The 261,080-nt window shown below is 40.2% G+C and overlaps 4 protein-coding genes and 2 long non-coding RNA genes across 8 annotated transcripts; 4 read left to right on the top strand and 2 right to left on the bottom strand.

Annotated features, from left to right (window-relative positions):
* The first annotated feature begins 9,993 nt into the window (after positions 1 to 9,993).
* fam210b (family with sequence similarity 210 member B) lies at positions 9,994 to 23,358 on the top strand. The gene is made up of 3 exons (XM_031740452.2): positions 9,994 to 10,710; positions 19,355 to 19,548; positions 22,483 to 23,358. The coding sequence occupies exons 1-3, from the start codon at positions 10,207 to 10,209 to the stop codon at positions 22,697 to 22,699; spliced, it is 915 nt and encodes a 304-aa protein (XP_031596312.1). The 5' UTR covers positions 9,994 to 10,206; the 3' UTR covers positions 22,700 to 23,358.
* Positions 23,359 to 47,060: 23,702 nt separating this feature from the next.
* On the top strand, positions 47,061 to 55,728 carry LOC116320707 (cytochrome c oxidase subunit NDUFA4). Its single transcript, XM_031740375.2, has 4 exons — positions 47,061 to 47,244; positions 50,422 to 50,507; positions 52,842 to 52,905; positions 55,596 to 55,728. Exons 1-4 carry the CDS (start codon positions 47,203 to 47,205, stop codon positions 55,650 to 55,652), a joined length of 249 nt encoding a protein of 82 aa, XP_031596235.1. The 5' UTR covers positions 47,061 to 47,202; the 3' UTR covers positions 55,653 to 55,728.
* An 18,257-nt stretch (positions 55,729 to 73,985) lies between these two features.
* Positions 73,986 to 100,334, bottom strand: shmt2 (serine hydroxymethyltransferase 2 (mitochondrial)). The gene is made up of 12 exons (XM_031740435.2): positions 100,250 to 100,334; positions 92,881 to 93,072; positions 90,510 to 90,586; positions 89,079 to 89,279; positions 88,771 to 88,852; positions 85,792 to 85,914; positions 79,303 to 79,442; positions 79,018 to 79,180; positions 78,715 to 78,814; positions 76,172 to 76,327; positions 75,444 to 75,551; positions 73,986 to 75,184 (listed from the first exon to the last, which is right to left on the bottom strand). Exons 1-12 carry the CDS (start codon positions 100,280 to 100,282, stop codon positions 75,057 to 75,059), a joined length of 1,503 nt encoding a protein of 500 aa, XP_031596295.1. The 5' UTR covers positions 100,283 to 100,334; the 3' UTR covers positions 73,986 to 75,056.
* Positions 100,335 to 104,491: 4,157 nt separating this feature from the next.
* Positions 104,492 to 154,222, bottom strand: LOC120440364 (neurexophilin-4). 2 transcript variants are annotated; one of them, XM_039612707.1, is made up of 2 exons: positions 153,764 to 154,222; positions 104,492 to 106,161 (listed from the first exon to the last, which is right to left on the bottom strand). In XM_039612707.1, exons 1-2 carry the CDS (start codon positions 153,815 to 153,817, stop codon positions 105,358 to 105,360), a joined length of 858 nt encoding a protein of 285 aa, XP_039468641.1. In that variant the 5' UTR covers positions 153,818 to 154,222; the 3' UTR covers positions 104,492 to 105,357. The 2 variants fall into 2 exon arrangements, with proteins under 2 accessions (XP_039468641.1, XP_039468642.1); XM_039612708.1 differs by lacking the exon at positions 153,764 to 154,222 and adding an exon at positions 121,088 to 121,157.
* A 49,056-nt stretch (positions 154,223 to 203,278) lies between these two features.
* LOC120440280 lies at positions 203,279 to 210,128 on the top strand. 2 transcript variants are annotated; one of them, XR_005613136.1, is made up of 4 exons: positions 203,320 to 203,355; positions 203,551 to 203,699; positions 206,462 to 206,560; positions 208,884 to 210,128. It is a non-coding gene; the product is annotated as an uncharacterized LOC120440280 (long non-coding RNA). The 2 variants fall into 2 exon arrangements; XR_005613135.1 differs by having other exon boundaries at positions 203,279 to 203,699.
* A 9,026-nt stretch (positions 210,129 to 219,154) lies between these two features.
* LOC120440281 lies at positions 219,155 to 228,893 on the top strand. Its single transcript, XR_005613137.1, has 5 exons — positions 219,155 to 219,310; positions 225,485 to 225,545; positions 227,575 to 227,689; positions 228,410 to 228,449; positions 228,597 to 228,893. It is a non-coding gene; the product is annotated as an uncharacterized LOC120440281 (long non-coding RNA).
* The last annotated feature ends 32,187 nt before the right edge of the window (positions 228,894 to 261,080 follow it).

A 261,080-nucleotide genomic window follows, 5' to 3' on the forward strand; every position in this document is an offset into this window, starting at 1 on the left:
AGAGGATGCTGATAAAAAGCACTGGGAACCAAGCAGGAATGTGGTCCATAAAGCAAGAAAATGAACCAGTGGCAGGAGCTGAATAGTCCATGGGATCAATGAATAGGTTTTTGCACTAAAAGGGGAAAAAGTATGCAAAGAAAGGGTGGATGACAGCTTTAAAATGGGCCTCCACTGGGAGCACGCCACAGCTACTGAGCGTCCAGCCAAGACTGATAGAAGAGCTGCACAAAAAGAACGGATGGATGGAGAGACGGCTTACTGGGTCAGAACGTCTTCTTATTCCCAGGGTCCGTTGGACCTAACAGGGCTTCAGTGGGTTATTGGACCTGAATTTAAAATGTCTAAATCAATAAGTGGATGCCATTCTGTCTCAGCAATGTTAATAGATACCAGGCCGAGATATTTACACACAGTCCGATCGAAGGCAGCAACTCATTTTCAAGCATGACGCAGCATTTCAGTACTGAAGTATCACTTTAATGATCATATAAAGCGGTTCTGAGTGATGAGACTGGGCCCTACATAAGACCTTATTGATTACTTAGATGCTTGACCACATGTGAAATGGACTGCCTTGAAATGATCAAGTGATATTCAAGGAATCCAGATGACTTTTCTTCAGGCACACCAAGGATGCTGGCATGTGCTGACCTGCAAACCTTTGGATGAGCTGCCATGAAATCTTACACTTTCATTTTACCGATCTATGAGGGCATCTGACTGTAACGAAATCTCCGTTTGTTTGTTTTGACAGCAAATTCCTCCTCCATGATCAGAGTTCACCAAACTAAACAAGCTTGGCACACAGTTACATCTTAGGCCCTGAAGTTATCAAATACCATCAGGTTGTCTTTATGCACTTAAAACAAACCACAAATTATACTGTAGCTGTACTTCATTAGTTTTTATCATTTCTCTGGTGCTTTGGCTTATAAGAACAAAATTGAACGTGAAAGAATTTTAATGCTAATATTTAAGATAGTTTACCTGAAATTTCATGAGTGGGATCCCTCCTCGATACATGCCCCTTCCAGTTCTTTCCTATATATAACCCCCCCCACCCAACTACAAGCTGTTTTTCCTCGTTGTCACGCCCCACCTTCCCTCCCTTTTGCAATTCATTCACTTCTCATTAGTAGATGGGATCTGGCCGGTCTGGGAGCTGCCATGTCTGAGGCCTTCCACAAACCGCAGCCTCAATTCATGCTCAAGCCGTCTGCCATTATCTACTAGAAACACTGTCAAACCTAAATGAGGATGCGGTCCCAGCTTTTGAATTAGCATTTAGCTCAATCTTCATGTCAACACACACAAATTCACCAAGTCCGTGAACGAATAAATCCCTGAATATCACTTTGTGTCACTCAAAACTTTCCTTTTCTTGCATAGGCAACAAAGACAATAAACAGTGGGTTTGAGATTGACTTTTGTCTTATGCAACCGCTGTTTTGCTTTTTTACACAGATTTTACATGCATGCTAATCTGACTACTTTGTAAAGCAGACACTAGAAATGGAAACCAGAAAGTTTCAGGTACCAAATTTTTTATCCCCTGCCTACAGATACTGCAGTTTCACATGCAGATATCTATTTATGCTGATTATGCTGAAAACCTTTGAAGCCTCTTTATTTTGGCGTGAGGTATCATTAACGGATTTAATAAAGAATCAAACAAGCAGAATCAATAATGGCATTTTACCAATAAAATCCTATCAATATTGATTCCATGTCATGAAACACACCAACAACAGAGAAGGCATCATATAATTTAAACATTACCTTGAGGAAATGCTGCAGTGTCCAAAACCTTACGCTTTGTTTCAATAAACCTCACTTACTGGTTTCCAAAGTCTTTCAACGCGCAGCAACATTTCCTTCCTTTAACAGGAAGCATCTGCCTACAGAGAGCCAATGACCGAGTGCTGGACAGGGGTAGGTGGATGTGTCAAACCTTTGATGTTGGACTCAGCCTCAGTCCTGTTGCCCAGAATTTACAGAACATGCAACACTTTCATCTGCAGTTAAATGAACGACTCAAATTCAAAGTAATTTGAAACAGTGGAAAGCAATCTATGTAATGAGGAGTAAAGGTACGTGTTTGCTACCGCTTCAGTTGGCTCGGTCATGAAAGCAGTCAGATCCGCCTGCAGATAAGTGATTATGAAATTCTAGAGAGTTTTTGGTAACATACAGATAGTATAAAAGCAGAAGCCACACCAACCTAGAAGCTATGACTAAACCACAGCTCTTTTTTTTAACTGACTGGAAAAGGGAACACTACTAAAAAAGCAAAACAGTGAATATATGCAATACTCAATGTAAATATACACCCTACAAATACTAGTGTTGTTTATCCTGTGCAAGCAGCATGCAAGTACAGCTCAAAGCGTGTTTTGTATTGGAATCGAGGTCACACATTGTGACCTTAAACAAGATGAATAACCTAGAAAGTTGAACAAACCACTCACTTTCAGAGTCGGAAAACCACCAACTTAAAAAGCAGCTAAATTTATTTAAAAGTGAAAGTCAGGTGCAACAGTTACCAGCATTTTCACTTTTCAGGTTACTCCAAATAGTAAACCTGTGCACATGCATACATATTATAGACATATATATATATATGTCTATAATATGTATGCATGTGCACAGGTTTACTATTTGGAGTAACCTGAAAAGTGAAAATGCTGGTAACTGTTGCACCTGATATATATATATCATATATCATGATATATATATATATATATATATATATATATATATATATATATATATATATATATATATATATATATATATATATATATAATATGTATGCATGTGCACAGGTTTACTATTTGGAGTAACCTGAAAAGTGAAAATGCTGGTAACTGTTGCACCTGATATATATATATCATATATCATGATTGATATATATATATATATATATATCGTAGTGGTTAGACTACACGCCTTTGGAGCAGAGGATCGCAAGTTCGATTCCTGCCTGGGGCGTCTGTATCCAGTAAGGGTCCTAAGGCTAGACCCCTATGCTAAGCGAGCCTACCGCAGACATGAGCGAGACAGATAAATATGAAGGCATGCCAGCTCGGACGTCGCCCGGATCAACAAGGTCCGCGTCAGGTGTTGAGGAACCAGGGCACCCTGACGACAAGTGGGCTACTGGAACAAGAAGGCATCGGTGGGCAAGAGATGAAAACACAGGCGTTGTTGGAATGCTACTACGCAAGTAACCCTGGCGGAAGGGGTTACATGAATAGGATGAGGGGCCTATGGATTCTTGATACCCAACATCCACAATGATGGCGAAACAACTAGTAGCTCAGTGTTCCAACATTCGAAAGAAGGGACTGCTATCACAGCTAGAGATTGACGAGGTACAACATAAATGCTACGGCAAGGAGGAGTCAGGACGCCAGGTCAGGAGATATCATCACCCCCACCCGAGATTGGGTACATAGCCCCAAGTGCGATAGGAGAAGGATCGTTGAGTGCGAGAGGAACTGACCTGAAAGATAGAGTCATGGCAAAGCTTGAAACCTGGATCCCCCGATTACGTGAAGTACCCTCAGAAGGTCTGCTAGATGATGTTAATGCAGCACTACGGATGATACCTACAACCACGATTACCGACACTAACAAGCTGACCTACACTACGGCAGCAGTGATCAGTGAGATGCTTGGCTACAAGTTGAACAGCCACAAGGGGCAGTACCCTCCATGGAGAAGGAGGCTAGAGGGCAAGATCAAGCCGCTTGAGGAGGTACACCAGAGAGATAGAAGGCAGGAGAATAAACCAGCTGTTCTCCACAGAACCAGCAAAGGTGTACTCTCAGTGGCAAGGGAACAATAAGAGAACAGCACCACCAAGGCTGGAGACGGAGTAATACTGGAAGAGCATATGGGAGAAGGATGCAACCCATAACGGCAATGCTCAGTGGCTAGTGGATCGCAGACCACAGCAACCTCCCTGAACAGGGTCCAGTAACCATCACAGTGGCAGATATCCAAGAAAGGGTCTCCAGTATGAAGAGTTGGACAGCACCAGGGCCCGACATGGTTCACGCCTACTGGCTGAAGAAGCTGACTGCACTCCACGAGCGTCTGGCAGCACAAATGAACCAGCTGCTAGTTAACGAGAGACACCCGGAATGGCTAACTGAAGGTCAAGGACCCCAAGAAGGGACCGGTCCCATCCAACTACCGACCAATAACCTGCCTCAGTACTACATGGAAGCTCCTGTCAGGCATCATATCGGCTAAGATGAACGGGCACATGGGTCAATACATGAGCGGGCACAGAAAGGATTGGCAAGAATACCAGAGGCGCAAAACACCAGCTACTGGTAGACAGAACAGTCAGCCGAGACTGCAAGACCAGACTGACCAACCTGTGCACAGCCTGGATTGATTACAAGAAGGCCTATGACTCAATGCCCCACAGCTGGATACTGGAATGCCTAGAATTGTACAAGATCAACAGGACCCTAAGAGCCTTCATCAGGAACTCAATGGGGATGTGGCGCACAACACTAGAGGCCAACTCCAAGCCCATAGCACAAGTCACCATCAAGTGCGGGATCTACCAAGGAGATGCTCTGTCCCCACTGCTGTTCTGCATAGGCCTGAACCCCTCAGTGAGATCATTAACAAGACTGGCTAGGGATACCGACTACGAAACGGAGTGGTTGTCAGCCACCTCCTGTACATGGATGACATCAAGCTGTATGCCAAGAGTGAACGAGACATCGATTCACTGATCCACACTACCAGGCTATACAGCAATGACATCGGGATGTCATTCGGGCTGGAGAAGTGTAGTCGGATGGTAACAAAGAGAGGAAAGGTAGTCAGAACTGAGGGGATCGAACTACCAGAAGGCAACATTGCAGACATAGAGGACAGTTACAAGTACCTGGGGATCCCGCAGGCGAATGGGAACCATGAAGAGGCCGCTAGAAAAGCTGCAACCACCAAGTACCTGCAGAGGGTCAGGCAAGTCCTGAGGAGTCAGCTGAACGGTAAGAACAAGATCCGGGCCATCAACACCCACGCCCTGCCCATGATCAGGTACCCTGCTGGGGTAATAGGCTGGCCAAAGGAGGAGATAGAAGCCACTGACATAAAGACAAGAAAGCTCCTTACCATGCATGGAGGGTTTCACCCCAAGTCCAGCACCCTGAGGCTGTACGCTAAGCGGAAGGAAGGGGCCGAGGACTGGTGAGTGTCAGCACCACAGTCCAGGATGAGACAACGAACATCCAAGAATACATTGGGAAGATGACCCCAACTGACCGAGTGCTCAGTGAATACCTCAGGCAGCAGAAACCCAAGAAAGAGGAGGAGACGAGGAACCATCATGGAAGGACAGGCCCCTGCACGGTATGTACCACCGGCAGATAGAGGAGGTGGCTGATATACAGAAATCCTACCAGTGGCTGGACAAAGCTGGACTGAAAGACAGCACAGAGGCACTAATCATGGCAGCACAAGAACAAGCTCTGAGTACAAGATCCATAGAGACTGGGGTCTATCACACCAGGCAAGACCCCAGGTGCAGGCTGTGTAAAGATGCCCTGAGACAATCCAGCACATAACAGCAGGGTGCAAGATGCTAGCAGGCAAGGCATACATGGAACGCCATAACCAAGTGGCGGCGTGGTGTACAGGAACATCTGTGCCGAGTATAACCTGGAAGTCCCGAGGTCAAAATGGGAGATGCCCCAAGGGTGATGGAGAATGACCGAGCTAAGATCCTGTGGGACTTCCAGATGCAGACGGACAAAATGGTGGTGGCTAACCAACCGGACATAGTGGTGGTAGACAAACAGGAGAAGACGGCCGTAGTGATCGATGAAGCGGTTCGAATGACAGCAATATCAGGAAGAAGGAACACGAAGCTGGAGAAATACCAAGGGCTCAGAGAAGAGCTCGAGAGGATGTGGAGGATGAAGGTAACGGTGGTGGTCCCGTGGTAATCGGAGCACTAGGTGCGGTGACTCCCAAGCTAGGCGAGTGGCTCCAGCAGATCCCGGGAACAACATCGGAGATCTCTGTCCAGAAGAGCGCAGTCCTGGGAACAGCTAAGATACTGCATGGGACCCTCAAGCTCCCAGGCCTCTGGTAGAGGACCCGAGCTTGAAGGATAAACCGCCCGCAGGCGTGTTGGTGTTATATATATATATATATATATACACACATACATATATACATATACATACATACATACATACATACACACACACATATATGGATTACCCTTATGCTTTATATTCTGGATTAATCCGCCATGAACAGTTTACCCAAAAACTAAGTTATCCTTCTTAGGTTTTTTGAGATATTTTAGGCCATTTTATCCAAGATTCAGCCAAATAAATCTTCCACTTCATTCTTCCAATTAGAATGAAGAATTTCAAATCTGCCACTTGTACCACAAACAGTAGATAGTAGCTAAATACTAGTGTTCACAAAGATTCTGTTAAATTTAGGCTTAAACAACATTTATCAGGTTTCAGGTTGTATAGACCATGTTCTGTTTAATGTGTGATGCACATCTAATGTTTTTAATTAGCTACACAGTTACACCCTGCACTAAATTAGTATAAATATTTACTTCCAACTAATCTGTATGTAAGGACCAGTTAGATCTTAAAACGACCATTTAAAATGTGCTCATGCATTAAACTTGAATGTCTTCTGACCTAAAACTACAAAGCAAAATTTTCATGTCAACTTGAGCTCCGTGGATGTAAAAATAGATAAATTCATGTATTAATAGAGGATGTTAGTAAAGCTGACATCCATCATGAACAACCCACATCACCCACTGCATGAGTATGTGAGTGGGCTGAGCAGCTCCTTTAGTCAGAGACTGAAACACCCTCAGTGCAGGAAGGAGCGCTTTCGCAGATCATTCATTCCAACAGCAGTTATACTCTATAACTCCTCAATCACAATGTCATAAGTCACTGGACACTGAACATCCACGGTCACCACTTCATGCATAATGGACCTTCCATCTGTATGGACATGTGCAGGTATATATGTATGTATATGTATACATATGTATATTTAGTGTGTACATGTGTGTGTGTACATGTCTATAAATAGGAATAGTAAATGGTAAATGGTAAATGGCCTGTATTTATATAGCGCTTTTCTAGTCCCTAAGGACCCCAAAGCGCTTTACATATCCAGTCATTCACCCATTCACACACTGGTGATGGCAAGCTACGTTGTAGCCACAGCCACCCTGGGGCGCACTGACAGAGGCAAGGCTGCCGGACACTGGCGCCACCGGGCCCTCTGACCACCACCAGTAGGCAACGGGTGAAGTGTCTTGCCCAAGGACACAACGACCGAGACTGTCCGAGCCGGGGCTCGAACCTGCAACCTTCCGATTACAAGACGAACTCCCAACTCTTAAGCCACGATCGCCCCCCAGTAGTGGTACAATAGCTATATCAAGCGATATAGTTTATGTCTTCCATATTTCCAACCATATCCATAATCACATACTGTGTGTGCTACCATTGTATATAGTGTATTATACTGTGTGTGCTACCATTGTATATAGTGTATTATCTTACTTTTTTCATTGATTGTACTTATTTGTATTTTTTTTGTATTTCCTTCTGATATCTGTACCTGAGCTGAGGTGACGCAAAAATTTCCCCGTCGTGGGATCAATAAAGTCTTATCTTATCTTAATAGTTTTTTTTCATTTAACTAGAGGAAACTTGAGTTAATGCTGTCTGTGGGAGACAAATATTCAGCACTGTCTTATTTATTCTTAGGTGCTAAAAGGATATAGGACCAAAAACACAACCGTGACTTTGATTTTTAAGTTAATTGCCATTTTAAACTCAGCCCACGTGTCGAGTTTGTGGTTGTGCTTAGAAAAGGTCAGAGCCGTCACAGCTTCATTGTCATTTTTTTCAGGATTTCCTGCCAGCATCCCACCCTCTTTATCTTTCCTCCCACTCTCTCTCACGTGTCTATATCTGCCGTTCACTGTGTGAAGGTGTAATAACGCAGTTTGCTTCTTTTAGAAAATGGTGCAAATGTCAGCAGAATACATTACCATCATTACCATCCGAGAGTATTCAGCACATGACTAAATACTGAGTGCATACATCAGCATTCTCTGATAACACTGGAATATTTAAGGAAGTATGATTTACATTTTAAAACTAAAGCGGCTTTAGTTTCTGATCTGGTCGTTTTCGCCACTTCCTTCTTCAGGTTATACTTATATTGACGTCTGTTTTTGCACTGTTGTTGAAATTTACTTGCAATTTTAAAGCAGAGAAGAAAAAAATTTAAAAAAAACACATTTTTTTATAAGTGTGTTTTATAATGTAAGTATGTAATCCTTTCAGCATATTATAATTCAAGTGGTTTAAGAGGAAAGTAGACTAATACATGTCATTAGAACATTAGAACTGAACAGTGACAAGAGATCTTGGTCTTTGCAGAGCAGATGAGGTGAGCAGTGTACAATGAAGACTGATACAAACAGGAAAGGTACGAGATGCTGCAGTGCAATGGATTAAACATGACTTTGAACAAGGAGAGATGAAGGTGACTCTCATGGGAAGAAAGAAGCCCGCTCACTGTTGGCAATTTTGGTCATGTCCACCTTGGGTTTTGGAGCAGACATCATAAGTGAGGGGTGGACCTGACTATTACCAAGTGTCCATTTGGTGGTGATACCAGTTAATGTTATTAATGTTCACAATCTTAATGTATCCACACTTTAAAAACTAAAAAAAAGACTTTAAACTAACTATTGGGAGCCTAGACTCATCAGGAAAATGTTTACTGAGGTTGTAAATCAAGTGAGAAGTCAGGTAATTTTCTCAGTCGTCTGTAGAGTCTAACTTCTTTTTGCAACTAGAGGATTCACCCCCTGCTGGCATTCATAAGAATGAAGCTCTAAGTAACTAAACGACTATTTTATATACAGTATATGTGCAGAGGTGGAGAAGGACAGTCCATTTTCAAATTTAGGCTTTGTTTTCTAGATTTCTACCTACTGTAGCTTTAACATTTACATTTCCTGTCATCTCTTTATTCTGCTGCCCTTTGGCTACAGCCTTATCTCTCGCTAACATGACACCACTGATCTCAGATAAGTTTAAACAATAATAACGAGTGCAGTTTGTGCTAGAGCTGGGTTATCTGACAGAGCACACTGACAGGGTTACAGCTGAATTGTAATCCAACTGTTCTGCCACTATAGCTGCTGTTATTAGGACATAAAACATGATAGTTTTATGTTTTAGCACAGAGGTCTTTCTAGTACACAATTTAGTGAACACTTTCATAAGTAAGGACTTCCAAGAAAAACTCGAGTGTAAAAGTGTGTAAGCTTATAAAGGAAGACTTTATGGTTTTAATATGAGATTACATTAGATTGTAATTTAAAAACAAACAAACAATATATTTCTTCCTGGTTATTTTATTTCTGAATGTTTCAAATAAATTTTCAGAAATAATTTTGTCTCCATATGTACACAAAATTGTATTTAAATCACCTGGAGCTGATCTTATCGGATGGATTCCATTAAAATGTGGAACATTTTTTATTGATCTCTCTCAATTTCCACTTGATTTTATACGAGAACAGTGGTTTTATATGGGAGTATGTAAATCCTATTCCTGTTATTAACTATGTGTTTATGTTGGTCCAGAGAACTAAATAATAGACCTCTTTTTTTTTAAATTCTTTTTATACTTGTATATATTCTTTTATTTAGCCCATGTATGTATCTGATGTATTTAAAACTGTTTCAGGACTCGCACAAAAAAACTCAACTAAATTCTATAAATAATTAAAAGTTTCAGTTTCAGTAACCTGAATTTAAAACACACACACACGTCAGCCTTTGAAGTCTTACGACTCAATTACATGAATCAGCACGGTTATACCTTTAAGTACCCCCTCCCTTCACTTCAGGCTTTACTATCTGCGGTTGCGCGTAAGCCCTCATTGGCTGTTGCTGATAATCGGTCAACAAGAGGACCGGAGGGATACAGGAGGGCACAGGGCAGCATGTTTACAGCTGCTTATGCCCGTAATTAGTTGCCCGGCACAACCGAGTCGCTTTATGAGATTATTTAAAAAATTATTATTTAGTTGGGTTTTTTTTTTTGCTGCTTTTGTTTTTTGGAGACGCTGAGCTCTTGTGAGTGCCGTCGATAATGCTTTTGTATCGCTCAGCAGCGGCTCTGGATCTGGCTTTCAAGTCACCGGGTTCGTCTCTACTGCGAGCCAAAGCAAGCAGGCTGAAGGATGTTACTTTGACGCTGCGCACGGACCACTCGTTTCAGCGACACCGGTTTTTCTGCGCATCCGTCAGGCGGGTCTATCTGCCCTCCGTGCACCTGGGTAAACAGCACCCGGAACTCATCCAGAACTGGGACGCGTCGTCTACGTTTGTAACCAACACGGACTGGGCGCATTTGGACCGGGTCGCCGCTGTAGCTGTGCGCCGTGAAGGCGCTGAATGTACAATCCTCAGGCAGCCGCTGGTTTTCACACACGGGCGCCAAAACAGCAGGGGGGACCCGGCGGGTAATGTTTTGTTTACGGGTAACTGGGACGTTTCCAGTCGCCGCTGCTCCACCAGGACCATGCAGATCAGATCCTCATCCACACAGGCTGCTACGAAGAAGAGCGAGGAGCAGACTGACGACGACAAAGAGGTAATTTCAACCTTTAACACGAGCACACCACGTTTTAGAGATCAACCGGTGAGCACACCGTCCGGGCCTCTATCTTCCACGAGCAACCGACTGAAAACATGTTTATGAATTATGCAAAACAGCAGACGAGCTGGTTTTCTTTTTTCTTTTTGCATAACAGCCCTCATGTGAGCGAGCCTGCTTGTTATACAACACTACACGACGCGCACAGTTATGTGGGCCGCCTGCCTTTGCAGTGAATCCACGGTGGTGTATGTATAATTGACATGACTTCGACAAACCTGTACTCGAAGCAGCACAGGTGTCATTTTCATAACTGTGCAGTGTCAACAGCGAGCGTGCTCCCACGGTGTGTGAGTGGCGCTGAGTCACTCTCACCAAACATCTGAGCACTTTTAAACTTCGGCTTGCACGTGCTCTCGGTGGGCGGTTGTGTGAGTCAGCATCTGTGATGCTAAAAGAGCTGAAGGTGTGTGGGCACAGGTGAGGTTATTACCGCGCGCTGTGTAACAGGTCACACTGGATTACATTGCCATCATTTTTAAGTGACTCAGCAGCACATGGACACGCCTACAGTGGTACAGTGAGCATGCCAAGATCACGAAGAACATGCTGCTTTGCTTTTTACCTTGTTCACCATCTCACTAGTTTATTAGAAGAGCAGCAAACAAAACGCAGGCAAGGATCTGTCCTGATAAAGAATCATTTATCAGGTTCTCATATATGAGAATTTGTTTTTGGACAGATTCAAAATATGTTTTTTCTTCACTTTGACTTTTTAGTTTAAAAACTTAAAGAGTTAGTTGAGGCCGACAAATAGATAAGAGAAATAACCAAGTTGCAACGTTACCCTTACATGGGATGGGAATGGCATTCAGTTTGATCTGAAATTTTGAGACGAGGACAGAATTTCAGATCCTGGTATATGTCATGTCCACTTGTCATATGGTGTAGATCTTTGTTCACTTACAGGTCATCTTCTGATTGGTATGCACTTACATTCTCGTAAAACTCGATAAAATATGAACCCTTTATTAGCAAGAAGTTAATACAAGTAAATCACCACACTGTTTTATTTTGTGAAGCAGAAGAATTGGATTCAGGTTGAGAGAAAGGGATTAGATTTGATGCAGCGTTTAATACTGCTTTCCCTTTAACTCAGAAAATAGGCTCTCAGAGCCTGACGTTTCTTAAAATCCGATGCCTATATTACCCACAATGCAACTCAACAGTAAACAGGCTTTCATAGGCTTTTATAGCAGACTAATAGAAATGGTCTACAGGGGTTTGGGAACCCTGCACTGATGATAATTTTTCATTTTCAAGTCATTTCACATTTAAAGCAACGCTCCCTAAGACATGTAAACAGCTGTATAAAATGGAGTTCCCTTAATGAAACCATAAATTAAACAGGGATGGTCAGGGAAACGCACACCCACAGGAAACTGCTTGAGTGCAACTCCTAGCAGGCACTTTCTGGGTTCTACTTCAGTCTCTAATGAGAGGGAGTCCCTGTTTTACTGTTTCTCTCCTGCTGTATGTATGGTTTTAGTGATGTTGTTTTAAAGTGTGAAATCCAAAAGATGAAATAAGGTTATTATGTTGATAATGTCCACGTTAATATCATAATCGTGTTATCAGTCTTTTGTAGGCTTTTGCATGAGTAGTGAGTCATTCTGTGACTCCCAATCCAATTTTGTCAGGGCTAATTAATTTAGTACTAAAGATAATTAGTACTAATGATACTACTTCTAGTAGAAGATAGTATTGTGATACAGTGATTATGCAATACAATACTTGATACATTGCATTGTTAAAATCTATGATATTGAACAATATCTGTGGAACTGAGAGAGGAAAAATAACCCTAAAAAGGCAGAAAGAATTCTTCCAGAAGTGCATTTGTGAAGCAACTTTTATTGTGATTTGGGGCTATACAAATAAAACTGAATAAAATTTGAAAAAGAAAAAAGTGAGTCAGTCAGACACTGATGCTGGTAGTCCTGGCTCGCAGTCTCTGCTCTAATTCACCCCAAAGGTGTTCTGTCGGGTTAAGACCAGTCAAGTTCTTCCACAGCAAACCCGTTCAGCCATGTCTTTACGGACCTTGCTTTATGCACTGGTGTGCAGTCATGTTGGAACATGGGGGAGTGGGAGGGGGTCATCCCCAAACTGTTCACACAAAGTTGGGAGCATGAAATTGTCCAAAAAGTCTTGCTATGCTGAAGCATTAAGAGTTCCTTTCACTGGAGCTAAGGGGCCGAGCCCAGCTCCTGAAAAACAAGCCCACTCCATAATCCCCCCTCCACCAAACTTTACACTTGGCACAGTGCAGTCAGACAAGTACTGGTCTCCTGGCAACCATCAAACCCAGACTCGTCCATTGGATTGCCAGACGGAGAGGTGTGTTTCGTCACCTCCAGAAAACATGGTGATGGTGTGTTTTAAACTACTTTATCCAATGCTTTGCATTATGCTTGGTGGTGTAAGGCTTGGATGCAGCTGGTCGACCATGGAAACCCATTCCATGAAGCTCTCTACACTCTGTTCTTGAGCTAATCTGAAGGCCAAATGAAGTCTGGAAGTCTGTAGCGATCGACTCTCAAGAAAGTTGGCGATCTCTGTGCACTGTGCACTTTAGCACCTGCTGACCCTGCTCTGTGATTTTACTACGTTGTAGCCGAGTTGCTAATGTTCCCAACATTCCCTGTCATTTCCCCTCTGTTATAATACCACTAACAGTTCACTGTGGAATATTTAATAGCAAGGAAATCGCACAACTGGACTTGTTGCACAGGTGGCATGCTATCACGGTACCATGGCACAACATCACCAGATCGTGAGATCCTTACACAAATGTTTGTACAAGCAGTCTGCATGAGTAGGTGCTGAGTCTTCTACACCTGGGGCTAAGGACGTGATTGGAACATCTGGATTCAATGATTTGGATGGGTGTGAATATTTTTGGCAATACAGTGTATAATGCCAGCTCACTGATTTGCTTTTCCACTTTGTCTTAGAGTTTTAAGATAGATAAGATAAAATTTTATTAATCCCTCGGGTGGGTTCCTCTGGGAAATTCGGTTTCCAATAGCACAGCACCGACAGAAGTTACAGAACGTGAGCAGAATATTATATATACACATATATAAATACAGAGACATATATAAATAAAATATACAAAAGGGATAAATAGAATAAATAGGAATAAGAATACAAGGGAATTGCACATTTCAAGTATTGAAGTCTATTGCACTCTCCTTGACTGTGATTTACGTGGCTTCCTTTCTCTTTAACCCTCCATTTATTTCGTAAGCACCAAAAATGAGTCACAAAACAGGGAGGGAACCCCTTTAGAGTGTCTGTGTGTTGTAATAAAATAGCCTATCAATTACCTAAAGGAACCAATGTGATATATTGATTGACTGTTTTGACCCAGCCAAACTTCTGCACAGTTATGGTCACAGATGCACTTAATTTGCTAATGTGAGACGAGATGTATTAAAAGCTAAAGAGATTTCACTGATGGCATTCCCAGTATGTATTAAAACATTTCCATAGAAACTGTGACAGTGTAGTATTCGTCAGTTTTTATGGCCACAATAATCGTGTCGTGAGAATCTGACAGCGTGACAGCCCTGTGCATTGCATGTGAGTGTGTCTTTGTCCTTGCTTGCATGTCACTGTGACTTTGCATGTGTTTTCATGCCTCTGAAAAGCTGTTATCAGACACAGCAGTCCCACTGTTCCCCTCCTATACACCCTCCCTGGCACAACTCCCTTTAGCTGCTCGCTCACATGACCCTCCCACAGCGTTGCTTTCCTTTACTTTTAGCTTGGCCTTTTTCGCCTCTGAAAAGCAAAGGCCTGCTCCCTCACCCACCCCGGACTCTGCCATTGTCCATTGTTGGCAGCCCGGTGAATGTATTGCCAAGAGTGTGGCTTCATCCAGGAGCTCGGGCCAAAATTTAGCAAGACAAATTGTAGCCAAGAGAAAAGATAAGCCTGTTTTTCCCCTTATCTTCCCTTCTTCACCATTGCTACTGCCTTCTTGATTAAGTGGCTGACTAAAACCCACAAAAAGAGTCTGCAAGCGTAGTCTCAATGCAGCGTAAAAAGCAGAAAGGGACATGAATGGAAGTTACTGTATGTAAAGGCTAAATGTCGCACATAGCAATGAATGGCCTTCCGTTGCCCCTAACGGTCCTAATTTTTAAAAACAACCAAACATGTCACATTTGCAGATGTCTCAAAGACCATTCAAACTTCATATAAAAGCACACACATCCACGTCCCTGCAGGATTTACTTTAGATTATTGCTTAGCCTCTAACTGAACAGCTAGCTACATAAACACGTCAAGCTTAGTGACACAATAAGCAGTCTTTTTTTGAACTTGGTGAAAAAATAGCTGAATGCACCCGGGAGGTATTTCCTGTGTGTGTGCGCGCGTGTTCCTCCAGAGGAAGATCAAGTTTCCTCTTCAGCAGAGAGATATTTGAGTAACCACTGGTCACAATAGCCCCAAGTCATCTAATACTAAGCTGCTCCATTTAATCTCCCATTTAGTCCAGTATAAATGGGGAGAAAATACTTTAAATTAAAAGATATTTTTTTTTATAATGTATGCATTATGATAACAGGGTGCGCAACAGTCATAATAGTTTCTTAGACAGCTTTTGGCTTCAGGGTGTGCCGTTTAAAAACGTTAAAGCTGTGAAAGTCGGCTGTTCTTTATTATTCCAACAGTCCCAGCCTTCATGCAACTCTGCAGTGCTGTCATTCAAATACATTCAGATGATTGATAATTTTAGTATTCTACTTGAACTTACAGTATAGTATTCTGCATAATGTATAGGGCTCATAGTAACACAGTAAGTAATTCTAAAGACCAAGATGCTTTTACATGGAATTATTTGTAGCTGTTACAGCAAACAAAACACTTTTTTTATTTTAGTTTTTTACTCAAATCCGTTCTATCAATGTGTTATTAAAGCCTCATGAGTTTTCTGTGTGGAGAGAAAAGTAGGTTGACACAGATTCTCCTTGTAAACACACCTGTATCATTACATGTCTGAACAAAGAGTCGAAAGTGAAAAAAGCGTGCCAAGCTCAGAGGATTATGTTTTTATGTTTCTGATTAAATGGACAACTTGGTCCTTGATTTCTAATTTCATGCAGGTTTCAGTTTTGAGTCCTGATGTTTCGAAATGACGACGGCTGTAAATTAAACAAACCAGTACTGTAATATATGCATATATAAGATGTTTAATACAAGGTATGGCTTCCTCTAGAACAGTGTTTCCCAACCACTGTGCCGTGGCACATAGGTGTGCCATGGAAGGTTATCTGGTTCCACCTGATTAGTACTCTAAGCCAGCGGTCCCCAACCTTTTTTGCGCTACGGATCATTTTATGTCAGACGGACCAGCCTTGTGTCGCAGATAAATACAACAAAATAAAACCAGTACCAGTACCAAAAAAAAAAAGCTTTTTGTGACATTTTTGTTTGGTGGTGTGCTGTGTGATTTTTCTAATGTGAAATAAGTGCCGTGGCTCTCAAAGGTTGGGAAACACTGCTATAGTAAACTATCTCACATGGACTGCACCAGTGCCTGTATCTGTTGTGGAGGAGTTACACTCCAATGCTGAAAGAGTGCAGTGGTCATGGTTTGTGACTGCATCTGATGAACGTGTCATCACAGCATGTCTGGGACTAAATGCTGGTCAGGGAAGTGTCTGGATATGCTCCTGATCCAGAAAGGCCCGGGTCACTCTTGCAGTGTGGGCTCGGGCATAGTCCTCAAACGACTGCAGGTTGGGGCGCTGCCACAAGAATGGCACAAATACAGTTTAAGGCATTGTCAGGATTTCTGTTCCATCAGATATCCACCAAGAACACTGTCTCTCATGGATATGCAGAGCTGCAGCAACAGCTCAGAGATGCTCGCACACACCCGGGCCTCGCTGGTAGCACTGGTGACAGTGTTGTGCATATTCTGGGCTTTTGTGCTTTGATGCCACTGGCTTAAGATTTCAGTAAACTGAACCATTTCTAAGGTGTGTGAGTTCATTTGTGTTCAGTAAACACATTCACACAATCCATTTACTAAAAGCTGAAAACAACTCAGATTTTATTTATTTATATATATATCTTTTAAAAGAAAGCTTTTTTCTATAGATTCAAATGATGTACTTAAAAATTGATTCACAACACGAAACTTGTTTCTTTTCGACCATCTGTTGAAGCTCTTACCGATATAAAACCATTACGGCCTTAGCCATAAGGCCAGATGGAGGGTTGTGTTTATTTACATACTGTTTCCAACTGCAGGCGTTCTCAAGTGTCCGCCGTCGCTGCTCTGCTGCAGTCTGCCGTCCGCTGTGGCCTGAATGTCGTTATTGTGTGTTGCAGTTTACTAATCTGCTTCACACACACTGAGTGACCTGCCTGCTCCCTGTTACGTGTCGGGCAGCTGGGCTGTGTCTGGTGCTTGTTCATCTTGGAGTGGTGCGTGTCTGGGCTCACAAACGCAGACCGACGTGTGTGAGAGGCTCTTTGTGTGTAGCACAAAGTGACTGACATTAAGTGTGTGAGTGGGAGAGTGATAATGTGATTCACTTAAACAACGCAGACGCAGCAGCCTGTGTTTAATCAGCTGACTCGGCTGCTCCTTGAATAGGAGGGTCATAAAAATTGTCTTTGTTTGACCAGCTTTCTCCACATTATAATAGTACTTTCGTTTCTAGATCTGTCCTAACAAAACAAATATGGCATTTCAACATCATTTCCAAGATACGACTGTTTGTGCAGAGTTCAGGCTCACTAAGGAAAGTTATTTTCATGTATTTACAGTAACTTTTTACCTGGATGCGTTGAACGTTGCAATGAGACCAGCATGTTAAAACCAGGCACTACAACTACAGCTCCCGGTAGCTAACCAGCTAAGCAACATTACTCTGTAACCAGAAAGCAAAAATTTCGGAAGAAATTTTAAGTGTGCCTATGCTGCTGCTAATCAGTGTAGTTTGCCATTCATACGGCTACTTGGGGCAAAACCCAGCAGAGCAGCCATTCTCCACCATGAACTATGGTAAAAACGAACACCACTCACGCTTCACAGATGACAGCTTACAGTTCTGTGTAAAGATGAGGTGACTTCGTACAACCCCGATTACACAGACTTTATTGCAGATGCCGCTCAGGTGGGTCCACCTCCCCTGCAGCGGCACTGCAGACCACGTCCCGCCACACACATCAAACACGTAAAATAAATATTTATGCACGTTTGCATTCACTTTTTGTTATTTTTACACAGTGTTCTGAATGATGAACAATGGTCTACAGCCAGTCTTGTGTATTATTATACAAACTTTGGTTGTAAGATTCAGATAACTATTTAATAAAAGCTAAATATTTTATATGAGAGTAAGAAAGAAAAGTATTTCTTTGTGCCCCCCTTTCTCTGTTAATGCCCTACCTGGCCCCCTGGCAAAAGCTTTGCTAGATCCGCCCCTGCACAGTTACCAGCTGTCAGCTACACAAAAAAGGAGCTTGGTGTTTATTTGTCTGTCAGAAACAGTTCATAACTTCCCTTCAACTCATTCATGTCACCTAAAGGGTAAACCTGTTTCTCCATCACCAGTTCAGCTCTGATGATTCAGTAAGGACATCTCCTGGTTTGGAACAGCCGTTTTTACAGCTGTGGCTGCAGCAAACATCAGCTGATACTAGAAATTAAAAGCAAATGAATTCTAACAACAGCTGATCAAGCTTAAACGTGCTGCTGTTGTTTAGCGTGATAAACAAACAAGAGAGAAAAGCCGATCATTGATCAGTTTCATGACTGAAGTTTCAACAGGCGAGAGAATGACAGGGGAGGCTGTCATAAAGTTCAACATCAGTAACTTAGCGCGCACACAGCTGTATAGAAACTCCGTCATGCTAGCTAGCACGCAGTACGAGTTATTGTAAGTGATTGTAAAAAGTCAGCACAACGAAAATAAACTACACCTAAACTCAGTTTATATCTGACCCAAATAGAGTGCAGGTCATAACTTCTTACCTGAAATTCAGTTCACCTCATGCTCCGACCGGCAGCCGCCTGCTTCTGCTGAAAAAGATGAAAAATTTGCAGAAAATAGGTGAATCAGCAGAATTTCTGCTGAAATGAGCAGAAGCTGCTGCGAATTGTGCTTATAAGAGGTGAAAAGGCTGAAAATTCTGCAGAAAAGAGGTGAATCAGCAGAATTTCTGCTGAAAAGAGGTAAAGAAGAAGAAAATTCTGCAGAAAAGAGGTGACTCAGCAGATGATTCTGCAGAAAAGAGGTGAATCAGCAGAATTTCCGCTGAAAAGAGTTTCTGCTGAAAACTGCTGAAAAGAGTTAAAAAAAGTTTAACTGTGAACTGAAAAAATTGTTGCCATAAGCGGGATTTGAACCCGGGCCTCCCAGTCTGAGAACGGCTGCTCATCCCACTGAGTTGTATTTGATGGGAAAATGAAATAATCTCATTTTAATTCATGGCAAGCATCTTCTCTTTTTTGCCTCTAGTCACAGTCTTTGTTGTTGCTTCCTATAGCAACAGAGACGGTATCCGAGTCCTTCCTCCCGTCTCATTTTGTGCGTCTCATGTTTTTGTCCAGGATGTTCAGACTTTGAAGGAGGCTTCTACTACGTCATCGGAAAAGAGCCTGGAGGACAGAGAGCCAGAGGGAGGGAAACCCAACAAAACCCAGCAGCTTAAGAAAGTCTTCAAGGAATATGGAGCAGTGGGAGTTTCCTTTCACATCGGGATCTCTCTCATGTCTCTGGGAATGTTCTACCTGCTAGTATCCAGGTAACAAAACGTCCGGTCACTGGACGAGGCATTGGTGTTTACATTTCTTAAGATTTAGAGAGATGAGGTCAAAGAATGATAAAATTGAAGTGATAAAGTTTAAGTCACCTCATATACTTAAAACAGTTTTACACCTTTGAGAAAATCTACAAAGAATACATTAACACATTTAAAGTGAGCTACTAAAGCTACTATGTTTGAATCTATGATGTAAGTATCCCATTACAGCCACACTGGCATCTTCAGATTGCTTCTGAATTAGAGTCTAAAAGATATTTACTATTCTAAAGAAAAGGCAGAGACAGTTTTGACATTTCTCCAAAAACCAATTCCCAACAATTAATCACAAAAAGTCAACAATGTCATGTATTAGTGACACTAAAATCTGATGTGGGGCAAACAAAATGACCATCTTGTCTCATTGCTCGACAGTAATGGGTCCTCAAAGAATAGTCTTTGTAGATGCACCAAACACTAATCAGATTTATGTAGAAGTCTTCATACTAGAGGATTCTCTGCTGTCTATTGACTGTGAAACAACAGTTCACAGTGATCCACAGCTGAATACCACATTTTCTGAAATCCTCTCGCAGCCATTTGGGACAATGTAGGAAATCATTAACTGAAGTGAAAACAGATGAAGCACTAAGGGAAAGGGGAAAAAGTAAAATGTAAAACTTCTCTCGCTGATGTTATCCAGTCGTGTAAAAGCTTTTGAGTGTAAAATTTCCCTTTTAAGCCGAAGATGTGCTCGGGAAATGGATGATTTTTTTTTTTTTTTTGACGTGACTTTACAATGAGGAACGTAGATTGGCAGTAAATGGGACCTATTCACGAGACAATAGCAAAGTATAGACAGTCAGCCTTATTGGCTCTGGATGCAGACAATAAATTCATGCTCAAGTTTAATTTACTCATCTTTCAAGGATTTGTTGTTGTGTGACACATGCAAAATATAAAGTCCTTGCATTCAGTCTGTTGATGGTCATAAACGGTTAAAAGTCAAACAGCACAACACACCCATACTTTATCAGCTCAAACAATTTTCTGTCTGGCCAGATGCCAGAGGCACAAATACCAGAGAGGCCTGACAGATATAAACTGAGAGCTTGGAGATTTCCTTCTGTAGCTGATAATGACCCTTGAACTGAAAAATGACTCTGCAACTGCTGTGCACTATCACTGTGCAGCCACAGCGCTCAGGCATGTGGTGTGCTGAGCAAACGGCAGCCAGAGCGCTATATATAGCTGACTCAAACTTTCAAAGTTTAACAGGGTGGTGACTGTGTCCTGTAATGACTAACTCATGTTGCCACATTCTTTACATATTTGCTTCCCAAAGTAGGTCAGGTCAAAATTGCAAAACTATATAAGAACTTTTCTCATGAAGACAGTGGTGTGTGTAGCCTTTTAAAGGCAGATCAGAAGTCATGTGCTAATAGCTTCAAGTTAAGAAGAGGTGAAGTTAAAAAAAACAAAAACAATAAATTCTCTATTGTAAACACCCCCCTCTAGTGGAGATCAAGATGAATTACAACTTTATGCAACAGGCAATGAGGAAACAAGTTTTAAAAAGATGTTACATCATATTGTTTCTGGTCTATGCTCATTCATTACTAATGCTGCAGTATAAATTCTTAATATAGTTTTTATTTATGTATTTACATTGATAAATCAATAATTCACGCCATTCTTTCTTTATTTAAAGGATTATGACAATATGGCCCAATATATTGGTGTGTGTGTGTAAAATCTGTAATGTATACTTTATTGATCCCCGTGGGGAAATTACTCTCTGCATTTAACCCATTCACTCAGTGAAGCAGTAGGCAGCTGCAAATCAGGCGCCCGGGGAGCAGAGACGGTACCTCAGGGTAGCCGTTCGGTGGCTTCGAACCCCCGACCTTCTGATCATGGGGCGACCACGCTACCTACTGAGCTATCCCTGCCCCCAGTAGTGGACTATTTTCACTCATGTGATTAAGAAGTTATGTATTTGGACAAAGACACATTTCTCTGTATTTTTGCCAAATCAAACAGTCAAGATGTGATTGAAGTACAAACCCTCAGCTTTAATTGTAGGGGTGCTTCTTATTTTGAAATGGTCAAAAGTAATCGGACAGTTTGCTGACGAGCAGTTTCATAGCGAGCTTGTTCCTCCATTGTCCATGGTGTACTATTCGATAGCAATCAACTAATATAAAGCCTATTAATTTCAATACTGTTAAATTGCATTTGGTAGCTGATGAGTTCATTTGTGATCAAAATCTAAGTAAACCTCTCAGACAGAGCAAAAATATTAGATTGGTCAAATCAAATCAGCAATCATGTGCATTCTTAAATAGAAACAATGCAACACTGAAATTCCTGCAACCATAAAAGACAACTGAAGTGGATGATTTTGGAATTAAAGGTTATTCAATTTTAAAGTAGTTTTTGAACCCCCCAAAATGTGGGACTGTGTATAAAAATAGCTGTAATACTTAAACAGTTAATGCAATATTTTTGTAAAAATCACAATTAAAGCTTAAAGTCTAATTGGTTCAATCAATTTGAGTTTTATTTATATAGAAAATAAAATTATATTTATATTTTATTTATCAAGGCGCTTTATATTGTAAGGGAAAGACAGAAACAAAACAAAAACACAGAGAAAAAAAAACATACAAAAAAAACAACCCCTACAAGCAAGCTCTTGGTGACAGTGGGAAGGAAAAACTCCCTTTTAACAAGAAGAAACCTCTGGCAGGCTCAGGGAGAAGCAGCCATCTGCTGCGACACAGTGAGAAGGGAGGGAGGCGGGACTGATTTAAAATCCACTTGTAGTGATTTGCAGAGGCTCAGATACAAAGATTACTGTGGACCTAACTCTATACACACACACAAACACCTTCTGGTCCTAACTTACAGATTTCCTGTCATTTGTGTTCCCAGTGGGATCGACATGACTGCCATATTGTGCAAACTGGGCTTCAGCGAGGCGGTCGTTCAGTCCAAGATGGCTGCTGGAACCAGCACATTCGTCCTGGCCTACGCCATTCACAAGCTCTTCGCTCCTGTTCGCATCAGCATCACTCTGGTGTCTGTGCCTCTAATTGTGCGCTACTTCAGAAAGACTGGACTCTTCAAACCTCCCACACCTGCACCCTGATGGCCCCTCCTCTGCTGCCTCATTGAGTAACAAACATCTTTAATGGCCTAATGCCTGTAAATCTTTACTCATCTGGCTTCAAACTGAAAGACCCTTTACATTTGTGAATTCGGGTTCCTTCATCATTTATCGCTATAACAGATTGGAAGTGATCAAATGCTTTACTGTGGTTTGAAGTCTTTGGCTCATCAAACATAAGAACTTAAATGTATCAAATATTTATTTGAAATCAAAAGAATGAACAGGGATTGTGTTTTTTTTTTTTTTTTTTTAGGGCTGCCAGTAGGATTAAGCTAATCTCTCCTGCACCTTTCTCCAGCAGCTGACTCGGCCATGTCCTGGTGTTTTGCTTGCAACCCTCTCTGCTCATCTTTACCTTTCTTCTCACTTTACTTTTTTTGTCCTCCTCTTACGTTTTGCCGTTTGCCTTCCATCTCTCTTGGCATCCATTTCCGATCATTTCCCTCTTTCTGCAGGCTTTGTTCTTTTTTCCTTTCTTACAGTTTCCCCTAAATACAAGAACAGAAGCAGTAACTGCAACGTCACTAATACGTGTGAAGCTGACTGCATTTCATTGAAAACTTTGGATGAAGAATGTTGAATCATTTGTTTTTCCTGATTTGAGTATTTAATTAAAGAGAATTTCTCTTTTATATTTATTTTGTTTTTTGTTGTTGTTGTTGAACAATACCACATCACCTTCACACATATCATCTTACCATATCATCTGGCAGCTCTGTTCATATTTAAACAGAACAATGAGCAGAGAGAACTGGGACGTTCACAGTAGCTGTGGTGCTACTGAGTGCAGTTTGATTATATAGCCTCTAATTTACAGTTGCTTTCTTATTTAGAGCCCTAATGTGAAATTTCCAGCACTGAAAGTTTTTTTCTTCCCGTGCCATGGCATGGTTGGCTGGTGACAAGAATGCCATGAGGGACGTTGGACTGGATTGACTGACAGGAAGCAATGCAAAAACCAGAGTACCAATTTTAAAAAGTAATAATAATAACACAGTTTGAGCTCAACCTGCTAAATGAACAGAGACAGCTCCTTGTACACCACCTTTACCCTCGGATGAGTCTCGCATGTCTCACTGGCTTTGCTGATGTTCAAATCTAATCCCTTTGTAATTATGAACACTTTTGATTAATTAATTTTATTAGAGCTGTTTTGTAATTTGGAAATCAAGATCCCAGAGTCCCAGAATTCAAGGTGTTTTAAGTCCAGTGTCTCCATCTGTCCGAGTGTCTCCAGTCTGTGATGGTCTGGGCTTCCACGTCTTCTGATGGTGATGGTCTTCAAAATAGTTTGCTGATCATCTATTGCTGTGTCTGATCGGCCAGCCAACTCACCTGACCTGAACCTTACAGAGACTCTTGGGAGTATTGTCAAAAGGAAGATGAGAAACCCAAACAAAGGAAAACAAACTGAAGCTGAAGGGCCCTGTGAAGAAACTTGGGCTTCAAAAACCCCTCAGCAGTGCCACCAGCTGATCGCCTCCTTGCCACACCACAGTGACGCAGTAATTCATGGTTAAAGAGCCCAAACTAAGCACTGAGAATGTAAATCATGATCTTCAGAATTGGGTCCTTTCTTTATTGTGAAAATTAAACCAAAAGCTTGGGATATTTCCCTTTGTATATAATTGATACAGAATATTTTAAAGTGTAACTTTTTGAATTAAATTACAGACTATAGACAGACTCAAATGTATTCTGTAACTTGCACATATATATGTAACTAGTCTCTAAGCATTACACCCATTTCTAAAACAAATCCCAGTTCTGACACCACAGGCAGAGATGAGGTGCAGATCATCCATTATTCACCATTGAAGAGCACAAAAAACCAAAACAATGATGTCCACAGGTGAGACATAGTTCCAGCTGCAGCGTTTATACACTGCTACTAAGTGTCTTAAGAGTACTTAGGCAACACACCAAAGTCAGAATCTTCAAAATTCAGTGGTGCTCTATGGAAGGAGAGAAAGAGGCAGGCCAATGAATAGAGGGTGAAGAGACACTGAGAAGTAAAAGTACAAACTGACCGCTGTGCCATACCATTGTATTGGGTTAAATACTGAACTAAACTAGTAACGTTAGCACACAGCTTGCCTAATAATTTTTAACATTAAATACTACAGAAAAAGCAAGGACTTTAAAATAAATATCTCCTCACATGGTCGACAATCTATAACACAAAATGATGCTCTTATTCCAAAACATCCTCATTTACACTTGGAACCTTTAAAAGATGGTCAGCATGCCCGGGGGCTCAGCCTTAGGGAGACAACACACAGGTAAGAAACACAATCTTGCACTTTTAATGTTTCTAAACATTTCCCCAGGTAAAAGCTAAAAGTATTGTATTCTGTTGGCCTAACCAAACTTTCCATACTAATCTTTATGTGTGTTCCTAGAGCAGACCTTCTGCAGTACCAGCTACGAAGGTACTTACAAGGAAACGCCTACAGAAAACTTCAGTCAGTAAAACATGACAAACCTCTTTGCATGAGTGTGTGAAGCCTGATCATCTAATGAATGAAGAGGAGCGTCATTACATATTTGTTGTATTACCAATGATTGTTTTGAGACCATATTCTTGAATGCAATCCCTCTTTCGCTCTCCCGTTTATCTGCCATCCAGCACGAGCTTGCTCAAGCATGACTGGACTACTGCAGGACTTCAAACAGAAACCAGGAAATTACCTGCACAAAAAGTCTGTTTATTTTTAAAGATTTAGAGACTTTATAGAGATTATTGAAGGTTCCAGTAGAAGCAAAGCACTTCATGATTACAAATTTCATAATGATAAAGTTTCTAAAAGGAAACATTTAAAACAAATTATAAGGTATGCTGCAGAAAATAGATGAGTGCAGAAAATATAAAGAAGCATTTTCATATTTACCTGTTAATTCTTATTTAACTGCATTTGTTTTTAAAGCTAAGAGAAAGAGAAAATGTTGCATTTTTTGTTTGCACTTCTTGTTTCAACCACACTGGGGAGCTCCTGAACTACAAATACAGTGCTACACCCGACTGTTCTCAGTTTGCACTCTCTTTAACAGTTTCCAGCACTATATCACCATGAAAGCAGCGTCGCTCTCATGCTGATCGCAGATAAGATGTCACAAAATGCTGCACATTGGTGTCTAAAGACAGTGAGAAAAAGGTCAAAATTGGTTTCATAACTGCAACATCTTTGAATGCAGCAGTGTCTTTACGGTGTGCTACGCGTTTCTTCAATCACACACTGACCAATTTTTCTCCTGATAAGAACTCGTTATTCCCGGCTCTGTTTTATCACAGCGGGTCTGGACCCATCTCCCTCTACTCGCCTTCCTTGAAGGTTTGATGGGTCAGCCAGCACAGCAAGCAAGCCTCAGCTGGTGCGGTGTCCCTGAAGAGCAGCAATGTATTGAATGGTAGCTGCCTTGAACAAGACCTCATCTTTTCCGTGTGTGTGTGTGTGTGTGTGTGTGTGTGTTTCTTGGCCCGGTAAATAATTCAGCCAGGAGAGCTGTATAAGGAGAACTAAGCGTGCACAGTGGTCTGTGCCAGATATCAACCTCGGTTTTTCAGGAATAGGAGCTTTGGCAGCACTCTGACACAAACTTCTACAAACTGATCTCACACACACAGATACACACAGAGGAAGAAGGAGAAGTCGAGGCCTCATTAGCCATGATGAGGACAGGGAGCTGCCATCGCCTCTCCATCCCCTGCATGTCCCCCATGGCTAGGAACAAATTGGTGACAGCGCTTCCAGCCACTCTGTCTGGCTACCTGTGAGGCACTGGGCTCCGTCAGCCTCCTCTTCTTCCTCACTCCTGTGCATTTGTATATATGTGTGTGTGTGTGTGTGTGTGTGTGTGGACACAAGACATGTATGAGAGAAAGAGGAGCTGGAAGATCAGGTCCTTGGTTACGCTCCGTGTCACCTTTTGCTCAGCCCAGAACTGAGTCGTGATACGAGCGAACACTTCATCTGTGCTTGGCCTCGGCTTTGATGAAGGGCCCCCCTCCCCCTGCAGGGGAGGTTCAAGGGGGTTCGTATCCCTGCCTCGGCTCTTGACTTGTGCCCACTGCACCTTTTATTAAAGTCAGATTCACCGTCAGTGCCACTGCTGTCACAGCAGCACAAAGAGTGAATCCATTACGTTTGTGTACCCGAGCTGCTCTTCGACAACAGTTGGAAGGCGTGCCTGCATGTGTGCGTGCGTGCGTGCATTTGTGTAGTAGCTGCAAAGTGCTGATGCATACAGTCATATATAAACATATGGCAAAGTGCATATTCTGTCTCTCATGAATGCGCACACACACACTCAAGCTCACTTCCTGACAAGCTGCCTTTTCTTCCCTTTTGCATCTTTTATTTAATTTCTTCATTCTTATTTTTATTTCACAGTTTCCTCTCCATCATTTTCTTCACTTGCTCATTATCTCTCCTTATTACCTTCCCTCCACCGTCTCCCCAACTCCTGACCTGTTCAGTATACTCGTTACCCCTTCACAGTGTTGGCGTCTAGACGGAGAGGCACCTGCTCTGTCAGATTCACAGGTTCAAAGGCATCCTATGAATTTCTTTACAGAGAGGGCTGGCATGAGGTTTCAAGGAGCACGCAATCATACACACACACTGCGTACACAAACACACTTATTCTTTTCCCCTCGCCTACTCACTGCTCTTCTTCTCCCTCCTTTAACCACCTTTTTTTTGGCCACTCCTCTTTCTTCCCCACTCCTCATGCTCCCCTTTTTCTTTTGCCCTCTTTTTCCCCCTCCCTCTCCCCGTCTCTCCTCTCCTGTCTCGGAGTTAAGTTTAGCAGATGCACCTGATGGCAGCACCATCCTGGAGCACCTGTCAGCTGTCTGCCTTCATCACCGCTCCTCTGCTGCCACAGAGGCCACAGGGAAGTAAACCTGGAGACAGTTGCTACTATCAACAGCTGCATCTTATTATTTTAAACACCGGTGCCAGTCAGTTTCCACCAGAGATGTGCACATTTATTTGGTGTGTGCGCTCCGCCTCCCCCTCGTTCTCGTTGCTCCTCCGGATTCAGAAGCTCAGCTGCTAAATGTGAGCAATTATAATCGAACGCACAGAGAGAGGGGGGGGGAGGATGGAGACTGAGAGGCAGTTTATCTAACCTGTGACAGAGAGGAGGAGGGAGAGGAGGCAGGCAGCAGGCATAAGTTGTTAAAGTATTTTTGGCAGCTGTGGATTATGCTTTTGACTGTCGGTAACTGTAACTTAGACAAGTGACAGGCAGTGTGCTAACAGGCGGCGGGGTCAGCCAGTCTGAGCTGTGTTAATGGCACACTTCAGAGTACTAGATGCCGTTTACAGAGACACGTAATGACACCGCGATTCTTCATCCTTTCTCGGGTCCAATTAACACCACAGCTCCCTTTTCCATAAAAACGTGGCCTGCAGCAAGTGTGTGGTGGATTCACAACAGACCGAATGAACAAAATGACAGAACAAGATGACTTTGGGTGCATCTGAGATTAGTGGGAGTGTACGATTGATGATCACCATCTACCAAGAAAGAAAATACTGCTGCGTTTATCTGGATAAAAGAGTCTTATTATCTCAATGCATGCAACTTCATGTGTGTCCCAGTCCATAGTGATACCAGAGGTATCCCTATGTGACATGTATTATCCACACTTTAAATACTTAATGTACTTTAGATTTACCATGCATTAATTTTTTTTCTGAAAAGATTTGTTGCCTCAGAAGCTTAAGACTTAAAACCCATTTAATCCCATCGGCAACAATTGTTGCCATTTAACCCCCTATTAAATTACATTAAACATTATGTGCAGGGGAAGTCTCAGGAGTAAAATGCATGCACTTATTTTGCAGGGAAAAATTTCGATGGCAGATTAAACTTTTACATCTGCTAATGTCCTTTTCATCAAAAAATCTCATGATAATCTAAGATAACAGAGAAGTGGACAATAATGTCTTGGTAGACTTTCACTAAAGATGAACATTTCAGTAAATGACGCACTACAAAAGTGTCAACTTGTGCTAATTATTGGAAAAATATATAATTATATACAGTACACTTTTCCTTTTAGGGGTAAACCACAGCAGATCTTCTTCCTCCATCTCACCCTGTCCTTATACACCCTCTTCTGTCACACCAACCCTCTTCATGTCCTCCTTCACCACATCTACGAATCTACTCTGTGGTCTTCCTCTTTTCTTTTCTTGCCTCACAGCACCCTCTTCAGCATCCAGTGTATCCACCCTCCCTCCTCTGCACATGTCCAAACCGTCTTGGCCTCGCCTCTCTAACTTTGTCTCCAAACTGCTCAACCTGAGCTGCTCCTCTGATGTACCCATTCTAATCCTGTCTATTCTGGAGACTCTTAATATTTTCCAGCTCAGTGTCCTTTGTTTTTGTTAGTGTCACCATCTCCAACCCACAAATCACAGCAGGTCTCAGTGCATATCATTTGGATGAATGCATGTGCTGTGTGTCTTTTTATTTCACTTCGTCCCTTAGGTTGCTGTATGTGAACATAAAATGAGTAAGATATGCCCCCCTCATCTCCTTCCGCAATAAGTCTTTTCTTAGCAATTATGCTTTTTGAAATCTAATATTAATCTAACTTATGAAAATGACATCCTTCTTATTTCACTGAACAGTTTACTGTCTCAACCTCACCTGTTAACAGTGATCACATATTCTGTTTTCTTATAGATGACTTTTTGTGCTGACAGGCCTCTACAATGTTGCGTGGAGATCAGGTGCGATACCTCTGGATTGGCAGACCGGGGTGGTGGGGACCGGAGGGTGTTCTCAAACTATAGGGTGATCACACTCCTCAGCCTCCCTGGGAAAGTCTACGCCAGAATGTTGGAAAAGAGTCTGTCCATTAGTTGAATCTTGGATTCAGGAGGAACAATGTGGTTTTTGTCCCGGTCACAGAACACTGGACCAGCTCTTCACCCTCTCTGGGATACTTGAGGGTGCATGGCAGCTTGCCCAACCGGTCTACAAGTGCTTTGTGGACTTTGAGAAGGCACTCACCTGTGTCCCTCTGACTATTCTGTGGGAGGTGCTTTGGGAGTATGGGGTGTCTGGCCCGTTGCTACAGGCCATTCGATCCTTATACAACCATTACAAGAACTTGATCCACATAGCCAGCAAAACACAGACTTTATCCTGGTGGGTGCTGGACTCCGCCAGCGCAGCCCTTTGACAATGTTCTGTTCATAATATTTATTGACAGAATTTCTAGGCATAGCCAAGTTGCGGAAGGCTTCCACTTCGGTAGTCTCAGAGCTGATGTGGTTCTGTTGGCTTCATCAGGTGGTGGCCTCTGGGTCAGGGACGAGTTCATGCCCCAAGTGGCGACGTTCAAGTATCTTGGGGTGAGGGTAGAGGGGAGCAGAAGATCGTCAGACGGATTGGTGCTGCAGCTGCAGCGATGCGGATGCTGTAGTGGTCTGTCGTGGTGAAGAGAGAGCTGAGTGTAAAAGCAAAGCTCTCAATTTACCGGTCGAGCTACGTCTCTACCCTCACCTATGGCCACAGCTTTGGGTAGTGACTGAAAGAACGAGATTATGAATACAAGTCGCGGAAATGAGCTTCCTCTGAAGGTTGGCTGGCTTCTCCCTTAGAGATAGGAGTAGGAGTTTGGGCATCCGGGAGGGGCTCAGAGTAGAGCCGCCGCTCCTCCACATCGAAAGGAGCCAGTTGAGGTGGATGGGCTTCTGACAAGGATGCCTCCCGGGTGCCTCCTGGGTGATGTGTTCCAGGCATATCTCACCACAAGGAGGCCCCGGGGCAGACCCAAGACACACAGGAGAGATTATATCTCTTGGCTGGCCTGGGAACACCTTGACAAGCTGGAGGAGGTGGCCGGGGCCTGGGCTTCTGTGCTTAGGCCGCTGCCCCTGTGACCCGGCCCCGGATAACTGGAAAAAGATGGACTTTGTGTTTTTGCAAATTTGGGGTGAAATAAAAAAAATATGAATTAAAAGTCTGTATACTGCTTAATACCATACATAGTTCATTATATTCTGATTTAGCTATGGGATGGCAAAGATGGGGAAATTATTGCATTGATTAGTTTAATAAGATTATTTATTAGATTAAAAAATCTAATAAATTAAGAAAAAAAAAACTGTTTATATTAGATCCAATTCTACTACAGCACTTCAAAATGCAGTGAGTGTCACTCTACTGGAATCAGCAGGAGAGATGGAGATTAAAATGTTAATCGTAATTCAGCAGAATAATCCCACAGTATAAAAACAAGATGAAAGTTTTAGGATAAATAATAGACTAATGTATTCTGTTTTCCTTCTGTCATCCTCTTGTCGGAGCGACAATAAATGCCTTTATTAAAGAGATTAATGCAAATATTATTCAAACTAGACGCATCATCAGACACGCTTATGTTTTGCTCAAAAACTCATTGACAAATGACAGAAACTAAACATGTGACCTTCAGATATCAAGAGAGAAAAATTGTGCATCACCAAAAATAATATTTCAGACTCAGAGCAGAAATAATCAGTCATCATCACTTTTGTTTGCACTCTGGGAGAGGAGCGAAGCAAAACTTCAGCGAGTGCAAGCACAGCGTCGTAAACCATTACTGAGCCGCCATTACGGATCGAAGTGTGTTTGCCTGTACACACTTCATAATGAATGCGTCTCATAAATCCTCCCTAAACGATTCCTCCTTAAATGATTCCCACAGCTCAGACTGTCTGCTCAGTGGAGGGCGCTCATGGATCAAACCATTAACAGGAAACCAGGCCGGGGTGACGAGGAGAGGGCAACAAGCTCAGGCCCCAAATCATCACCCCGCCCCAAATCCACCACCCACTGCAATCCTAATGGAAAGCAAACAGACAGACAATTTCTTTCAATTAGCCCAAACTGGTCAGCCCAATAAATTTTAGTTTGTTCTTTAAGACGTAAGGGCCCTGTTGCATGTCCTGCTGAAAATGAAGACTAATGGGGTATTGTGGAGCTGCTGAGTGCTTGATTTCTTGCCACTACAGCACTACTGCTCACTGTTCTTCTTCCGTTCTTCCTTCAACTAACTCGAATCAGTGCTGACCAGGCAAAACACAAATGTTTAATTCATTTATTCACGATTTGGTTTCATTTTCTGTTTTAAGTATTATTCCTGAGTAGTAAGGCGGAGTCATTCATCTTAGCTTGACAACAGCTGTGAACGTACCCATCGTTCACCCTTGGCATTAGTGGTTGCACACACTCAGCAGCCCGCTGAGTTACCCTCAAGTCTTTTAAAGTAGAAAATCTTCTCGTGAATAGTTGAATATGTTTTTCTGTCGGATGAAAGGGACTGTTTATTTAAGAGATATATTCACATTCTGTATCATATAGATAAGGAAAGAATTATAAGTTATTAGGTCTGCTGATGCTAATAGTATATATTACCTTTTAGCTTCATACCCTTCATTATGACTTGGTCTTAGTCTAATTTTTTCCCTGTTAGCTTTCATAGCTAATCATTAGCTTTTTGCTTTTTTTAAAAAAAAAAAAAATTTATAATTTACCTTAGGTTTTTATTTTGTTGTACCAATTTAAGGTGACCTTGAGGGTCTTGGAAGGCACCTATAAATAAAATGTATTATTATTAGTAGTATTACTACAACTACTACAATAACATCCTGACACGTTCCAGCCCATTCTTCTTTGGCGACTCTCTCAAGCTCTCAAGCAAGGACCTTGGTTTTCACTTAACCTCACAGACTTTCAAGGAGGTTGGAGTCAGGGCTTTGTGGAGACCAGGCAATGTTCACTTTGGTCTTGTGGATGTAGTTCTTCACCAGGAGCAAAGTATGTTTTGGGTCACTGTCATGTCGGAAGACAAAGGCCAGACACAGTTTTGCTGCTGACTACTTGAGGATTTCTGTCAGAATATTTACATATCCTCCTTTTATCATGATTTCTTCCCCCTTGACGAGTGTCCCTGTTCCAGATGCATTAAAGCATCCCCGTAGCATGATACTCCCACCACCATGTTTCATTTTGGGGGGACAGATTTTTTTGGGTTGTAGGCTTCTCCCTCTTTGACCACAGCATTTTTGTGGCCAAAGAGCCCTAGTTTTGTCTCATGTGATCAAAGGATGCGCTTCCAGAGTGCATAATCTTTTTCCAGGTTGTCCTTAGCATACTTCAGTCGGACCTGAAGGTGTCTCTTCTGCAGAAGTGGAGTTTTTCTTGGTCTGCAACCTCACAGTCCATTCCTGTGCAAGGTTGATTGCTTTCTTTAAGAGTACCTACCTCTGCCAGGCTTGTTCTTTGTGGCTCTCTCTGAATTTCCTGATAATACATCCAAGTCCAGTTCTTGACACTTAGAAATGCTGTGATAACTTTGCATATCCATCTCCTGCTTTGTGAGCATCAAAAATTCTTTTTCTCAAGTTTAATGTGGTTTCTTTAGTTTTGTTGCATTATGGGTTAAAAAAACTGGGTGCACAAGTTTGAATTTATTTTGGACCTTCGTTTATCCACACAGGCTCTAAAGTGTACATGAAGGCTGAATATACTCAAACTTTTAATAGGTTAATATTCTACACATCTTTTAAATGAATTTTAACTTCACAAGGTCATCTCATTAGAGATCCTGAGTGACTACAGCTGGTAGTTTCTCTTTACTGGCATAACATGGGTTTGTTTGATGACACTGGATTATCCAATACTCAGAACAAGTTGGGAAGGTCTTTTAGAGCCATTTCTAAACAGGATCTTTAGTGTAAGTAAGTTTAGTTTTAGTGTAAGTTTTTCAGATGCGTTACCTCTTTGCCAAAGTTTGGAAGAAGACCCAGACTTTCACAAAGCCCAGCAAACCACAATTCTGCTTAAAATTTTTGGACAGTGGTTAAAAGTTGGGTGTCTGCCAGGAAACCAAGCAATTTAAATGACCTTTATCAATTCTGCGAGGAAGAGCGGTCAAATATCCACAAATATAACAGTTCAAATAAATCATTAAATGCACTGTAAACGATGCACAGTAGGTCCGACCACATCTCAACGCTTTTCAGGACTCGTTAACACTTTTCTTTATCAAGGTTGCTGTTCCAACAATACTCATGGCTGCAGCTTTTCAGCTCACAGCCACCCATGCACCACCACCACCGCCACCAAGACCCAGTTCATTGGTTTTAAGCCGGTGAGGTGTGATCGGGGATGCCACTCGGGTGCGTACGCCTACGCCGCAGCCGTGCCGCAGACCACGCCCCGCCACAAGCACCAAATTACAATGACATCCATCAGTCATGAATGTTTACTTCGGTATATAACAGGACGGACACACACACACAGAGATAACTGTAAACAGAAAGTGCTCATTATGAATAAAATATTATATTTTTAAATGATGTTGTCACTATGTTACTATACTTGACACATGCTCAATAGTCCAGGTAAGGAAATCCCAGAATGTTGATTCTGTTCATCTGGATGTGGGATTGGGAGAAATGTTTCGTCCCTCATCAGGTCAGGTGACTTCTTCAGTCTTAGCTGACTGCAGGTTTCCCCAACCTTATAAACAGGATACTTTTATAATGAAACTAGCACCACTGACAAACAATGAGCTGTGAGTTTTCTTTTAATGATCATGAAATTAATGTCCAAGAAAGAAAACATGCAGTCAGAACAGAATCAGCCTATGGTGTGACTACTTGTGGAACCATGCACAGTGGCATTTCACTGTGGAATTTGATGGCGGGAACAGGACGACTTCACCAATCAGTTTCACTCAATAACATGCAAATCAATGTATAACTTTTATGTAATGGGTTTTGTTTTTTGATATTCTGTCTCTCTACATTAAAATGAAACTACCATAAAAATTTGATGATGCTCACTTACAAAGAAATGAACAAACTTAAAAATTTAGCAGGGGGTCAATTATTTTCCCCATTGTAGCAATGCTTTGTGTTGGGCCTGTAATCATTGAAAATGTTTAATGATTTATAATTACTATTTTTTATTTTTACATTCTAATTTTTCCCAGATGTTCCAAATTAAAAGAAGAAAACTAATAACATATAAGAAAGTGTCCATTCCATTTGGTTATTATATAAACTATTAATTCATTTGATTTATCTATATTATGATACATATTGTTATTGGGATTTGAACCTTTGATCAAGCCATAGCCCTATACACTTCTCTGCTTCTCATGACTGACCTCTGGTGGCAGTGCTCTGAACGACAAATTCTGTTGGATCCTGTACTTCGATCTAACAGAAAAGGGTTGCATATCTTGAATGGTATTGAAAATAATTGTTTTTTGATTAGCCTTAACTCTACTTTTGGGGTGGTTGTAACTCATGAGGTAGAGCAGGTCATCTACTAATCAGAGGGTTGGTGCTCCAGTCTCCTTGCCAAATATCCATGGGCAAGGCATTAACCTCATGTTGCTCTATGATGCATCCATCAGAGTGTGTGAATGTTAGATAGAAAACACTTAATCCGTGAAAAAGTGCTTGTGTGAATGGGTGAACGGGGCATGTTGAGTGCTCCGGGAGAGTAGAAGCACTTTATAAGAATCAGTCCATTTACCATTTTTTAAATTATTAATTTTTGTTTGAATGAAACTGTAGCCGCACCTGTTAGACAAGTACAGTGAAAGGCAAAACGTGTAAGGTGCAAATATTAAGTGGCATGAACATTTCTCATACAGCCAAGTACAAGTAACTCAAAATTGCACTTTATCCTGCATGGGTCTGTCCTAAGCAAAGAAGAGAAGATGAACCAATATAAAGAAAATACTGTGAGATGCCACTTTAGAAGAATGGACATAAAAGCAATGCTGATAACAACAATAAAGAAAAATAATCTGAGGTGTGCTTTCCATCAAACACTGATGTATGGCAGATCTCCGGGCGGCCGCTTGTTGATGAGGAAAGAAACAAAGTTGCTTTGTCATACAAAGAAATATTAACTACAAGTAAACACGGGGCAAGAAGACATTGATTTTACAATTCAAGCCTCAATCAAAGAGAATTATGGATGGCAATACTACTGTGATTTTCCTGTGCTGCTCATTAAACTTAACATCCATAGTGTACGTCTCCCTTCAGGCAAAGTAGGAAAAGGATTTAGTAGGTAGGTTAAATACAGTTCAATACTTCAGAAGTGAAGTCACATGACTGGGTAGACAGAGAGAGAGAGGGAAAAAGGAAGAGGAAGTAGGACAGTCAGAAAGGGAGAAGGAAAAGAAAGGAGGATTCACATAAATACAAGGACAGAGAGGAAGAGAGAGAAAGAAACTCCTTTATTATAGCCTCAACAGATAAACTATGCATCAAAGTGTAGCGTTTATTGAAAAACCATTTTTATGTGTGCTTTGAGGGCATGAAAATGAGAGCCCTATGGTTCAAACACATCAATACAACACTGCACCAGCCGATGTATTTTTCCCCCCCTTTTTCCTTTTTTTCCCGCTTTTGCTTTTCCCCAAGATTCCCAATCAGATCTTGTGGCTCCCTGCAGGCTTTTATGCCAGCCACAAATGGTGTGACTGCCAGACTGACAAACATGCAATCAGTCAGAGTGGAGAAGGAAGAAAAAAAATCCAGCCTCTCTCTCACTCAGCCTCCTATCACAAAGGCACTTTTAATAAGCCCGTGAAAAAGAGCAAGTAATCCTTTGTAATGATTTCATTAAATGCCCTCATCACACCTGGAGATAATTCCATTATGATTGTGGCAATAAAATTAGGTTTTCATCAAGACCTGCAGACAGAAGGAGGGAAAGCTATTATTCCTCTCATATTCATATATGACGTTGCCTCTAATATTATGATATTAGGCTATTTGGCAGAATTTATGACGCTTCAGTCAATCCATAATGCTAGTGGAGAGTTTTTCCCTCTGACAAAAACTAGACACGCTAAACGTGCTTTATGTTGAATCTGCAGTAAAGGAAAAAAGAAAAAAAAAAACTTTAGTCTTATCAATCACATGAAATAGAGAAACTGCTGTATTTGTTAGTACTGCATATTTTCAACATTTTGAGAGTATTTGGCAGTAAAGTCACATATCATTTCTTTTGCTTTTTCCTCCTTGTTCACCTCTGATTCAGGTGTTTTTGCCTTAATACCCTCAAAATAAGTGTTAAATACATGCTGTTGATAAAACTGCAAGCTAAAGCAAAATTTATCAAAATAAATGTTACAAACATCTTCTCTTTGGAAGTGTGAATGGAACAAGGGAAGTGAGGACACATCTGACACTTTTTCCTTCCTTTCATTAATCGCCACATTATTGTGGTGGAGGGGTTTGTACGCCTGAGAGATCCCAGCAGCTATGTGGTCGAGGGCATTTGCCCCGGTAGGGTCTCCCATTGCAAAGTGTTTCCTGGTGGGAGGCCAGACAAAGTGGGATTCAGAAGACTCCAGTAAAGAACAGACTAAAGGGCTGTGTTACCTGTCCGATTTTGGGGCTTTTGTTGGATCAATCCTGGCAGACGAAATTGGTTCTTTAGGCTTTGAATGTGACCTTTTTTTGTCGGGGAAGGAGCCTGAAGAGCAAGTGCATGCATAGATATAGTCCGACTCACCTTAACATACAGCTCAACCACTCTCCTGGAAAGAGGCTGGAGTGTATCCCACATTGTAAGTAAGTAAGAGGAATAGGTGGGTATATTTGTATCACCCTTGCTCTGTGTCTGTAGTTTGGGGGACAAACACAAGTACCTCATCTACCCACGCTTGTTCTGCTGGCACCAATCTGCTTCCATAAGGTGCCTGTTGTGGCGGCAACCCCAGACCCAAAATGATGGACACAAGAGGTGAAGGAAGCCATTAAGCTAAGGAAGAAATCTTATCAAGCCTGGGTGGTTTGTGGGACAGGTACCGGCAGTAACTGAAGCAAAGACTCAGGTAAAGGTGGAGTTCAGCTTTCAGTTAGCCTTGAAGTGATTTTGGCAAACCGTCAGGTGACTCAGAAGGGGCAGTCCTTCCTGCCCACACGCTATACAGTGGGGAGTGAATGCTGCTGACCTCCACAGAAGACATGGTCAGGGGGGAAACCTTCAGTGTTCTCCTGAACCCCAGTGACACTCTCTGACACGCCCCATCAATGTGGCTGAGTTCATAAAAGTGGTTTAAAAAAAAAAAAAAAAAAAAAAAGGTAAGACCCCTGGGGTTGATGCCCCACCTTTATCAAAGCTCTGAAAGCTGTGGTGCTGTTTTGGCTGACATGCCTCAATAGCATTGTGTGGAAGATAGGGGCAGTGAACTCCCCCTTTTCTTTTAGAAGGCTGCAGAGTGTTCTTAATTTTCCTCTGTGGAAGAACTGTTATTACACAAGCTGTAAATGTTATTATGTCATCTAAATAGAAATAACACGCAACCTCCCCCCCCCCATTAGAAATGTGTGATTTATTTATTTGTTATATTTTTAAGTTCTTAAACACTTGATCTGTTTTTTGAGTAAGCAGAAAATCAGCATCACGAGGTGTGCACACACCAGAGCTTTTTTAATCTGAGATATGAGCCGACATTCAGAGGTCTGGAGCCAGGTCAGTCCTGTGCAGGTAGAATAATTAGTCTTTTTTATTTATTTTTTTAAATTGCTTTGAGAGCAGGGTTTGTATGCTACATAAAGATAATTAATTCAGATATGCTTTATGCAGCAGTTTCGTCTCTTGATTAATTAACTGTAAATAACAAGTTAATGATCAATGCAATATTAAATAGATTCTACTGCTTATAAGTATCAGACACATTAATGTTAATGAAATGAACAGTATGCAGGTATTTCAAATGTGTGTTTATCCAGATCTATCCTAAAATACATCTAAAATCAAGAATAAGAGAGCAAAGAAAAATGGAGGAAGGGGGGGGGGGTTATTCCAAAGTGTACCAAACAGGACTTCACCATTGCCACTATTCTGTCAGCTGGCTGTGGGGAGGTAGAGTATAGTACAGTATGGTGGTCTCTGCAGAACTATTATTATTACAAGGATTTTGGTACAGCAAAGAAAATATGACAAAGGAGAAACAGTGAGGATACTGTGTGCTGTATGGAGGAATGGGAAGCTATGTGTTTTTGGCATTCATGTCACAGCCCTTTTGAAAAATGCATCAAAGCAATTGCAGAACTCGAGGGACTCAGTTTGGGCACACAAAGTCGTGACCACCATCCAAACCTCAGTGGTAAGGATGGGGGGAGGGGGAGAGGGGTGCTGCTTATAGTTGAGGGTTTAAAATTCGCTACTGTGCCGCTTAATAATAAAAACGAGCTCTCCACCAAACCATGGCAACACAAATTCCCGTAATTTCTGTGGATGTGCCTCTTAAGTTGCAAGACGTGTGTACGTGTGTGCATGCACATGCCTGCTGTGCTATACAGTGTACTGAAACAATTTGTCAGTGGCAGTGGCTTGTATATTTTATGCCTCCTGAAAAACTTGGAAACAGATTGTGTTGTTTTTCATGCTTACATTCACACATGGCTATTAGCCGAAATGCCTTCTGCTTTAAGAAGAACTCTCTCTTCCACCTTCTGCTCGGAGAAATCACAAATAACGATGGCCCCAGTCTAACTATGACTTTCTTACATGTGCACTGACTGTTAGAAATTGAAATGAGATCACTCGCAGATGGATAATTCCCTGCAGATGTCGTACTCCCCACTTATCTTCTGCTTTGTAATTCTTGGCCAAGACTTCACTAAAAAGAAAAATAAGTTCATCTCTCTGTATGGTTAAAAAGAAGCAAAGATCATGCTGTTATAGTTACAGCTTCCATAAAAGTCAGATTTCAGTCAACATGTGGAGATAGGTCACATGTTAAAGTGACTGGAACTGAAGCCTCACTGGTTTCTCATCAATGCTGGTGTTTACCCCAAAAGATGATGATTTTTTTTTTTTTTTTTTTTTTTTTTAGACGCAAAAAGAAAATTATGATTTTTTTTGGCTTTATTGGACAATAAGTGGAGATAGACAACAAAGCGTTTCGAGAGAGAGGAAAGTCCAAGGTCCCCTCTCTCTGGATCAGTCCTCGAACCTGGACCGGTGCATTCTCGCCACACAGCACATGGTCACCGCCTCACCCACTGCACTAACCCAGCACCCGAGAACAGACTGTCTTTTGTCCAACAGTCAAAACTCTGACAATTTTCTATTACACATGATATAACAACTGCAAATCCTCTGAGCTGCTGATTAACTTCGCATCAATTAATCCAAAATTTGCTCGTATTTCAGATGCAAAGTCAATTTAACAGAATCCCTCATAGTAAACAAATATGTTTAAATGACAGGAACCAGCACCATTTGAATCTTTCAGCAGTTGTTTGGGCATTCCTGTACTGTAATCTTTTTATTACTTAACTGCTGACCAGTAAGTCCATAACAAAATTTTAATTACTGATACAAAATATCCCAAAAGTATAATATCCCAACCTGAGACAAACAGCAGTGATAGGAACTGGGTTAAGCCTCAGTCACAAAGACCTATAGACTGGTCAACGATTGCCTGGCAACCCCAGGTCATTTGGGAAAACTGTGTTTTCCCTGACTGGTTGTAAAGAGGTTTTGATAATGGCCAGGTGGAAAAAAAAAAAAAAAAAAAGGTGCTGCAACAAACAGTTTGCATGGAAGACACTAACGTGTCTGGAAACACCATTTTCTCTCAGAGCTGTTGTTAACTTCAAAAAAAAGTGTGACAGCTTAACAAATTAAAAGCTCTGCCTTGTCGCTGCAATGAACGCAAAAAGGCACAACTTTTAGTTTAAAGTTAAACATTTCACAATTTCTCTACTGCATGTTCCCAGACACGTCACCATCTTCCATGTAAAATAAAGGTGACTGTGGTAACCCAGTAACCTAGTTTTTTGGTGCAGCATTGTATGCCTCTTTGTGACCAGTTTCATGCTAGCAGCTACCTGTAACCTCCCACAACCACTCTGAAACCAGTTGCAGAATGCACATTTTTCTCCAGGCTGCCAAATGATTGCTGACTGCCACCTGTTCAAACTATCATGGAGTTAGTTAATTGCAGCACTAAAACAGAGAGACTAATTAACCCTCAAATTCACTCTCAAATTTATACATATGATTAATTTTGAATTACTGAATAACTAACTTAACAACATAGCTAGGCTCCAGTCCCCCAACCCCCGATCCCAAATTGGATAAGCAGGAGAGAATGGATGGATTTGGATAGTGGAAAGAAACAGGAGTACCAGGCAATTATAGAGCAGCAGAGTCCAAACACAGTCCTAAACACTGCACCAAAGAAGAGTAAGAAAAACTACAAAATAAAGACGTGTCCAGGTTAAACTCGAGCCACCATCACCACACTCTCCACCTCTGTTGGAAGTCTCAGCTGTCTGCTCGGATTCTGCTATGAGATTAGGCTCTGTTTATATAAACCTTTGTTTCCTTGGTAATCCCACTGGAGAAACTCACAGTACTCCAACATGTTAAACTGCCACAAGGAGCTTTATACTGGTGTGCAGTATGCAGAGATGCAGATGCACCTATCAGGCTGTGAATGTCAGTGACTTCTTACTGAACCTGAATAAAACAGAAAAAGCAAACAAAAATAATGTTCATCAAAAACAGTTTTGTGTTTTTAGAAAATATATTCAGTTGCCTGTGTTTGACATAAACAAGCTACTTTTTCAGTGTAGTAGATCCTCAAAGCCAACAAATATAGATTTTACAGGTTTTTCTGAAAGACCCCCGCCCCCGAAAAAAAACCTGTAATCCTTAGCCCCCATAACAACTAATATTTGATGTGCATATTATGTTTTATCTAAGCACACAGGATTAGGTGCATGATTCTGACAGCCAAACATTCTTGGTTGATATCCAATTTAATTTCCCCAGATATGACACTGGAACATAAAGCATCTTACGGTGCACCATGTCTTTGTGTTGTTGTAGTGTGGAAAAGAATAGAAATTCTCTTTTGGGTTTCACACAACTATGTGACACTGCACTATGCTGAAAATCTAGAATGTCAGGAATATTTACCCTTTGACATTACAGCAGGTAAAAGTCACTGTTAATTAGAATTATTCATGAGAGAGCTTTAAGGGGAAAAGAGTTGCAAAATGAAACTAGAAAGCTAACATTATTATCACAGAGTACATTCAATGTAAATTATATGCATTAGAGTAGAGCGTCTGCCTCACTTTCCTATGTGTAAAATTCAATAGCAGCATCACAGTACTGGAAATAGGTCAAATTTTTAAATAAACAGTGTCACAGTCAATCTGTGTTCAATAATGTGCTACAATCACAGGAGAGGAATCACTAACACAGCCATCTATTATTCGGACACTATCCTGCAGGGATCACATGTACGGGTCACCACTTATTTGTACATGTTCAGGCTTATAGTTTGGAAAAGGCTCGTGTGTTCCCTGAATGTGTCACACTTGTGACTCATGACTGCCCTCTACACTCAGAGAAATGAAAGGAAAACATGTTGAAAATTTATAGGGGTTCTGAGTGTCTGCCAGGTCACGAGGTGGATTTCGAGCATGCGTCAAGTTACATGACCTTACCGCAGTATGGTGTGTATTTGTCCAAGTGTGTTTGTTTGTGAGAGGCAGCGGTGGAGAGAGCAAAGCACTGAGAAAAGTAGTGAGTTTCCAAATGTATTAAACCATCTGTAAAATGATGGGACAAATTATTACATGACAAACTTTCTTTTTTTGTTGTGTTTGACATTGTAGTTGTTCCATTTCAAATTTGAACAGATGCATGGCTTCATTTTTTCTCCAGGTTCATATCTAACCAGACTGATCGCACATATATACTTGTTTTAATATACACGATTCACATACATACACGGCTCGGCAACAACATTATAACCATCTGGTTAATGTTGTGTAGGACCCCTTTACTCCAAAGAAGCTTAGCGTGGTGTTTTTAGTTAATCCTTTAGGCCATGGGAGTTTGTAGGCTGGGTCAGTGTCTTGGACTTTTTGCTCGGGTTCCTCCAACCATACCTAAGCTGATTGTACGATACGGTGCAAGGCATTATCTCGCTGGGGGATTATCTGTAGTTACTGTCAGTGTGCAGCTATGTTGAAGTTTGGCGGTTTGTGTCATAATGACATCCAGGTATATGAAATGATTCATGTTTTTCACTTAACCTGTCAGTGTTTTTAATGTTGTGGCCAGCCAGCCAGTGTATATCTATATCTACTGCACATACTGCACAAAAGGAAGTCCAACATCTATCTCACCACACATGGAGGAGTGGCACCTTGTGATTTGAGTGTAGTGGGTGGGTAGTCTGTAGATTTGGATCTCAGGCCTCAGTCACATGGGCGAGAACAGTCGGCACCCATCTGGTAACCGCCAATCATGAGGGAAAAAAAAAAAAAAAAAAAAAAAAGCACATTCCCTGACTGATAGGGATGTGATTCTTGGAGATTACAGTCCATTGCCAGGTCACAAAGAGCGTACTGTGTTCTCCTTGTGATTCCTATGGTCGCTTGGAGATTTCTCATTTAGAAAAAATAAATAAATAAATTTGAAAAAAAATAATAAAAAAAAGTAAAGTTCCAATTTTCACTTTGAAGGTCAAATTATCCATTTCCAGTTTGTGTTGCACTTTTCACAGTTCCTACAGCTCAGTTGCTGCAGAAAAGTTGGACTCTTCCATGCAAAATACACAGGAGCTTCCATCATCTTTCAGCAACCACTTGCCAACTGGTCAAGAAATACATTTTTCCCCCTCATGATGGTTGGTTGCCACATGATTGCCCATACCTCTAGTCTTCTATGACTGGGACTTTAACCTTTTATTCTTGCAACAAATAGACAGCAGATGTTATGAAGAACTTTATGGCTATGTACCAGTATTTTTCCCTACAAAAGGAAATTTTTCTTTTTGCCATTTTTCTAGAAATACAGACACAAGATTCACATCCAGCATTGGGCAGGGTCAAAACTGGAGACAGACCCAGCCCACTGTATCCATTCTTACAAAGAAAATCTCATTAAAAGCCACCCTTTCTCTTAGCTACATATCACCAGTGAGAAACATTTGGATATTGCAGTCTGTCTCTTATTATAAACACTCGGCTTGCAATCTGTTAGGGGGAACAATGGAAGAGACTGATAAGGGAGGGGGAGTATGTATTGACTTTTTCTCTCACCTCTTTCGTCTTAATGCATCTCATTTTCCCCCCCCAACCTCTTTTTGTTCAACACCTTTCCTTCCCCATCAACCTTCATCAATCTCTCTATCCTTGCTGGGTGAAAAATTGCACCCATTACCTTTGTCATGTGGTATACAGAAATAGCATTCTTTTCCACTGACAAGCATCAGGTAAAACAACTTAGGGTGACTCACAAGACTCCAGGACGAAAGCACGAGAGCATAAATCAATCCCAGATATTTCACAACTTTGATGCAGTAAACAAGTTAAAAGTTCAGGAAATGGGGGCACATGTAAAAATATGCAGCGTCCAAGCCGAGCCGTGACACGTGGATGGAAGGATCTGTTATCCTTGTTTCTTTTAGATGCACTGATACAGAATTTCAGGACGAATTAAAACTAGAATAACAGCTGTATACTTCCTCCAACCAGGTTCCAACTCTCATTCTGTTCTTGAGTTATTGCATTGAATAATGAACAGAAAAATGTTTTTGAATAGTGAGTCACAGTGTTCTTGAACTTTAACCACCAAATTATCATCAGGCCAGCCTTGAGTCCAAGTGGATGTTTGTCTCAGACATAATATAAATAAGAAAAAAAAATCAGGATGGCTTTGAGGTCTCAGTTACCCTGACCCATGTCCACCAAAAATCTACATTTGAAGAAATTCCCGTCAAGATAACTCACATTCACATAAATAGAATGGATGAAAAGACAGGTGAACAACCCTGTGGCTGGTGAAGTACGGCAGCTATAATATTTATACTACAGATGAATTAAAAGAGAAACAAAGCTCAGTTTTCCAATTCTGCACCTGATGCTTAGAAAACCTTCAAAGCTGCAAGCATTCAGCTAATTCTGAGACAAAGGGCCCATCGAGCTCAATTTGAGTACTTGGACTTGAGCAAGAAAAAAAAAAAAAAAACTAATGGGGTGGTTTCCCAGACTGGTGTTAAATCAGAAGCTACTTAAACCAGCTTTCTTAGTTGTGGCTTGAAGTAGTATCGTAAGAGGGCTGGACCAGTAAAGCTGCCCTTTCTGTCAGTATAAAGACATTTAACTAAATATTTAATTCCTGAGATATTTTAATATCAGAAAAAGAAGAAAAAAAGAATTTAAACAGAAAGTCTCAGTTTCTCTACAATGCAGGCCAATTCTGGCCCCCAGGCCTTATGTTTGACATCAGTTACCTAGACTTAACCTAGTCCTGGATTATTTAAACAGATTTCCTGAAGAAAGATTGGAGCTACTCCAGGACTAAATTAAACCTCCAGGAGTTCGGTTTAATTTTAGATTAACGTCATTTGTCAAAGAAGATCAATGAGTTACTTGAACTATATTAATGACGATCAGTCAGCATCGCCAGCCAGACAAATTCTTCCTGACAGAAGCAAGACATTTTTATGCAATTTGATTAAATGAGTTCTTATTCGTTAAAGTTGCTGCATTGTCATTATCACAACAGCTGTTTTACCTTCAGCAGTGTGGATGCCGAGCTCCCGCAGCAGTAGTCTGATAATCCAGATGTATTAATGAGTTGCATACAGAGATGATTTTGTAGAATTAGTTAAAAGTAGAACATATTTCATATCAGATGACACAGAAGCAAATGAAAGTTTGCATTTTCTTTTTCAAAGTTGAAAGTTTTCATATACTTAGCGTAAGTGCATATGATCCCTGATCTGATAGTCCTCATCATGTATGTTCTTCAAGGCTGCTGATTCTCTGTCTTTATTTGCAGGTCCTTCATCAGTTTTAGACTCTTCATAAATCAGCAGCAGTTTTTTTTTTTGTTTGTTTGTTTTTTTAAATTCATTGTTATATTCTTCCTCAACATCTGTGCAGAACCTCTACTATCATGTCACCTCAGTGATTTCACAAGAGGAAGCCAACGAATGTTACCTGAAATCGATGTATTCTTCCTGTAGATTCTATAGATTTCTATAGTTTCTTCAGAGCAGTCTCTTATCTGCTGCCATCGTTTTCATTGCCTTTTCTGTTCCAAACGGAACTTTGGAACTTTTAGAGTACAACTCGGTCCAGCCTCAGTCCAGCTCATTCAGATTAGCACAAGTGGTTTTAAGTCCAGGACTCCATAGTCCAGGTTTTAGTAATCAGCAATTAACCTGTGTTTTGGAAAGCTACCTTTTAGGACTGAATGAACTAATGTGGATCCAGGCCTACTGTTAACATCTGAACAAAAACTCATGCTTGTCCCTTCAAATCTGTGTTGACCAGAAACATTATTTCAAAGTAAATCATCTGGCAATTATGAATGTTTCTATCAAATTTCACTGAAATCAAAAAATTAATTATCGGGACATCTCAAACCAACCTCATGAGAGTGGTCTAAGTTATAACTGATATAAAACAGTGCTGAGATGCTTCTTTATGGACCATAGAGGTAGATGCACTGACCACCATATTAGTCTGGCATTACAATGATGACACTAATGTGGCTTAAAATGCAACCACTTTGCTGTATCGCATGATAAATAGCACCTTAAGTAGGTAATTGTAATGACCTGTACATTTTGCAGTGCATAGCATTTTGATGTTAATTAAATTAGGTCGGAAAATGCTGTTAGGAAACCTGTAAGGTCTGCAAGTGCTGCATCGCCAACTAATCAATTGCCATTATCATGTCCGGGACAAAGGTCTCGGCCCAAGGGACGTGTTGGATTCTGCTGTTTCTTCTCTCCTCTTCGCACAGAACAAGGTGCTCTGCACAAGCAGCACAATTTTATGGCCACTGAGGGATGATTTTACAGTTTAAGAGTAATGGCTACCCATAAAAATAGTGGCTCATCATTTCAGAAATGACAATATATTGTGAAACTAGCCAGCACAATGGCTGTATTGTTGGTGTGCTGTCTAAACATGAATCCATTATAGCAGCACTACTGCTGCACCTTCAGGAGGAAATGTCTGGGTAAATGTCTATATCTGTTGCATCAAAAAAAAAAAAAAAAAGTGTTCAGAATCTGCAGATTTGTTGTTGTACAACAAAACACTTTAGGACACAGAGTACTCAGTGAGCCTCAGTGGAAACATACAGTGTCCTCAACAGATGTCATTATGTGGATTAGGACTGTCTCTCCCGCTCTGCTCCCCTCCTCCCTCTCGCCTCTGACCCTCTCATTTATCCAACACGAGGGAGGGGGGGTGGAGAGACGGGATAGACTGGCAACAGGTTTCGCCACACTGGCCAACATACTGTACTTAAGCTAGCAAGCACCTCTTTGTAATAATCTGCAGAGATAGAGAGTCTCTTATATGGATATCTTCATCAGCCTTTAACTGTCAGTTTTTCTTTTTTTGGGTGGATTTGTTTGTGGAAGACTTATAAAGATGATTAAAACCATGTTTCAACATGCGAAGAAACATCCAGGGGTAGGTTCCGTCATTCATTTGTCTTTTATATAGTCAGAGATTTATAAGCAAGGCCTAAACAGCTGACTGTAATTTTAGACTGGTGTTTGCTAACAGTTGCACTTCTAAACTGCAAGTCACCGAAAAAGAGACACAAAACTGAAAACATGACAGTGAAGAATGATAGAAGAAGATACATTTGAAGTCAACCGTATAAATGGCATGAAAAATGTACAACACTGGCTCGACGCTGCTGAGAGCAATATGTTACTTTGCAGCTTAAAGCGTGGCACTAGAATACTAATTTGCAACTACAACTTATGTCTTAAAAATGCAGTAAAATACTGTCCACAAGAAATACTAATGGTATTCATTAGTAACCGAGTCCCTTTCAATTTCACGATGACAGCTCAGTGATTACAGAAAGCTTCAGAAAACTAATAAGTGGACCTTAAAGTCTGGATTCTTTTGTTACGACAATTATAACTCCTTTCCTGATCAACTTGTTTGAAACAAGTACTGTCAGTGTATAATTACTCTGGCATCTTAATTTGCTTTACCAACATAATAAAATGAAAGCAGAAGAAAGACACAGAAGCTGTCTTTTTTTCTGCTTCAAAGCTGTGCTGGGCTGACCCAAATTTGAGGATTGACGTTGTTGGCTTGGCAGTGCACCAGAAAAGTAATAAGGGCAGCGTCAGTATCGAACCCCAGCGAGCATAAAACATTTCCTATATCGGTCAGGCTGATGGTGAAAGGTGAAACCCTCTGCTGCGTGGCTCGACATGAAGAGATCAGCACCGGGGATTGGACAGCTCCCGGCACACGACAGTCTTCATTATTTTCTTGGTGTTTGTTTGAGTGTCAGCGATCAAAGCTGACCTGCTTTGTTTGTGTTTATATGTGCTGCCGCTTCAGTGATGATCTAAGTGAGGCATCTGCAGTAAGATACAGTGTGTGTGCAGCGCACAACGTGAACCTTTTTTCAAGGTTACGCCAAGTTCATCGAGATCTTACTTGGAGAAAAAGCAAACAAAAAACATGCAGCGTGGGCACACTGTGCAGTACACGAGTAAGACAACATGTGCTAGATACACAAGGAAAAAAAGTCTGTTTTAGTTGATGAGTATATGAAAACTGACTACAATCCTACCGACGCTCAGTCGTGATTAAAAAAAACAAACAAACCCCCCCCCAAAAAACTGGAAATACTTACTGGTTTCAGCTCGTTAGCTTACAAATGCAAATCAGCATCTTTAGGTTTCAGGCTATTGATGATCAAACAAGAAATATGGAGAAAATTATGATGAAGCACATTTGACAACGTGTTGACAAGGATTATAAAGAAAGGTGAGAAATCATTTAATCTTAATTGATAATGCATGCAGACGACTAGTTTCATGTTAGTGCATAATTTATTTCTTATTTATTATATTTGGTTAATTGGCACCTTGGATTCTGGGTGATATTTAACATTAATTAAGACAAAAATATTAATAACACAATCAGGAAAATAATCTGCAGATTACCATTTGTATTAACTGACTGTTGGCTGCAAAACTATTCAAACTTCATTTTGACACGTGGGTATGAGAACCAAAAGTCTATAAAATGCTCTGAATGAAAACGAGAGCGTAGCCACGGTGATGTCACTCCTGATTTTTAATGACACCAATACTTTTAACCTATAAAGGCAGCTTATGTAGGGGAGAGCAGTGTGTCATGATTTATGAGATGAATCATCATCAATTTGCAAATGCTGAACACACTTTAATGACCACTAAATCACTGTGATTTTTGCTTTCCGCAATAATTAGTTGATACAACAAAACACATCTTTCAGCTTTTCATGTATTTTAAAACTTTTTTTTTTTGGAGACCTGGAATTTTAATGTGGCTGTCTTCTGTTTTTTAAATGTGCTATAGGCTGTAAACAAAATAGGCGTGACAGTCAACACAAAATATATTTTTTGTGACATTTTTCATAGTGCATAGGTATAGTTTTTCATTTCAAAATTATTTTTTACAGTTCAGTGAGATACATACTGTACTTGCAGGATAGAAGAAAGTATCAATATGATACTAATGCCGGCTTTGGTATCAATTCTACTGATATTTGGATTTAAAACGTAAAACTAGCACCTGAAACCATGAAAGTCTTTACTGAGATCACAAATCGAGTCAGCAGTGGATTCGTTTTCTCAGACTTTTATACAACTGCACTTCATTTTGAAACCAGAACTGTCAAATCCTGCTAACTAAAGCCCTTTTAAAGGCACTTCTGCAATAACTTCCCAAGTCTATCTATCATATACAGTCTGCTTTAAGGTAGAAAATATCAAAGCTTTATCACCAGACTTTCTCCTAATCAACAACAAGGCAAGTGGCAACGCAATCAGACAGAAGACAGATGTCGAGATACAGCTGAGCAGAGACATCCTTCAGTTCAACCTGATCAAACTGTCATCTCTCTACAGCTTGACTAGATCTGTGTGGGCTGCGAACAGCTGTTCGCCAGTGGTGTGACTCTCCCTCTCCATCTTGTATACACAGTATCACACAGTAAAATAGACAGGAAATTTATGCCTATGTAGTGTTGATAAATAGATGCGCCATGGTGAAAGGATTGTCACGCCTAAGCTTTGGGTGTTTAAGATGACACATCACATTTCCCCCCTTCCCCTTAATGTACTTTTTAAATTTTTAAATCCCAGCATCATCACCTCTCAGGATATCAGATAAATGTGTCTGCATAAACACATTCATGACTGTGCGTCTGAGAGCACCCACTGGGTGTGTAAGCTCATTTTGTGCACATTTGTGTGAGTGTATGCGTTAGGTGTGCCTCTGCCTCAGTGTGTGTGTGTTGCCGTCACTCACTGTGACAGGTATAGCGTTATAGGAGAGGCTGGCACACACAGACGCGGCAGCTCCCTCTTCCACTGCGTCCTTGCCCGTTCAACCCAGGCTGACAGTGAGCTGCCTCACACATGGCCTGGTTCTCATGCATATGGAGGAGGGCAGGGAGAGGAAAAACAGGAATAACAACTACCAGTATATGTGTGTGTATTTCACACAGGCTATGTTCATGGTACATATCACAGCCAACCACTTGATGGAATGTGTTTGTTTACCACCTTCTGTCTCTGTGCTCTGGGACTAATGCATCCCTTCTCTCCTCTACTGTCCTTTCCTCAGTTAATCCCTCAATTTTTCTTCATGACTCTGGGCATCACAGGGGCCGCCCTCTACCTGATCCGTCTGGCAAGAGGGCCGCATGTCACGTAAGTTTTCATATTTTTTGTCTGCACGCCGTAGGATTCTTCCACTTTGCTGTTGCTAGTGTGAGTTTACAGGTTTTGAAATGTTGGCTGATTAAAGCTTGATATCAATTTGATCATTTATAACAACTGCCTGGACGGTTTGGTTTTAATAGCTGGTCCCAGTTTTGATCTGGGTCTCTGCTGACATGACATACTCTATTTTAAAATCATAAAATCGGAAAGATTTGGAGTCAGCGAGTGGATGGAATACATAAAATGCTATCACCTCTGAACCCCAATGTCACCTGTACAGATGCGTTAATTTCTGAAGTAAAAAGAACTAAATTTAACCCCTGCTTCTCTTTAAATGTTAATTCGCTATTACTTTCTGTTGCTAAACTCTCTTAAAGTCATTATGGATTTGGTAAGACCCCTAAAATGGTCGATAATAATTCAGTCAACTAAGTATTAATGAATTGGTAAAAATTGTGGCAATAACAACAAAGAGGTTCTTAACCACCAAGGATCTGAAAATTAGGTCCAAATTACTGTCAAATTACTAGTCAGACACTCAGAGTCCATCTTCTACCAAAGCCAATGTTCCATATCACAATTTGAAATAAAGGGATAAAAGTTCAGAAACAACATTTAGCAGGTACCATCTTTGCCCATGCTTCTCCAAATTTCATGACAATCGATTCGGTAGCTGAAATCTACCTCTCAGCTACCTGTTGGTTGAAGCCAAACTACGATCGACAATGTCTTCATGCTTTTAATTTTCACAATCCAAAATCTAATAAATCCCACATGATCATTACAAAAATCAGTGTCTGAAGGGCAGACAAATAAAACCAATAATTTTTGTCACAGAGGAAACACTCCACAGCTGGAAGGAATAGTGGATTAAAATATCAGGATCAGAGTCATCTTCAAGCCTGATGAAGGACACAAGCCATCTGTTGGTCAGGTAAAACAGTTGTTCTACATACGACCAGTGTTGTTGGAGTTTTGACTTTTCCAACTAGTCATCATCAGTTTTGCAAGCATTGGAGAGCTGGTCAAACTTGGGATTACTTTGGTTTTAACAACTATGAAACCTGTAAGCCAACAGACCTAAAGACCCCCTCCTCATGCAGCCTCTAAATTAACAAAGTTCAAAGACCAGAGTTATTATTCTTTCACTTAGTCACAGCCACAAAAGACCCAAATTCAACTCTAACTGCCCAGTTCCTTCTAACATGAGCCTTAGACAATTAAATTTTCAAGATAAAAGGACTTAAATCACTTAAGCCTAAGTAAAGGCTTCTATAGGACAATAATCCAAAGCAGAGTTCACAACATGGCCTATTAAACAAAACAGAAGTTCTCCTCACCTCAGCATCATTAAAATCCACCCACACATGTTCAAACATGCTACCCATGCAAGTTTAAAGTATCTTAGAACTTGAAGTGATTGAACAAAATTGTCTGAAATTACCTTAATCAAGACTACAAACTGTCTCAGCTGAATACAAAAGAGCATTTGCCAAAAAGCAAGTTCTTAAGCACTGACTTTGTATGGTTAATGCCTATTTGCTTGATGGCTTGTGTTTATTTCCAACTTTAAAAACCAAAAGGATATTTTGCCCAGTGGTGCTGAAAACACTGCCACAGAACTGTAAGTATGCAGTGAATTCAATACGAGTATCAAAACAAAGCATAAACACTAAGAATAAGACAATTTAATCAGGTAGCTGCATTAAACTGTCACATTTTAGAACTGCACTAACTGCACTGAACTCGGTGACCGCTCACATACAGTAAATGTGCACTGCTCGTGTCCTACTTTGAGCTACACAAACCCACTTGTTCTGAGGGTCAGCCATAAAGCCTGACCTCATCACCAGCTGCAGACACTAGTGTTGGTGGTAATGGAAAGCGAGGAGGGGAGATATGCTTTCTCTGCCATCGGTCTCTCTGTCTCTTTGTTTGTGCTTTGGCGGTGTGACGTGTTGCCGGAGGGGAGGAGGAGGAGGGATGGACAGTCACAGAGGAGTGCTGTGAAATCCAGACTTTGGTTAATGAACAGAGGAGAACTGCCAAGTCACTGGGATGAGTTCACCTTATCTCATAATCGCTCTCTCTTCTCCCCCCAACTTCTGTCTCCATTCGGCATCCACATATTTATCTCCTTTTGTCTCCGTCCTTCTGTTGCTCTGTCTTTCTTTCCCTTGTTATTTGTTGCATCGTGGTCCGTTACCCTTGTTTAAGTCTTTTTCTCTGCACCTGCCTTACCTTATGCTTATGTTCTGTCTTTGTTCTCCTTTGTCCTCCTCCTCTTTATCCTGCATGCCATGAATCTCTGCACATGTGCAGCCTCTGGGATAAAAACAACAACCCGGAGCCCTGGAGCAAGCTCGACCCAACCTACCAATACAAGGTGACTATAATCCCATCACACACCAAGACCACATTTACACCAATCATGCCAGAAAAGTAATCTAGACAAGAATGGCATTGTTTCACTCATTCACTGAAAATCTCACATTTATCATCAGCTTAAAAATGACCAAAATTGATTCTGACAAACCAGTTCTGGCAAAATGTCAAATACATGACGCTGCTTCCTGGCTTTCTTCACGTCTGCTCAAACAAAGAAAAACAAAGTGTCTCTCAAAAACAAATTAAAGCAGATGGAACCGGGAGCTTTTAGTGGTTTGTTATTAATTTGCCTTACCTCTTGAACAAGGCCAGAGCTCCAGACAAACTAATGAAAATATAAACAAAACTGACCCAAAATAAAGCAGAAAAACAGCCACTTGACAGGACCCACTAAAGAACATTTGGATGATATTTTTCAGAGAAAGAGTGTTTTCTTGGGGCTTGAAGGCTGCGTTGCATGCTAGTGGAATGAAAGTCCCTGCAGACAAAAGGTCAGGACATGGCATGTTTAATTCTCGATAGGAAGGCAAAGGTCTCGCATCGAAATTCTACTGAAGTCCAAACAATGATCATAATGAGGAGGGTGAAGTGAGAAGGAGGGAAGGGACTAGGGGGGAGGTGAGGGTTTTAGTGGCAGACCAATCAAGAAAAATACATGTGGAGAAAATAATCACTGCCAGTGATTTCACGGCTGGAGGTCTGCGAGGCGTGCAGGACACACACATGCACTCGCACAGCATTTATTATCCATGACATATGCAAACTAAGGGTCGACCGATTAGTTTTATCAGGGCCAATGCCAGTAGCAGTTAATAATCCAGAGACTGATAACTGAAATTTGAAATTTAAATCAATTTGCAGTGCATGGTGTCAAATTTCAGAACAACACAAAATTTTAATGGTATTTACAGTGAAAACTGCAAACTTTTTATTTTTGTACTAGGGTGTAAGAATGGATTAATGCCAGAACTGTTTATTTTATCTGAGGAAAAGGTCTCGCTGCACAGTCCATTTTATAGTCTTCTTATACTACATTAGCCACGTTTGCCAGATCGTGCAGAGACAAAAAGGCTGTGCAGGATGTGTATGAGGAAAGAAAGACAGTGCTGGGATATGTGGTAGGAGTGACAGATGGCTTCACATCAGGAATTAGGGGGTGGGATTACATCAGGTACTAGCTCTTAGCTCATTTTTGTTTGCAGTGATGATGGACAGGTTGACAGATGAGATTAGGTCGGAGTTCCCATGAACTATGATGTTTACAGATGACCTTGTGATCTGTAGTGAGGGTAGGGAGCAGCTGGAAGAGAGTCTGGAGACGTGGAGGTATGCTCTGGAAACAAGAGGAATTAAAGTCAGAAGATGCAAGATAGAATTCGTGTGAAAATGAGAAGGAAACAGGTGTAACACTGAAAATGCAAGGAGCAGAGGTAGTGAAGGTGGATGAGTTTAAATACCTGTGGTTAACCATCCAAAGCAAGGGACAGAGGACAAAAGAGGTGAAGAAGAGAGTGCAGACGGGGTGGAGTGGGTGGAGAAGAGCATAAGGGTGGGATTTGGTACAGAAGGACAGAAGAAGTGAAAGAGAAGGTTTGGCAATGGAGATGGAGGAACTAACAAAGAGACAGGAGACCAAACTGGAGATGGGAGGTTTGACAAGATTAGACGTGGGCACATCAGAGGGACAGCTCAGGATGAGTGGTTTGGAGACAAAAATGAGAGAGGCAAGGCTGAGATGGTTTGAACATGCAGAGAGGTGATGGTGGGTATATTAGACAAAGGATATTGAAGACGGAGCTTCGAGTCAGGAGAAAAAGAAAGACCACAGAGAAGATTGAAGATTCATGGATGTAATGAAGAGCAGAGGGTTGGCATGACAGATGCAGATGCTTCACTGTAGCAAACCCTAAAGGAAGCAGTCGAAAGTAGAAGAAAAATCCAAACAACAATGACAGCGTTTTTTTGTTTACAGGAATATGCAGCGACTGAAAGTGGAAAAATGTGTCTTATATCTGTTTTCTAAGTGGATGTTGATAAAATGTGAACACTTTCAGAACACACTTTCACTTCTTCATACTTGTATATGCTCTTATACAGCGGTTGGGGTGCATGTAGCCCATGAACGAAAGTCAAGGGACTTTCACACACTTAATTTAAAAAAAATCAAAACAAAACAAACATATCTGCTACCTTTCCCTTGAAACACCGTTCTGATCACTCACCAGAACTGCTTCACAGAGCTTATCTGTGAAGTAACCTGCAGTGTTCATTGGTTACACAGCACACTGATTGGACAGTGGAATGGAGAGACATGTTTCTCAAGAGCACAGATTGGCTGTGATATACCCACCTCTCAAAGAACCATCCCTTTAAGTTGATTTATTTTATGTGGAACTCAGCTTAAAAACTTAAAGCAAAATGATTTGTCCAGGGCAATAATCTGCCAACCCCTACAGCAAACTGTTGTCCTAAAAGCATCAGTGGGATGAAAATATATATATTAAAAAAAAAATTAGACAGAGGCCACAGTACATGGTAGTGTTTTTTTAATACTAGAGGGCAAAAAGTTCTAGGCTTTTTTGGTTTTTATATTCCCCACTTTTTTTGTAAAATGCTATCCTAAAGACGACACTGATGAATTTAATTTAAGCAAAACAGATTTAAATGTATTCCTCCTTCCTTCCGCAGTTTGTGGCCATCAACACAGACTACAAGAACCTGAAGAAAGAGGGACCTGACTTCTAAAGGTCCTCCAGGCAACTCCAGGGGCACCAAGTTTAGCAGGACCTCCTGCTGTTATCTCACTGATGTGAAACTTCTTTCTGATGCTCTCTAATATACACTGTGAACAAAAATAAATAAAGATCACATGAGACAGATGACTGGATTTTTAGTGTTGTCATAAAATGTGTTGGTTTATCCAACTGACATACACAGCATTCAAAAAAATCTTTCAGTGGACTTTAAATATAAACATTAAGGTTTTTTTTTCTTAAACGGCTTAAATAATAAGCACGAATCAATCTGTGATAGCTTTATCATTTTTCTTTCTTGTATGAGCACTTTAACCAGGAGGTCAAAGGTCAGGGTCTTACTCTGAAAATCATCTCTGAGGCTGGAAGTGATCCAGCCTATTTTCTTAAAGCTGCACATATCAAAATTTACAATGTTGATATGTGCAGACTTTTCACCCTACTCTGCTTTACAACATAAACATGCTTGAGACATAAACAATTAAGCAAGAGTGTGTTTCATGCCTTCTAACCTTTCTAACACACTAACTTAATGATGTGAGATAAAATAAAGTTACATAATGCCAAGCTGTCGCCAGTTATCTTCTTTTTTACCAAGTGCTTTGCATCATGCTTATTGTGTTTATGCAGATTTATTTCACATCATGAAATGGAATAACACACCAAAAAACACAGGATCAGCAACTTCCTACTACTTAAAACACACACACACACGAATCACATCAATAGGGAGCTTCTGTCAAACAAAGACCTTATGATGGCAACAACAATTATTTATAATAATAATAAAAAACTGATGAGCAATTTAAGATACACTTAATTATGCACCAGGGATTCATAGATGAGAAACAATGGATGCCAAAAGTAGATGGAAAAAAAAGAAAGAGTGGACACAAGTGCCCTAAACCTGCATTCTTTCTAGTGGCCAGCAGGAGGAGACTCTTCTCGATGTTGATTTTATAGCAGTCACCTGACCCCATCACCATAAGACAATAAGATGGAATCAGTCTGCTATCAATTGGCAATCAGTTTGCAACTGAATTGGTTCAATTTGTAAATTAATTGTAAGAAATCAGTCATCTGTTCTGTTGCAGATCTGTTTCCATCGCCACACACACACACACACACACACACACACACACACACACACACACACACACACACACAAAATCATATTAAACAGAAACTATTAACATATGCAGAGACGAGCCAGAACCTCACTGTTGTTCAAAAAATTCCTCCATAAGTAGTGACATGGTTACTGCAGGATGGCAATTTAACTGCAAAATGACATAAGTGCTCTGCAACTTGCTTTTATAGAACATAACTTTATATAAAATTATATTCCCAATATAACCAGAATAGATCCAGCTGCAAAGAGACATGCTGCACAGGAGTTGCAGATCAACCAAAAATGACTGCAACGTGTTAGCAATCCATTTGCATTTATAAATTAGATGGCAATTAGAGCAGGGCGATATGGCCAAAAATATTTATCACGATATATATTTGAAAATTTGCGATAACGATATAACTGACGATATAATTGATGCGAGACAAAATACAAAATACAACTCCACAATTTTACTAGCGCAAAAAAACCCCCCATCCATTTATTTTCACTTAAACAAGCAGCTGTTTATGTTTATGTGCATTAAAGCTATATAAAAATTTAACAGTGCAAATGCAAATTCCTTGCTGAAAGTTTAACCAAAAGGCATTTCCAGTAGAAATGGGCTGACATATCCTGAGCATAACCATGTATAATATCCACTGAAGTTAAAAAGAAGTGCTTTGCAACATTAAACTGCAGTGTGCCAAATAAAAAAGTCAAATACATATTTTTCGGACCATAAGGTGCACGGGATTATAAGGCACATTAAGCGAAACAAAGCAGTCAGATAAATCAAACTTGATTCAACTCATTCTTCTTGCTTCCTCCACTTCCGTACCATTGATTCATTAATGCTGTATTCTATCACAGCTGCTCTATTCCCGTGTTGTTGCAGTATATTAATGATTAACCTCGTATCGTGGATGGATTATCTCAGTTGTTCTCCTGACTTAAGTTTGGTCCATTTACAGCATCCTGCCATGCGATTGCATTTGTCTCTAACCATCAGGAACCTTCACGTTAACTTTTATCGAGTGGAAAAGTGTTAGCATTCATCCTGCAGCTTCACTGTTTATGTTATGCTAGCATAGCTGTGTCCTAGCGATCACGTAGCACATCATTATATACCAGCTAGCCCAATTTCAGTAACCCTACAAACGCCACTGCTGTTTAGTTTTCTGTCTTCACTTATGTTGGAAGCGATAGCAGAGCTGTACGTTTGAATTTTTTCAGAAATCTCTCCGTCAGAACATGCTATATCATGCTTAGGTAACTAGTGAAACTAGCGAGCTAACTCTTGCTAACTTCCTGCTAACCTCTAACTCCGTTAAATGTAATAAATTCTGTTTTCATGGATGCCTGGATGTTAAAGTTAATTGTTACACCTGGTAAAGCAGCAACGCTGATCGTTTTATTAAAGATGAAAGAATTTAGACAGTTTTTAACTCTCAGTGATGCCGCAGTGTTTGTTTGACTTTGGGATCTGAAGCAGGCAGAGTTTAGGACCCAGATTACTCCCAGATTTACGAGCACCTTGGTCTGACAAATACAGCAATAACAACGGCCGCTTGCATGTTCTACAAAAAAAAAAAAAAAAAGTGCTTTGTTGTGTATCTGACAGACAAACACCAAACCACTTCCACATCACTGAAGTTGCACTATTTTTACAAACCAATTCTGGTTCATCCGTTTCACTCAACAATCCGCTTTCCCCCTTCTCATTCTCCGTTGCCACCGTGCTTTTTCGGCCATGTGCGTATGAAAACAAAGGCACTGCGCATGCGCGTTTTACCCATATTCTATCGCGATATTTCATTTTCTTATCGTTGCCTAACATTGTACCGGTATTACCGTGAACGATATAATATGGCCCAGCCCTAATGGCAATTGCTTGCAAAAGTCAGTCTGAGTCAGACCATAATTGTCTGGAGACAGGTTGCCGACCCGGTGACCAGTTGGTTACCCCATCTATTTGTGATTGACGGCAACAGCGAAAAAAAAAAATATCAATGCAATTACTGAACAGCCACCAATTTTTCCTAGTCACAGGTAGGGATGGGTACCGGTAATGGCACCGGTTCTGACATAAACAGTAGTAACCAGACTGAAAAGCAGCGCACATTTCGGTGCTTTTTTTTCCTGAGATGTCATACACTTTGGATTCTAGCCAATACTTTTACCTTTGCAAGCGTAGTAGGCGGGCCCAGGTACGTACGTTCTTTTAGAGCAGAGCTACAGATTAAAAATGCCCAAGGCGAAGCAGTCAAAGTCTGGCTGTACTTCACAGGAAAAGATGCAAACTCAGCAGCCTGCAGTGCTTTAAGGTGATACTGTGCAAAGGAGGTAACTCCTCAAATCTGATGAAACACCTGGAGACGTATAGCATTTTGTTAAAAGCCGAGAAATGCACCGTATTTGATAGCTTGCTGCGAGACCTCACACCGTGCACATCTACTGCGGGTCGGTTGCCTGTTATTGGACCCGGAGTTAGCAACATCCCCCAAGAACCCGAAGAGTAGAGTCCTGGCCCCTAGCCCTGCCAGTGTAGCAGAATGATGACAGATGATGATGGCAGCAGCAGCCGTTCTTCTCTGGGTCAGTAGCTTAATGTTGTCCGTGTGTAATTTACGTTGAGTAGGCTAACCACGTTATTAAATTAATGCATGTAAGGTGAACTAGCAAACACCGTCGTAGTTACATGCGGCTGTCTTCTTGTTAGATGGCAGATGCTCCCTTCACCCTGGCCAAAAAGGCTAAAATGACCAAAGAAAAAGTGGAAAACAGCTAAACATGAGAGGTTTTTGGACAAAGTTTGTGTTTTTTCCATTGATTAAGCACTGCTTCCAGCCAAGAGTGAGACCATATATGCCCTATAGCTGCAGAAAAGGCTAACATTGTTATTTTTTTACAAATAACCAGCTGAACATAAGAGGTTTTTGGACCAATTTTGTGTTCTCCATTCTTTAAGCACCGGTTCGATCATAGTTTAAGCACCGGCACCATTTCAAAAGTACCGGTTTGGTACTGGTATCGGATAAAACCTAAACGATACCCATCCCTAGTCACAGGAAGTTGCCTTTCTATTTTAACTCTAAAACAGGTGATAAAGAAAAGCAAAATCGAGTCTTCAGTTCATAAACCAGTGGGTGATGTCATGGCAGATACATCTATCTTTTATAAACATGGTTTATGTACTGACAAACATGGGATTGGGCAATTTTTCCATGTCCATTTGAAGATGTACATTACATTTAAATGTCTATATCTTAAAAATACCAATCAGAATTAAAAAGAAACATAATCATATTTTCACCCAGCTTTAATTCAATTTCAGGGATTGCTACAAAAAGCATAAGGTCCAGGGTTGGTTATTTAGTTATTAAGCAGAAAATTTTAAGAACAGCATTCACATATAGGAAGATTTTAACACAGAATTCCACTCACGCTATTGGCGGTAATTAAAAGGTGTGTAATATTGTTACATAGACTATAAGCTTCTAATATTTGTAGCTGACTTTTCTATTGAACTTTTTCATATTCTATAAAAACAAACAAACAAACAAACAAACAAAAAAACTTCCAGACAAAAAATAATATTAGGCTCATCACTTCACAAATCTGCGGCTGATTGGATAAGTAAGCCACACATGGACACATGCTGAGAAATGAAGTTGCAGATAAAGAGGACAGAAATAGAAATCAATCATGAGAGACGAATGTTTGTGTGGGTCACTGAGCTCTCTTAAACCAAGTTTCTGTCCCAGAAAGATGCCGTCCAAAGACACAAATCATTCAACCGTTTGATCACTGCGTGTCTGTAAAAGACCAAAACAACATTTTTTTTTTTTTTCCAAGGTATGGAGCAGGAAAAGGACACTCAGAAGCAGTCGTTTCTACAAATATGTCTCCTGCTGGCACAATTCTACTCTCTCGGAGAGTTCATTGAATGATGAATGTTTTGTGTCTGTGTGAGTTTACATGTGCGCGTGCCCTCGCTCAGTATCACTGGCCACCTGACAACATAAAATCCCGCTCTAATGGCACACAACCTGTCTCAATGACAGACCCCTGGGTTCTTCTAATACACTGCTTAATAGACAATCTATGTTCCAGACCCTGCATGGGTCCATTTATGTGAGTGTGTCTGTGTGTGTGCAGCTTTTAAACAGTAATATGCTTTCTCCAACAATGTGGTGACCTGCCCTGTGGGTATTGTCTGTTGCTGGGTATTTTGTGTGTGTGTGTGTGTGTGTGTGTGTGTGTGTGTGTGTGTGTGTGTGTGTGTGTCAGATGCACAAAACCTGCTGACAGGTAATCAGCTGGGCCAAAGTATCACACTGGGGCATAATCGCAAGGTCACACACACAGACACACACAGGGGGGACAGTTATTATCCAACCTGAACAGCTTCACAGGTCGCCGTGATTGCACTGCCTCTTTGTGCTAATATAAAACTAACACACAGAGGCGAGAGCAGCTCACTATGAAACAACTTACTAATTAGGAGTAAAAGCTTCCTTTTATAATCTATTCTGATGCCATTCACTCCCTCCTTATTTACTTCAAATATGACTTTTCAAAAACATCACCTGCACCCTGTTCCTTCACAAACATCATTTTTAAGCTCTCATAGTCTAATAATACGCTTTCCTTGACTGCTTTTTAGCTATTTTCCAAACTGAACGGAAGTCAAGGCAACACTGCTATTTAAGGAGGACTATAGAGCTGAATTAGTATATTCATACGGCTTCAAAACTCAGTGTCAACAAACCCTGGCAATCCTTTTCCATAACTGCAAACATGAATGCAGACATGCAGCCCCAATCAGACTTCAGAAGGCAATGAACTATGGCAGTGTGTGATTAAGATCTCTGCTTCACAAACACAGGTAGTGCTGCTTTTCCACCACATAAGTTGATGTGAGAGCTCTCGTCAGCAAAAGAGAGGCAGAATGAGAGAGACTTATGAAGACCATCTCCTCCTCGATTACATCGTCTCTGAGCAGATATTTTTAGATGAGGATTAATTTTAATGGCTGAGATAAGAAGTAAGTTGTGGGTGGAGAAGGGACAAATAAATAAGTAAATAGGACATGCCGCAAAACAGGAGGCATCAGTGGTGGTGGTGGTGGAGGGTAATGTGGCAGTTGTTGCGAGGCCCTGGGCAGATCCACTGATCTAGCAGAGATAGAGAGGCCTTTCATGTTTTCTCCCAGAGCTGGAGTGGTGTAAAAATCAAAGAGAAAACCAATGTTTGTCTTTAACTCCTCTCTCTCATGACCTTTCATAAAGGAACAGGTTGTCAGTTTAAATGCTGCATTTCTACTTTTTTTTTAGTTTCTAAAAAAAATAAAAAATAAAAAGGCCAAAAAGTGAATAGAAAATGGATATAAATGAGATTAAAAATTAAATAAATGTTGTTCTTATATATAGTTAGGCCAGGCATGTCCATAAGAGTTCTCAATGGGTTATGTAATTCCGATTTTTAGTAAATTTAACTACTGACAGACCATTTTATAGCAGAGATCTTTACCAATATTCGAATGCATCCAACTTTATAACAAGTATCATATCATCTGCAATCATACCAGCATGAATGTTATGTAATAATATCATTATTATAGCAATACCATCCGTTTTTGTTCCCCAGTGTGCACAACAACGATCAAACCCAGGCATGTCTGAGAGTAAGTCCTCATAACAGCCTCTGATGACAATTTAGGACCTAAAAAGGAGCCACTTCAACAACCTCTAATAAATCTCAGTACTTCAGGTCTCCACCCAGCAGTCCTCCTAAAATGTGAAAATATACTTAATCCCACCACATTCTTGCAATCCCGCATGGTACAGTTCTGATGCTGGACAAGGGTCAGCATGGACATTCTCATACGCACCAAGGTGCAACAGGTTTGTTGGACTGTTGGCCACCCATGACTCTGTTGTTGGCTCATAGGATGTCCTCTCTTCTGCCATTTTACTTTTGGTAGGTACTACCCACATGTAGGAGTGGGCAGTATACATATAACAGTATACGGTACAAACGATATGAATTTGGCCAAAGGTAGAGATTTTGACATTACCGCTCTACCGTGATAGCGCATGTTGATGGTGTCATCAAGTTGCACCTGTTTTGGTCGAAAGCATTGCAGCGGCTGCAAGCATAGGGAGGAGGAGGAGGTGCTCATACCAGTGCGACGTCGGTCATATGCACCTGGTTTGGATTTAAGCAGTTGGATGTTAAGCAGAAAAATATCATCTCCAAATTATGCCAGCCGACAGTAATAGCGAAGAGACAAAGCATGTTTTGGAATATGAGGAAAGGCAAAAACTGTGCTTCCTCCACTTCCGTACCATTGATTCATTACTGTTGAATTTTCTCACAGCTGCTCTATTCCCATGTTGTTGCAGTATATCAATGACTAACCTCGTATTGTGGCTGGATTATCTCAGTTGTTCTCCTGACTGAAGTTTGGTCCGTTTACAGCATCCTGCCATGCGATTGCATTTGTCCCTAACCATCGGGAACCCTCCTATCAACTTTTATCGAGTGGAAAGAAGAAGAAGCAGCAGCAGCTAAACGCGGGATGCACAAAAAGGAGTGAAGAGGCTGAAGCTAACGCCACAAAACGGGCAAAACATTTTCCATTTATCTATGTAGTGCAGCAAGCACTGTCAGGGTAATAAATGTAACAAAGTGCTGTGAGGAGTTAGTTTCTAGGCGTTTGTTGACATCCCGTGTTTAGCTGCTGCTTCTTCTTCTGCCGCTAATTCAAAAGCGCTTTACCGCCACCCGCTGGGCTGGAGTGTGGACCATGACGGTTTTAAGGCCTGGATATTTTCTTAAGAAAATCCCTGTGACATTTAAAAATGTGAACATCATTATCTCACCCATACTCTTTTGTAAAATCTCTTCAAACATTAACTGAACACTACTTCTCTGAAAAGCCCTCATTTAGCTGACTACTAGTGAACTTCCGGCGCCCCCCGTGTGCAGCAGCCTGTTACAGCAGCTCTGCTCATTCTGAGTTTCTTTTCCTGCTGTGACAAAACAAATTTCCCATGTGTGGGACTAATAAAGGTTATCTTATCTTATCTACAAATCACTTTTCTGTACTACAAATATGAAGTAAGCCTAATCGTTGAGTCACTTCCGGTATTTCAGACAATCCCTTTCCGTCAAGAGCCACTTGTTAATTTGTTGCGGACTCGTTCATTTGTTGCGGACTTGTTAAAGTGTTTTCGGAAATGTTATTTTGTTGTCAATTTTTTTATTTTTTTAATGTAAAAGTGTTTTCGGAAATGTTATTTTGTTGTTGATGTTGTAAATGTGATTTGCACTTCCCAGCCACCGTAAAATACGGTATACAGAAGGAAAGTGTTTTATCGCAATATACATCATTACTGCACATGCTTCAAATTATACTGCAGTATGCATTTTAGGCCATATCGCCCAGCCCTACCCACATGCAAACAAAAAACACCACTTGAAACCTCAATAAGATGTTCTGATTGCTCTAATCAGAGTTTTCATATGACTACCATCAGTAAATAGAAGTCTCGGTGAAAGAAGTTGTATTTATCAACTTCACAAAACAATGCCAGTAAGAACAAGTATTATTAAATAAACTAAGTGTTTATAGAGACACAATGTTTTGAAATACTTTTGTCTAAAGGCAAAGAAAGCCTTCCCTGTAAAAATCAACAAAAACAGGATTTTATTTTAATGTAAAGGAACCAATACAGTTAAACCTTTAAGCATTTTATTCACACGCATCAGCTGGTGATATATACACATGATTTTGTATTCCAGTCTTTCCTATGTTATAAGAACATCGCCTACAATGATGTGTTATTGAGAAGTGTGCAGAGCTGACCTTTATAACATCACAAAACCACAACACAGTCGAGCTGCTTGTGAACAAAGCTGAAAAGAGAAAGCAGAAAATGGCACCTCCCACCAAAAATACGACAATGCACAGGTAACATCCGCCTTATATGAAACTCTGAATATGCCAGCAGCAACTTTATAATGTGGTGTATGAGAATAGCTCACACTGTGTGAAAAGCAGGACAAAGAATTATGCTGCATTGGCAGTCTGGTTCCTTGAATCCCTCTTTGCTTTAGGAATGAGAACCGCTTCCACTGCGGTAAGGGTGAAAACAAAAACAAACAAAAACAGGTTTCAATTACTGGCTCCCTGCTGCAGGTGTGGGAAAATATTCGTTTATTTAAGGTCAAGGTAAAAAGGAGAAAATGTGTGTGTAAAATAAGTAACTGGTTCACTTAGAGAGCACTCACTGCCTACACCGACACACGAACGGACGTTACATGAAGAGGAAGTCATAGACAATAATTCTCTGCCTTGCTTTTTAGACTAGCTCAACTGATCCTTTGTATCGGTTTTCTGAAAAAATAAATAACACAGTTTTACTCTAAATTAATAGAGCACCAATTCAGTGCACTCAGGAGCCTTTCAGATTTTTCACTGTATTGTCATCAAGGTCATTCAGTGTCAATTGAACAAATGCTTACAGCTTGACCATCTCTGATTTCGTTGATCTTGATGCTTTGATGTACAATAAGATAGTGAAATAAAATTATAGTAAATGCATTTTATCTCGTGGTGTTTTATTATTTCTGCAGCAAAAGACTGTTACTTTATGGCGGCCCTGAGAGGTCAAACAGACTGCAACTTAAGAACGCAGTAGCAAATCAAAATACACAAAAGATGCTGAATAAAACAACGAAATTAGAAAAGTATAAAATAAGTAGAAAAAAGTGCTTCGACGGACACAATAACGTGATGGACCAGCTGTGGAAGTGACAAAAATCAAAAAAATGCAAAGGATTGCACTGAGACACGCTTAAAAGAAGCGGAAGGTTCTTTAACTTTTGTGGGGTTTTTCCTATTTCTGTTGTGTTTTTGCTTCCATTGTTTTTTGCTTACTGTATATTGCAGTACATTTAACCTCTCGGGGGCACCACGAGTGCATAAATAATTTAGCCAAATGCAAAATACATATTACAAAATAATCTGGACAAGGCAGGAAGTAGGAACTTATGAACTAGGTTCACACAAGGGAACCTGGAACTCACAGAGAACAGGGCAAGAGCGACGCAGCCTAGAGGGATAATGCGACAAAGGGCAAGGGAAACATGAGACAAAATATACACACACAGGATAATGTGGGGACAGACCACAGATTGAATGTAGAACAGAATCAAAAAACAGAACAATGAGTCCAAGTCCAAACAAACAGAAAAACTGGTCAGTCAGGAGGCCAATGGCTGAGGTGAAGCCAATGAGGAGGCCAGCTGGGTGGCCACTGGCCAGCGACTGAGATGGAGGCTTTTGTTATTGCCTGTAAACAAAAATATAAATAACTCAAATATTCATATTGGGAAACTGACACAGAGCACTTTCATAAGTTTTGATACTACCAGACACCAAATCTTTAAATGAAAGTGAAACTGAAGTTGTTAGATGTATTTTTTTTTTTTTTAAATTACAATGTTTTTGCAGCATACTCTTTTTTTCCCCCCCACCAATTTCCTAGGTTAATGTCTTTGTAATACTCAAATCAGATGGTCTCAAAGTACCATTTTATGGTACAGGGTACACGTCATATATGGCGATCTGTGCTACACATTTCAACAGCTTTTCAAAAAATTCTAGTGTAGGCTGTACTGTCAAATTGTCAAGCAAATTCAAGCTCCCACAATTTTGTGCAGAATTTCAATTACACTTTTGAAATTCCATAGTCCTAAAGTCACAGTTTGGCCTAAAACACTTCAATGACATACCTTTAGTAGGTTGTACTAACTAATATGGAATGACCCATTATTATAATTGGCTATAGGTTAACAACTGTATAGGTTGTTTTTTTATGTTGTTACTATATCATATGACTGTCATTTGTAAGTGGACACAGCAGAAGTCAAAAAGAAAAACAGATCACATTAACTAAAGCTTATAAAAATGCATTTTAAGAAGTGATTTAAAGGAAGTCAATGATTATGCAGCTTCATTTCCTTTGGCATGCGTGGTAGAGACGGACCGATCCGATATTACTATCGGTCCGATACTGACGTAAATTCCTGGATCGGATATCGGAGAGAAATAAAAAATGTAATCCGATCCATTAAATATCAAAAAAGCACCTCACAAAACTTGCGACACGGCGTAGGAGCAGTATGCATCACGTGATAGAGCGGCTGTGTGTATTTGTAGCCTCGCTACCAAACCAGCATTTCATCTCCGAGGAAGTTATCCCAGAGAGAAGTAAAGCAAGTGTGTAAGTTCATCTCTGAATGTTTGTAAAGCGTTCCCACGTTAAGCTTAACAACCGATATATGGAGCAACTGCCTCTTCTCTCTCTCTCCCTCTCCTGTTGCTACTTCAATCGTGAAACTGATCAACGATCAGCTGATCGGCTTTTCTGTCGCGAGTCCGCCTCGCTTCTTTGTTTTTGGCCCACTTTGCACCAGAAAGAGGAAACCAGCAGCTGAACAACAGCAGCATGTTTAAGCTTGATAAGCTGTTGTTAGAATTTATTTAATATTACTTTCTACACCAGGATCCTTTTCTACGTAGCTGACGGCTGGTAACTGTGCAGGGGCGTATCTAGAAAAGTTTAGCCAGGGGGGCCAATAGGGCATTAACAGGGAAAAGGGGGGGCACAAAGACATACTTTTCTTTCTTATTCTCATTTAAAATGTCTAGCTTTTAATTATCTGAATCTTACACCCAAAGTTTTAATCTGATGTAAAATGTACAGAAGTCCATTGCTGTATATAGTAACTATTAAGTCTAATATACCCTAGTAAGCTATACTACTTTTTCCTTTGGCAAGGTACGATCTGTGGAAAGACGTTGAATCTATTTAATTATTCTCAAAAAAATAATTGATTTCTGTGCTTTTTTTTTTTTTTTTTTTTTCCCCATACTGCATCAAATTAAAGTTGATTATGTTGATTAAGCATCATGAGGTGGAGGGTGGGGGGTTCCCTATTTTTATTTTTTTTTTATTTATTTTTTTTTTGCTGGGAGTTTTAGAACCCTATTAGTTAGGTTGCTTACTCTTTAAAATACCAGAATAGGGAGGATGGAGTAGGTTTAAGTTTGTTAGATTGATCAGTGTTGCTGAACTATGAAATATTTTGGGTGCAGTGTATTTTTTGCAAAGAAGTATAACAGAATAGCTTTAGTGTTTGTTTGTTTTTTAACTTGAGTATGAACTTATACAAAAAGCAGCAAGATATTAAAAAAATAGTTTTGTTGATTAAAAACAAAACAAAACACTATATCGGATTCATATCTGTATCGGCAGATATCCAAATTTATGATATCGGTATCGGACATAAAAAAGTGATATCGTGCCATCTCTAGTATGTGGTTCCAAAGTCTAGGGGCCCTGATGGCAAAAGCAGAACCACCTGTAGATTTAAGCCTAGTCCTTGAAACACCCTGAAGGGCCAAACCTAATTACCTAAGGCCTCGAATTAGCTAAAAGGAATCAACTTTTATTCCATTTAGCTTGGGGCCAAACTCATATGTTCTTTATAAGAGATCAGGAAAATAGCAGAGAAGGACTCAGTGGAGCAGGAGCTGGTTGATATGATGCCATCTGTAAAAAAGAAGAAAAAAAAAACCCCCAGATATGACCTGCAGCTATGATTCTCTTTTAATTGTTACTCGTAGCACTGATCAAAAAAAGTTGCCTCAGCTTACTTTAAAAAGGTGTGTCTGATATGACTGCAGGTTGTTTCCACTCATGTCTAAATCTGTGTTTCATGTTTGTTAGGTACAGGCAGTTCCAGCTGGTAGAAAGATTATAAACTCCATGCTATGCAGGACTTTGTTTTTTTTAGTATTTTTAGGCTGTGCATAGTTGGTGCAGGGGATTCAATGAAGGGTCACGTTTGACTGTGATTATCAGCACTAGGTAGCATGAAAGGATTAGGAGCCGGATTAGGATTACTGTACAGACCAGCATCATCCATGTGCTCCGATGTGATGCCACTGACACTATGAGGAGCACTCATGGAATAATTACAACGCATTAGTGTGGCTTGGATGTATAAATATGACTTGTAACACGGTTACATCCAGACAGACAGCTCCTCCTGTTTATATTTAGATCATTTTATGGTCGTATCAACTTCTGCCAGGTTTAATCATGACAGGTGTTGAAGTGACAAAGGTACATTCGTGCATACTGTGAGGCACACTCATACAGTCTCTCTCTCTCACACACACACACACACACACACACACACACACACACACACACACACACACACAGACATGACAGGCTGAAGATGCATTTCTAATTAATTGCTGACACTGTCATTTATCCCTCTCCTCATTAAAAGGACATGATTTATTGTCAGATCAGCTACCAAGGGAATTAAATTTTATCATCTTTTCATTTTAAACTGTGTGTGTGTGTGTGTCTCGGTGTGTGCGTATGCTTCTGTTTTTACAGCAGAGGGCAGATCAGAGGGAGTTTTAAGGCTATGATATATGACCGACATTATGAGGAAATGTACCAGATGGGTAATACTGTGTACAATTATGACAATTACAACTGAAGAGTACTTTTTCATTGCACTTTTTCTTGCTTGTGAACTCATTCCTTTTACAGAGTGATTTTATGATCTGTTCTGCTGGTAAAACATATCACTCATCTGTTGTGCTTCTACAGAATGGAACAATGAAAATATTGTGGTAACTCCTGCAAGGGATTAAGAGCAAGCTGCGTTACGTAAGACGTCCAACAAAAAACAAATACTTTTTTTAAGGACGGAACCATTAGTGCTGACTGAAAGTTTGCTCACCAAGTTGTTTTGTGTGTGTGTGTAAAGCAGTTTCCAAAAGCTACTATGCAGGTGTGCAGTGTTGTTTTAAGTATTTTCTGATATAAAACTGAGTTTAATTTTGGTTGCAGAGGAATAGTTACTGGTGTCAGCAGTCAAACACATCACTCTTTATGTAGCTGTAGTTCACAGCAGGTAACTTCGGCTTCGTAGGCATTAAGTAACAAACTCATAGAAGAAAAATACCATGACCACAGAATGGAGACCACCTGAGTGCATACCAACAAAATTAATAATCCCAAACTATGCCTGAATATATTTATAACTGCAGGTGTGAATTACTGTCACTCATTGAATTCGAGACCCCATAAATTGGCAGATTAAGGTTTTCTGAGTGCTCCGGCAAAAGTGACCAACACTCTGCTGTCTCAGTAACTGCAGACCTCCAAACGTCTAGCATTAACCTCAAAACAAAACCTCTGTACTCTGAGCTTTGTGTCATGGGCTTCCATGGTGGAGCAGTTCCTGTAGGTACAATGTTTCTATACTGCTTTTCTACTCTGAGCACTAGAAACTGACACAGTACATTACTATAGTCATATTTTGTCACACACATCATCTGGAGACAAGTAAGGTACAGGCACAATTTGCTTTTCATGATTCCTACAAATCAGTCTGCTTGTTAAAAGCACCTGCCTAATATTTGGCAGGTCAGCTTTCTGCTTCAAAAATAACTCGCTGGCATGGCATAGACTTGCCAAGACTTGTGAAGAGCAACATTACCTGCTACCTTAAGACCTATAAGCTTATTTCACCTGCGCTTCCCCATAACTGCTGTTTCGGCAGCATAACAGGACAGATTAGACCACTGAAATCAAAGAATACTGAAGCTGTGTTCAGGGTCCATGTATCAGCATAAATGCCAGGAAACAAGGTTCCCCACCTGAACGGCAAACCCACAGCCTCTCGCAGCCATCTTAGACTCAAAAAACCCAAACAAAGCTTTATTCATTATTCCACCTCTAAAGACACGTCGCTATCACAAAACAATCAATGCTACTTATTTCACCTCTCACTGGTTTTAGTGTCGTGGCTGGCTGATACACAATAAAATGTTCAGATTTTCCAACAAACAACATTTCAAATTGTTTAACTTACATATTCAACAATGCACAATCAGCTGTTATCGTTTAAATTCAAAGTAAAGGAAAATATGACAAATGTACCCTTAGTAAATCCTATTTTGTCACGGTTCAGTAGTGTGGATCCTAATGCAAGATTCAACAAGCAGGACAAGATCACAGATTTTGTGCTGATATTCCAAAGGAAAAGAAAACCAAAAGCATCTGAGGAACAAGGAATCAACTTAGAGAAAAACAGGGCAATGAAACACACTACCATGGAAAGAACAGCGGAGACTCCTAAAATAAATACACACCAGGTAATATTGGGGGGGGGGACACACCAGGTAATGGGGGGGGGGACACACCAGGGAACACAGCTGTAACAAATCAAGTCAATCAACTAGACAGAGAAGCTAAAACTCAGAACGAAGCACATGAAACACAGGACTATCAAAATAAAACAGGAACTAACACATACACTGAGACCCAGACTAAGACTTATGAACTTGATACAGGTGATAAACAAGCACAGTGACCAGATAGAAGTAACAGAATGAAAGAGGAAACCAGACAACCATGCAAACAGGAGACAGAGAGACCAGACAGAAAGGGGGGCATGACTGGGAACACAGAAAGGGATCACAAAAGACGATAACTAAATATTGCATAACCAAAAAGATGAACTAGAATACAAACAGAGGATATAATAAATGGCAAAGAAATATAGAAGCCTGAAGCCAAATTAAAACAAGTGATCCTCAAAACCAAAAGGATTCACTAAATCCACAGAGAAACACAAAGCCTTGGGTTCAAGACCCAGAAACCATGAAACATTTTACATTAATGACTTTAAAGAAGTGTTTCTTGTTACGCATTGAAACCAACTTGAATGTGCCACCTCATGCTCAGACGTGTAAATCCACAGATTTAATATGCATATCTGCACATCACATAACACGCATAGCTGAAATATCAGGGACTCTGACTTTATCAGTCCTGTAAGCAGGAACCTGGCACAAAACATGTTCACGCAAACAAAAGACTCCTCCACAAAAATACAATCCCGGCGCCAGCTTTAATGCATCTCTGTAAATCCTGCTGAGGCCAAATAGTCTGTGATGACTCGCTGCACAAGGACCAGTCCACAGCTCTGAAAAGATTCAGACACATCTAAACACTGCCACAGGTGTTCTTATTAATTTAATTAAAATGACAATAAAAATGTCTTCATAGATATGACATGAATAATCAACACAAAACAGCTGATAACCTAACGGTGGACAGTGGCAAAGGCTGAATGAACACTGGTTCCACTGAAATATTTTTTCTTGTCCTACTCCTGAAATTAAGTGAAATATGTGAATGTTTGCATTTAATATTCACTTTTCAATGCCAATATTTTCTGACACTGATAGCAAGCCTATAGCAAACCTCCAAAACAACAGCACCCTGTCTATAGGGAAATGCTAAACTACTCAGCCCAACACTGGTACAAAAATACTCCCGAATGCCGTTCTACTTTATGCAAATTAGCTAACTTGTATCGTCATACAAACAGCTCAGCAAGAGAAAACAACCTCATGCAAACGTATTAAAAAATTGATGGATTCTATTGCATGCAGTAGTTAGATGTTACAATATAAGGCAGTAGCAGTAAATAGAGAGAAGACTTCAGCCTCTGGTGGACATATTAGCACAAGCAGCAAACAAAAACCTACCTGTGGATGCAGCCAACTGACATTAGCAGATTAACCTTTTTCATAGAGTGGGAAAGGCGTGAGCTGTCCACTGCAACTCTTCCTATTGGAAGCGAGCAAAGGGAAAGTATTTATGTTTATGAAAGTAAAAATTATAAAACCAAAAACAACTTTTAGCAAGTTTGCTTACTTTCATGGTAAATGAGTGCCAGGTGTTCACACCCACTGCTAAGCAGTCAGCAGCTAAGAGAACAGCCGAACAGTGGGCAGGGCATAACAATTTAAGTATAAAAAAGGAGCATTGCGGCAAGGGCAGTGTGTCACATGAAGGAACCAGCTCTAAAAATGTCCTTTTAGCAAATTGCAGTACATTTTGCAGCCACTGTGATAGACTCACCTGCTAGTGCAAACATTTTCTTGGCAGCAACTATTGTATTTAGGCACGGTGACATGGTCAAGATAATCTGCTGGCGTTCCGACCGAGCTGACTCTGAATGTGGTTGTTTGTTTCAGAAGGGCTGGTCTGAGTGTTTTGGGAACAACTGATCTACTGGGATTTTCTAACACAACCATATCTGGGATTTAAAAGAAATATATCCAGTAAATGGCAGTTCTCTGAGTTTTGATTGTTAATGTACTGACAAGGAAGTACAACTTTTTCAAACTCTTATCTTCTCTATATCATGGTCAACATGTTGACCAAGGATGGTTAACAGGAGAAAACCTATCTGGTACAATGATAAATCACAGCTGAAGCTTGGAAGGAAGCGCAGATCATAACTGATCTCAGAGCTGTGAAAGCAGGGCCAGTGGCAGCTTGCCTCGCTGTCTAGGTTTCCCTTAGTTTACTGTCAAAGACATGAATGTTATCTACAATGGGCATGCACAAACCACCAGAAAACAAGTTGGCGGCCTCTCAAGTCACCCTGCTCCAATCAGTGTTAAGGTGAGACAGCCACGCCCTCAGAGACATTTTGCTATGAGATTGAACAGACTGAAATAAGCGTAGCTTTCAGGGACAAAAAACGATTGAACAGATGCACATATTAAATGAGATGAGAGTTTTTAATTTATGGTTTGTCCTGAGGAAATGTTACTGTGAGGCATACCAACCAAATGGCCAGTGAGTGTAAGAGGCTGACTTGTGATTTCTGCACTAAGTGGAAAACCAACCAAACGGCAAAAAAAAAAATGTTATAAGGAAAAACTTTTTCGTACTTATTTTATAAACCAACACTTTTTTTGTAAAACGGTTTGTAAAAAGTTTTCTTCTTGAAAACCAGAAATGAGGTAGCATGAAATTAAAAAATTCAAGTGTAATTATATGAGTATGTATGTAAGTGGAGCTGTAGAAACTTAGAATCTGTACTGTTTAGAAAACTTTCATCTGCAAACTCTACCAGGTAAATGCCACCAACAATTTTATGTCAATATCAAATCGATGCATGCATTCACATTTTTTTTTCTATATATTTTGACTAAATTAGTTTTTCAAACCTTAGGATTTCTGTTTTAATCCTCTGCAAATACGTTAAACATAACAATATAACAGAATTACACAACACAGACCATATTTTCATTACTGGGGTTTATTAGAATGACACTAATAAAATTAACACAAACATGAAAAAGGTTGGTTCAAACCTTTGTGTACAGCAGTTGCCAATTAAAAAAAAAATCAGAGACTTATGAACACTATAGTAAAATATGTTTTGACTGAGTTGTGATGTAGACAGTTTATTCACATTTGTTGAAACCATGTGCACTGTGGAGGAGCAGAATGAGCACATGAGAACAGAAAGGACCTCCAGCAGGCCACTAGTGTGAATGTCTCTGACCAAAGATTAAGAAACAGACTTCATGAAGGTGGCTGGGGCCTGACATCCTCCAGTGGGCCCTGTGCGTATTGCCTGGCACCTTTTAGCATTTGCCATAGAATACCAGAATTGTCACTAGCCTTGTGCTTTTCAGTGATGAGAGCAGGTACACACATTAAAGGGTAAATGGTAAACTGACCGGTTCTTATATAGCATTTCGCACAAGCACTTTTTTTCTATGCTCTTTCTATTTAACATTCACACGCATTCATACTCTGATGGAGAGCAATTTGGTGTTCGTATCTTGCCCAAGGCTGCCCAGCCAAAGATATTTGGCACACAGACTGGAGCAGACAGGGATCGAAACACCAACCTTCCGGTTAGTAGGTGACCTGCTACAGCCACCCCAGTGTAATAGATTACCTGGTCCATGATTAAACATATCCAGATTTTTTTTCATTGAGATCACAGACACTGTGACACCGACTTTTGCTAATTCTTTCTTCCACACACACTTTTATTACAAAATGATATGAAGAAGAAAATCTTCACACACACAATAGAAAATATGTTGTTCTGCTCTAGAAAATCTGTCACATTTGATTGTTTATTTAACTCAACATGGAAGCTGTGTTTTTACCCAAACAGATGACTGACTCGTGACTGCAAAGCAGTATAAAAATTGTTTCCCATATATTATTGAAAAAGTGAACTCAAGCCATTTCAGTTCACAGGGGCGGGCCACATTTCACTCCATCCACACTTCTGCCCAGCCGGCTCTCTGCCATCTGGCTGTGATAGACCCGTGGGTCCACAGTGGATGGGCTAATGGTCGGGGAACCCTGGCATGGGAAAGGGCCTGGCAAAGGCTTCAACACGGTGGCGCAGATCTGCGATGCGAGCCACCGTTTCTGGGTCCTGAAGAAGGAAGTTCTTGAAGTCTTGGAGCTTTCCTGCAAACAACAACAGAAAAGAGAAATGCTCAGATGTTTATTCTTAGCTTCCTCTGTTTCACTACCACTGGGCATTTTATCTTCTCTCATGCAGCAATTTTAAAGACCGTACACTATATTTTATTTTATAAATTCATTAATGCTATTACAGTTAATAATGAACAGTTTCAAACTGTGCTTTGGAAAAAAGAATTTAAACATGGTTTAGGCATCCACTGAGCTACAGATTAATCTGCCTCCCTCCTCACAGCAGGCTCACCTGTCTTTTTCTTGACATCCAAGGCAATCTTGAAACCCTCATCCATGAACTCCACAACTTGCACAAAGTCGGCTTCTTTGAACTGTCTCGAGGTCAGGGCTGGAGCACCTGACAGAGAAGAACACATCACTCAGCTTGAAATACACTTCCCATTGTTCTTTTCCAGTTTTAAGTTTTTTTTAATTCCTGTTCTTGCTTTTTTCCCCCTAATTTTGCCATATAGTTTTTAAAAGATAGTATAGACTTGGAGCTTCTTAAAAGGTCAGTAATTAATCTATACAGACTCAACTACACAAATACTAATGGCTGCCACGGTGCAGGACAAAAGAGAAAGTAATAAGTGCAGTGCATTGGATTACAGGTAAGAAATATTGCCTTAAGATAAAGCTAAAAATGAGGGAGTGTAGATGAGAAGCTCTTGAACTTCCTGGAAGATGATTAAAAAGCCAAACAAGTTTAATTAATCATGAACAGCTCAGTGCTTGTGGCTTAATTTGTGGCTGACTAATTTCCATATGCAGAACTACATTTTTAAAAAAGCAACACAGATTAATTGAAGAAGGTGGTGAATGTAAAATAAATCTGACAAAAAAAACTTTATAACACCGCTGAACAACTGATCGGTTTCTTTTTAACGTTCAAAATTAACATACAGGGAAGTGCATGGTATCACAACACCCCTGGTGTGTGTTCGGCCAAACACAGTGTGATGTGAAGCTACGTCTTACCTACTCTGAGGCCACCAGGCGTCAGGGTGCTCTTGTCTCCAGGGCAGGCATTCTTATTGGTGGAGATTGACGCAAGCTCAAGTAACCTCTCAGTCCGAGTCCCGTCAACACCCCTGGGCCGCAGGTCCACGATGACCAGGTGGGTGTCGGTCCCACCTGGAATTTTTAAGGAGGAAAGAAGGATGTTGTTTTGTAGACACACGAACGTCGCTGTGAAGCATTTGATCACACCACCTTGTCACACCAATGTATGAAATACAGATATTAGATTTAGCTTAAGAAGGAGTACTGCTTGACATTTTCTCCTCTTTTATGTGCTTATCTGATTCATGCTATTTATACATTTCCCAACACTGAAACCAAAAAAGCCAAATTAGATTTTGTTCATTTAATAAGATTTAAGTGTGAAGGAGACAAATAGATCAGTTATTTGGATCCCCATTAGCTTCCACAAGAGTAAATGCACATGTTCCTGGAATACAGGCCGTCAAAATGCACTTTTTTAAGCAGGACACGTAAAAGTCTAACCAATAATAGTGACAACCACCAAAGGCATTATAATAAACCAAAAAAACCCACAATAATCCGAGCTGCTGGATGACTGTGTGAGGCAGTTTGCTCTGAGAAGTCTCTGAAAATATCTATTTTTTTGTTTTCCTTTTGTTTTCTTTCTTTTTTTTAAGTGAGGACTCACTAAATTGCTGTTATTTAGGGAATGAGTGGATAATTATGTGTTCAGAGTATCAATGGATGTACCTGATAAGGTTGCTTTCTTTAAAAACATGGATAAGTCATTACACAACCTGTCAGCTAGTTTACCTTGCCTGGGCTGCAGGATTTGCTCGTTAGTTCACAAATTTGTTGGTTATGGACAAGAAGACTTTTATACTGATGCTTTTTTATCTTGGTGCTCCTTACATCAACTATACAAAGGCAGCTCTCCACAGCACTTCATTTAATAGTCAAACATTATGAAAATCTATCAGAGTAGCCCATGTGCAACTGTGTGTAATTCTACTACTCTGGAATTATCATTTACAAGTTCATAATGTACAGAGTTCAATTTTCAAGATGGCTGACCATTAAAATAGAGAACTCTACAACATAAATCTCAAAAATCACCCCCAAAGAGAATGACAGTGAGTAGATTAATGGGATAGAGTAAATCACAGGCCAAGCGTGTTCTGGACTGTGTTTCCTTTTTTTTTTTGGTTGTTTGTTTTCTTAAGCACACATTATGTCTGAAGAATACTGCTAATTAGACAACATTTAGGAACTGACAGCATTATTTATAACCTGTGGCGTAACAAGAACATTTTAGGCCTCTTCCCACTTTGCTAATGACGCTCTCCATTAGCTGAGACTATGGAAGGTAGTTGATTGATTGATTGATTGATTGATTGATTGATTGATTGATTGATTGATTGATCATACTTTATTCATCCCGAGGGAAATTGGGTTAAGGCTGCCAGCCGTGCCAGCGCCGTCTTACCCTCCGACCATACATACATTACACAAACATCACAGGTCAGAGAGGTATAACATGGAAAAAGCACAACATGAGGAAAGATAAGGAGAAAAAAATAACTCCTCCCCAGACTGAGCTCCAATAGGGAGATCAGTTTGAGAACAGAAAAAAACCACCTCTGCACATAGCACATGAAAAAACTCTTAATACACCAAAGAAACACATGACAAGCAACAGGGATGGGTAAAGGGTGAGAGTCAGCCAGTGTAGACAGTACATCCAGGCCTGCAGCCTATGCGCTGGTCTGCTTGATCCACCGTCAGCATCGGAAGGGCATAAGCGTCGAAGGCGTTTGGAGGGGGAGAGGGGATGTACAGTGTAACTCCTAGTAATTAGATTGTATGAACTTATTCTAGCTTTGTACTGAGAAAATGCACTGATGATGTAAACTAATTAAATTCCACTTCCAGTTTACAGAGATTTTAAGAGTCATCCAAACGTTATAAGATAAGATATTATTAGTCTCTGTGATAGTTTGTCACCTGAAGGGAACTTAATCAGGAAAGTCAGACAGGAATTGTCTTTAGCAGTTAAAACTAAGTCAACCTAAATTTGTACAGGCTTTGTAAAAGCACTGAATATGTGTTTTACTGGTACAGTCTTCCACTCTTTCCAGTTATTTGGCTAAAACATTTACTAAGGGATTAAAGAAAGGTGTATGTACACACTGCAGAGTAAGCACAGGACAAGTCTGTATTTTTTAGAGTATCAATTGAAGGCTATACATCAAAAAACAGCTGAGGCCAGCGTATTGGATTCAGTACAAGATTCAAGCATTTGCTCACAACCGCAAAGTGACCACTTTCATCTGATTTTATTTTCTTGACTGACAAGGCAGGCACAGCGACATTAGCCTATTTGCACATCATGAATTTAAATGGATTTGTGCTTTTTTTCTTGCTGTGTAATTTGCATTTTGTTACAGGACATTTTATGTGGATTTTCAGTGTTAAATGCTCTGTGCCGAGTTTGTGACTTGGAAAATAAAGAAGTGAGTAAATGCACACTAGATTACCTGATACCAGGGTGTAGCCTTTGCTGAGAAGAGCTGCAGCCATAGCCTTGGCATTCTTTAGCACCTGGTCAATATACTCCTTAAACAGGGGAGACTGTGCCTGGACACACAGAACCAAAAGCGTACAGTAAGTTTATCATTTGGCTGTCAAAAATAGATACAGACATCAAGAAACTGTATGATGTAACTGCATCATGTCTAAAGTTTTATTAACTCAAACTAATGTTATATGCATCTTGTGACAGAACAGATTACTCCCCCTCTGCTGACTGAAGTTTATGCAACATGTTCTGTTGTGCAGACCTGTCTGAGCGCCACTGCTACACCACCAATGGCATGGTTATGAGGTCCACCCTGCAGTGAGGGGAAGACGGAAAAGTTGACCCTGTCCTCGAGGTCGTACATGATTTCCTTTCCCTTTTTGTCAACTGAGCGAACACCCTTCCGATAGAAGATGACACCAGCCCTGGACAGAACAGAATCTTTTACTGATGAAGCACTTTTACTATTCTCTAAAAACCAAACCAGGTTTGCTTCTCAGTAATTTAATTTTTGTTCCCACCCGTGTCTCTTACAGTTTGACCTTACCTTGCTCCACGGAGGGACTTGTGCGTGGTGGAGGTTACCAGGTCAGCATGTTCAAAGGGCGAGGGGATGGCTTTGGCTGCCACCAGGCCACTAATATGAGCCATGTCAGCAAGCAGGTAGGCATTGATGTTGGTGCACAGCTGGAAGAAAAAGAGGCAGGATGAGGGAGCAGTTATAAAATTAAGACAAACATGTATACACATGTGGCAGGAAAGTTCCAGTTTTTTCAATACAAGATCAATATGACAAAGACCAAAGAATTGATTGTGGACTTTATGAGGATCAGGAAACATGTGACCCCTGTTTCAATACTGGAGGTCGATGTGGACATTGTGGAGGACTATAAATACCTGGGAGTACACACTGACAATAAACTGGACTGGGTTAAAAACACCACTGCACTCTATAAGAAGGGCCAGAGTCGTCTCTATTTTCTGAGGCGGCTGAGGTCTTTTAAGATCTGTCAGAAATGCTCAGAATTTTCTATGAGTCTGTTGTGGCCGCTGCCATCCTCTATGCTGTTGCATGGTGGGGCAGCAGGTTGAGGGTCGCAGATGCCAACAAATTCAATAAACTGATCTGAAAGGACAATAATGTTGTGGGGATGGAGCTGGACTCCCTTAAGGTGGTGTCAGAGAGCTGAATTTTGTCGAAAGTAAGGACAATGCTGGGCAATACCTCCCACCCACTCCTCTGTGCTGACCAGTCACAGGAGCAGTGTTACGTGAGAGACTAAGATCACCCAAATGCACCACTGAAAGTCTCACTGTACAACTCCTCCATCTAATACACAGTACACAGTGCAATAGTTACACCCTTAATATTTGCACATCCTCTACTGTGAAAAAAACAAAAATAACAAAGTTTTACCTAATGTTTCACCTACTAACCGACAGAGGATGTGGTTCGATCCCAGGTCTGCTCCAGGTGGGCAAGATACTAACCCCCATGTTGCTCTCCGATCGGGGTATGAATACTCCATTGGAGTATGAATGCGTGTGTGAATGTTATAAAGGAAGCACTTAGTAACCGCTTAGAAAAAGTGCTTGTGTGAATGGGTGTGAATGAACAAGTTGTGTAAAGTGCTTTGAGTGCTCAGATAGAGTAGAAAAGCGCTAAGGACTAAATGGCCTGTATTTGTATAGCGCTTTCCTAGTCCCTAAGGACCCCAAAGCGCTTTACACAACCAGTCATCCACCCATTCACACACTGGTGATGGCAAGCTACATTGTAGCCTCTGTCAGTGCGCCACCCTGGGGCGCCGGACACTGGCACCACCGAGCCCTCTGACCACCACCAGAAGGCAACGGGTGAAGTGTCTTGCCCAAGGACACAATGACCGAGACTGTCTAAGCCGGGGCTCGAACCGGCAACCTTCCGATTACAAGGCAAACTCCCAACTCTTGAGCCACGATCACCCCATCGACTAGTTCATTTAGATACAGCCACTTAAAATAGCATCCTCACTGCTGACATAGAGCTGGGCGATAAAACGATAACGATATGTATTGCGAAATAACTTTTTCTCGATAGAAAAATTAAACTATTGCGATAAGCCTCATCTCTCTTCTCCTCTTAAAAAAAAAAAAAAAGAACAGCCAATCCAAATTAAGTAGCGCAGAGCCGAACCAATCACAGCCGCAGCGTCACGTCACGTGACTTGTTACGTACAGCACAAGCGCCAAGGCGAACATGTGTATTTGTTTTTGCAGCCGTGCAGCCCGGGTAATGAAGGAAATGAGTTTGCCGACTAGAGAAAAATCAACCGAGAGCGTGAGCGAAGGTTACCGAAGAAAAAACCGATGATGGTTCCAATGCCGGAGAGCTTGTCGAACGGAAGGGCCACAGAAGTTCTGTAGTGTGAAGGTATTTCGGCTATTTCAAGTCTGACAAAAACAGAGTAGCGCGGCGCACTGTAAATTGTGCGAAAGCAAGTCTGGAAATACAATAAAGCGGTGCATGCTCAATCTCTGACTGAAAGCGCTAATTCGTCATTCAGCTTTTGTCAGACTAAAGTCACTGTTGAAACTGTTTGAAAAGCTAAGCTATACAACACGGAGAGGTTGAGAATTTCCTTTTAGTTCTCAGTTTATTTGATATTGACAAAAGTTAGTCAATTTTGTCTGTTCTTCTGTAAAACGACCTAAGATTTATTTTTAGAATTAATATTTTGTTTCTAAGTGGAATTGACAATTTAGTGGTCTGTTTTGTTTGTTCTATTTTGAAAGCGTAAAGCGCTTTAGCGGCTGCCTTTTTGTGTAGTTTGCAATATTTGCCTTTATTTATCTGAAACTGAAGTCTCATGTTCCTTAAGTACATCTGCCCTGTTGAACTTATTATGGGAAATAAATATTTTAATTAAAACAAGCTGCTAATTATTTCACATTTTACTTGTGAGCAACGGCACATTTAAATCTTACAAATATAGTTATTTGGCTTATATCATGATATATATCGTTATTGCCTGAAATGAAAAAAACATATCGTGATATGAAAAAATCTTATATCGCCCAGCTCTATGCTGACATGACCATGATGGATACCTAGTGGATTCCTGACCAACTGATCCGTGACTGTAATGATATCCCCCGCTGCCAGGAATGTTAACGCCCCCAAGAAGCATTTATGAAAACCAGTGGTAATGTCTTGTGCATCCACCAGGGGGTGCAGTTCTAATTGAAGTTGATTCATTGCAGCTTTCTACACATACAACCATGCATGTTTTCGCATTGATCGGAGTTTCTATAAATATAACAACAGAGGTTGTGCACACTGAACTGATGCTTGCATTCTATAGTTATTGCTGAATGATGTTTCTGAACTTGAAAGCATGGCACTGCAATGTTTTTTAAATTCAAAAATGAAACTCGAAATTTAAACGCAAATTGATTATAGGTTGGTCCTGTCAGAGAAGAGTGTATTTTAGATGTGATATCAAAGGACCATGAGAGCACCATGATAGCAAAAACAATGTATGTGGCACTATGAAATATGACAGAAATATGTTGGGCTCTGTTCAAAAGTTTTAGGTCTCAGTGAAACACTTCTGTACTGCAGGAGAGGGAACCAAAGCTTTGGTACTGCCCTTGCATCTACTGCACATTTAGAGGCAATCTGCGCATGCCAAATACTGTATGCATTGGCTTTGGAAATAAACAAACATTCATTGTGGTAACGATCACAGTTACGCACGGTTGCTTTGGCACTGGTCAAAGCAAAAAGTTGGCTGCCGTTAATACTTGTACCTCACATGTGTCTGACCCCTTTTATAATACTGCACTGTGAAATGGACACTCCAAATGCAACAACAGATACAGTGCTGGTCCCCCAAATAGTTTCCAACCTTTCAGTTACTAAATCAATGTAATATTCAATTTTAAATTTAAACAAGCTCCGACTGTGTCTTGATGCATGCCCAGTCATCCAGGTAAGTAAATCCCAAAAAGTTGATTCTGTTCATCTGGATGTAGCGTTTGCAGTGAGAGAAACAGTCATCACTCATCCAAGAAGTCATTTGGATGAGTGATGAGGTATAACAGAAACAACAAAAACTGAATATGAAGTAGGAAAACCTTAAATTTATGGAATTCACATAGTAGTATATGTCCCGTTTTTGGGAAGGCACCATGAGATTGCTTTGTTTGTTCATATTCCCAAAGACCCAGCCCAAACAGCTGATAAGTTACACACCCACACACATCTATCAAGTTAAAACTGGTCCAATAATTTAGCTTGAAGCAATGTTCAAAGACAGGACATAAAATAAAGAGCAGCCAATGTCCCATGAACAACTTTGAAACACCATCATAAAGCATGCAGAGCACTTAAAAAAAAAGAAGAAAAACTAGGTGAAAATCTGACCTGTCTTATGCAAAATTTAGAGAAATTATGGGGCACTCAAGACTCTTGCACAATATAAAAGTTTAAAGACTAAATCAAAATATTACATTTCAACCTAACAAAAAAATGAAGGACATGCTCAAAATTCAAACCGAGGTCTGAAGAAGTAACGACTCAGCAAACAATAGGCTAAATGAAAAATAAAGTTCTACCAGTCTCAGAAATAACCTTCACATCTGGTTCTATGAAGAAGCTGGTGTGCAAGAATATTATTTTTCTGTATTTAATTTTCTTTTTAATTTGATCTATTTATTAGATTAGATTGAAATGAATGAATGAAGAACTGTTTACTGAAAATAGTTTTGGCGATTTGCTGTGTAAAATGTCTGAATGGTTGAACTGACTGTAAGGTTTGATCCATGTATTTTACATTTTCAAAATTGAACTTTGAGATTTTATACTTTAATGGGTGAAATGTTTACAACGAAAGCTAACAAAAAAATGTTTTATTTATATAGCCCCAAATTAAACCAGCGGCCTTAATGCACGCAAATCTATTTAATACTTCAATTTTTTGTCTCCATTTATTTATTTATACTATTTGTGTTTTATCTGTTCTAGTTCTATTGTACATATTAACTGGCATCTGTGTGTGGACAGCAGAGAAAGAATTTCATTGTGCAGAGAAATGCTTACTTTGTACACATGACAATAAACGCTTTGAATCTTGAATGTTTATATTATTAGGCAAAGAGCCTAAATTAATATTGAGAAAATCATCTATAGCTAACTATCCAAGTCATTGTTTAAGACAATTTCCTTAGGGATTAATAAAGTATTCTGAATCGGATTCAGTTCCCTGTGCTTTAAAAGGCTTTAAATTACAATCATTGAGCCTCCAGGATTAGTCCGAAAACTATGAGGTGAAAATACATTCTCTTTTCCTGCATTAGATTTGCAGTGTAAGGTTTTTGGCCTTTCTTAGACACCGTCCCCTACTTTAAGGTGACACAGTACTGAGTTCAGAAAAAAAGTTCAAAAGAGAGCCAGAGCTATGATGTCCCATCTGGACAAGCCTCTGTTCCACTAGCTTCTGTTACTCAGCGCAATCTTACTTAGCATTTCTTTCACGGGCCTTTTTTGGGGGGGATGGGTCTTCCTGTGGTTTACTTTTTATGTTTTGGAACAAATCAGTGCTCACCATGTTTAAAAATTGTAAACACTTATGATTTGCTCTTATGATAAGCTCACTGCAGCTCTTTTCCTTTAATATTTTTAAGTTCCTACTGATCTCTGCCATCTGTAAAGTTCTCTGCTCACAGTGCTCAGTTGGACTTTACTGCAGACATATTAAATATGACCCCTAAACTCACCGTGGACTCTGCCAGGCGGTTACGTCTTTTCCAAAAATAAGTGATTTAATGAAGACAGCCAAGCCCTGATGAAGCTCAAACTTAGCACTTCAGCTTTAGTGAGTTTTTGACACTGCTCAAATATCGATAAATTACATTGTGTATGCATATAAAATGTTTTTCAGATACAATGTCTTGGCACTACATTTACATTTACCCCCCCCACGGTTAAGATTTGAGGACTAACTCCATCTGTTAACGGTACCCATGTTCTCTAAGGAAAGACATTTCAAATGAGAGCTGGTGTAATTACATTCTTCAGCAGTCTTCAGAGGCCTGAAATATTATAACGCAATTCAATAAATCCTTGCTGTCTCTTGCCAGCATTTATTGAAAAAGCACAAACAATAAATAGCTCGCTAACATGCAAATGACTCGCTGGCGAATGATCAGAGCAGTAAACAATCTTTTTAGTGCTCCAATTAATATGCATTATCGTGACAATCTCTCTTCCTCTCATATCTGAACTGGATCTGCACGTTTATTAGATTAAAAGGAAAGAGGGTAAAGAACACAAGAGGGTGAAGCGCAGCAGTTGATGAATACCAATAGTAAAAGAAAAAAAAACACACAAAAAATGAACAACTCTACAATCTAGGTAGCTCACCCCCGCCTAAAAATGTGAAGTCTGCCTAACAGATTCTGCCATAAAACAGAGAACAGTTGCACAGAGACATGCCAGGGGGAAAATATGGCCCCTCTTCAGGCCTAGTGGCAAAGTAGTTATGGTGCTTAATAAAAACACAGCTCTGTAATGGTGGGACACTCCATCTGATGGTACTAGCTAAAGTGGAGCTCTGCAACAAAGGGAAACAGTCATGGAGTGAATGAAGTGAATCAGCGGGTGGGTATAACAAAACAGATAAAGGGGCCTCTTGTGCACCGTCAAAGAGAACAGTGAAGTGTGTGGTTAAAAGTTGCTACTGAGTACTTGTGACTCAGTGTGAGTTGAGTAGTCAACAGAAGAAGAAAGCAGCTGTGTGTAAAGTGTGTAATGACCCTGAAATGAGTTTGTGTTTGGAAAATGCTGAAGCTTCAAAGTGAATGCTCTTTATTTAGAGCAGACGAGTCTCCATTTCTGTCGGACGAAATTAGCAAAGACACGGTTTGAAGTAATGCTGGCGAGATCTGACCTGTCGGTATGGGAAGCTGGTGTGTTCGGCATTACAATGCAAAGAACGGAAAAAGACGGGGTGAACAAGGGGTGAGCTGTGAATGCAGAGAGTTCTCTGTGCACCTTCTTGATGCGGGCATAGTCAATGAGCCGGGCATAGGCACTGGTGCCAGCGATGATGAGCTTGGGCCGGAACAGCTTGGCCGTCATCTCCATCTGGTCGTAGTCTATAAGTCCTGTTGCAATCTGCAGAAAGGGAGACAGATTGAGGAAACAGAGAAGATGAAGGAAGAGTGTGAAAGAATAAAGAGAAAGTGGAAGAAGAATATGAGAATATTAGAGGGAATGTAAGGGTCAGGAGAAAAAAGGAATATGTAAAGATCAAAAAACTGTCAGATATCTGAGTATCAAGAGCAAACATATCTACACGGAAGAGAGATTTTTTCCATTTGAAGCTCATTTGAAGCAGCTGTATTTGAAGTACTTTGGCTACCTTAAAAGGGGAAGGAATTTATCTAAAGGAGGCATTTACACCTATCATATCATGGAAGAAGATGGAGCAATTGCAGTAATGCACCCCTACTTATCCTAATTTAACCATTCAGGGACCTGCTATGCTGGTGCAATGAACCTGAACAGATCAGGTTGGTTTCGAGACTCTCTCTGCTCCCTTTTATTAAAATGAACAATGTAAGAAACACATTAGACAATCCGTTTTTTCCAGTAAATGGAATTTGAAGTCACACGAAATGGAGCCAGGCTCACCCTGTCCAGTGACCGATATGTCTGATGCCTCATAGTGAAGTTTTGCCCCTCTAGTCCACCTTTAAGCATCAGAAAAGAGAGGCAGTGAAAGACACCAGAATGCAGCCGAAAAACAAAGTGAGGGACAAAAACAATGGTGAATAAAGCAGACAGAGACAAGAAAAAGAAGAGAGAAAAGGAGGAAGGAAAGCTTTATTTAGACAACCCGATAATCTCCCATCTCCAGAGCACATCTATGGATGCCCGCTCACTCCATCAACCTGCTCATTGTGAAGACAGAGCCAGTAGTGCTGGCCAGCTTGTCGATTTCCCATTATCTTTCTCACAGAGGGGTCCTGCTTGCCCATACATCAGCAGGTCTGGACACACAGACTCTCATGACCATCCATCAGCCGCTACCAATACTGCCACGCAACTATGACCCCAGAAATAAAATATTCTACACTAAATATACAGTTGAGTGATCATAACTTTATGTTAATTTAAAAAAAATCACTTGTTAAATCTGATGCAACCTAACTTAACAGATGCTGGTGCTGGTGGAAAATACTTTGAATGTGATACAAGTATAGCAGTAAGACTACATGGTCGCTGTATATTGACTATAAACTTGTGAATTGCCCTGTGTCAGCAAACAGCTGCCAGCAAGTGTCTGTTGCGTTTAAGTTTTGTGAAGTTAGACACTAAATCCCTACCCACACTGCCTCATGTCTTCCCTCTGGGGGCAGGGAAACAAACAGGATTTTCTTAAAGGCTATTAGTGTCTTTACATTTCTTGCTCTTGTTTTGTGTTTCTTTCAATGAATAAGTTAATAATTTTAAACAAAAAGAGTAACACTGAAAGAACAAGACATGTAAAAAGATTCAAATATAGTTTAGTTATTCCAGGTGTTATTTGATGAACATTTGATGAACACAAGCTGACCAACACTGTCGGCATAACTGCCAATATTATGACAGCAATATAAGACATGGCTTATTGCTCAGTGTACATTTACTGTAATGTAGCAGTAGTCATTATTACAGTATTATTTTAAGTTTAAATTCTATTATAAAAAGAACTCCTAGCAAAAGAGCTGTGTGTGTTTCGGCTTTGTGCAATGTGTTTCAGAAAATACAGTTTGCAAGGACAGCACTGAACCTGTTATAAACATCTTACTCTAACATACTGAAAGCTTGACTGTCTTAACATTTGCTGGCTTATTGGCTTTTGGAAGACTTCTCACACTGACATTGGTAAGACATCAAAAATACATCAGTATATCTCCCAGTTTTCATACTCTACCCCCCAAAAGCTAATCGTTCTATACTGGTATAAATAGTAGGGCTGTGCGATATGACCAAAATCTCATATCCCAATATGAAATTTCTTATCCCGATAACGATATATATCGCAAAATAGAGCATTGTCTGTAAATTCAGTGAATCCCAGGCAACTAGACTTGTGTGAAGTGTTTTCAGCTGGGCGTCGTGTACCTGGAGTCGAGTGTTTTGACTGATGCATTAAACTATAAATTTTTAGACATAATTTGTAATGGCTGTCATTTTCTTTGTATTTATTACATAGTGTGCTGTGGGGAAAAGCCTGTCCTAACGTTTGAGTCTAAGGTTTATTTTGAGCACCTGATGGCTCTTTTTTGCTTCTCATCTGTAAACTCTCTCCATACTCTTTCACTCGATTCTTGCGTAGGTGGTTGAAGAGGTTTGCCTGCTCCGTGTCAGACTTTTCATAACCAAACCATGTCCATGCTACAGAGGTGGACCCTCGTTTAGGAATAAGGTCCTCGATTTGTTTTGACTGGTCCTTCTGTTTGGAGCTACCTGGTTCTGCCTAATCTTCACTGGCCATGATGGTATTCTCTGTGCCTGCATCCACGTGGTGACTGTAAGCGCCATTTATAGTTACCTTATGGTTTTATTTCAGGTAATTTGTTTGACGCATATTCTGAAATTTGATGTTTGAGAATAATGTATATCATTTCAGTGTATTTTGAAAAGTCTCAACAGGATCTTGAGCTTTATTGTGAAAGGTTTATGTAGAAAATAAAAAAGCGGACGGCGGAGCCACACTATGATTTTACTGTTGTTGTTGCTAATGAAAGTACGCGTAAAAACAGTCGCTTGTCCGTCCATAGTGTGGTTATTTTAAATAGCCACTACAGTGACCATCAAAATGATGAATAAATATTGCCGTAAACAGCTTATTTTGCGACACCACAAAACAAACGATAGCGTAATATGAAACGATGTTATCACATCGCCATTCAATATGTATCATCCTGTCGAAGAGCCCTAATAAATAGGTGTCAGTAGATATCAGAAGGCTTTTCTACTTACATTCAGCTTGTAAGGCATTGTCTCAAAATAGATGGAGGTTGCAGAGATTCTTTTCACATCAGACATGTAGCCGTGAGACAGACTGGAGTGAGAAAAAACAATATATACATAAAGAATAAAACATGGAAGCTCAAAGACTCTGTTAACCTTTTCACAAAATTTTATTCAATATGAATATCAAATTTGTAGGAAACTAAAAAAGGGAAGTGACACACTACAGTTGACCAACAACTTGGGTGGCTTTAAAAGTGTGTGGATGAAGAAAAAACAGGACCAACAATGAAAATAAAGCAACAGTGAATACTAACTGTCCACCATCAGATATGTCCAGGCCCATGATACGATCGTGGGGATTGAGTACAGCGGTGTAAGTGGCAAAGTTGGCAGGAGAGCCAGAGTACGGTTCGACGTTGACGCCCCACTGAGCTGGATCCAGGTCAAAGGTCTCCAGAGCTCGCTTCTGACAGAGCAGCTCAATTTGGTCAACCACTCCTCCTCCATCATGAGACCTGTAATGGAAAATTTGTTTCAATTCATCTAATGTCCATGTACTATTGGTATGTCATTGTGACTTCCTTGTACAAAGACGAGTGCTTGAGGATGGGAAAAGAACTAAGTGCAAGCTGTGTTCATATGCATGACATGCTTTATCTGTATTCACTATCTGGTTGGTCCCTTAAACCAGAGATGGTTCATTTTTGGCCAGCAGAACAATGCCATGAACGCAACGGACAAGCCAGTGTGGTGAACTGCTGTTAACTGCATTCCATGCAAATACAAAATGAAATTATCATTCATCAGATTAGCTATACCAGTCTGTTCAGTCTTTTAAATCTATTTTTGTTACAGCCAGCCCCTGATGGGAACTGCCTATATAGCAAACAGCAACTGCCAGCTACTTGCTATCTATTTGTCTGTTGCTTGGGATTGAGCAGGTAGAACATATGGTAAAAACCAACACTATGACAGGTATACATTATGGAAAAGAAATGTTCTCCATAGTCTAGAGTCATCAGTACAAGCAAACCCTCTAAGTAAAGCACTAATTTTGCATTGTCATTTGGTACATCGCTGTAAAACTGCCCCTTTAACATATGCTCACACATTTTCCACAAACAGTAATTTTAGTCAAGAAAGATCTACACCAACCTAGACCCAAAACTTCCACAGCAGATCTGAGGCATCTCCGGTGAAAATCAAACCTTTTCAGTGGAATTACAGATGAAGGTGCAACAGATGGCTACTTTACAAACCACTCATTCAATGAGATCATCCTTTTGTTTCATTACATTAAAAGTAGGAGAAAAAAAACAACAGACGAGTGGGATGTCGGGGGGAAAAAAACAAAAATTAAAAACACAGTCAGTGGGAGAGAGATTTGTGGTAGGATTGTATTGCAGGAATCAAAGGCATCAAATGAGAAGAATTTCAAAACATGTCATCTTTCTGGTTGCTGCTGATAAATGCGACTTATCTGAAGGAAATAACAGAACTAAACTGAAAATAGAAAACATGCAACTATCAGCCCGGCACTAAATTCTTCAAATATCACCCCTCAGGAATTTTCTTTGGAAAGGCAGAGGCTGTGGATTATGTACCTGGTAAGAAATTACTATCATGGGTAAACAAGAGAACACAGTATAGATCAGTGTGTGTTTGTGCATGTCTGTAACAAATATCCTCAAGCACATAATCTTAATAGGGAAAACAAACAGAGGTGTGGCTGAATAAAAACTTACTTTATGACAGGGTTGCGTGAATATTTGTTGGTAAGACAGGAGCCGAGAACTTCCTGAGCTGCTCGGCTGCAGAAATTCTGCAATGAGAACACACACAAGCGGACGCACACTCAGATCAATGGCACGAGTAGACAGAAGGGACAAGGACAGCAAATTAAAGTCTGTTAAGTGATAGTGAGAAATCCCCCTCCGGCTAGAGGCAATCATTACAGTATTGAACCTCTGGACTTCCATAGACTAACACTCTGCACTTCACAATGATTATCCCCTTGCAGCTGGAGGATACAAGATAATGCAATAAATGTTTCTGCACATGCTGAATTACACCGGGACCGTTGAGACGCACTGAGAGACAAACAAATTTTAGTCATTATTGTTAGAGGGAAAAAAGCATACTGTTTCCTTTGTATCTTTTCAGTTTGCTCAAGATGAAATTTATTGGCTGGACTCATTGACTGATGATGTCAGTAGATGCGTTCCTTTGCCTTTTTTAAAAATCTGCAATTACTGCAATACAGTAGAGCTTGACCAAAATCTTAAAATCTGAGTGATGCAGCCCCGACTGTGTAGCATAACTGTTTTGTATATCGTCACACTGGTCAGTAACAGGATCTGACATAAAATGAACACAGACAAATATAGTCTGCCTCTCTGAATGGGGTGGTGGTCGTGGCGGTGGTGTGTTGTTATGCAAATGCTTCACCTGTGAGCCAAGAGGAGATCAAGGCAGATAACAGCTCCAGTAACAGCTTTCTACTGCATCCGTCTGTCATGCCAACTACTGCGCATATATTAGAAAGGAAACGCATTTGCTTCTTAGTGCCAGTGTGTGTGTGTGCAAAACTGTACGTCTTCTCATCGAAGGAATGTCTGTCTGAGCTGTACTGTGATGTGACTTGCAGAGTGAGCTGGGGAGGAGGCAGAATGAAGATATCAGCTTTATCTCACACTAGAGTGGTCAGGCTTTGTGTTGAGAGGGGGCTGACATACTCCACTGAACAACTACTGTGGCAAAGAAGAAACAGGAGGAGAGAGAAGGAACAGCAGAAGATAAAACCTTGTCTGCTCTTCTGAATAGTAAAATTTTTCATTTCACACCATCCAGCCTTGGAATGAAAACAAAGAGCTGCCCAAATCTTTCTGATAACTGAGGTAGTCTCGCTTACAACAAGCAGAGTTTCTTATAAGTGTTTTTACTATTAAAGAAGTCGAGTTTGAATGACTTCCAGCCTACTGTGGGCAGTTCCTCAGTGAGCGAATAATGAATTAACAGCAAGCTGGATATGAATTTATTCCTGTCAGAGATCATGACATCAGTTTATGAGTTGTATGTGTGAGACAAAAGTTCAGTTTTAGAAGCCTCAAAGGCCAATGGAAATATTTCAAACAGAACATTTAGAGGTATACAACATTAATGCAGACAGCAAGAGGATTTAAGAATAAATAATTTGGCAGAGTGTGAATTTCAAATGCTATACCCACGATCATGTGTTGGATTTGGTGTGCGCATCTATCACAAGACCTCAAAGTCTTTTCCCTCATTTTTCCAGCCAGCAGTAACGTATAAAATAACTAGAATAAATAACCCAAAGTCGGCGAATTCATTCATTAATGAGGGGATTAGTTATTCTCAGACAGTTGCACTGCTAACAGGGAGAGGCTATCAGCTCTCTGAGACACTGAATAACTGCTTACATTGACCATCTTTGCTTAAAAAAAGAAAGACAGTTGGATCAATACAAAAAAGTGGAACGAGTGTCTGACTGACTAAACCCTTTTAAAAAATAAGGTTTTTTAACAAGTGAGTCTGTCGCCTTACAACTCCATGACAACAGTTTTAAAGGACTGGGATAAATTCAATCGCCTGTTCTCAACTGAGTGTTTTAATGTGGTAATCATGGCTTATATATTTCAAATAATCATCCACTTCAATCAAAATGACGAGAGGAAACAAAACCATTTATACATTAACATAAAAGGTGTGCGCTGACGTATTCTGACTTCCAATGTAGGTTTCTATATAGATTTACTAGCATGTTGCACCGGGACAAACTGGGTTTTAGTATAAACAAAAATTCTGTTGTATTTACAAAGAGATTATAGTGTGTAAGAGATGGGAACTCAGAGATTTTTGCGACTGACCCTGCTGCATTTACATTTCTGGGTGTTCCTTTCTCAGAGAACAAACTGATTTACTAATGTTTGCCACATGCAATTTACTGCCAGTTGCACCATATTGAATGCTATTTTTTTTACATTTGATATTTAAACAAACTCATGTCTATGATTGGAAAACTAACTGAAACCATAAGCGAAATTCAGAGATTGTGCTCACATGCTATTTTGCTCCATTTAATCTGGCTCCTAGTACCTCAGATGCAATGAGCTCCAAACCACAGCGCTGCCTCTCCTTCTCATTCTGCAGCAGATTCCACATCTCGGGGTCATCCTGAGCCAGGCTCTCCTGACCCGTCCAAGGACGATCTTCATCCGTTGCACGGGTGGCAGTGTGAGACTGGTGGGCGCGTGCACTGAGACAAGCAGGGACTCGCTGGCACAGCGGCTGTGGGTGGAAGACGAGTTGGGAATATGAGGAAAGATAAAGAAAGGAAAAGGTTTGATTTAGAGTTTGTCAGCTTTACACAGATATCACAGTTACAGTAGAAATGTTTTCTAAAACTGTGTCATTGCACCAAACTGGGTCATTAGGACTAACATGAGTTGCCAGAGTGTGAGAGTGTGCTTGTGTGTGTGTGCGTGTGTGTCCATCATCCTGCAGCTAACAGATGGTTGTATTGGATTTCCAGGTAAAAATACTGTATATTTCCCACCTAATCATGTCATTCTCTTTGTAGTCTGCTGAAAGCTTATCACCTCAAAGTTAAGAAATCAATTTAGTTTGACTTGGTAACCACAGATCATGGTGCAGTTAAGTCCCTGTCATCTCCTAAAGTTGCTGAATTTTCATGGACATTTGTCAGTTTTTGGTCACCACGTTGCTGCTAGCTGTCCTATTACAAAGAACATCAATTCTCTAAACCATTTATTTGATCATTTCATATATTTAAAGTGTCATCCTAATTTGTCCTGTACAAATTAGCAGACATTTGCCTCCTTTCAACTACTGTGCTTCCCTTACACTCTAATGCAGCCTGGTATAATTAGAAGCTGGCGTGTTTTCGTGATATCAATAATCAGCATGGTTGTTCAATTATGCCTCTATCAGCACTTCTACAAACTGGGACCGACTTTTACAGCCTCAGTGTACCAGAAGGAGGCATATAGAGAACAGATTCAGCACTTCCTGCTTATCTAATCTGGACTGGGGCTGGCGAGTTCTTCCTCTGCTGCAATGCTTGATCGTGTGAGAGTGCAGACTCCATACAATTTTCACTGGCTCTTTTCTAAAGTGAATCCTGATCCCACTTTTCTTTGTTAGTATGACACACCACCGACACGGTGCTTGGACCATCAGAAAACCTCTGAATACACACAAAAAAAGGTTTGTGTTCTATTTAAGTGGATTCCCATTATAACTCTCAGTCAAAAAACAAGCACTGTGTGGGAGAGCTGTAAGGTTAAATAAAATGTTGACAGGTTGATTGCACTCAAAACAAATTGGCTCATTCTCTTCATTTAATCAGCAATATGATGATGATGACTCTGTGCTGAGATCAATCGCCCCCACTACAAACCTATAGTTATCATCTGTACAGGTGTGCTGGGGCGTGAGGGACAGCCTCCCTTTAATAGCACCATTAAAAAGCAATTAACACAATACTTAGGACTCTTTAAGGACACCCATATGAAAAACGTGTAATTATGCTTATTCCATGCAGTGTAAATTAAGTTTGGCTTTTTAATCATTTGAAATGGCTTTATAACATTTACCAGTGTAGCTTTTCACGGGTTTTAAGTTATATATTCTCATACTAAATAATCTCTACAACATAAAAAGGTCTAGCTATAGTACATCCTTCAATACACCCTTTAAAAAAATAAAATAAAATACCCTAAAGATAGTTTATCACCTTCACTGTGGTTGTCTACTCTGCTTCTTCCTCTGATCCCCAGTGTGGCAAAAGAGACAACGGTGACATGCCAGGGGAACCAACTGGCACACTAATGACTGATTTCTAATAGTCTCTACCCTGGCCTTCTGTCACCAGTAGCATTTATGATGGTGGAGAAGTCCCTCCCCAGGATCCTGGACGAGACAGGGCCTGGGAGACAGGTCGAGCTGCCTCTGAGGACACATTTCTCGCCAAAAAAATCACACGGGTCATTAAACCTTGACGGGAACTGTCCTTTGCTGTCTCTTTTTCGACTGTGGCACACCAACGCCAGGAAACGCAGTGGCAGAAAAACCCCAAACTGAGTGGCTACAGGGTTACTGAAGACTCAAAAACAGACAAGGCTGCCTCTCCTTTCTCCTCTTCACCTTCACATTCATCCTTTCCTTCCTTTCCCTGCACTATCCTGTCACCCTACGCCGCTAAGGACTCTCAACCAAGTAACACTTGTGTGGCATTTTTGTTAGTTCCTCTTGTCATCGATATGAACTTCACAGTGTCCAAATGGGAAAGCTCTGAGCTTAAACAGCCAAAAGACAGGTTACTCCCTGTTGTGTGCCTCTCTGTTTCCCTGCTTCATTTCTCAGCCTTGATCATTATGGAAGATTAATTAATAAACACAAAATAAACTGATCCAAGAGAAGCGAGAGCCAAGATACAAGCACCAAATATGTCACAGCGGGACTATTTTTAGGCGACAGATTATGCTGTCGTTTGAAGGTGAACTTGATGAAAACTCTGCTGTGAGAAAAGGGGCGGGATAGGCCGCGTCAACCTGGGTGCTGAGCACAAAATAATGGCAGAGTCACAGATGCACTACATCTGCGTGACAATGATAAGGTAATTGTTGGCATTCTGCCTTCCCTGTCAAACAACTGTGCTCAAAGTACAATTGCGAAACAGAAGAAAAGGGAAGGAAGAAAATCATTTCATTAATCCTACTTCTGTATTGTTTTTGCCCGTTTCCTGAAGCAGCTCCCGAGGAGAGTCAATTTTACAGATGACTGCTGTCCATCAGCAGCTATACCAAACAACAATCAACCCAGAAAAACACACACTAACACACACACACACACATGGGATTAGAGTGGTGAAAGTAGGTTGCAACGATTCGAGTAACTCAAATAACTCGATTATTAAAAAAAAATCCTCAACGCAAATTTTTTTGCCCTGGGTTTTCCAACGAAAAACTGATAACACAACAGCAGCAGTGAAGATGACGCTGTTGTAGTTTAATGTAGAGTCTGTCCACACACACACACACACACACACACACACACACACACACACACACACACACGTCGAAGAACAAAAAGGCGGAGCCGTTACTGAGAAGCAGAACCTGATACTGTTATCACCATTAAAAGCATTTCTGTTAAAAACCCAGGGAGGAGTCCTGCATCGAACAACCTGTTTTACAAGATCCAATATGTTGAAAAAAAGTTTTTGTAGCTGCTCCTATCCACTGCAAAAAACTGCTAGACATTATTGTCAATGTTGGTCACTAATAACCAGAGGAGTCTGCTCAGCGACAGGCTGCTTCTCCCCAAGTCTAAGACCAACAGACGTAAAAACACCTTTGTTCCCACACGCCATCAAACTGTTTAACTGTTTGCTGGAGGGTAGGCGGAGGTGAAACAGGAGGACAAAGGGGGCGGGGACAACTAAGCAGTAGTGTTTGCACGAACCAAACACTAAATAAGAACTAATCACTGTGCAGTAGACTGACAATAGTCAAAATACTGTGCAATAGACATTTGGCTGCTGCAGCTCATTAATGAGTATATTTCATTGCTTTTTATATATGCTGTATTTATGCTCATATTCATATTCTCTTTCTCAACTTCATTTTTTAATTTAATTTCTTACTATGCAAATTTCTGTTGGTGTTCTGCTTTATGGAAACTGAATTTCCCGGAGGAGCCAAAGGACTAATAAAGTTCTATCTATCTATCTATTGCAGTGGTACATGCAGCAAGCAGGGGTGAATCTAAAGGGGGGCATGGGATGTACTAGATATTTATTTCTAAGCTTTAGTAACATTATTTTACTTTTATATTGATTAAATTATATTAATATTTAAAAATATAAAAATAAAAATTGTGAGCGTGAATGGTTGTCTGTCTCTGTGTGTTGGCCCTGCGACAGACCGGCGACCTGTCCAGGGTGTACCTCGCCTCTCGCCCCATGACAGCTGGGATAGGCTCCAGCGCCCCCCGCGACCCTGGAAAGGATAAGCGGAAGCGAATGGATGGATGGATGAAAAATAAAAGCTTTTTTCACCCCGCAGGCCAGTAAAAATATACATGGGGCAGCAGAACTCACTGACCCAGTGCTGTTTGACGCTGAATAATTATAAACATGAATTATTAAAATCTACACCATCAGAACGTCTGTTTTCTGCAGCAGGAAATGTTGCAACGAAGCATAGTGCAAACCTCAGACAATGCTGATTTGCTCACTTCATTCCAGTCACAGCTTGTTCCTCTAAAGACTTAAAACCACACCTTCTCCTTTATTCACTACTACATTTAATAACTCAGACACACGCACAACCCCCCAAAATATCTATGTACATCATCTAGGAAATGCAGCACTCTCAGAACTCTTTTTTGCCTCTGACTAATGTAAGGAAGTCTTCCAAAAAGACAGAGTTAAGTTATTTTATTTGACATCTTAGTTCAGGTTGTATGTAAGCCCCATTTTAGTACATTTTAGGACATTAGTGTACTTATGATAATTTAGTTATTTATGCATTTAGGAAATATTTTATTTAAAAGATATAACTTCAGTGACAGTGTTTAGCTTTTTTATGCCACATGCTGTATGCAGTTGAATTAATAAAATTAATCTCTAAAATGGAAACCAATGAGCAGTTCATTTCCAAAAGAGCTGTCTTTTTTTTTCTTTTCTTAATATTTACTATAGCTCATTAACAAAACAGAAGTATTTCTTATTCGATCATGTAATTAACTCAGAGAATAATCGATCATCGATCACTAAATTAATCGATAGCTGCAGTCCTGGGTGAGCCTACAGAAGAACAGAACAGATATTTAAGGTAGCAGAGAAGAAGTGTCAACAGCGCAGCAGCATCTGTCAGTTTGACACAGAGTTGCCTCTTCCTCTGTCACTGACTAATAGCAGGGCTGCCCATTACAAATTGCCCTGTGATACACTCTGGATGACACTAGACTGGAAATCTAGACTAAAATCTGGATGGGGTGAGGAGGCGTAAAGGGACAGAGGCACAGTCAAGACGACTACACTCCATTCGGATCAAAGGATTGTCAGGGTGACAATCAGAGACTTAAGCGACGCTGGCAACAAAGGCAATCTTCAGGAGGCGTAGGCAGTGGAACGGCACATTTATGCTGTAATCTTTGCACTGCACTTCTTAAAGATGGTTTCCTAGTGCCTCGGACACATGCTGTGGACTGTACTGCTAACACTTTTGGGTTTGATTGATTGATTGATTGAATCTTTATTTTGAACATGTTGAAAAAGTACAACAACATAGAATTGAAAGAGACAAATAAACAAAGCAAAACAAAAGGAAAACGAGCGACCACAACTACAAATAACTTTCATGTTCAAAAAGGAGCAGGAAGAAGCATAAGCTTATTTAATCCCACCCCTTTTCCACTTTCTGCTAATCAATAGACTACAGAAATACCTCCTTGCAATTACATTATATGTGTACTTTTTTTATTTATTAATTTTTTATATATACATACATAGATATATATATATATATATATATATATATATATATATATATATATATATATATATATATATATATATATATATATATATGTTTCTATCTATCCATACATACGTATATACACATACACACATATACACATTTTCAATAAGTTCAAGGCTGGCTCATTGCCTTTCGTCCTCTGAAATCCCGCTCACGATCTCTATCAGTGTGCAATATGTTTTTGTTCAAGTCATCCTAGCTTTTAAATCTTGTGAATCATTTTTTGGACAGCTAAAAGCCACTTTGGACCTTATCAATGCAGCTAATCCTGTCCAACAACTTAATCCGATTAATGTAAATCTGTCAAAATGAAAAGCTATGCACTAGTTGTGATTCTACCAAAAGTACGAGGAGAGAATGTTGACTTTAAAATGTTTTCTTCATTTAATTCACAATAAATACAGATAAATTAAAAAAAGGTTGTCTTGCAATTGTAATAGACCTGACTAAACATATATGTTCAAACTGAGCATCAGAACGAGGCAGAAAGGTGATTTAAATGACTTTGAGCTTGGCTTGGTTGTTGGTGCCAGATGGGCTGGTCTGAGTGTTTCAGTGCTGATCCAATGGGATTTTCCCACACAAATATCTCTAGAGTTTACAAAGAATGTTTTTTTCTTAAAGTTTCTTTTGGTAAACTGATATCAGTTTCTTGGTTACATCACTGATAGGATGACCTTCCTACTGGTCGAGTTGTTAAAAGCCTTCGGCCATATCAGTAAATCTGTAGGAGGCCACATCCCTTACTGACAACTAAAGATTTTCAAGTGTTCAGCAAAGCAAACCCAAAAAGTTTAGATGTTTGAGCTACGTTTAGTTCAACATGACCTCTAGCTCTCACAAAAACCATTGGTTATAAAAAAGTTTGATGTACACGATTCAGTCTACAGTCTGTGCGAACAGCAGCACTCTCCAAAGTTTTTACAAACAGTCTTATTATTGTCTTTACACCTCACGTCTCACTTTGCAAAACCTGAACTGTTGAAAATCAAATCTGAAAATAATGTTAATTACAAAATTCAAATTCCATGACTGTCACTCACAGGTTGCTCTTTCAAAGATGTGATCATTTAAATTTGGTAAAATGTTGTGTTTTTTTTAAAGCTCCAATCTGGATTTTCCCTGTCCTTATTATACTCTGAAACAAGGTTTGATGCCAATGTGCAAATCCGGGTAACATCCTCTTATGTCTGAGGGAGACGTAATAGGAAGTAATAGGAGTGGTCCTGGTGCCTAGGAGGCAGGGGAGAAGAAATCAGACTAACCGACTAATCCAAAAGTAACTAAATATTAGGATTTAAGCACAATCTAATGGAAGATGTTTGCCTGCAAAATTACTGCATGTATTTAAGAGCCATTTGAATTGTTAAACACATTCTTCAGTAATCCAACTGTACTTTAAATGAAATGTGTTGCATTCTCACACACAATTTCGGATCATGAGTTTTCTGAATGTAACTAACATTTACAGCTAACAGCACCTGTAGTTTTGTTTCCTTGTACATTAATTGGTGAAGAATGTGATTAAGCAATCCACAGGCTGAGTTCTCACATGTCAGGTAATCCTGTCTGAGCTGACTGGCAACTCCTATCACACAATGAGGCACTCTTTGGTATTTTTTGATATTTACACTTAAAAAAATAATAATAATAAATTCACTTTTTATGCTTGTAAGCTATTGCAGTCGCTATGGCATCATCACGTGGACCCAGCTGCATTCACCTAACTTAACCGCTGGCAGCCTCAAGTTTCCATAAATGCAGTGCATAAAGAAAACAGCTAGCGGTTTATTGCTGAGCATTTCTATTTATTAAATATAAACAGTACACTTTACTTAAGCAGCAGTAAGAAACATTACCCCCAAGGGCAAAATAGCGCAGAAATATATTACAGTTACCCGTGTGAGCTGTCTCAGAGCGAAAAGCCGCATGTTTCCAGGTGTAACTAAGACCAGACGAAGAAGCAGCACATCAGCGCACACACCCCTGACAGAAACGAAGGGTTGGTTGAGAAATGGGTAGTCACTTTCGTCCTACCGAAGGGTTCGATGGGAAATGTAGGCACACTGCTGTGACGAAAACACAGAAACTAGTTGTGTGCTTACAGTGCTCATATACAGAAGTGTCCAGAGTGTGTGGTCGCACTGGAGTCCTGCTCCTAAAGCATGAAATAATTATTTACTAATAAGATAAGATAAGATAAGATAAGATAAGATAAGATAAGATAAGATGCTTTAATTAATCTCAAATTTAGGAAATTACAACAGAAAAAACACTGAACACAACCTATAAATATAAACAAGCATAATAAACATATAACTGAATATAATAAAACACAAAACATAATATGAAAAAATAAATAAATGATAAGGTAAAAACTAGAGAAAAGAAATGCACATGGTTGCTAGCTTTTGTATATGACAATGCACTGGAAATATACATGTATCGGAATGAATTACATGAGACTATTATCTCTATAAAGTTAAGTGTGTCAAGTAGGATCTTTCCATTTTTCTCTTGCCTCTTATATTTTATTCCATAAAACTATTTCAGGCAAACAATTGGTAAAAATTGTTAAACATGATAAATTAATGATTAATTGTTAATCGTAGGTAATATATATTAAGTTAGTTAAGTTAAAGTTAATGTAATAAATTAGTCATTGTCATTTACAAGTCCAATCTAAGGTTAAACCTTCATTTTTAATTTGTGATTTACAGTCTCTGATCTTAACCTCAGTGATTACAGGCCAATCTCCAACCTTTTTGTATCTAAAAAAAAAATCTTAAAACAGTAGTTGTAAAACAGCTAACTGACCGTCTGCAGAGGACTGTTTTTAAGAGTTCCAGTCAGGTTTGAGAGCTCATCACAGCACAGAAACAGCTGTAGTGAAAGTTACAAATGTTCGTCTTATGGCCTCTGACAGTGGACTCATCTCTGTGCTTGTTCTGCTAGACCTCAGTGCAGCGTTCGATACTGTTGACCATAATATTAGAACGATTAGAGCATGTTGTGTGTATTAAAGGTTCTGCACTGGAGTGATTTGACTCATATCAATTCAATAGAGTTTGTTTATGTAAATGGAGAGACTTCTTCACACACTAAGGTTAATTATGGGGTTCCACAGGGTTCCATGTAGGACCAATTCTGTTTACATTATACATGCTTCCCTTAGGCAGTATCATTCGAAGGTATAGCATTTTCATTGCTATATAGATAATACCCTTCTTTATCTATCCACGAAGCCATTAGTGAACACACACCAATTAGTTAAACTGCAGAAATGTCTTACAGACACAAAGACCTGGATGACCTCTAATTTCCTGCTTGTGCTTCCTGCATATGTCTTTCAGTGCACATATTAAACACATAGGTAGGACTGCTTTCTTCCATTTGCGCAAATTGGAAACATCCTGTCTCAGAGTGAGAAACTAGTTCATGCATTTATTACTTCTTGGCTGGACTACTGTAATTCATTATTATCAGGCTGTCCTAAGATTCACTGAAAATCCTTCAGTTGATCCAAAATTCTGCATAAAGAACGAGCATATTTTGCAAATATTTTTTTCTCTAGCTCTCTTGATTGGCTCCCTGTTAAAACCAGAATTGAATCTAAACTCCTTTTCCTCACATACATGGTCTTGAATAATCAGGACTCGTATTAATTAAAGACCAAATAGTAACCCAACACTCTCAGACTGCTGGTTTACTGGTGTCTCCTAGGATATTTAAAGGTTGAATGGGAGGTAGATAGGGAGGTAGCTTTCAGGCCCCTCTTCTGTGGAACCTGCTTGTAGTTTGGATTCAGGACACAGAGGCAAGGGTAAACCAACAAACCAACCAGGCAGATCTCTTAATGGTTACTCATCATTTACTGATGTTGAATTAGTTTATAATGCAGAGTTTGGCCTTCTAAGAGAAAAAGACTTGACATTCAAGCTTTGGATGCTTAGAATTTTGCGTAGCTTAGCCATTTTAAGCTATTTTCAGGAACTGATAGAACAATTATCCTCTGGCAAATATGAGCTATATTCATTCTGGGCAGCCAAAATAGTATGAAAATGAAAAAAAAGAAAAAAGAATGGCACAAAATGTTCCCAGAATTATCTAAGGGTTACATATGTTTTCTTTGAGTTTCTCTGAGTTCAGTATTTGGTTAGTTTTGTGTCTGATAACTGTTAAGTTGAAGTAACTGTTGGTTTAGATTCTATGTTGTTCTATAATTTGTTAGTGGTGGCTCCCCCTTGTGTCTCGTTTGATTGGTCAGCTTTTGGTTCTGTTGGTTGGAGTTAATTTTATTTTCCTGTTTCTGGGCCCTGGGACGGTCTTTAACAAAAAAAAAAAAAAAAAAAAAAAGTTACACTGTTGCATAACAACCTTTAATACTATAATTACCCTGTTGTCTATGTCCATTCATAATTTATTATATATTTTAATAAAACTCAATTCCTGTTACATTCCTGGACAAACATAGACACACAAAAACATTTTCAACATACAGTTAGATTTATAAATTTTTGGGCAATGACACTTTATTTCTACATTTTCTCTCTATTGTATCCAACACCACTGTGGATTTTCTTTCAAATAGGGCAGTAAAATGCAGACTTTCAGCTTTAATTAGGTAATAATAAGGTATAAGGTATAATACAAAAGTAATGCACTGACGGTTTAAAAATTACATCTGTTTTTATAAACAGGCCTCTGAGGCTTGAAAGGAATCGGACAGTTTACTGATAAGCAGCTTCATGGCCAGGTGAGGCCAATTCCTTCATTATTTCATGACAAAATTAAAATCAACTCCAAATTGAAAAAATAAAAATAAAAAAATCAAGAGGTGATTCCAAGTGTTGAACTTGCATCTGGCTGTTAACAGGAACTTTCAATACAAGGTTAAAAGAGATTTTGAATAAGTGGTTGGTTTGAAAAACCAAATAAATATCAGAGAGATAGAGAAACCTTCAGAAGTGGCTAAATCTACAATATAGTTAATTTTAAAAAGAAATTGGCCAGATTTGAAACACCAAAAGACCCAGAAGACCACAGAAAACTTTGCCATAAAACATCTAAAAGACTCTGCCCAGAGTCTGCCAGCAATGCGATATCCTTCAATGGGCAAGTCAGTCACCCGATTTCAAGCCAACAGAGCATGGGAACACAGCATGTATTGTTGGACATGGGTTCTAGGTTTCACACTGTCATTGACAGCAATCCTTACATTTAAAATTATGTGAAGGGAAGTTTTTCCAGTTACTGCTGAAAATGGGATACTAGTATGCAAAAAAATCGTTCATTAATAGTTAAAGCAATTCTTTTCCTAAGCTGTTTAAATAAAAGTGGAAAGTCAGCATTACAAAGACGTATCGATTGTTTGCTTTATAATCATGTGCATAAGTATGCACTCACACGTACACTTACATATAGTTGTGAGTAATCCCCAGCACCTTTCTAGCAACTCTTCACTAAGCTTCTGTCTAAAAAGAAGGGAAGTTCACCAACTTCTGCATTTGTCCATAGCAACTTGTGTAAGAATCCCATGGATCTCCATTTCAGCTTAACTCATCATGACCATAAGATACTGAGGCAGAGCCAGATGAAGATTCAATTAACACTGAATATGTGTTTTCTAATGAAATTCTGTGCATCAATATTTCCGTATCAAAGGTGTGAGGACCCAAGTGACTTTGAGCTGAGAGTTTGCGAAGAACGAAGAATCAGCCTTAAATAGTTGTTCAAACTGTATTTGGTTGGTTTGCTCAAGAGAGAGGCAGGTGGGGTGATCCTTGCTTTCGGTTATAACCCTCGATCAGTTTTAATAATTACTCTTTTGGTGGCGAGGCAGTCCTACTTTATTTTCTTTTAAGTTCATATTTCGAGCATAAAAAACCTTGATCAAATAAGTATTATTAGGTAGTTAAGATCATAGCACTGGCAGCAATAATATACATATACAATTATACAATGTACCCTTTGGTTTCGGCACAACTAAAAAATGTTTACTCGGGTGTGCAATACTTTATTTGGTTGCATGATCAAACAAACATAAATCTGTCAGTCATGTTACCTTCAGTACAATAGTTATTCTTTTCCATTTCCAGGATATATGTAATTAAAAATCACATCAGATATGGCTGCTGGATTCTATTACTGTACATATCAACTCCCTCAAAAAGTCAAACTTTATCATCTAAAGAATGTTTCACGGTTGGTTTTCATGTTAAAATTCAATCCATAACAAACTTTCCTTCGATATATTTGAGAAAATTAAAATTACATATCTTAGCTGAAAGCTGGAACATGAATTCCTAATCAGAGTAAAATGTAGCTTAATTCATAATAGTGTCCTTGCTGAGTTAGATAACATGAAAACGCTGCACAGCTTGCGCCTTGCAAATTTGCTTCAAGCTCTGAACCAAAACATTCACTCAGTAAAAGGCAGACAGTTTAAGAGATTTTAATGTGCTTTTTCATACAGTATATTGTATGCATATCCAGCATGGCATTTCTCATACATATAACTCTTTTATATCCAGGGTTTAAATGTAGAGCTGAGAGGATGATTAACAGTCAGTCTACCATAACATTACGTTTGCCATACAGTGATGGCGCTGTTCGGCTGCCTCAGAGGCTTACTTTGTACTCGAAGGGCATAACACTGATTCCAGCTGTTTGTAACCAAGCCTCCAACTTCAGAAAGAAATGACACTAAGAAACTAATATCTAAAAACAATAAGTCTGCTGGGGTTGAGTACAATATTTACAGAAAACAAAAGAAAACAAAGAAAAACAGAACAAATACAAAGTTGGAAAAGACGTCAGTGAAATCAGCCATATCCTAATCATCCATAAGTCTGAATATACATGATTTAAATTCACAATTCACAGCTGTTTAGAGGCAAAAAAAACTGTCCCCTGCTTTTTTAACAGGATCAGTATGACTATCATTTCCATCATTATCATTTTACTCATCATTGTCTCTTTTATTCTCTATTTAGTCTCGTTTACTTTATCCAAAGTAAGGGTGATCGCTTTGGAAGTTGTAGTCTGGACACACTTTCTGAACCAGCTTATAATCAATGCTGAAGAAAGAGATGAAGATGCAGATCACCTTGAAAGGTTTAGCACAAAGCCAAGCAGCGTGGGACTGGGTGTGCTCTGTGAAGCAGGTCTGAGATGGATCATACAGGCAGGGTTTGGATTTCTTGGATCTGTTGGTTTTCTCGTACTCGACCCGACAGTTTAAGGTCTTTGCCTCTTTCGGATCGATGGTGGACTGCTGTGTCTCCTGGATCTGGACGTCCTGCTGGGTGTGGGGGTGCAGATGATGCTGCTGAAGGACCTCAAACTCTACCACTTTGGTAGGTGGCACGATACTGACCGACACGTTTCCCAGGCTGGAGGAGTTGTGGCGAAAATAAACAGTAAAAGTCCCATTGATGTGGTCCACAATCTTCCCTGTCACCAACAGGCTGAACTTCACGGTCTTGACATTGAAGTAGAAGTCCCCCCAGCCAAAGATTTTCTTGGTCTTCATGGCTGTCTTTAGTGCAGGTTTACGCTTGGAGCGGTAGCCTGTCTGATCCACTAGCAGGGACTGGTTCCGGGCCAGCTCATAAGGGCTATAGGAACTGTACGGGGGTGGCTTGGATTTCACCGGTGTCTGATCGATCGGTGTGGAGAAGATGGTTTGGTACGGCGGCTTAACTACTCCTCCAACTGTGCCTCCGCCCATGCCGTATGGAAGAGTCTTCATCACCGCCCCCACTGGGCCCAGATCTGAGAAATCCACTTGCCTCTCCAACCCTTGGACCTGCAGAAGAGACACAAAGAACAATCAAATTTTACTGACAGTGTACCAAATGCTATTCACTTTGCCTTTTCATGTCTTTTTCTACCAGACAGACCTTTCAAAAACACAACAGCATCCATCCATCCATCCATCCATCCATCCATCCATCCATCCATCCATCCATCCATCCATTTAACCCAGCTCCTACTACCATAGTTCCATAACTGCAAGTTTTCAGGAATTGTAATTCATTCTTACAAATGCTACTCACACATATCTATATTTTCATGTATCAAAGCATAATGCCAAACTCCACATATACCGAGAATGTTTTGAGTTTTAAGTTAGATTTAGTTGTACTGCATGTTTAACCTGCAATGTTTGCCTAAAAACCTTTTAGATATTCTTTGTCAAGAGCAGCATCCTGTAAAATAGGACTCCATTCATATTAGATGAGTGCCAAACAGCTGATTGATTGAGAAACTGATCAAGTGTCAGGGAAAGGTAAGTATTTACAGTCTTGGAGCAGTTATCGGATTTGGTGCATTTCTCAGAGGTATTTAATATTAACTAGTGGCTGCCACATCACTCCTGTTCCCTGTGCTGGCTAAATGCTGCAATATAGAACTGTAAGTATGGAACCAACGGCTTGCAACTAGTCCTCAGCTGACTTTATGTCTTCATTTTTAAAGAGGTAAAGACAGAGATCAGAGGTGCTACAGTTTATTCTTTGTTCTGTCAAATGAAAAGTAAATACTCATAATGTGATATAAATCAAATGTGTCCAATTTCAATTTGCACTCGTTAAAATTATAAATATTTTAAAGGTCACTCTTTGGTAGGATTCATGTTTACCTGCCACAAGTTTTCTTTTTCCACGAGCATCCTAGTTGTTAGATGTTGCTATGTTTCATGTGCTGAATTCAAGAGAAAAAATAGATCTATTTTTGTTAACACACTTTAATTTTGTTGTCAGTATTGCCACAGAGAGCAAAACAACTCTGCATGTAAGGTAATGGATGTGAGCCTTTGTTTGTGCAGACAGCTTTCTGCCTTTAATCCACAGCCTAGGTGGTTATTCACAGGGCTGATTGACTAGAAATCTTGCTCTGCTCTCTTTCATGTCTCATCAATCACATCACTGCCATGCTCCTATCCATATGCACATATGTATACACACACACACACACACACACACACACACTTTCAAACACACAGACTTCGAGCTTGAAGCTGTCATGAAGTGACAGTGCGAAGTATTACAACTATTCAGAGGGGTTACATGCGCTTCCCCTGAGGCTGTATTTGGATGGAGTTTAAAAACTATTCTCCCAGTCAATAACAACACCAACCCAAAAAACAGAAGTACAGGATCACATCTTTGTGTCTAGTTAGGTTGGGACACTTTCTGTCTTCCTTCATTCCTATCCAATGCAGTGGGACCGGCAGCTTTATGCCTGCCTCATCTTTCATCAACCTCTGACCTAAAAACAACTACATATTGCTGCAGATGCAAAATAATGGCACTTATATAGGTTCTGATATATTCAGTCATTCAATATATCAATTTCTGCTAGTTATTTATTGCCATGCTTGAGGCAACTGTTGTGATTTGGTGATATATATATAATTGAACTGAACTGAAATGAATTTAATTAACATGCCCGCAGAGCTGATTATTAAGTAGATTGACTGAAGAGCAAATAAACGGTAGTGTATCGACCGCTCGAGGATGGACTTATAAAAGAAGAAAGCTTTAGATGAATGACCAGTGACTGGGATAATGTCTAACTGCAGATTTTCAACAGACCCCAATTCCCTCTGGTGCACTGACAGCAGGCATGTGCAGAGGTCTTGGAATTTTAAGCCTGTGAATAGGTGATGTGAGCTGACTTTGGCATTGACAGGTAGAAACAAGCTACAGTTGATGGCAGAAAAACATCAGAATATGTACAGCAACAAAGACTGTGTACAGTGCATGCAATATGGGGACTTCCTGTGAATGCGCTGTCAGCAGTGCTGTCAGCTAACTCCATGTGTTGCCATCTGTCAGGCTAACACTCTGCTGGTGCAGTCCTAATCATTTCTCAAGCTTGTGGCCCAGAGTTTAAACAAGCACAATCATCATAATCCAGAAACTTCAGCAGCAACATCTCACCATGAACCTCAACCTAACCTTCAGGGTCAGCTGTACGAAGTTTTAAAATGATTTTATGCTGGGGGGGGGGGGGATCTGAGGCTGACATAAGTCTTTCTGAAGGGGGAAAAGCAACTGTACATAGTCAGCAACTTTAACAAATGTCGATCGAGTGAAAAAGATGAGTACAGAGAAAGGCCCTCTTCTTCTGTGGCATGAAAATAATAAAATGCCAACACAAACCAATAAATAGATGGACTTTTTATTAGCATGAATATGAAATTTTTTGTGCTTGACAGTAAATCAATTTAAAGGGTGAGGATCTGTTAGAAGAAATATCAGATATTTTCTCTTGACATGAAATCCATAAGCTGTAGACCTTTTGAAACAGCGGATGTTTGCTATAAGGTCATATCAGGCTGCCGCATTCAGTGAAAGATTGACGGTTTGAGAAATAAACCTTCATGCTTTTCTTCCTCCTCAGCGCCTATTCAGTTAAGTTACAATGAGTCAGAAGTAACTTTTAGAGCAATAACCAGAGGGGCACTGCTGAAGTGATGAAGAGGTGCTGAAGCTAAAAGCACACAGGTGCGCACACACAGCTAAAAAGTAGTCACTCTTTCAGTTTATGATTTCGATTTGAAAGGAACTTAGAGTTGTAAGTGGTAGCCAACCCTGGGTAAATTATATAGTTTGTGATTTTTTAGTTGAAAAGAAGTTTTTGGAAATGTTTCAGTGGACAGACCTTGAAAATCAGCTTTTCTTCTTTAACTTTTTTTTTGTCGGGAACTCACAAAACAGTTGTCAGGTCATAAGTAACTCATAAGTGAGGAATGGAATTATTTGCCACCTGGCAATTTTAGAACTTTGTGGCTTGACCAGCTATCAGCAAATTATGGATTTGAATTTCTTGCAGTCAGAAAAGAAAGTGAAACTCCCACAAGAAGACAATGACCCCAAGCAGACTGGAAAATCCACCAAAAATACCTCAAGAAATGCAAGCTGAAGCTTTTGAAGTGGTCGTCAGCGTCAACTGACTTAAAAATCATTGAAAATTTGTGGGAAGAACTCTGTGAAAGACAGAAAAGATTTCTCTTGAAACCGAGAAGATGAAAACTCCTTAAATCAAGAACTGAATGACTCTAAGCCAGTTACATGTGTGTGTGTGTATCTATCTATATCTATCTATTTATATATCTATAAGTTTTGTTAATCATTCTTTAACAATTCCTTGTTAAAGATTGCCAACAATTGCCATGACAACCATCACCCAATGTAAGGGTTATGCTTCCATAAATTAACAGTATTGGTAATTACCGAAATCCAACGGTAATGGTAAATCCACTACAATGCATGAGTTCTTTAATCCAAATTATATTTTTAATACTAGAATATAATTAGTGTGTTTAGCTTTGAATTTTCAAATGTACAGTTTTACAAAAAAAATAAAAAACCCAGAAAAAAATTGTTATTGTTTGATTAAGATCCCAAATTACAGTCATTCACTTGGATTCCTGAACAGAAAAATTTGTTTTATTGGTTGAATGTTATGCTTGATTAATTTCTGACTTCTCAGAGAGGTCCAGGGTGCCGGCTTGAATTGGAGCACTGGAGCATGTGACAGGTGGACTCATAAATTTGTTAAGCACTGTATCTTATCAAATATAAGCTTGCACGCATGAAAAAGTGTGGCCATCTACTAAAGAGACTGACTGCCATCCCCACAGCCCCACAGCTGGCTAAAACTGAATCTAATTATGACAAGGTGCAGCTAGCTGGGAGAACATAAAATTGTGGATGACAGCTAGTTTTACGCTGTACTTTAAAAGAAACACATGCATCACTCGCCCACCAAAGTAGCTACATAACCCCAAGGTTGTACTTTCTTATTCTCACTTTATATCTGAGCCACTGTTGTCGAGAAAAAAACAACGCCATTAACACACACAGACTTTTACAGCTTTTCAGCAAACTTAACATGACTCAAAAGGAACATTTCAGTATAAACTTGACTCAAGGGTTGGTGTGAGTCCCCTCTTGAGGCTATCTGCAAAGTTTTTTTCAGAGGGAAGCTTTTACACGCTTGAACATTGCATTAGTGTTTCCTCCAATTAGGAATGGGACTCCTGTTTGGTTGTATGCTGCAGGAAATCACAGCAGAGCACAGAATAAGTATTGTGGTGAGCTTATACATATGTATGATCCAGACAACTCAATAACAGCACAATCACAGAAAGAACAATCAGATTACAGCGCTCGGGAGATAAAGGGAGATAGTGAAGAAAATGTTATTAGTGGAGAAGTGAGATGAGGAGAGGAGAGAGTAAGAAGATCTTGTACATTTTCTAGGAATAGGGAACATTAATCATCTTTAAATTTCATTTGGAGGTTCATATGAGCAAAAAGCATCCCTTAGTTGCTGCTTAGATGGAAGGCCTCCAACCTACCTGAAAGTCCATACAAGAATGAAATGTAGGAATTTGTTCAATGAGGAGATTATAAATGCGGCTGAGACAAAACTGACAGACAAAACGATGAGACACATCTACAGGCAGGTAGAGAAGGCTGTAGTGAGGGAAAGAAAGACTATGTGATGAGAGGCTTCATACTACCCTATTAAATAAGGTCAGATGAGCTCTACAATTGACTGCTTAAACCTGTTATATTACATGTCACCACAATTAAGATCTCTTTTCATCATTAGGGAAGCTTTAGATCAATGCCAGCACTTCTCCCTCTGCTCCCTCTTTCTTTTGCACTCTCTGTCTATTGGTTATCTGATCCTCCGTCTGCAGTTTGCTCACTCTCACATTCATCCATAACTTCCACACCTTCCTGATAGCAAGAGTATTCAGAGGAAATGAACCATGCTCCCCGGCTCCTCAGCCCACACCCGACTCCCTCTCCTGCCTCCCGCTCTCCCATTCTTCCCCCGAGGACAGATGTGAAGATGAGAGCTGCTTGTCTCTGAGCTCTCTCCCAGGCTTGTTCCTTTGTTTAATTGGAGTTTTATTGGTGACAATCAATTCATTTCTATCTGCGCTCCAGGCTGCATTGATCTGCTGTCACACAGGAGAGTCAAATGTACAGTTCCCCTCCCACAGCACTACAAACCACAGGCTCTGATGCCAGCTACTGATTGTTTTTTCTTAACTTTCTGTTTCAAGTGCCTTTGCGATTAAAAGTAGTTATCTCATTTTTCTTCGAGAAGACTTGGAAAAGCTGCGAAGTGTTAACTGAGGACAATATGATGTAAAGCTGAATGCAGATCATTTTTTTTTACTTTGAAGTTCCTATTTATCCTAAATGTACCTTCACCATTTCTGAAAAAGGCAAATGCCATCAATCTGTGCTTGTGGAAAGCGAAGGATCTTACGGTAAAAAAAGTTCTCTTTTTGTAGTTTTGAACTTCAAAGATGAAATTTGTAGACATTTCTGTTCATCCATCACTGCATTCTGAAATATGCCGGAAAACCCTGAAAGGGTAAGGCCTTTCATTTCTCAGATGACCCTGACATCTTTGAAAGAGTTCAAGCGAAAGAAAATCTGAGTGTCAGAGTCCTGTTTAGGAAAATCTCGACAGATTATAAGCTGTTAGTTTGGCTCGCTTCATCATAGCTGATGTATGTACATCTTCATCTGAAGAAGGTTGTGCCTTTAAAATGAAGGGCGGTATTTGAACTGTCCCGTTTTACTGTGCTAATGCATGCATTTACCAGTAACAAGTCCAAAGTGATCAGAACATGCATTCTCCCAGCACCCCTTCCATTTTGTTTTCCTCCTCGCTGCGTTGCAAAGCGAGGTGAGAAAATAGCTCAGAGGTTGCAGTACTTAACCAAACAGTCGTATCGCTGCTCTCATAACTCTGAATCAGCCGAACCAAACACAGTGATGGATGGTGACAGTATCTTAGCACAAATTCTTTAGGAAGTCAAGACACACCTGAACACACAGCACAACTAAATGGAAGATGATGTGTGTGTTCTTAGCTGATTAATCCGAACAATAATGACAAAAGCAGTTTAAATACTGGAGAAGAGTTTTGTACTCGGTTGATGTGATTTAATAATATATATTTTTTAATATAGGCAACCTAAGAGCTGAAATACACCTGCCTGATGCATGTATGATGTTATTTCATACAGCTGTGCATATAAAAAGGCAGATTTACAAGCCTAACTTGTTTGTGCTTGTGTGATTCAATGATTACTTTAAGGTGCTTTCTCCACATAAAGAGTTATTCTTTGATTAAATTTGAAAGTTTTTGTGACTGACGGAGTAATTAAATGTCACTGACAAAACACAGGATATAACAAACTGATTTTGGACATTACTGACTTGGGGCTGACTGGATCCTTCACTCCAACTACGCCTCCTCAGAATTATCCAGTTACTGTGATGTTTTTTTAGTGATAGATAATAATCAAAAAACACAAATCAAAAACCGATGTGGAAAAATCCCCTCAAAGGATGTCACAATATACTTGTACTCGTGATAGTTTATGATGTTTTTGAGTGAAATGTTCTCAGCACATAAGATAACATCACACATTGCAGTGTTGTGCTTTTGTCATGCATCTGAATATTTATGAATATGAACTCAGACTTTTAATTGATTTTTTTTTTTTTAAAGATAAGTAAAAAAGGTTACACATGAATTCGAGTAATAGCATTATTGCAACTTTTTCGGATTAAAAAAATCACAAAAATGTGATGAATTCTTTTGTGCAGGTCAACTTATGTAACTGCATCTTTTCGTCCTTATTCACAGCTTGTGTTATTTTTCAGCAAGCGTCAGTAAGTGATACAGGTGAAAGTGTAGGTCATATTTGTGGCAATATTATGGCTTATTTTATAAACCAGTCTGTGGTGCAGTGTTAGATGTTGCTACTTCTAGTAAAAGGAGCAAGATGTGGAGTCTGGGGCATTTACAGTGCATTGAAATGACATAAAAGATGCCTGCCGGAAGACAGGAATTATAATTTGCATCTCTTATGAATATGATGTTTAGAAATATAAGATGTGGATAAAAAGAAACATGTCTGAGAACGGATGGAAGTTTGATGACAGAGTAGTAATTGAGCTACGTGTAGACTGTGAATAAAATAAAGCTGAACTGAACATATCCGATGGTGGTAGTGTGGTACTGTAGCTCAGACAAGCTCAGTTTTTAACAGCTGTCACGCTGCACTGTTTTAACAATAATCATACTACAAAAAAAGAAACTTTTTAACTTTTAGCCTCCCTTATTTTCCCCCATTGTAAGAAAAAAAAAAATGAGAGAGCTGAAAATGACATTTAATTACAAAAAGCAAAATAAAGCCAGGAGGAAAAAAGATAAACCAGTAGGGGAAAAATGGAGCGAGGGACTGTTGAGAGAGAGAGAGACGGAGAGGAAGAGGGGGGAAGAAGAGGGGGAAAAAAAGCAGTAAAAGCGATTTTGCAGTCCACTGGTGTCGTTGGATTATCATGAAAATGAAAGCTACTGAGTCAGGGAGTATCAGTAGTAAAATCATACTACAAAAAAGAAATAACTCGTTGCCTCACTCCCTAAAGGCACTTATGTAATTAACAAGAAATAAATTCAGGGGAGCAAGGAAATGGAGCTGAGACAGATAACACAGCAAGGGAGAAAAAGAAAAAGAATAAGAGAATGAGTGTAGAGAAAGCAGAGAGGTCTGTAAGACAATATGAGGCGAAAGTGCAAAGAGAGAAAAGGTAAAAAGACAATATATATACGACACAGAGTGAGATTATGAGTGCAATAAGACAAAAATGAGAAACACTTCACCCCATAGAGAATAATCAGAGGTTTCTTGAGAAGTAATATCTGTAATATTGTTTCAAGAAGACCAGCTCAGTTCTGAAAAAAATCACTTGAAGAAGAAATAAAGTATTTTTCCATATTTCAGACTAAATTTAATAAGCATTTTAGTTCATCATCAGCTTTAAAGAATCTGTATTTTTCAGTGTGTAGAAAATAAGGTAAATAAAAACAAAGTTTAGTTTCAAGGAAGAAAGAAAGAGATGCTACTCTACCGTTTGATGTCTATATTAGAGGATTTATGAGGGTATTGAATGCTGGCTTAAGTGTAATATGCCGACAATATTGCAAAATATTGCAGATGTGCTAAAATTAGACTAAGGGGGAAATGTAGAAAAACACAATGTCTCACAGTTATGGGAATTTCAGGTTTTATTGTCTTGGCACAACAAGTCAATTTTAGAACGTCCAACTGTTTTATATTGACGCATATTTTTACACTGGGATTTATATTTAATTAATTAACATTTTAATTGAACCAAGTTGGCCAGCGTGAATGGGGGTTCAATGCTGGAAGAACTGGCCAGTGACCAAGCAGAAGATCTACAAAAACCCAGCGGCGAAAGAAAGGTCACTAGAGGTCAGGCAGCTTGTTAGACGACACATCCATGTGTCTGTATGTACTTTTCTTTACAAAAAAAGCATAAAAACAAACAGACAAAATAAAAAAAATATAAACAGAATATCAAATATCTTGCAGCGGACCCATCATGTACAAATATGCGCATGTATTCAAACAAATAAAGCATTTTTTGGAAAGAAATTGCTGTAATTTTTGTTTTTGAAGACTGAGATTACAAGGTCAAACATATTCTCATATTTTTGCAGTAAATACGAAGCTCCATTTGGCTTACGATCCCTTTGACTATTACTCGTTCAACACAGTTAAACATTACACCTGCAACAGCAAAGCCTCACCTGAAGCTTCTTTATTTGCATCATAATCTAAATCCACCTGTCACTCTTATCTGTGTATTCCAAAGACAAATATTGCTGTCCAGTGATTTATGAATTCAGCAAGGCCGCCTACAATGACAAACTGAAATAATTATGTTCTTCTTACATTTGGAACGACATACCTCTTGTATAGCACATGGGACTAAAAATAGCCTTTGCACCCACAGAGATTATCACATTAAATAAACAATGTTGCTCTTGTTAACACAGTCTTTTGCAAAATGCAGCAGAATTATGGTACTATATTAAATCAGGAGACTCCACAGTGACTGGCTAAGTATCAGCCACTGCCAAATAAACATACAATGCTAACAAAACACTGGGCATCGCTGCCAGCATTGTATGTTGGTGCTTTCATTCAAGTATGTTTAAGCAGTGCTGCTACAGCCAAATCGGTTTTAGTTGTTTTTCAGTTGCTTTTAATCTTACATCACGTAACTACTCCCACAGGAAACAGAATCAATGTGCTGCTGCAGTCCTCAAGAAAACCTTTGTTTTATTTATTATGCCCGCCAAGGAGGTTATGTTTCTGGTAGCGTTTGTGTGCGTTCCTGCGTACCTGTCAATCTGTCTGTAAACACAATAGCTCAAAAAGTTTTGAATGAATTCTGATAAAACTTTGTAGGGGTGTAGAGTTGTGTTAACAGTGTTAACAATCTATCAAAATTTGACTTACATCCACCAAGGTCTTAAAGGTCAACTTACTGATTTATTGGTTGAAACCAAAAAGTCTTACAACTTAGAATCATGATTGTTTCAGATGCTTGGCTAGATGTAGAACAAGCACTTTGCAATAATCTAGAGATTTCAGATCTACCATTTATCAGCTCAAACATCCAACGACATGAATGCTTCAAAAGCATCAACATCAGCTCTTCTCTGACAGCGTGGTGGGAGTTTCTGAAGTTGACAGAGTCTTCATTAATCCCATGCAAACGTACACCTATCTGGAACAACCCTGACATATTACAAAACAATAATATGATAAACTTTTCAGATTGGAGTGGTAAAGGAATCAAATATTTAGAACATATACTAGAAGGAACAGAATTTATTTGCATTTGACAGACTAGTTACACAATATGGGATCAACAAGAAAAGATTTTTAGAATATCAACAAATTAAATCCATAATAAAAAGAGATTTAAACCGGGTCAAGTTGAACTACAAACACCACCAAGTGTGGTTCAATTTCTTACTCTTAAAACCCCAAATTACTATCCAAGATATACAGAATGCTTTCTAAAACAGATGAATCAATATCACTTCCTATTGCAAAATGGGAAGCGGATTTATCAGTTAACTTTGACCAAAACTTCTGGTCTCAGATTTGCTTAAAACCTTTCATCTAATTAGAAATCCCAGTCTTCAATTAATTCAATACAAAATACTACATAGAGTGCACTATACAGGCCATCGGATGTTCAAGATGGGCTTTACGTCTACCAACAACTGCTCACACTGCCAAACCAATTCACCGGACAATTATATCCACGCTCTTTGGTTCTGTCCACCAGTTCAGAAGTTTTGGCGCGAGATATGTGAAGACTTATCAAAGTGTCTGAAATGTAACATTCCAACTTCCCTTTAGTGTGTTTGTTGGGCAGCTTAGATAATGTCACTACGGAAAAGAATATAGCCCATATGGTTTTCACTGCCCTATGCATAGCCAAGAAAATAGTCCTCATGAACTGGAAAAATAAAAATAATCTTAATTCTAACCAATATAGAAATTATCTATTAGATCACATTAGTCTTGATACAGCCTCTGCCACCACATCAGATCAATTGCTCTGGGCTCCTTTGATCAGCTCCATCACCTAGTGGGGTGGGGGTCTTAGTTTGGTCCCACCTTCACTGTTGTGATTGGTGTGGGGGTAGGGACAGGCTTAGGGCATCAGGGGTTCCCTGGGAGCATCTTCCTTGGGGGCTCAACCCGGGGTAGCGGTCATGGCCAATTAGGGGCTCTGTTGGCTCTTAGGTGACAGTTTCCTCGTGGCTGCGCGTGCAGCAGGGCTAGGGAGGGTCTGTGCTGACGGACGTGGGTTACTGACCTGGTAGCCTGGCTGCCCCTGGGTGGGTCCGGGATGGGCGTGAGGTTCTGGGGCACTCCGTCTCTGGGCTGGGGCCCTGGCCAAGCCTCAGGGGCTTGGGTCCGGGTTGGTGTGTTGCCGGGGTTGTGGGCGGGTGGGTGTATGGGGGCCCAGTCCTGGCGCAGGGTGCCACCTGTGCATCGAACCACCTGGGGGCTCTTCAACTGGTGGGGAGGTTGTCACATCCTACAGGAGTTTCCTCTCTTCAGGAACTCTCTCTGCAGGAGGGGAGATACAGGAGAGGTGGAGGAAGATCTCAGCCTGGGCGTCTATTGTCTAGTGTAGTCTGGAAGATGAGTGGATGATGGGGTGGGTGCAGTTTTCTCTGTGGTGGGGTCAGGTGGACTGTCCCGGGCTCTGTGGGGGCAGGCGGCGTTGCTGCACTGGGCCCCGGTCCGGATGGGCCTGGGCCCCCTTCCTGGCGGGTTGCAGAGTATGGGGGTGCCTACTGGGGTCAGCGGGGAGCTGGCCCCAGGAGGGGTCACTGCCCCTCCCTTCCTTCCTCCCCATCTCCAGCTGCCTCCCTCTTCCCGCCCACCACAATCACCCACACATGCAGGGCCTTGGGGTAGGGGTGTGTCACCAGGGTGCAGAGGAGACACCCCCCCTCTGTCCCCTTCTGGCTGCCTCTGCCTCAATTTTATCCCACAACTTAGACATTCACATTACTCACACTCTCATTACACATACATATAGGATCTTGGGGTGGGCACGCCACACGGATTCCAAATTACCATCAGGGTGTACACCTCACCCCTGGCATCGTTGCCCACCTCTCAATTTTAAATACACGTAGACATTGAGGGCTAGCAGGAGGGGCTATACGCTTACCTGCTGCTCTGGCAGGTAGCTCCATGCCCTCCTGGGTTTTAAATGCACCTTAGAACACACATACATCAACACTACATATGAGCGGGTGGAGGGAGGTTTGAGTCTTCCTACACCCCGCTCTCTCTGGCCTGCTGGAGGCGGGGGCTAGGAGGAGGAGTTGGCCGTCCGACTGGGGTCTGGAATGTGGGGCCTCCCTGCTGCTGCGGAGTCGGGCGGTCTGCTTCTCCCACCGCAGGGAAAAGGGTAACACCACCTGGGTCTGGGCGCAGTTTCCCCTCCAGGGCAAGGGTACCTAGACCCGGGGCTTAGAGTATGCTTGGGGAGAGTGATTGTGTGTACAGTGTCTCTATGTCTGTCTCCACGTTGGGTGAGTGTTGAGTAATTGTATATGAGAGCATGAGGGTGGGAATGGATGTTTGTATCTGTGTGTGCCTGTTTGTCTGTGTCTATATGTCAGGTTGGGTATCAGACGCCACCTCTCTGGGGACATCTCAGGCCCTCCAAGGTTTGAGGCCCATCTCCCCCACCACTTCCCCTGCCGGTGGCAGACGCCCTCAGACATCGGTGCGTTGGTGGTTCTTTGTGTCCGGGGTGGCGCCCAGGTACCCACCGGCTCACTCCTTGGTGGCTGCTTATCGGGGCCTGGAGCCTGGGGCTCGCCGGGCCACTCGGGATGGGGTGCCTTGGCCTCTCGGCCCGGGCTCGGTCACTCAGGCACAGCTGGCTGCGGGCGGAGCTCACGGGCACGCCACTGCAGCCCCCCTGGCTTCTGCTCCGCGGCTGCTGAGTGACCCCTCATCTGGGACTCTCCTCAGCTCTTTCTGGGATAGTGACGCTGGCTGCCCTCTGTTGGTCTTCCTTGGTCTCTTGTGTTCTGGGGGCCTCTGGATGTCTGGAGTTTTGATCTCCTCCATACCTGCTTCATGCCCTGGAGGACGGGGCAGTGGCCCCCCACACCCTCTAGCAGATCATTACATGAAGGAACCTTTTTAAAACAAGCGCGTTCATGCTCACAGGTGCACACACGGGTGATCACACACACAAACTACACCCTTTTTGGCTCCTACCTCAAAGCACACACTGCGCTGTCGATCTCACGTGCTGCACAATAATGTTTAATATTTAGTATTTACTGTCATATTCCCATATATCATTGTGATCTTGTTTATTACTCTCGTTTTCTTCTGCTTGCTTTCTTTTTCTTTCTCAACAGGTGATCCAGGTGATCGATATATGTATTTTTTGTCTGCTTATTCTGTTGGTTTTTGTTTTTGCCCTTTTCCCTGTCCTCTTCTCAGCTGTTTTTTTTTTTTTTTTTCCTTTCCTCTTTCTTTCTCCCTTTCTTTCCCCCAGTCAAGTCTGTCCCGTATTCAGCAAGTGAAAATAAAATAAACAATAAAGGTGAATCAAATGGACCATTACGGCAAGGCTGGGATGGTCCATTTAGTAAAAAGTAAACCGTTGGGCATCTTTCTTCGCCTTTAGACAATAATTCTGATGGCAAAAGAACCAAACGGGACAGGTTAAAAAAAAAAAAAAAAAAAAAAATGATTGTTTCAGATGTGGTGTGTATTGTCAGGATATAGAAAGTAGATTTCACATCACAGCAAATATGACCTCTGACCTCTCCTTCAAGGTCAATAGATTGACCTGAAGGTCAAAGTGATAATAATGCTATATAGAACTATTTAAAACTATGTATGGGATCCTAAATATCACGTTACTTTGGCCTGCTCGCCTCTTCTTTAAGGTCGAATAAGGTCAAACTTTCATAAAATGTCTTTCATCCTTAAAACTATGTTTAAAATTCTACTGCCTTTGTTTGTCTTGGCAACATTTAGGAAATGATTTAGGTACATTCAGGCATATAGCAATTCTAAATGTCCCATTATAGTTTGCATCCAAATATCATGTCACATTTGACCTCTGCTCTCACTTTTACACCTGCCTCTCTTTTAAGTTAACCCAAAAGATGCATTCTTTTTTTACCACACTATAATCTTCTTAAAGTACATTTAAAAAGAAGAAAGAAAACAAATTGAGTCTATACAAAATATGATACTGTTCCCTTAAGTGTATAAACTGCCCAGAGAGTGAGCTGCCTTGGCAGAGGTTTGTGCTCTCGGAGTGGTTTGTGGTGATGTTAAGATTAGCTAATACAACTATAATATTAAAATGTTTGCAGATATGTAAATTACTTTCAAGTAAATGAACTCAGAAACTCATCCACATATATAATTACAAACATGAAAAACTAAAAAGTAACCAGGGGTCCATAAAGGAGGAGTTAGGAAAATAAAAGTTAAAAGTTTGAAAAACTCAGAGGCAACTAAAGAAAAAGATGTAAAATGCATCAGCAAACAATTGTGAAGGTCATTTTAATGATGCTATCTGCTAATATTAGACAATATAAATGCATGAATATGAATAAGAATAAAAACAAAATCAGCAACTGTCCTGTTCGTTCCATGGACTAATGTCTTATCTCTGTTGTCTTCCTCTTCACCTCCTGCTTGGAAGTTTGTTATTAATCCAGTAAGGTATAGGTAGGTCAATTTTTTTTATATAGCACCTTTCAAGATAAATATCACAAAGTGCATCACAACAAAAATGGAAAGAAATAACAAAATTCAAGATCTTTTGTCTGATATATCCACTAACCCTACACCTCAGAAAAGTCAGAAACCTTCCTGAACAAAAGATAACTAATTGTACTTTTCTTAACTCCACTATATGCCCAAACCATGTCAACCTTGTCTCTCTAACTTATTCTCCAAAACGTGTGACCTGAGCTGTCCTGTTGATGCACTTGTTTTTAATCCTGTTCCTCCTGGGCAATCCCAGTGAAGACCTTTACATCTTCAACTCTGCCACCTTCGGCTCGACCTGCTGTGCAAGCAGCAGAAACATTTCAAAAACTTTTGCTTAACTTATCATTTTTATCTTACATCCAAGTAGCAAAAGTTTAAGATGAATGCTGTGTCTCAAGTCCACACTTTTTGAGTGCACAAGTGGATTCATAGGGACAAACCTGCGGCTAAATGAAGCTCATTGGATAGTGTACTCATAATGATAAAAACAAACAAACAAACTGGGATTCCTTACCATCTATGGTTGTCATCTTGGCTACAGAGAGGAAGCAGAGAGGCCACCAAACAATTTCCAGACATTAAGAGAAGGATTCACTCTTAATTCCTATGATAGATAGCATGCTAACTGACAGCGGCAGTTAGCATAAAGCACATGCTACATACAGAATGCTGTAGCACTGTTTTTTAAACGTTTTCTTTTTAAATCTTATGTGTTAAAATAGTCATCATCACTTCAGAAGAACTTAGCACTGTGCGGTCCAAGGATTGACAAGTCAGAGCAACGCTCATGGTCAAATCTCTATTTCATCTTGCTGTGTTCAATTTTTGGCAGCACAAACATGTCAAAAAGCATTTAGCGCACTATGGGAAACATCCAAATAGAGAGACTAGCAAGTTCAAACAGCTACCAAATCTTTATAAGAAAAGAGTAAAAAGATTTGGTGAAATATTACTCTAACTCGAAGGGATTTGAAAGCATTACAACTGTATTATTATTTATTATTAATAAAATTTATTTGATTTCCTTCAAAGGGCAATTTATATGTTTTAATATGCAGTTTTCCTTTTATTAATAGAAGAAGTAGAAATTAAAAACATTGGAAGTATTGGACAAAAAGAAATATCAGCTGTGGTTAGTTCTTTCTACACAGTCTGTTGGAGAATGATGATGAAGTTTAGTGAGGCTAAGGTCACTCATTGTGTTTAAACCTTCCTTGGTCAATGTGGAACAAATATTACTATAAATATTGTCATTGCATAAGAATTGTTACAAAACAACTAAAATATAGATTAGTTACAAAAGACGTAAGACAGCAAAAACAAACTTTACTGGACAAAGATAACTAATTGTGATTTCTTAAAATCTTTCATTTTTGCAATTTACCACAAGCTTACAATATCTTTAAGATTAACTTACAAAACAGGATGCTGAAAACACTGCTAATGTCCCATTTGTTGCATTCAGTATATTTACAGTATTGCTCTACGAAGTTTACCAAAAGGTAAAATGCAGGAAGATGACACAAAACACGATTTATCTATGAAGCCATTAGAAAACTTCCCACTGAAGGGCCAGACTTCAGCAGTCATATTGGTCCACTTGTTCCCTCTATCTTACTGATCACATCAGATCAACATGCTGAAGTGTTTTGTCTGGCTTGCTGGGTGGGCACACTCCCTTCATGTCTCCACTGATGCAACCGCACCACCTGATCAATCACCCAAAGCAGGTCTTTGGGGACACATCTTAAAAGGAAGGGAGGGACAGAAGTGCGGGGTGTCATCAGCAGAGGAGGGGTGTCTTGTTTGCATGCAAGATGCTGGGTAATGCATCAAAAGATGACAGCTTCCCCATTCTTCCTTAAATAAGAATGGTGAGACTCTTGCTGGCTGTGGTTTAACTTTAATCATTCATCTAAATAACTGTTGCAGAAGTCTGCTGCAGGAGGGGCTGCATTGCCAAGCAGGCTGCCATGGGCGTGGAGAATATGAGAACTGACGTTGCACTCCTGGATTTCTCATTTGTAAATGTGTAAACATATATTTGACTCAGATTGGAAAAGCACTAAAGTCCCCCCCCACACACACTCTTCCCCTCCCTCGCAGATTTATGTATTGGAAGAGTTTGAAATTCATCGAGGTTAGGTTCGGAGGAGGGCTCTGTCGCAACAAGCGACATGTTGAGCGGCTAAGTGACAGTGATTGATGCCCTCTGTGTTTCACAACTTATCAAGCGCATATACACACGCTCTCTGCAAACAGATAAACAGCAAAAACACCGGAGATAAATAAAGAATCAAACGAACACAGGGGACTGGCAAAGAAAAAAAAAAACAACCTATCTGCATAATGAATAGACGAGATGGAGGAAAACAGGGAGAAGAGCGGCAGAGATTCCCAGCGGGTGAAACTGAGCTTGGGAGATGTCAGTTGGGAAGGGGTACAGGGACACATGGGCTTGTGACGACTCCGACAAGTCACCCAGGCGGCAAAATAAAGCCCGGCTTCCTCAGATTTGTTTCCAATGCTCATCAGTAGGAGAGCTGGATGACGGATGGACTGGCACTGGGCGCAACGCGAGCGTGTCAAAGTTACTCACCATAATAAAGACCTGCTCTTTTTCCTTTCCATTCGCCTTCCCTTTTTTTTTCTCCCCTCAATCCCTTTGCAGTCCTGCTGCCTACAACCAATTTCATTTCATTTCAAGCTGCCTTCATTTGTGTCTTATGCTTGTTCTATGTGCTTTTCCACTAATTTGCAGCATTTAGGGTATTGAAGTTGGTACGTTTTCATGGTTGCTAATAAATATAATGCCACAATCATTTCCTCCCTTCTTTTGTTCTTGTTCTTTTTTATCCATTACCTTCTCCCTGCTTCCTTTCTTCCATTTATACCTGGATGGATCTTAATTTCTGTTATGCCATCTTTCTGCTATCTTCAGTTTCATTTTTTTCGGTTGTTTTTCTATCTGAAAAAAAATTACTTTGTTGCCTCAACATTAAAAAAAAATCATAAAATTAAAATTTCTTCAGCATATGTCTCTAGTTTTGATTTGATTCTTTAGTTTCTAGTTTTTTCTGTAGTTCCTTTAGTCATTTTATCTTTGATTCAAACCTTGTTAATGTCACCTTTTGCCTTGTTTTACCACCAGCCCACAGTCCTCTCATATTCCTTGATTTCCTTTTTTTCCTTATCCTTACACTGCTGCTTTCCTTCTTTGACAGTTCATCGTTCATTCATTTACATCCATCTATCCATGATGAGATTATGAAAGTCTTCTGGTACTGTACTTTATTTTTCCTTTTGTTCCACTTCTATCCTTAATGTTTTCCTTGCCACTTTTTTTGCCCTCCCTTCCTTCTTTTTCCTCATCACACCCTCTATCTTTTCATCCAATCACTCATCATTAAGCTCATGATCAGAACTGTGAATTATCCTTAATTTCCTTAAGCTCTCGTCTTTTCTCCATCCATTCATGCCTCCTAAAATTCCTCATTCCATTCTCCATAACTGCTTTTTTCCCTATACATTTCCACTTATCATCGACTAAACATGAACATAATCCTTGCTCAGTTCCATCTTTCCATCCTGCTTTTCTTTTTCTCATCCCTCGATTTGAACATTGCCTTTTGACTCAAAATGGTGAGCAATGAATGTACTGCTAAAGATCACTCAACCTAAAGTATATTTAAAGTATTGAATAAAACAAACATATTACAAAACATGATGGAAAATCTTTCTGTGATTTGAACAGATGTTAAATTACATCATGGATTCATAATCATAAAAACATGCTCACCATGATGATGTATTGTTTGATACACTTGATAATAATGATGCCACTTTGGAGCCGTTTTCTACGGATTCTGTTACAAAATGACAGCAAGAGAAGGAGCTGCTGATAAAAAATACTTCATGTTAAAAAAAAAGAGCTATAGTCCCTTTTCAAACATTCTGCATAAGTGCAAATAACTGCTACAGGAGTTTGGACGATAAAAATAAATAAATCAAATAAACAAAACAAAGGTTTATCGAACAGACCATTTTACTCAGCTGGAATAGATTTGCAAGTCAAACAACTACCAAAGCAGTTTGTTAAATTAACAAAACTGAATCAACCAAGCAAAGATGATGGTTTACACAACATGGAAGATCTGATTCAGATACCATTTGGTCATGTTTATATTTTAACAAAAAAAAAGTTAAATAAATATGGCACTCTCCTAATTAACAACAAGGTAAATTTCACAATATTCCAATTTCTTTAAAAACATTTTTTGTTTTTACCTTGATCTCTTTTCCTTTTATTCCAGCACCTCCTGCTTTCAGACATTTACACCCCATGGCGAGAACACAGCTAACTATTGATCTATTGATCCATTTAACTTAATTACTTCCACTCTCTACTCCATAAATCTGTCTTTTCTTCTCTCCTATGTTTCCTCACACTTTGATTCTTTTATCCTCTATTCTTTCACACTTCTGAGACCCATTTAGGAACTGCTGGCAAAAGGGAATACTAATACATATCTGGACCTTCCCTGGTGTGAAGGATGCTCTCCATGCATTTGGGACCTAAGTTGAGTGGGGAAGAGTGGGGCCAAAGCTCAGACCTGTGGGGGGATACATGGCTCTCGGGCTTGGGGCAGACTCTCTTCACCAAGGGTGATGGCTGACTTAATTGGAGAGAAAACAGTGGGAGGTGCCAGTGAATAAAACTCCTCAGAAACACTGGCAGCAGGGCACGGTGACATCCCTTGTTCACTTGAAGGTTAAGCACACACACACACACACACACACACACACACACACACACACACACACACACACACACACACACACACACACGTGCGTCTGAGCCTGAAGTGACAAGGATCCTGTAGCATTGTTAGCACAAAGAGTGCAAAGGTAGTTTAAATATAACTGTGATTATAAAGAACTAAAAAACTCCCATATCAGAAAAGATAATTCAACATACGATCCAGCACATCCTTATACTATCACACAATGTATAGGAGTTTTCTCCTTAGTTGCCTTTTAGATGCCTTTGCCAGCGTATAAATCACCCAGCTTCAAGGACGTAGCATTGGGACCCCTAACTGGGATCTTTCACATCTACCATCTGGATGCAGAAAACCAGAGTGCTGACCAGCGGCCCTGCTCTCATTCTGTTCCTCAGGAAGAGACGGGGGGTGGGTGTACACTGTAGCTAGAAACCTAATCAATCCTACAACTGCTCATATAAAATCCTTTCTAAAGATGAAGAGAAGTCGAATTGTGCAGTAATGATATTTTGAGAGCGAATGAGAAAGACAGAGACAGGGACCATAACAGAAAAAAAAGAGACAGAAAACCTGTCAGTATCTGCTCATCCAGAACTGTCCGAAGCATTCGTTCGCACGCTCCCTTTCTTTTCTCCCCCTCTTTGCTCGCCCTCCTCCAGAAACCCCGATCTTCCATCATTCAACTTAGTTTCACACTCTGAGGCCCAATATCAAAGTAGATATGAAGCAGAGAAACACAGGATTGTCTTTCCACAGACAATGTCCACTGCGTTTATTTGTGTCATGGTATCCAATGGTGTAAGTAGGCCTATATGTGGGCCACCTGTCTGCTGTCTTTCCATCAGGCTGAAAATAACTGAGTAACGCCCCCCCCCACACACACACACACCCCACCCACACCCCCACCCACACCCCCACCCACACACACACACACACACACACACACACACACACATAGGACAGTCGCTTTGGTTCAACTCAGTTTATCTTACCTGCAGGTTGCTGCTCAGTGCCCAACCATTGTCAAGCACCTAAGACCTTTGACAGGCAAATAACAACAGGGAGTATCTGTCAGTCATCACACGCGTTAAAGCTATTATCAGTTAGGGTTGCACTAATGACACTGTTTCTAGTTACAATACAATAACAATACTTGAGGTTTGGTTATTTGTAGCATTAAAAATATTAACCCTGACTCTGAAGAAGAGACTGGGAATAATTTTTTCTATGTGTGTAAGTTAAACCACACTTAAATTAAACATTCTTTTTCAAACTGCGCAAAATAAAATGTAACAAATGAAAATAATTTTGCAACGCGATTCAATTCAATTCAATTTTATTTATATAGCGCCAAATCACAACAAAAGTCGCCTCAAGGCGCTTTATATTGTACAATAGATCGCACAATAATAAATACAGAGAAAAACCCAACAATCATATGACCCCCTATGAGCAAGCACTTTGGCGACAGTGGGAAGGAAAAACTCCCTTTCAACAGGAAGAAACCTCCGGCAGAACCAGGCTCAGGGAGGGGCGGGGCCATCTGCTGCGACCGGTTGGGGTGATCAATACAGTGACCATAAATATTACCCATTCTCTGGCTCACTGTAAAATCACAGAGCACCCAAGGACAGATGAAGTGTCATATTATTAATTGAACATGTTAGTGTAAGTGCAATAAAATCTTCCCAACAATGTGCGCACTGCTGATGTGTGGTATTGAACACAAAACAAAGAATTGGATCAATCCCATTGATTGTTGTCAGTGACTTCTGATCTGGCTTCCTGAGTCATGATTGAAAGACACAAGACTGAAAATTATATATATATATATATATATATATATATATATATATATATATATATATATATATATATATATATATATATATATATATATATATGCAAAAATAAATAAATAAATAAAATGGAGGTAGGTGACACCCTCAAAAAAAGGAGTTAAGAGCAGTAGCATTATAGTGCAATAGTAGTAACACAGCACAAGTCAGATGTAAGCACAAAAGTAGCCTAACTGTTGTTTTGTGGATTTTTAGGTAAACATTTAAGAAACTGCTTAACTGCTTAGTTTAACAATAACTAAAGTAATGCAACCCTGTAATTCTTCAGGAGCTGCACATTATTGTCACATAATAAAAGTGTAAAAAATAATTTAATATCAAAATATTTTCCACAAGATCAAGCTCTAACCACAACAGTAATTTCCATCCACTGTTTGCTCTTCTTGTCATACGAGGTGCAGTTAGCCAGAGCTCCAGTGATGCTCGATTGAGTCCACATTTGAGTCACACATCACCAGCTGTTAGCACTTCTTCTTTCACAGCCTGTTTGTGCTCAGTAGTGTGTTTTTACCTCACTGGGGAAACAGGTTGGTTTTCACCTTAAGTGGGAACAGTTTTCTTGCATAGTTTACAAAGTACTGTATTTTTTTTCTTTAAATTTTTATTTTTAAATTAAACTTTGTATTTTTTAAAATGCTGTATTTTATTGGAGGTTATTGGTGAAACTCTCCTTTTAGAAACAAAATTGTTATTGGAGGCTCACACCTGGCTCTTGTTCTCAGACATGCCTGGGCTTTTCTTGTTGTAGACCTCACTAGGGAACATAAAAACACAGATATGACATTTTTATATCATATAAAGATTTATGCGGTATTATCACAGGTGATATACTATGGCACAAGCCTAAACAAAATATCAATATATAAGAGATTTGAAAAGCAGTGTCATTGGAATAAAGAAGTGCAAGAGAGCAAAAAACATGAGAAGCCTGGTTATTTATCACTGACACTTGCTACAAAAAAACATTAAACTAGCCTAAATTTGATCCAAAAAGATGGTTTACAAACTATATTGGAACCTAATTTCTCACCAATTTCATTTATTTGTGATGCTTATTTTGGCATTTAACTATGTTCTCTAAACAAAACCTACAAAAAGTTCACATTGCAACAATATACGCATTTTGAATAGACTTAACTGCCACATTTCATTATTTATACCTCAATTTAAAATGCACATTATATTGTCATTGGCCTGCTTAAGTAAACGGAAAACCTTCAAAAGTTTAAGTTTAATCTTCCAATTTATATAAAGGGAAATTTGGCTAACTGTGATAGCTGCATTTGTATTACTGACCAGCCTATTCACTTCGCTCGTGTGGATTCAAGAATGATAAAAGGCTATAGACAGAACAAGTCTTGTGACTAATAGTCTAGCAGGATCTGTGGTTCAATTACACTGTGGACCAGCTCTTCTCTGTCCCTGGGCTAGATGCTTCACTGGAATAACTAACACACATACAAACATATACAGAAGCACACACCAGAGTGCAAAAACACACAGACTTTATAAATGTGATGTCACTGACCAAAGGACAGCAGCGCTGATACATTTCTCTTGTTTCTTCCTTAAAGATATGTCCAAAAGAAACATACTGGAAGATTGGATATTGGCACTATCTAAATGAATGTTTTCAGGCCCCGGGGAGGCAAAGGCTCACTGCACAGTCTGGGTCTTTAAAAACCAGGGGACAGATGATGAAAAGCTTGGCCGATGCAGTTTATCCACAATGTGAGAAAACACAGGAAATGAACAGTGACCTATGCCGCCGAATTCCTGCCGTTTCACAGAACTCTTTCAGATTTAGCAGATGGAATTCTTGACTGTTGTTTCAAGCGAATTCATCCTTTCACTCAGCCACTCGCTGGTCTTTTGTAATTTTGAATCCAAGGACTCGTGATATTTTGCATCTTGAGCAAACAAACCTGATTAACTGAAACATTTCAGTGATGTTGCGATCCGTGTAGCACAGCCTCACTTTGAACAATATATTCTTAAAAAGCAAAAGAGCGTATAAAGCCATTTCGGCCTTGGCATTTACAGAAGAAAAACTGATGGTCGCTACAAAGCATAACTAGAATTTTCTTGAGCTTCCCTACTGGTCCGACCAGTTGAAGAATGACAAAAACTGAACCGACTGACACGCCCACACGCACAAACACCCACATGGCACAAACACAAGACAGGTCTAAAGATCTGGTGTCTTTCCAGAGCAGATGGGTGGGTTGGGTGAGGGGTATGGGGTGGGCCTGGTGGGTGGGGGGTGCAGGAGAGCGTCAATCTGTCATTTCTAACAAGCCAGGAGACTCGGAGCCAGGGCAGGTCACACACACATACACACACGCTCGTCGTCCTTACGCAGGCGTCACATTCCAACTGTGGCATTCCTGCTAATTAGAACACAAATTAATGATCCAAGCAAGTGAGACAGGCTGGCTCTCCCTCCCTCTAGTCAACATTTAGCCTTCCTCTGAGTTCCCACTTCCTCCGTGCTGGCTCCCTCCATTTTATTTTGCAATTCACCCTTTCTCTTTTTTTTTTTCTTTCATAATGTTCCATATTGCCTCTTTGTGCTCCTTTTTCGCTTCTCTGTAACAGGTGAGTGAAAACAAGCTGTTTCTAATCGGTTAAGTAAAGCAGGCTTTGTGTGATTATTTACAGACACTGTGATCTTTCACTGTGAGATTATTGACAAAATCAGGTGGAAGATGGCTGTAGAACTTCTTCAGCTAATGTATAAACGAGTAAATATGTAAACAAGGTAAATTGGTGCCTTTGATATTAAATCTCATCCAATGTTATTACATTTCTTATACACCTCAGTTTCTTTCAGGTTTTGTGTGGTTATCAGCTGTGCCATCAACAAAAAGAAAAAAAATTACAACTTTTACAAGAAATCTGTTTATTAGCATTATGGAAAAGCTTGTTGACTCACCATTGAAGATCAAACTGTCTGCCTACATGGGATAGGAGGCGAGTGGCCAATCTTGCAAGCTTATATTTTTTGCTGTATATCCCAGTGTTGTTTGCTTCTTATTTATGATAAATGGTCATTTTCTTCTTCTCATAATGGAAGAAATAGAATAGAATAGAATAGAATAGAATAGAATGCCTTTATTGTCACTATACAGTTGTACAATGAGATACAGAGCATCTCCTACTCAGTGCAAACATGCTGGGGGGGGTGTAGGAGATGCTCTGTATCTCATTGTACAACTGTATAGTGACAAATCTGATTATGCAAAGGCATACATGAAACCTGAACATATGATCCCTGCTGTGTTCAACTACCTCCTCCACGCAACACTTTAATGCATGTTTTCAGTCATTTTAAATTTTCATCCGCTATTATTATTCCAAATGGAGCTGGTTTCAGTATGTGGATAAAAGGGTTCATTTTAGCAGCAGCAGCACTTGAAAGCTTGAATTGCCTATACATTTAGAGATTTTTTCTTTTTTGACGCTGCCAGCTAAAAAGAAAGTTTTAATAAAGCTTGTCACACGTTAAAATCAAAATCTTCCCAATCTCTGAATCCTGCAGCTTTCTCTCTCTTACATTAATTTTCCACTTGCATTATTGTGAAATAATCAGCGCATAACTTGAAGCCACAGTGAAAAATGGTCTGTAAACTTGCCGAAGAATTGCTGCTAGTTCCCTCAGAGCTCCGCTGCTGAATAAATTGCTTGTTCTTTGATTGTATCTGTTTGTATTCCTTCAGGAAGAACAGTGATAAATTCTGGGGCAAAGTCACAGTCAACCACAACAACAGCTACAGACTCTATCCGGCAGCACTCTTCGGCGTCCAGGACACCTTGCCTATGATGCATCAGTGGAGACTGACCTTGAGCTCTTGGTATTAAGGTCAGGAAGCATCATCAGTTCTGTTTCCCCACTGCTAAGGCTAAGAATAGGAACATGAACACAATCACTCAGTCATCATCTTTGTTTTTTCACACATTTCTTTTCTTCTTTTTTAGATCAGGGTTTGCTGGAGCGACTAAAACAATTAAACATCTTGCTGTACCTCATATGAGCTTAAGTGGGATTAAATCAGAATTAGATCAGACAGCTCTGAAATAAGCGTAGTTAAACTATTAATATTGTCTGTACAGCCAGGCCAATATGGAATCAGTATGTCTTTAATGTCTGTATTTTTTCTGATGATCAAATCAAGTCAAATTCCTTTTCTCCTTTTTTAAGCTTTTTTTTTTTTTCAGTTTTCTTACATGAACAGATCATGGACATGTTGCTACATGCAGCACACACCTGTTATTATGGTTAAATCTCCCTAAGGTAGTGTTTCAGGCCCTGAAGTTCCAACTGCTTTGATTTAAATTAATAAATGATCCATTCTCTGCTTTTGAGTAAAGTACGCTGGGAAAATATCACCATATACGGCACTGAGGGAAAGAGTTTCTTTTGTTTTGTTTTTTTAATAAATACAAATCACCTGCAGTTGACAGCTCACACCTTCCATCTCTGTTTCCTTCAGTCCTGGTTGGGGCTCTGGATCACAATCAATACCTTTCACAGCTAAGCCAATCTGCAATAATAAAAGCATTACAGACAGGGAAAAATAACATCAAATCTTATTAAATATGGGAGATAGTCTCTTCCTTTCTAATGCATGTCTTCCTGTCTCTTGTTGCCTAGGTGATCAGGAAACCACTACGTTGGACAGATCGTCGCTGTTGGCATGATCCCTTAGTGTTCCTGGGTGATCAACAGGCTCAGGATCAGGGCCTGTATTGTGGGTTACAGGTAGAGTTTGAAGCTTAGCATTCTGCTCATCTCTCCTGCCAGCCATGTATATTTCACAGGATTGTCTTTTATATTCAGTCTGTGGCTCAGTGGAGCACTCATCTTTATTTCATTTTGTGGCGTTTTTTAATTTTAGCCAGAGTTTTTTGCACTCTCCTCCTCCTCTTCCTCCTCTCCCTCCATCCTTCCTGACAACCCCCTCTGCTGACTGAATCAGTAATGGCATTATGCATCTTGCACTATGAAGCTTTCACCAACGCAAACAGTAACTTCTAGTATTTCAATTTCTGCCCTTACTGCACCAAGACTGGAAAAGGGTGAGATCTGCACTGTACCCATTTTTGGGGGCTTTTTTGTCTGGCTCAGTGTTACAACTTTATCACATTAATGTACAGTTACAATAGATTAATTTCATTCTATAGGAAAATTCACGTGAATCTATTATGGACATTTATAGCATCATCTTTTTATTCTGTCATTGCTAAGAAAAAGTCTAAGAAAAAAATCCTTGCTTCAGCGCTGGGTTTTTCCAGAAAGCCTGATCCTTTCAAGCTGCTGAAGCATCTTCTTCTCCATATCCTGCATCGATGTGTCATTGGTGGTAAAGACTGAGTCACTTGTCACCAACCTCTCCAATCCAGCTGTGCCAAACTGATACATAGCGTAACACACACGGGCCCTCACTAATGGTGATGACAACAGCAAGCATAAACTGGCAATGACCCAACACTGACTGGCCGTTCCTTGCAAACAGAAGATTTGAACAACATGTGGGAGGGGCTTCTGAGCTCATTGCTCACACCCAGGTGTGTAGCATGCTGAGGAGATTGCCACTGTGAGCACAGATCCAGAAGAAAAACCCAAACCAAAACAACTGACCAACTAATCAAAGGAAAAAACAAACAAACTTAAACATATATATTTTTTGTACATAGTTTAATCCTGCAGATAATTTTAGTTTCATTTTCTTAAACTTAGAGATTTCTGCGAGTGAGGTGTCCTCAGTTAACTGAGACAAAGGAAATGAGTGAAATTAAGATTGACATGCTTACACTGTGAAGAAAATACAAAGGTGAATTTTTCAAAATCAATGCTGCAGTTACTATTTCCTTCGCTGACAAGAGCCATCCTCCAGGTTATATTTTTAAGCCTTTATTACAGACATCCGGAAATGATAAGAGGAAAGAAAGATGCAACACAGGAGTCCAACCAGACTCAAAGTGGGGATGGTGAAAAATGTAAGACTAGTCAAAGAACTCTTATGATTCCTTATTTATGTGACAGTGAGCATTGCACTAAATAAAAGTACCTGCAAGGGAAGCAAACTTTATTACTATACAATGGAAACTTTCTGCTGATCTCATTTATAAATGGATCATTTCACTTGTTTAGAATAAACTTTATTCATTCATTCTCAGTTTTTAAATCAGCAAAGTGTAATGTAGCTAGTAAGTACTTCCACTTAAATTCAGTGAGGCACAAAAACAAACTAGTATAAACACGTAAGTGAAGTAGGTAAAAGTACAAAGTGAAATCAGACATGAAGACTATATTTTTCTCTCTCTTGCGTAGACTCCACCTATAATAAGAATGAATGAATGTCTTCTCCCCAGTGCAGATATGGACTATCTTGTACAATTCCTAGCTATAAACCTTTACAGTGTCCTTGGAACAGCTCTAAAAGGCAACAACAATTTTAAGATTGTCTCATTTCAGTTGGTTTGATGTCAAGGGAGCGTTTAACCCACAAACAAACCAATCTAACACAGTCTGTTAGCTTTGCCAATACATCCTCAAGTCAATACAGCCCGCCAGCTGCTCTTTATTTACACATTCGTTTGTGGTCTTGGTAAAGCTGTTCACATCCCTGTTGGGCCATCCCAATTAACTGGTAATGGAAAACTAGACTGAAAGTGAGCCTTCTTGAGAGTGCCAGAACTATAATAAATCCACATCAATTTAAATGACAACAAAAGTGGAACCAACTTAAACTCATACAGTGGTGTTTACAAACTGCTGCATGGATTATACCGGAATAGTGTGAAGTAGTGAGAATTCTTCAAAATAAAATTGACTGTGGAGTTTTTTTCCAACAGGCATCACTACTGCTGCTGCACCATCTCAACCTTTTGCTTTGATGTTAAAAAAATAATTAAATCGAAAAGATATGTCAAACTTGAACCTGCTTCTTTTTCTCGCTTTTTGAAGTATATACTTTGATTTTAAGTTCTTCTAAAATTTGTGTTTTAAAATAAGATCTAGTAATTAATTAATTAATTAATTAATTAACTGTCAGTAGGAACTAATACTATCTATGATTATTGGTTACTTGTTTCCCTCTCCTGTAATGGAATGGTTACACTGTAAAAAGTAAAGCAAAGCTCAGTTACTCTGACTTTAACGTCATAATAACAAAAACAAAAAGGAAAAAAGTTCCAGGAAAGGTTTCTTTTAACAATGTTTCTTTTTTTTAGTATTTCAAATTTGATGAAGACGATAAATGGCATACATTTTTCAACCTTGTGATTTAAAATATATTTAAATATATACAGACACCGCTGCCTGCTTTATTAGGTACACCTTGGTACAGTAGTACCTCTTTTGCCTTCAGAACTGTCTTAATTCTTCATGGCAGAGATTGAAGAAGGTGCTGAAAACATTCGTCAGAGTTTTTGATCCATATTGACATGACAACATGACAGGGCTGCTGTAGATTTGCTGGCTGTACATCCATGATGTGAATGATGTGAATCTCCCATTCTACCAAAGGCTCCACAAGATGCTTTATTGGATTTAGATCTGTGGAGACCGTTCAAGTACAATTGACTCATGTTTCAGAAACAAGTTTGAGATGATCTGAGCTTTGTGATATGTTGTGTTATCCTGCTGGAAGCAGCCATCAGGAGATATGTGTTACAGGGATTGACATAGCCAACTACAATCCTCAGGTAGACTGTAGCTCTACCTGAGGGGCTCAGAGGGCAAAAAGAAAACATCTCCCACACAAATACACCACCAGCAACAGTCTAAACTGTTGATACAGGGCAGGACGGATCCATGCTTTCATGTGGTTTATGCCACACGGCCCATACACGGCCAATCTCACAGCAGAAATTGAGACTTATCAAACCAAGTAACATTTTTCCAATCTTCTATTGTCCAATTTAATGAGCCTGTGCAAACTGTAGCCTCAGATTTCAGTTCTTAGCTGACAGAAATTGTGCCAGAAAATCCTAGAAAATCAACATTTTCTGAATTCAGACCACCTTGTCTAGCAGCACCATGTTCTGAGTCACTTAAATCACCTTTTTTCCCCATTCTGAGGCTCAATTTGAACTTCAGCAGGGATCTTGGCCATTTGCGAATTCACTGAGTTGCTGCGGCGTGATTAGCTGATTAGATATTTTTGTTAATGAGCAGTTGAACAGGTGTGCCTAATAAAGTGGCAGGTGAGCGTATATTTCTTCATGACTCATTCGGAGGGCACATAGCAAATAGCATCAATAAAACAAAGTACAGTCATGAGGAATACAGAGAAAAAGACTGAATTTAAATTAAAGCACGTATCACAGATAAAACCGTCAGCAAAGTGAGTCACTGCCGATCAACTGAGAACCAGTAATTTTTATACAGAGGATTTTATCTAAGCAGCACCACAGAGACTTTGAATAAAGCAATGAGGAGGTTGATATTTAACAGCATCTCTACTCATTTTAAAAGCTTCCAACAAAATAAAACACATTCGTTTTGCAGATATTGAAGCAAATAAAACAAACAAAAAATCCCTCAAATAGGTAGGTTATTGGGGAAGAGTTTCATAACAATTTAACAAATTACATTATGAACGGGGGTTCACCCATTTCTATTTTTTTATGTTTCCACGCATCAACACATCTTATTTTAACTCTAATCAGATGGATTAAAAGTAGTTGAACTCTTTTCATTTGATCAGCTGAACGACAAATAATTTCCTAGCTTGTGGTAAAAGAAGGAAGAAAATATAAATATGAATAAATAGCACACATTCAATGTTGGTTGAACATACAATACTAAGACTTTAAGAATTGACATCTCTTTATCTGACATGACATTCAATCTGATCTATAAAACAAGTATGAAATTATTTGGCAACAGAATGTAATCTCTGCAACACGGGAAATGTGAATGGAAAGGAGACAGTGGGGTCTGATATCTCAATAAAGGAACAAGAATGAAATCATTAACTAAACCATTTGGCAACAGAATCTAATCTTTGCTACATCAGACGTTCTAAATGAAAATAGGAGGGTGGGTAGATATCTCAACAAAGAACATTTGTTATCACAGATGAAAATCAATTCTTGCAAAAATAGAAATCACTGTGCATGCAATCGGTGTAACGGCAGCAGAGGTGTTTAGTTAGGTGCTGCGGAAAAATGTTAACATGGTCTACAACACACGGATTATTTAAGAACGCATAAAATTTTAATGCTGCACCCTGTGAAAGATCATAACTAGACCTGGGAGTGCATCTGGTATAAAAATGGAAAAAAGATGGGGGAGGAATGTGATTTATACAATTGAAATGGGTGGTGCAGCAGGGCCTAGCGAGAAGCACTGACCTCATGGATTAAACATCCGAGGAAATTACACAAAAACATTCATCAGCAGCATTCATTTGTAAATCTCATTTTAATCTCTATTTAGTGGATGTTGCTATCGTCAAATAATGTCCATCTAGTTCAACAGAAATTGCTTTGCCTGATGAGATTTTGTTAGATGTTATAAACCTTGAGGTACACAATTACACTAGAGCAAAATTTGTGGATGTGTCATTTTTGATGTTACTTTAAGGTTAAGTCCTCATCATAAGAATGATGTTCATCTAGTAAACCCCGCCGTAAATTGTGGTGCTCCAGAAGTCAGGGCTTTACTCCTTTAAGGTCTCACACAGCACTTTTTGATACCAGACTACTGCACAGGTACGTATATGAAGTACTATGTTTTTTTTCCCCTTTCTTTTTTTTTTATATACACTTTGCTTTACAAGGCAACGGGGCAGTCAATCTCTCACAGATATCTTTTTAATCAATTTCTTTCTGTCCTTGTGTGTGCATGCGTGTGATTTATGTGGTTCAGCAGGCCATCAGGGCGCACTGCTGGCCTCACAGTACTTTGGTGTCTGATGTAGCAAGACATGAGTTCACCCTGGCCTCCTTATCTCTAGTGTGCAAAAACATCCTAGCACAGAGTGACAGAGAAAAAACTGTAAAGGAAATGAATACCTACAAAACAAGTAGAGTTGGGATGACACCGAAGCTGAGAGGAGGAGGTAAGAGAAGTGCTAAAGGACAGCAGGAAGACATGAGACCGCATGTTTATGCAGCGCTGCTCTGACCTAAATAAGGTTTCTAATTTTTTTTTTTTAATTATTCACTAATGGATGCTAAAAAATTGTAACAGTATTGATGCCAACAATACATGCCTCCTCCAGCTGATGCACAACTTCACACAACTCTCACTAGCGGGATAACAAATGAATGGGAGCAGATTCAGAACCCCGAACAACATTTCATGAGGAATTTTGAGAGGTCGGTTTATGCATTAAAGAGTTAATATGAATATTAACCCATCTACCACATTAATGCCAGCCACATCCACTATCTGTTAAGTTATTGTTTAGGTAGCAGCTAGCATGTATGACCAATAGTAAATGGTAAATGGCCTGTATTTATATAGCGCTTTCTAGTCCCTAAGGACCCCAAAGCGCTTTACATATCCAGTCATTCACCCATTCACACACACATTCACACACTGGTGATGGCAAGCTACGTTGTAGCCACAGCCACAGCCACATATTGTTAATGTGGGAGCTAGATAGCAAACATTATCCATCCTGCCCATATTTAATGTTAATAGACAGCATTAGTTTGACTAAAGAGCCCAGTCATTTGTTTCTAAAAAGTGTTACGTTTCTCATAAAGTCCCAGATTAAGGTTGAGAAAACTCAACAATTAAACAAAACAGTTGCCGTTTAGCTTGCCAACTGTTTGATCAGCAATGAACTGTAGTATAAAACACTCCCTCCGTCAGCCTACAAATATTGCCTTTTTTACACCATCTGTGGGAAAACTTCAAATATTTAGTTATCTTAATCTATAATTTCGCCCTGCTTAAGTTAAAAGTAGTCTTGTTCTTAATGTTATTGTTTGTATTGCCATAGTCTTTTAATGGTATTGAAAACGGTATCGAGTATAGGTACTGAGTTTGAAATTCTAACAGTGTAACAACCTTAGACTTATGTTGGTTTATGATTGACCTCAATCCGAACCAAATATCAGGCGTACAATGCAAGTTTGAGCTAAAAACGTCACATAGCCATGTAAGCTTTGTATTGTCAATGTGGAAAGGCACTATAGATGTCTGTATGTGCTAACAACTGTGATATGTCTGTAAATTCTCCAACAGTCTTGGAACACAGCAGCTTCTTCGTGTATTTACTTTTGTCGTTCCCGCAGTGACGCAGTTTGGTTCGCTTGGATTTCACTTCACAACCAAACCACAAGGAAAAGCTACAAGTTTACAAACACATAAACTGATCTGGACCAAAGTAAACAACCTACAGGTGTGAAAACACCCTAAGGAACCAAGGCCATGCTGTTGCTGTTGAGGTTAGCCAAACTAATTAGACATTGTGTGTTTGCAACTTTACACATTGCACAAGGTGGTGTATGTTTCAGCACCACTTGATTAACGTGTAGCATGATTAACAATTTTATATAGCTCCTAAAATATGCACAAAATATTTGTTTGGCCAGTGTTGAACACTGTCCATTTGAAGTGTGCTCAGTTTTAAATGTTTTCTGAGGCGTTTCTGTCTTTCAGACAAGGCCTAGCCTAATTTTGTCTCGCTCGTTTAAACAGCCAGTAGCCAGAAACATCCCTAGCTGTGACACCGCTTTTGGTGTGGACTGCCGAGCTCAAGGGCGACAGTGGCAAATCTCACACAATCTCACCCACTCAAATCTCAAAAATCTTGCTAATTACACACCTAAAGAACCAACTCGAAAACGTGTGGGGTGTAGCTGTCGATCAGAAGTGTTGATTAAAGACTAGTAAAATAACATTCGCTGTTTGAAAATGTAATCAAGCAGAAGACTTGTGTTATCAAGCTGGACGTGACATTACTGTGTTCACCATGTTAAAGAGGGTTACGTTAAATACATCCCCAGTCTGACACACTGGCACGCTTCTTCTTCTTCAGTATCACTTTCTGGGTGTTTTACAGTGGGATGGTTGGTGAAAACAAGGATGGGGAACAATATGAATGTTCATAGACCTGCGCATACTTAAGGTAAAGGTGTGGAGTGCCATCCAATCCATTTTAAGGCATGAGGCGGTTACTTTGGCGGAAAAAAAAAAAACTTGTTCATGAACAGTGATGAATGAGCTGAACAGAGGTGTTTAAGCAAAGCTTTTAAAGCTATTTATATCTTCTTATTTTTATAAATGGGTTGTTATTTTATGTGAGAAATTTTCTATGTGCAAATGCAGTCGTCTTATAATTTATTATGTAGACTACCTGATGGAGGTCAGCAGCTATTCAGTTAATAAATCTGAATTCCAGTGACTCAGCTTATTCAATATTCCTGTAGACAGATTATATTATTATGCGTGTTATGCATTACGTATTGTTCACATTACAAGACTAAGGATTGGTTCATTCTCTACATAATATTTCAGTGTAATCAGCAGAGAACTGGACATGTATCCTTTGGTATAAAAGATGCACATTTCTATTTTTTAATTGCCAAATTAAATCTAATTTTCAGTCTCCTGTCCACAGTTGATGCGCTATGTTTATGTTTTATTTGCTACAAAAACAATGAAATTCAGAACATTTCTAAAGCCCAGCACTGAAAACAGGATGGACCAGCTGCATCAAAGAACTTGCATATTAGCTCAGCTCACCCATGACTGTGTTTTCATCCCTAAACTCTAGTCAGTTGCACTTCATGCATTCTATGATGCAACATATTTCCCTACAGCAGACATGCACTGGGAGTTTAAGGTTATGCTGTTTGCAACTTATTTTCCCAAAGTCAGAGGCAGAGAAAGAAGAGTATGGTCAGCAATCTCCTGCTCAGTCCTTCAGGGATAGCATCCTGCTGTTGTTCTCCTTGTTGTTGCTGCATCGTATTGTTCATGCTCTCCTCAGCTGAACTTATTGAAGCACAGCTCTCTGCAGAGAGATGCCCAGCCTCTCGCTGGTGGGACATATGATTCTGTTGCTTCATTTGTCTCTCTATCACTTCCTAGGACTCATTCTCTGTCTGTCTGGTTCTCTAGGTGCCATATTATGTCACTGTCACTGACTGGTCATGTCGCTACAAGCAGGTTGGGGTTTGTCCAAGTGTTTGCCGAGGGGAGGGTGACATCTGCTGAGCAGAGTGAACTGAGGCTTTAGGAAACTGGTTCCATCTGCACCTTTTTGATCAGGAAACAGAAGAAATTAGATTTTCTTTATGAGTGCTTTTGCTCCAGCTGTGAGTGATGGGTGCTACAGTCCCACCCACCTTCAGTAATGCCAGAATCGGAGGTTCCCTCTACTGAATCTTGATATGTTTGTTGTCACCTAATTGGTTCTAGTGTTAAAGCAGACATATCAAGCTGTTTCAGCATGTCAAATGTCTGCAGTGTTACAAAGCCCAAAGTCCATGCAGTTATTCTCTCCCACAGAAAACATCTACAGTAAACTTTTTGGCAGGCCAGAGATTCCTCTCATTGCTTATCTACATCACCATGTAAAACATTTAGCACAAGTCCTGCCAAGCTGGCCTAAAACAAAGCATGTGTATTTATATCTACTTCCTAGAGCCGCTTCAGTTAACTTTAAAATGTCTGATTGATGAGTCAAGTGCACCAAATTATCTCTTACTGGCTGCACAAGTGAGCAAAAGTTTCAAAGCTCTGCTAAACATAAGTGTGTTCATTTTTTTACAGCAACATTCTTATGACAACAGGAAAGCACATTAGCAAGTTGCACAGCTAATGTGGACGACAATAGCATTGCTGTTATTCTTAATATATCACTTATGTGTTAGGTTTGGTAAGTTTATATGCTCAGCCACTTGATTACTGATGGGGAACGATTGTGATTGTGAAAAACCAGTCTCCTTCACAAGTTGATAATTGTCCTGGAACATTTATTCCCATTAGGAGCTTTATCCATGTTTGCTTAAATATACTCAGCATAACCACAAAAGGTTGTTTTTAATATTAAAGTGTAGAGGATGGATGTTTTAAGTGCTTATCAACCAGCGTAGTCTGGTGTAATACGACTGGACAGTTTCCTATATAAGCCTTTAAACATCACAAAGATTTAAAGGATTTACATGAAAGATAATCTGCTAAAACATTTATGACTCAGCAAAATTTAAATAACAGATCTCTTATTACCTTAGAACTTAGAGCTGTACCCAGAGGCCCACGTTTACAAACATAGAACTATTATTGGATTTTGACTGAACGTTGCTATTTTTCTTTTCATATTTACAGTAGAGTTATTTTAATTGGTGCAGTGTTTTCCTTTGTCTTTATTAAACTTTATTAATCCCAGAGGGGAAATTGAGTTGTCATGGCAGCAAATATACAACAAACATCAAACAGTCATATAAAATGAGCGTAGAAAAAGAGATATTGATAGATAAATATTAAGATAAAAAAATATAGAGATAAAGGTATAAATATAAATATAGATAAATATAAAAGGACATGTATGTGTGCATGAATGAATTCCATGAATGATATTCCAGACATTTGTTTGAGGAAATTTTCTCTGACTGGATCTCCTTAAATTTGCATTGAATACCCCTGCTTTAGAAATACCAGTCCATTGTTATTCTGTAAAGTAAAGCAGTTTTGTCAAAGCTGCTGGTGTGGTTCATTTATTCATAAGAGGTCCACAGTTTTTTTCTCAAACCCAACCAATTAGTTCTTAGTGCCTAAAACTAACCGGCAAATGGAAGCGCAAAGGAAAAAAATGGAGCGACATTAGAAGGTAAAAATAATTTTTAAAAATTAAAATTAAAAAAACATGATAAAAAAACATCTGTTTCCTGGTTGACAAACTTCCTACTTATGCCAGTACCTTCCCTCCAACATCCAAAGGTGAACTTTGCAGGTCTCTAAAATAGTACCATTATCTCTGGCCACTAATATTGCAGTGGGCTGTGTGTCTGAGCATCAATACCAAAGGACACTTTGCACATAACAGAGGGGTGACAGGACAGCAATACATTACACCCCGGGATGAAAATGTGTAGGAACCGTTAAAGAAGTCAAAAGGCAAGCACTATAAATCTGATGCCCATGCAATTTTTCCTGGAAAAAAAAATCTAGCGATCATTCCAGATACACAAATTCAAGATGTCTGCAATTAACTTCAGATTAATGAAGAAATAATCAAAGAAATAATCTACTGTGTCAGGCATTTCTCCTCTCAGGCATTTTTAAAAGTGGATTTTATTCTTACCAAGAAAATTGTGTACACCAGCTAATAGCGAAAACAAACATACCACAAGCTTTATGAGAACAATATGTGCTGACTGGTTCTACGAGGTTACTTCCTCACTGAGAGCTACATTATGCATCGTTCTCTCATTCAGAACCTATAATAGCATTAAAAGCACAGAGTGGTAAAATGCATGTCAAGGTCCTCCAACACATGCTGACAGTTAAGCTCTGCATAAGGAGTATATTAAAATTTTGCCAATGTGAGGGCAGTTAAGATGTGAGATGATTTTCTGATGTTTCCTTCTGCCCACACAGCCTCAAGTTCAGTTTGCTCTTCACTCCTCTCCTTCTTTACCCCTGACCTAGACTCCCTCCACAGCAGCCTCCTTTGGGCCAACTTGGACTAAGTTAAAGGAGGGAAAGTCTACCCTCGCCGCCTCCACACAGACCATTTCTTTCCTCTTGCCATCAATCTCCCTGTGCCCCCTGCTTCTTCGTTGCTCGAGCTAATTAACTAAAAACCAAGCAGAGATTTTATATAATTCAGCAGCAAGAACTGCCACGTCCCGATCCAGAAACACCCAGAGAAAAACATGGTGACTGAAGCCAAAAACCACCAGGAGAGGAAAAAGGAAAAAGTAAAGCCCAAATTTTGTCTCCCCAGCACAAAATATCAGAACATGAGAATCTGGAAGCCGAAACTATGAAATTCTCTCAACATATTTTATTTCTTCCATGGCTACGTTTTAATCAGACACACTGGGAAAATTAGTCGCAGGCCGGGCATGACCAGTATCAAGGTGTTGGAGCAGGGAAGACAAGGAAGTGGAAAGAGCTTGCAAGAGGAGAAATGGCACAATGAAGTGGAAGATAGAAGCTCAATTGTGAAGGTTTTGACAGGTGCAGGTGAGAGAGGTGTAAGATGAAAGACAGCCAGAGCGAAAGACAGGGAAATGGACTGAGAGAGGCGCGAGGGATCTGTGACCAAATGGTCTTTGCGGAGTGCTCGCTTCTCCACTGAAATCTCCTGACCACTCTCCATTAAGCTTGAGTCCAGGGAACAATATATAAAGAAAGTTTTGACATGGGAGAACAATGTGCAGGAAACAAATAAAAATAAAAACCCCAAAGAACAAAAAACAAACAAAAACATGAAAGTGTATCTAATAATACATCCTGTATAGCTTCTGAAATCCTACACAGACTAAAAAAGAATGCAAGATTACAAGACTATATTATTACACATCTTCTTAAAAAACATAACATCAAACCCTTCATATGTCCACTGCGTGATCTTTTATTTATTAAGATACTGTGAGTCTCGATGCATACTGAGGCTTACCGAAAGGGTCACCAATCCAGCTGGGTTACCTATGTCTTTTTCCCCCATCTCATCCTCCCTCCCTTCTCCAATAAATTCAATGCTTGTCTGAATTAATGCATTACAAGCTGTGCTTGCGATATTAAAAAATGATAAAAAACTAATCCCTCCTCCACGGTCTCATGTGAGGCAGGGTCCTCACACTGAGCTGACCCTGAGCATTCTCTGCCATCTGCACCATGAGTTATGATATTTGGTGTCGCTTGGATTACGCTTTAATATTTCATTACAAAATCCTATTCTATATATCTCCCCCAGGTGTGTTACTATTAATCATAAGATGCTGTGAATACCCAGGGCTCAATCATACCACCTAACTGCTACAGGTGCGTGATATTCATAAACAAATGTTTTGCACACGTATAAAAAAATGGAAAAAAATAAGCACAATCTAGAATTATCACGTTTCTGAAAATGTATAAGACCTGATTGTAAACTGTCATTGCATAATGCAGCACAGGTGTTCCCACTGAAGTGCTTGTTTAGTGTATTAATAAAGGTAGTTGGAAATTGTGCATGCAAACTGCCACACATTGACACACACACACTTGCACAATCTGTCATCGTCTTAAGATTCTGCGTGTTGTCTCACTGCTCCGTGTGAGCTCGTGTTCAGTTCACATGGTTGTTTCTCGCACCAGTAAACACACGTGAACACACACTGCTGTATCAAATAGCAAAAGTATGAAGCACAGCATGTGTTTTCTCCCAGGGGGAGCTGAGCGTTATGCCATAACTGGTGGCCCCCGCCGAGAGCTGAGCTACTCATCATGCATGTATGAAACAAACACAGTGCCCATCATCAGGAGCCAAGCGTCCCTTCTGATGTGATCTATTTCCAAAGCTCGACTCTGCTCCTTGCAGCCAGGAAAAAGAGAGCGAGGGAGAGAGAGATTAACACGCTGCTCACATCACAAAGATGACTGGGGACCTCTCAAAGTGGAGCAACACGAGTAGACCAATCCAAAGTAGGGCTGACCACTTCACCTAGAATCTCCCTCTGCTGCTTTATTTTATTAAGTCACGCAAAAGAGGACAACAACAACTAAACCCCAGCGGAGATTCAGGAAAAACAACAGCAGAATACATTACTAAAAAGCAAACAAACAAAAATATGCTTCCCATCAATCACTGATAAACTCATCAGCAAAGCGTTTAGTGAGGTCATTGACCAAAAGAACTGAGGGTCGTTTTCCTGTAGCTTTCTTTACGACTAAACATCTTTTTGCAACCAGTAGAGTCGCCCCCTGCTGGCCATTAAAAAGAACGTTTCAGATTTAAATCCATCTTTTGTGGTATCTATGGGTTTAACTTCTAACAATAAGATTGTGATGCTTTATAGCTAAAATACTGACTATTTCTATGTTAGAATATTAGCAACATGCTTATTCTCACTATAAATACAAGACACATTTGGGACTGATGGAAATGTCACTAGTTTCACTTGGTCATAATTCAAAGCGTTGATCAAATTAACTTATTGACCTGATGTGGAGCTTTAAGGGACGTTATATAATCACCAAAGTGATAATATTTCATCTTTATAATGATATTAGTGTGTGTCTTTCATGGTAATCCATCCTATAGTTGAGATATTACATTAAAAAGGAAAATGTCAGCCTCATGACAGTGCTTAAAGAAAGGTCAGGGGATCAACAAAGTCTTTAGGATACATCCTATCGGGACCACAAATGTCTGTACGAAATGTCATAGCAATCCATCTAATAGTTGCTGAGATATTTTAGTTTGCAGCAAAGTGGTGGATTGACTGCTAGCATGGCTAAAAACAAGCCAGACAAACAAAGACTTTGTCTTTATAACCCGTCATAAAACTGGGAGATGTTTTAAACTGGGAAGTATCTTAGGAAATATTTAAAATACAAATCTGACCAGACAGCATGTTTAAAGTGCACCAGAAAAAAGTAACTCCTAAATAAATCAACCTGAATATTTAAAAGAATGCACTCAAACATTTTGTTCTCACTCTGAATTAAAGTCGCCATTAGAAAAAAAGGAGGTGATGGATAAAGTGATGGAGTTCCAGCTGCCCTTCTCCTCTGGTCAGGACACCGCGCAGTGATGGATGTCTGCCCTCTTGGCAGATGCGTTACAGGGTCACGACACACCCAGCTGTAGTGTCCCTTTATCGGCTTCAGCTAAGTGTTCATTTTCTCCTCCCTGCCATCATAGCTGTAACACCTCAGTGGTAATTGCTGTGTGATAAATAAGCTTTGTGTAAGCCCACGTTGGTGATGACAACACGGAACAATCACGAAGCCTTATTCCCTGCATTCCTTAATTTCATCTCTCAGCTGTAAATGCGAGTGTTTGGGGATAATTCATTTTATCGCAGGTCCATTGTTTGCATGCACGTCTGTGCCGCACATATTTACAGCCAACAGATTACGAGGAATATTTTCAAATTGATGTTATCAGCTCCTCAGAACCCCCCCACACCCACCTCTTTTTTTCTAAGCTACCAACCAACTCCTCTGGAGGAGCAATTTTCCACTGTCGCTCTATATGGCTTGGTGAGTCATACACAGTACTATTGTAATAATAGTAGACCTTCCATTGAGATAGGCGGGGATGAATTAAAATGCTGTGTGAGTGTGTGTTCTGCAGTGTGGCTAGAGATCAGTTCAAGACAGATCAGGTGTGGTTATCTTGACCCGGACCTCCATATGTGCTTTGCCCGCTCTGCCCTCATCTTTCTCACCTTCACTCGGGTATAGAGCAAAAGGGAGATACAGACCAAACAAACTTTGAGCCACTATAAAAGGCTGTGAGAAAACAAAAATGATAATGACAGAAAATAGAACAAGAAACACAGTTTCACACCAAAAACCTCTAGCTATCTCCATTATCGCCACATCCTCCACCACTCAAACTGGCAGTTACACAAAGATCAGCATCGGAGGCTGGACGGTAGCTTGGGCCGGGAGACGTGAGACCCTCTTGGGGCTAAGGCAGCAGCTGTCCACAGGCCGTCTTTTCCAGATTATCCTGGCAGTGAAACCTGGGTCGCATGGTCTGATGTGCAGCCCAGTGTTCTGCTTCTCTCTGTTTGGCCGCGTTTTCACTGAAGCTCAAGAAGTCACTTTTCCAGCAACAGGTCAGGGATATTTTGTGCTAATTTTAAAGCTTTCACTGTGACATGTTGGTTGGAACACTTACTGCCTTGCTGTGTGTTGCTGTGGGTTTCTCTCACCAGGGTCGGAATGAATAAAGGAATGCCTTTGCTACTCTAATCCATGTTATATATCAACCTTCCTTTTGGATATAGTTAGATTGCAAATACACGTACCACTCTGAATCAGTGGATGCCCCAGCCTTACCTATATGTAAAGTATATGTACTGCACTGAACTTGTAATTTGACACATTAAGTCAGCTTGTGTCCTGCTGTGTCTATTAAATTTATGAGGCTGCAATAATCATCTCTATAGCATTTTATTTTAAAATAACAGCCTATTAAAAACCAGCTTAAACTCATCTTATTAAGCATGCTTTGCTTTAAAGTATTTTTTCTATTTTTTCTTAAATGTGCAATATAAATAACATTTGACTAATTTCATTTTTTAAACCATATTAACTTTATGTTTTTTTAGTAGTAGTTGAATGGTCTTGTGGGTTTTTTTTAACATAAATACACCCTACAACACAGTTTCTATAATTTAAGGAGAAAAAAAACTAAAGTATTTTTTAACAACTGCGTTAATTTGCAGATTATGATGTTATATACAAAAAAAGATGTGAATCATTACTGAATAAACTCCCCAAACTCCCCATTAGTGTTTTATGAAAACTGTACATGCAATCAGCAGCACTAAAGCCTTTTTCAGTTATTAAACTCTCATTTGCTGAATTCAGATTGACACAGGAACACAGTAAGATATGTTTCATTGAGCCAGTAAAGATGAATCACCAAACATTAAACCAATGAAAACACATTTTGCCATATCTCCCATGATGCTTTAAACTGTTACCAAACGAAAGACATTGTGTTTACCATTTTTTATTAACTTGAGCTTCCTGAAGCACCAATAGAGACCAGACGAGACACGAAAGGGGGAATTTATTCAAGTTGTCTGCTTCTGCCGCTCTGATTTCCATGTGTTTCTTTCCAACATAAAAGCTTCAACCGATTGCCAGTGTTATTTGCAGTAATGTGAAAGCCCACCATCTGGCATTCACAGCCCAGTCAGTCTAAACCAAAGCAAGACTCCTCTGACAGCTGCGGGCTAGTTTGTAAAATTCAACAGAGAAACTGGCTTATTTCATGCAAAACTGCTTTTGTTTCTTACTATAAGTAGGTTGTCCTAGTTAATTTAATTAAAAATTTGTTTTTCTGGAATAAGTATAGAAAACAGCAGACATGGAATAAACACGGATCAAATACACTAAGAGTTAAGTTAAATTTCATCTGATCCTTTACAGGGGATGGTACTGTTAAAATGGTGAATGGGTGATTTTAGCGAGTTTACACATGCAGTTGCTGCACAAGCCCTCAATTTGATACAAGAACAAGCAAACAGCCCAACTAACATCACTGCATCAGCATGAATTAGTCTTATAAACGTTCAAATATTTCAGGTAATGGGTCCTGCATTTTCACTTTGCTGGTATTTTTAGCTTTAGGAAACCGGTCAGCCTAATAGGCCAGCATTTGGTTCAAGATGCAGCGGATAAAATTTACATTTTTCTGCTGATTTTATGTGTTTTTAATTGTTTTTTTTATTTATTAACTTATCAGTTTGTTAAAATATGACGGCAAATGTGTTCCACTTTATTAATAATTGAAGTTTAGCTTTATTTGTATTTCATTACCAATACCTACATGCTATATTATTTTCTTCCTCTCTGTTTTCTGTAGAGAAAAGCTAACAGTGCTAGCAGAATTAGCACCATCAATACAATAAAGTGATACACGACTGCATGGTACTGATAATTTTACTGATAATGATGAGGCAAAAAAATTTAAATGTTTCACCTATAATAGAAAAAATGAACAACAACTAAACAAAAAGGAAAATTGTTTCACGTTTCATTCAAATAGCACTCCAACTTATTCACAGTTTTTCGCTCTTAATGACTAAACCTTTTTACCTTATTACTGATCGTGGAACAGATTGTACTATGATGGTGGCAATCAGAGTGACAGTTTAATAACTATTAAAAAAAACTTTGTGAATTTTGAAATTGTGTTTAATTTACAAATTAACACGAATATAGTTTGGTTTTAAGTAGGTGTAAAACAGGACATGTAAAAGAGGACTAGCCCATGCAAAATATTCATATTTAAAATTTATTTAAAAATAGTTTTTAGAACTTTAAGGGAACCCTGAATTTTGCTTCCTGATATTTCTCTTCTGCTGAAAAAAGTCTGTTTGCATGTTCTGCTTCAGACTGGCAGAATGAAGCCACTGAGTAAGGAAACGAGGTGACGTGCCATTTACAGCCCAATATACATCAACAACAGCTTCCATACTAGATTTTTTCACACTTACACAAAACCTGTGCTTTTTAAGACCCGTTCTTTCGTTGTATATATGAATTTAAAGAAATACACCTGGATCACTTCCCCCTGTTTTTTAATTCTTGGGTAACTTAGAGCGTTTAGAAATAGCAGCAACTAATAGCAGCATGACCATATTTTTATCCTCAGAACTAAAACAGAAAATATAGAATGAGGGAAATTAATTAAGTCTTAGAAATTTTGCATTACAAAGTCTGAATGCAAATTCACCAACTGTGATGACACTACCATTACATGAAACAACACAAAAACAGAAATTGTGAAGTAAAATAACAGTTACATTAAAATAAACCCTTGTGATAGTGATATATAACTTCAGGGCTGTTCTGTGATTCACTTGTACTGTAGTATTTAAATTTTTTGCAACTTGCTTCATTATATGTAACTTACAGCTGGAGTTACTTTAAAGTTGCAGGTTAAAACTGATCAGTTAATAAAGATATGATTAACTGATATTGATTAAACTAACTGATTGTATAGATGAAACTGGTTCAGCCAAAAGTAAGATCCTAAATAAATACTAATGCACGCGTAACAGTAATCTAGTAGAATAATATAAAAAAGATTATTTCTTGCCGGGATCCTTTTTCGTTTTTATGAGCACTTTTACTGAATACTGTATTTGAAGCTCATTACATGCATGCATGACTGTTGTCAGTATCACAACTCTTAGTTAAGCAACTTAACATATTTCCCTACAATTAATGATCATCAGCATTGAGAGTTGAATATTATATTGAAGATTGTGTTGTGCTTTGGCTTCAAAGGTTGCAAGCACCTCGAGGTAGCTGTTGTTATAATTTTGGCACTATATAAATAAAATTGGATTAAATTACATAAAAAAAAACTTTAGAAAAATAAATTCACAGTGCACGAAAGGTAACTGAAAGCCTGACCCAGGGTCATCTTTTCTATCTGCATGTCAAACAGAAACTGAAAGCTCTGACAGGGAAAGAAGCAAACACCCGCAAAGGCCTGTTCAGCCGTGAGAAGAGCAGCAGCTCTTTCCAGAATCTGCAGCATGTTCTGGCTTTCTCTTTTCGTGCATCTTAAAAATAATACCATTGCCTTATCAATAATTTCACACATAATGCTTCCTTTCTTGTAACTCCACATGTATCTGAGCTGTCTGCCAAACACAGGGTTGTACACTTTGTATGTAATTTAATTTTGGCACCATTATAGTGATTTTCTGCCTGCTGCTTGCCTCCATTTGTTATAAGTGGATCATCTAGAGTTTTCATAACACTAGTGGGATTTTAAGGTTGTTAGTACCCAACTTTACCTCTGCAAAATTTTAAAAACAGTGCAATAATTTAATGATCAAAATACAATCAAGCTTGCATTTACAGTCTTACGTGAGCTCCAACAAATAAACAATGATGATTGTGGCTTTATGCAAAGCAGAATCTATGTAATGTTTTATTTTACATCAATCTTCGCACATTTAAATTCCCTCTCCTTAAGGCTAATACAAAGCCCGAGGTGTTCACTGCATCAAGCAAGGGATGACTCATTTCACAAGTAATGGTTTGTCAAAAATGGGGCATGGTGCTGTCGAAAAAGGAGAAATCAAATTAAATAAAATGGATCACCGGTTGACCTTAAGCAAACGGTGTTAGAACTGAAATTAAAGAAATTAAAATACAGTATGAATCTGTGCCATTTTTGTAGGTTAATTCTTTGATCTCAGGGAATAATTTCAGAGGCAACAGATACAGCAGTAATGTGATTGCTTCCGTCATCATGTTTTATCAGATTACATATCTAATCGCTTTGTAAATGGAGAGTATAATTTGTGCAGATTACAGGCCAGTGGTGGCTCCTGTCTGCTTGACAGTTCAGATGATCCGCAGACAGCCAGAAGGATGGGCAAAAAGACAGCAAGTGGGAAGGAAACCACCAACCACCTGCTTTAATCCCTGATGGAAAATCATCTGATCCTGCTGTTTCTGATAGCCCAGATTTTTTCCCCCACAATGGCGCGAATAAGTGAATAATATGTAGGCACGCACTTGAGGCATGGAAACATACTCGGCTGCATTTCTCACACACGTTTACGGAGACTATGGAAACACAAAGCTATGCAGAATACATGAGACATGACTGCAAAGGAAGTAGGACTATATATAATGAAATTAAAGCAACTCAGTTTCTGAAATATCCCTGGGGTATATAGCTAGTTGTTTTATGGGGGGGAGATAAGAGGATTTTGTCAGGTTGAGATGCTGGCTAATACTATTGTTTCTACAGGGAGCATAAAACAGCAAAGAAGCTTTTCACACGTCTTTTCTTCTTTTGTAGTACTGTTACTGTAGCTATCATTTCAAAGCACGAGGTGAAAAAAAATTATAATATCACAGCAGAGGACATATTATGAAGGAAGTGCAACTGTTTTATTAGGTTTCTCTCTTCTTTTTTTGCCTGAATGTGAGAAACCACCCATTCAAATACATTAAAGCAAATTCATTTTAAAGACATTATGGAAATGATCTACAAAATAGGTTTTACATTTTAAATGCTGTCAAAAAACATAAAATGAGTTTAAGGTATCCTGCGAGAATTCCGATTCTCTCTCCGTCTCCCCGTCTTCCCTTGCAAACTCACTTATGCACTTACACGTGTGCTTAAACAGCCCTTTAAGTTACTCTAATAGACCATTAAAGGTGGTCAAATTAAGTTAGAGGTGTGGTTAGCGTAGCCCTCTCTTTCCTTCTGCTGACTTGTCTTTTCCCTCATGCCTCCTCGCTGTTTACCCAATTTTTCACCTGCCTTCACTTCTTCACTGCCTCCTTTAGCTCGTCACTCCTTAATCCCTCAACCTAATAGTGCTCCCAAGGAGGCAACTTGTCATACTATGCCAGCCAAATCACTGTATCATCTACACGGCATAGTTGGTGAAAACAAAGAAGATTCTGTCCTCCTTCGTCTCCATCGCAACAATTTCAAATGGCACATTACAGAAAAGCATGGTTGATTTAATCTATTACCAAGTCAATCCTAATACTTGAATCTAGTGGCACTCTCACGATGAGCCTTAGCGGTCCTACTTGGCAGGTGAAATGATTTGCATTCAATCTTCAAAAGAAGTGCAGGGGCTATTACCTGTCACAATACAACCTAACCCCAATCTGCCAGCAGCAAAATGTCTTTAAAAAAATCACAAAACACCCCAGTCACTTTTGAGTCACTTTTTGTTTGTTTTTTTGCTTGGAGAGAATATTGGTTATTGTCGGCCACGAGGCAAATCTGTTGGAACTCAAGGTTTTTCACCCAGCTGCCCTCTCAGCTCTTCATACACTTTGTCACTTAAACCAAGCGGCATTTGCCTGTTAATATGACTTCTTTAAGACTTCACAACATTTTTTAATTCTTCTTTTTTTAAGCCAATTAAAATGTTTTGTCAAAATTCTAAATGATTAAACAGTTTCACAGTTTTTTATTTTAAAAAAATCTATTTGTAGAAACATTAAACGGCGTATTATAGTGAGAAAAAGATCCAAACTGGAAAAAAACTAATTTGAGCAAAGAGGAAGAGGAAGATGAAGGAGGCACATGTAGGGAAAAGGGAGAAGAGGAAGAATATGGTGAAAGGTCATGTTTTTATTCTCTTTTATTTAACTGAGGCCAAAGACACACCGAGCACAGATGCTGTGTATCTGCTGGGACAGCCAGCCTTCTATTATATTCTGTTGTACTGTATTGTACTCTGTCATGTGTGGAAGTCTGTGCATTATTACAGTCAGTGTAAAGAATAAAAAAGAAGAAACTCTAATATAATGTGCACAGCCGACTGAGCACGCGCGTGCGTGCACGCGCATATTCATCCACACACAGCAGTAGCTGCAGCAGCAGCCAAACTAGGCGCACAAACTCTTTGCCATAGCGATGACGAGATAATAAAAGAAGCCACGGGCGCGTTTAACTTCAGAAGGAAAATTAGAGGAAGTTGCTAAGAGCACAAATAGATAACTAGATAAGGAGGGGGCTTCTTAATAGGGGAAATGCTCAGACAGCAGAAATCTTCGCCTTTTGGAGACGGGCAAAAGTCGCCATATCCTTTCTGCAGTCAAATAAAACAAAATTAAGCCTCCAAACAGCCGTGCTGTTGTCTGTTTCGTGGCTAAACTGGTTTTTTGAAGATATAACTTTAAGCCAAGTTAGAGAAACTGGAGGATTTACACAGTTAAAATGCGATTTCTTACGGGGAAATAGTAAAAGGTTATTGCTTGGATCATTTTCTCAGGTGAGTGATCTCTAGAAAACTAAACCTCTAAAGAAAGAGGGCAGATGATTCTCTACGAAATCATCCAGATCTCCGTGGATCAACACACATTTTAATTCCCCTTTCTCGGTATGACAGTAAACTCACCTTCCGTAGGATCCACTGGCTCAGGAGAACTATGGTCCAGCTGAGAACCTGCATGTCACCTTCCTTTTAGCGGACCACGCCGAAAAGCTACGCGTCTCCCCAGCTGAACATATAAAGACACACCGCGGAATCCAAGCAATCCCAAGTGGCAGGCGACAAGTGATGTGTTTGAGAAAAACACGGATAAAGTTGTTTGTTTGCTTAGTCGGAGTCACAGTGATTTCTAAGGACAAACTTTGAGCGGTGGTTTCAGTTTCTCCGGTCCGCCTCATGTGGCACATCCATGGTGTTTGCCTCCGCTCATGCTGGACGTCTGACGGAAGTTTGGTGCGAAAGTCAGTTTGGAAGGTGGAGGCAAACAGCGGAACGTTTGAAGATCACCTGCGCTTCTTGTGTTTTGTGATACTAACTGGCTGATTTTGAGAGATGAGATCTGTCGCGCGCCCTATCTCTCCTTCTCCTCCCCCCACCCCCCTCTGTCTTTCTCTCCCTGTGTTCGCGCGCGCGTCACGGCGCACAGCTGCTTCTCCTTTATTGGAAACCGCACTGACCACAACTGCATGTAGATTATGTTGTCCAGTCAGTGTTTACACCGAGAGCTGACTGCTGACACTCTCTGGCGCCCTGTTAGTCAAACAGGATGCTTTTGTTGGATATTTATTTATACTGGACTGATTTCTAAGCGTAACATCTCTTTTTTAAGTTTCCAAAGTTGTTTTTTTCCCACTTTCTTTGTTATATGCGACAGTAAATTGAATATTTTTGACTCATTAGTTGGACAAATCAGTCAGTTTGAAAACACCTCCCTCGTTGCTTTGACTGCTTTTGTTTTTCACGTTAATTGAGGAGATATATTATATACTAATCAACACATAGATTAAAGGGAATTTGAGCACAAGTCTTGTGTGATACTTCCTCCTATATGACATCTTCATATAGTTTATTCTTAGTTTGTTTGGCTGTAATGCAGGATTTATTAACATGGATGGAATCAACTTGCATTTTAATAGATAGATAGATAGATAGATAGATAGATAGATAGATAGATAGATAGATAGATAGATAGATAGATAGATAGATAGATAGATAGATAGATAGATGGATAGACACTGTCTAACACTAATGTATGCCACTGTCTCCTTTTTGTGACTGCTAAACAATCATTATCTTACACAAAAAACTCAAACCTCCACTGCTACATTTAGGTGACTGTGTGTGATGGAGGGCAACAACCCAAGCTAGCCAGACTATAAATTCCCAGAAAAACAATTTTGAAATATTAATGTTGCATGGATATATTGGGGCAGCGCGGCCCCACATTTCTCCCTGATGGCCGGTCCCAGCTGCCGCTTGCCTGATTGTGCCACCTTTAAATCGAGCTGATCTGGGATGCACAGTGTTTACTTGCCTGTCTTGCAAGTTTGTGCAGAGATCAGTGTGTTGGCTTGCTGAATTGTTTCTGTCTGCGTGGCATTATATACTGCTGTCAGCGACTGAGCGACGGGCTCTTCAGTATAAGCATAATGGCTGTCTTGACTTTCTGTCGGCGTATGATGAAGCATGTCCCTCCCGTATAACTGTCTGTCTGAATGACTGACCAGCTGTCTATTTTTCCGTGTCTGATTTGTTGTTTTTCAACCTGTTTTTCTGTCAGTAGCTTGACCCAGTATTTACATTTATACTATGAGGTTCTTATCCAGTACACCAACATTTCTTTTGGTGTACTGGAGAAATTACTGATGTTCTTCTCTGGTCTTCTCTCTACATTCCTCATCTGCAATATTGCAGATTTTATTTTCTGCACATGAAGTCTGCAGATCAACTACTTTCTTCTTCAGATACAGCATATTTCACCTGTAGCATGCCATTATACGTCTAGTCTTGTGCTGACAAGGCCAGCTACTGGGACTGCTTCAGCAGCCATGTTGATGGGCTCAGAGGTTGCAAAGCAGGGCTGGTCGGTCACAGATGGAGAGGAGGTTCTCTATAAAATTAGGAGCTTTGTGATTATCTGTGAGTTTATATATTGTACATTAGCAATCTGTTGTCAGTCTTTGGGATGCAGGCTCTTTTCAGCCTGATTGTGGCTCCCATCAATGTGTGAATAACACAGCACTGCCTCCCTGCGAAGGAAAACGTCACTGCACACTGGGGGCAAACACTGAAATCAGCTGAGAAGACACAAACAGTGATAAGGAAATGCAGTGGCACAACGATTATAATGACTGCTAATCATTTCAACAGTACAATCCTGGAAACTAGAACAAAAAGCAAGACCAAATATTCTAATATTAAAAAATCTTGTTCAGTCATCTGTGGGCTACAAACAGATAATAATGCCAGGGGAAGTGACACTTTAAAATCACAGTGATCTGCAGCTAAATACATCATAACACAGTAAATTGAGAGCATTTTAAAACAAAATCAGTTTGGAAATGACATTTTTACATTTTTTAATCATCATAGTTCAAGAAATAATTTTACTGAACATATCTTGCGAGCTATAAAATGTTTATTGTGGATTTATCTCCATGTTTTTGCTGCCAACTGTTTCTTTAAGCAATATCTGCTGCTTGGAACTGAAGCTAAATCCAGCTTGTTTTTGGAATTTAGGAAACTCAGAATTTCAGTAAACTTTGGGAAATCCAACCGCTTTCTGCATGTTTTCTCTATTAGTATCAAACTGAATAGAAAATTCTTTTTTCAAACCAAAGTTTTTGTTGCATGCACCCAAGTGAACACAGGCACTGAGGACACAAGCACAAAGTCAAAGTCAGTGTCAAAGTTATGGATGCTGGGCACCCATCACCCAACCTGACTAACTTTTTCATAAAAGATATTGTAAAAACATATATTTCTCTCAAAATATACAAATAAATATTGCATGATGTTTTGCTAAACATTTTGGGACATAATGAAACTGCACTTCTACCTCGTATTTCATCGATTTTAAAGAATAAACTACTTCCAGCAGACTAAGTTTCTCTTATGGCTTCTGTCAGTGTTACGGCTGCTGTAAATCAGTGTGTTACACCCATTGCTTCATCTTCAGCAGACCATGAAACGCTGTCTATCAAACACAGCGGGTCTCAAAGAATGTGACCATTTCCCATTTCCATCACTGCCCCCCATTCAATCTACTGTCTGTGATTTGTATGGCTACAGCATGCTCTGTCCTTCTGTTTCCCTTAATTTTTTTCTTCCCACTGCTGGAGAAGAACTTGCTGGTGTGAGTGCAATTTCTGATCCACATTGGAAGTGGCAGGTGAATTTCGCCCAGCTGCTCCCCTTCTCTGTTCCACTTAGCAGCGACACTACTATTCCGAGTCACTCAGTCGCTGCATGGTTATAGTAAATGAATGAACATGCTCCGAGCAAGAGCCGAGTGCATCTACTTTCACAAATATCATCCCCGCATCATTATTCCTCTTTTGCCTCCCAAGATGTCAGGAGAAAGTTTCATCATTTCTAAAACTGCACACTTAAAGGCTGCTCGTGTTTATCATCGCCGCGTTCGCAAACAAATTAACAAACACGTATCATTAAAGAAAACAGATTACAGTGAAGACTTAAGAGTAGGAAAATGGTCGCATGTTTTATCGTTAAAGCTCTTTGATGGATTGAGCTTAAGCCAGGTGGAGGATGAGAGAAGGTGGTAAAGAGGGATAAGAGAGGAGGACAATGGTGTGAGTATGACGGAGGAGGAGAAAGCAGGTAGTGGAAGCAGGATTAGAAGCCAAGGAAAAGCAGAAGTGGAAGGCCAAGAAGAATAGGCAGCGGTTAGAGACAGAGGTGGGGGAAAGGGACAGAGGGAAAGATGGACCAACAGGGAGGTGGAGGAGCAGAAGGTGGGAAGGAAGGATGCAATATCTCAAGGAAGAGGAAGGGATGAAGCTAAGAAAAAAAAGCTGGATTTATATTGGAGGGAATGTTGTCGTAGAATGGGTAAGTTCATGATTTGTGTTAAAGTGTACACTGGACTAATGTATTGCATGTTATTCATTTGCTCTGATTAGACTTTTTTTTAGCATTTAATGAGCACAAGAAAATGGATGGATGATGGATGGATGAATCAATGGATGGATGGGATTTCCTCTGTCATGAAAAGAGACAGTGTACTACTGCACACACAGTGTAAATGCACATACATCATTTTTCCTTCTGATTTATAATCCTCTGATTGAAGATTCTGTTTACATTTAAACAGGTGATCCGGCACATTTAATCGTAACAGTGTGACATGCAAAATAGTGATGAAAATGTCATTCATTTGTCTTTAACAGCTATCAGTTCCCTGATTATGGTTATCTATCGTCTCTTCAGCACAGTAGCTACCATCATGTGTTGTTCTTCAGTCTTTAAGAGTTTGCTCTTTGCAAAGCACCGGTTCAACTTTGAAGCTGCCATTTTTGGAAAATGTTTATTTCACCTCTCCGAATCTGCTTGGTCGATTTTGGCCTGATTGAGGTGTTTATATGGAGCACTTTTTATCCTCTTTGGGGCTTTAAACCAATCCTAATCAGAATACCAGGCTCAGTTGAATTGCCTACAATGTGTTTTACCTCACCTCATTACTGACAACTCTGTTTCAGAGAAATTACACTTATTTGTTTTGGCGCCAAACACCATGGGACACTAGTCTCGTGAGAAATAACTGTTTCTAAACAATGAATGTGTTGCAGTTATTTCTTTTACTGAGAACATGATAATTCTGATGAGCAAATTGACAACACATGTATTATTATTGACACTGAGTCTTTCAGCAACTTGGTGCATGACATCTCCATTATCAACAATCTCCATTAGAGTGGGAAACTAGAAGGTGGAAGCACCAGCAACCCAATCGGTCAGAAATCTTCCTGTGGTATCTCCTCAGCCACTGCAACCCCGATGGGTAGTTACAATTTCCAGGAAATCCACATCACGTAATTAATATAGCTTTTTATGATTCACAGTTTATGATCATTCTAATAATCTTTAGTGTATAAAACAGACTGGTTTGAGCTCTCTTCCAACATGTTTTAATGCCAACTTTCTTCTGATTGGCTGCCCCTCGTATGCAGAGGTATGAACAGCAGGTAGGTGAGATTTCTGTAGTCTCAGGCAGAGCTGTGTACTTGAGATTACCATATTTGGTATAGCTGCTTTTACATCATGCGTTAAGACCAAGAGTTAAAAGCAGAAAGCCTGAGCTTTTGGCCCACAGGGATTACTTGAATATACTCTGACTTACTATTTGAATTTTTTAAACTTTAAACATGCATAATGTGAATATGAATGTATAATATACAGTGGGTGGATGCTAATACTGTCCTTAATGTACATTATAAATCCACTTAGACTTGGAGGACAATGGAAGAAAAACAAAGATAGCGAAGCAGTAACAGAGGAAGAAACGGGGATAAATAGAATAGAATAGAATAGAATAGAATAGAATAGAATAGAATAGAATAGAATAGAATAGCCTTTATTGTCATTGTACAGGGTACAACGAAATTGGAGTGCCACTCCCTTGGTGCAAAATGCAATAATAAATATAATAAAAAATAGTAAGATATAAAAGGTACAATAAAACAAACATAAGTACTCAAACAAAAGTAAGTATGATATTTACAGGATAGCAGCATTAATATAATGACAGTATGACAGTATGAATAGCAGCATAATATAATGACAGTGACAGTATGGTATGGCTAAGCAGGTTCAATTGTTTTTATGCTTATTTACTATGGTGATAGCTCTGGGAAAGAAGCTATCCCTGAATCTGTTTGTTCTGGTTTTATGTGACCTGTACCGTCTGCCTGACGGTAATAGTTCAAACAGTTGATTGCTGGGGTGAGAATGGTCCTTGATGATATTGCCAGCTCTGCTGAGGTACCGAGAGTTTGCAATGACCTCCAGGCTGGGCAGAGAGCAGCCAGTGATCTTCTGGGCTCTGTTGATGACCCTCTGCAGTGCTTTCCTGTCTGCAGCTGAGCACCCTGCATACCATGTTGTTATGCCGTACGTTAGGATGCTCTCTATGGTGGCTCTGTAGAATGTCACCAGCAGCCTCTCCTCCAGGTGTGGAGAAAAATGTGGAGAAAGGTGGAAGAACAGAAAGCAGAGAAAGAAAAACATGCTGCAAAACTATTAATCAGTATTGTTACAGTACATCTATTAAATCTTTGTGTATTCACAGATACCAAGATTACTTGTTTATATGTTAATGCACACAGAGGCAGTGGGTGGTGGATGCACTTCAATAATTTGTCCATTGTGGATATACAGAATAAAGTGTATTACCTACCAATAGGATATTTTTTTCATAAGTAATTGCACCTATGTTTCAATGGACAAAGGAAAATATAATTAGCACTGCCTCTGGCACTTTTTTTTAAAAGCTGGAAGTCTTACGGCTAAAAATAGAAGGCCACGCAGTCATTGCAAACATGACAGCAAAAAGAGGGTGAGGAAAAAAAACCTGAGGATGAATGACAGGATGAATGACAGGATGAATTCCTTCTCACTGCATGAGGAGCTCTGGTACAGACACAATTACATCGCTCAGTCACACATAAACACACACAAACACGCCTGCCAACACACACACCGACGTGCCGATTCTGGGGTGTCTAACTCGGAGGTTAAGGAACACAATGACGAGAGGTCACCTGGCAGTAATGGAGCCTTTTGTGTGTGGAAATAGTCATTTCCCTGTGTAGTCTCGGGGTATCACAGCAGTGATATGAAACCCTGTCATTTTGTTTTCCTTTCTATCGATTTCAGAAAGGAGAACGTGTGGAAAGGAGCGAGGGCGAGAGAGGCATAGGAGAAGAGCAGGAGCAGTGTGTCTGTCGCTGGTGTTTGGACTATGCCATTGTCATTCAAATGTTTTGTTGCAGGAAGGGAAATTGAGAGGAGAATGGGAGATGAGCACTAATGGGGAGCAAAGGGAGAAGTGGAATAATTGGATTTGATTACGTCTGTCTGTCAGAACAGGGCAGCACATAATATGTGACAGGAATTATTTGGACAGTGACACAATGTGCACAACTTCTGGTGAAGTTGGTCTGATGTGAAGAACTTTTGGATTGAGAACAGCTCAGTTTGACTCTTATCCGAGATTTTTAGTCCCAGTGACTCTAGGCACAGCAATGTCTATCAGTCAGTCAGTCACCCTTTATTCTTTGAGGTCCTTTCGGGTTCAGGTTTTCAGTGTTAGGATGGTTTAAACTTCTTACTGAGGCACAGTGCCATATGCTGCAATTCTAACCTGCCGCATGATGTTTGGGATAAGAGTCTGGTCATGGCACAACCATTAAAGGTAAGTCTAAGTTTAAGAAGTCTTAGAACTCTGAAGCAGAATCCAACACAAGACAAAACACATGTTTTCTTACATTCATTAATCAGCAAAGACCCAGGAATGACGAAGAAACTTGCAACTGCAGTCACAGCTTGGATGAGTAACTCTGTGAGACAGCGGAAGGAAATTAGTCCAGGCAGTTTTTGCAGCAGACACTGGATTATTACTGGAGTGTTTTCTCACTCGAAGAATCATGAGAGAACCTCAGGGCTTGACTGGTCAAAGATCCCAATTCTTTCTAGGACAGGGTAAGTGAGGCTTGTTGGTAATAAGAAGACGAGAAGACAAGAAACCAAAGATGGGAAAACACAAGATCCACAGAGCAGCTGGATTACCAATCAGTTTTTCAACAATCAGTAGTTTTTACATGACATCAGAGCTACTGGGATATGGAAGGACAAAACAGTGCTGTGGTCCTTTGCCCTCCAACCGAGATTATTTTAGCCAAAATGCCACATAGTTTCTGTGTTATTGGCACATTAATCAACATTTATTGACAGCTGCCAGAAGGGCTTTTAATATGGCACAAACTTGTGAACACACCTCTCCTAACCCTGCTTTACAGGCCAAATTCCACCAATCACTGCTTCTCCACAGCAACCCTGGCTGTCAGCCAGAACTGTCCTGGCCATAAACTGTAAAAGTCCAAGTCAACAAAACATAAGATTTACATGTGGTAGTTCGTTTAAGCTAGCTATGCACCACTTTCTTTTCCTTTAATGATGAATAATTGCTTGTTCTTCACGTGCCACAAACTGTCATTATTTACCCATGTAATTGTCCCTACCTTGAAAGGTTTCATCCTGGCAGTGTAAGGTGAGGGGTTCTCTATAAGACACCGATAGATATCACAGAACAGACATCATCACTTTAAGGGATTCAAATAAAGCTGAAGGGCACAATATGGATTACAAGTCCCCAATATTTGTAGTCTCTCTTCATATCTTTGTTTTTGCTCTATAGATAAATGATCCAAGTAGTTTTGGCTCAAGACAGATCCCCCCCCCCCCCCCCCCCCACCCCACCCCCCCACCCCCACCCCAAAACAACAACACTTTTGTTCTACAGTATTACTGACTCTCCACTATTGACCATCACAAAGGGGTAATGTTTTGCCTGCCAGAATAGTGACGTGACTGAAAACTATGGATTGAAGGCAATCTGGTGGAGAGTGGATGCTTACACTGGTCTTTAAGTGATGGCCTTGAGGAACAGGTGAGGCAGCTGAAGAGTGGGAACAGGAGACTCCGCCTGCAGGAGCCCAGCCTAAGTTTACCTGGAGAGCTTAATAAACAGCATAGGAAAAAAAACCCTTGACCAATCATGACAGACCAATCATTTCTCTTGAAAATAATGTTACCATTCTTGGAAGATTGAAGTCATTCTGGTGCACAGACAGTAAGGAAGTCTATAGGTTACCTTTCTCCTGACAAGTGTCAATAAAAAATTTATAATTCTTAGAATCAACTTTATGCATTGCCCTTTTTCCCTGCTGACCACAAACAAATGTAAATCTTTTCATTGGTTTATAACCATTAGTATAGTGATAGAACTATAAAAACCCAGTTAAGTATATTTACTGGTTTGAATTATGTTTTTATATTTGTTCCCTTATTAATCTTTAGCAACACCTTAATTTAATGGAATATAATTACAGTCAAAACATTTTTTTGTAATGGTGGGGTCACTATACGTATATAAGTCTATAACTAACGCAGTTGGTATTTTCTTTTGTTTGCAGAAACAGAATAAAGCTTTCTGGCAAAGGCTCAAGGTGCATGGAGAAGAGGAAATATCTGAACAGATCAAACGTGCAGGAACACTTGTAATATGAAGAAGAACTTCATTACTTGACCAATAGGTTCCAGCCCATAGCCTTTGTCAGTACAATCAGAAAATATACAGCATACAGCATTTTAATTAGCATACATGTTTAAGCAGAACAAAATGTTTCTAGCAGGGAAAATTTTGATTTAAGGTGACACATCCACAGGAGAGATTTCTCTCCACAACTTCAAAACGCGTGCAAATTAAAATCACAGTTCACTGTTCATTATGTTGCCTGTAGACATGTTTGTGATTGGTCATATGATTAATCTGATGAGATCATGATGAGAGCAGCTCTGGGTTTTCTGTTCAGGATGAAGGGCCAACTTTTCGTGGGTCAGTTACTGGTTTGATAGACTGTTTTATTTCCTGATTCATGCATTCAGTATAAAAGCACATAAAGGTACAGTTTGACAAATTCACCTTTCGAAAAAGCGTTACAGTATGTGCAGATAATAGTTCAATACCCAAGGGCTGTCTTTAACATGCAGACTTTTATGACTGATTTGGAATCAGTGTAAGAAACAGACAAGAATTGCTGGAAATTGTCCAATTCTCAGGTCAGAATTAAAACTATAATTTGTCTTTCTTTGTAACAATGTGAGCTTTAGAGCAAACTGCCAACCAGTTTGCCTGCATTGAGACATTTTCTGTACATTAGTCATCACATTTTCAATAAAATGTATCTGTGTGCAGCTTTAGAGACATGAGCCAATCTTCAGAGCTCAATCATTTGTCGTGTTTTGATTTTTATTTTTTTTTTTGCCTTAAGGAAAAAGTTCTGTTGCATTTGGTATCAATTTGAAGATTATGTGAATATTTCTGATTATCATGCAGCTAAAATGATTTTAAGGTTGTAAAACTGGACTAAATTTAGTTTAAAAGTGAGGTTTTGAATGGAGGGTGCAGATCTGAGTGCGTTTTAATGTTTGCCTTTGCAAGATTTTATTAAAAAGAAGTCATTCTTTCATTTATCTTCAGCTGAATCACATTCTCATGAGCTTCAGATGTGCTTAATGTTATGGATGAGAAAAAAAACCCCTGTTTTGAAAATCCAGTTTGAATAACAGATCGAAGAAACTGAAGACCTATCAGAAAGCATCACAAATCACTGCGTTGCCATTTAATCCTATTGCATTGCAAACAGTAGAAATCCATGACTGGGAGCTGATATTGCTCTACTGACATCTTTTTGGAAAGTGTTTCTCTCTCTTCTTGAAATCTCACTGAGCATTATGTGTTGTGCTTTTGGAGTCATCTACGCCGGGCATCCACTTCTAAAGTGAATGACCACAGTACTTAATCATCTCCATAGATAGATTTTACAGTTTGTCCCACTGTAGACAGATCAATATCTAAACTTTGAGATGACTTTGTAACCCTTTCCAGCTTTATGTAAATCAACTCATCGATTCTTGACCCCAAGTCTTCAGAGGTACTCTTTTTTTCCAGGCATAATTAACATCAGCAGATGCCTGTTGTGATAAGACAACTTGAAATGTTTATTTTTGTACAGGTCAAATGAGCTCTGACCCACACTTTCAATCTTGTTTCACTGATTAGACCTCATGTTTGCTAACTTGCGACTTCAGTTAATGTTTGTTGATGTGATTTGCCTAGGGATTTATACTTTTCCAGCCTACAAGGTGAATGTAAATGTGATATTCAGCAAAGAGAAAAATAATATGAGAATGTGTGTGTATTATTAGCATTTGATCATAAGATGAATATCTCTGCATGTTTTAATTTATGAATAAATACAGATAAATCTTAATATTCTTCATTTTTGGAACACTGGTGGGTTTAAAAAAAATTGACATGAAGCCAAGAGAGTTGGTGGCAAAACTTGCAATTCGAATTTACTTTATTTACCACTGATACTATCCAAGATTATATAAACAGCCTCAGGATGGCCATGGATGATGAATGCTGATGCATGGACCGCTGACCAGACTTGGACACAAGCTGGGAACTGATCGATTTATGCCTCGAGGCATGGTGAATGTGTCTAATGTTGAAAAGACCCTAAACACTCTCCGTGACCTTAGATCACATAGTTGATGTAGCCAATCGCATCAGAGGCTCCTCATTCAGCTCAATGACAACACGCACATAATCTAGTCTAATAAATTTAAAATTCTCGCTGATCAAACATAAATACATTCCCATCTGATTCAGCAACATTTCAGCTTCTACTGTGTTCATATTTGATCCTAACTGTTTAACAGGTGCATGTTTTGCTAAAAATAAAGCGCTGGACTCACAGGCACTGCTGTGCCCTGGTCTCTTTTGAAACTTTCAGTCACCTTTCCTGTTCAAATTGATCTGCTTAGCGCCTCTTCCCTGACATGTCCATTTTCATGTGTAGGTGTTTAGGTGTTTTTTGGATTGGTTTGCATTGCCTGTTTTGTTTTTTCTTCATTTGTGTCTCTTTTTGAATGAAACAGTGGGGACCTATCTTCTTCTTTTTCTTTTTTTTCATTTTTACAAGCAAGCTGTGCAATATGAGCTCATCTCATCTGACTCATTTCACCAATCGAATCAAAAGCCATATTTTTGAATTACACATGCGCATGTGTGAGAGTTCTGTATAGCTCAAAAAAATTGTCTGCAATTTCCATCATTTGTGAACTACTCATCAGCAGTGCTGCAAACCGTTTTTTTGTCAGACAGGCCCCAGTCAACTTGAGTTCTGACAGGTTTAAAAAAAGAAATGTGCACACACATTTTCACACGTTCACATCACAGTTTGGTTGACCATCAAAACTCAATGGAGATATTATCTATAATAACTTTTGCTACAATAACCATCCATAGTTTTTACGTGACATCAGAGCTACTAGGACATGCCCACCTGGAGGGCAAAAACAAAGCTGCAGCCCTTTGCCCTCCAACCGAGTTTATCTTAGCCAAAATACTACATAGTTGCTGTGCTATCAGACCCAATAATTCAATTCAATTCAGTTCAGTTCAGTTCAATTCAATTCAATTCAATTCAATTCAATTCAATTCAATTCTATTTATACGGCCCCAAATCACAACATCAGTCACCTCAAGGCGCTCTATATTGTAAGGTAGACCCTACAACAATACATACAGAGAAAAACCCAACAATCATATGATCCCTATGAGAAAGCACTGTGGCGACAGTGGGAAGGAAAAACTCCCTTTTAACAGGAAGAAACCTCCGGCAGAACCAGGCTCAGGGAGGGGTGGCAATCTGCTGTGACCAGTTGGGGTGAGAGAAGGAAGACAGGATAAAAGGCATGCTGTGGAAGAGAGCCAGAGATTAATAACAAGTATGAGTCAGTTTAGATCAATATGGCTCCTAACCCCACCTTACAGGCCAAATTACACCAATTCCTGCTTCTCCACAGCAACCCCGGCTGTCAGTGCTGCTCATTTAAACTGTAGAGATAATTTACCTGACATCCGAAAAATACTTAATGAGCTTTACTGTTATGACGCAATGTTAATGTGACAAATGAATACTACCAGAACTGTTCTGGCAAAATGTAAGATTTACATATGTTAGTTTGTGTAAGCTAGCTATGTAGCACTTTCTTTTGCTTTAAATATGAATAATCTCTTGTTCTTCACTTCCCACATTTGAGGGATTATTTACCCATCGAGATCCAAGAGACGTTCATACTCTCACCTATGGTCATGAGCTGTGGTCAATGACCGAAAGAACAAGATAGAAGCGTTGGAAATGGGCTTCCTCAGAACGGCGGCTCTCCCTTAGAGAAAGGCGAGAGGAGAGATTATATCTCTTGGCTGGCCTGGGAACGCCTTGGTACTTTCCCAGATAAGTTGGAGGAGGTGGTTGGGCTTCTATACTTAGGCTGCTGCCCCAGCGACCCAGCCCCAGATAAGTGGAAGAAGATGGATGGATGGATGGATGGATGGATGGATGGATGGATGGATGAAAATCCAAGAAAGAGAGATCACCAGTTTCAGGTATTTAAATGAAGAACATGTATCACAAGTCTCCAAAATTCGTCCAGTGTTGGTGTGGTTACTCAAAAGAAGTAAATTTGTTTCTCATTACACATTACTTTTCTTAAAAGTAAGTAACGTACTACATTACTTTTCTTAAAAGTAATGTAGTACGTTACAATTCATTTCAATTCAATTCAATTCAATTCAGTTCAATTCAATTTTATTTATATGGCGCCAAATCACAACAACAGTTGCCTGAAGGTGCTTTATATTGTAGATCCTACAACAATACATACAGAGAAAAACCCAACAATCATATGACCCCCTATGAGCAAGCACTTTGGCGACAGTGGGAAGGAAAAACTCCCTTTTAACAGGAAGAAACCTCCGGCAGAACCAGGCTCAGGGAGGGGCGGGGCCATCTGCTGCGACTGGTTTTATGTTATGACTGATTTGTAAGGATATCGTGTTCCTCCTCGTATTGCTGCCTTACAAACCAGTCGTAACATAACCAGCACTCATAAATATTATTTTGTGCAGAAGAAGAGTCATATGATGAGTGAAACACCCCTTTTTATACGAGAGAACAAGGAGCTTAAAGCAGAAACATTAACAGAAAAAGTTGATACTAATTATCTCCAATTGGGATTTCAGGTTTTGCCGAGCCAGCTAACATAAAGAAAGCCTGGCTTTGCTGAACTTCCTTCGTTGTATACTCCTCCGTGCTTCTTTTGGATTTTTAATTAAATGGCTCACTTTTTGTTCACTCATTCTGTCTCCTGTGCTTCAACAATTGGATTCTAATTCTGAACTTTAAGAATTATGCAGAAATGTCACAGCACTTCTAGACTAAAAAACATGATATGTTCTATATAAGACCAAACACTGAAAAAAAAAAAAAAACCCATTCAGTCTAAGAAAAATCTGTTAGGATGCCAATCATTTATAGATTTATATCAAATACTTGTGCTCTGCTCTTTGAGGAGCTCCCAAACAATCCATTGGTAAATTACAAGATGACCGTTAAACATATGTTTACTGTAATTGATAAAATAGAAAATGTCAGAGTATCTCATTTGTGTGATTGCTATTACAACCTAAAATCTGCTCAGACATTGTTATTTTCCGCTGGAGTGAAAGTGAACCTGGAGCTTTAATATTGTAAAAGACTTTTAAGAGCCCAACCAGTAAAACCAAATAAAAACGAAGGGAAAAAAACCAAAGGCCAAATTGAAAAGAGATCCCGAATGGGATTCAGACTTCATTCTCCTTTTTGAATGGGAGTTTTAAAAACCTGCACCTCATGTGTCTCCTAATGCAGATTTTGTTGGTTCTTTTAAGGGAAGAGTTCCAATACGTTGTTTCAGAATCACTCGCATTAGGTGCGTCGCACTGTATCGTTTAGTCTGAGTCATTTTTAGAAATAAATTCTCAGTTACCAAAACCTTTGCGAATAGGTAGTGGGGATGGTGAGGGAGCCAGTAAAACTGACTTATGCATGAAGAAGCCGATGTGTGAGCTCACTGCTGTGCTTGAGATAACACTAGGCTCCATACAATAAACATCAGTGATTCCAAATAAACAAGCCATTTTTCAGAAACTCAAGAGGTTATGGTATCTGGCCTCTATGTTCTGTGTTCACATAAAGTATAGTACATTTTCAGCCTCTTTTTTTATCTGCACACCTTCTCACAAACACTCATCTCCATGAGTAAGTGTATTCGAACCCTCAGTGCTGTCTTACATATATATAAATCCAAACAAAGAACCACACAAATGCTCAAACACACAAAAAAAGACAAGAACACAGAAATAACTGCCGATGCATTCTGCAGGAGCCACTTTCATTGCTATTATTGGGGTTTTGTGGTATCAGTAACCCTTGAATATAAAAGTCCCTTTAAGCAACAATGGTTATAAATTACCAAAAATAATCTGGCAGCCAGGAAGCATAGAGGGCCTGTCAGCACTCTGCTACTCTCCATCTGTCACACACATACACAGATGCATACACAAACACAACACACATACTGTAACAGCAGCATGCATCTGCTCCCACCTCCTCTTCATCCCCACCTTATTAAGATTCATATCCCTGAAAGGTGACTTAGTCGGGCACGCTGACAACTCCCCACCCCTCACCGCACTGCCCCACAAGCTGCCTGGAGGTATAGGCACAGTGACAGGTAGCTTTTTGGTCCCCTGGGCCCTGGGCAGGGGTGCAGAGGTGGAGGTGTATGTGTGTGTGTGCTCAGGGTTCAGGGCGGTATAGGTGACGAAGAACAGGATTATCAAGTCAAAGATGCCCCCTGCAGATAAGAAGTCTCTGGGGACGAGTGTCTGTCAGAGAGCTCTGGGAACTGAAGCCTCTCTTTCCCTCTCACTTGTCCTCTTACTAGCAGTGTTGCTTTCTGTCTGTCTGTCTCTCTTTTCTCTCCAGGCTTACCTACCTCTCACCTCCTACGGCTTGCCAGTCTCTTTATCCTCTGACACTGATTCCCCCTCCTCCTCTCTCTGTGGCACTCGTAACTCTGAGCACTCCCTCAGCACTCCAACAAATGAATCCAGCCACTTGACTTCTGATCCACCATGCTGTTAAAGCAAATACACAGCTCCCCACGGCAGCCATATGTGGGGGCAAAGATTGCACTTATTCTCATTCCCCTTTAGATTGTACCGTTTTGTAAGAGGTTGAAAGTTCCCTGTTTGTTTGTCTTCCACAGGAGCTTGGCGGCCATTCTGTTTGCTCTCTTCTGTCCTGCAATATTCACTGTGAAGCATTTAATCATATAAAGTTAGTTTTTCTTCATCCAGAATATTTAGTCTCCCATGTAGCTTTTCATTATTCCTCCAGAAGAGAACATAAAAGAAAAATATGTCTTTAATAACTAATTATGCACCCTGCATGCAGTGGGACAGAGATTCCTTTGTGTATTTACCTAATAGAAATGATACAATGTAGTCAGAAAGTATTACAGCAGTGATGTTTTTTCTTGGGCTGCTTATCCACCACAGTCTTGCTTGTGTGCATTATTTCACATTTCGGGTTTTTGTTGGTTTTGATATTATTTGAAACTTTGTAACAATGAACATAGCTGATGTAAAGAATAGGTGCTGTCAACCCAACAGAGAGTGTGTCTGGGTCTGCTTCATTGTCCACTCAAAGAGAAATCATATTTCTCCCATATTAGCTCCTCTTCATTGGCTCCCAGTGAAATCCAGAATAATTTTAAAATCCTTTTCCTGACATACAAAGTCCTGAATGACCAGACCCCACCATATTTTAATATTATCCTAATATAGCACTTTGCTCTCAGACTGCAGGCTTGTGAATCCTAGAGCTTCTAAAAGCAGAACAGACCCTTCTAGTGTGGAACCCGTTCCAAGTTTGGGTCGAGAAGACAGAGATCCTCTCTGCTTTTGAAATTTGCCTTTAAAATTTCTGGATCAGGCGGCCCTGAACCAAGGACAGGTTAGTTTGCTGGGTGACCTTTTGTCCTTGTCTCCCAGTTTTAGTTTAAACATCAACAACATGGCTAATTTTCAGATCTGACTTATGCAACACACCACAGTGTGTACTGCAATCCAAAAATAATTTCAGTTCTGGTTCTTTTTAGTCACTTTATTTCAAATCTGCTTCAAAAGTCCAACATTTTCCCCTGTAAGACTTTGTCAGCCATCAGTTTTAACTCCTACTAGTTTGTCCCATTTCAGCCACAGTCTATCCAAGTATGTAAACAAATTACTTCCCATCGTGGTCCCTTTCATTTAGCGCATTGCTGCCACCTTGTCTCAAACTCTTTTGGTTATACCTTGTATAAAGATGAGAGATTGGTCTATGTCACAAACATCACTGCTCTTAAACAGAACCAAGGAAAAAAAGTCAAAACTGACCGCTTTGTTTTTCACGCAACATCCTTCATCTGTCTTTTTACGTTCTGCCCGGACAGGGGCACATTCTGAAAAGCTGCTTTTTTCTAAAGGCATATTTGTGGGGCAGAGTCAACCAAACACTATTTGATTTTCCTGTATTTCTCTTCATGTTAAGTCTCATATTGGTGATTCAAACTGTAATGCTCAAACACAACAAACCGCTCTCCACAAACTAGGCACCCACTTTTACCTCTGACTTCAGTAAATGTATACTTGGAAGTCCACAACTTATTGAAAACTCCACACTTTGCATCAGTCTTTTCTTAGTGTGACCTGTAATCTTTCAGGGCTAGCAAGCTCACAAGCTGTCTCACAAACATCTCCTCTAATGCAAACCACCAAGTCATTCTGTGGCGGGGAGCTTATAAAATAGTTTATCAGTGTTTGATGGCTGTATTACTTACATTTCAATCCTAATTTCCTCTTGACCTCACACTGGCCACTCAGGGGCAATAAGAGGATGTGTCCCGGGGCTGTACAATGCCCAGGTCTGTCTTACAGTATAAAGTGCCTTTAGGCGACTGTTGTTGTAAATTGCTGGTATAAAACTGAACAGATTTGGCATGCTTAAATCAGAAGTGTAAATTCATGTTAATGAGTGTGTTAAAGTGCTATCAACCTTTGCATTAACGCTATGCTCCATTTTTTATATTCTAAACTAAAGATGCAGCTGAAGTTAAATTTATACTTTCTCACTACTCGTGAGGAATGTGCTGTCCTGTTGCAAACACTGGTTCCTTGGGACCAGAGAGTTTGTGAATGGTGAGGGACTTTCAAAAAAGTGAAAGGCCAAGCTGAAAGACTTAAGATAAGAATCTGGTTGGTGGTACCCATCAGGTGAGGTGTTTAATGAGGCAGTCCAAGTGCACAGGCAAGGCTAATACCTTCACACCAGGCTGATTAGTGTGAACTTCCCCTAGGCTGGCAACTAGGAACAGGTCTAGGTGCCACCCTGGCCCTCATTATTACACGTCAAGAGAAGAAAAGAGACAGTGTTTTTTTAACCCCCTTTTTTCATCCCACAATCTAAACGTACTACTTATATGTTGTATCTTTTCTTGGAAGGGATTGAAATTTATGATAAAATCTTGTTATATATACTGTGACTTTGCATGCCATATGCAGAAGGAAATTAATTCAGCGGCTAGATGGTTATCATACATAAAGTACATGGTCTAACATTTCTGGTTCCCCTGGAAGCGCTAAGTGTGATGTTGCCATTTCCTTTAAGATCTGAAAAAGGGATACTGTTACCAAAACATCAGCTGAAGGACTACAGACCGTGCTGCAGATGTGTTATTCTACCATACACATCGTTATACTTATTTTCTACCTAGAGTTTATAATGATGTGTTTCGCAGTAGAGCACACTTTAAGAAACAAAGAAAATAGGGCTCTACTTTTCCTGAAAGAGAGCACAGCCACAAACACAAGCAAGGAAAATCTCAGGTCACAATCACAAATAAATGTTACCAGTACATTTTTGCAATTTTGGTGACTGCAGGTGGTGATGCAAACCAGGCGGAGCTGGGCATAATTTGAAAGAGAAACTGCACATAATACTAGTGGAAGGGATCAGCAGGTGGAGTGGTGGAGTTTCAATAATCACAAATCACATGCTTTCCTTAAAACACGTTTGAAAGCAGCAACAAGTGAAATGGGGATTCTAGATTCTAGTCGTTGAGGAAAGAAACAAACAAAAGAACATATTTAAAAAATAAATAATACCCTCAATGTTAACATCCACTACTCCAATGATGTAAATGGAACAATGAACACAAATAGCATGTTGTTGGCTAAGCTGCAAGAACAACTCCCCTGCCAGAGGCTTGACCAATGCTGAAGCCAATTTTTGGGAGGTAAAAAATTCTCTCATTGATATATTTACAATTATTGTTTAGATGAAAGCAAACTAAACAAGTCGTATGCAGTGTATCTATTTATCAGATTTGGGATCTTGAACTGTAGGGACATAAAAACACATTTGTTGCGTAAAAAAGTAAATAAATAAAATACAAATATTAAAAAAACCCAATTTAAACAATTTAAACAACATATAAAACATAGATGTCTAATGTTATTTACTTTTTAGGTGTCCCATTTTGTTTTTAATGTTATACATCATGTGAGATTATTATAATTGTAATTTCGTGACTGAAGGTAGTCTACTTTTTGGTGCTACACGGGTTGATCTAGGATTTCCCTGAACAACCATCTTTAGGGTTTATGAAGAATGATCAAAAAATCGGAAAATTTCAGGTGAGCAGCAATTCTCTGGGCAAATATGTCCTGCTGATGTCAGAGGTCAAAGAAGAATGACCAGACTGCTTTAACCTAATAGGAAGGCAACAATAACTTGCATACTGTACCCACTTCTTACAACCAAGGATAAGAGCATCTCTGAACACACAGCTCATCAGACATTGAACCAGATGGGCTACAGTCTCAATTTCTATTGAAAGATTCACATTGTAGGATCAGAATTCTTTGCAAACAATATAAAAAGCATCAGTCCATCCTACTTTATATCAGCTGCTGGTGGTGTGATGGTGTGGGGGATCATTGCTGACCATGCCAACCCCTTTATGATCCCAGTGCACCCATCTTCTGATTGTTGCATCTAGAAAGATAAAGTGTGACAAAACTCCGATAATCTGAAACGGGTTTCTTGAACATGTCATTCTGGTCAAATGACTGTCATGAGATCTTAATCCAATGCAGCACCTTCAACGTGTCCTGCACCAACTGTGATTCCATCATGTCAATATGGACCAAATCTCTCATAAATATTTCTTTCTTATCTATGTCACTGATTACCAAAGCAGTTTTGAAGATAAATAGATACCTAAGTCTTCCCCTATGAATTAGTGTGAGCAAAAGAAAATACAAGAAAAAATATTATATGAAGTGGGTGCGAGGTATCGTCCAGCTTTGTCCTTATCTTGGACAACAACAGCCATCCTATGACATGATAAATTTCTGCATCTATGATAATCTATAATAATAGTTGGTCTGAGAAGGTTTTAATACTAACCCAAAATGCCTAATAGCCTCAGCTGCACTTTGCCCCCAATCATATCATTAAAATAGATATTTGATGTCAGGAAATTACCATAAAGGTGCAAGTGCAAAAAAATAGGCCAAGAAAAAAACACATAAGAAAACTGCCTTTGTTCTTTTTTTGTTACTTTTAGACTGAACACATTTTTTGATGCTCCAATTAGAAGTGGCCCAAATTCTGACAATAAATCGAATGCTCACTGACCACAACCTCACATCGAATTTGCTGTACAAACATCATTATGTTTTTAAAGAGATAATAAGGATTTGGAACACTCTGGGGCTAAAGTTACGAATTTACGTTACAATACTTGGGCACACTATCATCAGCGTGACTGCCTACTGGCTGTAAGGTCCACATGATAACAACTTCTGTCTAAAGGGCCCTTGGTTGCATGATGAATTGTGGTAGAAAAAGAAAAAACACCCACTACCCATTTACAACAGAAAATGCAGCTAATGATGGTCCAGTTATTTTCTCTTCACTGTTTACAACAAAGGCTTTGAGCCCTCATCATATGGCACATGCAATTAAATGTGTTTGCAAGCCACAAGTGGAAAGAAAGCTTTTGACTAGAAAAAAAAAGCATTTTTACACCACGAACTGTAACTCTGCATCACACAGAAAGACCAAAGAGAGAAACAAAGACACAAAAGGTGAAAGGGAAAAAAAGAAATTTCTCTGCAATTACGAATAAAATCTTGTTTTTGTTCCTCTTTGAAAGCCAGTGGCTCCAGTCAGCTGTCAGCTTCCACTTGAGACACTATAGACAATGCAGCATCCATGTTATTGTAAAAACCTCACATCACAGTGAACATGAATTTATCATGCTCCACCTGAGAAAGGTCACTCAAAATATCAAAGCATTTGATGCTAACTATCAATAATATAGCTGTATACCGAGCCAGCAATTACACACGAACATCGCCAACAATCATCCAGCCAGTCCTTCCCTCGCAGCATGAGCTGATTCATTAGCATGCACCGTCCAAAGTGGGGTGCAGTGCTCACGTCCTGTCCTTCAGTTTGAAATGTGGATGGAGTAGGGCAGGGCAGGAGATGGCAGGTTAGCAGGGACGGGCTGTGGCTTTAATGAGTTCCTCGGTGCCTTCTCATCAGCCCAGGGATGGGTTCCTTTTACATCCAGGGAGCTTGTTAAGAGGCAATCCCTTTAAAACAATCATGTGCCAGCAATCATCTCCACTCTCTTTCTTTCTCTGTATTTACAAAGTTATTATACGGCACACCTTCTGTGTCTCATTCCTGCAGCCATACTCAGGTTTGTCTCACCCCTCTCATGACTTGCTTTACCATCGCTTTCCAACTCCCATATTCCCTGTTATTCAGTCATTTTGCTCAGAATTCGGATTCCCCTGGTTTCCCTGGGGAATAGATCCGGAGTATGACATGTTAAATAGTTATCAGAATGACAGGAAGTGAGAAATGAGGGAACCCGGCAGAAATGCAGCAAAAAGTTCACAACAAGGAACTTGAGAGGGGTAAGCGCCGGTATCAGCAGAAAGGAAAGAAGTGGGCGGTAATAATGTATTTTTAAATGAGGATAAAGCAGGTAATTAAACCACGCAGGCAACACCTTTGTTAACAAAAACTATGGCATGCAGCTTCTCTGTTCTAAGTTTCAATTTCTAGAGCAAAAACGTGATTTCAGCATCAAATCAAATCAAATCAAAATTTATTTATATTGTGGCGGACCACCAGATGGCTCCACTCACACCCAAGTTGAAGGGAAGAGCTGGGTGGAGATTTTGGCGCTTACTGTATCTTAAGTTCTGAGAGACAGTGTGTGAATAAAACAGTTGGAGTGAGACACACGGACCTCTCGTGTCGTTATTTCTTACCTCCACATTGGTGACCCCGGTAGCGAACATGCTAAGGCTCGACGACGAAGCCAGCTCCGCCTGGAAGCATCGGCTGCCGCGGATTTGCACCTCCGCCGATGGCTGCGTTTGCTGTGGCGCTTAAATTGCCGGATTTTTGGCTTCACGATCCCCCTTCATGGTTCGTGCACGTAGAAGCTCAGTTTGCTCTTCGTGGAGTTTCAGCCGACGATACTAAATACCACCATGTGGTGGCTTCTCTTGACCCGCTGTCAACCCGCGGCGTGATGACTCTCCTCCGGGACCCTCCAGCCCAAGGCAAGTAACCGCTCTCAAGGCGCTGCTGCTGCGGCGTTACTCCTCTCTGATGCTGAGCGAGCCGAGAAACTCCTTTCCCTCGCGGGCCTGGGCGACGGCACCGCCCTCGAGCTCATGGAAAGCATGCTGTCCTTGCTGGGCGCGGATGATGGAGGATTTCTCTTCACCCACCTCTTTCTCCGACAGTTGCCGGCTCCAGTGCGCGCTGGCCTTGCCAACTCCCCGCTATTGGCCACGAAGGATTACCGCTCTCTGGCGGAAGAGGCAGATCGCATCCTCCTTGCTACCAGGAGTTTCGGCGTCCAGGCGGTTGTTCAGGACTCACCAGCGTTTTCCCCTGCCTCCTCACCGATGCTCCAGGGACCCTCCGACTCGCCCACGGTGGCCGAATCGCTGCAGCGGCAGCGCCCAGCGGAAAAGGGCTTTGCTTTTATCACCAGCGTTTTGGAGCGAAGGCCGGCGCTGTCTCCCGCCTTGCAGTTTCCAAACCCAGGGAAACGGGCATGTCAGCGCTCGGTAGCAGCCGCGACCGCTGGCAACAAGGAAAGGCTGCTTTTCTTAGAGGACTCACGCTCGGGGAGGCGTTTCCTGGTGGACTCCGGCTCACAGAAGAGCCTTCTTCCCCCGGCTGGCTCGGACAGGCTAGCTGAGGGCTGCGGGCCATTGCTAACAGCGGCTAATGGCTCTCCCATCAAAACCTTCGTGAAAGGTTGGTGACTGTTTGCTTTCATGACCGTGACTTTCAGTGGAACTTTGTTGTTGCTGCTAGCTCTGTGCCTATAATAGGCGCTGATTTTCTTTGTGCTCACGGACTGCTGGTTGATGTTGCTAACAGACGTTTAATTGATGCTGTGTCATTTTCCTCATTACCCTGTTTTACTCGGGGTGCTCAGCCCGTGGTGCATGCTAACTCAGTGGATTCGGGTGACGTTTTTCAATGTTTGCTTTCTGAGTTTCCCTCACTCACTGTCCCCACTTTCTCGAGCACTGTGACGAAGCATGGGGTGGAGCATTACATAACTACAGTAGGGCCCCGGTTTTCGGCGCGCGCGCCGCTCGACCCTGCTAAACTGGCTGTCGCTCGGGAAGAATTTGCCACCATGGAGCGCCTGGGCATCGTGCAGCGTTCGAATAGTGCCTGGGCTTCTCCGTTACACATGGTGCCTAAATCTGATGGTCGGTGGCGACCTTGTGGGGATTTCCGCCGCCTTAATAACGTCACAGAGAACGACCGTTATCCCATTCCCCACATCCAAGATTTTTCCGCCCATCTTGCGGGGACCTCGGTTTTTTCGAAGATCGATTTGGTACGGGGATATCATCAGGTTCCCGTGCGTGCGGAGGACGTCCCCAAAACCGCCGTTATTACACCTTTCGGCCTTTTCGAGTTCCTGCGCATGCCATTTGGCCTGAAAGGTGCCGCCCAAACCTTCCAGCGGTTGATGGACTCTGTCTTGCGCGGGCTGCCCTTTGTTTTTGTATATCTTGATGATATCCTGGTGGCCAGCAGCTCGAAGGAGCAGCACCTGTTCCATCTGCATCAGGTTTTTCAGCGTTTGACGGAGCATGGACTGATTATTAATCCGTCTAAATGCCAGTTTGGGTTGCCCGTTCTCGATTTTCTTGGGCACCGCATTTCCGCTGAGGGCGCGGTTCCGTTGCCTGACAAAGTCCGAGCTGTTTCAGAATTTCCGCGTCCTGCAAACGTTAAAGCAATGCAGGAATTTTTGGGGATGGTGAATTTTACAATCGTTTTTCTCCCAGGGCGGCACATCTGCTGAAGCCCCTTTACGGGGCGTTAAAAGGTAAGAAGGCTAATGACGCCGTCGACTGGTGTCCAGAAAGCATCCAAGCGTTTTCTGATGCTAAGTCAGCGTTAGCTAATGCTGCCCTTCTGGCCCACCCGTCCCCCTCAGCGCCGATTGCGTTGACCACCGATGCGTCGGACATAGCGGTGGGTGCGGTGCTGGAACAGCGACTCGGGTGTCTGGCAACCGCCGCCTTTTTTCAGCCGTGACGCTGCTGCGTGACAGCGAACGCAATTACAGCGTTTTTGACAGGGAGCTACTCGCGCTCCACCTGGCGACTCGCCATTTCCGTTTTTTTCTCGAGGGTCGTCACTTTACCGCATACGTGGACCACAAACCCTTGACGTTTGCCATGTCCAAGGTTTCTGATCCATGGAGTGCACGCCAGCAGCGCCAGTTGGCAGCCATTTCTGAGTTCACAACAGACATTCGGCACGTGGCTGGTAAATCCAATCATGTGGCTGACTGTTTGTCCCGTGCGCTGGTTTCTCCTGTCTTTCTCGGCATAGACTACTCCGCCATGGCTGCCGATCAGAGCGGTGACCCGGACATCCTCGAGCTTAAATCCACCCAGACGGGCCTCATACTGGAGGACAGACCCATGCAGGACGGTGGTCCTTTCCTGGTCTGACGCGTTTCCACCGGCCGCCCTCACCCAGTGGTTCCCGTTTCCTGGCGTCGTCGGGTTTTTGACTCGGTACATGCTCTCTCTCATCCGGGGTCCGGGCCTCTGTTAAACTGGTCAGCTCTAAATTTGTTTGGCCAGGCCTTTCGCAAATCAGTTAAGGAATGGGCGTCAGCGTGCATTCCCTGCCAGCGTGCGAAGGTTCATAAACACATCAAGGCGCCTCTGGAGCAGTTCTTTATACCCGGCAAACGTTTCGATCATGTGCATGTCGATCTGGTGGGTCCTCTGCCGCCGTCACAAGGTTTTACGCACCTTTTGACAGTTGTTGACCGGACCACCAGGTGGCCGGAGGCAGTCCCCCTGGCATCCACTACTGCAGCAGTGGTGGCCAGGGCATTTTGTCAACCTGGGTCTCGCGTTTCGGCCCGCCCGCGGACATTACGTCAGACAGAGGCCCCCAGTTCATTTCCGAGCTTTGGTCGGCCATGGCTGATGGACTGGGGGCTAAAGTCCACCGCACAACCGCATACAACCCGCAAGCTAATGGGATGTGTGAACGGTTCCACCGGTCGCTAAGGCTGCTTTCGTGCCTCCTTACAAGATGGCAATTGGGTTGACCGCCTCCCGTGGGTTTTGCTTGGGCTGCGCTGTGCGGTTAAGGAGGATCTCGGCGCTTCCCCAGCTGAGCTCGTGTTTGGTCAGCCCCTCCGCGTGCCTGGAGAATTCTTGCCTGAGAACCCTCCCCTGCTTCGATCCATCAGTGCTATCGCTCAACCCACTTTTTGCGCCGCTCGGGTTCCTGGTCCTGTGCACCATTGCGTGCCTGACACTTTTGTTCCAAAGACTTTAGAGACTGCTAAGTTTGTTTTTGTCAGGCACGATGCCCACAAGACACCGCTATGTCGCTGTATGACGGCCCATTCAGGGTTATCGAACGGGCCAGAAACATTTTGTTTTGGATTTTGGGGGTCGAAGGAGACTGTGTGTGTTGACAGACTTAAGCCTGCACATGTTCTTCCGGACAGTAATGTAGTGCCGGCCCAGGCCCCTCGCCGTGGCCGCCTCCTTCAATGGGGTTGACAGACTCTGGTTTCCCCGCAGGACTACCCCGGACCACCAACGTTTGAGCCTCCTTCTGCCTTTCCTGCTCGCCTTCACCAGCCTCGTTCACAGGATGGACCTTCTTCTGCCTGTTCTCTCCCTCCCAGGTTCAGTCGTGCGGGTCGTTTGCTTAGGCCCAGGGTCCTGGACTGAATAGAGACCTGACAAGGGGGGGTATGTGTGGCGGACCACCAGTTGGCTCCACTCACACCCAAGTTGAAGGGAAGAGCTGGGTGGAGATTTTGGCGCTTACTGTATCTTAAGTTCTGAGAGACAGTGTGTGAATAAAACAGTTGGAGTGAGACACACGGACCTCTCGTGTCGTTATTTCTTACCTCCACAATATAGCACATTTAAAAACAAGTTTTGATCAAAGTGCTTCACAAATTATGAAAATAAATAAATAAAATAAGACAAATACAACGCAAGACAAGACATATACGACATATAAGAAAGTAGCCACTGTGCCTCCACCCATTGTGTCATGAAATTATACTAGCCTCCATCAGAGCAGTTTGGCAAATGCCAGACATAAAAAATACATATCTTTTGTGATAACTGGGATGATAGTTTGAATTAAAATACTCTTTTATTTAATATGACTTGCAAAGTCATTTCCACATAGATTCTTATGTAATCTACTTCGTTTAGCAACAAGAGGAGATGCCCCCTACTGGCCAGTAGAAAGATTGCAAGTTTTAGGCATGACTACACTGATTTCACTTTTCAGACCGTGCTTATGCCTATCTTTTATGTAAAGTGTATGGATGCGTATATTAAAATAAGTTGTACATGATCTGCTATTATGCAGCCCAATCAGCTGCTGGATATACGAGAAGATATTAGTTTCATCTCTGTGTTCAAAGGATAAACTGACATGATGCAGAGGATGTATGTGAACGTAGGCGGTAGCCTCCAGCTAAACAGGAGGGATGCCAACTTCTACAGAAATGCAAACTGAGTAATGCAACTTTTTTACTTTAGCTATTTAATATGAGTACTGTACTTTTACATAGCACAAGTAAGAATTAGAATTGGGCACTCATCACGTTTTAGACTTTCTGTTGACATATAGGGAGGATATACTGTATGGGACTGGATTAAAAGAATAGTTTTAATAGCTTAACATTAATTATATCATAACAACTGACAGATACAGATTGAAGGATGGGATAGCCAACAGACACATTTTGCATCTTTAGATTTACAGATACATTCACTATTTATATATGAATTTATCCGCATATTTATATGAAGATGCAAGTTTAGGTTATCTTTTCTTGCCTGAATTGAAAGATTTGCACTGAAAATAGCAGTTCGTGCATGACGAATAATAAAAAAGCCAAAAAGATTGTTAAGGTATTGAGTAAAGTCGTTTTCACGCACAAACACGGGAAGATTTCAGTGTGGATATGGTTCACATCTGCTCTGTCTCATGTAGCATGTAACTGGAGCCTGTTTGAAGTGTTCTAACTTCTTGGAATACTGCATTTTGTTAGTTAAGGGGTGGTGCCCAGGTAGAGTTTACCAAAAACAGGATACAACACCCTTGGAATCGCTGCAAAGTTACTCGACTTTTACCTGCTCTATTCTCACATGGTCTCAAACAGAAATAAAATGAACTTTGTGTGAGGGATCAGCAGGGTAAAATTCTCCTCCTGCTGTCTCACAGTCTGGCATACAGCTCTACAGGATAATATAGTTAGATCCATATGTTATTTGACAAATTGGACAATATTTGCGAACCATTTAGGAATTATAGCCATTTTTATACTGTCTCCTATTTTGGGAGGATGTAATGTAATTGGACAATTGACTGACAAGTTCCACGGCCAGGTGAAGCCTGGTTATTTATGACCAGTAAAGCAGTGAAACATAATAGATAAAGTTGATGCAAAATGTTGAATTTGCATTTTATGGCTTTTTACTTTAATTTTACATATGGTGCACAAAGATGTGTCAGTGCAAGCAAGGGAGGCCGTTATCAGGCTGAACAAAAGAAAAACAGCATAACTTTTATGAGTGGACAAATTAAGAACCTGGTACATTTTTAAAAAGACTGAATGGCCTGGCCAGCTCAGCAACATAAAAAGGCCTGATAGACCACAGAAGACGACTAAAGTCCATGATGACAGAATTGTTTCCATAGCTATGAAGAACAACTTAACAACATCTAACCAAGTGAGGTGACACTCTCGAGGTAGCAGGTGTATCACTGTCTGAGTTTATAAACAAGAGACAGCTTCATGAAGGGAAATACAGATTGTTCACAACAAGGTGCAAACCACTGGTTACACTCAACAACAGGAAGGACAGACTTTACCACATCCATCTGTGCAATGTTATGGCATGGATGTGTGTGGCTGCCAGTGAAACTGGGTGCTTATTTGATGATGTGACTGCTGATAGAAGTTGACTCAGGAGTGTACAGGGCTATTTGTTTGAACAATACTTGTTGAACAATGTTTTATGTTGCAAGTGGAGTGTAATTTCCCAACGGTTGCAGCGAAAGACACCCAAGAAAAGTCAAAGAAATGGGATGTCTACAGTGCATACTTTGCGGTTATTAAATATAAAACCAAATGCAGAAAGACCCACAAATAGACCCACAAATAAGCAGCCACTGTAGGTGACTGCAGTAAAGACCTAAGAGAGCATCTCAAGGGAGGAAACACAGCATTTGGAGACATTCATGAGTTCTAGACTTGAGACAATCATTAATATCAGAGGCTTCCCATCCTTGTTAAAAACAATGCTTATATTTAAAATTATCTCTGTCTGTCCATTTTCTTTTCAGCCTCTTAAAATGGAATTAAAACTGATTGTAACTACCAAAGAGAAAATATCATGTTAAACCTCCTGAATTAAAGCTGAAAATCCGCACTTCAGTTACTTCTTGATTGTTTGATTTCAACTCCACTGTGGTGTACAGAGATAAAATTACAAAAATTGTGTCTTTGTTCAACAAATTGACCTAACTGCATACAAATTGATGAATTAAAGAAAGAGGCAGAAAGAAAGAAATACAGATAAACACTTTAGAAATGGCACACTTACCAGCGAGAGTGATACTCTATCAGAGAAGACTGTAAGTAGGGAGATTTTATAATTTCTTTACTTTTTAAAGTGATGAAAGTTAATTGTTCTGGAAAACAAATGTGTGGTAGTTGAAAAACCGAAAATGTGCCACAAAACCTTTTTTTTTTTACAAAGTGCAACACTGGCTAATAAAGCTGTGGTAGTTTTTCAAAGTGATATGTGAGGATGCTTCGCAGAAATCAAAGGGGTGAACATTTAACAAGTTTGGGAATGAAAAGTGTTAATCGAGCTCTGCTTTTGTGCCCGACATGAAAGAGAATCCTAACACCAGCAATGTGAAACTGTCAGGACGATGCCACTTTGTAAAAGATGTCCAAAAACCACACTGTCTCCGTCCTCTCTGAATTTTGGCTGATTAGCCAGAAACACATTATTGCTCACTCTGACAAACTGGCGTGTTTTGTTCCATGAACATATAAAAGGTACATGCAGAGATCCAAATACGTTCCCAGCTCACAGTGCACATCAGACATTTCATGCCTGCAGAAATTCATTCCAACAATAAAAATATGCCTTTGTGTTTGTTTCTATTTACTTCAAGAGCAAATAAATTCCTATGTGTATAAGTAAATATTTATATCTAAATTAGATAAAATAAAAGGGATTAATTATATTGTATTTATGCAGTTTATAAAAGCAGCTGAACATGTAATGTTATCCATAAAAGTGACTTAATTTGCTGAAATATCACATGAAATCTGAATTTATCCCATTAGATCTCTTTATTTCACCCATCTGACATTTACTGGATGGCTTATACAATATATAAGCCTTGGATTTAAAACATTGTTGAATTATAAATGTCATGTGTGCTGAATTTAAATTACGCGTTAAAAATAAACACTTTTCCTCCTACAGCTTCTACTGCACACGGAGCAGTCAAAGTAAGTGGAGGAGCTATTTATACTTCTTCCAGTTTTTTGTGATGTTACATGGCATGCTGGGCCATAAAAATACATTTTAAACAAAGTACTGCTAACCAAAGAAGTTGCAAGTAAAATGAAAGCATTTATCAAATGGAAAACTTCATGTATTTTATACTGTGAACAAATAATACATAACCTCAATATCATAATTCTTATTTTGACAATATTTCTCAAAACCTTCACACAAACATGCAAAACTGTGCTACATTAAATATTGTTAGATTGAGACAAACAGAAAATAATCAAAAATAAAAACATATTTGACTTGAGACAGACGAGACCTACAGTTTAGACTTACTAAGAGAAAATTAAATAAAAATATCTGACAGTTGTTGGAGCTCAGGACACCTGCCCTGAGGACCACCGCTGTGTAACAAATGATTTAACAGTAAAACTGTGACACAGTGTGTGATACCTAACTCGTCTCAATTGAATAAAAGTAGATTGTGATTCACAATATCAGTCCTCTGTTTGTGTGTTGGGAATAACTAAATAATTAACCAAGTCACCCTTGTTGTGGCACCTGCATAAATGCGCATCATGCTCTCGCTTTTGGAGACGCAAAAGCGTAGCGGTGCTTCCTGTGAAGCTGCAGGTATTAAATAAACTCAAACAGCTGGATGGAAACACTTTGCCTTATGTTAATGTTTTATCACAGTAGGACTGGACTATAATCACTAGTGATTCTGATGGATATCCTCTTACAGGACTGTGTACCTCTGTTAAATCAAACACTTTAAACTATAGGTTGTGCAATGTTTATGAATCGTGAAAAAAAAACAATGTTGAGACTTAAAACCCCTTTTTTTGATCAGAAAGGCTGGTTTTGAGAATTATTGACCTATCCAGTGTCCAAGAGGCTTCATCACACCTTAACTTTGAGAAGTGGTCAAAATATATGTGGCTTGAAAAAGACAGAAAATTGACAGGCTTATAAAACTTATAAAAAACTTAAAACTGCAGTTCTGTGCAGTTATGAGTGTTCTGCCTTGCAGGTCTCTGAAAAGAATGAATTGCTGTTAAAGCTTGTAAATTTCTTAGGTAACACTTTGTAATTCCCCTGAATTTCATTTCATTTTTTATTATTAATGACATTGTAATTATATTTACCTAAATAAGGTAAAATACCAACCTACAAATAAGGAAGAACTGAAGAAGCTTCTCTGATGAACACTGAAACGTCTTTAAGAAACTTAAAGAAGTCCAGTCTCCTTTCTTTCCAAGTAGATTACTAAATAATTACTGTAAATATGAGCATACTAGAAAAAGGGAGTAGTAAGTCAGGCTTTTACAGGAAACAAATAAATGACTATACTGCATGTAAATTGAAGTAGTTTGTAAATAATTTTAAGTAATGTCTAAGAAACTTTTGGTAGTGTATGAATAACTTAAATTATTCTATATCATACGGGTTGTGCCCCAAAAAGTACAGCATATTTATAATGTAAGGTGTGAAAATATATAGTAATAATAGCTTTTCTGAAAAATTGCCATGAACTTGCACACTACTTAAAATGACTTGTGCTATACTTAAATTTACTTGCAGTATAATTATTTCGTTTCCTCTAAAAACTTGACTTGTTACCTCTTATTCTAGTGTGCCTACCTTTAAGTGTTTGTAGGTAAACATAATATTGCAATTAACATCAATAATAATTGCAAATAACATTGCAATTTCAATTTATTTACAGGAGAATTATGGCCTTTAGTTGCAGGCCGAATTATAACATTTTTGTTTATGTGAATTCTCTCCAAACATGTAAGTGTGATTCTTGAATTCATGCTTATCTCCGAAAGTGGCTCTCTTAATTAGAAAAAACAAACAAAGAAAAGAAAAGAAAAGAAAATGGGAAAAAGAAAAAACAGAAAAACATAGGGGTCTCCATTCTGCAAGGAGCCAATCTGCTTGTGTATATTGTGACTCCTCCAAGTGGTCTCTAATGTAGGGATAGCACACCTGTTTAATGAGCCACTAATGGTGGCACTAATTGAAGTGGGCTAATTGTATGTCATCATGAACTCGTCATATGCAGAACCAAAGGAATTGAATCCATGAAGCGGGAAATATAAATATTCTGTGATAGCCGCTGGCTTAAACTGAGGCTAGCTTGATCCCCCATCGCCTCCCAGGATAACAGAAGCTTCCGCGAGTGCTCAGATTTTAAACACAGAATTATTTTGATACTGGCCTGAGCAGCCACTTCTTGCACACAAGACAGATTAAATAAATGGGCTTTTCTACAATGTGAGCTTATTTCCTTTTTTTTTTTTTGCTGTAAAACTGCCGTAATGAGCTGTGTTTTGAAGCTTGGCTGAAGGTTCCTGAAGGATTGTAAGGCAGCGGACAGTGGAGAGTTGTAGCTAGGGAGAAGACACAATCCACAAACGCCCCCAGGCTTTTCCATTATCCTGCTCTTTCTGGATCATATAACACGGGGCTGCGTGAGTGTGTGCGTGTTCAGTATTTGGCTGTGACTGTGTGTATTTGTGTGTTGTATATCAATATGTATGCCAATGTGTGTCTAACCAATCCCTGTTCATTTTTTGTTTTGTTTTTTGCACTTCTTTCCAGCCCTGCTGTTCTTTTACATCTTTATTGTTAATATCTGGTTAATTCTTCCAACTGAGGTCCATGACAGACGCGTTTGATATTAATTGAACTAGTGCCTCAGGTCTTGAGAAATTTGCAGGAGGAAAGCAGAGAAAAGGAGCAAGAGAGGAGCACAGCAGTGACACGGAGGATGTAAGATAAAGAGAACGTTTTCATTCATTGTCTGACACCACACTGACACGCTGCAGTTGTTATTCTTTTTACTTTGCACACAGGAAGTCGCACACTGTTTGTTACATGGGGGAAAATAAAGGACAGACACAAACAGATTCAACAAACAGATGTGCATGAAAACGTGTAAACAACATGGTCGCAGTTTTTGTTCACTGTGAATATCATACTCTCATGCCCATTTGTGTACAAAATTGCCTCTTTGTGTTACCATTATTACTATAAATTTCATGAATGGATATTCAACTTCCCAAGCCAGGTCAGATGTGTCAAACACAAAGGCCTAAAGAACAGCGCATGACCAGCTAGCAATCACCGGTCACGACGGAAAACTGGTTGCAAGTGGTTGCTGGAGCTTGCTGGCTGCAGTCGCTGTGAAATCAAGTGCAACAGTCCCAGTCACTCAGGCCTAAAGACCGAGCAGTGACTCTCTGGTAACCACCAGTCGATGTGATTGGACGGAGTTTTTCTATACTTCCTTATATCAAATTGTCTACAACACAAGATTTTAATCACCATGATAAATGGTAAATCTCTATTCTTAAGATTCAGTTTAAACTTTTCTGTTGATAAATCTTGTGTTTCGGGCTGAATCAGGTGACCCTGAACCCTCCCTTAGATAAACTGCAGTATGCCTAGGTTGCTCTGGGCTTGTGTTCTGTGTAAATCACTACTGTATTTAAACATTAGTTATTATTCATCTCCAGTTCTCTTCCACAGTATGATTTTGTCTCGTCTCCCTCCCCTCAGCCTCAACTGAGGCCGCCCCTCCCTGAGCCTGGTTGTGCTGGAGATTTCTTCCTGTTAAAAGGGAGTTTTTCTTTCCCACCGTCACGTAGCCCTTTCTTTCTCTCTATTATTTTAGGGTCTTTACAATATAAAAGTGCTTTGAGGCAAGTCTTGCACTATTGATTGTATTGTTCTCTTGAACCATATATATTAAATGGAATTGAATTGAATTCTTATATCGCTCCTCAGAGGTCCTATTTTTAGCTAGCCCCCAGGGACCAAACAGATGTTTCCAGTAAAAGATTCCATTGTTTCCAGCTCAAAAGATGCCAGATAAGCATCAGTATATTTTTTTTATTAAAACTCACAGATATTTCATTGTCAAGGATCAGACTTTCAATGTTGTGAGTTCTGCTATAACATCACCACACTGCATCAGAAATTTAAAATTTCTGACTATTCCAAAAATTTCTTAATTTACCACCTACTGCCTCACCTGCAAGATCTGTGTCCTGTCACTTCATCCTCTTCAACTCCCGCATAAAGCTGAAGTTAAAGGCTCACTGTTCTGACACAGTGGAGGAGCTCCATCACAAAGTGCAAAGTGAGAGAACAAGACTCCACAGAGCAATCTAAAAATAGCAGGAGCACTGGAAACCAGGCAGAGGTGCAAATTAAACTCAGGTGTGGTTGTTGAATTTATGGGTGGAGTCATGTGACATTAGTATATATCACAGATACACAATGTGATTTTGAATTTTAACTCAGATCTATTGTTGTTATAATAAGTTGTTATAGTTTACACTGAACTGACGGCATGCTTTGGTCAAGGAGGTGCAAAGATAAGTGTCCATTATCATATGTGGTCTCTTATGATACTACCAAAAAACTATCAGGGACCAAACTTGGTAATATGAGGTTTGACTAATTCAGACTGACTGAGCCTCAGCTTTAAAAAGAGTGGGGAGTTTTTGACCATCATTTAGTGGAAATGTGTTTGAAGAAATCTTTTTGAAGCAAGCATGAAGAGAAGAAATGATTACAGGTACTTTTCAAATTTGCATATGGGCATGTATTGCAGTATGATTTAATACTCAAAATCTCACGCATTAGAAAGAGAAGACCTGGCATATTCTCTCACCAGTGATACTCCCATATAGTACTACATTACCTGCACATATATGCAGCCTGCGTGGACCCCAGTAGGGCCCTGAACAGTTGGTGGACTGTCCACACCATTGTTTTGCCTCTAAACCTCCCTTAGTGCAGTCAAACCCCGTGGTCTGTGTGTGTGCGTGTTGATAGACACTCCATGTCAGCACCTGTGCCCTGGGTCAGTGTACGCGTTCTCTCTCTTACCCACCGCACAGCTACGCGACTGTCTGCAGCCTCACAAAGCAATGGAGTAATGAGTCCCATGACAGTCTGGTGGAATAGGCTCTGAATAGGTAATGATGGAGTCTGAAGGTGTTAGAAACACTGGCAGTGTCTGATCGGGGGTTATAATGTAATCTTGGAGCATTCTTCCCTCTGCTTGTCAGTGAGAGTTGTGCTGGCACAATACCTGCTAACTAAAATGCACTGAATAACACTGCATGCCTGTGTTAGATCTGTGTTCCCCATACAATGCCCATCAAATCACATTCTGATCTCTGTCTCTGATTAATGGCCTGTCTATACATACAGTGCTCTTCACATACATATGCTGCTAAGCTTCGAATAAGAAAGGCTTACAGCAACACAGACAGTGGCTCTGACGTTTTATATTCAGAGGTGGTGGAGTCCAGACAACAACTCACTGACTGGACTAAGCGACCCGGGACTTTAACTAATTCTGTTTCTGGGTTACATTCAAATGACTTTTGTTAATGTGCCATTCTTTACAGCTCCAGTGATGCATCTTTTTGGGTTTATGCAAGTGAGTGTGTGTGTGTGTGGCACATGAATTTTTGTGCACCTTTTTGGCTGGCCACCTGTCTGTATGTTTTTTTTGCCTGTTGTCATGTATTTATGAATTTATACTCACAGAGTCTGCCTAGTAGCGCCTAAGGCATAATTAAAGCCCAGGAGTCAAAGTAGAGGAAAAGTTCTGGGAGGTGAATAAAAAACAGCAGACACTCATAGACAGAAGTGGACAGTCATTTCTGCAGCTCCAGGGAGACTGGACCCATAATGCTCTATTCTTCCATCTCATTCTGATACTATACCGAAGCCAAATATTCCAATTTATGGCTTTTATCATTATCATCATTCTTCTGTCTCATTTTACTGCCCTTGAGATTCCAACCTTGTCATCCAGCTGGTAATCAGACTTCAGAGAGTTACATTTATGACTGCCCCACCACAATGTCCATGATTAGCTGCTCAGTGTAACTGCTCTGAACCCCTGACTTGCTCTTTCACTTCAAGTAGTCTCTTGTGTTACCACCTGGATTACTTGGCCTCTACAATCTATAGGCAATTTCTGTACCTATTGATTAGGTAAACGAGCATATTGCTTGAAATCTGCTGCAAAATGTCACCTTGGTGATGCATGTGGCGAAGTGGACTGAAAATGAAGCACAATTATTGAATACCCAGTTGTGCACGACTCATATGTACCCAATGAACCCTTGTAGTTTTTGTCTGAGTGCACCAAATTTAAAACATTTTGCTTTCTTTCACTGTGTAAGTTTGTTAAGGTTTAGAATTAGACACAAAATCCAATTTTGCATCATGTATTATATGATGCATCATTTATGCAATAGCAGATTTTCAGATTTGTTTTGTGAAATTGCATTTTACCCTGAACTGCACAGTAACATGCTTATCTTTAAAGTTGATCGATTACTACAGTGTTCTAGTTTTGGTTGTTTATATTATACATTTTCACATAGAGGTCAGTACGGCATCCTCTTTCAATTCTTAGACTTCACATATCCAGCACAGTACACCCTTGTGCTTCTATGGGAATTAAGGGTATAAGTAGCAGCCAGGTGCTGATAATCAAGTGTGCTTGATTAACTGATAATCAGGATATGAGAGCACCTCTATGAAAGCAAAGGCTCCTGCAGTTTGGTGGTCTGGAGCATTTATGTGTGTGTTTTAAAATAAAGCCAAGGAGGATGATCTTAGAGAAGCAATTGTTGTAGTGCATCGATCTGAGGAGAGTTATAAGGCCATTTCCAAACAATTTTGAAGTTCATTGTGCAGTGACAAAGATTATTCACAAGTGGGAAACCTGCAACAAACTCAAAAACTACATCTCAGTGTAGCACTTCCTACACTACAGGAAACCCCAGCATGATGCAGCAGACACACCGTTTGCTTCCCAACAAGCGATGGTTTATTGCACACACTTTGACAGATGATTATTTTTGAGCTTCTTTCCTAGACAGCTCCAGCTACTCTGTCACCAGCTCAGACTCCTCTCCACACCATCCCAGCGTGCTAGTGCGTAACATATAGGAGAGATCTGATTAGATTGTTACTGCCAGGTGTGCCAGCTAGCCTCCTCTGGCACTGCCCCCTGAACCCAATACACCACCCCTCTCCTGCAGCTGAGCCACAAACTACACTCCGCCACCACACTTAGAAGCTACAGGCCTCAGTTAGCATATTAAATGTTAAAAGTTTATGACACTACAAACAGAAAAAAAACAGCACTGCTAAGGTTTGCATCTGAACAAAGACAAGATTTCTGGAGCAATGCTCTGTGAACAGACAAGACCAAGTGGCACAGATCACACATTTGGCAAAAATCAAACAAAGCATATGAGCACCAACACTTCATATGAACTGTCAAGCATGGTGACTTGGGCTTGCTTTGCAGCCATATGATCAGGGTACCTTGACCATGAACTCTGTATAGGAAAGTACAGTATTCTTAAGTCAGACATGAGGCCATGTGTCAAACAGCTAAAACTTGGCAGAAATTAGGTCATGCAACAGGACAATGATCCCAAGCATAGCAGCAAATCTGCAAGAGAATTGCTGAAGAAGCAAAGAAACAAGTTGTTTTAATGGCCCAGTCAAACACCCTTATATTCAAACATGGTGTTTGTTATGGACAAACTGTGGTTTGCGCAGAAGTCCAGTAACAGAAGACTGCTCAGGTTAAGGTCTGGCAGGCTGTTCCTCCCAGACACACACCTTCAGGTTTTACTGTTGTTTCCCACATGAGCGTTGAAATCTCTGAGTAGGACGACAGAGTCCCTAGTGGAGCACCCTCAAGCACCCCACTCAGGGACTCCGGGAAGGCTGGTTACTCTGAACTGTCATTCTGCAAATAGGAGTAGACGACAGTAAGGACCTGTTCCCTGACCCAAAGGCACAGGGAACAAACCATCTAGTCCACCGCGAAAAACTCCAACTTACTGGCAGCAAGCTGAGGGGATACTAAAATACCCAAACCAGCCCCCTGCTTCTCATCAAGAGTCCAGCCCCCCTCCAGAAGACTGGTTCCAGAGCCCAAGCTGTGTGTTGAGGTGAGCCCGACTATATGCAGTCAGTACCTCTCACACACTAACTCGGGCTCCTGCAGCACCAGGGAGGTGACATTCCATGTCCTAATCGCTAGTCTCGGTAGCCGGAGATTGGCCCACCAGGGTCTCTGCCCCTGACCACTACCCAGCACACATTGCACCCAACTCCTTCAGTGCCTCCTGCGGGTGATAGGCCTACAGGAGGGATGGCTGATGTCTGAAGTTTTTCAGTCATGACTGTCTGAGGCTGAGTTTCAACTGGGACTTGGAAATGGCAATGAATTGTTAGCTAGCTCTTGATTGAGGATGGCAACTTCAAGTGCTGCTGAAACAGTAAAGTTAAATTAAGTTGTTTGTTTACAGAAACATCAATTTTTAAGACCTGACTGTTCAGAATTAAAATTACATCAGCAGTAGTCCACGGATTGTGGGAGAGCATGTACACGGACCTTCTCCAGCACGCTAGCGGAGCTGGTTAACTTGATGTGCGGTGAGCAATGCCTTTCTGTGTCTGCTGGTACCGAAATGTTGTGGACCACCACAGGTGTACAGGAGTTAAAGCACTTAACAGAAAACTGCAAAAAAGACACAACAGAAACTGTAGCCACTTGGACAACAGCATGAAGCTACACCGTTTTGGAAAGCTTAGCATAGTAGAACAGCTGGATGAAGGCTATCAAATTGGCAGAAGAAAGCACCAAAAAGAGGTGACAAAGAACCAGCACATTTTGTCTAAAATCGTAGACGGTGTGAAGTTGGCTCTTAGTTGGCTTTGTGTGGCCATGATGAGAATGCAGATTCTGATAATCCAGGGATATTCTGTGGTTTGGTGGATTCATTGTTTCATTGTTGAAAAAGTTGTGTGTAGTGTATAACATGTATATAGATATTGTGTTTTTAAATGTGCTATATATAAATAAAACTGTATTGTAAATATTTTTACAATCTTTGACCCATGTGACCCAATCCCCCTGCCCAATCCGCAAAAATTTTTTCACCACCAGCCGCCAGTGTTGACCATAAAAAGAAGAATCTTAAATTGCTTGTTTCAGGCAGCAAATGAGCTCCAAGGCTGCATCAAGGAGGTTTATGGAACTGTGAACCATGCAAAGCTGCTCTACCAGGGTCCTGACTAACATTATAGACCTGCTACCAGCTGGATATTTTGCAGGGCTTTAATAAAATACACACACATTCACACACACAGCATATCACCCATAGAACTTTCTACTCCTATTGGACTTTTTTTCTGATTGTAGCCTCAGCTTATTTGTCCTGCTTAGTGAAGCTGACCCCAAGACTTGCATTAACTAAAAAAACATTTCCTATATGCACCTTGCCTCTTGCTACGTTAGCTTTTGTGGAGGTCACAAGTTTCTCATCAGGGGAGTTTAATCAGGACAACATGACAGAGCAGTGAGAAACGTGAACAACCTGAACCACAATGAGATTTTTCAGCTTATGTCAGCATGATAAAGAAAAGGTATGGTGAGTGAGGAAAATGAGAAAGATGGTGAAAGAATGCATAAAAGGACCTACTAAGTGTCTGTCAGCCATAAATCTTACGGCTCCTTCCCCAATTGAATGGCTGCAGAGTAGCTGAAGGGGGCATTACCCCTTTCTCCCAATCTGTTAAAGGCCTGTCTGGTATGGCAGAAATTATGTATGTGTGTTGCCATGTGTGGATGAATGCATGGAGATAAATACACCAATGCATGTGTAGTGTTTCTATCCATCTCAGGTGGGGTTGGGAGGGCCAGCTGGTAAGGGAAGGAACACACTGTGCAGGGACCCATCCAGTCACCTCATTCTACTGATCAAGGAGAACAGTAGCAGGGAGCTCACTGACTGGACAAATTCACTTTGCAAGGTCTTCACACCAAAGTAAACCACTGTATACAGTTGCTTTGAGATTCTTACATAGTGATGGTCTCTTATGAAATGCAGAAATACTCTCTCTGTGGCTGTCTCTATTTTTCTGGCTCACACATATACTGTATATATATATACACACACACACACACATGCTCCTCACACTCCCTCAGTCTGAACTTGAGAATACGGACATTTTTCATTGTCAAAAATCTGCTTGAGGAAAAACACCAAAGGTATGGTCTGCTGATTTCAGCAGGATAGGGATTTAAACACCATACCTGCATGGCATTGTTAGTAAGACAGCCTCTTTACTCTGCTTGATAAAGTCATCAATAAAAATGTAATTATATCTTTTCTCGGTTCTGGCAGCTGATGTTAGACTCTAGTAGTGAAGACATCAGTGAGCAGTGGAGCCAAAATCCCCACAGTGCTTTAACTGAGGATAAGCACATTATATCTGTAGATAAGACTCAGGTCAGACACAAAAAGCAAGCACCACACACAGCTGATCGAGTACGTTGATGTAAACATGCATTAAGCACACCTCCACTGTGGTTGTTTAATTTGATGTTGATCTGCATGATAAAGTGCAGCACAAGTTTGTTCTTTTTACTGTTTATATAATTATTTAAATAGATTATTACAAAAAAAATGTTCATATGACTCATAATATTGTTTAATGTAAAGTATAAACATTATATAATAAGTACATAATTAATGCATAAATATAAGCTAAATAAATATTTATTACTTACTCAAAACGTACTGTTCTGCCCCATTTAAAATATCACTGCAGACACCTAAAACTGCTCTATATACATGATAAAATAATCCAATACCCTCATTATATTTAAAGACATGTTGATAATAAATCACGATTTGGGTTTAATATGGTTTAATAAAAGCATAAAGTGTTAAATTACTTTTTAAAAAAATGATTTTTTCTCCCTTTCTCATAAAGAAACACTAAATTTATCAATATGAATAAAGAACCTCTCTTCTTTGCAGGACCATTCATTTTAGCATACTTGAGCTCAATGTTTAAAACTAAAACATTGCATTTCAAGCATATAGTGAGGATGTACTGGGGATGTCTGACACAAGCCCCTGTCCATGAGATCTTCATTTCTTACCTCCGGCAGAGCTTTGGTAGAATTCCAAGGGAAGTTGGGGACATTGAGTCTTAATGGACTATGTTCACACCTACATTGCTGAGGCAGCTGTACGTAGCTATGGCTGCAAGGTAGCTGATGCCTGTCGCAGTGATAATCCCAGAACCAGATGGTGGACACCGGATGTGAAGGGAGCCATCAAATTGAAGAATGAGAATGAGTCCTGTTAGGCTTGGTTTGCTCATGGGATTCTGGAGGCAGCTGCCACGTACTGACAGACCAAGTGGAGTGCACCTGAAAAGGGTCGGTCTACATCCCAACCCTCACCTACGGTCATGGACTCTGTGTAGTGACTGAAAGAATGAGATCTCAGATGCAAGTGGGAGAAACTGGTTTCCTTCTATGTGTGGGTAGGCTCTCCCCTAGGGATATAGCGAAAGGAGCCAGTCGAGGTGGTTTGGGCATCTGACTAGGAGGCCTCGTGGATATTTTGAGCATTTCCTATCAGGAAGAGGTCACAGCAAGGACACACTGGAAAGATGCTTTCACTTTGGTGTCCTCTTGGATGAGCAGGAGGAGATGGCTGGGCTTCTCTGCTTAGACTTTGCCTCTGTGAAACACACGGTATAAGCGGTAGAAGATGGATAGATGGATAAAACACCAGACTACACTGATTTATATTGTCTCATTGCCCCCATTGATCAGATGATGTGAAAACTAGTTTCACACTTACCCAGGTAAACCTCAACAAGCAAGCATGTGTTTGAGTGATCTCCAAATAGTTTGCATTTGCACACTGGTGATGAGCAATAATTTTACCCCCAACCATGGGGGTAAAATTCATTCTGCACAACCCTGTGATGATTAAAAACAAGAAGAACAGATGACAAATAAACTCCTGTCTGATGTGCTGCCTCAGGGCTTGGAAATTCCTTCTATTACCATGTGATCCTTCACTTTAAGGTCCTTCATGTGAAAGTCAAGTTAGTTTTACACAAAAATATGATATTTGCTCTCTGCACAAGTCTCACCCCATGGAAGTTTGAAGAAAGGATCTAAAATTAGCTGGGCTGGAAGCGGTCCAGAGGTGCACAGGAAGACAAGCTTGGCAAAGAGAGGAGTCACAAAGACAACAAGAAGTCAAGCTGAATGCTGGTATTAATTGCTGCTATTGAAAATTTTACTAGCATCATTTGTTAAGCAGCACTATGAAATGCTAACTCAGTGAGTTATTACTTTGCCATTCTCCATCCCCTGCTCTTTCTCTCCTCCCTCTGAAATACTCTTTATATACATGACTGCTGGCCTTCCTGTGAGCACTTTGGAAAAGAGGGTCCACAGAAATTATCTCTGAGACTCCTCTGGATTTTCACAGCATGTTTCAATCAGCCTGTTTATCTCAGGGTAGAAGTTCTTCCACAGTTATTGTTCTTGTCTCATTTTTTGCTCCTCTCCAAAGTTCCAATGCTTGATTTTTGCACTCTTCATTGTCAGGAAAAAAGAAAACTCTGAAAAAATAACTTACACATGCCCTTTCCTGGGCCCATTGTCTGAGGAGAGTTCTCTTCCTTAACCTTTATCCAGTGATGTATGAGCTTAAAGGAGTGGCTGCAGGCCTGCGCATCCATAATGTCAGAGAGAAGTCGAGTATGGCACAGGAGGGGTGAGAAAGCCATAAACAGGACTGTTATCTTTTTAATTGGCTTTAAATAATTGAAAACTCTTCTCCTAGCTCTTCCATTTTAAGCTCATGTAGTGTAGAAGTATCATCTATCTATCTATCTATCTATCTATCTATCTATCTATCTATCTATCTATCTATCTATCTATCTATCTATCTATCTATCTAATGACTATAAGTATGACATGCACTGTTGTATAAAGATTTAAAATATGTCACATTTGACCTTTGACACTCTTAAAGGTCAATCAATTTATTTGAATCTCAAACTGATAATACAGACTTATATTAAATGGCAATAGGTTTCATACTGAGTATAGCTGGCTACTTTTTTGTGATTTTGTTACGTATTCTACAGTGATAGTAATAGACTCAGTTTAAATACGTGTACAGTGTTTCTGAATAGAATTTTTTTTGAAGGCAAACATAAACTCGTGATTAAAAACATTTTCCACAGTGTTTGAAATGAATAGATGTACTTTTTTATAAGGCAAACATAAAGCCTGCACTTTGTGATTAAAATTGTTTTAAAGTTTGAATAAAAGAATAAAGAAAACAAAATAAATGCATACAAAATACAATACTATTCCCTTAAAAGTAAATACTGCCCACAGTGTGATCTGCCTCGGTGGATGTTTGCGCTCTCAGAGTGCTTCTTGTTCTGTTAGGGAAGGTTAATTAATCCTGACTGGATTTTAAGCTTTGTTAGAGACAAATACTAATTAAGTCTGGTGGCCTTAGCCATTTCTTATGTTTTGCATGCCTTACTTATATTTGTGATCTGATGTCATGTGAGGTGTAGTGGTAGAAGGCCATTTTAACACGCTATAACACAGATTCTACATTTTCATATGCAAATATCTGTTTACAATGATTAAGCTGAAGCGATTCCACACAAACGCAGGAATAATGCTGTAAATCTTACATTCATGATGGTTAAAAAGTTCAGTTTTTGTTTTCCTTTACTGATTTAGAGAGCAGTTATTTCAACCGTATGCTCATTTTGGAGGCTGCAGTGTTTTTCATTATGCAAGTATGTACACCCATACATTACAAATCCCACAGCAATAACCCGACTGAGCTCTTCATGCTAACTTAATAATGTTTGCTATCAAATTTCCAGATTTTGCACAGTATAATATCTATAATGTTTGTTTTGTCATAAAGATGCATTCACAGATGCTGTTTTTTTTCCGAGATACAAAAATACTCACCTAGCAGGCAAGTATACCGCTACAGCTATAATAGAAGCTTATCATTTGGAGGCAATTTCACACCATTCTGCCCCTAATTGAACAGTCTGTTTGTTACACTTCCATTTTCTCCTCTACACCCTTTCGGCGAGCCTGTGGGACAGGCCTGAGAAATGACACTCTCTGCGTCTCATTGAGCATCCTCGAGCTCAAACAAAGCTCATGGAGCTGCATACAAGAGCCATGCATGGGCACCTTGACTCATTGCTTCTGCTCCGTCTGCTGGTAAAGGAACACTGCTGACAAACGCAGGGACAGGAAGAGGGAGGGTTTTGCTGGAACTATGGAGAGAATCTTTCTACATCTCTTCTCAAGGCCACTTTGCTAAATGCAGTTGTTGTGAAATATGTGGTGAGAAAAAAACAGACCAACTGTTATCATAGATGACATGTGTACCGTCCACCCACTTTCTGTACTTTTTGTGTCTCACAAAAGGTCAGTATTTCCATTTCATAAGAAGGACGCTCCCAAACGTTTCAGCGCAAACACTGAGTGAGATGATGAGTCAACGGTCAGCGACCCCACTGTTCGTTAATCCTAATTAATATCCCTCTAATTGGAAGATGGCTGAGTGTTCATCTGCTTGAGAGGAGCGATGCAGGAAGTCACAAAAATACTTAATTGGCCTACTGATTGGACAGTGATAATTGAAGGCGAGCAAAGAGAGAGTAAAGAAGTGGGAAAAAGTGGAGCACAGGGAGGCACTAAGGAAAACAGAGGGGCCGCTGCTGACGGGAACGGTACGACACTTCTGTATAGTGAGATGTTGTTCCAATTAAAGCCACTAAGAATCTGTCTTTCTGTTTGCCTCTCGCTCTCCCTGTGTCTCTCTGCTTGTTAATTGCTGGTGGAGTTTTGAAACAATCTGCTTCTGAAAACAAAGCGGCTGCTATTTTCTTCTTTTTTTGAAAAAACCCCCAGAAACTTTATTAAGGATGAGCTTTGGTGGCTGTGTGTGGAGAAGGAATGGAGAGAAGGCAGAATTTTTTTGTTACAATTTTCTCAGTCACCCTGTCATGTTGAGCTGCAACTGAGAGGTGATGAGGGTGATTATCGTGATGATGGCAAGAGGAAGGAGGATGCTGCTGATGACAAGGATGTTGTCAGATAGCCCTGGATCTTCGATCACAACTGAAGGAAGCTGCCTCTCTATTTTACCTCACAAAGTTTCTCCCTTTTTTGTTTGTTTTAAGAACATTTTAAAAAGATAACGTAATCAGCTCTGAAATGGATGAGAAGACACTGCAACAAAAATACTGAGTTGCATTTAAAAACTAGATTATCCCTTATTCACTATCCTTTATCATTTGCAGAAAGCAGATTATTCCTTGAGCTTTCAGGAATAACAAAGTCGCGAAGCCAAATGTCCCACTGGTCAATGATCAGCAAAAACGGCGTAGCTTAAAATATCAGTTTTAAAATTATTAAATAATCTTGAACATTTGCAGATGCTAAAATTTTCAGTGGGCATGATCAGAAGGGACAGGATAAGGCATGAGTATATCAGAGGGACAGCTCAGTTAAGAAAAGTTAGGCTGAGATGCTTTGGATATGTGCAGAGGAGGAATAGTGGACATACTGGACGAAGAATGCTGAACATGGAGCCGCCAAGCAAGGTTAAAGGAGGGGTTGGTGTTAGAGAAGACGGTGAGATGGAGGCAGATGATCCGCTGTGGCGATCCCTAATAGGAGCATCCAGAAGATTAAATGTGCTTTAGCTCTGAATCAACATCTTTTTGGACCGCTTGGGGCCAGCTCAATAAAACTGTAAACAAAACACTGTCATATTATGACCTTTAAAAGTGAGCGTGAGCACACTGGAAAACAGCTGCTTTTACACATGCAGCAAATAGTGAACAGAGCTGATTTGACAATCTGACACCCGCTGAATACATTTTTTTTTCATCTCCAATAACTGCTTCTAAATATTCCTCTATGTTCACCTGCTGCACGTGATTTTTGTCTGCCTCATTTTGGTGCTGGATATGTAATATATGATTTAGGCTTTACTGAATTGACTCTAATGAGACTAGTGGGACTGAATGAAGCTTGTGGACCCTCAAGAAAAGACAGAGCAAGTGGCATGAAGCGTCATAGAGCTGAGGGGAACCAGAGGTTCATCTAATCGCTAATAATGCCTTCCACATAGTGCCAGAGAGCCCTTGGTAACATTTTATAAGCTTCTTCTGTGCCTTTCATTCACCTAAAGCAGCGAAGAACAAGAGAAGTAAGCATTTCTTTTCCATTTGAGCTCTTTTATTTTAACCATGATCACTTAGGAACAATTAAACCACCACACTCTGAACAGACATATTAGAAACAAACACATAAAAGTATATAATCAATGCATTTTTATGACGTGCTCTTCACTGTTAATTAAGAAATAAAACAATCATATGGAAGATATGAATGAGAGTTGAGCCAGTTCTTAGTAATTATTTTATAAAAACCTGAAACCTTGCAGATGATAAATGGTTTTCACAGGACAGGGTGCTAGGCAACAACCTATCCTAAAATGTAAACATATAAATTAGACCCTGTTTGTTTAACATGTAAAGACATTCCGATGTTATGAATTTAATATTGTACCAGAGTGTGACTGTGTAAATAACAAATACACTTAGTATCAACATACTGTGCCACTCATGTCACTACAAGGTAAAAAAAAAAGAAAAAAGTAGCGCTACTAGTCTATTTGAAGGCTGTTAGCAGTACACCATCATTAATGTTTACCACCATCTGTTGACAGTGTGGAGACGATGCCAATTATACGGAAGTCACTATGGCTAATGTCACCAAAAGATGATGAAGATAAAAATTAGACCTTGCTGATTAAAAAACTCAGCTTGGGTGGAACGTATGAGCAGAGTCGTGCGTGTGTGTGTGTGATATGTGTTAAGGATGATATGTGTTTTTTTCTTTTGTTTTTTCTACTTCTTTTCTGCATGTGTCTGTGCTCAGTGGTGACCTTATAAGTTTGCCAACTTCCATCAATCTTTTTCCAACTGCTCTGGTGCTCAAGACCGTTCAGCCTACCATTTCTCACAATAATTCTTTCAGCTTCTTTACCACAACTTGCCCCCTTCCTCACTTATTCCTTCGAGCTAAGCCACCTAACATTTTGACCTCACCCATTTCCCCTTCATTTCCCACCATCTCTAAATCTCTCTATCTCCTCCAACACCTCCCTCTCTTCTTTCCTCCCTAGTCATTGGCATCCCCCTCCCCACATTTCAGAGACTGTCTCCTATAAGATGAAGTGCACGTTTTGAGAGACTCTGGTTCCCATCTTCATTTCCCTTTATCTCCCCCGTTTGGAGTGTCACTGTTATTAATGCAAGCCCAGAGTCTGCAAAAAGGGGGAGGCACACACACCAGCACAGAAATGGAGAGAAGAAGAAGAACTAGAGAGAAAGGGAGAGACAGCACATGGACTTCCAGCAACAGGAAATACACAAGTAGGAGTAGGATAGAAGGAGGAGGTAAGTCATGGTGTGATTTATTACATTAGTTTCATTAGGCAGCAAACAAAAGGTCAAGGAACCTTAAGGTGGGACCTGGCGAATGATGGAAAATGCAAACAGTCGTAAGTATTCTTGGATACAATTAACCTTTTCTCTTCTCTCTCTTCCTCTCTCTTTTCCTGTCTCTCAGTCTGCAGTATATTTGCTGCAGGTTTCACGGGCTTGGGCAGTCAGCGGTCTCTGACACTTATTACACAGTAATCTTAAGCCGTTTTCACATACGAGCCCAGAACAATGTCAGAAGAATGAGACGCTGTCCAAAGTTGCCCTTTTTCACAGTGTAGCACAAACAGGATGTCATCTGAGTCAGATTTGTTCTCACTACTGGAAATATGCTGCTTGGGTTTGGGGGTAGGTGATGCCTGGGCAGAGCGCGCAGGAGGCAGAACGCACTCGCTCACTGTGAATTCTCCTGGCAAATTACAACAGGACTCAATCAGACTTCACACCGTCTTTTACGAGTCTTTTCAACGCCAGGTCCGACTGATTTGTACATTTGCATTCTCACATACAGTTCCTTCAGGTAATTACAAGAAAAGTTCATGGCTGCAGTGCATGTGTGAAAATGGCTTTGCGGTTTTTGATTTCTCTCCCTTTTTTCATTTCTTCCATTCCCTCTCTCTTCCTGTGTCTGTATTGGCACTGTGAAATGACCTGTGATTTTGCATTTGGGATATTTTTCTCATGCTAATTTGCAGACAAATCAAAAGCTGTCCATTCTTTCAACAAGATCTATTTCAAAACTCCTGGAAAGTCTTTTATCAAGTGCAATTTGTACCTGTGTTGCACTCAGAGAGTATCAGAGTGTATTTTTATTGTAGGTTTTTGTTTCCACTTAAATGTCAAAGACTGATTGCTTTTAAGAATATATTAGCTCAGTGGCATCATGCTGCACAGATTAGGGCCTGTTTTTTTGGCATGACGTTACACTTAAAAATACAAAAACAAAAAACAATACAATAAAAATAAAGCAATAAAGAAACAGTCCATAAAACTAAAAACCCTCACTGCTTTTAAACCTTGTTTCTAGGACTTCTTTTCTTTCTACTCATTTAGCTGAAAGGAGCCAAAACCTCAGTTAACAGTAAATTAGTGGTGGCTCGCTAAAAGTTTGCAATAATCACGCGCTTACGTGGGTCTTCGGTCTTCTTATGATGAGTACATGCCCTTTTTTTAATTGAAAGAGTTTTTCATCTTTTACTCATGCAAGTGACTCAAGACTACCAATGAACACGAGTCCACTGACAGAGAATTCATTTCCTTTTCTCAAAATTAAGTTTGAAAAAAATCAACCGTGACTCCATCTTGCACTCCTCTGTTGAAGTTTGAAATGTCGATGGTGCACTTTCACATCCTCCCTGGAGGCCAGGTAACAAGTTAAAGGCTTCATCAGGCACATGCCTGAACAAATATTTCCAGGATGAAACAACCACAGGGCAGTAAACAAGCCAGAGGGTATGTGGTCCAGCCATTAAGACGTAATACTTGTAATTCAGCCTGTATCTGTTCCTCAAGTGTGGTGCTACTTCTTTATTTCTGCAAGTATAGGTGCCCACATTCTTATGATGTGTATGTAGAGCAAAGATTCACAATTTCAGGGTGGTGTAATGCACCTGGCATTTTATGTTAATAAGACTGTTGGTGTGGGCAGCATGGTTTATGTAAGGATATCACAAGGAGATGTAACTGAGTAGTGTAAGCTGTGTCAGTAATGGTTGTCATGGAACCAGGAAATTTGACTGTTGCTGAAAGACAAAGCAGGCATGCAAGCCAAGTTTTTCAAACTGAACAAAATCACTGTCACATCAATACTGATGTTAGTCTAAATGACCGTTGTCCCCTGGATAAGAGGATCTTCAGACTCACTGAAATAGTGATGAGTGGTGTGTAAATGAAAACTTTAGTTTTTCACCTGAAAACTTTACTCTTGATGAAAAACCTGGAGTTACATTTACCAGTAAAAGATGCTGAGCAATGAAAAAAAGTGCTTAAGCAGGTCCTAAAAATTCCATTGTAACTTATATACCTGCAGGCTGTAGATCTTAAATTAACTTAAACTGGAGACACCTGTCTTGTGATTTTCCCTTTTACAATGACAGCACTAGTGAGGCCTTAATCAAGAAGATGCATTGGGTAGATGGAATAGAAGAAAGGGACTAAAAGGTGGGCTGGCAGCTTGATTGCTTGTATCTCACTTCTGCGTTAAACAGAGGGCCTGGATTCATTTAACTTGCCATAACTAGCAGGTAAATATTTTATGTTTGCAAAGACCTTGCTTGCTTGCAAAATTTCAACATCAATATGTTGTTTTGTAGAGAACATATGAAGAAACTACAGTCTGCTCAAGGTTGGTGTTAATGTGGGCGTGTCTTACAATTAAAAGATCAAAGGTGCGAAAGTTTAGGTAATTTAGGGTTTTTTCCAATAACCACAATCTTTTCTGAAAATTATATTCTTTTGAGTGCTGTTTTTATTTTTAGACTCAAGTAGAGTGGCTTTGTAAGATTCTTAGTTCAGCTCTGTATGAGGAAAATCCCTTCAGTTCTTCTCCCTTAAAAGCTACCTTTTGTCTGAATGACTGCCCCATGCAATGAGATGATTGCCGTAACAAGGACACGCCCACTCTCTGAAAACAAACAACCAAGAGCGACAGAAGCTGAGCAGCCTGAAGCTTCAGCATTTTGTTCACAGGTATTACTTTTACCTCCACTGACCTCATAATATGAAACTTTAACATGTGCATCCACTTCTGTAACAATATATATGTAGCCGGGTGGTTAAAATGTAAACTTCATTTAATAATGCAGTTTTAAATCTTGACTAAATAAGTTTTCTCTGTCAGGGTGAACGTAAACTTTTTCTTTCATCATTTTCTTTTGAATCTGTGTGTGAATGCTTTAAAAAACAAGTTCTGTTTGTAGCTGTTGTTAGTGATTGGTTCCTGCAGCACGGGTTAGACACCTCCGTGTCCTAACGTGTAGCAAGACGCAGAATCTGCGATCTCCATTGTGTCCAAATGTGAAGCTAGTGAAACTGCTGCAGAATGTAAATGCTTGTAGGCATTTTACAGTGATTCAGTGGTTTTGGCTTGGCATGAATTAGTTCCTTTGTTTGTTTGTGTGTGTAGCCAGGGCCACTGACGTATTTTTTGTGCATATTTTGTCACTGGATGTTTTGTGGGGGTTTTTTTTTTTTTCTTTTTGTAGCTTATCTGTATGTCATTAAATCGGTGTAAGAAACCCTGTTACTAATTTTCCCAGCTACACATAATGCAGAAAATGGTGCAGAAAATAGACATTTTTGCAACCAACTTCAACCTCTTGCAACCACTCACCAACCAGTTGGAAACACACTTTCCCCTAGCAACCAGGGGATACCACTGGTCACTGACTGGTCACTTGAAACTGGTTGGGAAGTCTAACTGTAACGCCAACATAATTTGTGTGATAAAAAGTCTTTCCATATTCTTTGTCATATAATAGATGGCATGTGGAGCCATCAACTGCTGTGGACAAAAATTGTTAATCAACGGCAGTATTGCAGGGATTTTCAGAATTAACCAATAATGAAGCTCTTGCATGGTGAATAGGTTGAAGTCACTGATCTGATATATCTCATATAGAGAAATATGTTAATTTTGAGACACCAATCACAGTTCAGAGGAAGAGGGAGAGAGATCTTGAAGAACCATCAGGCACTCCATTTAAATGTGTATAAAAGTAACTGACAGCTGAGCTGTTGTCTGCATATCAAAAATAAATGTTTTCTAAATGTTTTATATGCCTTCAGTACAAAATTATACCTAAGCAGTTACACAGCTCTGAGTCGATTCTACAGTGATTTATCAGTTGCTATGGAAACTCTTCTTTAATCATGGAGCTAATCAGTGGTGTGTTATCTATCTCACTGTTTTGTATAAGAAGAAAAAAAGAGAAGATGTAACTGTTGTATAAAGCTATAATACCCATGTCAGCTTTTATGTCTATTGTGGATAATTAATGACGTTTATGGAAACTGCACTTCAGACCTATTGATCACTGTCTGGAGGACATTATGAATTGCTGATGCAATTATAAGTGAGCTATGCTATGAACGAGAACAGAGGGAACAGAGCAGAGAGATGCACATATCTGTGATGAGAATTTGACATCACTGATGAATTTGGGGATTATGCTTTTAATATTTGAAGTTAACCCTAAAATATGGTGCCGCCGGTTGGTTGGTCATAGATCGACCAATAAATCGACACTAGTAAACCTTTACGCTCATCTCTCTCTTCATTACAACGGTCCAGTACAGCGTCCAGATTACTGCAACCACACCAACCCACCTGTCAATCTCCCACTCACCTTTCCCCTCACTTGTGAACAAGACCCTTGTTCTTGCTACTGTTGTACAACACGAGTCCCAGAACACTGAGGCACACAGTCGAGTGCCTTCTCCAAGTCCACAAAACATATCTACACTGGTTGGGCAAACTCCCATGCACCCTGAAGTATCCTCGAAAGGGTAAAGAGCTGGTCCAGTGTTCCACAACTGGGAGGAAAACCGCATTGCTCCTCCTTTATCCAAGGTTTGACTAACGGACGGAGTCTCCTTTCCAGCATTTTGGAATAGACTTTCCCAGGGAGGCTAAGGAGTGTCATTCCCCTATAGTTGGAGCACACCCTCTGGTCCCCATTCTTGAAGATGGGAGCCACCACCCAGGTCTGCCAATCCGGAGGTACTGGTTCTGATTACCACACAACATTGTAGAGCTGTGTCAACCAAGACAGCCCTACAACATCCAGAAGCCTTCAGGAACTCGGGGTGAACCTCATTGACCCCAGGTGCCCTGCCACCAAGGAGTTGTTTAACTGCCTCTGTGACCTCACCCCCGGTGATGGATGAGTCATCCCCCTTGTTCCCAGACTCTGCTTCCTCTGCAGAAGACATGCCAGTGGGATTAAGGAGTTCCCCTAAGTATTCCTGCCAACGCCTGACAATATCCTCAGTCCACATCAACATACAAACAGGAAGCCAAGGGGATACTAAGATACCCACCCCAGCCCACCGGCTCTCACCAAGGGCAACTCGAGACTGAGACAGAGTCCAGCTCCCCTCCAGGAAACTGGCTCTGGAGCCCAAGCAGTATGTTGAGGTGAGCCTTACTATATCTAGCTAGTACCTTTCAATCTCAGGCATTAGCTCAGGTTCCCCACCAAAGAGGTGTCCCAATCACTAGTCTTGTTTGCCAGGGATCGGTTTGCTAGGGTCTCTGCCCCTTGTCATAGCCCAGCACAAGCTGCACCCAATCCCTGTGGTGCCCCCTGTGGGTGATGGGCCTACAGGAGGGTGGGCTCATGTCCCCTTTTCGGGGTTCTGGTTATCCTATTCTGGGAAGGCTGAACTGTTTCCCAGATCTTTCACTCATAGGGGTTTTCAAATCGCTCTTTGTCTGGTCCCTCACTCAGGACCAATTTGCCATGGGAGACCCCACCAGTGGGCAAAAGGCCCCCCGACATCATAACCCCTGGGATCCGTGGGACACACAAATCCTCCACCACAATAAGGTAGGATAAATGGATAAAAACATATGTATCCAAAACTTTTATTAGTTAGTAAAATTTATTAGTTAGTAAAGTCATACAAGAAATACATTTATCTGAAGAGCAATAATAATGATAATAATTCTAACTTCATACAAGTAAACAACAAGATATGCATAATATCAGGCAGCCATACTATTCATACTTATATTATCCATGGAAAAATTACTCATCATTTACAGGTTCCTCATTGATCTAAGACCAGCCACCTCTAAGAAGGACTCTGTCGAACTCCATGTTGCAGAAAGCCTGTGCATTTACTGGGTTATTGATGGCCTTAAATGTCCTGCTGTGAGGTTCTTCTCTGCAAGCAGATGCTGCAGTAACCGCTAACTGGACGCTTAGATGAACATTTGTGCAAGGCAGCCTCTAAAGCACTGTGCAGATATCATAACACCACCTGTTCTCTCCAGATCCTAAAGAAGCAGATTCAGTCTGTCATACTGTCTCTCACCTCTCTGGCTCACTCACACTCTGTCAGCCTCTTTTTCTCATCTTTGCAGCCCTCTACTTCACTCTCTGCACTTTAAAGGCTAATGTTCTTCTCTCTCTCTTATTCTATGTAACACTCTTCTACAGAAAATTAGAACATAAATTGTGATGTTGGCCAGAGTGGGAGAGAGGTACAGTACAGAAGATAACACTCATCCAATGGCTAAAACTAAATTGAAGTGTGAATGGCCAGTCTGACCTCACCAGAAGAACCACAGTAGTAGTTAATTGTGCTTAAAATGGTAAAAATGACCAGTGGTTACGTAAGTAACTACTTACAGCCATGTGGACAACTTCATATAAACTCTAAACTTTTAACAAAAGCAGCGGTATCCTCACTGTTTCTTGTTTTTAAAGGAACAACTTATATATACCTACTTTCGATGTAAGTGGCTCATTAAATTGCTGTTATCAGTTGTGATAACATGATTTGTATAATGTTACAATTACATCATAACTACAGGGCCTAGGGGAAACCAGGGCACAACACTAATAGAATTCCCTGCCAAACCAAACAGTTGGTTTATTGATCTTTTCATGAAAATGTTGGCCAAAACAAAACAAAAACATTCTATAAAAAAGGACTAACTTTTGTACCCCCACCAAAACCAAAAGAAAATACAAAATACTGCCTTTCAAACCTAAGCAGGAAAAGGAAAAAAGACTTCTCACCGCTACCCCTACCAAGACTGCTTTTTGAAGGAGATGTTTACAATATTTCAAATACAAAACTACTAATCTCACTGAATCTGCTTCTAGAAGAGCCAGATTAGCTCTTATTGATTCAGCGACAATTATTCATGCAGTATTACTCTCCCAAACAGGAAATCAGAAAGCAGGCAGACTGAAGCTAGTTTTCTCAGGTCCTGTCTCCAAACAGTGGACATCTACCACCTAGAACTTATGTAAGTTAAAAACAGAATAGAACAAAAATGAACAGCACCACCCTGGGCAGGGAGGAGCAAAACAATATTCAATGCAAAATTTTGACCATGATTATAAGTGAAAGAAAACGGATGGATGGATGGTTCACATTGTAAAACCCAAACCATATTTACTTCTGAAGTTGACAAAGTATTGTTGGTGGCTAGAACCAAACAGAACGGACGTGAACTGTGAAAATAATTTACATTTAATCGCTTAATTGATCCTATTTGGATTTGATAGCATTTCCTTAACCATTTATCCCACGTTGTCCCAGCTGTCATACAAGTTTACACCTTGTATAAGTTTCCAGCCTATGACAGGGCTAACACTGAGAAAACCACAAACACTCACAGTCTCACCTTCAGTTAATTTAGAATCACCAGTTAAATAAAAATTAATTAATCTTGCACCCGGAGGAACAGAAAAGGAAGATCATACAAAATCCACAAAGAAAGTCCAAAACCAGACATGAGATTCAAACCATGAACCTTATTGCTGTGAGGTAAAAATGACACCCAGTGTATCACAGGGGCAACTGCTTGATGGTCACCAGGCTGTTGTTTGGCTTATTTCACTCAACCACGTGATGAACTTAGAGCAAAGTTTGTAAAGAAATTACAGTGGTCATAAATATTTGTCATTCTTTGTTATGAATTTATAAATGGATGTTAGCTAGTTACTGGTGAAACTAAACTTCTAAACAGTACAAGGCATTTAGTTGCTTTTCTAAGTAACCCAACAGGTGTGTTACCACCATCTAACCAAGAAGGATGGTAATCCAATTTCTAATGCCTAGACCACATATGTATCTTAGAGTCAAAAGTGAATTTAATTTCATCTGCATTTTTTTTTCCCTTTTTTTGGTTAGGAAGCACCTCAACATGATGAGACAGTACACTGCCTTGTGGGGGAGGAGCTGCTGCTGCTGCCAGAAGAGGTTTAATATACACTTGGAGGAGATCAAAGATAAAGATCACACTGTTTAATGACAAAAAGTCTGCATATATGGTACTTTTTACCCAAGTGGACAAAGTTTATAATCTTTGCCACATTAACAGAAAACGGCAGCTACCATGCATGGTGATTAGTTGCTTTTTCAGTTAATAATGGTCCAACACCTCACTGAGTTTTTTAGGCTCTTTTTTCTTTAGTTCGTCACCTTGTTCACAATCCATATTCACACATTATATTAAAGCTTAAAGGAACACAGAGATGTGCTGCAGACACTTTGGTTAACATCTGGCGTTTTGTTGTTGTCTATACAGGTAAACGTGTTAACTGTAAGCATCTGATGAACCTTATGAAAGTGAAAATGCTAAAGTCTGTCTTTTTTCAGTAGTGCTGAAGTCACACACTTTTCCTGGTTAATGAGGAAGGAGCAGGCAGATTACCACAGCTAGATACCAGAGTAGCATTAAGCTGTCGCATGTGAAACATCTCTATCTTAGTCATGCAGGCCTAGAGACTTCCTGGAGACCCCCTGGCAACCTATGGTCATGGAAAACTGTGTATTCACCCCACTGGTTGGTAAATGATTGATGGAATATTTTGATTGTCAGTGGGTGAAATTTGGTTGCAAAGCCAGTGCTACAATTAAAAAAAGATCTCCTTGTGATTGCCTTGGTCTTTCGCAAATTGCCCATCTTTGGTGGTGACACCGCTCTAGTGAAACTTGAAAAAATAAAGTCCAAACGGGACACTTGGAAAGTTCGCTTTTCCAACTTTTATTTTGAAGACAGACTCCATTTCCAGTTTGTCGAACTTTTCACAGTTTCAGTACTACTCCGCAAGTAGTTGGTGTGTGTTTGCAGATAAGTCGGCATCTTCTAAGTAAGTGACCTAAGCATTTCCACGACCTCGCTAATATCGTTTCCCTAGGCTTATGTAACTGAGTTCTTAGTTTTGCTGTTAAATTGTTGTTTTTGTTGTCTCAAGGTATATGTAAATATTCTTTGGGATGACGTTCATGCTGTTAAAAGGATTTGTACCCTTTATTTTTTCAAATAGAATGATATGATTATAGCATGTTGTCCTTTTATATCAGTAAAGTTGCTAGATGGCTGTGTGAACAATAGCCTCAGACATTTTGCTGTGTAAAATAAAAAGTATAATACTGCTGTCCTCCTGCCACGTTTTTTTTAATCTATTCTCTTATATCATTTCACTCTGAAAGCTAGTTATTGTCCTGTGATTGTTGTCAGATTTACCCCACTTGCACTTAGTCTTTACAGAAGATGCAGACCACAGAGTGTGCGTCAAGTACATTAAGTCTAGACATAAATCTAAAATCAAAAGGACTGAACACATTAGGACACTTTCTATTGAAGGGTATGTATTGTGGTGACATGGCGTATAATATTGTGGAGCGGTGCCATTGTTCCTGCTAATTTATTCAATCCCACTGCCAACCTTGTGCTTTTCTCTCTGTTGTTTACTCCAGTATGAGAGCGATATTGAAGGTCACTGTGTAAAATCTGGTACAATTTGGATTCACACAAAAGCCTTATCTTTTATAAAGGTGTGATTTCGAATGTAGAAGTATCATTATATGAGCTCATCGTTCCCTGCCGAGGAGAGGGCTTTGTGCGAGGCAACGCCTTTCATTGCCAGTTTTTATTTACTGTAAATAAAGTAGCACATATAAAACCGAGGAATGCATAGGTGAGTTAAAATATTATGATTACGCTTTTGTTTAAAAGCAAGAGGTGAAACATTATCTTCCTCTCACACGTACTCGGTGTCTGCATATCAGTGCCTATTTGCGTCTGTGCGGCTGCAGCAGTAACTTGTCAGCAGCGGGGCGACAGATGGGAGTGTGTCCATCTGCATTTGTGTAAATGCACAAATGGTGTGTGTGTGTGTGTGTGTGTGTGTGTTTGTGTTTGAAGCAGTACAGTGAAGTGCTAGGTGACCTTTCGGGTGGTGTAGAGGTGGCATCACTGTGACAGTGTGACAGAGCGGGCCTCAGCCTTTCTGTAATGGATGAGCACTCTCAAGGTGAACACCTCTCCTTCCTCTTTTTCTCTTCCCCCTTCATCCCACGTGTCCTCTTTTCCACTGAGACCTGCTGTGTGTGGCCCATCTTCTTTGGTTGTTTTTGACCCAATGTGTGTGAGCGATGCTCTGCTGTTTCTTTCCTTTCACTGCTGTTCTGTTTTTTATTGTTTATACAGTTTCTGTAGTGCTGCTGTACTTACCATGAAACAACAAGAGCAAGCTTCGTCCCCCGAAATCTGTTAACAGATCACACTGTATGCATAAACTATGAATTTAATTAGAAAATTAATAATGAAAACTCACATTTAGATTAAGTGCTGGATCAGTTACACCAAACTCCCACGTATCCTGTTAAATCCCACAGAGCATATCTTGTCAACTAAATTTCTGTAGTGTTTCAACAGTCTAGCTGACACTGCCCTTTCAAAGGGGCGATATATGATAATGATGTTGAAAAGACACACACTAATCCCACAGAGGGTGGAGATGAGGAAAGGGTGGTTGGGGGGAGGGTGTACAATCTGTTCATGTTATTGATCTAAGCTGAAGGGACACGGATGGCAGGTCACAGCAACATACTTGCATGATATTGATGGGTGGGCAAGCAGCCGGCCACCCACACCTCTGAGAAACGGACCCTGCTGTTCGTCCTTTAACTGAGCAGGCTGAGCGAGACGGTACTCATCTAGCCTGGAGACCGATGCTGTGACTGCGGGCAGTTTTTATAAAAAATGCATGTTGGCCAACACAAATGCTTAGCATCACCTCTTTTGCAAAAAGTGAAATCTTTTTGATTTTTCACATTATTCACAAATATTACACTGAAGGGAAAACGTATTTTTGAAATGCTTTGGCAATTCAAGTTCAGAACATCAAGTTCAACATCAAGTTCAGCTCAACATTTGAAGGTTAAAAGTAGCTCAACTAAGTCCAAGTCAGGAGCAAAAGTGTGGACAGTCAAACTCCACAACGAGATCCAGGATTAGGTGTCTTTGCCTGGACTCACCATGGTTTTGACCCCATAAGCTGTTAGGACAAAAATTAAAATTTCTGGTGCTAGTATGAATAAGTGTATGTTAAATGCGTGTTGTGACTTTTAGGTGTACTTTAACTTAAGCTTTCATGTTTTTCTAACTGTGCTCACTTGCTGTTTGGTGCCTGTAAGTAACCAAATACCAAGTGAGAAATCGATTGTAGCATTAGTTCAGGTACACATCCAACTGGAAATCTAATATAGAGCACTTTATTTAAGCTGCTTTGCAATTGCAACACACCTCCACCCTAGCCCATCTTTTCATGCTGTTTCTGACTTAATAATGCGTGCTGCAACTGATGCCTGCTGTTTTTTGTACTGCGGACATACTGATGCTCTTTCTGCTTCTACCCTGGAAATATCACTTTCCTTTCAACTATGGTAGTCTGAACTGAAGTTGACGAGTTCAAGTAAAAGACCCAAAGTTCCCTTGCCGTTAAGAAAATGCTTACATGGGTCTTTTCACATGAGAGGAACAAATAGCCAGTATGATCATTTACTTGGAAGACTAAATCATGATCATAAACAACTGATTTCAAAATCAGCAAAATTGAGAATTGCACTTTTCTCCAAGTCAAATCCAAAAAAGCAAGCATGCAACAAAAAAACACTAAGTTAGTCTTGGTTTTACTACGAAGAATGACAAACTCACACTTCCTTCATAATTTAGTATATGTGATAAATATCTGATATCCTAGTCTTAACAGGAAATGTATTTTTATCTATTTTTTTCTTTATTATAATTATTATTATTAGCCCAACTGATCTGGTTGCTACATAAACAGTAGCGAGATCAGCCGAGCTTTGTGGTTGAGCAGAGGATGACCATCATATAAGCTTTGCACTGTTTTAGCTCCCCAGTTACAAAACATCAGTCAAAGGTAATTGAATATGCAAAGGCTTCGCTTTAATTGTCCAATATGTTACTGTAAACAAGTCTAATGAGATTAACATTTACACACACTGATATGAGAAATTTGTTATACATATGTGCTGTGTAGTCATTGAGTTAATTGTCAGATCATTAAACGTTAATGACAAGATTAGGGCAACGCTCTAGCTGGTTCAGCACGGCGCACGGGCCCTTGCTCTGAACTAGGAAACAGCAGAGCGATTCAAAGAAGATTGCATTTGTGACAAACACTATTCCCGACTCATCCATCATGCTTGCCAAACTTAGACATTCATTATAAAGTTTGCCGATGGATGCAGCCCGTTCTGCTCGGCCATTCATTTTTTAGACCCTCTCTCTCTTTCACTCTGCCCTACCCCTTTTTCCAGCTCCATCTTTTTACCTCTCACTCTCTCTTTTGCGTTCTCTGTGTGTGCAGAGTTTCCCGTGCTCCGTCTCTCCTACTGTGAACTGAAAGATGCTGAGCAGCAGTGTAACAAAGAAGGCAGTGCATTAATTAAATACAGCAATTTGCTTTCCTCTTCTTTTTGTTGTGGGGACAGTGCTACTAAGATTGATGAGGCACTGTCTGATGTACAAGAAGCCCACTATATCTCTATCTGAGGCTGATTGTGATGGAACACCCATTAACTGGCCAGTATGTATTAAGATGTCAACTTTTATATTATAAACAGTGTTGGTCTGTTTATTCATATGTTATTTCATTTATTAATCTTATTTTCCTCTTTTGCATGCAAGCATATTTGTTTGCTGAACGGCAGTTAGGACTGGCTTAACAAAAGATGCTACAGCGCTACTGTTACTGGAGCAAAATGAAAAGAAAGGTGAAAGAAGATAACAGTAAAAGATGCTTTGGTGAAAGTAAAGAAGTTGTTTCAATCTTAGGCTTGGGAAAATTTTGCACGGATGCCTTGTGCACGTGATTAAACATCTATAGGGAACACATCTACTGTATGTGATGTCTTGCAGTAAGCACTCAGGTTCAAATCAGCCACAGCATAGCGATGAAGCCCAGGAAAAACCTTCCAATGCAGACTGAGAATCCTGAGAAAACTAGGCAAGCGATGACACTATCAAAAACATCTTCAGTGTTTATCTCAGTTTCATTGTCTGCAAATATTTCTTAAAACTATGTTAGAAAAATGTAGTTCATTTTTCTGTCTGAGAGCCTCATGCATAAACCACAAATAAACATGGATTATTTTACCTGCCCAGAAATTTGTTTTGTTAGTCATACTGGCAAATTTTGTGACTCCACACTGTTGTAATTTACACATTTGTTTAAAAAGTGAAAACTCCCTGGTTTGATCCTGGGAGGAGACCCAAATCCCTTTGGAGTTGCATCAGGAAGGGCATCTGATGTGACGATCAGCCAAATCAAAACATGCCAAACTACCTGCTGTGGTGACCCTTTGTGATGCAGGCACATTTTCCACGCAGTCTTTAGCCTGTGGCGATAACGCTGTGTGTGGATTGTGAGCCATTGATGGTTTCTTGTAAACATTTGCAAATGTGCTACAAGCGAGTATTTATCTATCTGTGAAACACAATCATTTTTTTAAAACGCACGCAGTTTGACGTCTTCAAGCTAAAAGTTCATAGCAAAGTAATGAAGACAGATCAGGTTTTTTTTAAAAATTTAAAAATTATTGAATTAAATACATAAGTTAATTAACTTCTAAGTGATTATTTTAACATGCACTTCCCTTCCAGCATCTTACTGAGTCACTGAAGTAACAGTAGCTGAGCCGTGGTTACCAAAGAGCTTCACTGATCTCACATCTCTTTCTCGGCTCCGCTGTGCCTTGCCGCTTAATTCCTTTGTTGTTTTTCTTTTTTGTCCCTCTCTCACTTCTGGCCTTCCCTTGGTGCTGCAGTGTCTCACCTCTTCACTCTAATTGATAGAAACAGAGTTAGTTAAGATGTCACCTGAACACATCTACAGCCTTCAGACATGGCAACAGCCCACGCCATGCCACACATAAACTAAATGATGGTTAAATTGGTGTTTCGGGGGGGTCGGGAGTGCCCGCGGCCCTCAGGGAACATTTGACCCTTCCTGTCACCAACTTGCAAGTTCGTACACGCTCTTCAAAACTTCAGTTCTACAATCCATTTACTCCCACGGCAGCTCAATTAAGACATACAGTCAGCAGTGCAGGTACAACAAAGTACATAATGAAACATATGCACATGCACCCACAACCCGCTCACTGTATGCAACGTGACGGGTAATTGCTTCACTAGTTCTGACCCAGCCATCACAATCAATTGGTGTGACTCGGTGATTAGACAAGACAAGCACCAAAAGCCATTGATTAGAGGCATCCATTCCATAGGATATAGATTTATGAGCCTCTCCACTGCACAATGAGTCAACCCAATGGGATTTCTTGTGTAAAGGTTACAAAAGGGTAGAGTATCTTCTCCTAAAGGATTTTCATTTCTAACAGGATAGAAATGACCTTTTCAAGAAACTTTGTCAGAATAGAGAGGGATACAGAAATTGCAAAGCATGCATCTTTAAAACTCAAGAGTATTGATCCTCGTGTTTTGACAGAACAATTACCACACACATTTTATCTTAACTAAAAATCAAATTATTGTTGTTGGTTTTTTTTGCAAAAAACCTTCTAGCCTGATGACAAATAGCCTCCAGCTTTTACTATTCATAAATGGGAAATAGGTTCATTTATTTTCTTTGACCATAAAGTTGTACTGCAATAATAATAATAATAGTAATACATTTACAGCAGAAATTCTTTGCAGTTCAAAGTCTATTTAGAATAAAAATTTGTACAATTTGTATAAATGTTACCATAATAAATACATATAGCGCTACAGATATGAAACTCACCTATTTGAAAACAGTGAGTTCTAAGTCTTGCCCAACTAATGCATTTCAAATGTGTAGCTGAATTACGTGGGATCAATATTGCACAGTTGTTACTGCTGCATGGAGCAAATCAATAAACTGTAATAGAATAGTTTTTGTGTGTATGTAGATAATACTGTCGCTGGAGGATCATTTCACAGTGCATGCGTGTGTACAGTATGTACAGTAGATAGAAGCAGTCCAATAAGACTGTAAAATGAATGCAGTTTTATTACTTTTTCCTGTCAAAGGACAAACTGAAATCATTCAAGTTTGCTCCTAAAAGTCACTCAGGACTTACTCAGAACATAAAACCGGTACCAAGTCAGCTCACCTAACTTCATGTCGTCAAAGGGAAATATACAAAAATAGGGCAATGAGGCAGATTTATTTGTTAAATAAAGAAACGTATGCAATGTCACAGTATTTATTACCATTCAATGTTGCATTAATGATGAGAAAGTCTCCAGCACTACCCCGTAGGGAAACTGGGATAAGGTTTGAACCACGTGGTGACCAATCCATGTCTGAAAGTGATGTCTCATGCCTCCTGAACCTCTTTTTCACAATGTGAGCCTGATGAATCCTGACATTGCCATCTTGGAATATGCACATGTCATCAGGGAAGAAAATATTGATTGATGGAAGAGGAGTCAGCTGACCTCAGTTTTTGACACGTGATGTTGCTAAACCTGGACCTCCAATCGAGTGAAAGGCTCATACCTTTTATATGTATTTATAAAGCACATTTAGATGATTTTTCCGAATCATTCACTGCATAAATATTCTAAAACTTAAAGAAGTTGCTGAAGTGAACACCTTCAGCTTGCATCTTATAAAAAAAGACTGCTCTCATCATGCCTCGTGCCCCCAAGGGTCTCACTTGTGAAATAACTTGATGAGACACGAAGCATTAACCTTACTCCCAAGGAGGAAAGGAAAAATTAAGAAAATGGAGATTAAAAATGGTATAATATTCCATTCAATAGTTCTGAGGGAAGGGGATAAAGTGTTGTCATGTATCATAAAAAATAGATTTTTCTGTGGGTAAAAACTGGCCAAATGCCTGGGCTGTTGTGCGGCGTAAACAAAAGAAGAAGAAGAAAACACAAGACTTTGCATCTTCTCCATGCTGTTCACCTAGTGATCAGCAAAAGTGTATCTCTAGAAACTTGCTGTCAGGCAAAATGGATTGTACTTAATTTCCAATAAGGTGCTTAAGAGCGATCCCTAATCATGCCTTTAATTAGAATCCCCTGGTCATTAGGGGAGATAATTCAGTGAAAAATACCTCTGCTCTCTGTGGGAGCAGCATGGCGGCAGACGGAGGAACGGTCTGCGCTGCACACTGGCCGATTTCTTTCCCTCGGAGGAGAATATGTCATAGAAGTGTAACAGCAGAGGTTAAAAATAAGGTTTCATGTTGTCAGGAGAGAGACAACTACATATAAAATTCTTTTGTTCGCTTTTTTGCACTTTGAAGCGTCAAAGCAGTGACAAAGCCCAACGTAGGACAGCAAAACAATAACCTTGTGACTTTGCGTCACTTTGCGTCTGCCCAAAACCTATAGCAATGTCTGTTTTGACCCCAAAACTTGTGCTCTAAATCAGCTCATATTTCCCGTCACAGCATAATTTATTTTTGTCCTCTCACTAGCGTGATGGATTCAGGCGATGCATTTTTGTGCACCGAAAAAGAGAAACAGTGTTTGGCAAAAAATGCATCTCAATCAAATCTGATCTAACAAACACACACAAAAAAACAAATCATGTATTTTTTACATGTTTTTTTGTTTAGGGAAACACAGAGTTTCTCCTACCACCACTCCCACTGTGGCAGCCTATAGGTTTTGTTCTTGGTCTGGCCAGCATCTCCTCCGCTCCCTTTTTCACCGTCTGTGTGTTTCACCGATTGTGTGTGTGTGTGATATTCCATCCAACACACATTAAGTGGCGCTAAGCATGAGGGAAAGAGACAGGTGAATGAAAGATAACATTATTGGAAATGACAACTCATTAAAACCAAAGAGGGAGAGGTGTCGGTCAAAATATTTGCATTTTTACCACCCGAGATGAAAGCTGATCACATTATATCTGCACATATCTGACCTGTTGTGACTGTGATATGACTGTTCACTCCATTTTCTTACTTTATTTTTTTAACATTTAAAATAAAACACTTTAATTTCAAAAGCAGAGGATGCACAACAATTTTCATCTGTACAGAACAATAAAATGAAACGAGGAAAATAAAAAGATAATCTGCACAGGTTAACCGTGTCTGCAAGCAGCATCTAGACTGCCCACACAGCAAACAGCCACACTGTAATGTAAAATTCTTCGTTGCATGTGCACTTTTCTTTTGCTGTTCAGCCTAACACAATAAACAAATCAACTGCTCTTTCTATGATGATTTTGCCATTATGAATTTCTGTCTGCAGCTTTGTGTGTCCAGCCGAGGATACGATCGGGTGGAAAGAGCAGGAGAACAACTAAAATGCACCTGTTGGAAAGAAATTAAAGGCTGAAGGCAAGCAGGTTATTTGGGGTGTTTACCCTCATGTTGGTATCTGTGGCTAATTTAAGCACAGAACCCATGAGGGGCATGTCAGACACGTTTGTTCCAAGTTTCCTTCTTTGTTTGTTATTGGTGCAAAAAGATGAGAAATGTGGAAGTATTCGGTTTTCCCTCTTTGATCAACAGGATTTCATCAACCCTAGTGCTGCTCTATAAAAGCAATTTTAATTTTATAGTGTACGACATATCCAGTGACAAGTACTGCCAAGCATATCAGGAAGAAACCCGTTTAAATAGATTTGATTTTATGCACTTTTCTTATTTATTTGTTTGCTTCTTTTAGGTTCACACTACCCAATTTCACGCTGTACCTTGGTTTGGGAACAAAAGTCACATGAAACCAGAAATACTCCATTCACTGGAACACATTTTAGTAACCTGTTGTGCTAGCAGCTCAGAAACTGTGGCACCATGGGAATCAAAACAAATCCCGCTTGCAGTGGGAAGTCCTGTGCACAGCAGCGCTCGAGCATCTTCCTGCAGCCCGTGAAAAACATTTTTTAGGGTCGTGCATTCACTTCTGCCAGAGTGTTTGGTACAATCCAGTAATATTGGGTAATCTCTTATTTTTGTGTTGTGTATTTTTCCATTTCTTCTGTGGGGCTTTTTTTTCTGTTACATTGTATGTGTTTGTCTTGTTTGTGTGTATCTGAGATTCAATCTGTGTTTTGTGTGTGTGCTTATGTGGATGTATGGTGGCGTTTGGTTAATAATCTCCTGACCATTTCATTACAGTAATCAGGGCTGGGATCAGCGGCGGTGGCAGGATGACTTAGAGCTCAGGGCCTCGCCTCATTAACTCTCTGTGACCAACGAGCGACACTCGCACGACAAATTGGAATTGCCTCAGCACCGCGATTCTTCTCTCTTCAGGCTGCTCTGCAGCAAGTCCACTGAAGGTAAATATTATATCCCCTCCATTATATCCCCTGTCAGTAAAATCTATCTGACAATTGTTACTGACACAATGTGTCAGTCCAGACTGACTGGACTTCACTAAGTTGCACTTGCACGAAATACTTTTCTGAAGTTTGACCCATGTTTAATGGAAATTTGAAGAGGTGTGGTTGAGAAGGATGTTAAATATCTGTGCTATCTGCTCGTGTGTTGTTTGTGTATATTCCCTCATGATTTCAAAGTCACACATTTAAAAATATCCAGACAGACTGCCCAAGGCTTAAATAATGACCTGCTGTCATTTCCATGCCCTCTGAGTACCCCTCTTAATCAGCTCCCTCCATGTGCAGTCATAGAATTTAATTAGCTGCTCACCAATGTTATTATTAAAATTAATCACAGACATCCTACCAGACTCTGATCACATCCTGGTGTTCATTGTATTTTGCTTTGGTGAAACCAGTAGCTTAAAAGTCACTTAGGAAGCAAAATTTAAATAGTCATGGGAGCACACCGACCACGATGCCAAGGAGCACTCAAATCATTAACGTCTTCAAAAAGCTGTTTGTACGCCAGCTAAAAATACATTACACGCACAGGTGCACAGCTTGCAGAAAGACACAGTAGGACTTTTTCTGCAGTCAAAGAAATAAAATATGTGAATTTACCGTGATTGAGCTGAATTAATTCAGTCACTCAAGCACATTTAGTGCAAGCGAGTCAGTGGAAACTGAGGGATACTGAAGACAACATGACAATAAAACATTCAACTTTTAAAGTTGGTGGTAGCTGAAGATTGCCTTTAAGCCTCCAAATATTATTTTATCATGCTGTAAAGATGTTTTTTATTGTTTGGATGCTGGCAGTTTTAACATGTGAAGGATCCCTGGTGGATTCCAGGAGGAAACACAAACTAACCCTCAGGGGGGTCACAAGCTTATGTATTCCTGGTGCCGGTCCCAAACCTGTATAAATGGGGGGATATGCTAGAAAGGACATCCAGTGTAAAACCTGTGCCAAATAAAACATGCTGATTCATCCACTGTGGCGACCCCTTGGGACTTAAGGAAGCCATTGAAAGTAACTGTAGTCTACAGGGACTGGTTTTCTTTTGGCGCCAGCCAAGTAGCCAATCCAGGTACCTCAGTTTTTCTGCAGTTTTTAGTATCACATTCTTAATTCACCAGGCTCCAAGCTGCAGCGTGGTTCACTTACAGTTGATTGATGTATGTAAACCTGCCACTGTGGTTACAGAACCTTAGAAGCGCATACACACATTTGTCATGAGTGTGCGCAGGTAGTTAAAGACATGGCACTGCACTTCTGTTTTTACAGGAAGTTAAAGTACATTAGGAACTAAAACGATTGTGGAACATGGGCATGAACTGAAGGGCACCCTTTACTGAGGCCTTGTGGGTCAGCCAACACCCATCTTTGTTAGTGGTAGCATCACCATCAAGCTGATCTAATCTGTCAGTCCTTTTAATACTCACTAGAAAAAAAAACATAGTTGTTGCAACAATACAAAAATAATACCTACGGACTCACAAGGTGCATGCTGAACAATACCGACCCTGCTGTCACGGCTTGTACATGTGAGGTATATCACTAAAGAGCAGAAAAAACTTTCTCCTTTGGCCGTTTTAATGAAATGATAACAAGTGTCTACAAAAACTGCAAATTTAATACAAGCCACCATCAAAGCTGCATTTCTAAAATAGGCAGAGCCTGCAGAGCAGGGGGCCTCTTAACCACAACAGTTCAATGTTAAGATTCTGGCTCTCGTTCCTCTGTTGAAGCTAAATAACCTCCATATTTCCCCGTGTGGCTGACACTAATGGGAACCATGCCGTGTCTCACAACTCACCGCCCTGCATGCGTGCGCTCACTGATGCTCAACCTACTGATTGGGTTGGTGACTGAGGTCATCTTTTCTGTGCTGACCACAAGTTGTGGAGCAAAACTTCAATAACCCGCTGGGCTAATGCAATTAGTATCCAACAACCATATCACTTACACAAGCAATGAGTGCGGCCCGGGGGGAATGAACCACTGTTTGGCTCTCTGCGTAAACAATGAGGTCTTCACAAAGGGGGGGGGCAGGAGTAGTACACTGACACAGCCTCAGTGTTATCAAGTGTTGCATGTGGTTAGGGTGAGACAGAGAAAGAGAGGTGAAATGTGTACTATCAACATGTTATCTCACAGGGCTTTCATCAGTTTTACCCTCGCTATCTGATGAACACTCCACAGTTATGAGGCGTTCACACTGCCAGAGATATGCCACCAGTAAAAGTATTTTTCCTGCCACCCAAGCATAACAGATAAGGAGCTTAGAAATCTTATGGTTTTCCAGTGTCAGGAAGAATGCTCACTCCTTATTATACAGTGTTGTACACTCACTTGTAAACAGTACCAAAAAAAAGCAAAGAAAAAGATGCTAGGCTCGTTCAGTTAAAACATAAATAAATCCATGGCTGTCTCTGATGTCCACAGTCAGCTGGTGCTTTTGTGCAATAACTTCAGTGATATTTAAAGAAGCAAAATTTGACTACTTTCCACGTTAGAGGCCCTCAAGGTATACAGGCACGTGATGAAACTTTGCCCTTTTCAAGTTGCCTTGTTTTTTTTTCCCAGACTAAAAGTGACTTCTTCAACTGACTGAAGGAGAAGAACAATAACAACTTTCTGGGATTTCCTTGCCTGGATTTTTGAGCATGCATCAAGAGCTGATTTTTTCCATCGTTTCTGCTAAATTCTTAAGCACAGAAGTTACTGTAGCCACATGAAATTTTCAGGACTGGAAAACACCTTCAGGCTCTGTTAAAAACTGCAACCAAAATCCTCCAGATCAATGAATTTACCCTCAGCAGTTCACAATCTAATGCCAAAATCTAATATTTGTGCAGAACAATGTTTTTATATAACACTGAGCATCAACATCATGGGATCATAGTTTTAACAGAAACACTCAACCAACTTTATGTCTATGATGTAAAGTAACAGGAACACTTACTCGTTCCCTGGATGTTTTATATGTTGTCTCATAACTAACTGGAGAAAACTGCAAAAAGCTGCATTTTAAGTCCATGTTTAAAGGTCATGTCAGCATGTGGGCTCACTGCACATGAGAATATTGTCTTTCCGTTTCACAACACTGAAGTGAATATGATCAGCCTAATCTGCTGTACATATCTGGGGGTTTCATAATGGAAACTCTGACCCAAAAAAACTGACTGTTGAGCTTCTCTAACTCAGCAGTCAGGGTATATATCACCTATTATCTCTTTGGTTTGACTTTCAACCCGATCGAAATTGGGCACCTGATGTAATTAATGAGGTGATTAATTGCTGGATTGATCCACTGATCAATCAAAAAGCTCTTCTGTAGACCTGGATTCCTTAGCCTTGTGTAATTACTGGGAATATTAAAGGTTTAATTGGATCCCAGGGTCAATTCTGTCGAAAATTTGTTTCTAATTTGTAGCATGTGAGAAAGTCTTTGGTCCAAGCTATAGAAATAAAGGAATGCTATTAATTGTTTTTTGTTCAATGGGACTTCAAAACATGATTTGGAAATTAAAGTCAATCGTGTGAACCTAAAAATAGGTTAATCAAGCTTTCGCAAGCCCGTCATGCTGACAGGAAGGCCTGCTCCCTAAATGCTGATTTTTAATCATCAGTCATAAAGACCCCAAGTTGATTCTCATTTTGTTAAATGAGTGAAAGTCATTTTTGCTTTTGATTTAATTTTTTTGTATTACATCACAGTACACAAAATATAGTGAGACAGAAAAAAGACACTTTATATTTTAACAAGCAAACCTTTTACTCTCAAAACTACATAAATACAACATTTACTGAGAAAGAGAGGGCAGCACTACGCTGAATGCCACCTTTCTGTTTGCTGCTCCAAAACACTCAGTTTCAAAGCTTAATGCAGAGCTGGAAGCAAAGGTTATTTCTCTCTTAAGATGTTTGTGGTTGTTCAGAAAGGGCGGTTTTCATTCTTTAGATAATGGTGAAATATGGCATTGACATCATAGAAAATAAATGAGAGCACTAAAATTTAAGTTCAGTTTGATGTAGGAATTTGGTGTGGCGCACCACCTCTGCAGATGTGCTGGACAGCAACTGTGAGGAGGAGTTAATTTCTTTAATAAAACGATTAGTTCTATATGTTTCATAGCAATGATGCAATTTATGTGATTTTGCTTTTGTACAACTCCAAAATTGATTTTTAAATCAAACAATAAAGACCTGACTGCAGTGCAGACTTTTAATGGCCTTAATAAAAGTGTTGCATTAACTGTTAGGCCCGTTTTCAGAGATTTAAAAGTAATTGGACGATAACTTATACAAACAGATATTGATAGACCTAAGTGCTGTTAAGAGTAAGTTCTGTTGGTAAAATCAACATAATGCTGTATACTTGGGTCAAACAAGTTTTGATTCAACATAGAAAATGGAAAATGTAAGTAAACCTCAGAGATTTTTGCAGGAGGGTATATGGAAGATGTTGAAGCCTTGGCCGATGCATTTTGGGCAGCTGCCTTGTTTTTTGAAAACCATATTTCACAAGCACAGCTTTGATCTGACTGAGGTATAGCATACCATCTGCTACTCATATGGTTAGCAATTCATCAATTACAAGGTAGGCTCACCCAAAAGCAAACCCTGTGTTATCATATGTTTTTCTCTGCATAAGAGCAGAATGAACAGCGTGAACATCATGCCATATTATATGGGGCTTGAAACTTGAGACCATAAATCCATCAGTAAAGGTTTCGAGGAGCAGGGTTGCTTTCCTATAGACTTCTATAGACTCAGACTTGTTTTGCAAGCAGAGGAGTTGGTCCTCACAGGCCTTAAGAAACAATACAGGTGTTCTGCAGTGGCCTCAGTTTTTAGACCTGTAGGCCACATCAATACATAGATGCCTGTCAGAAAAAAAAGTCAGTGTGAAGGAAATGTTATAAAGTATAATGTGCATTAGTAAAGACATCATGAAAACCACAGTTTGGAGAGAGAAAGAGAGAGAGAGCAAGGAAAGCTGGGGGTAGGGGGGTGAGGTAGTGGCAGTGGGAGCTCGACGCTGGAGAAGGTGACCCTGAGATACAGGCAGGGCTGTTCATTTAGGCAGGCAGTGAACAGAGCAGTGACAGCCAGCACCAGAGTAGTGCTGGACCCCTGGAGAGAGGCGCTGCAGCAGATGGAATAAAAGAATTTAGATTAAACAATCCCACACCGCACAGTGTCACCACGTTGTTGCTCTCTTATTACATGTTAGGCTCTAGTACCAAAGGAAGCGAACCTTTGTGAGACAATGCACAAAAATTGTGTACTTTATTATTATTTTTAATAATAGGGAATAGCTAAAATGCAATAAGCTTTCTTTAAATAAAAAAAATACTGATATAGTCTTTAAATAACTTTGGGTATATAATCTGAAAGCCTCATGGGATGAAGTAATTCTCACAGTAATGATGAAAACTGTCGGAAACTCAACTACAAAATGTGATGTTTATCTTTAGAAAGACAGTTGGCAGGAAATTCTTACAAGCAGTACACAGACCCAGAGACATGACACTTCAAGAAAGAAAGAAGTGTTTTTAAGATAATTCAGCTGATTTCTAATTAGTGGGGTTTTTTTGTCATGTATGACTAGTAATTGCAAATATACCATTTTTAATGTCCTGGGGATCACTAAAATTAAAGCTAATTTAGATAATTATTTAAAATAATTGCCTAATAGGTGTTTGGAAGCCTTTCAGCATCACTGCCAAATAGCAATCCTTGCTTGTAGAAGGACTTTGGTACTACCTCAGGAATCACACCCTACAGGCCAACCATTCAGCCTCCCATGGAGCCAATCACCAGCTAAATCAGGAAATCTATGAGCCAATCACGTTGTTGCACTGACAAATATTCACAGCTGACAACAGCTCCTTCTGTGCTGTGACAGGAATACCCACTTGTAAAGATACAGGTACTTATTTTTCTTGACTGTGTACATGAAGCACAATAGCAGACAGCTATTGTGCTTCATGCACATGTGCATGGATGGTTTCCACGTGTGTAGTAAAGTCATTAAAGCCGGCAAAGTTTTTAAATGTTTTTTTAATCCGATGCGTTCTGTTTCTCCGTTGTTTTCTTTCCCTCATTCATTTATACAGAGGCTTCAAAATAAAAACCCAAATAACTCCCCAGAGGCACTACCAAGATGGCTTCTCAGTGGTAAGTCTTGCTACAAGAAGGACTTTGCAAGGACCACATGTGGAATCCAATCTCGTCTTTAAAAACACAAAATCAGGCAGTGTAAGAAAAAAGAGTGAGACCAGAGTGTGGATAGGGTTGGCCAAACTCTTCATTACTGGGACCTGGACTTGTAATTTTTCCACTTCGGTCTCATTCTCCATTTCAAGGACACGTTGGCTGCTGAGAGTGTGATGACTTTGTGGTTATAGCAGTGATGCTCCCTCCATTGTGTTTGGCCGGCCAGCTGCCTGATATATTATATCTTCTGATTACCACCCACCACACACACTGATAAGATCCCAGCTGGAACAGGACAGGGCCCAAAGTGCCAGCACTCAGTCTGCATGCAATTTGTAAACCAGAATCAGGATGCTTGTGCATATGTGCATGTTTGTCTGGCTCCTCAAACATCAGTGCACATGAATCAGGACACACACACATCTGACCAGTGTGAAATAAGACAAATGTGGAAAGAAATGCAAAGTGTAAGTGAATGTGTGTGTGTTTGGGGTGGGGATAGTCAGTAGTGCAGAAACATATTATCATATTAGCAAAATTTTAATTTAATTTCAGGCTTTTAGTCTTTAGTCTTCACCACAACATCCATAATATTTTATATACGATTAGTAAAATTTTGATTTAGTTGATGGTTTGTTTTTGAAATTTCAGCCTGTGAAGACTGAAAAGCTCAGTGAATATATCACCACAGAGACTCTCAGGCTCTTATTATTGAGATGCACTTGTACTTTAAACAATGGTGACTAAATCTGAGCTGTTAATGCACTATAAAAATGGTTACTTACACTATAAAAATTGAATTTGTTAAAAGAATTTGTTGTTTAAACTTTATAGGACTGTTCCTCAAAGATAGCAAACAATAGTTGGAATAATGTTAAATCAATATAATTTCTCTCAAACTACATGTCACTGGATAGACTTCGAATTCTGACATTGCTTCATTTTTTTCAACTTTTGGTTCATTATCAAACAACGTCAGATCGATGAGATTTGCTCAGACTGAAAAATGTCATTGAATCATTGTTGATTTCCTTTTACACCCCTGGTTATTATTGAAATGATGTTGACAACATCCTGTTGATCATCAGTGGTGATCAACAGGATGTCCTCAACATTGTTTCAGTAATTTAATGTAATTTATTTTTGTCATTTTAATTTCATTGACTCACTTGGTTAACTGATCATCAGAAAGCATGACCAACTCTTTAAACATGATAGTTTTGACCGTTTGCTGGTCTGGACCATTCAGGTGTGTGTTAGCACACTACCACAATCTTCCCAGCAAATTCACCCCAAGGACAGATTGCGTAATGCTCAGAGAAACTGCAAACACTCAAGAGTTATGTCTTAGACTCTACAGAGCTCGGAAGCATTACAAATGTTAAATTAGAAAACACTGAAAAAGCCTCTTCTCTCTAAACGACATGGTTTACTTTTCAAAGCTGCATCTGAACAAACTGCAAGACTTCTAGAATGATGTCCTCTGGAAGAGACAAAAGTGGAGATGTTTCACCATAGTGCACATTTGATGTGACTACCTTGTAGCCTTGCAGTCAATGAGTATTTAAGAGTCAGCTGTGAGGCTAACTGTCCAGCAGCTAAAGCTGGATTTTACTTGGGCCATGCAAAAAGACACTGATCCCAAGCAGAGCAGCAAATCCACACCTGAAAAAGAAAAGAATCAAGATGTTGCAATGGCTCAGTAAAACTCCAGACCTCAGCCTGAGGTGTCATCCACGTACCTGTACCAGTGGATGGGTGCTGTCCCTTTAAAAGAGCCCTGTCTTTCCACTTCCTGCATGTAAAGGTTGTCTACAATGGATGACAGTGGTGAGCCCAGAGAACATCCATGTTTTTATTTGTAGAAACTTTGTTATATTTAACTTATGTGGTGGTAAGGCAGAGATCAGAGTAGATATGGGGTGAAGCTGGTTCATTTTTCTAAGTCTGTCTTGTTGTAGCTACTTTCTGACAGTCTTTGCTGCTTCAGTTGTAGGTATGCAAGAGAAGAGAGCGACCGCATCAGAGGACACTATGGTTTCATCTGGATCAAGTGCAGGTTTCTGGACCTTGTTGGTGAAGGCAGTAGAGTTTGTGATGTGATGGTGTGTGTGAAGAGGAATTTTTGTGTGATAATCTGCTGTGTTTAGAACAACAGTGCACCTCCCCTTGTCAGCTGGTAACATGGTGATGTGTTGGTCTTTGCTCGGGGATGTGTTCTTTCCAGGCTCTTTAGATAACCAGTTAGTCTTGAATACAAAAAGTTTGCTTTCGCTGGTTTGTTAAAACTACCCAGGCGGCTGAGATCATTTTACTTTATTATCGCCACTGTTGTGCTTTCTCCTCATGACAGAGCCATTTCTCACCAAGACACCGTCTTTTAACTAATTCATTTTCCTGAAACAGAATTTATCTTCTAATACTCCACACATAGATGTGCTATCAGACTTTCTGTAAAAAGGAAAATGAGGAAAAAGCACTTTTATTGCCAGTGATGGCCTCATTTTTTTATTATGTTTTTTTATTAATAGCAGGTTCATGATAGACAGCTCTGTACCTCTGAATGTAAACTCTTTATAATGTGGCACTGAGGGCTGCATCATTTTATTTATTTATTTATTTGCCACTTGTCTGATTCAATACTATGTGGCTATTTCTGTATCTGGTTGTTGCAACCCCTCTGGAGAAAAGTATAATGGGAAAGTTACCTCTGAGATTTTAAACTAATGACTTAAAAATAGTGATAAACAGATGCTTTCTCTCCCTTCAGTATGAAGCTGACATGATGCTATCTGTCGCTATAAGATATTTTCCCCTTTTTGCAGGGTACATCTAGAAGATCTGTGCGTACGTAAGAGCTGACCTGTGAGTAATGCACAGTTGGGAACGCACTCATACATACATATATGTATATTTGTGCACATTAATGAAGGTACAGATGGACCTCAAGTGCCAGTAGGCATCTTTTTTAATCTGTCCTTCATCTCTCACCATCTTTTTCTGATTCTACAGAAGCCCCAGAGGGGCCCTCCTATATAATTATTGACTCTCAACATGTTTCTCCTGAGGCCTCCTGTGCCCTGGACCCACTTCTTTAACCTCACTTGAGGTGGTAAATATTTACAAACCCCCTCTTTCTAAGCACCTAACCCCTGAATATGTTCACACAAACTATCTTATTAATGAATATTATGAAAAGTTGTCAGGCTTTTCCTCTTGTTGCACAATATTTGTACTGCAAGGTATTTGAACTACTTAAAAATTGCACCTTTTTTTCAGTCTGCCCCCTTTATATAACACATGCAGTACAGTATTTAAATGCATGGTAGACACAGGAAGGCATACAAATAAACACCTTACTCTGCATTTTGTTTGTTTGGGTTTTTTACCTGCTATTGGGTTCCATTGATTCTGTCAAGCTAACATCAGTCCATTGTGTCTTTGCTTTTAGTTGGTATTCACGTGTCTTCTCCTGAGAGCAGTATTTGGGGAGAGAGAGAGAAAGAACAGATCAAATGTGATTTATCCAGGGTTGGACAGCCAGCCTGTAAACTATGTATGCTGAAGAGGATCAGGAGGTTACAGGGGGAAGGTCACAACTGTATTAATACTGGCATGGCACTCCTAGACAAAATTGGTCTGTGAAGAAAGGTGACCGTTTGTGGGAGATGCTACTTTCACAGCTTTTTCCCTGCACATTGTATTTCTATATCTCTTTTTCACACAGTGTAAAAATAAGACATTTCGTCTAAGTGGTGTCAACTTTAACGTCTGACAGCAGAGGTTTCTATCTGGACTCCATTATACACTTGGTCACTCAAAGATTCTGTTAATGTGGTTTCTGTGAGTTATGGATTGTTGTAAAGCAATCTGGCACCAGGTTGTTGCAGTCAGAGTCTTATAATCTGATTTGGGACCTTGAACTGTCATGTTGGCAGTGGAAAAAAGTCTGTGTTGAAGCCAGCATGAACATGCTCACTAATAGGTCAAATTACACCATAACAGAGAAATCGAACGCAGTATGAACATTTTGTACTCATGTGGTATCATGACTGTATTTGGAGGTTAATGCAGTTACTTTGGATGTGACATATCCATCTTCTATCAATATACCATCAGATTTAATCCTAGTGTAATAACCCGTTTATTCGTTCATCAGCGTTCAGTAGATGATCATTTTCCTGGGGGTTAACTAAAATGATGATTGGGTTTTGTATCGGCAGGAAATATATCAAAGTTACTAACAGACAGGCAGCCAACCAGACAGTTTTCTTTAAGAGCTGCCAACATTTTCTTGCCAACTACAAACTGAAAACCCCCGGCAATGTAGACTAACTTGTCTCTGTGTCTCTGTTCAGAGAAAATTGAGTGCTTTATTTGTTTCTAGTCTCTCTAATTGTTGTTTTTTCAAGGCCTTTCTCACAACTCATTAACTCTTAAACATTTAACATCTATATAGAGCAGAAAAAGCATGTGATTCCCTGTGATTTCTTAGTTTTATGCATATTTGTCACGCTGAAATGTTTCAGATCATCAAAAAAGTTAAAATCTGAATTGATTGTGATTAACCACACATATTGAAAAGCTGAGTTCAATTGTATTTTCCACACTCAATAATGATTATTGCCACAACTGCTGAATCAAGAAATTACTTAAATAAAACCTGTCTGACAAAAAGATCTTAAAAAGAAACAATTTACGCCGTGATCTAAAGAAAGAGCTGAGAAAACAAAGGCATCTGTCAGTCTATTAACAGAAGGGTTAAAAATCAATTTCTAAGGCTTTGAGAGTCCAGCGGACTTAGGCAAAAGCCATTATCCACAGTGGTGAACCTTCCCAGGAGTGGTCAGCCTACCAGCGCATCAATGACTCATAATGTCACAAAAGAACACAGATCAACATCTAAAGAACTGCAGGGCTCGCTTGCCTCAGTTAAGTCCTCAGTGTTCATGATTCAACAATAAGAACGAGACTGGGCTGAAATGGCATCCATGGGAGGGTTCCAAGGAGAAAACCACAGCGGAGAAGAAGAAGCAGAACACAAAGGCTCATCTCCCATTTGCCAAATAAACATCTTGATGATCCCCAAGACTTTTGGGAAAATATTCTGTGGACTTTTTGGAAGGTTTCTGTCCCAATACATCTGGCATAAAACTAACACAGCATTTAATAGGAGCATCATACCAACTGTCAAACATGGTGGTGGTAGTGTGATGGTCTGGGGTTGTTTTTGGATGAGTTGGTGGGACCACGAATTCTTCTCTCTACCAGAAAATCCTGAAGAAGAATTGTACCAGGCTCCTCTCAGTAACCACATGGAGCAAGGTAGTTAGTAGTGATCCAGTTAGTGCAGGCAGTTTTTCATTAATCACTTGCACAGAAAAATGCTCACTTCAACAACTGCCCAGCCTCAGAGACTTTGTACTTCATCCTGTTCATCTCCATCCTCTCCTCCATCCCTGCACTTATATGGGTAGGGAGAATAATTAGCACATGCATGCAAGGTGTACCACTCTCCCCACCACCATCGCTCCCTTAGCCAACTGGCCCCACCTCTTCAACCTGCAGCTGAGCCACAAATCACACTGTCACCATAAGAATGTGCAGCCATCAGTTCTTGCCCTGAAGCTCAAGGTAACCCGGGTTATGCAGGACAGTGATCAAAAACACCCCAGCTAGTACACCTCTGAATGGCTCAAATACTACCACTACTACTACTAATAATAATAATAAGAAGAAGAAGAAGAAGAAGAATACTAATAATAATAATAGTTTTTAAAAGGTTTTAGAATAACCTAAAGAAATCCGTACTCAAATTTGATTAAGACGCTTTGGCATGACCTTAAACAGCTCCAAAACCATCCAGTGTGGCTGAATTATAATAATTCTATAAGAAAGAGTGAGCCAGAATTCCTCCACAGTGCTGTGAAAGGCTCATTGACAGTTATTGCAAATGTTTGATTGCAGATATTTCTGCCAAAGGTGGCACAATGAGTTAATAGGTTTAGGAAGGAATGCAAAAAACACAACTAAGCAATCACTTTTTCACAGCACTTTATGCTTTGACATCTGCCATCTAGACTGGTTTCTGGCTCTCTTTTACCTCCCTCCCTGCCTCCCACTGTGTCCTAGAGGTCCTGCAGCAGTGAAGGTCAGCCTGTCTGTCCTCACTTATGACCCTGGCTGATTGTACTACCTTTGGGGCAGATGCCCAATAGAACTGCAGATGTGTGTGTGTGTGTGTGTGTGTGTGTGTGTGTGTGTGTGTGTGTGTGTGTGTGTGTGTGTGTGGGCATGTACCCATATGTAACACAGACATACAAGGTGAAACTTTTCAGTTTCAATATCAGCTTTGTAGCATTCAAATTGATTGTTTTCTTAAAAAAAAATTGAACAATATATCTTTTTTAATAAAGCTAAGAATTTTACAGCTGGAAAACTTGTCAGTGTTCTGTGGTGGGAAAACAATTTCATGTAAGCACTGTTTCTAAATTGTATCCAACACAGAGATCCAATATAAGAGATTTGTGTTTAAAAGGGAGACAGCTAAAACAAATTCATAATGAGACGGGGAAGTAACACTAAATATTCAGAGCATTATCATTCCCAACACGTAACATACCGACGACGTGTCACGTCTCTAGGTGTCATGTGGTTCCGCGTCCTTATGAAACTCAATTGAATTCAATAGAAAGCCGCTCACGGCGGTAAGACACGCTTAGAGCAGTGGCTCCAACCATCTATTCTAGCCCTAACCTTAACCTAAACCATAACCTTAACTCTATCACATTGTGTTTTCCAAAGTGATTCAGGATCACGTAAAACACATGTATAGATTCATTCCAACCCGCTCTCACGCCTCCCAGTGCGTAACATACTGACGATTTGTCACAGTTGGGTTGAGATAGATTTCCTCCAAAAGTAGTGTATCCAGATGGAGTTAGGGTTTGAGTTGGAATTGCATGAGTAACCAGTAACATATACCTGCTACTCTGTGTGCTCCAGTATGACTGTTGCTTACTAAAACTTCACTAGCGATGCATCAATACTTAAACAGATGATTGGTCGCCTTGTGAGGCTACTTGTCCACATGTATCTGTAGAGAAATGTCAGTGTGGAGAACTACCTCTACATATTTTAGTATAAGTGAAATAAGTGAAGTAGTTCATTCCATTACATATTAAATCTCAGAATCTGTTACAGAGATCAGGAAGCCTATATTCTCCAGAGGACATTTGTTGATCACTGACACCATTCTGTCATTCAGCAATCCGAGTGGTTTACCTGAAGTCAGACACTTGAAACAGTACAGTCCGTGCCCGTCAGTTTTTCAGTCTGTCACTCTTGTATTTCTTCAAAGCCAGGGACCTGCTGCCACAACTTAAAATATTCAGATATTGAAAAAAAAGCTCAAGAAATATCGATGGAAACATCCACAACTTCCTACCTAAATTGTCTCTCACAGTAATCGCAAAACTGCTTAAAAACTTGCATCAGAATTTTGCCACAAGTAGCAGAAACTGGAAAAAATGATCTGTGTTTTTCAATTTTAATTGCACAAAATTACCATACATTTTGTAAGTGGTCCAATAATGATTACTTCTTTTCAGCTATTCAAAGTTTTACTGATTTGAATGACTACGTGTTTTGCAGAAAGATGTCATGGCAGTTTCCTGTGCTTTTCTCAGGAGAGTGCAAACTGCTTACTTCCTATTGATTTCTCTTTTTTATTCCCCTTTTCCATTCTGCAGACTCTTTACTTTTTGCTGCCCTTCTGTATGTCCTGCATTTTCCTCTAGCAGATAACCGTTATCTGCACAATTATTCGTAACGAAGTGATGATCAATACAGCTAATATAACACGGTCTAAGATCAGGCAGACTGAAACCCAAAAACACATTAACATAAGTGGGTTTGAATGCAGGAGCAACAGGAAGACTATTAAATGAGATGGGGGGTGAGAGACATGAAAATATATTCTGAGTGTGTTGCTGGTGGCATTACCACTTCCACTGCCACCTGTCAACACACAGTGTGCGTACACAGACGCAGAAAAATAGAGGGAAAAAAAATAACATGTTGCCTTGATGAAAATGCACATAAACTACCCAAACCATACTTCCTCGATATCATTTACTTTACGCACTCAGCCGCCAATGTGTGTCCGGCCCATCTGCTGAGAGAAGACAGCAAACAGAGTCCATGCAAACGAGGAGCGGAGTGAAGAGCATGAGACTAAATGAAAGAATAGGCAGTAACGTGTTACACTCCTGTTATTGTTGAGAGACTGCAGAGTATTGTAACAGAAAGCTGGGAAACATGTACAGGAACACCATACTAGAATAGAATAGAATAGAATGCCTTTATTGTCATTATACAGCTGTACAATGAGATACAGAGCATCTCCTACTCAGTGTAAACATGTTGGGGGGGTACAGTTCTGCAGCACTATATACATATGGACAGTATTAACATAGGGAAGAAGATGTATATATATATAAAATGTACAATTTACAAACCGTAAACAATATGTAATAAATGGTGTTATGTATGTACAGTTGAGTTATACTGAACTCATGTTTGTGTTTGACACACATGCACACACTTATGCTCGAAGGACATAATATTAATACGTAACCATGCAAACAAAGGGAAATACATGCGCTCTGCACATGGAAGGATTGTCACCATAAACCTGTGTGTGTGTCTGTGTGTGTCTCCCTCCGTGTACTGTATCATGTACCACTTCCAAGCATCATCCTCTGGGGCTGGAAAATGAAGTCAGTGCGAAAGAGACAAAAACATTTGTTTGAATGGCCTCTTGAGGCGGGCTCCAAACTGAGATTCCACTATTGAAAAGCCAAACTTCACCAGCTATCCCCCCCTGCATGACAACTGTACATGCTTTTTTTTTTTTTTTTAACTTATCCACAATCCTAAAATTTTGTATTTGTGGCCACTTTGACTTACAGGTGGATTCCGAGCCAGGCAGGTGTAGCTGATGGCTGTCTGCTAAGCTTCACCTCAGAGCTACTGAACTGTTCCTCTAGACCACGGATGTCTAATTAATTTTACATCATGGGCCATATACAGCCCAGTTTGATTTTACATGGGCTGAATCAGTGAAAATCGCCTTTCTGTTAATGTAAGGTAGTTTAACTGCACATTTAATCCCAGTAATATCTCAATATAAGAAAAAGAAGTTCAGTTTCAAGTGTATGCCTCAATTTTTTTATAAATTATAAAGAAATGCAACTGTGGTTAATGAAAGGAATCTGTCTGCATTAGTCTTACGTGGGGCTTATATCATAAGAAATAAATGTATAAAATTACAGAAAACGTTATGGTAGCTCACTGGACTGTCCTGTAATTATGTATGTATATATATATATATATATATATATATATTTTTTTTTTTTTATTAATAGGACAAGCTGTGAAATGAAAATATAACTACAAATCCAAAATCTGTGCCCTTCTTCACTGTATTCAGACATCTAGTGGGCCAGACTGGTGTCTAGGCCAATTCTGGCCCCAGGTGTGATGTTTGACATCAGGCCTGGTATAGAAAGAGTATATGGTATTGGCTCCTTTTGAAGTCTTAAGTGACAATATATGACTTGGTGAGCAGCTAACTGCACTAACAGCTTCCCAGAGAAGCCCGCTTCAGTTTAGCCACAAGTTCTAGTATTTAATGTGTAGCATGTTAAATACTAACACTTGAATAGCAGGTACTGTGCAGTCTATGCACTTCACTAACCAAGCCTGCTAGTATTAGCTGATAACTTGTTACTCCACCTCTTGCAGTTTGCACCTTGTTGGAATTGTTTGATTTCAACGCAGCCTTTTCTGAAATAAAGATTTGGTTGTTGTTCTCCTGTGTATACATTAGGGTCTTTTTTTTACCCTGTGGAACATTATACCCATCCATTTCCTTCTGCTTATCCAAAACAAGGTTGCAGGAGCAGCAACCAAAGCAGAGAAACCGAGACCTCCATCTCCCCTGGCACCACATCCAGCTTACTGGGGGAACACCGAGGCATTCCCAGGCCAGATGAGAGACAGACTATAATTTCTCCAGCGTGTCCCGGGCCTACCCTGGGATTTCCTCCTTGTAGGGTATGCCTGAAACACCTCACCAGAAGGCATCTTTGTCAAATGCCTGAACCACTTCAACTGGCACCTTTTAATGTGAAGGCATAGGAAGGCTCTACTCAAATAATGAAACTTATTCGAATAATGAATAACAAAGCCCCTCTCAGATAATAAAACTTCTCACCATATCTCTAAGGGAGAGGCCAGCCACCCTTCGCAAAAAGTTCATTACTCGTGTTTTTGCTTGTATCTGTGATCTCATTCTTTCAGTCAGTACCCAAAGCTCGTGACCATAGGTGAGGGTAGGGATGTAGATCAACCGATAAATCAACAGCTTCGGATTTGCACCCAGCTCTCTCTCCACTACAGTGCAGCATCTACATCACTGCAGGCATGGTGTTAATCTCCCCACACTCATGAACTACACCCAGAGACACTTAAACGCTTCCACTTGGGCCAGCAACTCATTCCTGTTGCTGGGTAGGTACTCCGTTCTTTTTCAGCCAAGAACCATGGCATTTTCATTCCTGTCATTTCACACAGTCCATAAAAATTATGAACAGCGTTGGTGACAAAGAACAGCTCTCCCAGAGTCCAACACCCACCAGGAACAAGTCCAACTTATTGATAGCAATGCAGACCAAGCTGCTTCTATTGTACACGGACCAAATGGCTCATAGCAACTAACTAGACACCCCATAGTCCTGAAGCACCCACCCACAGGATACCCTGAGGGACGTGGTCAAATGCCTTCTGCAAATCTGCAAAAAAAAAAAAACCCAAAAAACATGTAGACTGGTTGAATTTGAGCTTTTACAATTTCAATAAAACAAACTGGTCCAACTCAAATTGTTAAAAAATGAAAAACAGCTTTTGGCTTCTCATATAAAGTTATTTAATTAAGTTTTTTTTTATTATTTTGATATTAAATGCCTTCTAGAAAAATGAAGTTGTAGTATTTTTCTGTGTTTTCATTATACAAAGCAGATGTTTTTTTCTTCCTTTTCTAGTGTTTGAGCTTGTTTCCAGTTTGGAGCAATGTTTGGCCCTTCAAAAACACCAAATGCAGTGACTAGTATATGGGAAATGTTCTTACTGAGGGTGTGAGAGGGAGTGAGGGCGTGCTAAGAGGGTGAAGGGGGAAGTCAGAAATAGAGCTATTTGTGAGTTTATTTTGAGCTCCATTACCCCTATTACAGATGAGTATCTACTCTCCACCCTCTTCTAAATGCTGAGGATGCAGGTGGCCCACTGAGTAAAGCACCTATCAATCTCTCCCTGGCCATCTACCTATCTGTGTGTCCATTTATTCATCAGCTCATCTGATGAAAATCCACCCAGCCCGTTCCACTGTTCTTCTGCCTCTCCTCCATCTTTCAGATAATCAGTCCATCAACGCATCCATCTGTGCACCCATCCAGCAATTCATCTACCCATCCATTTATCTTCCCATCATTTATCCATTTGTCTATCACCCATCCAACCATCCATCCATCCTCACACGCTCGCTTCCTTCCATCAGTTTCCAGCAGCGCCATCAAGACTGCACTTCAGTTGTTTAAAGTGCCTCACATGAACAACAGGCTGATATGTCAGACTTAAAAACAGACAAATGCAAAACAGGCGAGCTTTTCAGTCAATAGCTGGGTTAAGCTCCAATCGCTCATGTGACTCAATAGTTCTTGGAAACTCTGAGGAAACAATTAAGTATACTTGTAGACAGCAATGTAAAGGTGTTTGGCAGAGGTAGTAGAGGCAGCAGTAATAGAGTTGATTACCAATAGGGGGTCTTAGTAACTGGAATCGATCAAAATCTCACAGAAACATCCTGTAATTAAAATGGATTGCTGTTTGAAGATTATTCTCTTGTGGCGTGTGCTTCCTGCAAGGCCAGGGAGTGTCTACGACCGCTGTCAAGATCAAGGGGTTTTTCTAGATTAGAGGAATATTTCAACCTTTTTAAAATAAATTTGTTAAGATACAATATGGTTGTTGAGAGCTGATGAGAAAATTTATACTAAACACGAAGCTTTTGTGTTGCCCACAGCTTTCACTTGAGCGAGCTGCACAGTATACATGGGGACTGGTGTAAACTATAAACATAGCTACAGCTTATAGCTCTGAAACATGAAACCAAAAAAGTAAAACCAGCAATAAACAGCAAGGAAATCCAACTGTGTAGACGTGCATAGGAAAATTAACCTTTGGTTCTCTGGATCTCTGACTCTTTTAGGTCTCATTCTGTTTCAAGACTGAATACAATATTCAGTTTGCAAGATATTGTCAACTTTAACTATGCTGGTGATGGACAGATAGCAATCTGTCGATCTGTGTCACTTAGATTAAGATGGCAACACTCAGTGCGCTCAAGTTAAGGTTTCAAAAATAAGCCTTTAAAAACTAATCAGTGATGTCAAGGTGGTTACAGCTATCTGGTAACAGTAACAAATCAAACACCACTGCCGACCACCTTTTTTTTCTTATATTTCAAATGAGCAAATTTTTATTTATTGTAGATCTTCAGCTGGCGTAATCCTCAGGATATCTTGTGTTTTGTAAGGCTTGTCATCTTAGACAATTAAGCTATTGAATTGTTATTGATTCGTCCTATGTTCTCTCAACGGAACGTCTGCAATTGTCTCCAAAGTCGAACCTCGCTGATAATATTAGGAAGAGGAGAGACAAATGCAGCGCAAAGAGCTTAGCTGCACATGCCATTCTCACACAGCCCTCCAGGCCAACCATTAGCAAGCAAGAGGCAATCACCATTTCATCAACGTTCACCGCACGGCCTCTCCCCTCTCTCTTTTATTCATATCGTCTTTCTTTTTACTTGTTTTTCCCTTCTCCATTTCTCATTTTGATTCTGTTTTCATCGCTGTTCTCCGTCTCGGAGCTCTGCTTTCCTTTCCGTGGTTCACCGTGGTGGTGGATGCATCCATTCATCAGCCTCTGTATGTGCTGATGAATGTTGATTTAAGAGAAGAATGCAACACCCGTGTGAAGGATTTACCTCAGGTGTGTTAGCCTGCAGGTCTGCTATGATGTTTGTGTGATGTATACGGAGCCATGTCAGGGTGACCCGCTGCACTCGGATGGCGGCGGAGAAGAATGTGGGGTCCAGCAGCGCTGTTGTTATGGGATAATAGAGGATGTATCACTCGTTTCTCTCATTATACAGCAGGTCTGTTGCTGACTTTCTCTGGCACATAAAATACACAAATCCTACAGATTGCTGTCCTCTCACACAAACACATTTACACCTGTGCCCTTTTCCTTCCCTGCCTCTGAGAGGCTTCACTCACTGGCTTATCGGCTTAAACCAGCTCTGACAGTGCCAGCCCGGCTCACACACACCTTGTCTCGGGGGCACACCACATTATGAAACAATTACTCCTTTAATTGACAGTTAATTAATCTAAAGTCAATTTGACCTTGCAAGCCTAACCTTGAGATTGAGGGGCTGTGGTAGTCATGACACTAAGGCAAAAGGCTGACGGTGGGATGGAGGGAGAAGAAAAAGGAAAGAAAGGGTGGAGGGAAATGATAGACTATGTCTCTACACCAGCAGAAAGCACTTGCTCTATCTTCTTGTCAAAGTGAAGATGGACTGCGCTAGTGTGGCAAATGTTTCCACAGATGCGTTGTGGCCTGTTAGTGTGCTCCACATTACACCTTATCAACAATTTCGAACTTATTATGCTGATCAGATCGTTTAGGTGTTAATTACACTTCTCATCTGAAAGCTCTGTAAACCCACAGTGCATGTGTGTGTGTGGATGTCTTTATGGTTGAAATTACTAGAAAACTTTCTTATTTTAGTTTTCTTTTTTAATCACCAAAGCATCATAACCAGAAAAAACTCAGTTGTATCAGGTTTTATGATGTAATAATTAGTGCTGGACTGATCCAATTAACAGTATCGGTATCAGTCCGATCCTGACCTAAATTACCCGATCGGATATCGGGGAAAATAACAAAATGTAACCCAAATATCACAAAAGCACCTCACAAAACTTGCGACATGGCGTGACTCAGGTTTTGACCTTAGCACGTCGGAGCAGTATGCATCACGTGACAGAGCGGCTGTTGTACGAGACCTGTCAGCGGTTTGGAGTTACTTCACACCGAAAGCATTTGGAGCCTCACTACCTGCTGCCAAACCGGCATTTCATCTCTGAGCAAGCTATCCCAGAGAAGTAAGGTGGGTAAGTTCATCTCTGAATGTTTGTAAAGCATTCCTACGCTGAGCTTAACAACCGATGTATGGAGCTTGGATGTCTGTGCGTGTCATTGCCAGGTCTGACCATACAATGGATAGGCTCAAGTTTTACTTAAAAAAAAAACAGTGTTGCAGGCTAAACAGTTCCGTGGTTCAAAAAAAAAACTATGAAAAACGCTTATTTTTCATACTTGTGTTAAGTTTTGTATAGAAATTACACAAAATTCAGTCTCAGGTTAAATGTGATAAAAACAGCTTATACTGACATCCATCTTGATAGAAGATGAGTGTTGTGAAGCCGTGTTTGCATTTATTTGCACTGCTTTCCACTCTGGATATCTATTTATGTTAAGCTTCAAGTATAAAAGGGTCCATTCTACAACCTGTTTTTTTTTAGTTGTTGAATATAAACATTATTTTGTGCTGATATTGCACTTTTTTTCAGAACCAAAGAGTTTTTGAAATCTGCATAAAATTGCATTTTGAATTACTTTTTTAATATTATTTTAAATACTCAGATTTAAAGTTCTGCTAAAACAAAAAAAAAATTAGTATTGCTGAACTGCGAAATATTTGGGGTACAGTGTATTTTTTGCATACAATTGTAATAGAATAGCTTTAGTGTCTTTTTAAATTTGAGTATGAAATTATCCAAAATGCAGCAAGATATTAAAAAAACATTATTGATTATAAAATAGACTATATCGGATGCATATCGGTATTGGCAGATATCCAAATTTATGATATCGGTATCGGACATAAAAAAAATGGTATCGTTCTCTAGTAAGAATAATAATATCATGCCATTAATGACAGCAGTCCAAGGTAAATCTGGGTCAGAATACAATGTTTTGGTAAAAAGTAAATTTTGTTCCTGACCGGTTGTACCACATATTTTTGACAGTCTACATCTGACAACAGTCACTCTCTGCAGGTAGAAGGGGAGTCTCACAGGCGCTGTGTTCATCCGGGTATGTTTTACCATTGTGTGAACTCTACGTCAGGGGTGTCAAACATAATTCCAGCACGAGGGGCAGAATCGGCCCCCGCAATCTGGACTCCAATCCGGCCCACTGCATAGCTTTAGAAAATGTGAAGGAGTGCATAGATTTTGAACTTTTAATTGTATTTTCATAAGTTTCTGTCAACAGCTTTTCCTGTTGACAGAAACTCACACCACACCAAAGTACGGGGACATTTTCAGTGAATTAATGAAAACTTTATATTCAAATTTTATAATTACAGGACAGTCTGAGCAATGAACTACCAGAACCTTTTCTCTAACTTTACACGTTCATCATGAAGCTCCACTGGTCCACATCAAAGTGGGCTGTATGTGGCCCACAATGTAAAATCAGTTCCTGCTGTAGGTGGCAACTGGCCATGTGACAAAGGCCTGAGGATACCTGTTTTAAACTGTGACCAGTTCATGACTCGATGTTGTATCATGTGTAGAGCAGTGATGTGAAGTTGAGTGTAGCTGTAGGACTGGAAACCATTTTCTTTGAATGCACGTTTTCTGTTTATGTTAGGCAGGTAAGGGGGATGTATTGTGTTTGTTTTCATGGTGGAAGGATGTTAGATGTAAATGAAGTTACTGACTGCAAATTTGCTATGATGTTGGTCCTTTTTTGGGAGTTGGGAAGAAGGGAGTTGTGTTTATATTATTTCCGGGAACATTTGCATAGAGGGTTTCCATTCTTTTGGGATCTAAGCTTGTTTGAGACTATACTGTACAATTCTGCATTTGAGTAAACTGGAGATGCTGAGGCTGCGTTTCATTCACAGGATGGGTGAAACTGCACCAGGTTGTGCATGCCCTCACCAAAAATATCAGCAATGCACTGTGTTAAATGCACATAATGTCAAACAGTTCCACAACCACAATGGCAAAGGCAATTGTTTATCTTCCGTCACCCGGCTGTCAAATTAAAAGTTCAACCCCTCACCATCCAACCGAGCAGTCAACACTTATCAAAATACTATCAGAGCCGATCTCAAGACGAGGACCTCCATTTACGTTTAGCCTCTTTTCTTCACAAATGCCTACACATTTTTCGATATCAAAATCTATGGCGCGCTGGATAAATTTGTCTCCACTTTGTGTTGCTATGACAAGACAGAGCTCCGACTTCATGGCCGAGTGAATTTCTGTGATTAAAGAGACGACAAGCAAAACCATCTGCTTGTCACATCCATCTGTCATCGCCCAGCGTTCGCCATCAGCCGCACATCACTCAAAAACAACAGCAAGTCATGGAGAGAGAGCGGCAAGGGGGTGGGTGCATACACAACAATGCCTTCAGAGAGAGAGAGAGTGCGAGAGAGACAGAGGGGGAGATGAGGAGGGAGAGCTGGAGAGACCGGGAGGTTCAAAAATGAGAGTTGGGGAGTGTGAGTGAAATTAAATGAGGGGAACAGGGTGAAAAGACAGAGTGCAGGGATGACGGCAAACACAACAAGAAAGAGGAAGAGACAGATGGAGATTCTCTGCTGTTTCGTGCCGCCCATCTCAGAGCCAAACTGTTGATGTTGCCCTGTTGTGCCCACAGATGTCTAACAGAAAGCGTCCTGCCAGCTCCCACAAGCCTATGATCGAATCTCACCAGAGCCCCACTTCCCCCACTTATCACCCACTACTCTTCCCGACTGCGTTTCTACCAAAATATTCGGCCCAAGCAGACTGCTCACACTCGTTCATCATTTTATCGTGTTCACGGTTCTTCATTTCGAGTTAATACTGCAGATATGCATTCAACACAGACACCATTTAACCCTTGTTTATACTATATGTATGACCTATTATGTATTTACATATTTAAATGGGATAAATGAGATTATAAGTCAGACAGACAATGTAGAAGCCTCATGAAGTATTATTTATTTTTTATTTTTTTGTCAGCTAAAACTCCAGGTCTAGTCTTCCACGTCTCTGGACTCAAAGAAAACACCATTTCAGTACAACATGCTTTTCTCCTTGACCCTCCCCTGAGACGTTTCCCAGCTGTACCGTATCCCTCTTCATCGCCTTCAACCCCAGCCTCCCCTGATCCCCCTTCACCTCCTTCTGGTCCTAACACTTAAAATTTCCTCTGAGGAGAGCAGATCTCCAAAAAGTAATTTAATTGTGTGACTGGAAAGGACGTACAAAACACACACACAAATAATACCGCACATTTGTATATAAAGGTTATTATGTGGCAGTTTATTTTTAAGGGCTTTTGCAGATGGCTGTTGAACTGCTAGAGAGATTGTTAGTAGCCGTATTTACCAAATCATCATACTGACTGATACATGAACCGGGTTCTAAGAATTTCTGTAAATAGGCCTTAGTTTAGAAGAAGGGTCTTGGATTGAACTGGATTTTTCCCCTATTTGCAACAGGCAGAAATGTCAGCAGTAATTTTCTATAATAATGTGCACCAGTATGTGAAGAGCGGGTGATCATCATGTCAGCATTACAGGAAATATCACACTAAAAAGCAGCACAAAAAGTTTGTCACTTCCAGTATCTCTATGTTTTTAAAAGCATCTGCAAGATCAGGGCAGAAGGGACGCAATTAATGAGCCCAACTCCATATATATAGAGTCGCTGACCACTTCATTAGCGCTCATTACAGCTAGTTTTGATGTGTTTAAATTATGCTCATGTAATACTGAGGGGCTTGAAGTGTGCCAAGAAAATATCCCCCGTGCCGTCACACCTCCATCACCAGCCTCAACCGTTGACACAAAGCAGGATGTATTTACATCAAATTCTGATCTGACGATCCAAATATTACAGAAGAAATTGAGACTCAATGCAGCTTTAAAGGAGCATTTTCCAGTATTCTGTTGATCAATTTTGACCCCTGGTCTGGTTGCTGTAGCTTCAAGATTCTGTGTGCATTCTGAGATGCTCTTCTGCATACCGTGGTCATAGCAAGTGATTATTTGAGTTAATGATGCTTTCCTATTAGCTAGAATTAATCTAACCTTGTACATCAACAAGCTATTTTTGCCTAGAGATCTGCAGCTCATTGTCGATTTTCTCTATGTTCTCTTGAGATGGTTTGTGAGAGAAAATCCCAAAAATCAGCAGGTCTCAAAACACTCAGACCAGCGCGTCTGGCATCAACAACCACACGTCTGGCCACATTCAAAGTCACCTAAATCACCTTCCTTCCCTGTTCTGGTGCTCGGTTTGGACTTCAGCAAGGCTTACAATCTGTCTTTCATTATAAAGTAATAAAGGTCTGGACTTGAAATAACAGATTCAAAGAGGGAAACTAAAATGCTGAGTGCTGACATTAAGACAGATTTAGAAAAAATAAAAAGATAAAACAATCAGCAAATGCCCTCTTAAGCTAAGTTTGGAGTAGGTTTGTGAGGAACTGGATGAATGCAGGAATGTGCATGCAATGTGATAAGAAGAGTAACACACACACAGAAACCGCTCTCTTATTATATTAGGAGGATATGGGGGAAAAAACCCAAGTCCAGGTAAGAAATGACTCTGCATTTCTCAGCAAGCTGACTCAAACTCTATAAAATAAGATTAGGCAAAATTTCCAAGGTGTGTGGATCTTGTTTCATTGTATCCCTGCTCACAAGCCACTATTTCTGTTCTTTCCTGCTCTTTTTCTCAGTTTCAGTCGTTCTGTCCTTCTTCTCTTTTCACCTCAACAATGTCCTCACATCCTCAGATAAAAACACAGTCAGCAAAGGGGCCTTTGGGGGTTTGTAGGAAAACCAGTCCTCATCTTTCATCTTCCCATCCTGGTCCCTGTTCTCTGTCTTTCAAGTCTCTCCCCTCCTCATCCACTGTCTTGTTTTCTCCTCCTCCTCCCTTTCTTTGTCTCCCCCAGCCACTTTCTCTCCATCTTTCTCTCTTTCCCTCCCACCAACTATCTCCAGGATTATCGATTTAACGTAGGCCGTGATTGAGTCTCACTGGGTGTAATGTGGGCCCTAAGGTGTCTTCTGAATGGAGAGCATCATGAGTTATGGACTAACTATAGTCACTCTTCCACAACACCTGAATCACAGACATGGTATTACACACACACACACACACACACACACACACACACACACACACACACACACACACACACACACACACACACACACACACACACATACACACACACATGCACACACACACATGCACACACACACACACAAAGAGAGAGAAACGAGGCTCACGGTAGACACAACTTAATTTCTGCAAAGGTGTAAATTAAAGATGTCATTTTATAACCTCTTGAGCTTTCTCTTATACTCATTTGCATTCAGAGAGATTGCATCGTGCTGTGATATTTGTCTTTTCCCCCCGGCTTCCTTTGCAGTTCAGTCATATCACACATATTCATTCAATGTTGGATCGATGATTCAGCAGCAGCATAAACACCTACAGATACGTGTAATACACAAATTAATATGCAAGAGAATACACTAATGATAATGTCAGTGGTTAAACAAATAAGCAAAGGTTTTACTCACCATTAAAAGAGAAGAGGACAACAAGTCATTTCAGTCAGAGCTGCACTGTGTCACAGGCACAGCTTTCCCAGAAGCTTAGCAGCAGCGAGTGTGAAGCGTTGGCTTGTCGCTGTTCAGAAACACAGCAGCGGAAGTTAATTTCACTCAAAAGCTGTGCTTGTCATTTTTGAACTGCCCATTTTAAACTACATTATATTTTTAGCATAGATAGCATAAAAGATGGGCATGGTAACATTAGCAGGTGGTTAGTTTAGTCCAGTTAATCCTTTTTGAAACAGGACACAACTAATAATGATCAATTTTTTAATCAGTATGATCTGAAACATGGGGTCGAGTCCATAAATTCATTAAATTGTTTCTTGGGGTCAAGCAAGGGATCCAAAAGTTGTTTTTACCCAAAGACTTCTATACATATATATATATCTATCAAAAATAGCGCTATTACTGTGTCTGGGTTTGCATTGAAAGTAGTGTCTAAAAAGAGTTCCACCTCAAACATTAGCTCTAGAGATATCGTAACATTTAGAGAAATGACAATTTAAAGGAAAAATCAACACAAGTGTAAGGTGGTGTAAAAGAACAGCATCTGTGTGCTTGATATTGATTCTACAAGACTTTTCTGGGTGGGGTCACCATCATGGAATAGACCTCTGTTTCAGCTTAAAGATGATCACTTAGAACAACACTGTAGTGATTTACAGTGATCCCTTCATCAAACCCGAGAGGTGGCCGGAACAATGCCAACAAAACATCCCCACAAACCCAACACAGCCAGATCATTTCATCGTGTTGGTCAAACATTCAGTTTTTATTGCATTAATATAACATTTAGATAAAAATGCTAGAATTTCACTTGCTTCATCTTTGCAGATAGGTTGTGTCCAGTGACGTTAAAGTAAATGTAAAATAGTTGTTGGACAGAAAGAATCTAAACGCTTCTTCCTTCACAAAGAAAAGTCTGGTAGGTGCAGCAACTTTGCACGTTTACTCAACCGCTGCATTTAAATACAGTTTTGAAATATATCGATTTATTTCCACTGTGTGCCTGTTACATTTAGCTATTGCCCACTTTAAAGATAAGGATCTTACCCACAGCTGGCACAGTTTTTTGGATACTGACACTATAATTAGTATGATGCAGTTAAAAAAACAACTTTTAAAAACATTTACTGCTTTTTAAGTACTTTCAGAGTGTTTTATTTGTTTGTTTGTTTCTTTTTTATGAACCAGACAGTCTGTGTACTGTACAGATTCTAAAGCCCAGATTGTATATCTAGTATAGACTAACACTCATACTAACTTAAGTACAATTTGCTGATAGCTATCGACTTTTATGATGGGTTAAAGTGAATGCAGAGCACCTTTATCAAGAGAAGTGACCATAGTAAGTCCATAAAAAAGTTCCATTCATATTTCTGCAGTGGCATGTTGCAAACGTGTAAATGTGCAGATCTGATTGCCTTGCACTGCATATGTGAATGTGTATTGTGGTAGAAACTGGTAGTTACACTTTCAAAACACAAAATTGTTTCCTACATAATGGGAAAAATGTGTCTTCATGTGCTAAATATCCTACTACTTTAGGAATGTGGTATCATTGCTACCTACTGTAAAGTACCACAGAGCCTGTGGAACAATCAGGTGAACATCTCAGATTAGCACAGGATCTTACCACAGGGATTTACCACAGGAACATGTGCCAGAGTACAATCCCAGAGTTCCACAGGAAAATAAGTCACAACAGTATTTCATTACCACAGAAATGTATGCAGAGCCCTGAGTATGAGCGCCACCCCAGTCACACAGTGATGTTACTGTTGGAAAGGTTGACATGGCTGTGTTTCTAACAGTCGGCGTCCTTGTTACAGTCACTTTGATAATATTTAACCGCTATGAACGAATCAGGTAAAGCAGCTCTGCCTGGTTTGGCTTTTCATCGCCCTGGCAACAGAGGCAGGCAGCCCACTTTGATGGCTGCGTGTTGCTGCCGGTAGCTTACTATCAGTGACTATCAATGAACTCGGCTCATTTTCCTTACTTGTTGCAGTGCTCCTGAGACATGCTCCTCCTCAGTTGCTCCATCGTGTCCTTGTGTATAAACAGGTTCAAAAGAGAGAAGAAAGTAACGTTTATAGACACACACTTAGGTTTATCTTAAGAACTCCTGTGTGGTGTAGAAGTTTCTTGTCTGAAACCCCTGCTGTGGATTTACATTTTTCAGTGTGTAATTGTTTTGTAAAATCTTAGGAAATCTGTTTAAATTCAAAAACATAACCTGCTGATGTGTTTCCCGTCTTTTGTTTGTCTGTTTGATGGTTAGGTAAATAAGCACTCAGCCTGTAACTGTAACCACTTCAGTGTTTCAAGCGTAGCGAACCAATCCCACTCCAATTTGTTCCATGCAAATTGATGGACTAAAAAAATGTTAACAAAACCAAAGAGGCAGTTTCTGTTGAAATGAACAAATTTGTGCTACTGTGAGAAGTCAGCAGGAGTATGAAGTTATTATAAATATGAGCCCTCTACCTGGTCTTGCACCTGAATTAGCAGTATTGATTTCAGGAGTAGTCCAACCTGACTTCTTCACATAATTTGCCAAACTTCCAGGGACACCACATATATTATTGATGATAGTTTGGGAGTCTATAATAAGTCTGCACAACTGACTAAAAAGGCATTTGTGTTAGCATAAATCAGTTGTGTTTGCTGTTGCTTTCCAAATGTATGCTCGCTTTTATCCATGCATTAACCCCCCTCCTCCTCCTCCAACATCCTATATTTGCCCCAAAAGCAAGATGCTCATTGTAATTCGTGAATCCTATTAGGATTGGCCCCAGAGTCGGCCTCTGCTTAGCAAATAAATAATGGTAATGATGATGATCCCTCATCTTGTCACTGGGGCTCTCCCCCGGGGGCTCCGCAGTGCAGGTGGAGGGAGCCTCTCCTGGCCTAATTGGTTCCAACCCTGCAGTCTTCTCTCCAGCCTTTGCTCCCTCCCTCCTCTATCTCTCTCTCTGTGGGCCTCGGGAGCCACTCGGTAAACTTGTCTTTCTCACTCTTCTAACGTGTGTGTGTATGTGCGTGTGTGTGTGTGTGTCATCACCATCTTTAATTTATTTTTGCACTAGCATGAAATCACATATAAATCAGCACTTTTTGTCTTTCTGTCCCTTGCGCCCTCTCCTCACACATGACAGACAGACGTGAAAACACACACACACACACACACACACTGACATCTATGTAGAGTACTGTGCAACATGCTGCCAATATTTCGCCACTGTCTTCCCCTGCGGTGTGTGTTGGCAGTTAGTGGATATACACACACCTTGAATTACTTAATGGTGCCAGACAGAAGACTGTTTCTATCTCTACACCTGTCTGCCTTGTCCATAATTCTGACCCCTGCCCTGCACCGAGCCTATCTCAACCATCACCTACCTCATTACATTTCCACTTTTTAAAAAAAGACTCGATTTTGTATGTCACACGATTGCAAAGTCATTTTGAATGTATGAGTAACGGAGATTAATAATCATACAAATCAGATTAGATAATTGAATTTTGGCGCCTCAGTGAAAAATGGAAAGAAATAAAAGGCGTGTTATTCTGCAACAGTTATTAAAAGAATCATGTCAGGGTTTTTAATCTAACGCTTCACAGGTTCTGTCAGGAAATCCGAGATTTGAAACAAATTCATGCTGTTGCACGCACACTTACACACACCTGTATGTCACAGGGAAAAAAAATGAGACACATCAAGAGAGTATGGCAACTTTCTAAAAATAAACACGGTCCCTAAGCTTTGTGAGAGGCCTAAAATGTTGTTTTGTTGCTATGAGGTCTGGGGAAAGAAGCGGCATTAGCAGTGGCCCATGGAAGAGACTTTCTGAAACATTTCTAAAAAAATCAATACCTTCTCTGCTAGGCAAAGAGGATCTCTAATATAGTTTTATGTTATTATTTTTCCTCACATTGCTACATTTCTCGGCGGCTGGCAGAGGGAAGATAGATTTTCTCTTCGACTCGATGGTAAATGCGATTCTGAATGTGGCGGTTCAATGGGATGATGCAGAGCCTGCGCTCTTAAAAAGGGGTGCATCACTTTCTGCACAGCCATAGGTGCAGTTTGACACCTCACAGAGTTATATTACTTTTTAACGCTGTATAATGCTGTTTCAACATGCGTTGCAAATGACACATCGCACTTTCGAGGTTTCCATTATTAGAGGAAAGCAGCAAGCTGTGCCTGGCCTAAAACTGCACCCATGGGTGTGATACGTAACACCTCGGGATCACAAATTAAGGAGAGAAAATGTAATGAACTTTTGGATCTAATTTGATTATTACATTTAATGCCAAGTAATAATTCTGGCATGAGTGAATTTAATTTAATTGTTGCGTGGCTACAAATCAGGTCAATACTCTAAAAGTGAAGGGTTTCTAGAAACCAAACCAGCGCTCCCAGCTGCTCTGCATGCTTCTTTTATATCACAGCTTTATTAAAATGAAAAATAAGACACTTCCTACAGATAAGGCTGGAATTTGGTTGCCTGTGCATCTCCAAAACTGTTATTAACAGTAAGCACACACTGGCTCCCAGTGGGGTGTCAAGTTGGTTCAGTGAGAATTTCAGCATGACTGGCTGTATGTCCAGTACAACAGGGACCTCTGTTGGGTCAAATTGGCACTGCATGGTAACTGTGTACAGCACAGTGTAATTCAAGGTGGTATTTACACTGTTGTATATGTTAAGAATGTATTATATGACAGAAGAGATGGAGGCAGATGATCATCTGTGGCTAGAAGAGGAAGAAGAAGTACTGACTGGTGTAAAAAAGCCTTTTCCAGAAAGTCTGTTAAAGCACTCCATAGTAAAAGTTGAGAGCTTTAAATTTCTCATTTTATAGAGCTCTTTGTCCTCATTTGTGTAAAATGACACAATGAGTGTCATTTTGAATGTAAAACCAAGCACCAGTTATTCATTTCTAGCTGTTAAATGATCAAATCTTCAGAGGAAACAAACATTTCCAAACTTTATGGTTTCAGACTCAACTTTCAGATGCCAGGAAGGGTATTTAAAAAGTTAATACTTACGCTCTATTTCCATAGCATCAAAGTCAAATGAATATCAAATCAATCTGCTGATCATGCATGAAAACAGTTGAAAACAGAACGAGCAAGAAAGATAAGCACACTAATGGAAATGTGCGGAGACGGAAACTCACATACAAATATCTAAAATCACCCACCCACACATATCCACAAACATCCTGGCAACCTTCCTCCATCCTGCCTGTCTGCAGTGGCAGGGTCAGAGGGTCGAGGATGACAACATGGCAGCTATGGTAGCCCATCTTCCACACAGTCACTTCAGTCCAGCGCAGCATGAAGCAGAGGCCGTTTCCCAGGGGGAAGTGACCCGTGTCTGAAGGGGTTCTCTGTTGTCCAATCAGAAGACTGCTGAAGCCTGGCAGTGGTACCTGCTCGGGCCACGAATCTCCTTTCCTCTGACAGACGACAGAGCAGGAAGGAGGTGTGACCAGGCAACTCATCATCTGCATCTAAACATGTTGGACGAGCCCGCGAAGGAGAGGAAACCAGGTAAGCAGGGAGGCAGCAAATGTGAAAATCAGTCTTATTCAGACGAGCGATCACTGAAAAAGCACAGAAATTAAAGCAAGAAATGTTTATTAAACATTATCAGAAGACACTGCAGCAGGTAGAGGCGTGTGAACAAAGTGAACAGATGTTTGTCCATCTGTCTTTCTGTCTATGTGTGCTGTGATTCAGGCTGTATATGTTCACTAAAATATCTCTTCATATGCCATTCCCTTCATTCCCCGTCGCCAACCATCCCCGCAGTGTTTCATTCAGCTAATTACACTGCACTCAGAGTATCTATAGATAAAAGCTCTGCATCCTTTTGAAGATCTGGAAATGTTTCTGCTTCATTATTGTCTCGCATTTGTTCCCCCGACATGTGAGGAAATGAATGCATTCTTACCTTTGCTAAGAATGACACTGATAACGAAGTGATAACAAATTCTGCACCTTTTCCCAGATCCAACCCTTTGTGTGTTTCTTCTTCTTCCTCACACACTGAATCTGCATAATATGATGAAACACACTCAAATTATGTTCATTCAGTGTCCGTTCAGTGTTATAGGGATGACTGATGGAAAGAAGCACTTGCATGCTCGCAGGTCTGATCCTGTTAATTATATTTCCAACCTCGGCCACATATGTGGGGGGCTGTGATTCGTATGATTTATTCACATGGACAGTAAGAAAATGTGCATTATCTGTGCTTCTAAAAGTGCCTGTTTTTATGTTTGATATTGTCAGTAGAAATGGTTGTTACAGCAGCAGCATTGTTGTTACAAAAGTTAGCAAAAATATCCATCTAACTAACAAAGATCTCCTGCAGCAGGTTGGCTCCTGACCTCCTCGCGCTTCTTCACCACAATATAATGACACACAAGCACACCAAAAAAAATGATCTCAATAATAAATCTCCGTATGCTTGGCTTTTTCTTCTTCATCTTTCTTGCTAAATAATCATGTGATTTACTTTTACTGTGGTGCATTAATTGCTGTGGACCAAAGCTGAGGTCAAAGTTGTTCAGATGATTTTAAAAGGCATTTCACTGATGTTAAACTGAGTGTGTCACCACAGTTGTTAAGTGTCTGCTACTGTTCAGACAGTACAGTTGTGGTTAGAAGTTTGCATAGACTCATCATGAAAACTCCAGATTGACCATGACATTCGTGCCCATGATGAGTGTATTCTGAACACAGCTTTACTTCATCAGTCTTCTGAAAACGTCTGTTCTGTCATGAACTTTAATGAACTTTAAACTTGAAGCCTGTAGAGATTTACACCTTTTTTAAATTTCTCTAAGCATTGCACCGTCTGACCTTTGTGTGAATTTGCTGGAAAGATTGTGGGAACAGTATTACACACTCCTTAATGCTCCATTGCCAAAACATCTGCTTTTATAGACAGAATCACACTGGGTGATGATCAGTTAATCCAGTGCATTTGATTCACAGCACCTGGCTGCTGCTTACAGTCTTAATTCCTATGGAAGCGGTTAGGGTGTTATTTTACACCTTATGTTTCACTTGATGTAACGACTAGGGGTGGAAAAACTTGCTCTTTTAACTAGTGATTGTTTACATGCCACTCTTAAGTCCTGCAAACCACTCATATTAAAGTCCATTTAGGTCGTGCCTCACAGCCTGCTCCGAAACGTTTTCAACCTGCTGCTCGTGATAGCAAATTTCAGAAATTTGTAGACCATGTTTTTGTTGAGTGTGTGTGTTGGTTTATGCATGAAATGTTGTTTCAATAACAAATCCGCTGAGAGCACAGAACAATTGTGAGCAGCAATTAATCTGCGATTCAATATGTGTGAGTGCGCTTCGACAGATGAGATGCAAAACAATCCTCAATAGCAAGCCAGAACAGGAATTTGGATGTAAAACACATTTGGAGCTCGTGAGGCAACTTGTGTTACGTTTCAGCAAATACCAGAGCAATGCAGTGTAGCACTTTTTTATTTTATTTTTTTTTTTTTAGCTCACTTTTGATGAGTTAAAATTAAACATCTGCTGAAGGATTGAGCACAATTCTTCCAAAAGATATTTACTCTTTTGTTGCTTCGCTGGTGGCTGTGGGAAGCACTGCTGTTCAAAATCTCCCACTGGTGTTCAGTTGGCTTGTAATCTGGTGACTACAGGGGACATCGCATTATTTATAACCGTTCCCTCATGCCAAATTCATGAGAGCATTGTTATCCTTTAAGAGATCACTTCTATTGGGAAATGTTTTAATGTCGGAACAAGGCAATCACTGTTTTTTATTTGCAGTGGCCCTTCTTTCTAAATGGACTCGAACTATGCCTGCAAAATATCATCAGAGTCATCGGACTCCCTTATTGTCAATCAAGGATCTAGGATTTCCTTTAAATTGTCAAATATCTGTATTTCACGCTCTCAGTTTTATTCTTGGCCTACAGTTTGGTGTAAACAGTGGCGAGGTGTAAATATAGTTTACAGTTACAGTTTGTAATGTGTCTGCATAGGACCTGTGTATTTGATTGTGCATGTGAGCATCAACCTGGCCTTTCCTCAGAGTGATTTGGCCCATCTCTCTGTTTCCAGCAAAGGGGCGGGTCACCTTGTGGACCTCCTCTCCTGTTCACACATGGATGATGTAGTGGGCGGGGATGAATCCCGTTCTTGTCCCAATCCCCTCCTGGTGGAGCAAACGCTTTGATCGTGAGGTATACTGAGGCTCCAGGGTCTAATTTGGATTACTCAGATGCCTCAGTTTAAACATGGATATATCATGTCATAGCAAGGCTTTGAGATTAGTGAGACTGACAAAAATAGCACAACAGATGATGCACAGTGCTGTCAAACCACTACTCATCAGGTCTGTAGTTAATTACGTCACTTGTTATTTCCTACAACATATCCTGTTGAAGATTTCGGTCTCATGGCTTACATTTGCTCAACAACCACATAAATATTGAAAACAAACCTTTTGAAGGAGCCAACAGCAATTAGACCTTTTTTTCCCATCATAATTGTTCTGGCTCAAAAAAGATCATCATCTAGTGGCATAAATCCCAGATCTCGATAATGACCAAAATCTAATTAATCAATCCTCGTGCCATCTGGCTCGGTATCTCTAGGTGAAATTTCACACTGTTTGGAGAGCAGACAGGGTTGAAAACATCACTTGACCATGATTACAGTGAAATATGTTGTGCGAGCTGAATTTAAAAAATAAATCTGGGTCTCACCCTCCACCATTCCTCACTGGAGTCATCTATCACTGCTCTGCGCTCACTGGCGCTTAAGAACAAATAAGACATGAGTATTTTAGGAATATTCAGATGTCACATGGTGACACAAGCAAGTAGGGCAGCCTGGAAGAAAAAGAGCAAGAAAGCGATTAAGGGAGTCATCAAAGGAGACAGGAAGTGTTGTGGAGGAGCTTACCGAACATCTAGATCATCTTTCCCTATGGCCTTGAAGCAATAGAGAGCCGGATAGTAGTGAGACTGGCTGAACACACTGATCTTCCCCTGCTGAAGCTTTTTATTCTGAAAACTTTAGATTGACCTGTCTTTCACGGTGGTAATTATCACTGCTATCATTATCTGCAAGATTATCATTTTAATTGACTCTGTCATTCTCAGACTTTGTCATCTGCAAGAACTTCTCCTCTTTTGGTTCCTTTGTCTCCTCCTAAGAACAAGGAGGAATACTAAACATTTTGACGATTTAAAAGAAAAATACTCCTGGCACAAAAGATGTCCAAGCTTGACTAAAATGCACGATTGGTGCGTGTCTGCATTTACTGAAGCCACAGGATTTTTTTCTCCTTTTTCGCTTTCTTCATCCTCTTGCTTCCTCCATCATCATCATCATCTGAGTGTGGGTACAGCAGTACTAGTACTTTTACTGCACTGACCGACTTCAGTATTGCAAACATAATGCAAGATTAATGGTATAAATATAAATATATGCATTACAGATATTATATGTAAACCATAAAGTCTGATATTAAAGTCACAATTACTTAACTTAGGTGATTTTACGCAAGTGCATAAATGTGTTGCCTTTGCATTGTATGATTAAAAGATCTGAGTACATCCATACATGCGTTCTTCTCGTCCTCTGATCCTTTCTTACACCCCTTGTTAGCCATAGTTGAACTGATTTGCAGTGTCTCTAACACAGGGTCAGTGCGGGTTGACTATGCTGTCAAACAAAGATTAGCATTCATTAGACATGCAGATAAAAGTAGAATATAAGGACAGGCCTGATTCAACTGCAGAAAAGGACTCAAAACTGATTGTGTAAGTTGTTCTGGGGTCCCAAAAAGGTGCTGCTTATTCTGTATCGATAGATATTTCTGTCTTACAAGTGTTAAAGATGTTGCAAGTTATTTAAAAAGTTCATTTAAAAAGCTCCACATGACAAACAAATAAACAAACAAAAGCATGAAAAACGGGGGGGTTACAGGTTACTGAAACTAAAAACACATTTGCTTTATGATTCATTTCTTAAAAACTACAGCAATGTTGAAGCAAACTTATGTTAAAAGGCTAAGTGTCCAGGTTTGGCATTTGGTTTTAATGAGGAATTTATCTCAATGTAGCAATGTGTGCAAGTGGGATTTGCAAAAGGGCAGCAGCTGTGAGACTGTGGCATACTGCTGACTGCGGTAGAGAGAACTGTAGGCTCTTCCAAAGCCTACAGGCTGCAAGAGCACATGACAAGAGAGGGGGCAAGGAGAGGTGCATACACATTAAATATATGGGAGGAAAGAATCTCTGCAGTACTCTTTTACACTCATGCCACGGACACACTGTGTCTTACAATTTTACCAAAACACATCGGGAACTCCACCTGTGCCTGGCAGTGGTGGTGGGTGCTGGTTTGTGACACCCACAAGCAATCATGTGAGCACAGATATCGCAAAACTTTGGTTTTTTGCAGTAGTGATCTGTAAACTTGTGAGGTTTGTCATTGGCCGGTTTGACTGGCTTTGGAGGAAGTAGTTCGTCTTTCTTGTTCTCTTCTACATCCTCATCACGGATGAAATATACCTGAAAGGAAAGAGGATGAAAATCACTACAGAGAAGGATAAAATAGTTGCTATGAGCACCAAAGGTTTGACATGAAGGACTTTGTCTTTTTGTGAAAATTTTAAAAAAGCAACATGTGGATAAAGATGTATTTAATGGAACCATTGGATAATTTTATCAGCTACACGTCTACCTGCAACATCTGAAAGGCCTGAATGACACAGTTTTGAGATTCCACTACTTTGTTCTCTTTATTCAGCCCAAACAGTCTCAGTGTCCTGAGCCGCCCACCACAGGCTGACAGATTTATACGAGACCGTGTCTATTAATACTGCACTCTGAGTCATATGGAGCCGGTCGGGTCGTCGCACAAACCGCATCACGTCAGGCAGAGCCGAGAGAAAGAACTTTAGTGCTGAGACTGTTGTAGGTTTTTGCTACTTCATTTTCATCCATCCATCCATCCTATTGGATAGGATGGAGTCTATCCCAGTTGTCATAGAGATAGGCTATTGTGATGAAAATTCATGGATTCAGTGGGTAGCTTTGCATGTTATAGAGTTCTTGTCACAAATGACAGGTGGGACAAATAGATGTAGATCTTAAAATAGCCATCAGCAGACACCCACAACATTCCCAGTTGGACGTCCAAACAGTTGACTTCACTGCTGCTATATACAGTCAAAAACACGGCCATGGGGACGTCTGTCTTTTTCTCAGACACACACACACACACACATATTTACAAGCTTTTGTATTCACACACCATCACAGGGAAGCCTGACAGACTGAACTCTCAAAGTCTGGCAGGATTAGAGAAGCCCTGCGGCCATCAGGCTGTGGATTTACACAATAATAACTGCTAATACCAGGGATAGTTCACACATTACAGTGCCATCTCACTGCAACTCTATTTAGCTGTCAGAATTCCTAAACAGACCTACCACAATGCTTCTGTCAGCTGAGAGTTGACTTATTCAAACTCACTTTTGCAGTTATTCACAAAATGACACAAGGCAGAGGAAGACGTGATGCAATATCTGACATTCACACTTTATCAGGTAATAAAAGTGTGAGTGTTGACATGAAAGTAGGCTAGATAAATCAAATGAAGACTGCCTATATTTTCTACCAATTAATTGTATATAGGTAGTTATGTTGGTTCCTCTCTATCCCAGACACAGTAAAAGAGAACAGACTTTGGTTTGCAGTGTGTTTACAGCATGTTCAGAAGCAGTAATTGCACAGTATAGATCAAAACTCTACAATCACTCAAAAAACATTCTTTTTCTGTGAAAAATAAGCAAGTTCATAATGTGTTGCAGAGGTGTTAAATATGTGGTCTGCATTCTAGAGTGAGTCCACTGTGAGGTCCAATCTGCCCCACAGGATGGCTTTGAAAAGCCTGCAAAGATCTTCTGCAAAAATTGCAGGAAAACACCAGAATTATTGCTATAATTATTTTCATAGTACTTTGAGCAGCAGAAAGCAACCTATTACAAATGATTAACAGTGGCTCACGTCACAAGAGCAGTTTTATAAACTAGTCAGAGGGTTAGGGTTAGGTTTTAATGATTTTTAATATCTATTATTTTGAGTATTGTGATAATATCATGTCGTGGGGTCTCTGATGAGTCCTGCCTCTATTTTTTATACAGTGATTTTACTAGTTCAACCTATTTTAAGCTCTATGTGGACCTATAATGAGTCAGATGCCTCCAGTGTATTATTTCTTTAATTATTTTATTTAGTTTGATTCTCTTTTTGATTAGGAAAGATGCAGAGATAAAAATCTTAAAATCATCTAATTGCAATACTTCAAGAGCTAAATCAGAAAATATGTTCAAAACTTTGGATTATTGATGCAGTCTTGTAGTGGGACAAATGTAAACTATCACAAACACGACACATGAAGAAGAATTCCCGATATGAATGATTTGTTTAAGAATTACTTTGTGCGGTTCATAAACAGTCACACATTGTTTCGATGTCTCACCTCACTCTCAGGGAAATGGGTTATCATTAATATCCACAGAGTCCTTGTCCTCCAGCCTGGTGCAAATGTCACACTAAGGGAATGAATCTTTCACTGTGAGTGCATAAAGGAACTTGTCAAGCTGGATTTCTGGTCCAAATTGTAGGAAAAACTTATGAGTCACAGCGAGCCAGGATGTTGTTCAGTTGTTTCCTGACTGAGCCAGTAGATGGCACTGTAGACAGAAAACACACCCGAAAGGCTGGTGGTGTGTTCATCTGAAAACACACACACACACACTAAAAACTGTGAATGATGTGATCTCACTGCTCACTGCTGTCCCTCTGTTGACCCGTAAACTTTTCTCAGATCTTTTTCTAGGAGCTCTGTCTTACTCAATAACACTTCAACAGGAGGGAGATTGAGATAAATAATGCCAGAGGCCTGGGAGCTTGAGGGTCCTGCGTGGTATCTTTTCCTCAGTATCTGTTCCTAGGACTGCGCTCTTCTGGACAGAGAGCTCAGATGTTGGTCCTGGGATCTGCTGGATCCACTCAGCCAGTTTAGGGGTCAATGCCCCAAGTGCTCCAATTACCACAGGGGACAACTGTTCCCTTTACTCTCAGTGTCTTCTCGAGCTCCTCTCTCAGCGCTCAGTATTTCTCAAGCTTCTCATGTTCCTTCTTCCCCATGTTGCTATCAGTTGGTATAGGTACATCTTTCACTACGGCCATCTTCCTCTGCTTGTCTACCACTACTATGTCTAGTTGGTTAGCCATCACCTGCTTGTTCATCTGTATCTACCACCCTAGGGGGCGTTTCCCATTTTGACCTTTGGGGTTCCAGGCCATACTCGGCACAGATGTTCCTTCCTATGCCAGTCATTTGGTTATGGCATTCCATGTATGCTCTCCCTGCTAGCATCTTGCACAATGCTATTATATGCTGGATTGTCTCAGGAGCATCTTTAAACAGCCTGCACCTATGGTCTTGCCTGGTGTGAGAGACCCCAGCCTCTATTGATCTTGAGCTTGTGTGCTGCCATGATTAGTGCCTCTGTGCTGGGGCCTGTCCTTCTATGATGGTTCCTGTTCTTTCTCAGGTTTCTGCTCTGTGGGGTATTCACTAAGCATGTGATCAGCTGTGACTATCTTTTTGATGCATTCATAGATCTTTGTTGTGTTATCCTGGATAGTGGTTCTGACACTCACTAGTCCTCGGCCACCCTTTTTCTGCTTAGCATAAAGTCTCAGGGTGCTGCATTTAGCGTGAAACCCTCCATGCATGCTGAGGAGTTTTCTTGTCTTGATGTAAGTGGCTTCTATCTCCTCCTTTGGTCAGCTTGTTATCCCAGAAGGGCATCTGATGACCAGCAGGGAACAGATGTTACATTGCCCAGATAGTGTTCTTCCCATTCAGCTGACTCCCCAGGACTTGCCTTACTCTCTGCAGGTGTCCTCGATGTCTGAAATGTTGCCTTCTGGTATTACAGTCCCCAAAGTTCTGACTACATTCCCTCTCTTTGTTGCTGTAGAACCTAGTGGTATGAATCAGTGAAAGGGAATTGATGTCTTGTTCACTCCTGGTATACTGCTTGATGTCATCCATGTAGAAGAGGTGATTGCACCAATTTGTAGCTGGTATCTGTAGCCAGTCTTGTTAATGAGCTGGCTAAGGGGTTTTAGGCCTATAGAAGAGCAGAGGGGACAAAGCATTTCCTTGGTAAATCCCACATTTGATGGCAACTTGTGCTATTGGCTTGAAGTTGGCCTCCAGTGTTGTTTGCCACATCCCCATGAAATTAGCATCCTGTTGACCTTGTACAGTTCTAGGGATTCCAGGATCCATATGTGAGGCTTTGAGTCATAGGCTTTCTTGTAGTCAATCCAGGTACACGTTGGTCAGTCTGGTCTTACAGTCTCAAGCGACTTCTGTATGTACCATTAGTTGATGTTTTGCCCCTCTGATGTTCCTGCCAATCCTTTCTGCACCCCACTCATGTACTGAGCCACGTCCAGTTCATCTTAGCCGCTATGATGATGGCAGGAGCTTCCGTGCTGTTTTGATGCAGGTTATTGGCCGGTAGTTGGATGGGACCGGTCCCTTCGGGGGATCCTTGGGATCAGGACTGTCCAGCCTTTAGTTAGCCATTCCAGGTGTGTCTCATCCATTAGCAATTCATTCATTTGTGCTGCCAGATGCTTATGGAGTGCAATTAGCTTTTCTTGGATGTCTGCCACTGTGATGTTTACTGGTGCTTGTTCTACTCTAGCTCCACTAGCCACTGAGCATTGTTGTTATGTGTTGCATCCTTCTTGGTTGGGCTACTGTTTTGGGCCATCTTTTACATTTTTATGACGAACTTTTGAGCTCATTTAAGACATTTAATATATTTTAGTTTGCTAATGAGATTGTGATTATGAACTCCTTCTACCTTCCTTCTGTGTTTTTATATATACAGCATAAAATGGTGTATTATGGTGTTAATAAATTACAGGAACATGAGTCAAGGACATCATCCATTTTCAGAGTAAATATAAGAGAAGAGCCACGGTGTCACCATGACCTGGCTTGATCCCAGCTGGAGACTTTCACTCCCCCTGAACTGTCCTTACGGTTTCCCAATCACACATATATCACATGCAAATAAGATAAAGTGATTTCTATGCAACTCGTCTTTACTACACAGAAACTGTTGAACTCTACTTAAATTTACCCAGAGATAGCAAACATTTCTCCAACATAGATTTCTCTTTGGTTTCGGTGAAAGCAAACACTTTTATTTTGTGCTTATGTGGGTCTTACACCTTCTATAATAAAGGAATGTCATACCCAAAAGTTGATTCTGTTCATCTGGACGTAGCGTTTTCAGTGGTGGAAACGTTTCGTCACTTATCCAAGTGACTTCTTCAGTCTCAGCCGACTGCAGGTTTCCACAACCTTATAAACGGTACATTTGCATAATGACTGAAACTAGCACCACTGAAGGAACAATGGGCTGGGAGGTCAGTTCCTTGGTGCTCATGGCCATTGATCAGTGGTTGTTGATCAATGGTCATGAGAATTTGCTTATTAATGATCAAGGAACTGGCCTCCCAGCTCATTGTTCC

This window comes from Oreochromis aureus, linkage group 5 (genome assembly GCF_013358895.1).
Source record: "Oreochromis aureus strain Israel breed Guangdong linkage group 5, ZZ_aureus, whole genome shotgun sequence".
NCBI lineage: Eukaryota > Metazoa > Chordata > Actinopteri > Cichliformes > Cichlidae > Oreochromis > Oreochromis aureus.

Coding starts and splice junctions, on each gene's coding strand:
- fam210b (XM_031740452.2), top strand. CDS start 10,207: ATGCTTTTGTATCGCTCAGCAGCGGCTCTGGATCTGGCTTTCAAGTCA. Junction 10,711..19,354: donor AGACTGACGACGACAAAGAG/GTAATTTCAACC, acceptor GTTTTTGTCCAG/GATGTTCAGACTTTGAAGGA. Junction 19,549..22,482: donor TTCTACCTGCTAGTATCCAG/GTAACAAAACGT, acceptor TTGTGTTCCCAG/TGGGATCGACATGACTGCCA.
- LOC116320707 (XM_031740375.2), top strand. CDS start 47,203: ATGATTAAAACCATGTTTCAACATGCGAAGAAACATCCAGGG. Junction 50,508..52,841: donor GCAAGAGGGCCGCATGTCAC/GTAAGTTTTCAT, acceptor GCACATGTGCAG/CCTCTGGGATAAAAACAACA. Junction 52,906..55,595: donor ACCCAACCTACCAATACAAG/GTGACTATAATC, acceptor TTCCTTCCGCAG/TTTGTGGCCATCAACACAGA.
- shmt2 (XM_031740435.2), bottom strand. CDS start 100,282: ATGCGGCTTTTCGCTCTGAGACAGCTCACACGG. Junction 79,443..85,791: donor ACTATGCCCGCATCAAGAAG/GTGCACAGAGAA, acceptor TTTTTCTTCCAG/CTGTGCACCAACATCAATGC. Junction 78,815..79,017: donor TAGCAGTGGCGCTCAGACAG/GTCTGCACAACA, acceptor CTGTGTGTCCAG/GCACAGTCTCCCCTGTTTAA.
- LOC120440364 (XM_039612707.1), bottom strand. CDS start 153,817: ATGCAGGTTCTCAGCTGGACCATAGTTCTCCTGAGCCAGTGGATCCTA. Junction 106,162..153,763: donor GCCAGTGGATCCTACGGAAG/GTGAGTTTACTG, acceptor TCTCTTCTGCAG/GTCCAAGGGTTGGAGAGGCA.